This window comes from Malania oleifera, chromosome 10 (assembly GCF_029873635.1).
Source record: "Malania oleifera isolate guangnan ecotype guangnan chromosome 10, ASM2987363v1, whole genome shotgun sequence".
NCBI classification, from domain to species: domain Eukaryota; kingdom Viridiplantae; phylum Streptophyta; class Magnoliopsida; order Santalales; family Ximeniaceae; genus Malania; species Malania oleifera.
The window spans coordinates 91,471,198-91,759,555 of record NC_080426.1 but is presented as its reverse complement, the minus strand read 5'-3'; the positions used below and the strand labels follow the sequence as shown (position 1 = coordinate 91,759,555).

The following is a 288,358-nucleotide window of genomic DNA, read 5'->3' as shown; positions in this document are numbered from 1 at the left end:
GCTTGAACTTTCTTTTGATCACTTTGTTGATGAAGTATGACTTTATGGTACTTGTGATCTTGAACTTTCATTTCTTTGATCCTTTTGAATTTTGTCATACAAGGTTTTCTAAAATGTCATCACTTAAACAACAACTTATTAAAATAAATTTTATTTGTTATCATCAAAATAAGATTTGAAAGTCATGTTAGGGCAACATGCTCAAGCCATACTTGAATAGCAAAGAAAATTTCTCCAAGAAATAATTTTCACAAAGAAGAGTATGAGAGAAATTTAGTCTTTAAAACAAATGTGACAATAATGAAAAAGGGCTTTCAAGCTATAAATATATGGAAGTTGATATAAGCTCAAACCTTTTCAAATAAACCCCAAAAATATTTTTCTCCAAATGAATTTTCAAAAAGAGTAGGAGAATTTGATCCTTGAAATCTCATAAGAATAAGGAAGCTTTCAAGCAATATATATAAATTAAATATATGCTCAAGCCTTCCAAGAACACTTAAAAAGTTTTCTCCCAAAATATTTTCCAAATAAAAAGAGTATGGGAGAAATTTTATATTTGAAAACATGCCATGCATAAAATAAGAAGGTCATCAAGCAATATATAATATGATATATGCTAAAACCTCTTCAAATAAAACCCCCAAGAATATTTTCTCCACAAATGATTTTTAAATAAGAGAAGAGTAGGATAAGATGGAAATTTAAAGCTCAAATGGTATATCAACATGTGAGAGAATCAAAGAAGGATTAAAAACAAGTTTAATATGATTCTCTAACATTTTTCAAGTCTCTAAGGCTTGTATTTATAGGTCAAAAACCCAATATAGCCGTTATATGGTCGTTGAGGGGGTTAAAAAATTATTATATTTCGAAAACTTACCTTTTTCCAATTGTTGCGACGCTTTTACGAGAGGTCCGGTCGACTGGGACCAAGCTCCGGCCGACTGGGGCTTCAAATACGCAACATACGGTCGACTGGAGTGAAAATCCGTTGGCTGGACTCGGGTATTCTACGCGGACACCTTTTAGTGTTTTGGACATACATTTTTTTATAGAACTCCAAATTGGACGTTCTTAGTAACCAAATAAAGTTAAGAAAAAATCTCACAACTTTCGTATTGAACATTTTTTAAGATAAGAACTAATTGATTAATAAAATTGCTCATCATTGAGGCGGCAGAAACATAAATGAAATTTTCTTGCTACGTACACCTTTCAGTAATTCAAGCATTCCATTTTCTAGAAAACTCCAAATGAGACTTTATTAGTATCAAAATAAAGTTAAGAGAAAATCCCAAAACTTTCATGTTGAACATTTTTTAAGATGAGAACGGATTAATTAAGAAAAGTGCTCATCAATTCAATGGAAGAAATATAAGAGGGATTTTGAAAAACTTGTTTTGGAGTTTTTCATTCCAAAAATGATATTTGCCCTTGTTTTGATTTCAAAACCAATTTAAACCTTTTGGTATAAGTTTAACATTTTGAATAAAAGGTTTCACAAAAAAACTTGGGATCCTAAGGTCATTCTAAGGTCATTTGTTTGAGCTTCAAATTAAATCAATGATCATGCACACATTAAACCTAATTTACTATTACAACCCAAAAAATAAACAAAGCCTTCAGTCTTTTGCTCATGATGTTCATGGAATACGCCAGAGATTATTCTCAATTGAGTGCTTCATGGCTTCCATTTTGCATTTATCATTTGCGCCTTCTACATCATAAATCTGTTAAAAAACTAAACGCACAAATGAGATACTGTGATTTGTCATAATCAAAACAGGAATCAAACTCAAAAAATTAATACAAGTATTAACTACAAAATCTAAATGCAGCAAATTGGTTCAACCTCTTGCCCATATATACTGGCCCAGCCTGACCGAAAGCAAGGACACAATTTACAAGAGCATAGAATTTTCATTATTGTTTTACACACTAGTATTTGATCAGCTTGATTGTTTTGCTATTGCTGCAACTCTGTAGTTTTATTGTATATCCTACCTAATAAGTTGAGTCCTTCTACAAAGCTCTCTAGACTCACAATTTCTAAATATTATAACTTATTTAAGTGAGCTAGAAAAATACCTTATAGTCTTACCGTCTTGTTGTTATTTCCTTTGGGTGTTATCCTATATTAGGATATGTGTCTTGGAATGCTTTGAAAGTAGGTATTAAGTGTAATATTGTTTTAAACTCTATTCTCGGAGTGAAAAGGCACTATGTTTGGCAAAGGGCTACCTTAGGGTTGTGTCGATCCTATAGGGCTTTGTTATCCCTCTAGTGCTATGACATGGGTTGTTAGTAAGTGTTAAAAAATGTTGCACAGTTTATCCTAGATTTGTAATACAATAAAGTATTATTGAAAAGCTAAATGTGTTTGTTTAAGGAGTGGACATAAGTTAAGGAGTAAACCACTATAAAATCTGCATCATTTCTATCTCTCTCAACTTTATATTTTGATTAAGCATTTCTTTGTAAATATCCTTAATCAATGACATAAATGGTTGGATTGTGGGTTTATATCACATTTACCATTAATCAATCAACTTATTGATTAGATCAAGGTTGTAGTCTCCATATCGAGAAATTTCATTCATCAATAATTCATTAAGCAATTTATATTATGATTGTGTCTCTCTTACTTGGCTTAACCAACCAACTTGATAATTTTGCAATACTATTTCGTTTAGTTATTGTTTAACTAACACGGTGATTCTGAAAGGTTAAGTCAGTCATTGAATATTGCATGTGATCCACTTATCAATTAAGCTAAACTGAACCTTGAATCTATTGTGAAAAAATAAAAAAAAAGTTTTGTATCATCTAATTCACCCTCCCTCTTGGGTGCCCACTCGGGCAACGGTATTTTTATTATTTTCATTAATTCATAATTAAATATTAGGAATCTATTAGCACTACTGTTTTAAGCATGTCCTAGACAAATTTTATATTTGTTTTGCGAGCCTGTTGTCAAAATTTTAATATCCATAAGTGGTTATTTTGGATTAAATTATTCATTTTATAAATTTAAATTTAAATTAAAATCAAAATTAAATGATCATATAAATTTTAATACAATTAAAAATATAAATATAAATAAAATTTAAAAATAATAATGTCAGTTACATAATAATTTTACTATTTTTCAATTGTCATGTCGAATAAAATTTTTATTGTCAAGTAAAATTTGAAAGTAGAATAATATAGTATAAGTATAATAAATTTTATTTTTATTATAGTGTTTTTTGAATGTGTATTATTTGTAATTTTATTATTTTAACCATTTTATAATATGTTGATTTAAATATAAAAATGAGTATTTTTTAATTATATTTTTAATTTGTATTAGTTTTATAAATCTGAACGAAACAGGTTACTAGTTTATAATTTTTAGTTTTATTTCTGATTTTGATTTTTGTTTCAGGTTTTCGTTTCTATAATTTTTGACAGTGATACCAAACGGCTCCTAAGAAAACATAATTGTCATGTGAACACATAGATAAAGTTCTAAAATTTTTAAACCTAACTTTTATATATATTTATAGATTGTAAATTAGAGCATGAAATGAGATTTAGAGAAAATATTGTACTGCCATCGAAACACAAGACTCATAAATTAAACTTGTGCCTAAACCTTGAAAGCCAAGTTGTATCAACAAATCGAAACATAACTCTCGAAAACCAAATCGTACCCAAATCTCGAAAAACTTATAGGACCAAAAATTTTGTTTGGAAAAAAAAGAAAGAAAAATAAAAAGGGAACTTATTTTTCATCCTTTATTTTTTCTATAAAAAATTTAATTTTATAGTATAATTAGCAATTTTTTAAAAAATTAAACGTTAATAATATGTAAAATTAAAATTTTATTTATTAAAATTTATATATTTTATTTTCTTTTTCACCTTCATTATTTATCAAAGACAAAAAAGTATATTTTTTTTTGTATTTTTATTTTTTTTATTAAGCTTTTCCAAATTCCAAATGAAGCATAAGGTGTCTTCAAATTTTAATTATTTAAAGAAATAAATTTGATTAGATTTCGCCCCCTTTAAAAAATTCTTAAAAAATAAGTACTCCTTTGAAAAAACATGTATTTTTTAAAGAATATTTCAAAAAATAATTATCTACAAAATACTTACAATAAGTAATGTTAAAATATTTTTGGATAAGTATTTTTTAAGTAAATAATTTTTTCCATAAAAAAATTAACCTTTCAGTGTTTTGGACATACATTTTGTATATAGAACTCCAAATTGGACGTTCTTAGTATCAAAATATAAGTTAAAAAAAAAATCTCACAACTTTTATGTTGAACATTTTTTAAGATTAGAACTAATTGATTAATAAAATTACTCATTATTGAGGCGGCAGAAACATAAATGAAATTTTCTTGCTAAGAACACCTTTCAGTAATTCAAGCATTCCATTTTCTAGAAAACTCCAAATGAGACTTTCTTGATATCAAAAGAAAGCTAAGAAAAAATCCCAAAACTTTCATGCTGAACATTTTTTAAGATGAGAATGGATTAATCAAGAAAAGTGCTCATCAATTCAATGGAAGAAACATGAGAATGATTTTGAAAAACTTGTTGTGGAGTTTTTCATTCCAAAAATGATATTTGCCCTTGTTTTGATTTCAAAACCAATTTAAACCTTTTGGTATAAGTTTAACATTTTGAATAAAAGGTTTCTTGAAAAACTTGGGATCCTAAGGTCATTCTAAGATCATTTGTCTGAGCTTCAAATTAAATCAATGATCATGCACACATTAAACCTAATTTACTATTACAACCCAAAAAATAAATAAAGCCTTCAGTCTTCTCCTCCTGATGTTCATGGAATATGCTAGAGATTGTTCTCAATTGAGTGTTTCATGGCTTCCATTTTGCATTTCTCATTTGCGCCTTTTGTATCATAAATCTATTCAAAGACTAAACGCACAAATAAGATATTGTGGTTTGTCATAATCAAAACAGGAATCGAACTCAAAAATTTAATACAAGTATTAACAACAAAATCTAAATGAAGCAAATTGGTTGAACCGCTTGCCATATATACTAGCCAAGCCTAATCGAAAGCAAGGATACAATTTACAAGAGCATAGAATTCTCATTATTGTTTTACACATTAGTATTTGATCAACTTGATTGTTTTGCTATTGCTGCAACTCTGTAGTGTCCTGGTATGCTTCAGTAGAGATTTTCGGGTTGCCTAAGTATCAAGGCAGAGGGGTGCTACTTGTATGGGCGGATAATCACCCCTATCCTTGGGGGCAATCTCGTGAGTTAAATCTTTACATGTGATTGATTAGGTTCATAAAATGATTTCAGTGTCATGTTAATGATTTGCAAATGTATTTAAAAATGATATCTACATACCTCATGTTAGCCACACGCTGTTTTAATATGTATGTTTCTTCCCTTACTGAGATATGTCTCACCCTAATATGATTATTTATTTTTAGGGCATCCTCAAGGTCGGACTTAGGGAGCTCGAGGGTATTTAGTATTTTTAGGATTATAAAGAAACAGGGTATATGTTGATAACATTTTGGATGTAAATATTTATGTTTTATGTTTTATTTCGTTATGTTTTAAGGATGTTGAGGGATGAATGATTGTGAAAATACTGGAATGTTTTGGAGTTGTGTATTTTTTGGAAATGCAGGTGATGGATGATTTATTATGGATTATAGTTAGAATTAGTAAACTCTAGTATTACGATATTATAATATTATATATGGCGACTATGTTTATGTTTTTCCACTGCGTATATTATGGATTATGGATTATCAGGATTTTACCGTCTTGTTGTTATTTCCTTTGGGTGTTATCCTATATTAGGATATGTGTCTTGGAATGGTTTGAAAGTAGGTATTATGTGTAATATTGTTTTAAACTCTATTCTCAAAGTGAAAAGGCACTATGCTTGGCCAAGGGCTGCCTTAGGGTTGTGTCGACCTTATAGGGCTTTGTCATCCCTCTAGTGCTATGACACGGACTATTAATAAGTGTTAAAAAATGTTGCACAGTTTGTCCTAGATTTGTAATACAATAAAGTATTACTGAAAAGCCTAAATGTGTTTATGTAAGGAGTGGACATAGGTTAAGGACTAAACCACTATAAAATATGCATCATTTCTATCTCTTTTAACTCTATATTTTAATTAAGCATTTCATTGTAAATATCCTTAATCAATCATATAAATGGTTGGTGTTAGGATAGAAGGAGCCCATGGCTATGCTTGATATGCATGGGTGAGCACCAACTTGACCCAAAAGCTTAAGCCTATTGGGTCTTGGGTTCAACTATGTATATAAGCATCCACCATCTACTCAAATTTTCCAATGTGGGACAAGCTTACAAGTGTAATTCTCAAAAATCTCTCCCTCACTTGTGAGTTCTAACTACCCAATTCTCCAATAGTTGCTCAAGTGGGCCTTACCACTAGCACCTTATGTGCATCGTATTGCATTCCAAGTGCCTCCGAACCAATCCTACCTCTCACATCTTGACCCTATTCGAACTTGTCCCAGGCCTAGATGATCCTTATTGGCCTCAATCACACACTTGGTCCTCCAACTATTAGCACATCAGGAGAATTAGTTTCATGTCTCGACTTTTACGATTTCGCTGACCCAGAGTTACGAACCGTCGGCTCTGATACCACTTGTTACGACCCTATGAGCAATAAACAAACACCAAAAAATTAAGAGACACCAGAAATTTATGTGGTTCGTTCTAGATCGACCTACATCCACAGAGCACACCACAATTTACTATATAACCGGGAAAGAATACAATCTCTCAGCTCTCTTCCTCACTCCTCTACATTCTCTCCTTCTTCTATGTACATTATCTCTCAACAGCTCTTCTCTATTTATAGATAGCTGGAGTAAATTACAATAAATAAACTGAGGAATTATAGTAAATCATCTTCAATCAATAGCCGCGGATTACAGTTATGCCGTGAATGCGTCTCCAGCTTGCAGAACGCTCACATGCGCCTCCTAACTCCAGCTACACAACAATCTCCCACTTAAAGACGAAGACGTCTCCTCAACTAGTACCAGTATGTGAATAAATGATGTACTCAAATATGTCTTCAGGCATGAAGACCAACTAAAGTTGAACAAAACTTCAGCTTCTCTGTAGTCACCACCTTTGTTAACATATTTGTCGGATTTTTGCTACCTTGGATTTTTTCAAAGTGTCAACACGCTGTCCTTTATCAAAGATCTGACGAAGTGATAACGCAGTCCAATATGTTTAGTTCTGGAATGAAATGCGGAGTTCTTTTGCATATGTTTCACACTCTGACTGTCACTGTACAAAACATTCCTCTCCTTCTTTAATCCAAGTTCTGTTAACAAACCTTGAAGCCAAATCATCTCTTTACTGGCTTCTGTCACATCTACATACTCAACTTATGTAGTCGATAGAACAACAATCTTCTATATCTGTAACATCCAACTAACAATTGTTGTGCCAATAGTGAATATATACCCTGTGGTGCTTCTATGATGATCAATTTCACCCGCAAAATCAACATCTACATACCCTTGAATTTTCAAATCTTTTTTTCCGAAACATAGACACTTATCAATAGTGAAAATCAACTTCACTGCTTCCCAGTGAGTCTTCCCTAGATTTGACATTTATCTGTTGACAACTCCCACTACATGGCCAATATCTGGTCTGGTACCAACCATAGCATACATGAGACTTCCAACGACTAAGGTGTACGGTACCTTAACCATGAAATATTTTTCTTCATCTGTCTGGGGAGACTGATCTTTAGAGAGATGGAAGTGACCTGCCAATGGTGTATTTACAGCTTTGGTGTTGCTCATGTTAAACCTCTGTAAAACACGGTTGATGTACTCTGATTGAGATAACCGCAATGTTCCTTGTTGCTTATCTCTAGAGATCTGCATCCCAAGAATTTGCTTTGTAGGACCCAACTTAAATTTCTCGATCTCTTCTATAGCTGATCCTGCGACTAGCATATCATCAACATATAACAATAGGATAATATAGCTAGTACGATACCTCTTGAAGTAGCAACAGTGGTTGGCATTGTACTTCTGAAAATCGTTCATCTGCATACAACTGTCAAATTTCTTGTACCACTGCCTAGGAGCTTTTTTGAGACCATACAAACCCTTCTTCAATTTGCATACAAGATTCTCTTTACCTTTAACTAAGAAACCTTCTGGCTGTCACATATAAATTTCCTCGTCAAGATTACCGTGAAGAAATGCCGTCTTCACGTCCAACTGCTTAAGATGTAAGCCCTTTGAGGCAACAATTCTCAAGACAGATTTGATGGTTTTCAGCTTCACAACTAGTGCAAAAATATCAGTGTAGTCAATTCCTTCCTTCTGTTCGAAACCTTTGACTACTAACCGGACTTTATACCTCTTTGATCCATCATGCTTTTCTTTGATCTTGTACACCCATTTGTTGTGAAGAGCCTTCTTACCTTTGGGCAACTTAGCTAACTCCAATGTTTTTTTGGAGGTAAGAGACTTCATCTCATCTTTCATTGCAAGCTCCCACTTGCTCAAATCTCCTACCTAATATGCTTCAACATAGCATTCAGGTTCTCCTCCATCTATAAGAAGTAAATGATTCACATACCTCCTATTTGGAACATGCTGCCGAGAATATCTCCTAAGCTCTGGTGCTGGAGTAGGAGGCAATGGTGCAACAATCTGCACCACAGGTTCCTCTGCCTGAGGATTCTCAGTGTTCCGCTATCATGTCCCTACACCTTCTAAGACATCATCCACATATACAAAGGTTGTTTCAAACACTGTAGATTTTGTTGTGTATTTATCTTTGTACATTACATTTTCATCAAAAATCACATCTCTACTTCTTATCACTTTTTTGTTTTCATCATCCCAAATGCGATACCCATATTCATCTCCACCATAATCAACGAAGGTGCATTTCCAGGATTTCGGATCAAGCTTATTCTTGGCATGATCATTGATATGTACATATGCAACACAACCAAATACTCCCAAATGTGAAAGTCTTGCCTCTTTATTGCTCCATATTTCTTCTGGTAGACTATAGTCCAATGATACTGATGAACTCCTATTAATCAAGTAAGTTGTTGTGTTGACTGCTTCTGCCCAAAAAATCTTTGGTAAGCCTGACTGCATACGCATGCTTCTGGCTTTTTCTGTCAACATTCTGTTCATCCGCTCGACTATGTCGTTGCGTTGAGGCATACCTGGCACAGTTCTTTCCATTTTGATACCATGCTCATAGTAGAATTTCTTAAACTCGGTGTCATCATACTCACCACCGTTATCGGTTCACAGCTTCTTAATTTTCAATCCAGTTTCATTTTCTATCATTGCTTTCCAAATTTTAAAAGCATCAAATACATCAGATCTGTTTTTTAGGAAGTAAACCCATAACTTTTGAAAATGATCGTCAATAAATGTTATGAAGTAATGCTTCCCACTTGTGGATGAAATGGTCGTTGTCCCCCACACATCTGAATAGACTAGCTCAAGTCTCTCCTTCTTTGGGGTACTAGTGTTCGTCTGAAAACTGACCCTCTTCTGTTTCCCAAATATGCAATCCTCATATGTGTCAATATTCACTGACTGTAAATCACTCAACTTTCCCTTTGAGTGCATCACCTTGAGTCCTTTCTCACTCAGGTGTTTGAGTCGTTGATGTCAAATGTTGCTATCATCGTTTCCTATAGTAACTGTAATAGACATGCATGCATTAGGAGTTACATAAAGACTACCACTTTTCTTACCTCGAGCAATCGTTAGTGCACCCTTCGAAATCTTTTATTCATCACCAATGAAAGTTGTGTTATATCCTTCATCTGCTAGTTGACCATCTGAAATCAAGTTCTTCCTCAGGTCTAGAATATATCTGACATCTCTCAGCTTCCATACTGATTCGTTCATCTTGATCTTCACTGTCCCCTTGCCGGCAATGTCGCAAGGTTGATCATTGCCAAGGTATACTTTACCGAAGTCACCTGGTGTATACTCCTCTGCGCAATCTTTACTGCAAGTGGCATGGAATGAAGCTCCAAAGCCTAAAATCCAAGACTCCTTTTTGCTCTCCAAAAGGCAGATCAACATATCATCATTTTTTGAAGCAACATTTGCTTCTGTCTTCGCCTTCGTCTCATATTCTTTCTTCGGACCTTTGCACTGGTTCTTGTAATGCCTAGTTTTTCCACAGTTCTAGCACTCAATATTTTTTGTGTCTTTGGAACCTGTGTCCAGATAACCTCTTGGATTTCTGAACTTTGACCGTCTGGGCCTAGATTTGCCGCGGTTGTTTGATCGTCCATGCCTGCTTTCTCTGCCTCGATTTTCCATGTTCAAGGCTGAACTCGAAATGGAACCATGGTTTGACTGCATTCTGATTTCTTCCGTCAAAATCATGCTGATGACCTCATCATATACTAGCTTTGATTTCCCTGCGGAGCTACTGACTGCAGCAACAACACCATTCCAACTTTCAAGCAACTGACTAAGAATCAGTTAGGTATGAATCTCATTATCAAATATAATCCCAACTGAAGCAAGTTGATCCGACAACTCGTTGAAACTATTCAAATGTCTGCTAAAACTTTCACCTGTTGACATGGTCATAGTAAATAACCTTTTCATAAGATGTACCTTATTAGTGGCTAACAACTGCTTGTGCATATTAGAAAGCACATCCATCTGAGACTTGGTGGATGATATATGTTTAATATTAAATGCCACAGACTTTGACAACGTCATTCTGATAGCTTCGAGAGCTTTTCGGTCAAGCAACTCTGACTCATCCTCGTTCATAGATGCTGGCTTACCCTGTAATGGAAAGTGCAACTCCTTCCCAAACAAGTAATCTTCAATCTGCATCTTCGAGAAATTAAAATTGTTGTCGTTAAACATTTCAATCTTTAAGCTCTTTTCATTCAACATCTTGATTCGTAGATCTAGATATTGAATTAGTTCAAATGGACAGCACGGTTGGATCTAGAATGGTTGAAAACCATAGAAATCGTTCAAGTCGTTCGAAAAACGGACCTAAAATGGCTCCAAAAAATCAGGTCAAATATCTAGTCAAACTTGGTCAATTTTGGTCAATTATAACGAAATATTCCTCTATCTGACGGAATATTCTTGACGTTAGTGACACCGTTACTTGACGTCGTTACTAACGCCATCTACTGACGTTGTAGGGTGTGGGGTCCACTACTGACGTGGCACTGTGGGGCCCACTTGCTGGAAAATTATGTGGGTCATAGTGCTGATGTGGCAACTGACGTGGAGGGGTGACGCAGCGGCTTACGCAAACGTGACAAGACACGGGCCCGCTGACATGGACGGTTGCTCGGGTTTGGATCAAACAAGATAAGGATCCGGGTCTAGATTTAGAGCGGGTTACTAGGTCGGGTCGAAGCGGCCAGGTGAGGAAGACGCGTGGAGTGCGTGCGGGCGCGTGGCCAGCAGGTCATCGGCACATGAGGGCGCGTGAAGACACGGACGACTCTGGCGAGGAGTGTGTGGTGTCATCTGGGCTTCTTTCGAGCTTTGGTTTGCACCGTTGGCTTCGTCTCAATGAGATGAATGTGATGGTGGCCTCAAAATTTAATTTCGAGCCACTGGACAAAGCTCTGTTTTCGATAAATTTATTAAATCTCGCGTTTCTGCTCTAGACTAGGCTTTGATACCACTTGTTAAAAATGAAGGAGCCCATGGGTATGCTTGATACATATGGGTGCGCACCAACTTGACCCAAAGGCTTAAGCTTTTGGGTCAAGTTGGTATTCACCTATGTGTATCAAGCCCACCCATGGGCTCCTTCGGTCCTAACAATTGGATTGTAGGTTTATATCACATTTACCATTAATCAATCAACTTATTGATTGGATCAAGGTTGTAGTCTCCATATCAAGAAATTTCATTCATCAATAATCCATTAAGCAATTTACATTATGATTGTATCTCTCTTACTTGGCTTAACCAACCAACTTGATAATTTTGCAATACTGTTTCGTTTAGTTGTTGTTTAATTAACACGGTGATTCTGAAAGGTTAAATCATTCATTGAATATTGCATGTGATCCACTTATCAATTAAGCTAAACTAAACCTTGAATCTATTGTGAAAAAATAAAAAAAGTTTTGTATCATCCAATTCACCCTCCCTCTTGTGTGCCTACTTGGGCCAATAGTATTTTTATTATTTTCATTAATTCATAATTAAATATTAGGAATCTATTAGCACTACTGTTTTAAGCATGTCCTAGAAATATATGGCATCTATTGTTTTAGACCAATTTTTTCTTTTTAGGCTCTAGTAATAATATTTTGGCTAAACACCCCCACACTGTTAGAATATCGAGTCTAGGTGGCTTGCTCTTCTATAATTCAAAGGGAGTCTTAGCATTATCTTTAGTTGTCGCTTTATTCAAGGTAAAACAAAATGCCAATAAAGACTCCTCCCACATGTTTTGTGGTGCACTGGAACTAGGTAGCATAGAATTATATATGCCCATTGAGATTATATTTTGCCTTTCAGCTACACCATTTGATTGAGGTGAATAAGGAGGAGTTACTTCATGAATTATTCCATTATCTTCACAAAGATCTTTAAATTCATTTGAAATATATTCCCTTTCACTATTGGATATAATTACTTCAATTATCTTGTCTAATTGATTTTCAACCTTGTTTTTATAGAATCATGAATTTAGTAAATAATTCATCCTTCATCTTTATAAGAATACGTAGAAATATCTAGACTAATCATTAATGAAAATCACTTAGTATTTATTTCAAGCTCTAATGGATGGCTAATAGAATCACAAACATCACTATATATAAATTCTAATATATTTGAATTTCTATTAACTATTTTATATGGTATTTAGCAATTTTTGCTTGAACACATATTTCACATTTTCTTGTCTAAAACCTCAAGCTTTTATGCTCCAGTCTTCCTACAAAAACAATCCTGAACCAAATGATTTGTCCTTCAACATACAAAGCATGGTCCCATCACCTTTTCTTTACCCTCAGTATTCTTTAGATTAAAGTATTTATTGAACTTATTTTATTTTAATTGTTTCCATTATCATTGGCTTTGAAATTATATTTGTTAACACCAAATTGTTTAAACTTCCTGAAATTTTTATACTCCACTAAATTGACTTTGGTGGTCCCTAATTCATTTATATACTTATTACTCAACCTACGTTGCTCTTGTATTCTAAGGGACTTATAGGCTTGAGTTAAAGTAAATTGACCTTCTCAATGCCCAAGATGCGTGGCAAAACCAAAACAAGTTGAAGATAATTTATCGATTAGCCACGACCCTTTAAAATCTTCACTAAATTTGAAACAATTTTTCTCAATCTCTCTAAGATAGTCAAGAAACTCATGAATTAATTCATTAATGGACTTTCCATCTACCATAGTATACTCATTAAAACCAGATACATTAGAACATTTTATATCAGCATTAGCTATGCCATGTTAAGCCTCTAAAGTTTCCCACAATTCTTTGGTAATTGGGATATATTGGTAAACCTTATGTAGATAATATAAAAGAACAATAAGGATCCTATTCTTACAATGAAACTTTTTTTGTTGGGAATTGTACCAAGTAGATGATGTAATATTAGAATCATTAGTTCATTCTATTGCTAAAATGAAACCTAAAGCAGACAACCAATATTTGACTTGATTTTTCCATCTTTTTTTTTCCAAGTTTTACATAAGAGGTCATTATATCCTAAGGAATACTAAGACAAAGTTTTGGAGAATCTATGAGCCAAATAAAATATATCTCCATAATAAATAAATTGAATCTACGTTCATAAAACAAATCAAATTAAACTAAAGAGGTAAGATGTAACAATCAATAAATTATATATATATAATTTGGAAGATGACTAAATCTGAAAGTCAAATTATCAAACATAAAGGATCAATTGAAAATAATGAAGAATACTTTATCAAAGTTATTAATAAATCAATTTCATTAACAACTAATGAAGCAAGACAACAAAAGAGGCTTATAGGATCTAAAGACCTTGAGTCCCTTAGATCAAAATATGATAGGATCCATATTGGAATGGTCCAAGTAGGGTTATTTCCTCTAACAAGAACAGGTCTTAACAAACCAGTTTGTGTTGTTCTTCGTGATGTCAGGTATCATGAATTCAATGATTCCCTTCTAGGCATGTTAGAATCAAACATCGCAGAAGGACCAATATACTTTGAATGTTATCCAAATATTAGGGCAAATCTTCAAGATGAATTATTATACAAACTTTTAACTCTTGATATTCAAACCAAAGGTTATAATATGGATTCAAGAAGTTCAAACCTTGAAATGATTTATAGAATTTACTACAAAGCAACAACTTCAACTGTTTTACCTAATTCACTTCAAACAAGTGAAAAAGGAGAAACAATCATGTTACAAGCTAACTACACTAGAAAATCTTTTGTCTCTCATCCCAAGAAACTTCTATGGCATGAGATTCAAGCCGGGGGAGATTGGGAATTCTCAAATTTAAACGAAACTGATCATGAAATTAATCCTGAGATTCAAAAAACTGTTGCCACAAAAGTTATTCAAGATTCAAGTGGAAATGTTAAAATCAATTTTCAACCACTCTTAACAAGAAGCCAAAGTGTTGGTCAATCTTCAAGACAATCAATTGATTTAGGAAGAAAAAGTATTTCAAGTCTTTACACATACAATGAACCAAAGCAAAATCTCAAACTTAAAGGAGTTGATTTTGGTCTAGAAATACCTCAAGGCTATTATCAAGAAATCCCTGAATCAAACTCTCCAACTGAATCTCAAATATTAACAGAAGATCAAAGAGAAACTCTTCAAGAAGAAAGCCAAAGAAAAAATATCATGGTACTAAACAAATTTGAACCAAACATGGAAATGATAAGAAGAGACTATTATCATGAACTTAATGAAAAGAATAGAAAATTATTCTTTAAAAAATTTATTCAAGAAGAAAGAGAATAGATTAAAACAGAATGGTTTAAAGAAATGGAAAGACTACAAGAAAATATTCCTTTTTTCAAATTTGTTAAAGAAAGACAATCAATCAATGTTGTTCAAGATCATAGGAAGAATTGGAAGACTTCTGATAATCTTTATTCCAAGACAATTCATCCTCCAGAAAATTCAATCAAATTTAACTATAAAGGAATTGAAATTAATGCCTCACCTTTCAAAGAATCAAAAGGAAAATCTGAAGTTGATCAATTAACTAGTCAAAACAACTATACAAACCAAATGCTAAGATCAATGGCTGCTCAATCAACAAGGATTGAAGAACAACTTGAAAATCTTACAGAAATTAAGACAAATAGTACTTACAAAAAAGGTGAATCAAGTAAATCTAAGGAAAAAATAAAGGAACCAATAAACTTTAATTTCTTAGATCCAAACCTAAAGAATTTCAATTTTGATAAACAAAATGAATTACTTCCCAAAAAAATCGATGAACTTGTCAATCAAACCACAAACCTTAAAATTAACATGTTATCAAAAGAAGAAGCAATAAATGCCCTCGAATCAAGCTTTACAAATAGTGAAGAACTTGAAATTAATAAAATACAGGATTGGAAGGGTTAGTCAAATAACCTATTACAAAAAACCTACACCTCCAAGTCTTCTATTAGAAGAATCAAATGACCTTCTTCCTCAAAGAAATTTTCAAGGAAACGAAATTCATGAATGGACAATCGATGGTCTTACAGAACATCAATTGCATTCTCTACTACATCAAATGGCCATGGCAGCAACTGCCTATAGACTTCACTCAGATAAGGTAAGCGAGGAACAAATTGTTTCTCTACTTACTCATGGTTTTACAGGAACTCTTAGGGAATGGTGGGATCATTATCTTGCTCCCTCTGAGAAAAGACAAATTTTTGAAACAAAGAAAATTAAGCAAGAAGATGGAGTTCAAAGTCAAGAAAGTGATGCAGTAGCAGCACTTCTTTGGTCAATTTTTAGGCAATTCATTGGAGAACAAAGTAGTCAACACGAAAAGAATAATGTTATTCTACTCAATATCAATTGTCCAAAATTATCAGATTTTCAATGGAATAAAGATGTTTTTATTGCAAAGGTTATGAGCAGACCAAATGGAAGATCTGGATTTTGGAAAGAAAAATTCATTAGTGGATTACCAAAACTATTTGCTTAACGTCTAAGAGATCATGTCAAAGAAACTTTAGGAACAAATTATGAATCAATTACTTATGGTCAAATTGTTTGCACGATTAATCATGAAGGATTAAAATTATGTAATGAACTTAAAATCCAAGCACAGATGAAAACTGAATTCAAAAGAAACAAGGAGAACTTGGTGATTTTTGTGCTCAATATGGTTATGAAAAAATTGAAGCACCAAAAAGAAAAAACGAAAACCTGAAGGAACTTCAAAATCTCAAAATAAAGACAAACCTCAAAAATACAAAAATAAAAAAACTAGTTTCAAAGGTGGAAAGAAAGGCCATTATGCAAAAGATTGCAGAGTCAGGAAATAAATTAAAGAACTCAATATAGGAAAAGAGTTAAAAGAAAAAAATGCTCAATTTAATTATCAACAGTGAATCAGAAGAATCATCTGAATCATCTTCTGATAGGGAATTTGCCAATGAAATTATTTCAAGCTCTTCAAGTAAAACTGTTTCTTCTGAAGAATCTTGCCAAGAAGAAATAGGATTTTGTTACTACAATAAATGCTCAAATTCAGTCAATGTTATTTCAAGAGAAAATGAAATTATATTTGAAATGATTGAACACATCCAAGACCCAGAAATCAAACATAAATATTTGCAAATATTAAAGAAAAATATTGAAAGAGAAAAAACTCCAAAAATTAATCAAGGTTACAATATAGGAGAAATTGTTAATAGATTTAAAGAAAAAGAAATATCAATAATAAAAGAATTAAATATTCACGACCTACAAAGAGAAGTTAATCAAACTAAAGAAGAAATTAAAAAACTAAAGGAACAAAATAAAGATTTAAAACAAGATATAATTCAAATAAATTCAAGAATTGACAAAATTGATTATAAAGGAAAATCGAAAATTAATTCAGATAATGAAGAAGAATTTCAAGTTAATCAAGGATTTCTCCATTATTTATCAAAGGTAAATATTCATAAATGGTATTCAAAAGTTAAAATCGTTATCAATAAATATTTTGTTCTCAAAGCCTGTGCTTTACTTGATACAGGTGTCGATTTAAATTGTATTCAAGAAGGCCTCATACCAACCTGTTATTATGAGAAAACTAAGGTACAACTTTTTAGTGCAACAAATTCCACACTCAAAATACAATATAAAATATCAAATGCTCATGTTCGTAAAGATAATGTTTGTCTTAAGACAACATTTGTACTTGTCAAAAATATGCAACAAGAAATCATACTTGGAACACCCTTCTTTACTATGATTTATCACTTCACAGTAAATGAAAATGATATCCATACAACAATTAGTGATCAAGAAATCATATTTGAATTTATTGACAAAATGCATGAAAAAGAAATCAATACTCTTAAAAATTTAGGGATAAGTAAAATAAATCTTATTCAAAATAAACAAGAACAGATCAAGTTTTTATCAAAAGAAATAAATCATAAGAGAATTGAAGATCAAATTCAAAACCCCGAAATACAAACTCAAATTAATCTGCTCAAAAAAAAATTTGAAAAAGAAATTTGCTCAAATCTTCCAAATGCATTTTGGGATAGAAAAAGACATTTTGTCAAACTACCATACATAAAAGATTTCAATGAAGAAAAAATACATACAAAAGTTAGACCAATTCAAATGAATAAAGAATTACTTGAATACTGCAAAAAAGAAATTCAAAAATTACTCAATAAAAAATTTATTCAAAAAAGTAAATCTCCTTGGAGTTGCGCTGCCTTCTATGTTCAAAATCAAGCTAAAATAGAAAGAGGTGCACCCAGGTTAGTCATTAATTACAAACCATTGAATAAAGCCATGCAATGGATTAGGTATCCAATACCTAATAAAAGAGATTTACTCAATAGATTAAATACAGCCTCAATATACTCAAAATTTGACATGAAGTCAGGATTCTGACAAATTCAAATTGCCGAAGAGGACAAATACAAAACAGCATTTACGGTACCATTCAGACGCTACGAATGGAATGTAATGCTTTTTGGTCTCAAAAATGCCCCTTCAGAATTTCAAAATATTATGAATAAAATTTTTAATAATTATACAAAATTTACTATAGTATATATTGATGATGTCCTTGTATACTCTGAATCAATAAGTCAACACTTCAAACACCTTAATATTTTCTATAATATTGTCAAAAGAAATGGTCTGGTTGTGTCTCAATCAAAGATCAAATTATTTCAAACCAATATTAGATTCCTTGGGCATCAAATTTATTAAAACAAAATCACTCTCATTCAAAGATCATTGGAATTTGTTGATAAATTTCCAAATGAAGTCACAAACAAAAATCAACTGCAAAGATTTTTAGGTTGCCTTAATTACGTAGCAGACTTTATTCCAAACATTAGAATCCTTATCAAGCCATTATTCAAAAGACTTAAGAAAAAACCTCTAGCCTGGAATGAGGAATGTACTCAAATTGTCATCAAAGTTAAAACCCTAGTTAAAACCCTTCCTTGCCTTAGTCTCCCAAACCCTAAGGCCCTCATGATTGTTGAAACAGATGCCTCTGATATTGGATTTGGAGGTATTCTCAAACAAAGAGTTGATACAAAAGAAACTCTGGTTAGGTTCCATTCAGAAGCTTGGTCTGGTCCTCAAATCAATTATTCAACCATCAAAAAGGAGATGTTATCAATTGTTTTATGCATTCAAAAATTTCAAGATGATTTAACCAACAATGAATTTTTACTTCGAATCGATTGTGCAAGTGCCAAAAATATTATTGAAAAGGATGTTAAAAATCTTATTTCAAAGCAAATTTTTGCCAGATTACAAGCCATCCTTTTGGTTTTTGATTTCAAAATTGAGTTTATTAAAGGATCTTCAAATTCCCTTCTTGATTTTCTTACAAGAGATTTTCTAACAGGTCAAAATGCCGAGAATTACAGCCAAAGACCCTTACTCAAAACCTCTAGAATCAAAAGCCCAAACCTCAAAAGCCCAAGATAAAATTCCTGTTCACAATAGGTTCAATCCACTCATCAGGCCTCAAACAGTTCAAGCTCCTTCATTTAAAGAAGTTATGGAGAGTCAGGCCTAGTCCTCTGCGGCTCAAATTACTCAAAGGCCTCAAGTTACTAAAGGTTACTATTCAAAAGGCTTCGAGGATCTATTTCCTATTGAGCCCGAATGGGAAGATTCCACTTCTTTCGAAATCATCAAGAACTGTTTCTTCTCTAGGTGCCACTTTGACACTTCTGACCCATTGAAGAACAGAAAATTTTATGAACTTATCCTTGTTGAGTCAAACACGGTCGCAATCGATCATAATTACGACCTTCAAGACTCTTCAAAGATAAATTTTTCAAAATTCAAAATCTTCAAAATTATCTCACCCTCTGAGTGTGGATCTCATCCAAGAATTTCAAAAAGATTCAAAGGAAATTTATTCCTCAAACTTACGATTATAAAGATTACATTGACGCCTGGTCAAATGTTCTCTTTTTACGAAACTATTCTCATTCTTGGTTTATTCATTTCGATCCAAAGATCTACAAAACCTTTTTAAAATGGTTTTTAAAATGGTTTCAAACTGTTGGTCCTAAACCAGTTATTTTCCCAGAAACAATTCAATGTGATCTTGAATTGTTTCAAAAGAATTTCATTTTTCCTCAAAATCAATCTCATTCGTCTTTCAAGCTTCTACAATTTTGTTCAAATTTCGGAATAACATGGATTTTTTGTTGGGACTATCACATGGTTTCTCCTGACGATAGCACCCTGTGTTACTCAAAGACAATGAGAAGAATTTTCAAAATCTGCTGGTGGGAAAATTTCTCTCTTCTAGAAGGACAAGTTCAAGCATGGCTTAAGCAACATATTCTTCCTCCTTCAAGCTCTCATGGAAATTTATTAAAATCAAAAGAAAGATTGAAGATTGTCGATGAAGACGACACAATTTCAATCTCCTTAAGAAAGTTCAAATCTTCAAAATCAGGAAAGATGAAAGACCAATTGATCAAGCTTATCAAACTGTTGGAAGAATCAGATGATTCAGATTCGGCCGATAGTTCAAACTCAATCAAGACCGTTGATCTCGATCTCGGTTTAGACTTTTATCAAATTATTCAAGATGACCCCATGCCTTCTGCAAAAGGCAAGGCGAAGAAAAAGAGATGATGTTTATTCAAACTGACAGGCCACCCTGTCCCTTCTTTACTCAAGACTTACTCAAGAATTTTGCAGTTGGCAACCACTTGGCCCGGCTTGTATCTTGTGAGTGTCTAGTGAGGTGAGTGTTTTACACTTGTCCAAATTTTGGCCTAGGTTGTATTATTTTATTTAAAGGTGGTGGGTCACCCACACAAATGCAGTCGTCCATGTGCTGTCACCATTAGATAAAGTATTTTCTTATTTTGTGTCGGCTCGAGTGTCCTGTAAGGATCCCGTGAAGTTTAGTAGTCGATGGGGCCCATTGAGCACCCGCACTAATTTCCCCGGATTCCAACCATTTTCAAGTTCGAGCCTTTAGTCTATAAATAAAAGTTTTGTTTTCATTTGTTTCTCGCACCAAGTTGAGGGTTAAATTTCCACTAGGGAAAGCCTGAGTCTTCGAGCTCCACTCAACTTCTCTCTACTCCCACCTCTCTCTCTCTCTCTCTCTCTCTCTGTAAGAACTTCTCAGCTTTCAATAAAAGTTTTAAGCTTTGTACATAGTTTTATTCAAATTTATTTCATAAGTATGCTCTGCACTTGTGACTTAGATCGACCTGGTGCATCAGAAAAAGTGTTTGCTTGATATACTCAATTACTTTCTCAAGATTGCTCAAGGGTTGTCAGTCACGCCTGGCTCGGCCAGTTAGTCTGACATAATAGCAAGTCTCCTCGTGCGAGACTCTTAGTCATCCCTTAAATCTGAGAAAAAACTTTCAATTTGCCTAATCAATTTATGATGCTTATGTCCTTTTACTTGTCAATTGTTTAAACTTTCCTTGTTCTAAGAGTGATCTGGGCATACATGGTATCAAAGCCAGTTTTATTCATTGCTCTTTCAAATCAAGTTGAAGATAATTTATCTATTAGACACGACCCTTTAAAATCTTCACTAATTTGGAACAATTTTTCTCAATCTCCCTAAGAAAGTCAAGAAACTCATGAATTAATTCATTAATGGACTTTCCCTCTACCATAGTAGACTCATTAAAACTAGATACATTAGAACATTTTATATCAGCATTAGCTACGCCATGTTAAGCTTCTTAAGTTTCCAACAATTCTTTGGTAATTGGGATATATTGGTAAACCTTATGTAGATGATATAAAAGAACAATAAGGATCCTATTCTTACAATGAAACTTTATTTGTTGGGAATTGTACCAAGTAGATGATGAAATATTAGAATCATTAGTTCATTCTATTGCTAAAATGAAACCTAAAGCAGACAACCAATATTTGACTTGATTTTTCCATCTTTTTTTTTTCCAAGTTTTACATAACAGGTCATTATATCCTAAGGAATACTAAGACAAAGTTTTGGAGAATCTATGAGCCAAATAAAATATATCTCCATAATAACTAAATTGAATCTACGTTCATAAAACAAATCAAATTAAACTAAAGAAGTAAGATGTAACAATCAGTAAATTATATATATATATATATATATATGTGTGTGTGTGTGTGTGCGCGCGCACGCGCGTGCGTGCACGTTTGTGTGTGTATGAATGTGTATATATACATAAATATACATGCATGTATGTACGTATGTATAACATCAAATGAAACATGTAAATAAAATAGTAATGCAACAAACACGTAAAGGTAAAGTAGAACAAATATTTATAACAGTGCAACTCAAATAAATTAATAGCAGTGCAACTTCTTGGTTTGAAATAATTTATTTTTAAATAGTATTAGATATCAATTGAAATAAAATAATAATTTTAATTCAAACAATATTGTTAATGCGAAGAGCATGCAATTGATTGGGAATTTTGTTTTGAAAATCGTATCCCACAAACCAAACTTGGTTCAAGTGAAACATTGAAATTCCCACAATAGAACAAAAACAGAAAAATGTTGAACACTCCAATTCCTATAATAGGGAAAAAAAAACAATAAATCAATTCTAGAAGATGAAAAAAAATAAAAAATTTCATGATGCACGAAAACTACAAATTATGTAACGCCCTGAACCCAAAAATCCGATTCGGTGCGTTATACCTAAATAAACCGTGCTTCGTGGCGCCCCGAACTCGCTTGGTGGGACCTGGGTGTGCTTTCATCCATTCATTTACCTGATACCTGACATTCTATTATCATTTACGTAGTGGAAAACATAAATATAATGCTAGACCAATAAAATACCAGAGTTTCTAACTATAACATCCCAAATAATCCATCCCTCAACCTGCATCTATACATATATATATATATACATATCTCTAACATCCAGTATTCACAACCATCCATAACTTAGAAAACTTAAAACATAAAAACTTAATACAACTCAAAAATATGATCAAGCTTATACCCTCTCTTTCTAACTCAAAAATACTATAACAGCCCTGAGCTAAGCTCGATCACGTGGAGCTCCTGAAAAAGATGAATTTATATTCGGGTGAGACACATCTCAGTAAGGGAAAAAAAATATCTTAAATCAGCGTGTGTCTAACATGAGGTTTGTAAATAACATAAAATCCTTTCCTGAGCCTGATCAAACACATGTAAGTCATTTTACCAACGAGATGTCCTAAGGATTGGGGTGATTACTCGCCTATACAAGTAGCACTCCTCTGCTCTGATACTTTAGGCAACCAATGGTCATAGCTAAAGCATATCAAGGCACTTGCCTTACTTAGTAAACCCCCAGGTGAAGAAGTAATCTCATACTCACACAGTTCATACAAATGTTTACCAGCGAAGGCTTCCGAGAATAAGGAAATTTACCCGCCCATACAAGTAATTTCCCTCTGCCCTAATAAGTTATCCAGCCTACTACTACATCTAAAACCTACTAAGGCACTTGCCTTTCTCACCAAGCCCTCGGACGAAGAGTTTGCCTCACCCATAATACGTACCATATTATACTAGCATACATATTGATACTACTGTAATACAATATTTTGTCTGTCATTATTTTGTATCTCTCATCTGTTCATTTTCTTAACTTTTACCTTTCATAGCATTTTACTTTACATGACTTTTTCCCATTTTACATTGTTCACATTTTACATTTCATTTCCATTTCATTTTATTCTTTCATTTCATTTCATGCATTCGTACTACAGTTCCTTTTAGATGTACATCAGTTAGTCGTACTACAGCTCCTTTTAGCTATACATCAGTTAGTCGTACTACAACTCCTCTTAGTTATACATCAGTTAGTCTACAGCTCTTTTCAGTTGTTCATCATTTACATGGTTACATTAATAATCGCATGCAGCATTTTCATTCACATTGCATTCCTTTTATAACATGTATCTTATATATATAACATAATTTACATAGAATTTCCATTCTACTCATGTCACACAATTTAGTAGTAAAATTCTTACATTTCTTGTAAAATAAGCCAACCTACATTTAACATTCATATACTGAAAATATACCTTTAATTTATTACATAATTATCCTAAAAAATCTTTTACTTTCATCAGTCCATTTTCACATATACATAACTAATAAAACAACCCTAGACTCATAAATCATAATTTAAACGGTTGACATTTTAAACCCATACAAAAACATATATATAATATAATCCATTTATCCGTTCAATTCATAAAACCTGGTCTAATATATATTACCTCTTACCTAGTTTCTTGAACTATGCCAATAAGGACCCCAAAATGATGCCTGCGGCGCTCACCCGAATCCTGAATCACAAATCATAGTCCCATTAAATTAACCCTAAATAAAATATTATTTTAACATTTCTTAGGCCCATAAATTCCCAATAAACATTTAAACTTCCAAATATAACCAATTTACTTAATTCCCCAAATCTCACTCTCGATTTAGAGTGGTGCCTAGGATACCCAAATTAAAAATTTACTTTGGCCAAAATAACGACGATCGAGACTAGGGCCCCGTGGTGGTGCTCAATCAGTGATTTAGCTGAAGATCTAAGGAGAAATTAAGGAAAAAGTGAGGGTTTACCTTGCCTTATGATTGATGCCTATGTTGCTCCCACAACAAATCCACTCCAGTAGAAATGTCAGTGAAAGAGTTAGGAATCTAACGGTATCTTCCAATTTTCGATCAATCGAATATTTGCTGATAAATTTTAAAGAGAGAAAGGTGGCCGTGGAGGAGTGAGAGTTGGAGAAAGAGAAATGAGAGGCAGTATTGGCATGAAGCTTATGTAAACAATTGGAAATGGGGCAGTACTGGCGTGAAGCTTATGTAAACAATTGGAAATTGATTTCCAATTCAATTCTTTCATTTGGATTGCTTCCAAAGGAAGCATCCAACCCACTAACCTATATAACAATATTATATCTACTTTAACCTATATATATAATATCATAAACTTACATATATATAACGCATTTAATGCATTCCACTTATATTTAATTATATTATATTATTACTTTATTATCTTATTTTAACCATTATAACATTATATTAATATTATATATACATACATACATATATATATATATACATATATATATAAATACCCACATTACTTTATCCTATATATATGTGTATACTTATATATTCATCCTATTATTTATTTCATTAATTCAATTTAATAATAATAATTAATTAGTTATTATTATTATTATTATTTTCCGAGTCTTTACAAAAATTTCATCCTCGAAATTTTTATTAACCATTCATTTCCTCATTCCAGGAATTCATAACTCAATACATCTCACACATCCCAATATCTATCAAATGAATTCCTACATTTTCCACAATTAAATAACATCATCATAAAAATTAAGATCATCATATAAACTGCTCAATCATCCCTAATTAAATTGAATCATCATTATATAAATATATAATCTCGTACCTGCATCTCTAGCAGTATTTACATCAGCCTGAAGCAACGAGTACACTCGTGCTGGTCCACCTCTACCTAGAGGTACTTGCTGGTTTTCCTTGATACCATAACCTCTTAAATCAACTAACCAACCTCATACCACACATTTCCATATACTTCAATTTAAATATCAAACACCCAACTTAACCACAAACCATTAAATCACATCACCTAAATTATTCTCCTTCAAAGATTTTTTTTTTCTATACAAATCAACCAACCTAACCTTCGAGTTCAAATCCCAAGTTCTAATTTCTCTACTCGGAAACATCACCATCGATGGATTTACCATGATTTTTTGAAGTTAGCTACTTCTTCAGAAAAACACAGAAGACCATCAAAAGATTTTTGCCCCCAAGCTTACGAAACACAACTCAGAATTCCTAATGGTATCTTAATCTACCCATCCTTATCCTTATCGCAACTCAATCCTAACTATGATATTAATCCATTCTAGAGTCTGCGGAACCCAAAATCTAATGCTCTGATACCAAAATGTAACGCCCCGAACCCAAAAACTCGGTCCGGTGCGTTATACCTAAATAAACCGTGCTTTATGGCGCCCTAAACCCGCCCGGTGGGAATTGAGTGCCACGTCATCAATTCATTTACCTGATACCTGACATTCTATTATCATTTACATGGTGGAAAACACAAATATAATCCTCCAACAATAAAATACCAGAATTTCTAACTATAACATCCCAAAATCCATCCATCAACCTACATCTACATATATATATATATATACATATCTCCAATATCTAATATTTACAACCATTCATAACTTAGAAACTTAAAACATAAAACATAAAAACTTAATATAGCTCAAAAATATCATCAAGCTCATACCCTCTCTTTCTAACTCAAAAATACTATAACAGTCCCAAGCTCTCTAAGCTCGATCATATGGAGGTCCTGAAAAAGATGAATTTATATTCGAGTGAGACACATCTCAGTAAGAGAAGAAACAATATCTTAAATCAGCGTGTGTCTAACATGAGGTTTGTAAATAACATATAAAATCATCATTTGCATTTAATCATAATTTCTAAAATCCTTTCCTGAGCCTGATCAAATACATGCAAGGTATTTTACCAACGAGATTTCCTAAGGATTGAGGTGATTACTAGCCCATACAAGTAGCACCCCTATGCTCTGATACTTTAGGCAACCAATGGTCATAGCTGAAGCATATTAGGGCACTTACCTTACTCAGTAAGCCCCCAGGTGAAGAAGTAATCTCTTACTCACAGAGTTCATACAAAGGTTTACCAGCGAAGGCTCCCGAGAATAAGGAAATTTACCCGCTCATACAAGTAATTTCCCTCTGCCCTAATACGTTATGCAGCCTACTGCTACATATGATACCAGTTAGGGCACTCGCCTTTCTCACCAAACCCTCGGGTGAAGAGTTTGCCCCACCCATGACACCTATCATGTTATACTAGCACACATATTGATACTACTGTAATACATAATTCTATTTGTTATTGTTCTGTATCTCTCACCTGTTCATATTCTTAACTTTGACATTTCATAACATTTCACTTTACGTGACTCTTTCCCATTCTATATTGTTCACATTTCACATTTCATTTTCATTTCATTTCATTTCATATATTCGTACTACAACTCCTTTTAGTTGTACATTAGTTAGTCGTACTACAACTCTTTTTAGTTGTACATTAGTTAGTCGTACTACAGCTCCTTTTAACTGTACATCAATTAGTCTATAGCTTCTTTCAGTTGTTCATCTTACACGGTTACATTAACAATCACATGCAGCATAGTTCATATAACATTTTCATTCTCATTGCATTCCTTGTATATCCTGTATCTCATATATATATATATATAACATAATTTACATAGAATTTCCATTCTACTCATACCAGACAATTTAGTAGTAAAATTCATACATTTCCTATAAAATAAGTCAACCTACATTTAACATTCATATACTGAAAATATACCTTTAATTTATTACCTAATTATCCTAAAAAATCTTTTACTTTCATCAGTCCATTTTCACATATACATAACTAATAAAACAATTCTAGGTTCAGAAATCATAATTTAAACGGTTGACATTTTCAACCCATACGAAAACATATATATATATATATATATATATAAAACATAATTCATTTATCCGTTCAATTCATAAAATCGGGTCTAATATATATTCTCCCTTACTTGCTATCTTGAACTACGCCAACAAGGACCCCAAAACGATGCCTGCGACGCTCACTCGAACCCTGAATTACAAATCTTAGTTCTATTAAATCAACCCTAAATAAAATATTATTTTAACATTTCTTAGACTCATAAATTCCCAATAAACATTTAAACTTCCAAATATAACCAATTTACCTAATTTCCCAAAACTCACTCTCACTTTGGAGTGGTACTTAGAATACCCAAATTGAAAATTTACTCCGACCAAAATGACGACGATCGAGACTAGGACCCCATGGTGGTGCCCGGTCGTCGATTTAGCTGAAGATCTAAGGAGAAAGTAAGGAAAAAGTGAGAGTTTACCTTTTCCTATGAGTGGTGCCTACGTTGCTCCCACGATAAATCCACTCTGGTAGAAATGTCGGCGACAAAACTAGGAATCCAACGGTACCTTCTGTTTTCCGATCGGCGGAATATTCACCGATAAATTTTAGAGAGAGAAAGGTGGCCATGGAGGAGTGAGAGTTGGAGAGAGAAATGAGAGGCAGTACTGGCATGAAGCTTCTGTAAACAATTGGAAATTGATTTCCAATTCAATTCTTTCATTTGGATTGCTTCCAAAGGAAGCATCCAACCCACTAACCTATATAACAATATTATATCTACTTTAACCTATATATATAATACCATAAACTTACATATATATATATATATATTATATTATATTAACCTTAATTTCAAATGCCATGAAACGCATTTAATGCATTCCACTTATATTTAATTATATTATATTATTACTTTATTATCTTACTTTAACCATTATAACATTATATTAATATTATACATACATACATATATATATATATATAAATACCCACATTACTTTATCCCTATATATATACTTATATATTCATCCTATTATTTATTTCATTAATTCAATTTAATAATAATAATTTATTAGTTAATAATATTATTATTATTTTTTCCGAGTCTTCACAAATTAGTCCAAACATGTCTTTGGATTATTGGAAAATAATGTGGGTTAAGATGCACAAAAAAAAAAAAAAAAAAAACATGAAGAGAGGATTTATTTGGTTTATAAGTTAGGATTAAATCATTGTCCTAAGGGTAAATTTGCATCTCTTTGTGTAGGCGATACTAACAAGATCCTCTCCAAGATAAAACATAGGCTTATAACGATTTTCTTACTAATGGCACGATGAGAGTGAGATGTTGTTGAACAAACACTATTAATTTGCCCAACTAATATATAGAAAATAGGAAATTATACTGGGAGAGAGATGGTAAGTTTTAATGTATGTTGTTGTGGTGATAGTTTTCCTATTTATAAAGAGATTGGTGCTTATTTGAGTAGGTGTGAGAGAAAAGAGATGTATCCTTCTCAACATGTTTCTCCATTTAAAATTCTAAAAAATAAAGTAAAAAAAAAAAACGTTGAGAACAGTTTTGAAGCTTTTCCAATGAATGATCGAAGGCGTACTTTAAACTAGTGTCAATGTCAACAATCTCTTCCCTTGGTACTGCAAATGCCTTAACTATTGTCAATTATAGCTCCCAAATAAAGTCCAACAACTTTCCTCTGTGGATGACTCTGATTTGTTAGCTATGGCCCCAAGGTGCCATGAAAACATTGTTTTGTCACTCACACCAATTTCGTATCATATTTTATCATTCAAAGATTATGGTGGAGAGATTAATACCACATTTTATTTATTGGAAAAAGACATGATTAAGATCCAATTACAAAGTCCTGGTGCATTATGCATTACAAGGACATGGACAAAAATGAACTAAATGAACAATTCTGCAAAATATTATTAAAAGAAAGATTGGTATATCGTGTTTCAAGAGAAGTCCATAAAACAAAGTCAATAGAGTTCCACCATAGTCTATTATTCAATTTGAATACTTGAATTCATAACTTAGAGGTGGAGTAAAAAAAAACTATGAAAAAACAATTTAGACGCCAAACTAAGATGATGGTGATGGTTTGTTAACGAAACTAAGTATGTATTGTGGAAATCCCGAGTATCCTTGGGTATATTGAGTAAATTAGAAAAGTAGGTAAATATAGAAGATTGTATATTATTGAGAGTGATTCTGTAGGGAGACTGTTTCCATATTTAGAACCTTTGATTGTAATATATATTGTAAATTGGGATGTACAAAGACTGAATTCAAGAAATACAGAAATTTCATTCTATTTTCATGATGTTTGATTACGGCCCAAAAAATAATGTGGTAATTGTAGCACAACTTTGGGGTGTCGATTCCACAGGGAGATGGAAAAGGGAACACAAATGGGGCAAATAACAATAAAAAGAATAGTAAATGATTTTTAAGGAAAAACAAATGACTTCTTTTTAGAAAAATTTAAAACTTAGATTATTTTTGTGGATAGAAAATCAAGTTTGCAAGAACCAAGACATCGAGAATCCCTCTCACAAATCAGATAATCAATCTATTTTTCATCCATTAGTTTTCTCAACTGGAGATTTCACATCCCAAATCCTCAATCGGAAGATATAGAATAACAAATCTTTGATAAATTCAAAAGTAAATTTTATAAATATTATTTATCTCGTTAAAAACTCAAAAACTATTTACTTTGTTAACAAAATCTAACGACAACAATATATCCGGAGACAATATCGTAGCAGAAGAGTAATGTAACAAAATTAATAGTTTGTCTTGAACATATTTATGGATCCTTACAATTTTATGGAAGAAGCATGACTGAATCCATGAAAAATTCAGATATATGAATATTCAAGCATGAAATCAAAAAAATAACAATTGATGAACGATAAATAGAAAATATAAAAACATTGAAGAACAATAATATGGATTAAAAACAAATTGAAATACCTTTATTTGATCAAGTTCATCCCTATCCAAGGCTAGGGAATTAGTTCCTTATCATAAGATGAAAGAAAAATAAACCCTCAAGACAACCTTTACAAAACCCAGCCCCTAGTCGTACCCTTTCTTCACACAAAGTTTTGCTTATATATCTCCCTCTCAAAACCCTAAAAAATGGAATAACATGAAAAATAAAATAAAAAACACTGAAAAATATCCTCTAGCTTTCGGGCTTGGATTGCGGCTCACTTTTGGCCCAGTAAACGTTCATACTAGTGAAATACTATCTCACCATGAATTGTATCTCTTTTTGTAAGCTTTCCAACGCCATTTCTCTAATCTAGGTGGTTGATCTTCTTCATTTATGCTGAGGGTTGACTTCCAAATCTTTTTAACATCATTCCTATGATAAAAATCATTAAAAATTAATTAGAATTAAAAACTTTATAAAATGAAGATCAAGTCAGAAACTTACCACTAACATATTCAAATTGTCCTTATAAATTAGCAAATAAACAAGAAAAAGTAATGTTCAGAGTGCACTTTTATGCACTCATCACACTCCCCAACCAGCTTATTGCTAGAACCTAGCAATTGAAGCAAAATTAAGCAAGAATATTCAAACACTCAAAATAAGGCTTTCTCAAAAGATCAATAGTGCTATCGAAGTTTGTTTATCAAAACACTCAGAATTTGCGCGTGCGCGCATGTGTGTGTGTGTGTGTGTGTGTGTGCGCGTGCGTGTTAAGCCAATAACCATATTACTATCAAACCCAAATACATACAATGTCGAGAACAACCAGAACAAAAGTTTTGACTTCAAATCTCACAAGGGTATATAATACTCATTGAAGAATCACTCCAAGATTTTAGAAAGGTTGTCCACTCAAATGTATGGAAAGAGTAAATGCATGTGAATAAAGGCATAAGACAAAATTGATCTCACGAAAAAAATATCATCTATTGGGAACTCAACCAATCATTCCACCAAACCCACTTAGGATCAAAAGGTCAATTGAAAGGGTTGTAATGAGGTTAGGGTTAAGCTGAAAAGAACAAAGGATAAAGGAATTCAAAAATAGATTCAAGTAAATACTAGGGGTCTTCTAAAGATTGTATAATATACACCACTTCCCAACAATTTATTCTCTTCTTTCAACTAATTTCTTTTCAACTCAACACATTCTTCTTCCCATTTTTTCTTCTTCTTCTTTATTATTATTTTTTTCATTGATGAAGCTTGCAAGCAACAATACAAACCATCTCAATAAATTTCTTATTCCCTTTTCTCTTTGTTTTTTTTTTTCTTTTTCAAACCTGCAATTTATCCCCCCTAGCAGATACTCAAATATTAAGGGTAGGAAAATATTACTTTCAGGCTTAACTCCAATATGGAGTGGATACGAAAATATTTAGGTTAATAAAGAAAAAGGCTTACATTTTGGCTCAAAGTAGCTTCTAATGGATAAAATCACGGTAGGCTTGAAAGGCTCAAACTTTATCCTACATTGACCTTTATCACTTCCTAAGTATAATCAAGCAAGCATACTAGAAACCATGTAATGACATTCCCAAAAGATAACCACATAAGAAAAATAATGAGACCATGCAACAAAATAATGTCAAAGAAAAAATAATAATAACACCGAATATGATAAACTCTCTCTAAGGAATGAGAATGGCTTAATGTGACGACCCGAAGAATAACGATATTTAAATAACCCAAGGAATTTCCTAATGGCCTCGTCGACGAACATAGGGGATTCGTCAACGAGGGTACAAGAGGGTCTCGTCAACGAGGGCATGTTTCGTCGACAAGAAAATACCGAGAGAATTTTTTGGGCAATTCTGAATTTCGTCGACGAAGGGGATAGTTCGTCGACGAATTTCCTATTAGACTCGTCGACGAGATGACGTGGCTCGTTGATGAAGGTCCCGGTATAAATAGCCCTAACCTTGGTTTAATTGCAAAAATTCGATGAAAGTCTTCCCCCCCTCTCTCTCTCTCTCTCTCTCTCTCTCTCTCTCTCTCTCTCTTCTACGGTCTCTCCTCCATCCCTCTTCGATTTTGGCCCCGTCAGTCGCCGGATCGACGATCTGAGACCACCACGACGCTTTTGGTGAAGTTCTCTCCAAGTTTACCTGGGCGGATCGTCGATGGGATCGAGTTGAATTTCTTCCCAAAATCAGGGTAAGACATTTTATTAAGTTTTTAGCCTTCTGGCAGTTGTAGGAAATGATGGAGATAGAAATAATGATATGATGTTCTGGCGAATGTTGTTTTCAGGGTGTTGAGTAGGAAGCCCTGTGGGTATTGGACCAGTATACCATAGGGGCTTTCCAGTAGTCAAGTAAGGGAAATATGCTATACTTGGAAACGTTTTGTTTTACGATTTCAGCACGAACTATATATTTTTATCAAATTATTATTCGGATTATATATATTTACAATTTTTGGAACTTGATAATATTAATATTTATTTGTGTGACTTGAGTTGATAATAGAACAGTACTATATTTATAGAATTTGTGAATATCATGTTCATAGTTATTAACAGAAATAGCATGATATTTGCATGTTTATAGAATGACGAATTTTTCAGTGTACAGTATACTTAGAAATATGCATTTTCAGTAATTTCAGAATAACATGTTTATTAGTACCATAATGCCCCGATATACAAATATTCAGACAGTAGTTCAGTTATACAGAAATAAGATTTTCAGTCAGTTATTTAGAATTTCAGATAAATTCTACGGGGTTATGGTTATTTTAGAAACTATAGTAAAAACAGTATATTACAGATATCAGTTACCTATATAGTATCAGACCCTGATGGATCAAACAGCAGAGCACGGTACCGTAGCTACAAATATTCAGTTCAGAGTGCAACCACATTACTGAGACAGTAAGTGGTATGAGGTCGATCGTGCCTACATCGGGATAGGCTCTCCATCAGATCTGGATTGAGGGGGCCAATCAGACTATCGGAGTTCAGTTGACTCACCCTGGTCGGCCAGCCAGGATAGGTCCCACCTTCGGGCCGCACAACCCTGTCATGAGGGGTTAAATCATAACATACAACCATCCAGAGAAATTTCTCAGATATTATGAATACTATCATATTTTCAGAAATAGTAGTATTAATATGAAAAGTAATTTCATACAGATTGGCATATTCAGTTATGTAGTTAATGGTTTTATTATACGTTATGTAATATCAGCACTTTTGGATTCAATTATTCATATCATTCTTAAATCGGATTATTTTTACCAAACTATAGCTCAATAGACACACCCTAATAATAACATGTTTCGTCTTACTGAGCGTTGGCTCATCCCAGTGTTGAATTATTTTTCAAGTGAACTAGCTAGGCGAGCGGGGCAAGCTCGCAGGTAGAGGGGTTGTTATATTGCCCTTTTTGAGAGTGAGTATTTTTCGGTAGCATGTTTTTGTAAACCCTTGGTATCAATAAGGGTAGTTTCGGGAAAACAGTGATGATTGTATATTATGGGTTGGTTTGATACTCTAGTATTGTATTATGTGTGGTTTTATTTTATATGATTTGCCTTCCGCTATTTAGGTTAATGATTCAATTTAAAAACTAGGAAAAAAAATCTTATTTTATTATCAGGTCGTTTCACTTAACTGCTCACAGGTGTTTTAAGTCTCAACTTAAGTTTGATTTTTCTCTGATTGTATGCATTTGACATCCATCAAACCATAATAGCTTACATGCACTTAAAAGAATGAAGTGCGTAAATAAATAACTAAGATAGCACAATTTACTCAATTGAATACTCTATTATCATGCTCAAATACCCAAGCCAAATTCATGTAAACAGACATGCTTGAATCTACACCCCCTCCAACCTAAACCCAACATTGTCCTCAATGTTTATGAACAAAAAGAAATGTTACCATAAAATCAAAAGGGGAAAGATATCACCTGAATTATTGAGTATAGATCCAAAAATGTGGTACACTCCTACAAAGTTAACTAAACAAAACAAAAAACAAAAAACAAAAAATGATTAAAAGAAAAGAAGACAAAATAAAACAAATAAAGAAAAGCATACCTGCATGGTGTGGTCAAGGTTGATAGACCGGATCCTTAAGTGGAATTTCTTCCACTTCCCAAACTTGCCTATCAATTAATACTTTAAGGGGTTGACCATTTACTTTAAAGATCCGACCATCCTTAGGATCCTCTATTTCTACCGCCCCACTTACAAAAACATTCTTCACTACAAAAGGGCTAGTCCACCTAGACCGAAGTTTTCCTGGGTGCTTATGGAGTCTAGAATCATATAAGAACACTCGATCATTAGGCTTAAACGTTTTTCTCAAAATATTTTTATCATGAAATGCTTTCATTTTAGCCTTATAGATTCTAGAGTTCTCATAGGCATCATTTCTCAATTCCTCTAACTTGGTTTACTAAAATTTTCTAAGTTTACCTGCTTCTCCCATATCAAAATTGAAATGCTTGATAGCCCAATAAGCTCGATGCTTGAGCTCCACAGGTAAGTGGCAAGGCTTTCCAAAAGCAAGCCTATAAGGTGACATACCTAAGGGAGTTTTGAAAGTTGTACGGTAGGCCCAAAGCGCATCAACTAATCTCAAAGACCAATCTTTGCGATCCGGGTTGACCGTTTTTTTCTAAAATTTACTTAATTTCCCTGTTTGCAAGTTTTACCTATCCACTTGTCTGGGGGTGGTAGGCAATAGACATCTTATGTACCACCCCATATTTTTTCATCAAATCCTCAAAAGAACGATTGCAAAAATGTGTACCCCGATCACTAATGATAGCACGTGGTGTACCAAATCGAGATAACACATCCTCTTTGAGAAATTTAATTACCGTCCTATTATCATTGCTCCTGCAAGTTGCTACCTCTACCTATTTTGACATATAATCTACTGCGACAATAATATATTGATATCCAAAAGAAGGAAGAAATGGTCCTGTAAAATCAATACCCTAACAATCAAAAATCTCAATCACTAAAAGTGGGTTTAAGGGCATCATATTACGATGAGACATAACTCCTAACTTTTGACACTTTTCACATGAATAACAATAAGTATTTGCATCCTTAAACAAGGTGGGCCAATAAAATCCACACTTCCGAATTTTTGCAGTGGTTTTATTCATTGAAAAGTGGCCCCCACAAGCTTGGGAATGACAAAATTCTAAGATGCTAGAAATCTCCTTATCAAGGTTGCAACGCCTTAAAATTTGGTCAAGGAAGTATTTGAAAAGAAAAGGGTCATCCCAATAGAAATTACATACCTCAGTCATGAACTTCCTCTTATCCTGAGCACTCCAATCCACCGGTATCTCACTTGCAGCCAAATAATTCACAATATGAGCAAACCATGGTAGAGAAGTAATAGAAAATAAATGTTCATCGGGAAAATCATCCCTGATTGGCAGGTGGTTAGAATTGTCCTCAAATGTGAGCCTTGAGAGATGGTCAGCCACTACGTTCTCCACTCCCTTTTCGTCTTTGATGGTGATGTCAAATTCCTGCAAAAGTAAAATCCACCGTATTAGTCACGCCTTAGCATCCTTCTTTGTAAGAAGATACTTAAGGGCTACATGATCTGTGAAAATAACAATAGGAGAACCAATCAAATAAGCACGAAACTTATCCAAAGTAAACACTATAGCTAGTAACTCTTTTTCAGTAGTGGAGTAATTCATCTGAGCACTATTTAGAGTTCGACTAGCATAGTAAATAACAAAAGGCCTCCCCTCCCTTCGCTGTCCAAGAATAGCACCTACAGGAAAATCCCTAGCATCACACATGATCTCAAATGGTAAAGTCCAATCAGGTGGCTGAATTATGCGTGCTGAGGTAAGCTTGCCAATTAGCGTTTTGAAGGCCTCGTGACAAGCTTGTGTCCACTCAAATGGGACATCTTTAGTTAGAAGGTCACATAGTGGTCTAGATATGGTGGGAAAATTCAGTACGAACCTCTTATAAAAGCCCGCATAACCAAGAAAGGATCTCACATCCTTACTGTCCTAGGTGTAGGCAACTTAGAAATTAATTCAATCTTAGATTGATCAACCTCTATCCTTAGAAATTAATTCAATCTTAGACTGATCAACCTCTATCCCCCTAAAAGAAATAATATGCCCTAAGACAATACCTGAAGATACCATAAAGTGGCATTTTTCCAAATTCAAAACCAATTCCTTCTCTTCCCAACGAGTCAACACTCTCTCTAAATTCAATAAGCATAAGCATGCATCAAAAGAAGATCCAAAAATAGTCAAATCATCCATAAAAACTTCCACGCAATTTTCAACCATGTCACTAAAAATGCTCATCATGCAATGTTGAAAAGCAGCAGATGCATTACACAATCCAAATGACATTCTACGAAATGCATAAGTGACTAACTCTAAAAATGAGCAGCTTGAAAACTATCCCAAGTATAGGAATTCAGTTGTATAATAATTAGCCCAAAGGCCAGATCGTCTCCTTGGGGAATGCAGTTTAGTTCCAAAATTTGTGTAATTCCAAAAGAAATTAAGAAAAGACAAATTACTAAACACAGTTCAGATTCAGTTCTTGGGATTTTTGGGATTTTTGTAATGAAACTTAAAATAATGTAAATCCTAACTGAAAATTTATCATGCATAAAAATAAGTAAATAAATGCCAAATTTAATGCTAGAATAATGAAAGAAACAAGTCCTGCAATCATTCTATTAAATAAAAATACTAACTTTAACCATAAACCCAAATTAAAATAAACTCTAACTAAATAAAAATACTAACTTTAATAGTAAAAATATCCAAAGAAAATATTTAAATGCTAACAAAGACTCCAAATAAGAAAAACAAACTGAATAATGACCCAAACAAATATTAAAGATTCAACGCAAGACTTAAAAAAAACAATCTAAACTGAATAATTTAACTAAAATAAAATTCCAACGACAACTTTTTATTAAACAAATAAACTAAAGAAAGGGAGTAGAAGAAAGAGAAAGATTCAATTTTAAAACTAATTAACAATATTTAAATAACAAGAAAATAAAACTAATTTTTTTATAATAAAAATAGATCCAACAATTGTTTAAGATTCAAAAAAAATAAGGAGAGAGAGAGAGTAAGTCATATGGAGGGTTGCTGCTGCTTCTGTTCTCTACGCACCCGACCTCCTTCCAAGTTCCCCTCCTAAAAGCTAAAAAAAAAAACCTAGCAAGAAACTACTTTTATTCTCACCCTCCTCCCCATTTTGACTTTTCAATATCAATTCAAATGAAAAAGGAACTCCCAATGCACACAGCCCCTAAGCAAACTTTTTCAGCTTGCTGCATGTGACCCTCACATGGTCACATCAAGCTCTTTTTCTTCTTCTTTTATTTTTTTTCTCATTTTTTTTTTTTGTTTCCCATCGAACATGCCCGAGTTTGACAATCTTAGAGCTTGTAGCTCTCAAAACTCAAAACACAAAAGTTGTAGAGAATTTCCTCAGCCTTCCATAAAATTTTGAATCATCTTGATCGGAGCTCGGGTGAGAAAGTTACGCCCATATTACGAAGTAATGTCTAAATAGTTCATAAAAACAGCATATGGTAACTTCACGTCTGATGTAGACCTTGATGTAGCCAGTATCTCTAAAAATGCAAAACATGAGAGTTGTAGAGGGTTCTTTTAAATTTTTATATCATTTTGAATCATCTTAATCAAAGGTCGTATGAGAGAGTTACGCACAAATTACAAAATAGTGTCGAAAACAGCCTCTCTTGCATGCACGACTCAGCTTCTGAAAATTATCCTTTAAATGTCCATGAAAATCTCGGATGCTCATGGTCTTGATTTGGACTCCGCCTCATGTACACGACACTTCTTCATGCTCACAACCCGTGTACATTCTAATTTCGGATTTAATTTCTAGAATTTTTCCTACAATAATAAAATACAAAAACCCGTAAATTATTGAATACAATTTCAAATATAATAAATTGGGTGCAATGTTAAAATATTGAACATAATTAGGCATTTAATTAAAATTATAATCCTTAATGCATAAAATTAGATGCCTAATTATGCAACTTTGACGCATAATCAATAAGTACCAAAAAGACAAGTGAAAGTCGTTTTATCTTGGTCTTCTAATGCAATTTCAATTTGATAAGAACCAAAATAACCATCCAAGAAGCACTAGAACAGATGACCATCCACACGCTCAAGAATTCGATCAATAAAAGGAAGAGGAAAATGGTCTTTCCGGATGGCAATATTCAATTTTCTATAATCAATGCACATCCGCCACCCAATCACAAGTTTTGTTGGAACTAACTCTCCTAGGTCATTCTTCACCACAGTAGCACCTGACTTTTTTGGAAAAACCTGTGTGGGACTCACCCATTTACTATTAGCAATAAGATATATGATTCTTGTATCTAATAGTTTCAACACTTCATTCTTCACCACTTCTTTCATAGTGGGATTAAGTCTACGCTAGGGGTCTCTACGAGGGTTGGTTCTTTCCTCCAAATTAATTTTATAAGAACAAACCAGGGGACTAACTCCTTTTATACCAGCAATGCTCCAACCTAAGGCTGACTTATACTCACTTAGGGTTCGAATTAATTTTTCACTTTGAGACTCAGATAATTCAGATGAGATAATAACAGGAAATGTAGCACCTGGACCAAGAAAAGCATGTTTTTAAACCATAGGCAGAGGCTTCTATTCAACCTTGGGTGCTTCCACACTTGAAGGAATTTGTTTTTCACCTTTCTCAAGCAACTCCTCAAACTTTGGTTGCCATGCCCGAGTGCCATAATCCTGAGTTCTATAAAAAATAGCACAAATATCAACTACATCAGATGGATTACTAATAGAATCAAACTCAGAATTAACAAGAAAATACTCAAGGGGATCAAAATCACAGGTTGTAGAAACTCTTCTATCCATAAGTGAGTCAATCATGTATGTCCGGTGACCCTCGTCATCATCTTCTGGCTGTTTTGCAATATGGAAGATACTCACCTCGAGAGTCATGTTTCCAAAAGACAGCTTCATGAGCCCAATCCTGTAATTAATAAGAGCATTAGTAGTGGCAAGGAAAGGCCTACCTAAAATCAAATGAATTTTAAAAGTAGTATCAACAACAGAGCTAGTGTCAAGAATTAGGAAATCAAAAGGATAATAAAATTTGTCAATTTGAATTAAAACATCCTCTACCACAACCCAGGGTACTTTGACTGAATGATCAGCCAATTGCAATACCACAGTGGTTGGTTTGATTTCTCCCAACCCCAACTACAAATAAATAGAATATGGCATTAGATTCACGCTAGCTCCTAACTCTAGCAAAGCTTGCCTAAACTCATGATTTCCAATGCTGCATGCAATGGTTGGGCAACCAGGATCTTTGTACTTGGGAGGAATTCATTGCTCAATTAGAGCACTAACTTGTTCTGTCAGGAACGTTGTCTTCTTCACATGGTGCTTCCTCTTAACTATACACAAATCCTTGAGAACTTTTGCTTAAGTAGGAACTTGTTTAATCACATGCAAAGGAGGAAGATTGATTTTTAATTGCCTTAGATTCTCTAGGATTTCATTGTTAGGATCCAAAGTTCATTTGCTTGATTTTAAAGCTTGAGGGAATAGTGCTTCAACAGTACTCTTTGTCACCTCTAGTTCCTTGGGCAACTCGGCATCACTACTATCTTGATTCTTTTCCACATCCTCTGATTTGTTCGCTATAGGGATGTGTAATGACTTACCGTTTCGTGTCACAATGACATTCACATCCTTCAAATTCTTTTGCGCCATGTGTTGACCATGGGGTGCAGACTGAGCTTGAGAAGGAAACTTCCCTCGCTCATTCACACTCAAGGAGCTTTTCAATTTGGACACTTGACTCTTTATCTCCTTGTTTTCTTCAAGTCTTACCCTGTGCCTTAATAAAAGCATACAAAGTGTCTTCTAAAGGACTCCTAGAAGATGAAGGTGCATGATATGGTGCAGGATAAGATCTAGGAAGTTGTGCAGGCAGCTGGTTTTCAGACTTCTAGCTAAAATTGGGGTGATTGCGCCACCCTGGATTATAGGTATCAAAGAAAGGTGTAAAAGGCTTCTTGTACACACCTAAGGCATTACATTGTTCCTCATACATCCCTCTAATCTCAGCAAATATGGGACACTACCCAATTTTTCATGCCAATTTTTTTCCTATAAATAATTGTAAAATTTTACTACTCGGATACCTTCTAATAAAAACCAAACCATCATCACGGAACAGATAGAGACCGTGGAATCTGGAACTCAATAAACTACCTATGCAGCGGAAGGTAGAGTACATATAACCTCATCGATATATACAATACTCAAGTGTCAGAATTTTTCCAAAATATGCATACATAACCATTCCCAAAATGCCCTCACCAAGACCTAGGGACTACTCAAAAATGACTTCCCAAAAACACTCACCTTACAGACATGGCAGTACTATAGTCCCCTCTATCTGCGAGCCTGATCTACTCACCTAACTGGATCACCTGAAAAATGTTAAATCACTAGGATGAGATAACGTTCAGTAAAATGAAATATGCTATTACTAGTGTGTGGCAAATGAGTTTACATAAGTATAAAATCTAATTTAGAAATACTGCAAATAACTGAGTCTGAGAAAACATGTATAATTAATACACAATATAGATCATACCTATGTTACTTAACATAAACTGTTTTTTCTGAATATTCTATTCATAATACTTCTAATATTCATAGGTATATCTACGGTTTCTGTAAATATGGATATATATATAATAACTAAGAAAGTTTTCCCTAGATGGATAGTTGAAAGTCATGATTTAACCCCTCATGGCAGGATTGTGCGGCCTGCTGGCGGGACCTATCACTACCTGGTCGATTAGGATAAGTCAACTGAACTCCAAAAGTTAGATTGACCTCCTTGACCCTAACTAACGGGGAGCCTGTTCACAACATATGTACGATCGACTGCTGAAAATCCACACACTATCTGAGTTATGTGGTTGCACTCTAAACTAAAAATAGTTACGGTACCGTGCTCTGCTGACTGAATCTGGTCCATCAGGGTCTGATACTATATATATATATATGTGTGTGTGTGTGTGTGTAACTGATATTTCTATATTACTGTTTTACCATGATTTTGAAATAACCATAACACTATAAAATTGATCTGAATAATCTAAATAACTAACTGAATATTTAATATTTGCATATTTGAATATCTGTCTGAATATCTAAGTATCTGGGTGTTATGGTTCTGAAATCATGGTATTCTGAAAATGCTGAAAATATATGTTTTTGTACGTATACTGTAAATCATGGTATTTTGGAAATACTATAAATCATGCTTCTGAATATTCTATAAAATTTCTATCTATATGTATACTGGAAATTCATCGTTCTTTAGAACATGTATATTCCATGCTTTTTTATGCTAACATACTATAAAACATGATATTTGTAAATTGCATAAATTCTTTATTAATCTGTTACGAGCTCATGCCACACAATTAAATAATTAGATTCACCTGCTCTAAAATCTATATTTTTTGTTACACTAATATTTTATGATCTGAATAATAATCTGGTAAAACATATAATTTTTATTAATAATTATACTAAAATTTCTTAACATAGCATATTTCCCTTACTTGACTATCTGAGCACTAAATGCTATTTAAAATCTCGCGCGTGCAGCGTTCATAATTTCATTATCCTGAGATAACACACGTATAATATCCCAATCAAACAACTGAATTCACCTTAGATAATTATCACATACATATTCCCCAAATCCACATATGCACAATTTATAGACTATAAACCATGTATCATGTTACCTGGGTTCCTGAAATATCACCCATTGGGGTCCCCAAAACACCCTATTCCTGAAAATATAATACCCTGATTTTACTTCACAAAACTCTAGTATATTCTCATAAAATACAGAATCTAGGCTTAAATGAACTTAGTAATACTAACAATGCCCAAATAATATACTTACCTTGGTTTTGGAATGGTTCCCAAACTTCTCAAATCAACATTTTGCTCTAACTATATTGTAGAGAATCTCCCCAGGATCACAGTGGTAGCTTCTGATCATCGAACCGGGGAGAGACAAAGCAGTAAACCTAGAGAGAAGTGAGAGAATGCGTTTTCTAGAGAGAGAGGGAGAAATTGTGCCTCGAATTTTTGTAGAAAAATAATTTTTAGCCATATATAGAAAGTTTGTCCATGTGGACTCTTCGATGAGACACGTTGCCTCATCAACGAGTCACTGAAGGGAGCTCATCGAGGAACACCTTCTCCTCGTCGACGAGTTTTAGGTTCTGGAACAGGTCTCTTGGTAAGTTCTCGTTGATGACACATGTGTTCCCGTTGATGATCTCAAAAGCCCTACTCGTCGACGAGCACTTCTACACTCGTCGACGAGACCCTGTTGAAATCCCTTTTAAAAAAAAATTCCTTTTTCCCTCCTTTATTTTATTATTTAATCACTATAATTCTTCGGGTCTTTACACTCTTGGGCGAGGTGATCTACCCCGCCACACACAAAACATGGTCTAATAGACTCTGCATGGTTAGCCACATGTGTTGGCTTTAAGTCATTAGTATTTAACACCTCTAGCTCCCTAGTAAGCATCTCAACCTTAGCCTTTAGGTTATATTCTTCCCTCAGATGGTAAATTCCACCACCATTTGGGTTTCCTGCAAGTCGTGACCTATTTGTGCTCTTAGTAGCACTAGGTCCTGTTCATGCGTGGACTTTTTCTACTATGTCATTCAAATATTCAATGGCCTGATTAGGATCTTTCTGTAAGAACTCACCATTACACATCATCTCCACAAATTGGCGCTCTCTAGGTGTAAGTCCCTTATAAAAATAGCTCACTAAGCGCCAATTCTCATACCCATGGTGGAGACACAAATTTAACAATTATTTAAATCTCTCCCAAACTTGGTATAAAGTTTCATTCTCTTTCTAAACCAAGGTTGAGATTTGTCTCTTCAAAGCATTTGTTTTGTGATGTGGAAAATACTTATGAAAAAATGCTTGAGTCATCTCAACCTATGACCCAATCGAATGTGGTCTCAATGAATACAACCAACTATTTGCTCTTTCTTTTAAAGAAAATGGAAAAAATTTAAGTCTGACTACGTTCATTGTACTACGTTGATTATGAAAAGTTGCAACTACCTTTTCAAATTCCCTAATGTGCACATATGGGTTTTCATTTTCAAGTCCATGAAAAGTGGGGAGAAGTGGAATCATCCGCGGATTAAAATCAAAATGCGGCACATTAGGTGGAAGCATGGTACATGAGGGTGTGGCAGTGTGTGTAGGATGGAGACACTCCTGAAGAGTTCTAATGGGTTGGTCCTTATGATAACTCATTGTGAATGAAGATTGTGATGCATTGGATGTTGTATTTGAATCAGGAGGCGTATTAAATAGATTCAAAAAGAGAATGTCCGTATTAGAATCAATGTCGGGTCTCTTTGCGAATCTACCTAATTCATCCCTATACCTATGCATACATTTAAAAAAAATAAAAATAAACTACTTTACCAAAAAAAAAACTAAATAAAATAACAGAGAGAGGAACGAGATTACCGCCCTTGATGAATCAATTCAATAAAATATATTCCTCACAATGCTCCTTGTTGTACCGTCTCCTCGGCAATGGCGCCAAAATTTGATTACGCGCAAAGAATAATGTAGTAGTTATAGCACAGTTTTGGGGTGTTGTTTCCACAGTGAGATGGAAAACGGAACACAAATGGGCAAATAAAAATAAAAAGAATAGTAAATGATTTTTAAGGAAAAACAAATGACTTCTTTTTAGAAAAATTTAAAACTAAGATTATTTTTGTGGATGGAAAATCAAGTTTGCAAGAACCAAGGCATTAGGAATCCCTCTCACAAATCAGATAATCAATCTATTTTTCATCCATTAGTTTTCTCAACTGGAGATTTCACATCCCAAATCCTCAATCGGAAGATATAGAATAACAAATCTTTGATAAATTCAAAAGTAAATTTTATAAATATTATTTATCTCGTTAAAAACTCAAAAACTATTTACTTTGTTAACAAAATCTAACGACAACAATATATCCGGAGACAATATCGTAGCAGAAGAGTAATGTAACAAAATTAATAGTTTGTCTTGAACATATTTATGGATCCTTACAATTTTATGGAAGAAGCATGACTGAATCCATGAAAAATTCAGATATATGAATATTCAAGCATGAAATCAAAAAAATAACAATTGATGAACGATAAATAGAAAATATAAAAACATTGAAAAACAATAATATGGATTAAAAACAAATTGAAATACCTTTATTTGATCAAGTTCATCCCTATCCAAGGCTAGGGAATTAGTTCCTTATCATAAGATGAAAGAAAAATAAACCCTCAAGACAACCTTTACAAAACCCAGCCCCTAGTCGTACCCTTTCTTCACACAAAGATTTTGCTTATATACCTCCCTTTCAAAACCCTAAAAAAAATGGAATAACATAAAACAAACAAATAAATAAATAAATAATGCTAAAAAATATCCTCTAGTTTATGGGCTTGGATTGCGACTCACTTTTGACCTAGTAAACGTCCATATTAGTGAAATACTATCTCACAATGAATTGTAGATCATTTTGTAATATTTCAAACACTACTTGAATCATGCCAATTTGATATCAAATGAGTGAGTTATGATTAAATTACATAAATATGTCCATGCTGTCTCCTAACGAATTTTGGACTTGGACGGACTTGGATTGCGGCCCACTTTTGACCTAGAAAAAGTCCGATTTAGCGAAAGGCTATTTCAAGATAAATTGTAGCCCATTATGTAAGGTTTTTAACGCAACTTGAATCGCCCAAAACTGATATCGGAGGAGATAGTCATAATGAAAATACAAAATGGTGCGCGGAGACTCTTTTAAAAATGGGATTATATCATATCCAATATTCTTTCCTTCAATTTAGGTGGTTGATCTTCTTCATTTATGCTAAGGGTTGACTTCTAAATATTTTAATCTTCATTCTTATGATAAAAATCATTGAAAATTAATTAGAATTAAAAACTTTATAAAATGAAGATCAAGTCAAAAACTTACCACTAACATATTCAAATTGTCCTTATAAATTAGCAAATAAACAAGAAAAAGTAATGTTGAAAGTGCACTTTTATGCACTCATAAGTATTAGAGTTAGGGTTTCTAAACCTTAGTTAGCAATGGCAAACAATGCCGTCGACAGTAGAGGGTCAAGCTCCTGTGAAACTCTTGACGGTGACTCTGAAGCCATCTCCATCGTGGGGTCTTTCAGATCGGGTCCAATGGTGGCATTGCGGCGGCTTCGAGAACTCCAATCGCAGCCGATGAACAAAAGATCTGCATCGATTGCTCACAGAAGAACCCGCGGAGGGTGAAGAAGCATGTCGACGAGATCAAAATCGAGACACTCAACCAAACGGTGAATTTTAATTCCAAATTGAGTCGTCAAAAATCTTTGAAAAATCTACTCAATCGCCGCTTGGGGAAGCAGTGGTTAACCATGGCCATGAAGTATTGCGGCATCCGACAGCACCATGGGGGAAATGGATGGTGGAGATCGAAGATCATATATGAAGATCGCAGGTCTAGCTTGAGACTTTCTGTAACGACTCAGAAAATTTTAACTATTTAAAATAATAATAAAGATAATAAAAGGAAAAAGGGAAAATAGAAGAAAGGGGAAAAAGAAATTTTAAAGGGTAATAAGCAAGCGCTCGTCGACGAGCAATCTTTTGAGCCTCGTCGTCGAGTATGCATGCCTCGTCGATGAGGGTTTACCGAAAGAGGTTCTTCCATTTCTGAATTTCTTTGATGAGCTCCCAGTCTCGTCCACGAGTGGTGTTCTTGGGCTCGTTGACGAGTTCAGATGTCTCGTCGATGAGGCCACATGGCAAGTTGCTTATAAATAGGGAAAAATCATATTTCAATGGAGAATTTTATTTTCTTCTGTTTCTCTCTCTAAACCATGGCTCCTCTGCCTTTTCTCTTCGATTCCAGGCCTAATTTAGCTTGGTTCGACAATCAGAAGTTGCCACGAGACTCCTAGGAAGATTCTCTACAATATAGGCAGAGCGGATTTTCGATTTGAGAAGTTTGGGAAACATCCCAAAACCATGGTAAGTGAGATAATTTAAGGTTTTATTATTATTTTGAGGTATTTGGAGTCTCTGAAGTATTAAATGGGTATATTTTGAGATTTGAGCAAGTTGGGATTTTTGGAATACAGGGTCTTGTTTTGTTCGGCTTTGAGCAGGAATCCCGAGGAGCAAGTAAGGGGAAATACTTTATAACAGCATTTTATTAATTTTAAACCGACTAATTTTTGGTATAATTTCTACATATTCAGGTATAATTTTTTGAACCATGTTGGAATTGAAATTACTATTTTTAAATATATAATATATTGGGAAAAATTGTGTGGCCTGAAAATAGCTTTGAAAATTAAATGGTTGTGAGTACTATGGAGTGATAATTTATGGTGATTGTGAATATTGTTTGGTTGTGATTTCTGCTTGGTTGAATATACTGGTTGGTTGTGGATACTGATGTTGTGTATACTGTGGTAGAACTGTGGATGTGTTGAGTGATTGGTTTTGCTGTTGATTTGTGTTGTGGTTCATGTAAATTGCGATATAGCATTGGCAGTGGTATGAGGAGGTCATTATATCGTACCTGGTATATCCATCATATAACGTTGGTAGTGGTATGAGGAGGTCATTTTATGGGTGTTTATATTGGGAGGTAAACATTGACAGTGGTGTGAGGAGGTTGTTTACCTATTTACCATGAACGGGGTATTTGTTTTGTAACTTGTATGGTTTGATTAGTCCTATGTGGACTAGTCCTATGTGAACATGTAGTATGTGAGACAGTCCCGTGTGGACTAGTCCTGTGTGGACTAGTATGTTTTATGGTTGACAGTCTTGCGTAGACATGTATGTTGTGTGATTGATTAGTCCTGCGTGGACGATTACATTTTGTGTGGATATAGGCCCTGTGTGGGTATGATTGAAGACTGTGTGGATTATCCTGTGTGGATTGATTGTGGTATGCACATGTGTGTGAAACTCTGTGAAATGATTGGCAATGGTTGTGAGTAACTTTAATTGAGTATTTATGGTAAAGTAGATTACTCCACCCAAGGGCTTGCTGAGGTAGGTAAGTACTCTGGTGATTATTGTGGATACTAGAGTACAGGGAAGCCACTTGTATGGGCGGGTAACTTTCCCTATTCTTGGAGACTTTACTTGGATACATAACTTAAGGGCTTACTAAGAAAGGTGAGTGCACTGGTGTTAGTACTAGAGCAGAGGAAATCTACTTGTATGGGTGGGTAGACTTCCCTATTCTCAGAAATTATCAATAAAATATATTTATGTATGTGGACATGTGATTGATGACAGAGAAATTGACCATGATGTGATTATGAACGTGTTACCTTGGCTGCTATCGGATTATGAATGCGTTTGTATGGATATTTTAATTATATATATTGAACACTTCAACCACACACCATTGTAAATTATTTCTTCTTTAGTGAGAGGTGTCTCACACCGTCGATGATTTAATCTTTTCAAGTTATCCAGGTGATCGAGTTTAGATAGCTCCAGAGAAGGGTAGTTTTGTGAGTATATCAGAAAGAATATTTATTTAGTTTATGCTTAATATATTTTTTATTCTAGTTTTGTATTATGAAGAATGAGATTGTAAATATATGGATCTGCATATGTAAATATAGAACTCTGGTATTATGTTTGAGGTTGTTTAAATTATATCCGCTGCAAGAATGGTATCAGAGACGCGTGTTGGCCTCCTAACACTCCAAGCCCCACATGGCGGGTCCGGGGCGTTACACTTTCGACACGCCCGAAGAGGCTACTATGGTATACGATACGATTGCATTGCACCTCAAGGGGACCTGACACTCTGACGAATTTTAGGTCACTTGCGTTGAGAGCTCCGTCAACGTTGATCGATTTTTCGATGACTCCTGTTCGTGATAATTGTATGGAGTCTCAGATTGTGCATTCTCCAACCTCTATTCTTAGATTTCAGAGCACTGACGAGGAACTGATAACAAATTCTAAAGAGGAGGTAGAATGCCGGGCGATTCAGGAGGCTGAAACAAGTTTACCGAATGATTGTTTACTATTGGAGCCTAGTTTCTTGAATGTTTTTTTCATTTTGACGCACTTGTGTCGATACAATTTGATGAAATTGCTACGCTCGATGATTCTTTCAAAAATATTTCTTCGAGTCTTTTAGCCCAAAGATGTAATTTTTTGCTAGCTTTAAATATATCTTCTAGATCGAAAACTCCTTGGATTATTGATTCTGGTGCTTCTGACCACATGACTGATGCCTATCATCTTTTTTCATCATATTCACCCTGTGCTAAAAATTTGAAAGTTAAAATTGAAGATGGGTCACTCTCGTCTGTGGCAGATAAAGGGAATATCCGACTCTCTGACTCCATCACACTAGAGTCCATTCTTCATATTCCTAATTTATCTTGCAACTTATTATCCATTAGCTAGTTGACTAAGAATTCCAATTGTTATGCTAAATTTCTTCCCTCTCATTATGTTTTTTAGGACCTATTATTGCGAAAGACGATTGGTAGTGCTAAGGAGTGTGAAGGACTCTACTACTTTGAGGAGGCAAATGTTAGTAAACAATGTAAAACTGTTATTTGTGATTCTGCATATGTTTCTAAGGATAGTGAAATTTTGTTATGGCATTCTTGGATGGGTCATCCAAATTTTCAATATCTAAGACATTTATTTCCTTCCATTTTTTCAAATAAAACGTCTTCTGAATTTTAGTGTGAGATTTGTGAACTTACAAAACACCAACGTAATTCCTTTCCAAAATCCACATACAAACCGTTCAGACCCTTTGCTATGATTCACAATGATTTATGGGGGCCTTCACGCTCTCTTAATCGCACTCACACGAGATGGTTTGTTACTTTTATTGATGATCATACTCGTATTTGTTGGGTTTACTTGTTGAAAGATAAAGCTAAATTCCGTTCTATTTTCACTAGTTTCCACTCCATGCTTCAAACACAATTCCAAACTCACATTCAAATTTTACGTACTGATAATGGTACGGAATATTTCAATGACATCTTGGGACATTATCTTCAAGAAAATTGAATTATTCATCAAAGTTCCTGTGTGGATACCCCTCAACAAAATGGGGTGGCTGAATGTAAAAATAGACATATTCTTGAAGTAGCTCGGGCATTGGTGTTAACTACAAATATGAAAAAGTATTTTTGGGGTGATACCATTTTAACAACTACATATCTCTTTAATTGAATGCCTAGTCGGGTTCTTTCCTTCGCCTCTCCTCTCCAAAAATTCGAGGAATGTTTTCCCCACTCTCGGATCCACTCCAAGGTATCTCTGAAAATATGTGGATGAACTGCCTTTGTTTATGTTCATGCTCACAATCGGGATAAATTGGATCCTTGTTCCATTATTAAGTGTGTTCTTGTTGGTTACTCTCCTACTCAGAAAGGCTACAACTGTTATGATTCTGTCACACAAAAATTGTATGTTAGCCTTGATGTCACGTTCTTTGAAACCATTGCTTACTTCCCAAAACCCTCTCTTCAGAGGGAGACATGGAGTAAAGAACAGTTATTTGATTTCTCTACTGCTGATTCTGTGCCATCTTCCAAGTCTCACATTGCATCATTTCCTGAGCCTCCCATTGCATCATTTCCTGACCTGTCATATACAAAAGATCACTTAACCTCGGGGGGGGGGGGGGGATGTAGAAAAAAAAAACAACACAAAAAATACTTGTTTACTCAAGAAAGCCAAACACAAAGAACATGGAGAATCTCATACCTGATGCACCAAGAGAGTCGAAACCGATGATAGCTCCGAGCAACCACGAGTCCACGCCCAATCCCAATCAGGTAATAGATGGTCATGAGCTCCCTTCTGATAGGCCTGTACCTGATGACATCAATTTACCCATTGCCGTTAGAAAACAAACCAAGTAATGTACTCAATATCCCTGGTCAAAATACATGTCTTATAAAAGTTTGTCTACAGGATATCGTGTTTTTATCTCTAACCTTGATAGGATGAAAATTCCAAAGAATATTCAAGAACCCTTGGAAGTTCCTAAATGGAGGGAGGCTGTCATGGAAGATGGAGAAAAATGAAACTTGGGATGTTATGAATTTTCTGAGAGAGAAGAAGCCAGTTGGTTATAAATGGGTCTTCACAATGAAATACAAAGCTGATGGGACAGTTGAACGATATAAAGCTAGACTCGTTGCAAAAGGATTTACATAGACTTATGGCATTAACTGCACGGAGACATTTACACTAGTGGCAAAATTGAATACAGTTCGGGTTCTCTTGTCCTTGGCAGCTAACTTAGATTGGTCACTACAACAACTCGACATTAAGAATGCATTTCTAAATGGTGAGTTAGAAGAAAAAGCCTACATGACGACACCACTAGGTTTTAGTAAGAAAGGTGAAGAAAATAGAGTATATAAACTCAAGAAATCTTTGTATGGACTCGAGCAATCTCCCAGAGCATGGTTCGACAGATTTGCAAAAGTGATTAAAAATCAGGGATATCGACAAAGGTAATCAGATCACACTATGTTCTTCCAATAGTCTGAAAGTGGTAAGAAAACAATTCTGACAGTATATGTTGATGATATAATCCTAACAAGAGATGACAAAGTGGAGATGGAAAGATTAAAGAAAGTCCTAGCTGTTGAGTTTGAAGTTAAAAACCCAGGACAAATGTGATACTTCTTGGGAATGGAAATTGTTAGATAAAAAAAAGTATCAGTGTCTCTCAGCAAAAGTATGTCCTTGATCTCCTAACCGAAACTAGCATGCTTGGTTGCAAACCTAGTGAAACTCCAATTGAAGCCGTAAAAAGGGTCAAAGAACGTGGGATACTAGTTGAAAAAGAAAGGTATCAGAGATTGGTTGGTAAACTAATTTACCTATCACATACTAGACCCGACATTACATTTGCAGTAAGTGTGGTAAGCCAACACATGCATTCACCTAAAAAGACTCATCTAGATGTTGTGTATAAGATCCTCAGGTACCTCAAGGGTTCTTCGGGCAAAGGACTTTTCTTTAAGAAATGTGAAAGTAAGGAAGTAGAAATCTTCACAGATGTAGATTGGGCAGGATCAACGGAAGACATAAGGTCTACCACTGGATATTGCACCTTTGTATGGGAAAATTTGGTAACTTTGAGGAGCAAAAAACAGAATGTAGTGGCTCGAAGCAGTGCTGAAGCTGAATTCAGGGCAGTTACACAAGAAATATGTGAAGGAATGTGGTTATAGAAAATCTTGGAAGAATTACAAATTTTGGTGAAATTTCTTATCAAACTCTATTGTGACAACAAAGCAGCCATCAGTATCTCTCTCAATCCAATTCAACATGACAGGACTAAGCATGTGGAAGTGGACCGACATTTTATCAAAGAGAGGGTTGAAAAAGGAACCATCTGTATGACTTAGGTATTTAAGAAACAAACTGCAGACATCTTTATTAAAGGGTTAGCACGACATAATTTTGATGATTTCATTGGCAAGTTATATATGATCAATATCTATGATTCAACTTGAGTGAGAGTGTTGAAATCTTGAGTATCCTTGGGTATATTGAGTAAATTAGGAAAGTAGGTAAATATAGAAGATTGTATATTATTGAGAGTTCTATAAGGAGATTGTTTCCTTATTTAGAACCTTTGATTGTATTACATATTGTAAGTTGGGATGTATAAAAATTGAATTCAAGAAAAATAGAAATTTCATTCTATTTTCATGTATCATCGGATAAAAGGAGTTCGTTTATAAGAATGATACAAATACGATCCTCCATGGGTAGAATACAAGACAAAAGATGGTTGTTGAACTTTTAACTTCTATAAGCAAAGGTGAAAGTTTAATTTAATTTCAGGGCTCAAGTTTAATTCATTTTTATTTGAAAAATTTTAACGAATTATGTTTAGCTTGTTTTCAATATTTAAATATATATATTTTTCTTTATACTTTCTGTTTGTCTGCCTTCCTCGTGCTTCAGAAGGCTATTCTTCGAAGCGCTCCATCTCCCAGTCTGTTTCCAGGCACAACGGTACAGCGATACAGAGCAAGAATTGAATAAGCATGGATGACTTTGCTTCAGAACGTGCAATTTGGAAAGAAATTGAGCAATCTGAGAGGTAAAATCTCTAAAACCCCTTTCCGTCTCCCCCTCCCTCTTTGAATCTGGTTCAGTTCCTCTCCCCCTCTCCGTGTGTTCTGAATGCCAAAAAAGAAAAAAAGTACTTTCAATCAGCTCACCAAGCAAGAAACGTAGTTTCCAAAATGCTGCTCTTGCTTTGGACGCAAAATTTGCATTGATTTATAGCTATTAAAAGCTTGAAAGGACCTTCAATTAGCTCACCTGAGAATTACTGTGTAAAACGCATGAAGCATTATTATGGTTAGTGTTGTTCTAGTTCCATGTTTCGGCAGAGGAATTGCGTTAGTTTCATCGGTTTGACTTTTCTTTTGGAGGGTTGGGTTTGTTTCCCAAACAACTTTTGAAGATTCTACATTGTCTAGTTTAAATTATTTTCAATATTTTTTTTTCTCATCAATTAAGCATAATATTCATTTTCGTTGATTATTTGGAAGATGCTGATGCATCTTGAAAGCACAGACGGTGAAGCTACTCAAAATCCGTTAGACCCACACGTAATGAACGTATGATGATTAGCGTGAGCTTGATTCCACCCTCCCGTCCCCCTCTTTTATCAGCAAGAAGAAAAGCTATTCATTTGGAGGACTAAGGAGCATCCCATGTACTCTAGGGGTACGCAGATGAAAATGCTGAACCTATCATCAAAATTTAAGAAGGAATGATTGATATGAACAGAAATCTCCTAACATCCAGAAATGAAGTGAAGCCATGTCTCCTTAAGTCTCTATTTTGTTTTTTCATTCCTTTTGAAAGCCTCTCTCTGTCTGTGTATGTGTGTGATCGAAAACAGAACTAAATGGGTAGCATCTGTGACTTTTATGTTATTGATTCCACAATGCAGCCCTTGAACAATTTCTTTCTCAACAATCTCTGCCACAGCCCCATGAGTTCCCAAAATGGCATAAATAAATCTCCAGAGGGTCTTCAACTAACAATTGTGTAAAAGCAAATGATTTGCTGATTCTGCCCACTATTTATGCTGGAAAGTCCATTTGCCATGCAAATTCCTTGCTTCAATGTTATCAGTCGTTAACTTTTTCCCCCCTTAGTTGCTTCCTATGCAAAGAAAGCAGTTTTAGAATGGTCCCGTCTTCTAGATGCCCTTGACGGGAAAAAAAATGCTATTCTCAGATTTTCATTTCAGTGCCTGTCAGTTGAAACTCTTGCTATCAATTCATATGATTGATTATCAAATGTCGTATACATTAGTATTTAGTGTTAACAAAATATTTGTATTAGTAACCTCAGTATATATAATAGATTTAAAGAAATTTCAGTTCCTATTAATTTTGTGAATGTACCTTTGACTTAGGTGAAAATAGCTTCTCATGATTGAGTTGATTCTGTAAAACGATAAAGCCACATTAGTTGGTATGGGCTTGTGGCCCAATGGCTCATCTCCTGATTCCATACAATGGAGGTCAGGGTTTGACTTTGCATGACTCGTGTGTGTGCCCGCGCATGTGCTGTTAGAGTTTTTTTGTATTTACCTGTGAAAAAAATTAGTATAGAAAATGCTCATTCTGTCTATACATGATTATTGTTACAATCTGCAGTTACCTTGTTTGCTGTATGTTTGAGGAGGCAGCATTATTGGCTTCTTCTGTTTTAAAGAGAGTATGCAGTGATAAATCTACTGAAACTAAAGAAGACATCCAGCTGCAAGAGATTATAGAATCAGCTGGTATGGTGTTAGTTCAATCTTGGAAGGGACTTGGCAGGTACATTTATGGATTTTCTCCTTCTCCTCCCCCTCCTAACGCTTCTTCTTCTTCTCTCTCTCTCTCTCTCTCTTCACACACACGCACACGCGCGCGCACACACACACACACAGAGTCACACACGCATGTTTGTGCATGCAGGTGCACACTAGCATTACACTTTTTTAAAAATCCAAAATTGAACTTATCATTGTTTGCAATTTTTTAGCTGTGTACCTTAGAAAAGTTGTTATATTTATTAACAGATGAAAATAATCATAGACAAATTGGTTTTATTATAGTGTTTTTTGTGATGTTTTCTGTATTTTTTCTTTTTCGTTTTCATATTTTCAAAGGACGATTTCTCATGCTCCTTGTTGTATTTTTTCAACCCTTCAATAAAATTTCTTCTTTTCCTTTAAAAAATTATCATGTTCAATTGATTAACTTCTAACTTGGTAGTTTGATTTTAGCTTTATCTCTCAGCTCTAATCATGGATTTTTTTAAAATATATTCTGTTAGATTACAATTTTATCTAAAAGCTTAAGCTATTAGGTTGCTAGCCCGATAATGTATATCAAATGTCAACATGCCCTTGCACATGCAGCGTGAAGACATAAACAAATGATAAATTATACCCATCATAGGGATTGGCGATTATTTTTTTAGGAACCATATAATAAATACAGGCAACAAGACTAGAACGCAAAACCTCCTAGTAACCATGGTTCTAAAATCATGTTAGATTATTGCGTTGCCTAAAAACTGAAGCTATTAGGTTGTAGGCTAACAATGTTTATCAAGCTTTAACATATTCAAATGTTTTGTGAGTTACTGCTGGTGCTTCCCACTTCAATTACTTAAGTTTGTTGTGCTAGTAAGTCAACATATGCGTTTCCCATCAATGAATAACTATTTTTAATTTAATTCACGCATATGATGAAAAAAGTATACATATGGTAATTAATTTCTCTACTTGGCAAAGAGATCTTAATTTATTATATGGGTCGTAGCTGCAAGCATTTGTGTCACGAGCCGAACACTTCACATCTTGTGGAGGGCCGTGTAATACTAGTTGTAGCTCCCTTGTTTATCTAGTTAGCCAAAATTATACTATGGTTTCACCACATTGACAATTTTTTATCCATCGAACACAAAGTTAAGCGGAAGTAGTTCGAACACAAAGTTAAGCGCAAGTAGTAAACAAGTATGCAAGTAGATAAATCATGTGGTAAACTGGAAAGCAACATAATTCATTATAAACACCTCTGTAGACTACGTGTGTTTAGCAATGAGGCCAGTAGGCTAAACTTGTTTACGAAAGCTAGTGAGTTTTGCAATGATTGATGAACATTCACCCTCCTCTAAAAAGATTTTTATGCCATTGTAGCTTTGACACTAGGAAACATCAAACTGATTGAGGAGTCTGTTAATTTAGGTGTAATCCCAGAGAGGGGGGGGGGGTGAATTGGGTATTTAAAAGTATTTTAGTATTTCAATCCTTAATTGGTAACCCAACCATACAAGCACATATTTGGGTATACACCGATTTCAGTATTATACAACTTAATTGATTTAATTAGTGGATATCTCAATTAATTCAGTATTACTCAATTATTCTCACGTATTTTAGATATTCATATATACCAATATTGAAAAACATGCACAGCAGATATAATATGAATATAAATGCGAAAATATAAAGAGAGATAGAGAGAGAGAGAGCGTAGACACCAAATTTTTAACGAGGTTCGGCCAAACTCAGCCTACGTTCTCGCATTGGGCAAAACCCTCAAGGATTCTACTATTCCGCTCCTTAAAATAGGACGGAGCTTTCCATCACACTCCGCTGCTTACATAAGGCACAACTTCCTCCTACTCCGCTGCTTACAAGAGGCACAACTTCCTCCTACTCCGCTGCTTACCAGAGGCACAACTTCCTCCTCCTCGGTTCACAACCCGAACCGTCAATACAATAGATTGATAAAATTCCTAAACACTCCGATGCTTCTCAACAAGTTAATGAGTACAATAAAATTCCTAAAACACATTCATAGGATATAACTTGAAGTTCAATGGAATGTATGTGATGTGTTCAATAAAATCTTTTACAATAACAACTATATGATCTTTATAAAAATATGTGAAAGTAAGTTTTCTCAAAGATCTAAACCAAATGCAATACTTCTCCAAAAATTTATTTTTCAAATAATATGTGTGTTGGAGATTTAGGGTTTGCTTTCAATAACTTTTGCAAAGATAATAGGATATGAAATCTTTGAATAAAAAAATATGAACATGAGTGCTTCAAAGATCTAAGCTCTAGATTTATCAAACGACGGATATATGAAAAAGCTAGGGTTCTTGCTCTTAGTAAAATATTAAATAAAAATATGAGAGAAGAAAAAATTTTACAATCAAGATTAAATGCCCAAATATAAAACCTTGTATACCAAACCTCAATATCAAAATGTGCTTGTAAGATGTGTGTGTGAATGCTCTTGAAAAGTTGAGAGAATGCCCAAAAGATGCATGAACGTGATAGAGTGTTGGCAAGGTATGCAAAAGTTGTTCAGCTAGGGTTTAGGGCTTGATATTTATAAGTATTTTTGGCATCTAAAAGATTTCTAGCCGTTAGATCAATCACAGATATTTTTAATTAAAAAATCTGCTCGTTTCAGCGCTGGAGCGTCAGTCCGCCTATTGTACTTGTCGACGGGTGGATACATTCGTCGACGAGAACATGGGTTCGTCGACAGGTGGACTGTCTGAGATTTTTGAGCTCTCGGTATTTTCTCGTTGACGAGAGCAGAGCATTCGTCGCCGAGTGGCCTTTATGAATTCGTTGACTAGGCCAGGAGACTCGTCGAGGAGGCCTCTGTTTTCAATCCTATTTTGCCTCTAAAATGCAAATCCAATCCTAGGATAAAAGTATGTAGATTTTTCATGAAATGCATAAGTCCTAGGGTCAGTCTATTGATCATTTTGGGCTCCTAATTATATCTTATGAAATATGTAATACAAGTGAGACTAACCACGCATTATAATTGAAAATCTGAAGTATTTTCATCCTTTTGCTCTTTTAATTTCATGGAATGTGCCAGGTTGAATGCGCTTCAAGTCTCATGGCTTTCATAGCATTCGTATCATCCGTGCGTGCTAAATAATGATTCTGCTAAAAGGCTCAATGCATAGATGTGATAATTGTGTTTTGTCATTATCAAAACGGGATCGGACTCTAAAAGTCAACAGAGTCATATTCCCATTATACTAAGGCATTATCCTACTCAAAAAGTAAATCCTACACTCTATTTACATAATGGTTACCCATCCCATGTGCACAAGACATGCAGTCATGGGAAAGCATAATGCCTTGAACAAGCTTGGCTCGTGACATTCTCCCCACATGTGTGGTTGCTGTCCTCGTTGACTTTGGTGCTAATTACTCTTCAACTTTCTCCACTAACAATTGCAAGTCTTCTATTGACAACCAACTGATTTATTTGTCTTCAAGGCCTTTCCACTTCACTAAGAACTCGTGTCAATCCTTCATTGATGATGTGGGCTCTTTGTCACAAGTATGACTTCAACTTCTCTTTTGTTAGGTTGCAATGTCTTCAATGATGCTTTGGTTGATTGACTTCTACTTGTATCTTCATTGTCAGTTATTAATGGCTTAAGGTAGTTGACATGAAACATAGGAGGCACCTTCATCTAGGCTGGAGGATCAACCTTATAATAGGGCTTCTCAACTTTAGCTAAGAGGGGAACTAAGCCTTCATATTTGCAAAGTAGTCTTTATCTCAACCTCGTTGTGACTTGATTTGTTTTGGGTGGAGCTTAAAAAGCACCATGTCGTTGAAGTGCAATGATCTTCTCTCGTGATCTGCCCACTTTTTCATCTGCTTGGAAGACTTCTCCTAGTATTCTTAGGCGATCTTTGTATTCTATCTCCATTTTTTGGTGAAGATGTACACACTTAGACTCTTTTCTCTGTATGGCTAATCCCATTGTGTGTGGTAACAACAATTGCTAGCTTGTTACAAGCTCAAAAGGACTCTCATTGACTGTTGAACTCTTTTGGGCGTTGAAACAAAATTGAACTACATTGAGTAACTGCACCCAATTATTTTGGTTGGCGATGAAAAAATGGCGCAAGTACTCCTTTAATAGCTTGTTGAATCTCTCTATCTGTCCATCTGTTTGCAAGTGATAGTTTGAAGAAATATCTAGCTGTGAATCAAGGATTTTGAAAAGTTCTATCTAGAAGTTTCCTATGAATCTTGTGTCTTGGTCATTGACAATGTCGTAGGGAACAACCCAGCAGTTCATGATATGCTTGAAGAACAATTGTGCTATTTCCTTTACCAAACAGTCATTTGGTGTGGGTATAAGTACGTACTTTGAAAACTTGTCTATAACTACAATTATGCATCTCCAACCTTGGATAGGTTGGTGATGAGGTCAAGTGACACTCTCTCACGATCTCGTTGATGCTTGAAGAGGCTCCAACAACCCTGCAATCTTCTTTTGTTTGATCTTATCTTGCTGGCAGGTGAGACAAGTTCGGTATACTCAACCACCTCATCATGTATGTATGACCAGTAATACCTTTGCTTCAACAATCCCCTATGGTGTCATGATACTCTTTTAGCAGTGTTTTCCCCAAATCTCCATCTTGATGCACAAAGAGCTAGTTACCATGTGTCATCATGAAACCATTTTCTAAGTAGAACTAGCGTGTTTTGCCCTCTTCCACCAACTTCATGAGGTTTTGGGCAATTGAATCTTTGACAAGGCTTTCCTTTATGCACTTCTGGATTCTTGTGGTAACCTTACTTATTGTCAAGTGTGTTACTAGTTGCAAGGTCACAAGCTTGGCCTTCTTAAGCCGTTGATCTGCGACGTGGTTCATTTGTCTTGCTTTGTGCTTGAATGAGAAATCAAGCTCCATTAGGAATTCTTGCCATCGGGCCTCCTTGGTGGATAACTTAGGATGTGTAAAGAAATGGTTGATTTTCACCATGAACTTTGACCCAAGTATGCGATACATGGGAAGATAATGCATCACTGCTAGCATCTCCTTCTCTTGAGTTGTGTACTTCTACTCAGCTTCACTAAGCTTATAACTCCCTGTGGTTACATCAAGATGAAATTAGTTGGCTGCATTTGCAATTTTAGACATTCTAGTATACTAAGAGGGTGTATCCATGGTGCAAATTTTCAGGGATTTTAATGTAACTGTGATTTAGTGATTAATGGAAAATGCAAGGCCTTGTTTCTTGAAAATTGAGAAGAAGAATGAGAAAGGCTATCCTCAGTATCTTATTATTCTGGATGGGCTTGACGTGGCAGGTTGGCAGCAATTCTTCAGAAAGCTGAGGGATTTGGGTGGCAGCAAGCCAATAATGGCCACTGATGCTATTGTACTTCCAGTGGAAGGAGTTTTGTGATGTGAAGAGTGCAGGCCCAGGAATATTGGAAGGATGACTGTGTTAGTTATGAGGTGGGGAAGAAGTTGAATGTGTTTCAGCGACTATCAGTCTTCATTTAAAGATTTTGAAATCAAGGATTTTGTTTAAATTAGTAAATCTGGATATTTTAGAAAGTTAATTTGGGGTTATTTTGCCATATTTAAACTACTTTGGGGTTATTTTATAATAATGCGTTTGACTTGGGTTTGTTTTGTAATTGTTTTTTGTTTTTTCTTTAGCTGTTATGTTGGGGTATAAGCACTTTGTTTATAATGCATTAAACAGCACTTGGACTTCCTTTTTGCGTTAATGTACACACACTGCCTGAGAGCACAAGAAGTAATTAGAGGATCGAACCAATTTGATGGCTGTGATTTGTACGTCAACACTATTAGCCAAAGCTCTCTCTGTAGAGGCTATGGGAACTTACCCCAATACAGTACAATCAGCACACATCAATATCAGGAATGAACGAGACAGCAACAATGTGGAGTCAGGCAGCACACACTTGCACAAAGCAACACTTTAGAATTTCAAAGGTCCAGAACTTCAGGAGGCAGCTATGACCACAGAACACTGAAGTTAAAATATCCTAGGAGGAACTGGCTACAAAGAACTTGTCATACCACAACAAAACACCACAGGCACTTAATAAACAACCAGGCAGCAGCTACTGGCATTATGGGTGGCAGCAAGTAAAGGAAATAGTCATTGAACACCAATTGAAACCAACCTGATACAAGATTGCAAGCCATCAATTAAGAGCACACAGAGGATCAAAACAGCATCTTCATGCCACAACCAGCTAGTTGAACATCAGAACAACAACAGAAGTATACTGGAAACAGCATGCAACTGATTTTTCATTAGCAGACCACAAACACACACTGCATCCAACCAAGGATGCTGCACAGTCAAACTTAGAGGAAAAGCGTCCCTAAATGATTCTCAATCTAAACAAATAGTCAGATTTGAGAATCGATTAGGGGAAGATAATTGAAAAGAAAAAGCAGTGTGCCCAAAATCAATCAGATAACTCAGATTTAGAGGAGATCAAGGATCTGATACCATGTTGTAAATTTGAAATAAATTAAAGATTTAATGAAGAAAATACAGCACTCAGGGTTGGAGATGGTGAAGAGAAGAAGCAAGGAAGGGAGAAAAAGCCAGGCAGCAGTTTTCCTGGAGCTCATGTGCAGCTCCAGGTTTGCCCTCTTATATGTTAATAATTAAAAAAAAGCATGAAATACAAAAATACCCCCACTTACACCACATAAATATTAAATAGCCTATTCTCTTCTAACAGTATACACATTGAAACAACATCTAGAAGACCAATCTTTGATGGAATGGAGTTTGATACAATTAGTGAAGACAGTAAGATTTGGCTTAGAAGGTTCTCTGAGGGGGGAATGGGGGTGCTGCACTTAACTGTAGTCAGGGAGATAAAGCTCGCTGGCCGAACAGATATCTGATGGAGCTTTTTAAAAGCAGATGGAGCTTCATCAAAAGGGGATTCTACGTCTTTTCTCAACTTTTTTTTTATTTTATTTTTATGTTTTTTTGTTTTTCCAATTTTTTGGCAAATGCTTAGGTTATTAGGGTTTAGTAGCAATGTAGGAAAAGAAACAAGAGTGGGAGAGTGGAACTCCTTTGCAAATAGTTCATAAATTTCTAGATGCATTTCATAGAGATTTAAATGTCTGCCTCTAAAACAAGAGATTGAATTTACCAGTTGTTTAGCATCAAGATATAGTTGTTTCTTTTTACATGGTGGCTCAGCTAAAAGAACTTCACCCTCCTTGCGCACTCGAAGTGGTTATGGAGGTTCATGAAGGAGAAAGATAATATTGTTTCTAAATATGGGCTTGAGCACCATGATTGGACAACTCACAATAGAAGAGGTCCCTATGGAGTGGGAGTATGGAAATTCATCAGAAAAGGATGGGATTATTTTTTCCAATTTTTGAAATTTCAAATGGGAATGGGGCCAATGTTTTTTTTTTTTTTTGCATGATGTGTGGTGTGAGAACCATAATCTTAGAGCTGTATTTCCTTCCATCTACAGCTTGGTTTGTGACAAAAATGTGCTTATTAGTCATCTTCTCCAAATCACTGATCAGGGAATTTTCTGGGACATTCCTTTCACAAGGAACGTGGCAGATTGGGAACTTAACACTTTTTGACTTTAAAAAATTTCTTTACAAATTTCATCACTAAAACATCCCCAACGAGCCAAAATGGGCTTTGGACAAAAATGGCGTTTTCACTATTAAATCTTTATATAAAAAGCTCTCACCATTGGAAACAAACTGCAATAACTCCCCTTGGATTCACATTTGGAGGACAGCAGCCCCTTAGAAGGTTTCCTTTTTTGTTTGGGAGTCTGTTCAATCTGCAGAAAGGAGGGCTTATATTCACGAATTGGTGTTTTCTTTGTATGGCTAATGCAGAATCAGTCAACCACATTCTCCTCCACTGCCCTTGGACAAGGAACTTGAGGAATTTGACTTTTTCCTTGGTTGGGCAGCAGTGGGTTATGGTAAATTCAGTTGGAGGGGAAATTTGGGCTTGGAAAGGCATCAGAACTACAAAGGAGAAGTGAAAGCTTTCAACCTCATACCTCTCGCCATCTTTTGGTGTGTTTGGAAAGAAAGAAATAAGAGAGCCTTCAAAGATTCATCTACTTCGCTTCAGACCTGCAAAGACCAATGGATTGCTGCTGTCTCCAGCTGGCTTAGTGGGAAAATTGCGAATGATCATTTTGTATTCATTTATGTTCGCGACACTTTTCAGAGTGGTTGATGTTTTGTACCACGTGTTGGCATCCCCTTGATGCCTTGCTATTATATTTTCTTTTTGCTGATAAATACAAAATCAATTGAGGGTTTGATAATTAGACGTTTCAAAGATTGCATTTCCTGTACATTATGGTCATTACCGTTTTTTTGTATTACCTTTTGGAGTTACTAATGCACATCCAGTGTTTATGGATCTTTTGAATTGGGTTTCCAACTTTAATTGGATTGGTTCGTTATAGAATTCGTTGATGATATTTTGATATTCTCAAAAACTCGGGAAGAGCACGAACAACAATTGCAACAAGCTTTACGAACGTTGTAGAGTATCAATTATATGCTAAATGAGAGAAATGTGGTTTTTGGATGATGTGTGAGAGATTTTTGGGTCATGACATCTCGAAAGATGGTTTTTCTCATGATCCTTCTAAAGTTGAGAGGCACTAAATTGGGACTCTTGCAAAAACGTGGTTAAGAATCTTAAGATTCACGGATTTTCTTGGGCTTTGAAGGGTATTATTAATATGTATGAAATTATTTCCAATTACCTATTGACAAAAAATGACAAAACTTTTCTGTGGAGTGGAAAGTGTAAGCATCCTTTCAAGAATTGACATTGGTTGATTGCCGATATTAGTTCTTCCTATTAGTGAGGATACTAATGTGTCATAAGCCGATGCTTCTTGGAATGGGCTGGGATGTTTTTTGAGTTGAATTGCCAAGATGGCTGCATGTGGGTCGCGAAAGTCAAAGCCTTATTGCATAATTGTCCAACCCATTTCTTGGAATTAGCCGCTATTGTGTTTGCTTTCAAATTGTGCCATTCATACTTGTGTGGAACTAAATTTGAGGTGTACTAAGATTCTAGAAGCTTGGAATAAAGGTAGTGGATGGAATACATGCAATATTTTAATTTTAAGTGACATTATCATCTTTAAGCAAATATTGTGTTAGAAACTACAAGAAGCTTTGGCTAGTTTAAAAGTTCAAAGGTGGAAAATGTTGCAAACTTTTTATCCCTTTAACTTGCTGGCAACCTTTCAAGGAGGCAAGGTTTGTATTTATAATTTAAGGAAAAATCTAACCCTTTTTTTAATGATTTATTGAATTGTAAGGGCAAGATCCTTGATTGCGAAAATTCTTGTAAATATAAGAGAAGTTAAAGGATATGAGGGGTGGACGAAATTTCTATTTGGATAGACTTTGTGTTCCATAGAAATTAAAAAAAGTTTTGCAATAAGCATACTGTTCTAAATGCACCATTCATCTAGCTAATACTAAAATGTGTAAACATTTGAAAGGCCAGTAAAGATGTGAGAAAGTTTGTGGCTAATTGGAATGAGGCTACAATAAATTTTATATAAGGTTTGCCGAGAGCTTCTTTATGCCATGATATTATTTGGTTATCTTGGATGAACTAGCAAAATATGTTACCTATAATTTTTTATAGTGATCCAAGGTACAAAGTTCAATTTTGGAAAAAAATTGAGAAAGCTATGAGTACACAATTAAAACTTAGCATTAGTTTTCTTCCTAAAATAGTTGTCCAACTTCAAAGGGTAATCCTAATTCTAGAACAAGGCCTGCATTTTAGATTTCAAAATGAGTTGGAGTGAGCTTCTGCCCTTAGTAGAATTTTCTTAGAGCAATTTTCAATCATAATATGTGAACTATGAAGAGTGAAACCTCTCCCTATTGAAAGTACGAAGCAATGATGTCTTGTAAAACCTTTCTCTCCCTTTTGTCTACCATCATTAGAGTCTTTTTTTATGGCTATTGGAGACCATGAAGGAAGGAGATTTGAGATCGTATCAAAAGGGAAGATTTGAGACTGGACTGCTAAGGCTTGATGTACATTGTTGGCCCACAACGTAATAATGGTTTAAGCTTTTAGGTAAACTAGTAATCTAACATGGTATAGAGTTGGCTGGTTGCTAGGAGTTCTTTGGTTCTAGTCTTGTTGCCCGCTTTTATTGTAAGTTTGTAAGACCATTATCATATCCCCAATATGGGTTCTACTCATTGTTTGTTTATCTCTCCATGTGTTGACGGGCTGCACATGCGGGAGAGTGTGAAGAAAAATCAGAGGTTAGGTTTTCTTTTTGTTAGTTAAATAGTTTCTAAGCGGGGGTTTCAGTTTTTGAAGGACGAGGAAGAGATTTGTTCGAAGCATAAGGGTTGGAACAAACATTAGGTATTGGGTTTTTATTTGTTTGATGAAGATGGGAAGTTTTTTGAGTTAGGGTTGGGTTGGAAAGGAAATAATTTTTCAATTTTTGTTCTTGGTGGAGCTAAAGGGGGAGGGCGGGAAGGATTTATTTAGAAATTTGGAGTGATGGCCAAGGAATTCCAAGCAAAGGCAAATGATTTTGGTAGAGGTGAGGTTGGTGAGCGGGTTTAGAGGGATGCATTATTAGAGCAAGGTCGTGAAGGAAGGAGGTTAGCAATTGTATGACTAGTGTGGGAATGCAATGCAAATCGTGACACTTGTATCTCTATCTTGTGATCCTATCAGTTTAGGTGCAGCACAACTATTGAACCTTTTTTTATGCGTTTATTTATTTATTTATTTATTTTTTTGGGACGGTAGGGTGCTTAAGGCGGCTAGGGTTTCTCAAGTTAAAGATAGGGTGATGACCATTGGATGGAGTGGCCTAGATGTCTAGTGGTTGTCTTGGACTTTGGTCAGATAGTGGGTTTGAGTCCAGGCCAACTTTATAAACAAGCCCAATTCTAGGCTATAATTGGTTCAAACATGGGCCAAGTTTGTAAACAAGTCGAAGACTAGGCTGGAGTTGATTTGGATCTGGGCCAAGTTTTGGAAAGGAAGGAAGAAATAATTGGGCCGTTCAAGTGAACTGGTCAAAATTCCATGCATTAACTTCAGAATTTAGGAGGCTTCAAAGTTAGCCCATGATCAGATGTGTAATAAGAGCCTAGGTAGGGGGGTCTTGAAGCTTAAGCGTATAACCAGAAGGCTTCTATTGGTGGGAAGACGTCTCCTACTCAAGAGAAAGGAGGTAAGGGTGGCAGGCTAGTAGAGGATACTTCTTTTATTGGATTGGTGAAAGAGACTATTGTGGAGGATGAGAAGGGTGAAATAACTCCTGTGGAGCAGAAGATTCATGTTGAAGGGCATGATAAGAATCAACTTAGTAGTGGATTGTGTTCAGAGGAGGTTTGTTCAGTTGGTGTTGCAAGGATGTAAAGGGATGTAACAAGGTTGAGGATATGGAGGTTTATAATTGCTGATCCGAGGGGCAGGAGGGACTAGGTAAGAAGGGATCTTGTTAATAGTTGTTTGAATTCAAACTTTTTGGGATGCAAATTTTTTCAAAAGAGATTCCAAGCGGGATTTTTTTTTTTTTTTTGTTGAAGAATCTCAATATGACGCTGATTTCTTGTAGAGAAGGACAAATGGAAAAGTCATATTAAGAAGCAAAGCAAATGGGGTGACTTTTCGGACAATGACTGTGAGTTTGCTTGTGACAATGATCGATTTGGTCATGATTCTATTTCTTTTGAATTTCTTAAGGACCTTTCTTATGTGCCTCTTCCTTTGCTTGAAGGTTTGAAGGATGTTTCTATATTTGAGGGGGCGGTGGGGGAGGAGGGTGTGTTAGGTAATGATTTACTAGGGAGTAACAGAATTCTCCCTACCCAAGAGGAGTAGATTAATGTTCAGTTTCGAGAAGCTCAAAATTTATTGGATAAGATGAACCTTGCTTGGTTCATATTGGAGGTAATGGAATTTTTTTGGATGGTGCTAAAAGAATAATGAAGAAAGGTAAGAGGGAATTGGCGCATGTGCAAAGTTTTATCAATTATGATGGGAAGGGACTAGGTAAGAAGGGATCTTGTTAATAGTCGTTTGAATTCAAACTGTTTGGGATGCAAATTTTTTCAAAAGAGATTCCAAGCGGGATTTTTTTTTTTTGTTTTTGTTGAAGAATCTTAATATGACGCCGATTTTCTCATAGAGAAGGACAAACGGAAAAATCATATTAAGAAGGAAAGCAAATGGGGTGACTTTTCGGACCATGACAGTGAGTTTGCTTGTGACAATGATCGATTTGGTCATGATTCTATTTCTTTTGATTTTCTTAAGGACCTTTCTTATGTGCCTCCTCCTTTGTTTGAAGATTTGAAGGATGTTTCTATATTTTTTGGGGGGGGGGGGGGTGTTGGGTAATGATTTACTAGGGAGTAATGTGTTCAGTTTTGAGAAGCTCAAAATTTATTGGATAAGATGAACCTTGCTTGGTTGATCTTGGAGGTAATGGAATTTTTTTGGATGGTGCTAAAAGAATAATGAAGAAAGGTAAGAGGGAATTGGCGCATGTACAAAGTTCTATCAATTATGATGGGAAGGGATTAGAGAGGGATTTATTTATTTTTGTTGTTTGGTAGGTTTTTTGTTCTATTTTATTTTATTTTCTCTTTCTTGTTTTTTCTTTTCTAGCTATAAGGATATTTATCCTCTCTGTAAGTTGTATTCTTTCTCTTTTCTTTTGTAATAAATTTATTTTGTTATTATATATACACACACAAACATAGAGAGAGTTATCTATATTTTAAATCTAATATAGTAATGACACCATGTGAAGCTTTCTTTGGCAGGTCTTGTGGGTCTCCAATAAGTTTGGGCAGAGATGGGGGAGAGCCCAATGTGAAGATTAAACATATAAAAGGATCACTTACTTGCAACCTAATGTCAACAATAGAGTTACTTAGACAAAAGAATTTCTTTGGAATTTGAATCAAGGAGTTTGCATTCTTAAAGGTTTCACCATAGATCAAATTTCTAGATTCGAGAATGAGGCTAATCTACATCCTTGTTATGTTGTCATTATAAAATATAGGATGTGTTGGAGAAATAGCATATCAGTTAGGTTCACAATCTCAGTTAGCTCACATATAGGCTCTTTGTTGGCAGGTTGATCTACTTGATTCTCACTAGACCTGACATATCCTTTTCTGTGGGAGTGGTGAGTGAGTTTATGAAAAATCCCAACCACACTAGGATGCTGCTTGGAGGATTCTAAGGTATCTCAAAGGCTCTCTTGGTAGAGAGATATATGAAATGTAATAGAAACTGAAATCATAGGGTATTCTAATGCTGATTGGGCTGGCTTAGTTGATGATCGAAGGCCCACTACTGGATGCTGTACATTTGTGGGAGGTAATCTTGTTACCTGGCATAGTGAGAAGCAAACTACTGTAGCTAGATCTAGTGCTGAAGCAGAATACCAAGCTATGGCTCATACTGTGAGTGAGCTTATGTGGTTGAAGTCTCTTATGTCAGAGATGGGATTTTTGGTCAAGAAGCCCATAGATATGTTTTGTGATAATCAGGTTGCTATTTATATTGCTAGCAACCCAATGTTTCATGAGAGGACTAAGCACACTGATTTTGACTGTCATTTTTCAAGGATGCTGTGTTGAAGAAGGTTGTAAGGACTCCATTTGTGAAATCTATGGATCAGTTGGCCGATGTTTTCATGAATGCTTTATTTAAGCCTACCTTGTCTAATGGTTGTAACAAGCTGGGTTAGGTGATATTTATACACCTCCAGCTTGAGGGGGAGTGTTAGAAGAAATAAGCTATTTTTAGAAATTATGTGGTGTAAGTAGGGGTATTTTTGTCTTTCAATTTTTTAATTATTATTAATTTATAAAAGGGCAGAGCTGGAGCTGAATGTAACTCCAGGAAACTGCTGCCTCTCCTTTCTATTTCTTTCTTCTTTTCTTCTCTTCTTCTCTTCTTTTCTTCACCTCTATTTTCATATATTTGGAAGGCCAAAGCTCCCCCAAAGATTAAGGCTTTCATTTGGCTGACTGTGCTTAATAGAATCAATACTAATTATCTGTTGCAAATTAGGAGACCTTTGAAGGTCTTATCTTCAAATGTTTTTGTGCTTTGTCATTTGAATTCTGAGTCAGCTCCTCATTTGTTCTTACACTGTGATTTTGCTTTGAGCATTTGGAATAATTTATTTGGTGTTGTGGGAGAAGCTTGGGTTTGTCCAGCGATGGTGGATGGAATGTTTGCTATCTATTTTCAGGGTTTCAGAAGACGAAAGGATAGGGCTGCTCTGTGGAATTGCGGAATATTTGCAGTGCTGTGGGGTTTATGGTTGGAGCACAATGCACAGAGTTTTTCAGGGATAAAATTGTACAGGCAACTGGTTTGGGAGAAGATTCATTATTTGGCTTCTTTATGGTGCGTTGGCTCTGGATGCTTTAAGGGAGCAAGTTTTTTGGAAATCCAGTGATAATGGAGAAATTTTTTGCTAGTGTTTTATTTTTTTATTTTTTTTTTATTTTTTCTGGATTTTTCTAGAATTTTGATGGGAGATGCCTTATTCTCCTCTTTGTAAATTCTTCTCTTTCTAATGAAATCTCTTCTTTCTCTATCAAAAAGTGTAACCAATAGATAAGTTATCAAAGAAAGACTTTGGAAACTTCATCCATGTTGAACACAAAAACAAATGTGGTGACTTTGTCAATTTTGTGTGTACACACTCCTTGGTTGCAATATGTACCTGATGCAGTTGATTTTGGTTGGAATTTAATCAAACATATGAAAGATTTAATAATGGCAGGGCAATTTAGGCTGTTTTGGATTATTTTATTCATTGAAATTTATTCAGTCATGCAACTCAACTGCAGAATACATATTTTCTTATGTTAAACTTACAAGTAGCTGTTTTGCATTTTCCACATAAAATATTAGTTTACATATCATGGATAGGATTGGCCTGCATGATATACATGAATTTGTGCACTCGCGCACACACTTGCACAGAGTCATGCATGCACAATGCATTTTTGCTGACTGCTTATATTGTAACTTGTTCTGGTTTTCTGTAGGGCTTCAAAAATACTGGATGAGCTTAAAGAATTGTTCACTTCAGTTACTGATATTCCAGTTTCAGTTCTTCTTGCCAGGTACCCTTATCTTTTGCACACGTTACTCTCCAGTTTATTTTAGATTTTCTAAGTTTAACTGAACTAGACATACTTGTAACTAGCTTAAAATGATATTTTAGCAAATACTTGGAAATGCTTCACTGCACATATCTGTAGAACATCCCCAAACCTTAATTCCCTCTAGCTTGGTTTGTTCAGTTACATGAATCCTTTTCCATCATGCTTCTCTGAAAATTGGAGTGCTGTCATGCCTTCCATCCTACTTCGGTCCAACTTGTCTAGGATCTCTGCACTCCTTACAACAATCTCAAGCATTAACTGAATCCCTCTTTCTCAGCTGAGCATCATCTAGTCTACATTGCAAGTGCTTGAATCATCTTTGCTTTCCTTCTCTTATCTTTTGCAAGTGTTATTGATCATGAAGAATGTATTTAATTCATATATCTATGAATATTTTAAACTAATACTTTTAAGAAGCTGCTTCAAATATTTACATATATTTCAAACTGGTGCATTTTATATCAAACTATTTTCAACCATCCCCACAAAAAGGTAAAAAAGAGTCAAATAATTGCTTTTTTTTTTTTTTTGCATTTTATATTGAACTATTTTCAACAATCCCCACAAAAAGAAAATAATGGAGTAAAATTATTTAATTTATTTTTAAATTTTATATCAAACTATTTTCAACCATCCCCACAAAAATAAAAAAAAAGGGGTAAAATCATGGAATTTATTTTTGCATTTTAGTTGCATCCGTGAAAGCCTTTATGTTGAAGTTTTCTACGAAAGACTTACAAAGGACATGTTTGCATGGTTGTTATTTTTTAATCCATCTAATTCCCAATATTTAGTTCATGCAAAAAGTTGTCAAAGTGTGGATTGTCCTACTTTTATTCTTCTGTACCCTGGGTTAGAGTGGACTATTCAAATATAACATAGGCTTTTCCCCCATGTTGAAAGTAGAAACTATAAAGACCATTCAATCTTGTGCTTAAAGTTTTTGTCATATACCAAAACTATTTTCTAGTTTCAACCATCCCTACCAAAAAAAAAAAGGTAAAATCATTGAATATTTATTTGCAGTTTAATTGCATGTATGAAAGCCCTAATATTGAAATTTGATTCAGAACCTCTCTCTCTCTCTCTCTCTCAATGAATGGTGATCATGGAAAAGAAATCCTTCGACCTTGTGCCTGATGAAGAAAATGTTGATCTTCTCAGGGTCACTGAATATGGAAGGGTTTGAAGGGTTTCCATCTTCCTAGAAGTGGACGAACTTGACTTGTTTCTCATTTTATGGGCTGATTTTAGGGCCCGTAACAAGCCTCCCTCCTAGATCAAAAGGAGGAGAAACAGAGATAACCCTAATTCTCTAGCTCAAAAGGAACCGTTTCAATAGTTTCATCTTATGGACTGAGGTCAACTCTGTTGGAAAGGAGTGGTGCAAGATCTCACTCACTGTGGAGAAACTTTTTTGTAGAGTCATACCTAATTCCAGTTGAAAGCTGTCAGATCTGAACTTCTACATCAACCTCTAAACACGTCACATGCTGCAATGACAAAGGTGACTTCACCCTTTGAAAGGATCAATCTACAGAAGCCCATGAATGCAGTAGGCTTCTGTCCCCTCAGCGGTCACTATATCAGAACCTCCCTCAAGACATGTTCGACCATAGTGGACCCATGTAGAAAATGATTGAGCTCACACAAATTTGCTCACAAGTGGTTGAGTTCAGCGTTGAAGGAGGCAGACAGCTATTCACAAAACATTTCAAATTTGAAAATGGTGGGCTGAATGCTTCTAGGCCCAAGATGTTTAGTTGTTTCAGGGTTTTTGGGATGAGTGTTAATTTGGCCCGACTTATTTTCCTCCTCCTTCCAGCCCTAGACTGAACCCCTTAGATTCATTCTCTAAGGGTAAAGGCCCATAAGGTCCAATTGACCTATCTCCTGACTTAGAGCACAACATGCTTCACATTTCATCTCTAACCCTACCCCAATCTAGCTTTAATTCCATCAGCAACAAGGCTCTCTTGAACTACTACTGAGCAGACATGCACTCTCCAAACCTGGAGGAAATTAAGTGCCATGGTAGGGAAAGCAAACAAGGAACAGGTTTCCAACTGGATCCTCTAGAAAGTTAAAATTGTGAACATAGCTATTGGGGTCACTTTTGATAGCTTTGAGGGAAAAGCAATGAGCCACTTCGAGGAAATAGAGAAAAAACCGAGAGAGGGTAAGCAAAACCACAAAAGGAATTTGAGCTGCAACAAGGAGAAAGAAACTAAAAGGAAACAAAGAGGTTGGGATTCTGAGTGAACTATGACAAGAATGGAGGTTTTCATATTCTGAGGGGGCTGGTTGCAGTTGGCGTTATTTGATTAATTTATGATATGAAGCAGCCAAGATCTTAAATTTCGATTTTGACTCAAATTTCGAAGCTCCAAGAGTACAGAAATTTCGACAGAAATTTCAATTTCAATGTCAATTTCAATTTTAATTTGAAAAAATAATGGAAATCAGTAGTAAAGTGTGGAATTTTTTGTGAAACTTAGGAAATGGTTAACAAACATAATAATGTAAGTTTTAGGACTAATATATTACAAGTTATATACATCTATGTTGTGTATGAGGTGGAAAAGTCGTAATATAATGTGTATTAGACATATTTGTACGATAATGTAAATTAAACATATTCAGCTAATACAAATGAAATTCATAAATCATTTAAATATTATTTATTATACAAATAATGATAATTTAGACATGAATGGGTAAATAAAATGCTGCTTTTAAGTTTTTTTTTTTTCATATAATTCCAAAAGCATTTGTAATAATCTTTTGTTTTTTCAGTAAAAATAAATAAAATAAGTTAAGAGAGAAATTTCACTTCACTCCTAAATCTCTTATTTGAATTCCGAGGAAATTTCATTGTATAGTTAAAATTTTGACACGTTTCGGTAAAATTTTAAGATTTCAATAAATTTCGGGATGATTCGTTGAGATTTCGATAGAAATTATGTAAGACGGAAATTGACTGTCATTTCAATTTCAAGGGTGACAGAAACCAAAAACTTTGATGGAACTTCGACAATTTCAATGGAAGTTTAAGACTATGGATGCAGCTAATATCTTGGAATGTCAGGGTTTAAATGATAGACTTAAAAGATCTTTTTTGAAATGTCTTCTGAAAGAATGGAATGGGGATGTGATTTTCTTATAGAAACTAAATTGGAAACTATGGAAGGGAACCTCATCACCGGCATTTGGGTGACAAAAACAGCAACTGGATTTATCTCAATGCTTCCAGCAGTGCTGGAGGGCTCCTGGTTATCTAGAAGGAAGATGTAGTAGTAGTAGAATTATTACAGCATATAATTGGAGCCTTCTTCATGTCTTGCTTATTTAGGAAGGTGGACGACAACTTTACTGGCCTTTTTATTGAAGTTAAGGGACCAGGTGAAGGACCATCAATACAATTACTTTGGAATGATCTTTTTGAGCTAGAGCAAAATGGGCTGCTCCTTGGGTTATGGTGGGGATTTCGACATGGTGCTCTTTCCTAATGAAAGAGATAATGTGGGGGGAACTCTAGAGAATGCTAGCATGAAATTTTTTTTTTTTTTTGACTTAGTGTCAAAGATCTCATTGACCTCCCTCTCATTAGGTATTCTTTTACATTGTGTAGCTCTAGGGAATCCCCTTCGCTCTTGAGAATCAATAGATTTTTGATTTCAACAAGATGAGAGGAATGCTTTCTCATATTCACTCAAAGGATCATCTCTACTCTCTAGGCCTATCTCCAGTCGTTTCCCTATTTTGCTGATACCGTGGAAGTAAGATGGGGACCAACTCTTTTGTACTTTGAGAATATGTAACTCAAGCCAAAAGATTTGGGAGCTTATCAAGGATTGGTGGTGTGCTCTTTATTACGAGGTGTCATGAGCCAAGCTTGTTTATGTACATGGATGGATATTCATCTCACATAGTAGTGTAGGTTTTATTCTTCGAGTAGGATAATGCCCTAGTGAAAAATGGGATTGTGACTCCTTGGTGTTTCCCATTGTTAGAGTTACAATATTGGGGAAAATTTTTACGAGAGGGTGAGTGGTCATCGGTCATGATAAAATCCACTAGCTATTGTGAATGTGTTAGCCTACTTGCCTCCATCACTAAACACACTTTGCCTATATGGGGGTATGAATAATGAATTGTGTTGCTTTACAATTTACAACTTGACTCTCACTTGCTTTCATGTTTGCTTACTGCTTCTGCTTGATTTGCATTTGATGGTTGTTAATTGTTCACGTGGTGAAACCATGATCTACTTTCTATTGACTCGTTAAGCTAGTGTGCTATAACTAGTACCGCATGGCCCTTCACAAAGTGTCAAGTGTTCGGCCTGTGAAATAGTGCTCATTCCAATTTTAAGGGGCTTAAAAAAAATCTTTAATGATGGTATAAAAACACATTTGGAAATATCCTTACTAAGAAAGATTCTATCGTGATGAAAAAGAAATTTCCCAAGGGCCTCAATTATGAAGACATAATACTAAGGATTCTGCCTTGAGAAGAGCTGTCTGAGATAGTTAATATGGAAGTAATTTCCGTGAGACAATAATCTAGGGCCTTATGGCTTAAAGAGGGGGACCATAACACCAAGTTCTTCCACTAAACAGCCAAAGCTCATATTAAGATTCCCAAATCAATTGGGATTTCTCATTAATATGATTTTGAAATCCATTAGGATTTCTAATTAATATGATTCCCAAATAAATTAGGGTTCTATTTAATGTTAGGATTATTTAATGTTCGTTAATTAGAATTCCAAAATCAAATGGGATTTCTAACTAATATGAATCCTAAATCATTTAGGATTCTATTTAATGTTAGGATTATTTAATTTTTGTAAGGATTTCCAAATCAGTTAGGATTCAAGGGAGTATTTTACAGTCCTAACAGGAGTTAGTTTCTATACTCTATATATATGTGTCCCCAATGGGGGCTTTTGGCATTCAAGCAAGCAATGAAGCAATAACATAATTCATAGCCTTTGGTTAATTTGGAGGTAGATCCCCTTTGATCACTTGGAGGTAGATGCCCTTGAAGTGATCAAACCCTAGTTCCATTCTTTAAATTTACCCAATTTCTCCACGATAAAACCCCAGGGTTTTATCATTTGGTATTAGAGCGAGTGTTCTTGTGGATGCTGTTAACCAGGCAACAAAAGCAAGATCTTGGAATTTTTTATCTTCATTGATGCAATGGCTTCAGAAAATTCAGCAGTCCTAGATGGAAGTTAAGCTAAAGGCTGAACATAGCAATATGTTTAAGTCTCAATTCGAAGAAATCTAGGCATCGCTCCATAAACTACTTAGTATCTTCCCATAAAGAAGGAGAAGATGATGTCTCTACATTCGCTAATCGTAGGGAGCAGCCATACACGCATGAAGGAGGTTACCAAGGAGAGCGTGATCAGGGTCTTTCTTGTATGAAGGTGGAATTTCCTCGATGGACCCTACTGGTTGGGTATCTAGTGCTGAAAAATACTTTTGCTTGCAGCATACTCCAGAAATATCTAAATTTGAGATTTCCTTTATTAGTTTGGATGGCAATGCTATTCATTGGTATGATTGGTTTGAAGCTCGTTATGGAATGTCTTCATGGCCGGAATTGGTTTCTAGATTACTTGTCCAATTTGGGCTGGATATGAGAATATCAATGGAGAGCTTGCTAAAGTACGCCAAACTAGCATTGTCTTGGAGTATTAGACATGATTTAAGTGGCTATCAAACAAGACTAAAGATTGGAATGAAAGCTAACTTGTTGGTACTTTTATTGATACAGGTAGCACTAATAATTTCATGGACACTAAAATTGCTAAACAAATTGCTTATGTTGTGGAGCAATGTGAAAAGTTTGATGTGAGGGTTGTAGATGAATGGACCTTGACATGTCAGAGCAAGTGTCCGAAGGTTAAACTTCCTATGCAAAATCATAGGTTTTATGTTGATTTCTTTTTGTTGGCACTAGAAGACTATGAAGTGGTTTTGGGTATTGAATGGTTATGGACTTTAGGTGATATAGCTTGGAATATCTCTAAACTGGTTATGAAGTTCACTGTGAATGATCAGAGAGTGACTCTTAAAGGTAAACGTCGTGGTAATGTCACTACAATTTCAAGCCATCATATGGAGAAGCTCCTTGAAAAGGAGCGACATGGCTGCTTGGTACAACTTTGAGCATCAAAGGAGTCACAACATCAATCTGGGTAGGATGAAGGGCTAGAATTTCTTATTTTAGAAATTTCCGACCTATTTGAGGAGCCACATGGATTGCTACCTCAGCAAGTGCATGATCACCACATTCCTCTATTGCCAAATCATTTAGGTCATTTGCGAATTGTGCTCACCACTCTATGTGAGAATCATCTTGTTTGTGAAGAAATTTAAATGCAGTTTTGCTTGACCGCATGTGGAATACCTTGGGTATATTCTTTCCCAAGAAGGTGTTTTTGTTGACCCTTCTAAAATACTAGTGATGATAAACCGGCCTATTCCACAAACAATAAAAATGCTGCGAGATTTTTTGGGGTTGACTAGTTACGACTACAAATTTTTCAAGGATTGTGGAATGATTAGTGCTCCACTGACTGCTCTAGTGAAAAAAGGATGCATTCAAATGAGTAAGGAAGCTGAACAAGCCTTTGTCAAGCTTAAGCATGCAATGATCACCACACTAGTTCTTGCCTTGCTACATTCCAATGAGGTGTTCATCATTGAGTCTGATGCATTAGGAGTTGACATTGGCGCAGTTTTAATGCAATACACACGCACCATTGGTTTTACCTATAAAGCTTTTTCTCCATCCCACATTGGCATGACTAACATGTGCATGCAGCTACAAAGTGGAGAGATTCTCGAAGTTTATTGCTGCTCAGCCTTGAGGACAAGGCTGATTTGAAGGAGGCCGGAATGTTAGGATTCCCAAATGAATTGGGATTTCTAATTAATTTGATTCCCAAATCAATTAAAATTCTATTTAATGTTAGGATTATTTAATGTTTGTTAGTTACGATTCCCAAATCCATTGGGATTTTTAATTTATATGAGTCCTAAATCAATTAGGATTCTATTTAATGTTTGTTAGTTTTCCCAAATTAGTTAGGGTTCGAGGGGATTTTTTACAATCCTAATAGGAGTCAGTTTGTCTACCCTATATATATGTGACCCCAACGGAGCTTTTGACATTCAAGCAAGCATTGAAGCAATAACATAATTTATAGCCTTTGGCTAATTTGGAGGCAGATCCCCTCGAAGTGATCAAACCCTATTTTCCATTCTTTAAATTTCCCCAATTTCTCCACGGTAAACCCCTAGGGTCTTATCAGCTTATAGGAGATTCAACACTTTGAGCAGTGTGGAAATTAACAGGAAAATCTTGGATGATACTGGGGACAGCAAACAAGGCATTTGCAATTTCTATAGGAGTTTTCTAAGAGCCATCTTCTTTGAGACAATAGGTTGAGGGCATCCATTTCAGCAGGATCAACATCCCTATGCCTTCTTGGCTTGAAAACCCTTGTGCCATGAAAGATTATAATAGGGGTTAAAGCTCTTAGTCCAGATGTTTATACCAATTTTTTTTTTCATAAGCTAATTCAGACATTCTCAAATATGATATTATTGAGGTTTTTGGTATCCTCAAACTGCTGGCAGGTTTGTGGAAAGCATGAACTCTACCATTTTTGCTTTGAACCCTATGAAGGCTTTGGCTATTAACATCAAAGATATCTATCCATTAGCTTGGAGGAAACAGGAGAGTGTTTATAAATTTTTACCAATGACGTTTGCTTCAAGACTAAAAAAAGCAATCCTAGAAGTCATCAGACAGCACTAGTATGCTTTTGTTGAAGGGAGTTAAATCATGGATGCTGCCCTTAGTGCTTTAGAAATTGTGGATAGTCATTCCAGAGCTAGAAAGAGAGTACTCTGCAAACTTGGCATGGAAAAAGCATTTGATCATGTTTGTTACAACTTTCTTCACAATGTCTTTGAAAAAAAAGGGCTTTGGAATCTCATGATGCGGATGGATTGAACAGTGTATCACCACACTGTCATGCTTTTTTTATTTTTTATTTTTAAACATTCTTCTAGAGGTCTATGGAAAGGAGACCCTATATCTCCCTTGTTTTTCTTCATTGCAATAGAGGTTCTAAGCCTCCTAATGCTAAAATCCACTTGGGCAAGGCTTTTTAAGGGGTTGCCGGTGGGAAGAAAGAAGGAAGCTGGAAGTGGCTCACCTCCTCTTTGCGGATGATACCAAAATCTTTTCTGACACAAGAGCCCATCAAATACTTAACCTGTTGTGCATACTTCTTTGCTTTTGATGCTATTTTCAGGTTGAAAATTAATTTAGGGAAGTGTGAGCTCTTCTCTCTTGGGGATGCAGATGATGGCATCTTCTTGGCTGGTGTTATGGGCTGTAAGTGGGGGACCTAACTACTTAGGGCTCCCTCCTGGAAAGTTCAAGGAAAAAGCGGTTTGGGTGCCTATTGTTGAGAGGTTTGCAAAAAGTTGGTTGGTTGGGAGTAGAATTCTCTTTTCTAACAGTTGAAGACTCACCATCATCTAGAGTATTATCTTTGATCTCTTGTCGCAACATATCTCCCTCTTCCCCTTTTAGATTACCACTTTACCTAAAAGCTTAAGTTGTTAGCTTGTGGACCAACAATGCATATCAAGCCTTAACACTTCCCCGTATGTTTAGCCCGATTGCACTTGTAAAGATAAAAAAAACCATGAATAACATCCATATTGGGAGCACATTACTTTTTTTTTAACAAACTTACAATAAATGCAGGGAACAAGACTAGATCCCAAGACCTTTGGGCAACCATGGCTCTTATACCATGTCAAATTACCGCTTTACCTCAAAGATTAGGCTGTTAGGTCGTAGATCAACGGTGTATATCAAGCCTTAACATCCCTACCCCTTGTTCTGTGCCTAGAAGACTCAAAGATATTCAAAAAAGATTCCGTAGGGGAAACACGAGAAGATTTTTAATATTCTACTTAGTTAAATGGGGATAATTCAACAACCTATTCAAAAAGGTTGCTTGGATCTCAAATCTCCCACACTTTTCAATGAGGCTCATCTTGGCAAATGGTTATGAAGATTCATGAGTGAGCTTTTCTGGAGAAATTTTATTGCTAAGTATTCACTGTTGGTGTACCTCCAAAGAGGTTAGGAAGCCCTATCGGGGTGTTTGGAAGTGGGTTAGCAAAGATTGGTTGGATTTCTTCACTTTAATCCAATTCAATGTTGAAAGTAGTGGCAATATCTTCTTTTGGCATGACACCTAGTGCAGTTCCTCCCCACGTAGTTCTCAATCACTATCATTTTCAGTTTAGCATTTAATAGAAAGATGCTTTGGTGAGCATTCATGTCGATGACTTTGAAAAATTGAACTGCTTGGAGCATCGCCTTTGTGACAAGCCCATGACTCTTTTGTTGATTTCTATGGCTCATTATGCATCAATGCCCTTGTTGGACCAACCTGGATTTGCCTCAGTGGAGGCTTAGTAAAAGTAGCTACCTCATAGTTAGTTCCTTCCATAGTATTGAATTTTGGAAATTGTCCTAGGGTTAGCAAGCACTTCAACATATGCAAAGGGGATAGAAATAGAGAAAATAGAGAAGGCAAAAGAACGCAAAGAACTAGGAAGGTGAAAAATTGAAACATAATGATCAATAGGATAAGTAACTAAGGAATGTTGAGTACATGTTCAAGTACCTTTTTGATGAGCAATGGGCAAATTCAAGTTTCATTGAATGGATCTCCAAAAGTAGAAGTATGGCTAGCATAGGTTTGTTGGATGGAAGTGATGTCTTTGCTTACTTTTTGTCCTTCATAAACCTTTAATTGTTTCTTTGGTTCAGTATTTGATGGATTTGGAAGAGGAGCAAGGGTAGGAATAGAAGGATCAACACATGAGGAGGGACCATAAGTCGTTGATAGACTCATTCATCCAAGGAGGACTTAGCCCTAGAGAAATAAGGTGTCGCCTAATAAAAGGAGACATATACACCAACACATTTCCTGTGAGTGTGAGATCATAACATCTATATCCTTGTTAAATTCTTGATTACTTGGTAGACACATTTAGTAGAGAGAACTTGTCTTGATCACTATGTGGAACATGAAAAAGACAGGTGTGCCCAATAGAGAACATGGGTGTTTTTGTGTACATGACGAAGAAAGGAATTTGTCCCCCTAGAACACTGGAGGGCGTCTTGTTGAGTAGATCATCGATCTAAAAGGTTTTAGGAACACTATTTTAAAAGGGTAGAGACTGTTCTATGTCAATTCAATGTTTAACTTTTTGGTTTAGTAACTACACTCTGCTAAGGGGTATGCATGCAAGATGTTTGATGAATAACTTTTTGGCTAAGGAAAAAGATTGAAACTCATTTTGAACAAATTCAAGTGCATTATCAGATTGAAAATTTTAATACCAATGCCTAAGTTTTATTTCTTGATAGAATTGAATAAATAAGTTAAAAAATTCAGACTTGTCTTTTAACAAATAAATATAGGTCTTACTCAAAAAATCATCTAGACACAAAATATTGATGACCAATCAAATTCTTGAATCCACATGGACCCCAAATATTTGAATGAATAAGAGTAAACAATGATTTATTATGAGACCCAACTCTATTGTGAAAAAAGGTGTACTAATATGCTTTCCCAACTAGCATGTAGAACACTCAAAACAAGAAATAGACTTGAACATGGGATTAGCTTTTGAAGGGATGAATGACCTAAACAAGCATGCCTTCCAAAGAAACACCATAAGTAGAAATTGAGGAAGCTGTATGACAAAAGTTGTATCCACCATGACCACCATCGCAATAGTACACTGTCCTTTTCAAGCCCTCCACCAATCCTCTTCTTCATCTCCAGATCCTAAATAGCACGATAAGAAGGAAGGAAGGTCATTGAACAATTATGAGATTTAGTTAATTGACTAACTGATAACAAGTTTAATGGAAATTTAGGCACATATAACACGGAGAGAAAGACAGAAGGAATTGAAAGAATATTACCACAATAAGAAACCAGTGTAACCTTGGAATGTAAAGTAGTGGGATTCATGGACTGGAACAAATTAGAACTGCCAATCATATTGGAGGAGGCACCACAATAAATAATCCAAGATGACGAGGATGAAGAGGCTAGAAGCCCGGTTGTACTTGAATGGGATGTAGTAGTAGATGTAGAATAATGAGTTTGGAGTTGAACGATGCAAAAGAAAAAAAATTGTTATACTCCTCTCAAGACACAGTAGACAATGTATTCAACTCCCAAGTGGAGCAATGTCAGACCCTTGAGTAGCTTGACATTGCCAAGGCATGTGGTGTGGGGGAACCATGTGCCAAGGCTGTAGCTTGAGATGGCCTGTTATGGGTTATGTTGATAATTGTTGGTTGGTTAAACTATGTTGCTTTAGGTGGAGCACATAGAAGCGAGGTTACCTACTTGGCATGGTCAGGGATGGACGTGGTTGGGGCCATGGTCCTTGACAGAATTGCTTATTGTGGCTGGTTTTAGTTAACATGGTTGGATGTGGGTACCATGGTTGGATGGCTAACTTGGTTACATCAAATGCCTCGGTGATATTTGCTGCTATTGGGACGTAGACAAGTCATGGTTATGGAGAAAACCATGCTAGACACAAGTGTTGACTTGTGGGGAGTATACAATATCATTGTCAATTTCTTTCAGTGTTGACATGCTGACCATATAGGGCAGTTACTTGGCAGTTTACCCTTGCATGGTTGGTAGATAGGCTTGTTTGGTGGGTAAATTCGTGGGTGGACACTTGGGCATGTTTTTAACTATTTACTTGTAAGCATGACTTGTTCTAGCCTTGTTGGCAATTTCTGGTTACATCCAGCACAACCTAGTAGTTGGGGTTGTCAATCAATTTAAGTGGGTTGCAGGGGGCATGGGGATGGACAAGTTTTGTGTTTGCTGCACATGCTAGAGTGTGCTTCCTTGTCTTTGAATAAAAGAAAGGTTGGGAGGTGTTGCTCCTGTAATGCTTGTCGTCTTGTGAATCTTTACTTGAATTGCTTCACACTTGCAGGATTTAACCAATGATTGTGTGTGTGTGACGTTGGCTTAACCAAGTGTGCCACTTGGTGCCACATAGTGTCAAGTTTGTGTGCTGTGAACTTAGACCCTATGACGAGTAGCCAGGTGCATTTTAGTGTCAACAGTAGAACGATCCTTGACAAGAGACTTTGAGACTTTTTGGCCTAAGTTTGTTCCTGACAGTATGATTGTCCTTGCCACGATGTGTGTAAATGTGAGAATTGTTTCAACGAACTTCTTGCCCTAGTACACAACAGCTGCCACGATCTCAATCCAAATCTCCTCATCCTTCAAACTCCCCCTACCATGGTTAGAGACAATAGCATGGTTGAATCATCATGGAAAGATGCTTGAGAAGAAGTCAGGCAGCACATACTAGCACCAAACCAGTTCAAAAGTTCAACGATCCAGAGCTTACAACACTTCATAGTTCAAGAGGCAACTATGACCACAGAATTGGGGTTGCAATAACCTGGGAGGAATTACTTAACCAGGAAGAATGGGGCAGGGCATAAGAAAGCACTGGAGACAATGAACATCCTGGCAGCAGCTACAGGCACTATGGTTGCAGCAACTAGAAGCGAGTGCAGACAAGAATGATCATCGAACACCAATTGAAACCAACCAAAGCTTCCTACATAGGACGCTGCACACCCTAACAAGAGGAAGACTGCGCCTAAATGATTCTCAAGCCACCTAGAAAATCAGATTTGAGAACTGAGGGGAAGATCAGGAAAAAAACAAAAAACAGAGTATCAAATCAATTCAGATTACAGATATGTCAGATTTAGTGGAGATCAATGCTCCGATACAATGTTGTAAAGTTAGAGATAGAGGAGAGAAGAAGAGAAGAGAAGAGGATAAGAGGAGAGGAAGAGCAAATATTAGGCAGCAGTTGCCTAGAGCCTACATACAGCTCCAGGTCTGCCATTATATATATTAATAATAGGAAAGACTTAAGGACAAAAATACCCTCACCCACACAACCTATGACTGAAATAACATTCTCTTCTAACATCTCAAAATCGAATTTCAAGGAAATTTTATTCTATAGTTAAAAATTTGATAAATTTCACTGAAATTTCGATATTTTAATAAATTTGGTTGATTCACGGAAATTTTGATGGGTTTGTGATACATAAATTGACTGCCATTGCAATTTTGAGGGTGGTGGACAGAAGAAATTTTGACAATTTCCTGGAAATTTTAGACCATCTGTGTTACCATCATCAACTTCAGCAGCTGTTGTCAACTTCACTAGCCATCTTCAAATTACCCAAGCCCCTTCCTTTCCAAAAAGCCTTTATTATTATTATTATTATTATTATTATTTTCTTAATTCCTGACAACAAAAAAGACACCTCCTTTCCATAGTCTGGGTTACTCCTGAGAAGAAAGAAAAGGAAAACCAAACAGCACCGACAGCAACCCAGAAAAATTAGTGTGATCCAAGTCAACAAGGGACGCTGATCACACAGAATATCCAAAAAACACACCCCCTTGAAGTTCCCATTACCCACACACCAAAGAGAAGTCAAATAATGAATCTTCTCCCAAACCAACAGAAATGACTTCTTCCCTGAGAAAATGCATGCATTTTGTTCCATCCACGGGCCCAAAAAGCCTTTATCTTATAATACAGTTCTATGTAATTGTTGTCTTCTTTTTCAATGCATTATTTTCCTGCATCTTTCCTTTTATTTGAAGGTTTAGAACCAAATCATTAGAGAATGCTTAAACATTGAAAGTCCAAAATCCCTTCCTGCCCCAAAAATCCTTGCAGCTAAGCTTTGAAGACTATGATTTAACTTAGGCAATGTGTTTTACTCAAGCTTTGGCATGATGTTTGTTTTCCTTTATCTTTTTCATGCGCAATAGTTTTTATGAATCAACATATTGCACCAGTGAGGAAGAGTGAGTTAGTTACTTTGGGGGGCAATAGAAGGTGTAGGGGTTGACCTAAAATAACTTGGAAGGAGATAGTGGGTAAGAATTTAATAGCCCTGAATCTGTCAAAAGAAATGGTCCATGATCGCATAAATTGGCAGAAAATGATTCATATAGCTGACCCCATCTAATGGGACTTAAGGTTTGGTTTTGTTGTTGCAATAGTTTTTATGAATCATATATATATGCTTGAGTTCAAGGGTATTTTTGGAAGAATGGTTTATTTCCATTCTGTTCACATTATTGATCAAGTTAACCAAACATTATAATGGAATAGGAATTGTGATTAGTTGTTATGTATTTGCATCCAAATGTAATAATTGCATTATGACCTTTATTTCATTTTTGTCCTATCTCTTTTCCATTCTCAATTCCACATTAAATGCATTACATGCAATATTGGTTGTTGCGAGGATGTCCTTTTCTTAGATAGGGGGAGGCAGAGTCAAAATTCATTTATATTTATTTTTCAGTGTGTGTTTCCAGTTAGCAGAAGGGTCTTCTTTTGGTGTTCAAGAATTTCTCGAGGCATTCTTGAACAAGTGGAGGTATGTGGATGAACAATACTATGTTCTTGCTGGTGCAGAAGCTGATATTAGAAACATGGTCGGATGTTATGGGCGTTTTGTGTTGGGAGTTGATAAATATTTGGAAGTTGTTGAGGTCTATGTTTTTACGCTTCTGGGGATGGTTTTAAATGATATAGACCTTGCTGTCTCTTGGGTTGAGAATGCTGCATTACCTGAAGACCAACGACAGGTAAAATATATTATTTCCTGCATTTTATTATTTTTATTGAGCATTTTTTGAATTGGTTGAGGCGGTTTACTTGTTACATACTGTTGATACAAAATTACAAAAAATAAATTTCATCTTTTTTGCTTGCCTTTCTTTTTGATTTCTTGGTGTTTTTTTTTTTTTTTTAAAACTGCTTTTGGGGGGGGGGGGGGGGGGGGGGGGGCGGGGCGAGGGTGGTGGAGGTGGGGTTAAGCATGGTGTGGTTTGTGTGAAAACTACATGATAAATGAAATTCTTTGGTTCTACTGCCATATCAGAGTAAAGTGTTTGTTATTTGATTGAGCATAGAGCTTAGAGATTGCAAATATTGAGTGGGGTAGAACTTGGAGGGCGACTTTAATTCAGGTGGTAAAGAGGGATCTGTTTTCCCTTCAACTTTCAGATGTTTACTTTGATTGAGCAAAATGGTTGAATAGGATTCATATTGTTGATCCATCTTGGGGAAATTTAAGGTTTTTTTATTTTTTATTTTTGCAGGAGCATATGAAAGCCTTGTGTTAAACTGTAGGATCCTACTTCTCTCTGCACTCATCTTCCAAAAACTCAAAGTCAAACTTTATGAAACAAAATATCCATTTTAGAGCTACCATTATTGCTCAAGACAGGTGAACTTTGGAGAACTTGATTAATGATGATATATATATATTTTTTATTAAGTAAACTAAGATAAATTTATCAGTGGTGATCATTGTCCTGCTTGACTTTTTGTCCATTTATGTCCTCCTGTGTACTTTCTTCTCTCTCATTGAATAAACCATCTTTTTCTATTAAAAAAGAAAGAAAGTAATTCATGCTGTTCCCATGGGGCAAATTGTTGCAAGTACATTTATCATTTCTAAATACCTGGTTTAATTGAAATTGGCTGCACTATTCAATCAAAACCATGATATGCTCTGGAATATATTATCCATTTTTGGATCTACTATGTTTAATGTGGGTAAATTGAGCAACATGATGACTTTGTGCAGCAAACTAGGATATTTTATTTGAAATGTTCTTTCCTTTTACTTTTGTCCTTTTGGTAATAGAGGCACAAGTCAGCAGCCTTTGAATGACCAGAAAAATTGGGGCAAAGAGTAATTCATATTGTTGCAGTAGTTGAAAGGTGTTGTGATTTGATGTATGCATAGCTGATTAACCACTTTAACCATTTCGACCTTTCGGGTTCACCTCCAAGATTTGACCTGAACTCTAGTAGAGAAATGTGTGGTGGATGATGATATTTGACTAGTTAGGATTCAGGACCTGTTGGCAGCCCCCAGTGAGAAGTATGCATAATGTCAAAAATTTTCCAATTCAGTTGAGGTAAAACTGGTATGTCTATTTCTGTAGGGTTCCTCTTCATTTATAAGAATATTGGATTTTAGGTTTTGTTCTTTACTTTTTCAAGTTTTTGTCCTTGGAAGCCAGATTTGGTCTGTCCCTTCCCAAATTAGAACCTGACATTAGTAACCTGATATCTGTGTATGAAATTTGGTCCATGCCTGCATGTATTGAAAGTTCCCTCTAACTAACCAAGTTGGCTTCCATCTATGAACTTTTTTACATAATTAGATGGATATGTTCTAAGCTTTTTGAGAGTAGTCAAACATTTGGAGGCATTTCTTGAGGTATATTAGCAAGCTTCTTTTTTTGTGACACCCTGATTTTTCCACATCTATTGATGCTTTGACATTTTAAAACTTCTAGCTGGGTTTTTTATAATGGGGTGGGAATGATGCAGCAATCAAGCAAGAATTATTTCATTTTTTTGGGATCATATCATTTAGATTATAGGATATTATTGATTAGTAAAGCACTGTTTTTATTTATTTAGGACATCTTTCAAATGTTAATTATATTACTATTCAAGAAAAGTAGTTTTTAAGTTTATTCAGGTTTCTAAAATCATTTTTCCTGTTCTCCCAAGTATGGCAAGTTTTAGAGTTTCTTTGGAATTAAACTTTGTGTTCGATGTTTCTCCTGCATCCCTAATCCATCTGTGTTTGCAAGAGAATATTGAGACAAAACTGTCTGGAAGACAGTGACAAATGATTTGGAAGAAAGTAATTTTTCTCGAGTTAATTTGTTATTGCTATTAGCTTGGATGTTGTGTTTATGCTGTTCTTTAAGATTTTGCAGCCTAATCATTTATTCATGCCCTAAAGTAGTGACTAACAAGCATGAAAAACACTGGATCATACAATCTCTTAGATGATCTGGCGATTGCTGATGATTGAAAGTACTTGAATTTTTTCTCATCTTCTTAGTCTGTTACTTTTTTTTTTTTCAAGGAAAGGCAACCTGTTGCAAGATTTTGGTAATTTACAATAGCATCTTACTCTTAGATTTTCCTTGGAATGCAGCCAGCTGTAAGATTTTTTTTTTTTTATAATCTTCTTGGTATTGAAAGTCGCAAAGTTCTCCATGACATACCTACTGCCTGTCGTAAACATAATCACCCCCATTTATGTGCATAGTACATGCACTTGTGCAAACTCATCTACTGGTGGATCCAAAATGCTCTGTAGATGTGCAACAAGTTTGGCTTTCTTTTTGGGTAGAACACCGTGATCATTCTGCTAATGTGTTGCATACGTTTGGCAGGAACTCCTTCCATTGCTGATTAAATTATGTGATTCTCATTTGTTAGATGCTTTATTTCTTAATAGACTTGAATAATTTAAATTTTATCTAAGTGTTCTTACATGTCTTTGTCTTAGCAACTTTTAAGGAGATTGCACTCCCTGTACTCTCTTAAAGTCAGCAACCCATCAAAAGGATGCAGCTCACCTCTGCCGGCTGATGAACATAAAGCTTGTTCTTCTTTGAATGAATTAAATGTATCTAAGAGGTCTCCAAAAGTTTTGAATGCCCAATGCCCACCTGATGGAGGGAATAATGCAGAACACAGAGTTTTGAAATTGTCTAGAAGATTTGACCCTTATTTCTGGTGGTTCCGCACTATTACTTTGAAGTTAGGCAGTGCTCGATTGGTCATATCTAACAGAAAGGTTATGCTGGGCTGTTTGATCTTCATCATATCTTTTGTTATCCGAAGGAAACAAATTACTTTAAAGAGGTAAGGTATTCTCTTCTTGTTGGTTTATGTACACACCTTCCACTTAAAGGTGAAAAGTATTTTACTTGGCTAATGAATCTACTGTTACATAGCCACGGTATGTTATTATAAGCTCATGTTTAATTTCATCTAGATAAAGAAGGTTTAAAAGATAATTCATTTTTGGTGACAAATGAATATCTCTGCTTCCCTTGTGATTGCAATGCTTGAATTTATAAGGTGGAAAGGAGTTGGTCATCATGGAAAAGAGAAGGATTTATTTAGATCTAGACTTATTTAAATCAACAGTCTGCAATATATCAAGCTGTATTCTGATAACTGCAGATTGTACTAACCTCCAGGTCATGACCTCCAGGTAGGTCACACAGTGATGATTCTAACGTTGTGCCAAGGCTCCGCTTCATGGTAGTGGCAATATTTTTTTAAAAAAAAGCAGAATTAGTGATGCACCAAATTGCCTACACTTCAAAAATGGGAATGCATTGGCATCCAACATGTGTCGGACTTGTTGAACATTGCCAAGCCACCAACACATCAAATCTGAAGTGTCCAACGCTTACAGGACACAAAAAAGGGGGAAATAAAAATAAGAATTTTTTTTTTTTGGGGGGTGGGGAGGTGGGGGTGGTGTTCATGTTGCAATATTATCAAATTTTTAGAGATTTCATAATTTTTAAAAATTTTTCCTAAATTAAGTGAACTTGTAACTTACATCGATCACATTACCAAAAAAACTTTGTGTCAATCAATGAAGAATCGGCAAATTAAACTGACTGTATTTATAAATATTTGATACAAATTCAATGATGCTTGATTGCTTCTTTTTAAAGTACCATATGTTCATAACATAAGCATGTATTGAGAATTTATTTATTTATTTAAAAAAAATTATTGGATTGCCCTATTTCTGGGTGATAATGGGATTCTATCTTCGGCCTTGCAGAGGAGAGCTGGATCTCTCTGAGATGCATGGAGAAGTTCCTCTTGAGATTTTGGGGTTTTCATTGCAGGGAGTGATTGGAAAGAAATATGAGGATTTTTAGGGATAGTTTTCTCCCCTTTCATGTGATACAGGAGAGTAGAGTTGTTTTTTTTTTTTTTTTTTGTTTTGCTTTTCTTTAGTAGTCTTAAGTGAAGGATGTTTTTGCTGGAGCTTGTGACACATTCAGAGCAGCTGGAACAATCTGATTTATTAATTGTTGTGTTTTGCTCTACTTTTTTTTTTAAATGTGTTTAGAGGGTTTTTCTGTCTTTTACTTGAATTTTTCTTTCTTTCTTGTTTCTTCTACGAAAAAAAAAAATTATTGGCCAGTATTTGTTTCTGGTATTTGGTTTTTTATTTTATTTTATGCTTCAGGATTGCTAGGAAACAAGTTGTGTCTGTGAAGAAGGCTTTGAAAGACCTTTGGCAGCTTGCATTTCAATACCAAGTGAATCCTCTAGCTGCTGTTCAACCTCACCCTGTTATGACACATGGAAGCCGTTGATCGATGCTGCTACGAGCTACACTTTATTAGAAAAATGGTAATTTATTCTGCCTGCCTCTTATTTAGCAGCTTTGTACAGATGAATTCATTAGAATCCCTTCTCTTAAGCAACCTGCATTACCTAAGGAGCAATGATGCAATAGCGTTTTAAACCCATAGTTTTTTATTCTTAATTTCTAAATGCCTTGAAGTTGTGTCAAATGAGCTGCCAATGAATAATGCTTCCGTGCTTTGTGCCATTGTAATAATGCTTGAATGCCTGAGGTTTGGTTCAATGACAATTTTCTTGGAAATATATATATATATATATATATATATATATATATATATATATATATATATATTGGATACTTCTGATATAAAAGCAGTCGTATGAGTTATGACTTCATATTTGGACTTGTGAGAACTTGAATGAAATTTAATATAATTTTATATTATATTTTATTTATATTCACAAAATTTTAAGTTTGTGGTTCAAACTCAATTTCTGGATTGCTGAGCCAATTGGGTAAACTATTGTTGGAGCCACTAGAATTTAGTACACAAGTTTTGATTACTTCTAATTTAATTTGCTTTGATTTAGTCACAATAGAAACTACACAATGTCAAGCCACTTGCCTTTGTTCATCACTTGGCTGTCCTTGGGATAGGTTATCGAAAACCTGAATCAAATAGAAAAATTGAATTGAAGTGGACTGGAAATCAATTTATTGTTTTTTTAGCTCGACTCCGGTTTGGAGTTCTAAAATTTTATATAAATGGTTCAATTTTCGTTTGGTCCATTTAATAATCATTTTAACTAAATTGAATTGATAGATTATAAACAATATTATTTAATAATTTAAATACAAAATTGTTTGCCAACAATTTAGAATATGGATGGGTTATTTTTGTGATACTTTTTTGATTTGTTTAGATAAAAAATTTTAGTTGAGAAAAGGAAAGGAAAAGAAAAGGAGGAACTCATTTTTTATTCCATTTTCTTTATTAAAATGAAAGTTTGTTTTTATATGATTAAAAATTAAGAAAAATTAAAATATTAATGATATGTAAAATTAACAAATTATTCGTGAATTTGAAATATTTTTTATTTTTTTTCTTAATTTTATCGATAACAAAACATGAAAATGTAGATTCTTTCCTAATATTTTTCGAGTTCCAAATGGGGTCTTCAAGAATTGAAACTTGGATTGTGGATATATATATTCAATTCATGGGTGGATGTTTGAGTTTTAATAATTAAAATGTATATGTCAACTATAATATAAGAAAAATATTAATTGGTAGTGACTAAATTTTTTTAATCGGACTCGGTAGTTTGATTTGGTTCAATTAGGTGTTGGATATTGATTTAAAAATTAGTTAAGGACATTAACTATTTGAAAATTAGGTACGCCTACAGAGGTCTCACCGAATTGAGAGAGAGAGAGAGAGAGAGGGAGGTTGCAATTCTTTCTCAAATTATTTTGATACTCCTTTTTCTTTTCTTGGTATGGTACTATCTACTGCAGTAGAAATTTGCCCTTGTGAAAATATGTAGAATTGGTTTGGGAGGGAGGGTGGAAGGTCTCCAAATGTAATACGGGAACTAGTGAATTACATTTTAATCACATCTTAAAATTAGCAAAAAATTAGCAAATTATTATTTTTAAAAAAGTAAGATAATTCGTTTCTGAAAAATAAATGTAGTAAAAATTATGTAAATTTACATTTTAAAATTTTATTTAAGTAGGTTAAGATTTGAACATAGAAAACTCACTTGAATAAAAAAACAAAATAACTGTAATATTATTATAAATGCTAAATAAATATAAAATTATTTTTAAATATATAATAATATTTAAATAAATACTTATATAATTTTTAGGAGATTATTTTTAGATATAAAATTATAAATCTAGAAGTACCCTCCAAAAATTTGGAAAACTCGTTAATTAATCATAAGTTAAATAACAATACGATTATATACATTTTAAATAGCTGTTAACAATTTATAAATTAAATAAACTTATTAATATTAGCATTGGAAGTCAAATACTGAGATTTTTTCACAAAAAAAAAATAAAATATATTTAATAAATATTTATCATTAATGTTATATAAATAATAAAATTTATTATTTTTAATGTTTTTAATTAGAGAAACCTTCTCATATCATTTCCTAATATTAATATATATCTTGTGTTTATGTTTACATAAGTTATATAAATTTTATTAATAACTTTGAATATCATATTTTAGTATTTGTAAACTAAATTATTACAATATATGTTTTAAAAGTATATCTAAATTTTTTTAAGAATTACAAGAATATTTACACAATGTTATTACATGTAAACTCATAACATTTATTAATGTCAAATTTTTTATTTTTTGAAACCTTATCATTTCTAAATATAATAATTCACGAAAAGAACTTTATAATAAAATGAGAATTGGGGAACAAATATAGTAATTTCATCACTCTTGAAATTAATTGTTTAGGGTCTGAATTAGACAAAGATCGGAACACTTTTATTACTTGACCTAAATGATAGAGTAGTCAAAAACCCGATTATTTGATTGATGTAGTTGTCTAGACTTAACAATTTAATCATGAATAATTTTTATATTGAAAAAAAAAAATACGTTACTAATTTAAAATTACTATTTTTTAAAAATAAGTTAATTTTATCAAAAAAATTAATGGTAAAATTTAGAGACACCTCCTAAATTTTCTAAATATGACATTGTATTCCATTAATTTTCTGGCAATTGCCCCTCCAAAGAATTTATAAAAGATGAAAAATTAAGAGAAGGAGAGTTGTTTTTATTAATAAAATTATAATTTCAAATAGTTATTTGATATTTGTTAGAGTTACTTGACAATTTTTCAAAATTTAGGAGATATTATGTCATTTCAAAATATTGCAGTAATAATTAATAAATAACAAATTTAATTTTATTCATTTCAATTTATATTTATATTTTTTTGCAGCAAATATATAACCAACGAGAGTGAATAATTTTATGGATAAATTAAAACTTAAAAACGACTTTTGTACTGAATAAACTCTGGTTTGGGGGGAATAGCTATTCCGTGGAATGATATGAAATATAGTTTAAATTTGGGAGTAAAAGGAATAGTTATATCTTATATATTTAAAATTATTTAATTAAATAAATAATAAATAAATAAATAAACGTTCTATGATAAAATTTAGGAATAATTATTTTTTATCTATTTTTTATTATGTACTCGTAAAGTATTTGACATTATTATATGTTTTATAGTAGTATAATTTCTTGTAAATTAATTATAAATAACGTATTTATAGTTAATTTATAAAAAACTATGTTGTTGCTATAAAGTAAATAACAAAGTCAAATATTTTAATAAGTGATAAAAATGATTATTTCTAAATTTTATTATTGGGATGCTAATATTAAATGAAATAATAAAGAATATATAAGAAATAATGATTCATTTGATTCTCAAAATTTTAATTATATTTTTATTTTATTTTATTTCATTTAATAAATATTTTACGGACCGAAGGGCGGAGGAGCTTCAAGCTTTTAAAATTAATAAATTCATCAATTTTTAGGATTCCCTTCGTTAGGATGGTGGTTCCATTCCGCCTCTGTTGCACACTTGTCCCAACTTTCACGATACGGTACCCTCTCAAAATTCCACTGTTTTGGATTCGTCTCTCCCCACCCTCAAACTGCACGAATCTAAAGAGCTCCTCAACTCCCAAGGTTGTTCCCTCTCAATCCAGAGGGCCACCGTTCGTTGATTCAGGTGAGACTCTCTCTCTCTCTCTCTCTCTCTCCTCCTGCTTTTTCCATCCAACTCTCCTTCGTTTCCAATCGCCACTGTAGTATTGTTTCTTCTTCTTCTTCTTTTTCTTCTTATTTATTTGAGATATATATACTTTGTTTTTGTGAATCCTTCCCTGCTCTAATTTGTGTAGGGAAAAAAATTATGGGTATTTTGCCTGAAGTGCTTTGATTAAGAATTTTTTTTTTTCCGCATCTTACTCCTGTTTCCTGATTGTGACTGGTCCAATGCATTTTTGTGAGTTTGTGCATATGCGCGGAACTTTGTTTTCAACTTCTTTACACATTCACCGGGTAGCCCCCGCAGTAACCTAGTTTCCAATCCGGGTATTGTGACTTGTGGGGTGATAGGGTATTGTGACATTTAGATATTTGCGTGGTTAGTTTGCTTAGTGTCTCTATTCATTCAAATCTGCGAGGATTTTATTTTTCTCACATTTGCTCGGCAAATAAACGGGTGAAAGCTTTGAGACCTAATCTTAGCGAATCTTATGGGTTTTTTTTATTGGATTTTGAAATTACATGTTTTTGTCCTCCCAGAAATATTTATATGGGACTTGCGAGTGTCCGTAATTTAACCAACATGGAAACCTAACAGTGTAGTGGAGATTATTTATTTATTTAGTTTAGTCTAAAAAAGTTTAGAAGTTATTTATTTATTTTTTTGCATTGTATAGAGGTGATCAAGCAGTGACGTAATGGGTTCATCTATGGTAGATGCTGTTCCTGCAATGCAGGTATGAATGCTATTATTTTAAAACTTTTAAGTGAGATAAATTTTTTTTGACAGAATACGTAAATTTGTACGGTGATGCTTTATAAGCTTTTACACGCGGAGTGTTTGATTCATATTATTGAAATTTATGTATTAAAATTACTATCATCATTATATTGGGAAAAAGTGAGAAGCTTGTGTGGAGAGGTATGGCATGTGGTAAATGTAAACCTATATCGTTAACCTGTCATTGAAGTTAGAGGACAAAGGATGATGGCTCAGTGGTAAGGGCTCATCCCACCCTGCTGTTGGTTAGGGTTAAAACCTCAATATACCCTTCCCCAGTTACCTATTAAGAAAAAATGGCGTTGAGGTTGTATTGTGTGACTGTGAATTAGTGAGCATATATGTAGACATATTTCATTAGAAGAAAAATACCACATCTCATACACAAACACACAAAACAATGCTCCTTGCAACAATTCTTGAACAATTTAGAAAGAAGACAGCAAAAAATGAAAAAAAAAAAAAATCAAGCTGCAGGAAAAAAACTGTAAGAAACAATCCCTTAAATATCTGGATGGAAAGCTGTTTCAAAAATTATTTTGTTGCATGTCCTTGACAACTCCAATATTGGTAGAGGGAGGTTATTCTTCATATATATATATATATTGATAACAAAAGAATTTCATTGATAGAATGGGAATGTACAAGCGGGAAAAAAGGCATCTCCTTTCAAAACTCTGGGTTACCCCAGAAAAATTAAAAATGAAAAACCGAATAGAACACCAGAAACAACCCGAAATAATGAGCAAGCCCTATCAATTCAACAAGGAAAGCCAGTTTTGCAGAATATCTGAAAAGTGCATCCCCCTGAAGTTCCCATTACCCACACACCGAAGAGAAGCTAAATTTTGAATCTTCTCTCAAATGAGCAAAAGAGCTGACTTCTTGCCTGAAAAAATGCGCGCGTTTCGTTCCATCCACAAACCTCAATATACAGAAAAAAGGCACAATTCCATTACTCCTTACCCTCCTTTTTCCTGTCAAAATCACAAATGAATTGCCAAAAAACTCCTCCACTGTCTTTGGACAAACCCAACATTTCCCAAAATAATTAAATAGCTTGTTTCAAATCCTCTGGCCAAAATCACAATGTAGGAAACGATGCGGAGTAGTTCCAAAGCAATTAAATCAAAGCACACGTATCTCTGGAGAGAGAGCCGTTAACGGTCTTCTAATCTGTAACAAGTTATTGGTTTTGATCCTATTAAGCACAACCAGCCAGAGAAAAGCTTTGATTTTAGAGGGACTTTGGCCTTCTAGTTAGTTCTATAGAGAGGGAAATTAAAATTAGTGCTAGTTATGAACTCACAAAAAGATTTGCAAGAATAAAACCTCGAAGGACCCAAAGACCAAGAATGGCTATCAACTTCTAATGAGACTCAACAATTATTCAACAAAACTAACAAGTAGGATAGCTCCTCCATCTCCTTTCTCCCTGTCATTCAAGGATCTCCTAAAGTGAAAATCCCAAGAAGGTAAAGGACCACCCGACTCCACAATGAAGAAGGAATAGATCCATCCTGTCCTTAGCTCAAGTGGAATAGGCAAGGAAAAGAGATGGACAAAACAACATTCCCCAACCACAAGTTTTTACAAAAGCGAATATTGCAGCCCCTACCCTATATAAATTTAGTATGGGGAATAAAGAGGGATAAATATGAGAGATGGCTTTCTATGCAATGTCCAAAGAACATATAAGATCCAAATTGGCTTCCCACCTGTTCCCATCTAGTCCAAATTTACTTTTTATAACTTTATGCCACAAGAAAGAGAACTGTAAATGAAACCACCAAAGCTATTTGGCCAAGAGAGTTGTGTTTTGAGACACCAAATTACCAAGACCCGAACTGCCCTACTGTTTAGGCCTACAAACCACCTCCCAACTTACCAAATGATTCCTAAGACCCCCCAGACCAAAGGAAATCTCTCATGATTCTTTTAATCCTAGTAGCTACCTCCATAGGAATTTTGAAAATAGACAGAAAATACAGCGGGATACTATGAAGACAAGCTTGAATGAGAGAAATTTTACCTTCTAAAGAAAAAAAAAAAGTACCCTTCTAACCATATAATTGCTTAGACATTCTTTCGACAACAAGGTCCCCAAAACTAGTGGATCTAGAATTACCCCCCAAAGGCACTCCTAAATAAGATAACAGCCAATCCAAAGCGATGCAACCTACCTCTGAGGCTAATCCCTGCCGTACTCTTCTGAGGCTAACTCCCTACGATACTCCTCCTACAAATTAATAGTGATGATACTACTTGTCCCCAAATTGATCTTGAGACCTAAAACCCTTTTGAAAATATGAAGCCCCAAAATATTCGAGAAAGATGACCTATGCTGCTTTAAGAAGAAGATAGTATTGTCAGCAAACTAAAGATGCAAAACTATTACCTCCTCCACCCCCACCCCCCCAACTTGCGAGCCTTTCACTAAACCTCTAACCACAACTCTTATCAACCATCCTACTCAAGGCATTTGCCACTAAAACAGACAAAAAAGGGGAAAGAGGGTCTCGTTGTCTAATTCCCTTCATAGCTCTGAACCAAGATTTGGCTCCCCATTCACTAATACCGAATAAAACACATTATACAGACAGCCCTTCGTCCACCTTCTCCATCTCTCTCCAAAATCATTCTTCATAAAAATCTTATCCAAGAAATTCCAACTCACCCTATCATAGGCTTTCTGAAAAACAATGTCCAACCTTCTAGTATACTTTAGTTATTTTTTTATAAACATTGGATACTAGACTGATAGGTCTATAATTAGAAATCTTGAGAGACCTGCTTTTCTTAGGCACCAAATTTATGAAAGCAGAGTTAATACTTCTATATAAAATCCCAATCCAACAAAATTCATTAAAAACCTTCATCAAGTCATCCTTAACCATCGCCCAACAATCTTGAAAAAAAGACAAATTGAATCCATCCGGCTCTGGAGCTTTATCCCTATCCATTGCAAAGACAATTGATCTGACTTCCTCTTCCTCAAAAGGTCTCTCTAGACAAACTATCTTATTCCCAAGCAAAGGTTCCCACTCTAACGATTCCGCCAATGGTCTATCATCTTTCTCAAAAGACAGATTACAAATTAAAATCAGTGTTCTACGAATCTATCCTACTATTATCCAAGATAGTGTCTTCCCCCCTCCCAATCCAACTCCAAATCCCTAGTTGAATTTTTCCTTAATTTCCTGCTTGCTAACCTGTGAAAAGTCTAGTATTGCAATCACTTTCTCTTACCCATTTAAGCTTTGTCTTCTGCCTCTCCCTTCTCATTTCCTTAAAAATTATCTCTTCCAAATCATTCTTTAAAGATGTTCTTTTCAACTTCTCCTCCCTTGAGAGTATAGTAACTTCTTCCCTACTATCTAATAGTAATTTCTTCCCTACTATCTAATTTAGCCAGCTTTCCTAGAACGCGGTTCTTTTTAAGCCTAATGTCCCCGAAGTCCTTCCTATTCCACTCTTTTAAATTTTCTCTCAGCGTCTTCAATTTATTTAGGAATCTAAAACCTTCCCAGCCCCTATCCACATCCTTGCTCCAATTCTCCTTCACCAAAGATCGAAAGGATTCGTGTTCCAGCCACATATTTTCAAATCTAAAGATGGCAAGACCCTAAGACACCTTTCTAGATTCCAATAGAATCGGAAATGATTAGAAGTGGCTCTAGGAGGATTTACTTGAGAAAGGTTAGGGAATTCATCCTCCCACTAGCTAGAGAAAAGGAACCTATCTTGTCTACTAGCCACAGCCCTAGCCCCGCCTACCGACCGAGAAACTTTTGTGTTACTCAGAGGAATATCCCTCAAATCACTCTCCCTAATAGATAAATCAAATTTCTGCATTGTTGGGGTAACCTTGCCTCCTCCCTTCTCTTCCCATGGAAATCTCACCCCATTAAAGCTGCCCCCACTGTCCACTTAGGGGAACAAAGCCAGAGGCAGAGTATAGCTCATCTCAAAAGGAGCTTCTTGGAGAAGGCCTAGAAGGACCATAAACTGTAGAAACACACCATTGACCCTGGTCTCTCACCTCTAACAAGACAAAAAGAAAAAAGAAACTCACAGGCTGTCTATTATAGATATGGTACGTGTGTCCCGCAGCACAAGAATGCTCCCTCCTGATCCCTCAGAGGGTACAAACTACAAAGACCCAGTCCTTGTTTCGCCCTTCCTAAATCCCCCTAATGACCTTCCCATCGACTGATTCAAGCTTAGTCTCCTAAATCAAAACAATGTGAGGAGAACTCCTAAGCAAAACCTCACTAACCAAGCTTCTCTTCCTATTATCCCCAACACCTTGATGTTCCATCGTACAGTCTTCATAATCTAACTCGTTTACCCCCTCTCTCTGCTCCCTTTCCACCCCCATTATTTATGGAAGAAATCATATTTTTTGAGTCTTTTGGAATCTCCTTTTTCCTCTTGTATGTTTTAGGATTCAATCCCAATCTAGCCTCAATTTTGGCAAGATTCTTAAGTTTTAAACCCAGGTAATTCAGGAGTTCGTTTGGATCTCTGCAGTCTCTCTCACTACTGCCTAGATCAAGTGTAGAGGCACTGCCCGTAGCAAGACCTTCCTTGTGGCATACAACATCAAAAGAAAGAGGGGATTGGGAGGAAAGGGGAAGGATACCGTTTCGAGAACTGGGTGAGTTCTAATTGCCCAAAGGAATAACAATCTCTTTATCAATACCCCATCAGCATCATGAGGATTTTCAGCAAGGTCCACCTTTACACGGGTATGCTTAGGAACAGGGAACAAAGGCCTCTTTTCAATCAATTCTATGCTCTGGTCTAAGTTGGGCCTTATAGTATCATTATCCTCTTGCTTAGTGTTAGAAGACTAATAAAGTCTCTCATGTCCTAGATGCTGAGTGCCTTGTGAGGGAAATAAGCTCATCTTTGGTATCTCCTCGTCTTTAGAAGCAAGAGTTCTCTTTGAAAATTTGTCCCAATCACCCTCCTTCAATAATTAAATCGGCCTGCAGCTGGTCGGCCAACAAACCATTTTCAAAGTTGCAGAAACTGTCTAGATCATCTTTAGAGTTTGAGAGCTTTTCCTCAATTGCTTTTGGATTCCCAAATCAATTGGGATTTCTAATTAATGTGTTATGATTCCCAATTCAATTGGGATTCTATTTAATGTTAGGATTGTTTAATGTTTGTTAGGATTTCCAAATCAATTGGGATTTCTAATTAATATGATTCCCCGATCAATTGGGATTCTATATAATGTTAGGATTATTTAATGTTTATTAGGATTCCCAAATCAATTAGGATTCAAGGGGATATTTTACATTTCTAATAGGAGTAAGTTTCTCTACCCTATATTTACGTGTAACCTCTACAGGGCTTTTCCATTCAAGCAATGAAGCAATGACATAATTCATAGCCTTTGGCTAATTTGGAAGTAGATCCCCTCGAAGTGATCAAAACCTATTTCTCTTGCTATTTTCCATTTTAAAATTTTCCCAATTTCTCCTCTTCTAATTGTGTAAAGGAAATTGTAGTTGTCATAATCCATGGTCAACGCACCTTGACTTTACGCTGAAAGTCAGGTAGGAGACCTTCAATTAAAGTACCCGTAATTTGGCTTTCATTCCAATCTTTAGTCTTGTTTGATAGCCTCTCAAAGCGTGTATGATAATCCAAGACAGTGCTAGTTTGGCATATTTTAGCTAGCTCTCTATTGATATTCTCATATCCAGTAATCCCAAATCTAACAAGTAATCCAGAAACAAATTCTGCCCATGAAGGCATTTCATAAGCTTCAAACCAGCTATACAATTAAATAGAATTGCCATCCAAACTAATAGAAGAAATCTCAACATTAGATATTTCTTTGGTGCAGTGAAAGCGAAAGTATTTTTCAACCCGAGAAACCCAACCGGTAGGGCCATCCCTATCCCATTGAGGAAATTCTACCTTCATACAAAAGGGACCATGATCACGCTTTCCTTGGTATATCTCCTTCACACATGTATGACTGCTTCGTACAATTAGCTGATGTAGAGACATCATCTTCTCTCTCTGTATAGAAAGATGTAATGAGTAGTTTAGAGAGTGATGCTTGGATCTCTTCAAATTGAGACGTAAACATATTGCTAAATTCAGCCTTTAGCCTAGCTTCCATCTTGGACTTAGCTGAATTTTATGAGGCCATAGCATATGAGTGAAGATCAAGAATTCCAAGATCTTGCTTTTGTTAGGGAATTAATGGCATCCGCAAGAACACCGACTCTGATACCAAACGGTAATGTGATTTTATCGTGGAGAAATTGGGGAAATTTAAAGAATGGAAAATAGCAAGAGAAATAGGGTTTGATCACTTTGAGGAGATCTGCCTCCAAAGTAGCCAAAGGCTATGAATTATGTTATTGCTTCATTGCTTGAATAGAAAGCCCCTATAGGGGTTACATTTATATATATAGGGTAGAGAAACTTACTCCTATTAGGAATGTAAAATACCCCCTTAAATCTCAATTGATTTGGGAATCCTAACAACATAATCCTGACATTAAATAGAATCCCAATTGATTTGGGAATCATATTAATTATAATTCCTAATTGATATGGGAATCCTAGCATACATTAAATAATCCTAACATTAAATAAAATTCCAATTGATTTGGGAATCATAACACATTAATTAGAATTCTCAATTGATTTGGAATCGTAACATTTTGCTACCTTAAAATCGGATGATGTTGGAAGGAGAAGACCTGTAGCAAAACCGCACATTGCTGATTGCAGATATGATTAAGATTGTCTACCAGAAAAAGCTTTGCTGCCTCTTTATCTCGGGATCCCTATTCCTACCTGAATTCGGAATCCAATATTTTGACAAGCTGACCTTGTATTTAGGTGGAGGGACCTTCAGAGAATTGTTCAGTTGGTCGTCCCTTTCCTTGTCTGCACTGACTAGACGAGTTGGAGAATCTATTCTATCTCCTTCTGTCATATTGATTCTTGCTGGGCTTGGGGTTAATGGGCCCCCTACCTTAAATCCAGTGGGAGCCTGATTTTCTTTTTGAATTGGAATGGGCCCAGTTACTATATCTTGTCCATTGTTTTGGGTGGCCCACTTTGCCCTGGCCCAATCTTCCTCTTCTCACTCCGTAAATTAATATAGAAAACAAAATTGAAAGTTGAACTAGGAAGGAAAGCTGTCCTTCTGCCCCAGAAATCATAGGATTCACCTCTCTCTGTCAATCTCCTCCCCCTTGTTAGCGGTTTTCTGACAACATCGGTGAAGTATTTGTTTCTCAGCTCTCCACTCCACTTCTTTGGTGCGACGCATGATTGATGAGGTTTAAAGAGCCACATTTTGTGCACCAGAAAGCAGCTCCACTAGCAGGTTCAGTCGTTAGCTTTAGAATAGCTTTGAAAAATCTTCTTCACCTTTTCGCCGCTTTTAGCTCCAGGAATACATAGGGCTTGGTGTTTTCCTACTTTTATCCTCTTTTCCATGCATAGAAATCTCCCCTTCCCATTGTGTCGTAGCTCGGTAGCGACCCTTGTGCTCCCATTTCTCAAGTTAAGACATCCTCGAATCAACTCTTCGACATCTCATGTACCCTTGCAAATCAACCCCAAGGGCCTTGATGATCCAAGAGAACGCACCTCTCAGAGAACTCTGATATCCTGAGGTTGAGGGATCGAGGTGGTTAGCGCACAGGGTTTTGTCCTCTGCCTTGACAGTTGAATGACCTCCCCATGTGAGCCTATGTCTCAAAGCTACTGACTAGACATGCTCAAGAATCATATCATTTCTGGAAAGGAATCAAACTCCACCCAAATATGCACTTTCACCACCAGCATGGTGTAGAGAATTGTAGGGAGGTTTTCTAGATCCATCTTTTGCGACATAAGTAGTAATTGCCTTGTTCTTTGTGAAAGCTGGAATGACTACTTTCCCCAACTTTCTCGACTAATCTCCAAGGATAGATCAATCCCACATGAAAGTTATGCATTTAACTCTAGAATGTGCACCGTGGAGACCCTCACCCCACCATAAATCTTCATCAATACTCAATAGGCATCTCCCATTCGTCTTACTCCACTGAATGCGCAATAGGGAAAAAATTTTCTCACCTAATGAAACTAACACCATCAATCATCTTGTTATGGGATTGTCATGCACAATGGTTTGCTTGTTTACTTGTTCTTATTTTTTTGTACTCTTCGACCTCTTTGTCTTCTGTTTTATGTGTTTTTTTAATACAATTCTCATCTCATAAACATCCACTGGTAGGAAATTATGCTGGAGTTTCGTGCTGGAAAAATGTGTTGTGAGGGAAAAAGGGTTGTCCCTGATACACGTAAAGGGCTTGTCCGCATAGCAAGGGTATGGTGAGCTTCTGTTGGGTTTTCATATTTTTTTTTTTGTTTTTGGTTTTTTTTTTTTTTTTTGGGGGGGGGGGGGGGAGGTTGGATACTTTTTCTGACCTCAAAGTAGAACTTGATTATTCATTACTGTTGCTTTTATTGTTTCTTTAAATGTTAACATGAAACGCAGAAATCAATCTACTTGTTTGTGTAGGGTGAGGAGGGACTGGTCCATTTTCAGTGGCTTGATCGGATACAAAATGTTGTCGACGATGTATCCTTATTGCGCTGTTTTTCATTGTTCACTACATCACTTTGGTATTGCTTCGACTTACATGATAGTATTTATCCTTGATTTGCTGCATCAAAATTGCATAGCTCCTGTATGTGCAATGTTGCAGGCTTGCTTGAAGGAAGTTAGTAATTCTGATTCATAAATTTGATGAGAAGCTTTATAGGCCTTGCCACTTTTTACTTTCTCGTCTTTATACATTTGGTGTTCCATCATTTCTCACTTTTGAATGCAGTGTTGTATTTTGTGTGCCATTTGCTTCTGTATATATATTTTTTGTCTATTGTTGTTTTGCAACATTGGTTGCAAATTTTCACCAATATTATGGTTTAGAAAGTAAGGGATTTTTTGGCAGCAATGGAAATTCCAATCGGGAGTTTGAATTGGAGACATTAGAAAGGATGGTTTGTCGCATGGGCTTGTGCATTGTAATGTACTTACCTAGCAGTTTTTTGCATTACATACTGAAAGGGAAGATAGAAACTTTAGGAATGTGTTGGAGTTGTTATTAGAATTGGATCGGACAGTAACAGGATGTCAGGGTCGTCAGTTGTCCAAATTCGAGTATAATAGATATTATTTTTAAAATGAATAATAAATTGAACAAAAAGCATAGTGAAAAATATTATAATAAGTTTACAATAAACATTTACTTGAAGTTGATCTTATTTTATCTTTTTTTATTTGTAAAGAAAATTTGTTAAAAAAGTCCTATTGGAGCATGTGTGTGTTGGGTTTTTGGGGGGGCGGGGGGGAGAGATCAGAAGGGGACTGGCCTGGTCTGGTAACTATTTGTTTGCATCTTGCTGTAGATGATTCAGGATTGTGATGTCTCTTTGGATTTATGGTAGTTGGATGGCATGCTGGTATCCTAGCCTGGTTTGATAATGCTGGTTCTTTGTTCTATTTCATTGCATCTTGCGGCTGCTGATGTTGGATTCTGACATATATCTGTGGATTTAGGATGGTTGGATGGATTTTGCACAATAAAATCTTTCGAGATTCTTTCCACTTGGTAATTTTATTTTATTTTTTAGAAAGAAAGATTATATTAATGACTGAAACAAAGTATAAAAAAGAGGACAATGTTGATGTGCCTTCAAGTAACAAAGATTGACAACCAAAATGATTATAATAGAGCTGCCTTCCAGTCCCTTTGAAGGTTGGGCAGCTATCGGCCCCAAAAGAATCCAAACTAATGAGCCCAAAAGAGGAAGCTAGAAACACCACCCTATCCCATAGCTAATAAGGAGTTGTTTGAGCTTTGAATGTTCTCGCATTCCTCTGAGTCCAAAGAGCCCAAAGGATGGGGAAGCTGCGCCACTTCATAACATGGACATTTCCATTGGAGCCAAAATCCTGGTGCCTAATGAGCTAGAGATGTCCCACTTTTTGAGGTGCTACCTAAGCTTCACCAAAGCAAGAGATAGAACATTCCAAATAGGGGTGTGCAGTCGGTCGGTTCGGCCAATTAACCGAATTTTTTCAGTTAACTCTCCATCATAACCGAACCGACCAAATTGCACTCCTTACCTGAATTGAACCGACCGAACTGAATTTTCGCTTAATTTGGTTAACTGAATTTAACTGAATTAAATTATAATTAATCATGGAAAAAAATATGATTGTATAATTTGTATGTTTTCAAAATTCAACTTAAATAATTTTCAAAAATCATTTCTATTACATCCATGTTATCTTTTGATAAGATTTATTTTTACTTATATTATATCAATCAATTATTAATACATGATAAACGCTCAAGCTACTAAAATATAACTCTAAGTCTTTAACATTTAACAAAATCAACCAAAATTCACTCAAATCCAAATTCTCCTGCATATAAATCGTTAAACACGCATATTCACTTTGAACAAATTTTGTTGAGCTCCTAGTTTATCGTCTGCTTGACTTTGAGCATATAAATGTAAATTATATAATAAATCCATATTCCTAGTTCAAGCATTGTCAGCATAAATCCATAAAATTCCCTCGACTCTCAAGGGTCTAGAGTCCATAGTCCATACTTTGCTTAACTCTTTAAGGTCAAGAGTCCATATTATGCTCAACTCTCGAGAGTGCAAAGTTCCTACTATTATATTATAGACCAAACATGGAATTTAAACTGTTTGTGTAAAATTAAAACAAAAAACAACATGAAATACAAATTTTTTTTGAAAAATTAAAACAAAAACTGGAAGAAAAATTGAAATGGTTCATACATCAACTACCACTTCTTGGATTCGTATCTCAAAAACTCCCACTCCTTAGCTCCTATGCTGTAAATATATGAAAATGGCAGACTTTTAAAATTCTAAGTTTTCAACAATGAGCCAAATAATAAATTATCTATTGTCAATAATGATAATTGATAGCATGTAATTTCTATGACAAAACTCTTAAGCATAAACTCAATATGAAACTAACCCTTTGTCTTTCTTTGATTGGCTTATTCACCAATTGTGGATTCCAATGTAACCTTTGACAACTCTAAAAAATTGTATAGAAGCACTTATAAGTTATAATAATTAATCATTCAATGAACAAATGAAAATTTTTGACAATATATAAATATAATATTACCTTTTTCTAGATTTTCAAGGTCATCTAAGTCTTCTTCAACCCTAATTGGACTAGATGAACCTTGGATCCAATCTTGCGTACATATAAGAGCTTGCACAATTTTAGGAGTTAAAGAACTCCTAGAGGAATCAAGAACAAGCCCCTCGGTTCTAAAAGAAGACTCTGAAGCAACTGTAGAGATGGGTACTGCTAAAATGTCACGAGCCATATGTGAAAGGACAGGAAACCTTGGACTATTTAACTTCCACAACTCCAAAATATCAAAGCCCTCTACGTCATTTTCACAATCCTCCTCCAAATACCTATCCAATTCTGATTTGTTATCTCCACCTCCAATTTGAGTCTTGAACTTTTGATACAAAACTTTGAACTTTTGTTGTGCTTCCCCTTGACCAGTGAAGCTTGAAGCTTCACTTCTGCTTGATTCTTCATTTTTAGATTGTGACAACCTCTTATACTCAACAAACAGTTCAAATGTGGTATCCTTAACCTTTTTCCCCATCAATAAATCTTTGTCACCTTCATACATCGTAGAAAGATCATATTGCAGAAATTTTTACTTATGTCTAGGGTCAAGAACAGATGCAACAAAAATAAAAAAATTCATTTTGTCAATGTTTCCCCAGTACTTGTTTTATTTTTCCTTCATTTTCTTACTCATTAAACTCAACTCCAAGTTATCACTACTTTTCCACTCTTTTAGGAGACAATCAATCCCACTAATGTCATCAAAAAGGTATTACTTGTAACATACAAAGAACCTGAAACTTGTATAGTGAGGTCATAGAAGATTTCCAAAAATATCACAAACTTTCTAACTTTTTCCCATTCAAATCTACTTGGTATGCCATCCCTAGCCTCAAGCTCAATTCTAAAAAAAGGATCTTCATCCCTAAATCTATCAAAAGCTATTTCATATCTTTGTGCTATGTCTAGCATCATGTAAGTAGAATTCCATCGATTGCTAACATCTAGGCATAACATCTTTTTGCATTCTACTTTTTCTATTTTTGCACAGCGCTTGAAATTTTTCAACCTAGCTAGTGAATGCCTAACATATCTGATTGCTTCTCTAACTTGAGCAACTGAATCCCCCATTTCTTTCAAACCATCTTGCACAACTAGGTTAATTTTATGTGCAATGCCTCTTTTCTCGTTTTTGTTTGTTTTAGTGGCGGATGTTTTGAGTAGGTTGGTTGACAGGGTGGTGACTAGTGGTTTAGTGAAAGGTTTGGAAGTGGGGAGGGAGGATATTATGGTCTCACATTTTAGTTTGCGGACGATACTATCTTTTTCTTGGAGGATCACAGGCCTTCGTTTTTGAATGTTTTGGGGCTTCTCCATATCTTTTGAAAGGATTTCAGGGCTTAACATTAATATAGGGGAGAGTGGGATTGCGACAATAAACGTGCTTGCAGAGTGTGTTAGAGAGTTATCTTTGGAGATAGGGTGCATCATGTTGGAGTGACTGTTGTCCTATCTAAGGTTTCCTTTGGGGGGGGGGGGGGGTAATCCTAGGTCTGTTAGCTTTTGGGACTGGTTGTTGAGAGAGTGTCCAAGCGCCTAGATGGGTGGAAGGGAGCTCTTTTTTCCTTGGGAGGTAGGATTACTCTAACCGAGGCTTGTATTTCTAGCATCTTGTTGTATTTTCTTTTTCTTTTTAAAATTCTAATGGGTGTTGCTACTTGCCAGTAAGATCGAGACCTATTAGAGATTTTCTTTGGTCAGTGGTAGGGGGTACTAGGGATCATTTGGTGTGTTGGGAGGTAGTTTGTAGGTCTAAACAGGAGGACAGTTTGGGTCTAGGAAGTTTGGCATCTAAAAACACAGCTCTCTTGGCCTAAGGGCTTTGGCAGTTTCCTTTAGAGGATTCTTCTTTGTGGTGTAAAGCTATTAAAAGAAAGTTTAGGTTTGATGGGAATGGGTGGGATACCAATTTGGGTTCTAGATGTTCTTCAAAAATTCTGTGGAAAGCTGTTTCTCATATTCACCCTCTCTTTATTCCCCCTACTAAATTTGTGTTGGGTAAGAGGTGTAATATTTGTCGACCATGAAATTGTTCAACAGCCATGATGGAGAAGAATCTCCAGCAATTGACACAAATTGAAGGTGTTTCCTTCGATTTGAGATTAGAGAGGTTGAGGGTCGGAGATTTTGTGGTTTTGATTGAGATGAACGAGAAAAGAAATCGATGGGTGAGTGCTCCTATGTCAGCTATACAATGGATTTTGCAGAATGTGACTTCAGTGTGGTCGTGGTTGAGTAGATTTGTTGAAAGGAAGAGATTTTGGTGCTTCGATTGTGTGGTTGCGATTAGGCCGACCTAGTTTGGCAGATTTCTTGAGTTAGGAGTCCAGAAATTTTTGATTTTTGTTCCCGAAGGGTTGAAAGGGGGTAGCTGGAGAAGCTTTGTGGGCAGGCTACAGGATTTGGTAGGGAGAATTGTACTGATTGAATCTCAGCTTGAGAGGGCTGATATAGAAGAGGCAAAAAAGAGGAAGACTCGTTAAGGGAAGATCTACTTTGGAGACCTCAGCACATGGATGGAGGCGTGTGAAATGCAGGAACGAAGAAGAAGGTAGTTCTGTAGCGGCGCTTGGTGTGATCGAAAAGAAAAGATGATGATGGTGGTTCAGGGAGATACAGAACTTGGGTTTCCTGTGAGTGAACAATCGACCAAGGAGGTTAAGATTGGGCCAGAGAGTAGTGGGTCTTCTCTTCCTTGTACTGTAGATTTATTGGGTAATGGATCTCATCATGTTATTGGGCCTAAGAATGATGGGCTCCAGAGTAGCGGATTTTTGAGTACAGTTAATGTTTTGTGGGCTTGCTGAGAGTGGGCAGGGCAAATTTTAAAGATTTAATAGACTTGGCCCATTTGGTGAGTTATTGTGGCCTTTCTACTAATGGGGCCCAGGTTAATCAAACTGAGGGGATTAAAGAAGTAGCATTCTCTTTCAACAAAACAAATGAAGGGTCCCAGTTTCGAGTTGTATGGGACTCTGATACAGATAAAGGGGTTTTGCCCTATGATAATATGGATGCTGTGCAAGGGGATAAGAGGAGAAATTATGAATTGGAAACTTCTTATTCGATTGTAGCTAGTCTTTTTTCCAGAAATTTCATTGCAAAATCAGAACTTTGGATTGTCAGGAATAGGGGGGATAACAAATTGTCCCTCATGAGAAGCAGAAGATGCAATCAAATGGAAAACAGAACGAGGAAAGCTTGGGCAATGGGTTTTGCCCAGAGGTGCCAAGTACTTCGGGGATAGAAAGGGTGAAAAAGAATGTACAAAGGCAGTGGAAATGAAGGTGTATAAGCGTCGATCAGTGAGAAACAAATGGAAAGGTATGAAAAATTTGTTTCATAACAGTTGTAAAAACTCAAGTTTGCAGGTAGGAAACTTCTTAAAAATTGATGATACTGGAAAGTTTTATGTTCAGGAATCTCAGTATTGTTGTAACTCTGGCTTAGACGAAGGAGGTAATTATTCTCAGAGGGGGAAAAGGAATTGGGGGAATATATCGAAGGAAGACAGTGAGTATGATAGTGAATTTGCTTGTGATAATGGTCTTTTGTTGGGTGAGATTCATGAAAATATGGATTATAGTTCCGATTCTTCTGACGCTCTTGGGGATATTTCTTGTGTGCCCTCTTTCCACTTGAAGGTTTAGAGGATGTTTCTATTTTGAGGAGGGGGACTTGGGTGCGGACTTTGCTGTGACTAATCATTGTGGGGATGGAATTTTACCTACTCCAGTGGAGGAGATTAGTGCACAGGAAGTTGTTGCTCAGAAAATTCTGAATGATATGGGACTGTGGCTGGCTGACCCGGGAGGTACTGAAGTTCAATTGGATGGTTCAATTGGAATTCTGTTTACTCACTTTAAATTGAGTATCTGTTTCCCTTCTTTTCGTGCTAGGATTAGAAATCCTGTATTTTACATATCCATACGATTGAGTCCTTGGGTTTCCGAAATAGTGTAAAAAGAAGTGCCTCGAATCATTGCTATTTGACTCGGACCTGTTCTAAAAAAGTCGGGAGGTAATGAAGTTCAATTGGATGGTTCTAATAGAAAGAAGTTTAGAAGGCAGCGAAAACTTGCAAGATACGGAGTTCCATCAATAATGAAAGGAAGGGCTTAAAGAGGGAATTTTAAAATTAGGGTTTGGTTGTACTTTTATTTATTTATTTATTTATTTATATATATATATATTTAGTTTATATTTTTTTTCTCTTCCTGCTTTGTGGATCTCTTGTCCTCTTCTAGGATTTAATTCTCTCTCCTCTCTTTCTTAATATATTTCTTTTGTTATAAAAAAAAAAAATCATTTTTGGAAAGACCTTTGGTCAAGGAATACTGTCTGATCCACCTCTTTTCCTTGACTATTTTGATTAAGCTCAAGACAAAATGATCCTATTTCCTCTTTCCTTGTTGACCTAGTTGGTCCTTTACCTTCTCGGAATTTTCATTTTAGGGAGATCCTTGAACGATAGGGAAACAAATGAGTTATCTTCATTGTTGGTCCTGTTGAATAATTGTCGGGTATCCTCGGAAGCTGATAGCTCACCTTGGCTGTTGGATCCCTTGGCAATCTATCCTTGCAAATCATTTTGTGAATTCTTGGTTAGCACCAACTTCTCCTTCCCACTGTACAAAACTATTCGGAAGGCCAAAATCCCCTCAAAATCTAAGCTTTATTTGGTTTGTTGTGCTTAATAAGATAAATACTAATAACTTACTGCAGATTAGGAGGCCTTTAAAGATTCTCTCTCCAGATATATGTGTGCTTTGTTTTAGCTGCTCAGAATCTGCGCCACATCTTTTGATTACAATGTAATTTTGCATGGAAGGTTTGGCACAAGTTATTCAGTTATTTTGGAGAAAGTTGGGTTTGTCCAGGGATGGTGGAGTTTTTGGCAATATTTTTGTTGGGTTTGGTAGGAAGAAGGAAGGAAAGGCGCTATGGATTAGTGCTTTATTTGCAGTATTTTGGGGTTTGTGGAAGGAACGAAACACGCGTATATTTTCAGGGAAGAAATTAGCATATTGGTTGCTGTGGTAGAAGATTCATTTTCTGGTTTCTCTGTGGTGCATTGGTAATGGTAATTTCAAGGGGATATGCTTCTCTGATATTTAGCGGGATTGGCATTCTTTGTTGACTTCTTAGGCTGTGCTGAATTCCTTGGGTTGTCTTTTACACTTTCTGGTTTTCTTATTTTGTTTCCCCCTGGGGTTCCCAGACTTTATTAAGGAGATGCCTCTCTCTTGATTGTACACAAGGTCTTAAATTTCAATTTCGAACCTCCAAAAGTGTGGAAATCTCGATTTTGATGTCAATTTCGATCTCGATTTGGAAAAATATTATGAAGCTTTAGAAATGATTAATAGACATAATAATGTAAGTTTTAGGACTAATATATCACAAGTAAATATATCTATGCTCTGTATGAGGTGGAGAGGTTGTAATATAATATATGCATCAAGCATATTTGCAAGATAATGTACATGAAACATATTTAGTGAATCAGTTAATACAAATGAAAATTGTAAATCATTTGAATAATATCTATTATACAAATAATGATAATTTAGACATGAATGGTTGAATAAAATGTTGTTTTAGGTTTATATTTTCATATAATTTCAAAAGCACTTGTTTCGATAAAAATAAACAAAATAATTTAAGAGAAAAATTTCACTTCACTCCTAAATTTCTCTTTTGAATTCTAAGGAAATTTCATTACATGGTTCAAATTTCGACGAGTTTTGCTAAAATTTCAAGATTTTGATAAATTTCGGATGATTTGTTGAGATTTTGATGGAAATTATGCAAGATGGAAATTGGCTGCCATTTTGATTTCGAGGGTCTCGGAAACTGGAAATTTCAATAATTTTGTGGAAATTTAAGATCATGATTGTACATTCGCATTTTATCTAATGAATTTTTTTTGCTATCCAACCGAAAAAAAAAAAAGTAAGAAGGTAAAGGGTTTTGTGGTTGAGAGGCTGAAAAGGGAAATCCTGAGGTGGTGTTTGGGTATTCTAATCTTCTAATTGGGAAATCAATTTGTTGCCTTTTTCCTGTAGATGTAGCCTTTGACATTATGAACTTGTCGCATTTTGCATATTAGTTGGGGGTCTTATTTCCTTGTCCGCCTTTAATTTCACTGCTGAAATTGTCTTTCTATAAGATCGTGAATGCATGAATTTCCTACCCTGTTACTTTATTGTGATTATTATTGTTGTTATTACTTGTTTTGTTTTTTGTTTTTTGTTTTTTTTTTTGTGCAAAGAACTTCTTGTTTTACTTAATGGAAGATATTGTAGGATCAGATTGTTTTTCCTGATGAGGCAGTCTTTGAGAAGGTATCTCAGTTTGTTTGATTTCTGCTGGCTTTCTGGTTAAATTCTATTTATCATGACTAATCTTTAGCAAGTATCATTCTTGAATTTTCAGGTTGATCAAGCATCTGGAAGGGTTTACATACTAAAGTTCAATACAGATGATAGGAAGTTCTTCTTTTGGATGCAGGTCAGATTCATCGAACTTCTTCCTCCCTTCTATTTCATTGCAAAGTTGATGTAGTTCTGATACATTTTCATCTCAATTGTTTCCAGGAGCCAAAAGCTGACGGTGATGCACAGTTATGTGATTCAGTCAACTATTACATCAATCGACCTTTAGGTAGATGAAATAAAATTTGTAGATGCTTTATTGCTTTATATCATCATAACTGCTTGACTTTCACTTTCATGATGATATGGGTGTTATGGCTTGGCTACATGATCCTTTATTTCTATTCCTCTCTAGCTAGCACATATCTTGTTTGAATCATGGGCCATCTCTTACTTGCCCACTCTCTAAACTACCTTTTTGGTCAATATTTTGTTCTGTATTGTTCATTTGGTGCAACCATGCAATCATTTGTTTGCCTTTGCATAGAATGAACTTTCTGAGGCAACCTCATATTATGTGAATGCATTTAGTTCTAATTTGATCATTATTAATTTTTTTCCATCAAAATGCAGTCTCTTTTTAGCAGTGATAATTTTATGAACACTTTTTTGTCCCTTTTAAAATAATTCTATTTCCTGGAATCCCTATAGTGCATCGAAGCATGACCTATTTTAATATTTTCTTTTGGAATAATTGAAATTTTTCTTGATGTTCAAGTTTGATTTATTGTTTGCTTGCTACAAATTGTCTCAATATATATAAACTTCATGTATGGAGGATTTCTACTTAACATCAAAGACTGGATCCAGTATTTGCTTAGCGGTGAAACATTATTCCATGAAGTGTAAGACTGCGCTTTTGCATTTTGGTTTAGCAGAGTTCATTGCTGAAGATGAGCCTGATGCATCAGTTCCTGTGCAAATTTCTGAAGACATGGTTGAAGATGACATCTCATCAAGGTACCAATTATAAAAAAAAATTGCAGATGAAATTGTAAAACTGATTAATCTCATTCCATGTTGATGGATCCCCAAGTTTCCTACGAAATAGTCATTTTCATTAGGTAATTAGGAATTCTTAGACTCATTATAAGCTTGTCAAAGCCTGGTATTTTGTTCTTCAGGATAGTTAACTGTGTATTATTGCTTTTTATTCTGTTTAGGATGTAAATAAATTTTACCCCCTAGAGGTGAGTGGTTATGTTGGCAAATTTCAACCTTTTAAAGCAAGATTTCACAGGAGCACTGAGAGAGCAGGTTTACTCTGGACAATTGGCATATCATAGTTACACTGAGTGTGAATTGATGTGAGGAAGTAGGGCATTGTAAAAGAGTGAGAAAGTTGGAAGCAACAGGGAACCATCCATGTAAATTATTAAAAAGTAGTTTTATTGCAGAAGAGAGAGTATATAAAAAGGGGCATAAGAAATCCTTTTTATAAGAGGTGAGATCCAAAAGGAAAAAAACTGAAAAAAAACATCAAAATAAAACTGTCTTTTAATCATGCTGAAGATCAGAAAAGACAGCCTTTTAAACCCACAATGGTGCCATATGCTGTATCCTATCTCAAAGCATAAAGCAAGACATTTTTTCCCTGTGCGAAAAAACGAGTAAATGACCACTTCTCTTCAACCAAATTATTCACAAGACAGCATACATTCCACACCTCCACAAAGCTGATCCATCTCTATTCCTTTCAAAACCTCCAAAGGAGATCATTAACAAATTCTCCACTGACTGAGGGGCAAACCCAACTCTCTCCAAATAATCCAAATAGATTTTTCCCAATCCTCCAAGAAAATACACAATGAAGGAACAAGTGAGAAGTGGATTATAAACTTACAAACCATAGTGAACAAACATCTGGAGATAGTGCCTTAAATGGCCTTCTACTTTGTGATAGTTGATGGTGTTAACTCTATTAAGAACAACTACTAAATAAAAGCTTTAGTCATAGAGGGGGACTTGGCCTTACAAATGATACAATGAAGTGGGAAAGACAGATTTTAAAGGATCAAAAACTCAAAACAATATTTGCAGAGTACTCCGCAAGAGTCTAGAACCCACGACCAATAGTCCCTTGTCATGGATGGACGAATTCATTCCCGCAAGCATAAAAAGGAAGATAGCTCCAGCACCTCCCTGCCATTAAGAGACCTATGAAAATGAAAATTCCAAAGAGGGCTCATCACCATTTGAATTAGTAAAGGAAGAGATGATCCGTTATGCAATGAGAAAGCCTATACAAAAGAGGAAAATAAAAGCAAGCAAAAGAATCACCCACCCAAGTGTCTTGCCAAAACTGGATGGAATAACCTTTACCTACATTAAATTTGGTGTTTGGGATGAAAATAGGATAAATATGCAAACTGCGCCTTGTTTTCTTTCAAAAGAAGATCTAAGTCCAATGTTAGCAGTTAGCACCCCGCTCATTACCTTGCATGCCAAATTTACTTTTAATATCTTTGTGCCGAAGGGAATTTTACTCTAGGGGAAACTGCCAAAGCCATTTACCTACTAAAGCAGTGTTTTTAGACACTAACTCCTAAGACCTAAATCCCCCTCCTTTTTGACCCAAAAACAATCTCCCAACTAACCAAATGATCCCTCCTCCCTCATTCTGGACCAAATAAAATCTCTGATCACTATAAGTATTTCTAGTAATCCCCAAATGAATTTTAAAATTAAACAAGAGATAGAGGGGGGTACTAGAAAGACAAGCCCGAGTCTTCCACTCAGAGAGAATTAAGCACCCTTCCAATGATCTAACCTCTTAGACACTTTCTCCACTTTAGAATCTCAAGACCTGACCAACCTAGGATTACCACCCTAAGGCATTCCTAGGTAAGCCAAAGGCCAATCTTGGATACCACACCCAGCTATTGCAGAGAACTCCTGGAGATCTAGACTCACTCAAATTAGTACAAGCTAAACAACTCTTCCTCAGTTTGATTTTTAAGCCTGTCTCCCTCAAAAAATTTTAAAATAGTTAGCACATTTAAAAAAGACTCCTTATTCAAACGAAAAAATAGTATCATCCACAAACTGAAATCAGAAACCTCAACCCAGTCCCTACCTACCCAATCCCTCCCACAAGCCCCCTATTGACAACCATATGAACTCATCTGCTCGAGGTAGCCACCAAAAAAGGAGAAACCATGTAAATTATCAATCAAATATAATATTCTCCAGAAATCATTCTTTTAACTAAGGGGTTCTATAAAAAATCATGATTTTTATGAGGTCTGTTGGGAACAATGTTGATTTTTTTTTTTTTTTGTGGGGGGGGGGGGGATCAAATGGTAAGAAAGAAAATTGAGATATGATCAGGGTTTACACTCGTCGGAGTGCAGAACTATTGGGTGCTGAAATGAGAAAAATGTTTGAAGAAAAGTGAGCTACTTCTTCTGAGATAACAAGAAAAGTTTTGAGGAGAGATGCAGGAGGTAATTTTAGCACACTGGAAGAATCACTTGCCCAGAAGGGTGGGACCAGTGAGGGGTTGAGTAGCTGGAAGGCAAAAGAAAAATTGGTGAGATTTTTCAGATAATGACAGCGTGGACATCAGTGAGTTTGATTGTGATTGTGGTTTGCTTTTAGATGAAATTCGGGACCAGTATGGTTATGTTTCTGATTCAGCTGATAAAGTTGGGGATTTAACATATGTGCCACCTCCTACATTGGAAGGTTTGGATGGAATTAGTATTTTTGAAAATGATGGCATGGAAGAAAAGCAGTTGGGTGAAGATGGAATTTTGCCCTTCCCTGTAGTGGTGGTTTCTGAGGAAAATTTTCAAACTCAGAATTTGTTGGATGAATTGACACACGTCAGATTACAGAGGAAATGAAATTCGGATGGGTGCTAGTAAATCTAAGGGTCAGAAGGGATTAACAAATTTTGAAGTGTTCAGGGAATTATGACGGGAAGGATTTAAAGAGGGTTTTTCTGGGGTAATGTCGGTGTAATTCCTTCCTCCCCCGCTGTGGGCTTTATTGAGGAATCCTTGTCCTCAACGATATAATTTCCCTTCTTCTCTCTTAATACATCTTCTTTTATAAAAAAAAAAAATTCTAAATTTTTTTTATACACGTCATAAAATTTTTGACTGGCATAAACAAAATCATACAAAGATTTTCACATAACAATGCCTAGAAAGTTGCAAAATTACATTGTAAATATTTCTTTATTTAATCTACCACAGTAAACTATTGGGGTTGCTAATTTTTTTAAGGTTTATAATAATGCACTCTGCGCCCCCACTCTCCCTGTCGGGGATGCTTAGTGGTCAAGGGTTGATGGTTAGTTTCCTGGTAATTGGAGGTCTCAGGTTCGATTCTGTACTGTATGTGAGCTGGCATGCCAGCAGGGTGGCAGGCCTCAGTACCTCTTCTTTATCCAATACCCTTGGGGGTGGGGGGTAGTATAGGTATTCCGAATTTACCCCTTCAGAGGTGGGTCCAATGTGGCCTTGTCTACACATGATGCAGCAGAGGTTCATGACAACAAGATTGAGATTCTCTAATAAATCTTGGGGAAGGGGGTTCTTTCAAGGAAAAAATGTGTCACAAAGCATTAGAGGTTCTTATTTTTCTAGATTGAAAGCAAAAAGATGCATTGGAAGAGAAAAAGTAGTAAAAGAAGTAGGACAAGGCATCCTTAGGAGAAATTGAATACAAAAATTGATTTAAACTAGCTCTCCAATCATGCTGCAAATCAAAGGCATACTTCTAAAAACACATTATGCATAAGCCAAAAGTAAATGTAAAAGAACAATTTCATCCCAATGCAAAAAATCAGTGGAGTAATAAGCCACTCTGGAAAAATCCAAACTTCACTTATAATCCACATCATCCAAAAAATTGCAAATCAAGGATGTATCCATGACTACTTTTCCATCTTGTTTTTGTGAAAGCCCAAAAGCCGTAGTGATGCTATTTTTCTAGCTCAAAATGATTCTGTGGGAGGGAGGCTGATTGTGTATGCTATTGATTGCAAATGGGATGGTGAAGGATGTTCTTTATAGAAAAGGATATTGTGTTTAACTTGGACTTTGACAAGGCCTATGGTAGCATTAGTTGGGAGTTCTTGGATGGGTACTTACGACAAAAGGATTTATAGTTAGGTGGAGGGTTTGGATGAGAGGTTGTTTATATAATGCTTACTATCCTTGACTATTAATGGACATCCTAAAGATTGGTCTCTTTTTTTTTATTTGTCCTTCCGGTGGATGTGTCGAGGGGGTTGTAAGGGGTATTAAGGTGGTTAAGGAGGAGGTTGTTGTGTTGCATTTGCAGTTTGCTGATGATGACATTATTTTCTTAGATGGCTATGTCAACTCTTCTGTCAACCTTCTCTCTATATTACAGATCTTTGAGAGAGTTTTTGCTGTTATAATTAGAATTAATTTGGGTGAGAGTGATGTTGGGCTGGTAACCTTAGTTTAGAGAGGGTTTTGGAGTGATCTCCCTTGCTGGGTTCTGTGTTTTATTGGGACCTTTGATCTATTTAGGAGTCTCTTTGGGAGGTAGTCCTTATTCCTTGGCCTTTTGGGATCTGGTGGTGATCAAGGTAGCTAAGTCGTTGGATGGTTGGAAAGGAGCTTTGTTCATTTTAGGTGGTAGAATCACTCTCATACCAGCCAGCCTTTCTACTATTCCTGTGTATTTTCTTTTTATCTCTTTATAGGATTCTGGGAGGGGTAGCTCAAAAGCTTTGAGAGTTATGAGGGATTTTCGGCCTTTCTAGTCATCTGTATATTTTATCTCATTTTAGGATTCTGGGTGAGGTGGCTCAAAAGATTAGAGGGTTATGAGGGATTTTCTTTGGTCAGGTGTAAGGTGAAGTGAGAAGTGGTGTGCAGGTCAAAGGAAGAAAGAGGGTTGGATCTTGGTAATTTGGTGTCTAAAAAGATTGCCCTCTTGGCTAAATGGTTGTGTTTGTTTCTTGGAGGTGAATTCTCTTTGGCATAAAGTAATAAACAGTGAACATGACATACAAGCTAATGCAGGGATGCTACTTTGGGTTTACAAAGTTCTTTAGAGAGCCCTTGGAGGTTCATTTCACAGGTTTATCCTTGTTTTCTTCCTTTGACAAAGTGTTTATTGGGTATAGGTAATTACATTATATTTTGGAAGATTTATGGGTGGGTGGAATTTGGGAAATGCATTATCTAGTTCCTTTGCTCATTTGCATCATCGTTCTTCTCACTGCAATGATGCAATTTCTTCTTTAATTATTCTTGAGAGGGATTTATTTTCTTAGTTATATGGTTTTAGAAGGGATTTAAATGATAGAAAGGTGTGGGTGCTGTCTTCTTTGCTTATTGGTCTGAATGGTTGCAAAATCTTCAGTGAGAGTGATGGTAATGGCAGAGTTTGGTTTTTGGATTCATTGGGGGGCTATTCTGGTAATTCTTTCTTCTCCCTCCTTATTGAGGCTGATGTGGTTTTTCCCCTCTATCAGGGTATATGGGAAGCAAAAGTTCCTTCTAAGTCAAAGGAATTTATATGGCTCGTGGCACTTAATTCAGCTAACACCAACTGTAGAGCAGGAGGCCTTGCTGTCTCCCGATATCTGTCTCATGAGTTGTAATAGTTCTAAGGATGGGTCTTATTTGTTTTGACATTGTTCATTTGCTGGGGGCTGGTGGAATACTCTTTTTGGAGTTCTTGATGAAGTCTGAGTTTGTCCAAAACCGGTGGAATAGCTATTGATTATGTATGATAGAGTAGTGACTAGTGTCAGGACCGTAGGAGGAGAGTCTAGAGAGTTCCCAATCTCTATAGGTGTTCATCAAGGTTTTACTTTGAGTCCTTATCTTTTTATTTTAGTAATTGGTGAAATTACTAGGAATATCCAAGATGAGATCTCTTGGTGTATGTTGTTTATAGATGATATCGTGTTGATTGATGATAGTAGGAGCGGAGTGGAATCTAAGCTAGAACTTTGGAAAGCCACATTAGAGTCTAAAGCATTTAGGATAAGTAGGAATAAGATTGAATATATGAAATGTAATTTCAGTATTGTAAGGAGTAGCAACTGAGAGAAGATTAAACTGGATAATCAAGAGATTAATAGCACTGATATATTTAGATATCTTGGATCTATTATGCAAGGTGAAGGGGAAATTGTGGAAGATGTAGTACATAAAATTAAGATAGGTTGGGTAAAATGGAGGAGTGCGTTAGGTGTTCTGTGTGATCGTAGAATACCCTTAAAATTATAAGAGGAAAGTTTTTGTAAGACGTTTATAAGGCCAGCTATGTTGTATGGTTCAGAATGCTAGGTAACTAAGAAGCAACATATACAAAGAATGAAAGTTTCTGAGATGCTTATGCTAAGGTGGATGAGTATTCTAACATTAAAAGATAGAGTAAGAAATGAACATACACGCAAAATTTAGGCATAGCACCGGTTGAAAACAAGATAAGGGAGGGGTGACTTGGGGCACCTGTGAGCATGGTCTTAAATTTCCATAAAATTGTCGAAAATTCCGTCACCCTCAAAATCAAAATGGCAGTCGATTTTCGTCTAACATAATTTCTGTCGAAATCTAATCGAATCATTCGAAATTTATCGAAATCTCGAAATTTTAGCGAAACTTGTCAAAATTTTATGAAGTTCGTTAGAATTCAAATGAGAAATTTAGGAGTGAAGTGAATTCTATCTTCATTTATTTTATCAAAACAAAAAATTATTACAAGTGCTTTTGAAATTATATGAAAAAAAAAAACTTACAGTAACATTTTATTTAACCATTCATGTCTAAATTATCATTATTTGTATAATAAATAATATTTAAATGATTGAATTTCATTTGTATTAATTGAATATGTTTAATGTACATTATCTTACTTTTTTACAACTTTTTCACCTCATATAAAACATATATGTATTTAATTTGTAATATATTAGTCCTAAAACTTATAGTATTATGTTTGTTAACCATTTCTAAAGTTTCACAAAGAATTCCATGCTTTATTACGAATTTCTGTTATTTTTTCAAGTCGAAATCGAAATTGGCATCGAAATCGAAATTTCCGTACTTTTGGAGCTTCGAAATTTGAGTCGAAATCGAAATTTAAGACCTTGCTTGTGAGGAGTGAGTTAGTTATTGTTTATGGCATGAAAAGGGGTAGGGGTAGGCCTAAAATTACTTGGAATGAGATAGCGAGGAAGGATTTAATAACCCTTAATCTAATAGAGGAAAATTCTCTAGATCGGGTGAATTGTCAGAAAAGGATTTTTGTAGCTGATACCACTGGGACTTGAGGCTTGCTGCTGTAGTTGTTGTTGTTGGTTTTGGGAAAGGTAAAGAGGTTCTGAAAATGTGCTCTTTGTGCTTTGTTTATGGGGAATTTGGCTGGAAATCTATGCGGGGATTTTTCTAAGAAGAAATTATCTGTGGGGCTTTTTTGGATATGTTAGTATTTGAATTTTTTTTGGACTTATAGCACTGGCTGTTTTAAGGGATGCTGTTTTCAAGATGGCAATCTAGGTTACGTTGCTCTATTAAATTGATGATGATTTTTTTGCTATAAAAAAATTGTTTTTGTTTTTTCTTTACTCTGTTTTTGAGTGAGGACTTCTTTTTCTACTTTATTTTGTCTGTTTGTCTTTTCTGTTCTCGATAAAGCTTCTTGTCCTATCCAAAAAAAAATGAAAAAGAAAAAACCCGGACCCAGCGCAAAGCCTACTAGCCCTCTCCTATTCAACAAAATGATACCTCCGCCCTTCACCCATGCTTGGCCATAATAATGATCTGCTCAATCTTCTCCAGATTCTTTAATCTTGAGTAAGGAAATACGGTAAAGAGGAGTACTAGAGGTGCAAAAGTAACTCAAAAGTCGAGCCTTTTGTTTGGTTAGCCATCCTAATGTGTGCATGATGGTTTATTAGTAGCAATGAGTCTCGTTTTCATTTTCTTACATTGTTCAGCAGCTTGGACTCCATGGAATATGTTATATGAATCATTTGGTTACTGTTGCGTGTGTCCAAATTCATTAGAGGCTTTCTCATTGATTTTTTATAGCAGCTTTTGAAGGCATAACCACATAAGGATGATGGCTAGTTGTTGTTATGTTGGCTCTTTGAGATGTTTTAAGGTATTTGATTGGGGAAGGAATTATCATGTTCTCAGTGGTCGATCTGTGCCTCATCATTTGCTTGGGATGGGATTGTTTTTCTGCCAGCCTTTCTTGGCTCTTCCAAAAATTTCACTCTGAACTCATCTGCTTCTTTTTCTTCTTTTGCACATTTCCAGGACTTAACTGGCACTTTGTTCCATTGCATTTTGCTTCATATTTTAGGATGGAATTTTGTGATTAATCTGCAGAGTCAATGATATCATCATTTCCATGTGGAAACAACAGTTTGAGGTTCATTTGTAGTCACCTCTTTAAGGTGATAACATGCGTGGTTCATAACAATGACAATTTCTTCTGTGAAAAGAAAAACAACATTTCTGTTTTATTTTGAGCTTCATCTTTAATGGGATCACTTGTATAGTCCATAACAACAATAACTTCTTTTTCATTGTACATTTCATATTTGATAGGTAGTTATGTTATGAGAGTTGAAATCCACGAGCTTCTTCCAAATGATATTGCTCATATTTCCTAAAAATAAGAAATTTGATCTTGAGATGAGAGAATTTCATCACAATAGTTAGGAGAAGTTCCAATACTCGCAAGGTGTTCATTATAAACAAAAAACAAGTTTGAGTCTTACCTTACTGTCTTCGGCAGTATTGTGTTTCATCCAACGCATTCAGCCACATCACAAACTTATATGATGCTTTTTTTTTTTTTGGTATCTTATTTTATTCAAAATAAAGATCAAGCTGTAAAAACAAATCTATGAATTCTTTCTTTTAAAAATTATCATTGAAGCAGGTAATATCTTCACAGGCAAGGAATAGAAGCCCATGTATCAGTTTCCAAATTCATGTCTCACTAATTGTTGGAAAGGATAGCTTCTTGCTTCTAGTTTCTTCAATTTCTCGCAGTAATTCTGAATATCTCACAAAAATGCACCTGCTTTTCACCTTTTCGCATGAAAATCTTAAAATATCACTAAATTTGAGTCTTGATGCTGGCTAAGCTAATTTCTCCTCCAAAATATTTACCTTACACTTGCTGTCCAATTTCTGTTGGGCAGAGTCAAATCTAAAAAGGGCAGCCCGGTGCACAAAGCTCTCGCGTATGTGGGGTCCGGGGAAGGGGCGGACCACAATGGGTCTATAGTACGCAGCCTTACCTTGCATTTTTGCAAGAGGCTGTTTCCACACCTCAAACCCGTGACCTCGAGGTCACATGATGACAACCTTACCGTTGCGCCTAAGCTCCCCTTTTTGGGCAGAGTCAAATCTCGAGAAGAAAAATCAACATATCATGGCTCTAGGTTAATTATCACGTCTGGCACAAAAGAGAACATCGAAACTAGATAATGGGACTCACCCACTCATGGCTGCAATGACTTGTGTGTGCGCCATTGGTCCAGGGTGATGGTCTTCCTCTGGCTAAGAGATTGAAAAGGGGTTATCATGTTAGTGGTGGTGGTACAAGGAGAAAATGCCAGGAAGGGGGAGGTTTTGAAGGGTTGGTGGCGGATTGATCTTTCTCTTCTGTGTTTGGCTTTCTCAGATGGGGCAGGGAGATGTGTGTGGGCTTGTCTCTGATGATGGTAGTGGTGTTCTGTGACTCCTGACAATCTTCTCATGAAGTGCTGTTCGAAAAGGGCTGATGACCTTGTGCGAAACACTGCTGCAGAATCTTCTGTTTCTGCAATTACTCTGTGTGTTGTCCTTGGGGCTCCAAATCAAAGAGATTGTGGATGAGATGCTGCTGGTTGCAGCAGGAGAAGTTCATGAAAGTGAGCCAGTAGCACGCTGTGTAGAAAAGCTGGAAATTGAGGAGTAAGGAAGAAGGAGAAGAAACTGGATGTAGAGAGAGGAGAGGGAGAAGAACATGAGCGAAGTCTTTCAACTGCAGATAACCCACACAGTACACAAGCAGAGAAATTATAAGCATCATATTAAGGGTAAAACAAACATTTCCTTAGCCTCAAAGTATCTTAAATTATCCGAAATATTTCAAAATAAACTAGAATTCCTAACATATCAGTAGTTATTAAAGTGAAAAAAATCTGTAATTTCTAAATAAGTAGCATATGGTCACCTAGAATTATCCATTGGTGGTCCACCATGAGTCCATGACCAAATTGGTTAAAACAGCTCCAGTCTTAGTCATACTAATCTCAAGTGAGAAATTCTCAGCAGCAAAAGCACTCTCTGAAACTTGGTTGTATGAACCTCTGAGGAACAACTGTATAATGGCAAACTACAACTTAGATATTATCATATAATTTCTCCTTATGTGAGGCCCTGCCCTGCATAACATATCAACCACCAATTTAACCATTAAAAAAGGAAAATGGATTGCCTTGATGAAGACCTCATGATGTATTAAGCCAACCTTTTAGCTTGCCAATGACAGTAATAGGCATAGAGGCCAAACAAATGCAAATACACTTCCTCGACCTCCTATTGAAAGACTCTTTTAGAACCCCATCAAGAATCCAATTCAGCTTATCATAAGCCTCCTCAAAATTTATCTTAAAAATAAAATCCTAATTTCTCGTCTTAACATAATCAATTGCCTCATTTGCAACTAAGAACTTCCTTCAATTAGATCTTAAAAATAAAATCCGAATTACTCTTCTTAACATCATCTGCCTCATTTTGCAAAGAAAAACTTTCCTAAATACCCCAGAGGGTTAGCGAAAATCTTTTAGACTGGAAAATAAGCGCATAGGTCTATAATATTTGATTTTCAAAGAACAATCTTTCTTGGGCCCCACTGCCATAAAAGTGGAGTTCCATTCCTCGTCACCTCTCTGCTGCTGTGAAGCTGGTTTAGAACTCTCATAATATCATTTTAATCAGCTCCCAGCTACTTTGGAGAAAGCCATTGTAAAGCAGTCAGGCGCTTTATCCTTTTCCATTACAAAAATAGTTAATCTCATCATCTTTAAAAGCTCTCTCTAAGCAATGGTTTTCTCCATAATAATGAGGCACTACTCCAACCCTTCAACCATAGGCCTGAGAGGAGTGTCATCAGTATGGAAATTCTTATTAAACTTTATCACCTCCTCCACTATCAACCTCTGACACCAACCACAACTCTTGTATCAAACTCCAGCTCCTTATTCTTCCTCTTCTTATGATTGGCTACTGTATGAAGCAAATCAGTATTGTAATCTCCCTTCTTAACCCATATTACTCTAGATTTTTGCCTCGAACTTAATTTGATGAAGGCCACAAAGGCACAATGGGGGTGCCATCACATTTACAAATGTTCAAGTACTGTTCAAAAATTACAGATAAAAAAATCTGGCCAAGTGTAAAGGTCTGATATAAAATATCTGGAGCTGTAGAAGTGGAGTAGTGAGTATGCACAAAATTATCCTAAGCTGGAATTGAGAGCTCTTTCTCTGAAATGCTTTACTATCTTTCCCTCCAAATACCCTAAAACAAACACATTTGAGCTACATCCCATATTCCTTCCGGCATTTGCTGACAACCCTTCAGCTTCATGCAATTGAGGACTGAAGCACCATGAACTAAATTCCTCATTCCTTCGCAGCATTTCGCTCACAACTCTTCAGCTTCATGCTATTGAGGACTGAAGCACTGTAGGGCATAACCCAAGCTAGAGCCAGATCTGACTCCATAATTCCGTATCCTGGCAGCAGTTGAGCAGCAAGTGATTATGACTACCTCCATGTTTTTAAACGAATAGTACCAATTAACGAATAGTACCTATCCTTTTCACTAGGTCGTCACCCCGAAGCGACGTGCCGTGTTGGCGCCCAGGTACTGTGTCAAATATTTGAGGGTTCCTGCATCATTCTGGATGTGGGCAGGTAAAGACGTTAGTTCAGGAAACTAGGATTAGATTAGCAACTTAGAATATAGGGACACTTACGGGTAAAAGTATGGAAATTGTGGACACAATGATCTGAAGAAGAATTAATATAATTTGCCTTAAAGAAACTAAGTGAATGGGGGAGAAAGCTAGAGAAATTGATAAATTAGGATTTAAACTTTGGTACACTGGAAAAGAAAAACATAAAAATGGAGTAGGAATTATTATAGACAAAAACTTAAAAGATAGTGTTGTTAATGTAAATAGAGTAGAGGATAGAATTATAAAAATAAAGATGGTATTAGGACAAGAGATAATAAATATCATTAGTGCTTATGCTCCTCAAGTTGGCTTAACAGAAAATCTTAAGAGACAATTTTGGGAAGATATGGATAGTATTATACAAGGCATACCAGGGACTGAGAAAATATTTATAGGAGGAGATTTGAATGGACACGTTGGAAGGGATAATAAAAATTATGAGAGAATACATAGAGGATATGGATATGGAGACAAAAATGAGCCTGGGGAGATGATCTTAGACTTCGCTATGTTATATGATTTAGTATAATGAATATTCACTTTAAGAAGAGAGAAGAACACTTAATAACCTTTAAAAGTGGACACAATAGAAGTCAAATATATATATATATATATTTTAACCAAGAGGATGGATCATTTATCATGCAAGGATTGTAAAGTTATTCCAGGTGAAAGCCTAACCACACAACATAGAGTCTTAGTGTTAGTTATATGTATTAAAAAAATGGAAGAAAAAGGATAAAATAAACGAGTGTAAGAGAACAGGGTGGTGGAACCTAATTGGAGAAAATATAATAAAATTTAAAGATAAAATGATCAAAGATTGGGATTGGACTATAGAAGATTGGATAGATACAAATACTCGTTGGAGTAGATTAGCTAGCTCTATTAAAAAGATAGCAAAAGAGATTTTAGGTAAATCAAGGGGAAGATTCTCGAATAGAAAAGAAAGTTGGTGGTGGGATAAAGATGTACAAAAAGTCGTAAAGACAAAGAATTTGGTATAAAACGTGGCAAAAATGTAGAAACAGGGATAACTTTGAAAAGTATAAGGAGGCGAGAAAAGATGTAAAAAATGCCGTTAGTAAAGTTAAATATAGATCATTTAATAGTTTTTATGATAGATTAGATACAAAAGAAGGGGAAAGAGATATATTTAAACTTGCTAAAGTTAGAGAAAAGAAGAGTAAGGATTTAGGAAATGTAAAATGTATAAAAAGTGAGGATGATATTGTCTTGGTTAAGGACGAAGACATTAAAGAAAGATGGCGAAGTTACTTTAGTAAGTTGTTTAATGAAAACCAAACAGAAGACTTAAACTTAGAATTTTCAAATGAGGAAAAGACTAAAAATATGAGATTTATTCGCAAAACTAGAGTTAACGAAGTTAAGTTTGCACTTTAAAAATGAAAAATGGGAAAGCTATAGGACCATATAACATCGTAATTGAAGTTTGGAAATGCTTAGGTGATAACGGAATTATAGGTTAACCAATTTATTTAATACAATTATAAAAACTAAGAAAGTGCCTGATGAATGGAGGAAAAATACTTTAATACCTTTATACAAAAATAAAGGAGATATTCAAACTTGTAATAACTATTGTGGAATTAAACTTATGAGTCATACGATGAAACTATGGGAAAGGGTAGTTGAACAAAGATTAAGGTTAGAAACGAAGGTCTTAGAAAATCAATTTGGTTTTATGCTTGAGAGATCTACCATCGAAGCTATATATCTTTTAAGAAGATTAATGGAAAAGTTTAGGGAAAAGAAGAGGGACTTGCATATGATATTTATTGACTTTGAGAAAGCATATGGCAGGATACCTAGGGAAGTTCTATAGTGGGTTTTAGAAAAAAAGGGTGTATGTAGTAGGTATACTGATGTTATTAAGGATATGTACGATGGAGTAATGACTAGTGTAAGGACTAGATGGAGAAACTAGAGAATTTCCAATCACCATAGGTGTACATTAAGGATCTGCTTTGAGTCCTTATCTTTTTGTTTTTGTGATGGACCAACTGACTAAGAGTATTCAAAAGGAGGTTCCATGGTGTATGCTGTTTGCAGATGATATTGTGTTAATTGATGAAACTAGGGATGAAGTAGTGGATGAGTTAGAATTATGGAGAGACGCTTTAGAATCTAGAGGCTTTAGGATAAGTAGAAATAAGACAGAATATAAGAAATGTAATTTTAGTAATGATAGGAGGAATATTGGAGAGAAAGTTAAACTTGATGATGAAGAAATAAATAACACTTGTAGATTTCGATACTTTGATCTATTATGCAAGCTGAAGGAGAAATTGAAAATGATGTAATACATAGAGTTAAAGCAGGTTGGGTAAAATAGAGAAGTGCTTCAAGTATGCTTTGTGATCGTAGAATGCCCTTAAAATTAAAAAGGAAGTTTTATAGGACAACTATAAGACCAGTTATGCTATATGGATCAGAATGTTGGGCGACGAAGAAACAGAATATTCAAAAAGTAAAAGTTGCCAAGATGAGAATGTTTAGATGGATGAGTGGTATGACATTGAAAGATAAATTAAGGAATAAACATATTTGCGGTAAGTTAGGTGTAACTTCTATAGAAGATGAGATTAGGGAGGGACGACTCAGATGGTATGGACACTTGCAACGTAGGCCACATAGTGTGCCCGTGAGGAAGAGTGAGTTAATCACTGTGGGGGGGCAGTAGAAGGGGTAGGGGTAGACCTAAAATAACTTGGGAGGAGATAGTGAATAAAGATTTAATATCCCTGAATCTGTCAAAAGAAATGGTCCATATGATCGCATAAATTAGCGGAAAATGATTCATATAGCCGACCCCACCTAGTGGGACTTAAGGCTTGGTTTTGTTGTTGTTGTTAGTATCAATTAATAATGGTCACTCCTATTTTTAATATGCCTTCCTCTGTAAGAATGGCTTCCCAGATTATTTCCCATAAAAAAGTCAGACCATTTTGGGAGGTCCAGCTTTCCAAATAGCGTCCCAAGGTAGTCTATCACCTTTTGTTATTGATCTGTCTGCAGAAGGACTTGACCGAGATTTCAAGGTGTTAAGTTTCAAAACCTGATGCTATCCTTCCTATTGGCACATATTCTGGTACTATAAAGCACGTTCAGGTGATTGACAACCTGCTGCACCTCGCAATCTTGCGTGTTCTTTCTGAATGTCAGATTCCAATGAGCACCATTTTGCACAGAGCATCATGCAGCTCCAGTTCATTCTTAGATCTGGTGAGACTGAACAGGGCTGGAAAAGCTTCTTTTAAGAGTACATCTCCATGCCAAGTATCCATCCAAAGTCAGATGTTTTTCCTATTCCAACAAAAAGCCAATGAACTTTGAAGGAACACCCATCTCTTTCATAATAACCTTCTGAATCAACCCCATGACTCCATGAGAATTCCTACCTTTAGTTACCTGGGTTGTCACCTCCCTCTGGTGGGAACTATGATCCTGATCTTGGGTGGTTGCATGATGAGTGGAAAGCCAGATTTGCCAACCATTCTAATAAAAAAGGGGAAAGCCAGATTTGTTAACCATTCTAATAAAAAAAATCGCATGAAAATTTTAAAAAAATTTGAGAAAATCAAACAGTAAAAAAGCTTTAAATTTGGATGTAATCTTGCTTCCAAAGTGACTCCATTGAATAATATAATTAGTAACTCCATTGAAATTGTTGCAGAACGGTGAGATAGTAGGGCGGAAAATAGCTGCCCAGATCTGTAGTGGTATCTTTGAGTGGTGCAGAGATGAGCAATTTGAAGGGCAACTGGTGGACTGTGATTTGGACTTTGGATGGAGGGACGAAGGTAAGTGGGGGTGGACTCTGGTTTGGAGGGAGAGGTGAAGGTAAATTGGTTGACTGTGATTTGGAGGGAGAGCTGGTAACATTGACTTGTTTAATTATTAAAGAGCTAAAGAGTGCAGTATTATTATTAAACAAATTCATGCATTAATTTACATGAAATAAATTAATTGGTATAGTAATTAATGTTCATTTAAATTTTTTACAATTTACTTGAATAAGAATAATAGTGATTTAGTTCTGCTGCCAGTTTTCTTGATCCCCCCACTCCTCTTCCACCCATAACAATAAAAAGAATAAATAAAATTTGTAAATATCTTATTTGCGATTGTAGCATACTGATTGAGCAACCCAAATTAGTGTCTCTAACATACCATGATCCAAAATGGCGTACCAAATTAAGCCTACCATCCTAGAACTGCATACTCAGTTGTGAACTGAGTTTCCATATCTTGGCCTGAAATGCATTCTGTTCCAGCTAACTACCTCCTACCTCCTTAGTATGGGATGAAGATGTTTGAAATTTCTTTCTTGACCTTATTCTCTCTGGAGAAATCTTTTTCCTACTTGATGAAGATGTTTGAAATTTCTTTCTTGACCTTATTCTCTCTGGAGAAATCTTTTTCCTACTTTTCTCATTTCTTCAACACACCTGCTGGAGTTTCCATAAAGACATGGAAGGTGAGAGTGAGTCTATGCCTCCTGGCAACAAAAACTACTTTTATGCCCCCCAGACGAGCATTGCCTCTTCCATCTAGAAAGTCTCTTTTCAAAATTTTCACTTGCATTATTCTAGATATCTGTTGATTTGAATCAAGCACCAAGGATACCCAAGTTATGCTACAGGGTTTTTTCCATCTTCGCAATCAAGATGATATAGGGTGGGAAACTGGCTGGTGGAAGGATTGATTTGACCCTATTTTGAAGCTGATTCCAAGTAATAGGGCAAGGGGAATTTGGGTCCTAAATGCAAACGTGCTAGGTCCAATAAGTAGTAAGGCTTATGTTAACATGGGGCCTGTTTTGTAAACATGTGAATCTTGGTAGTTCGTTTTGTGACATTGTCATCTCTGTTGAGTTCTCCATCCTCTTATCTACAAAACCACCGAATATTGTCATTGGAAACTGTTAATGGTTATTTTAGTCATTTGGCATTATTAGTGTGTTAGTGTTAAGTTAATACGTGAGAGTCAGTGAGGGTATTATGGTCATTGGAATGTACTTGCCATATATTATAGTTCTTCCATTTTACCTAGAATATCAACATGGTATCATAGAAAGATCCATCCTAAACCTTACCACCGTCACCAAGACCAAGCCCTAAATCCGACCACCAAAACAGACCTGAACCTAATCATCCTATTGAAATCCGACCAGTATAGGAAGATCCCGCTCTCCTAGAAACCAGTCTAGGGATTGCCAGACAGCTCAGCTGTAACCGAAAAATACCCTGGCCATTGCTGCCCTCCCTTTTCAGAACCATCAAAATCTTCCAATATTTTGCAAAACAACCACATAGTTAGTCACAGAACTCTCTGATCTGTTACTCCGTAAAATATCATTGCCCAAAACTTCCCCATGTGCTCGCACGTGCCAGCCGATTGCCAGCAGTGTCAACCCACACGCTGGTGCACGAGACACCTTCCCGGCTAGTTTTTGTTGCCTTTTCTTTAGAATGCCTTGATTTCTTCAATAGACCATAATATAAAGCTGTTGGGAATTTTCTTTGTTCAAATCAAAGATCCAACCTTTTTCGATCGTGCATTCATGGCAATACATTAGTAGTTGTTTGGTATTATTAGAGGCCATTGGTGAGTCTCTAGGAGAAGTGGCAGTGTTTATACGTTGATTTTCTTGGGCTGTGGCAGTGTCATATCAGTTTGTTGGTGACTTGTTTGTGGTTGTTCAGGTTAGATCATTTCCCTTGTTTGACATTGGTCTAGTTTGTGAATGTTGATATGGAGTAGTCTATGAATCCCAAAAGTATGTTTTTTCCATCATCACTGGAACCAATAACAACTGAAAAGTTGGATGGAAAGAGTTATATTTGGTCTAAGATTGTTAAGGTTTATTTGATAGGATTATAAAAATTTGAGCACTTTTTCTAATTTGGGCCCTCTAATGAGAAGAGAAAAGTGTGGATTTAGGAAGATTCTTTGATTGTTTCCCTCTTGTGGAACTCGATGGAACCCCAGGTTGCATGGATGTTCTTGCATTTGGATGTATGCAAGGAGATTTGGTATTTTGTCTAGATTTTGTATTCCCATAAAATTACATGTATGTACAATATATCCTTAGAGTACTTAAAGTTGCAACAAGGAGAGAGGAGTGTTACATAGTACTTTGCAGAGATGAGGCGTATTCATGAGGGGCTTAACATTGTGCAACCTATAGCTGGCAAGATGCAGAAGTAGCGGGACTGGCACCAATTTGTTTGTAAAGATGGAATTGTAAACTGCTAGGGTGCAGACAATTGTTGATGCTTTGGAGACCATTTCAAATACTTTAAATAGGCTAATAACTGATGTTGCAGACTTGCAGTCTTGGGCAATAGATCAATTGAATATCACTTCGAAAAGGTAAATTTTGTAACTACCGTAGTTCACATTTGGAGCTGTGTAAGCTTCTTTTTTTCTTTTTCGTTTTGGATAAGAACAAAATTATTAAGGGACACCCAATGTACAATTATAGGATGACAGTATATCCTCAAAATAATGGAAAAAAGCTGAAAACGTTATAACATGGTTGCCTTCCAATCCCTTTGAAGGTCAGACTGTGACAAACCCCAAGAAATTCCAACTGAATCAGCTGGAAAAATTGCCAAAAACAAAACTCTATCCCACAGTAAACTAAGAGGGGTTGAGCACTTGAGCTATACTTGAAGGTTCTCGCATTCCTCTCAATCCCAAGGGTCAACAAGATAGTGGAGGTTGGATTGCACCACAAAAAAAATGCAGACCTCCCCACTTGAGCCAAAGCTTTGATTTCTGACAAGTAAGAAATCTCCCACATTTTGAGGTGCCATCCATGCTTCATTGAACCAAGAGAAGTGAGAATTCTAAAGGTGGTTGCCACTGACCATTGAGGAAAAGGTAGGCGTTGGTTTCATTGGATTTGTGCCAATTCAAGAACATATGAGGACTGAGAGACTTGTAGGATCTTCTTGTCTATAACACATCATCTGTGTTAATTCTACCGAGAGTCAGTCCCATTTGTAAAGAGAATGGGTTGGAGCTCTGCCCCATTTGTAGCTGAATCAAAATCAATGGAGTGCAAGGTTTGGCTGGTTGGCCTTCCTTCACATATTAAGATGTTTCAAATTACTAGTTTGAATTTGTGTGAGGATATGTTCTATTCCCACCTTTTGCAGTGAATAACTTTGATATTTCTCTTTTCTATGCAATGTTAGTGGCTTTTAGTTTTTCTTTTTCTCCAAAGGTGAGAAAAGCTAGATTTCTAGGTTCAGTTTGGAGCTTAAAAAAGATGATGATAAGAAAATATATATATATATATATATATATATATAAAAATATATATATACATAAATATATAACTTTGATATTTCTCTTTTCTATGCAACGTTAGTGGCTTTTAGTTTTTCTTTTTCTCCAAAGGTCAGAAAAGCTAGATTTCTAGGTTCAGTTTGGAGCTTAAAAAAGATGATGAAAAGGAAATATATATATATATATATATATATATATATATTTTCCTCTAGACAATTCAGTATATACTTCATACTAATTTGTAGTGGATTTAACATTTCAAATTGGATTCAAGTATGGTTAACTGTTGCCTAAAAGCTGGTGAAGTGAGTTTCGGTGAACCATTTGAAACGGTTCAGTTTCTCTTTCCATTTTCTTCGAACCAAAACTTATTTCGGTTGCTGCTTCAGGGATCATGGTTTGGTTAATTGAGTCATGCCTTGGATCTGATCGTCCCCTTCTACACTGATTGATGTATTACAAATGTTCAGCGCAACTTTAATTCCAAATAACACTGTTTACAGTGCCTGGGAACATGAAAAAAATAATTATAGAATCCTTGTTCAGCTCAAAGACAACTTTCCTAAATAACAATAAGCTAATAACCCAGCATCTAAAATATATTACCAATTAAAATTCCCTCTAAAAAGGAAAAATAAAATTAATTCCCATACTCACTTTTTGCATAAACTAGTGAGTTGAATAGTAGGTAATTGATCTGATTCTTTGAAATTATTTTTCTTGTGTTATTTGATTCAACTGTTGGGCTGAATAATTGGATGAACAATCAGAGTCCAACAAATGTGATGGTCTCTCTCGCTCTCCTCAGCATGAGAGAAGGTGGTCTATGACACACTGTCTAAATTGAAGAAAAATCTTTGGATCTGTACTTAGAGAAAGTGAGATAGGGTGGTTTTATTTCTTTTCTTGTGAGAAACCTTAGCCTACACAAAGACTTGGTTCATGTAGGTATGGGTGAATTGGTTTTTGTAGGAGTGCACGTAGAATACTAATGGGAGTTATTCATGTTCAAGAAAGTTTCAACAATACCGTTGTGACTATTACAGATGTACGAGGTTGGGTGATTTCTTGGCTTTCAGCGGGCACTTATGGATTCAAGAGTACAAGAAGAGGGACACCATTTGCTGTTCAAACTTAGGTAATTGTTGGGTTAGGATTTCTTTGGTGGCAACAAAATGGTTTGCAGATGGGTTGGCTTCAGTGTTTGGGGTGTTGGGAGTTTTCTTGTAAAACAAGATTTGGGAGGGTCAATTATTGGATGGTGATTAGGTTGATGAAGAAGGCTAAATTCTTGGAATTGTATTTACAATGAAATTTATTTATTTATTTATTTAGTATTTATTATTTTTTGTGTATTCATCCCGAGATCTGCTCATGATGAGTGATGGAGGGGATTTGTGAGAGGAACTTCAGCTGATTGTCTAGGAATCAGGAAAGAAAGTTCCTCTCATGGTGAATGGCACTGATATTACGCTGCAGCAAGGATTTCAGTCATGGGAGGGAGTTGTGACTACAGTGAATGTCTCTCTTTGTGGGGAATGTGAGGAGAAGTTGTAGAGAAAAGAAGTTGACTTAGAGCATAGGCGGCTAGGGTTTCACCAGTGGTAAGCCAGGGTTGACAACAGGTGGTTTGTCCTAGACTATCACTATTGTGCTAGATTTTGCCAACTGTTGGGTAAATTGGCTAATTCTGGTTTAGGCCTGATATTTGATTCTAAACAGGCCCAAGTTCAAGTCCAGTTGGGAGCTCACTAGGCCTAACATTTAGCAATTAAATAGAATAAACAGCTAAGTTAAAAATGGTGATCTCTATTGTGTCCAATATACGTTAGAGCATAGTTGTCAAATCGGGATTTGGATCGTGAATAGAAATCCCAGTTTTGAAAATTAGGAATCGAGAAGAAAATAAAATCATAGGTTTCAGTTTAAATTTCCAAACTGATTCCAATGACATGCATATAATGAGCTTTATGTTGTTTATGGGAAGGAATCAAGAAAAAATACTATAAAACTGAACTTTTGGTTTAGTTCAACAGTTAGAAAAGTCATAGTTCATGCATGTGCTTTCTTTAATTAAAAAGAAATAAAAAATAATTTTTTTTAAAAAAACTAAGAATTAACTGAACGAACTACTAAAAAAACCAACATTTGAAACTTAATGACGCAGAAAAACGTGAGTACCACCTTCACCGACCAATGTTCTACTCTTCTGCCCCTTCTTCTCAATGGCAGAACACTACTCTTCCAAGAGTGAAGAATGGTTTTTGAAGGCAGCAGAAGACCTGAAGTTATGTTCTCCTTTTTGTCAGCACAGAAGCGATTCAAAGCAACTGTGTTAAAAAAAAGAAGCAATTTTTAATTTTTTTTAATTAAAAGAAAGCCTGATAATGGGGTTTTAAGCTAGTTGAGTCTGACTGGATCTCATAAGTTCAGCATCAATTTGGATGGATTCGTTAGATTCAGGGGGTGAATCAATAGGTTTGGCAGCAATGCGGTTGTTTTTTGATTCTTTAGCAAGATTTGAAGATTTGGTGTGGAATGATATGAATCATACTATTTGAATCATGAGATGTAAGATTCTAACAACTATAGTTAAGAGGCAAATGGGCCTCCGAATCAGGACTAGAATTCTCACTCACTCAAATAAAGAAACTGAGCTCAAGAGAAGTTATGGGAAAGGAAATGTTGATACAGCTTGGACATGGATTAACACTAAAAGCAAATGCTTGAGTAGCCCCATTAGGATTGATTGTCAGCCTGACTACATCCTCATCACAGAACTGGGTTGACAGTAGTGAGTAGTGTGGGTCTTGAAGGACAGGTTCCAACAAGGGACATGGGCTGTTAAATTATTTATGGTATTTCAGTTGATGCTTCTGCAGTGGGAGAGAGCTGCTGTCATGATGAGGATTTGACCAAGAAGTGTTTGTTGGCAATGATTGATGTGTGTGTGGTTTTTTTTTTTTTAAATAAAAAAAAATTGAAATTCTGAAGATCTTTGTATTGTGGAATCTCCAAGTACTAAGAAGGGAGATACAGAAAAGAAGACTAGCAAGGGTAAATATGAAGGGAAAATGGGTGATGTGTTGGATAACGATAGCAATGATGTTTGTGAGTTAATGTATATTAATGGTTTGCTTTTGGATGCAATTCAGGAACAATGTGGCTATGTTTCTGAATTGTTTGATTAATTGTAGATATAACATACATGCCACCATTTCTGATTGAATTTTTAGAGAGTTTCTATGTTTGAAGGTAGACTGGGTAAAGAACTGCAGTGTAAGGGATGGGATATTGCCCATTTCTGTAGATGTGGTTAACGTGAAAGACTTACTAGTTCAACAATTGATGGATAGGATGGGCTTGTGGCTATTTAATCTTGGTGGAAATGAAGCTCATTTGGATGGGGGTTAAAAGAAAGTCAAAGAAGGGTCAGTGGGAATTAGCAAATTTAAAGTGCGCAGTGAAGTAGATGGAATTGGTTGAAGGAAGGGTTTCTTATTTAGTTTCTTTATTAGGTTTCTCTTCATATTTCTTTTCTGTTTTTTTTTTTCCCCATGAGGACTTGTTCTCTTTTGCATTGTAATTTTTTTTTCCTCTTAATGCATCTTCTTTATTATCCAAAACAAAATCATGAAACTGATACTTGATGTTTAGTTCACAGAATAAGGGCAGGAATGGAATTGGAATTTTAGGCCTTGATTCCTATTCCCATGTTTGGTTTCAAAAAATAACACAATGCAAATGGCAGAAATGCTATTCCCACCATTCCTCTGCAATTGCTGTCAAATTTTTTTTTTTACTAAAGTGCCATCAAGTGATGTGTTCAATCTCAACCCAAATTCTTCGCTCCAAGATCCACCATATCCTCCTCCTCTTGGTGTCATCAGCGACTGTGGGTGTTGATTCAAGGATAGGGAAATGGTGTCAAGCATGATTTTGCGAATCTGGAAAGCCAAACGTGTCCATGGATATCATAAGAACTGGATGGGGTCTAAAGACTCCAAACACATTACTGGTTCATCTCCCATTGAAGCCACATTTCGAATCTTGAAGTTCCATGAGATATTTGATGATTTGGTTCAGTTTTTGGAATATCCCACTCAGCTGGACCGGATTGAGCCCCTCACAAAGGTTTGGATGGAGTGATTGACATCTATGAATCCATATACTACCACATGAAGATCCATCTCAACATGGACATATTGGCCAGTCAACAAGTTTGTCTTAAAGGCCAAAGCAGACACATCTGTCATCAGTAATCTGAAGATTCTGCAGCCTCTGTGCACTTTCTACATGGAGCGTAAGTGGCCATAGCCAGTGACCATGAACTGCCAGTGAACATGAGTCCTAGACTAATTCAGTGGTTGATCTGGGAGGGCTGAGGGTTCCCCCCAACCTCCAGGTTTTTAAAAAATATTATTATACTTAAATTAATTTTTCATATTATGCTATTACCCTTTTTTTTTGGTTTGTTTAAATGAATGTAGAGATTAGACATCATATGAAAAGAATTGTCTCCTCGTTCTAAAATCTTTGCAGTTCCTTTCTCAAAATCTGAATTTTCATGCCTTTAGTGATTGATATGTGGCATTCCTTAGGTCCTAAGGAAGAAAGTATCTTTTACTAAGTTATAAAAATATAATTTAAGTGTCCTACAAAAGATGTTTAAGATATTTTTCTCTTTTTTGGTGCATTAGATAATAAAAAACCCAAATCCTTCAACAAACCTCAAAAATACAATTTTTCTTTAGCTATTCATTTGTCTAAGGTTTCACACTTCGGTAAAATTCTTTGAGAACTTAATATAGCAACAACGCTGTAGAGCAATAAGGCAAATAAAACCATCAGCATTTTATAAAATAACTTTAAAGAAAATATCTATTTTTTTCTCCCTCTTCAAAGATTGGGTTATAGAAATTGGATCCAAGAACAAGTTGTTGTTGTTGTTGTACTTTTTTGTAATTTTTATCCTTTAATTATTTTAATTTTCATGCATACGTGTATTTTGATGTATATTATATGTATTTTTTTTTTTTGGGGGGGGGGGGGGGGGGGGGGGTTGGTGAGGGAGTAGGGTTGCATACAACTTTTTGATTTTATTAAATTTTGACAGTGAATCAACAATTCCACAAGAATGGATTGTCTCTAAAATAGTGAAATAAATGACATGTAATAAAAATTAGTGTTATAAATATGGTTAAGATGATTATTTATATTTTAATGATTATTATTTAAAATAAATTATTTTTATGGTTTAGTCTAAAACAATTAAGTCAGCATGTTACGATGACATGTGAGAAAAATATTAAACATTCGCTGCCTATAAATTTTTTAAAGATAAAACTAGATCCTATGTGGTGTTCCTCCTTTGGTCCCCTTGGTCTCCAACCGTTAGTGCTTGGGAAGGAATCTCTGGTTTGAACCTCGAGGTGGGTCGGAAAGGGATATAGGATTGGAAGCTAGACTACCTACCATTCTATAATTCAAGCCCAGTGGGCCTCCAACAGACTAAAGAAAAGTATCAGCTTCCTTTCACAAAATCCTGGATTTGCCACTCCTTGACATCCATGGTCACTGGTTGGCCACCCACATAAATGTTTTTTAACAAATAACTTTCTTTATATTAGATAATGACTTCAATTATGTTTCATAATTTAATGTTATCATGTAATTATGGATGCTTATTTTTTTTAATCATTCTATTCCAATTGTTATTGCATGCATATCCAATGTAGCAATCACATTTGGACCTCAACTCGTTTCCTCTTCCAATTTCATTCCACAAACCTAATGTTGTGTTTTCACTTGGTATTGATGTGGTATTGCACTTATAGTGATGAAAGATAATTACAGACAGCTTGATAGTGCCTAAGTCTAGAAAGAGTTGGAAAAGCTGAGGCATGCTGGACTCTTCATTAACTAAAATTTAATGATTGTGTTATCACATATATTTTTTATGTTGAATTTTAAATTATACTCTAATAGATATTCTGTGGGAAAGGGTAGTTGAACAAAGATCAAGGCTAGGAATGAAAGTCTCAGAAAATCAATTTGGTTTTATGTTTGGGAGATCTACTACAGAAGCTATGTATCTTTTAAGAAGATTAATGGAAAAGTTTAAGGAAAAGAAGAGGGACTTGCATATGGTATTTATTGACTTAGAGAAAGTGTATGATAGGGTACCTAAGGAAGTTTTGTGGTGGGTTTTAAAAAAAAAGTGTATGTAATAGGTATACTGATGTCATGAAAGATATCTACGATGGAGTAATGACTTGTATTAGGACTATAGATGGAGATGATAGAGAATTTTCAATCACAATAAGTGTACATCAAGGATCTGCTTTGAGCCCTTATCATTTTGCTTTTGTGATGGATGAATTGACTACGAGTATCCAAAATGAGGTTTCATGGTGTATGTTGTTTGCGGATGTTATTATCTTGATTGAGGAAACTAGAGTTGGAGTGGAATCTAAGTTAGAATTATGGAGAAAAGTTTTAGAATCTAGAGACTTTAAGATAAGTAGAAATAAGACAGAATATATGAAATGTAATTTCAGTAATAGTAGGAGGAATATTGGAGGTAAAGTTAAACTTGATAATGAAGAAATCAATAGCACTAGTAAATTTTGATACCTTGGATCTATTATGCAAGCTGATGGAGAAGTTGAAGAAGATGTAATACATAGATTTAAAGTAGGTTGGTTAAAATGGAGAAGTGTTTTGAGTGTGCTTTGTGATCGTAGAATTCCCTTAAAATTAAAAGGGTGTAAGTCTAGCTGTGCTATATGGATTAGAATCTTGGGTGACTAAGAAACAACATTTTCAAAAAGTAGAAGTTGCCGAGATGAGAATGCTTAGATGGATATGTGGTATATCACTAAAAGATAAATTAAGAAATGATCATATTCGCGGTAAGTTAGGTGTAACTCCTGTAGAAGATAAGATAAGGGAGGGACGAATTAGATAGTTTGGGTACTTACAATGTAGGTTACGTAGTGCACCAGTGAGGAAGAGTGATTTAGTTAATGTGAAGAGTAGTAGAAGTGGTAGGGGTAGACTTAAAATAGCTTAGAATGAGATAGTAAGGATTTAATAACCTTGGATTTGTTGAAGGAAATTATCCATGATCGCATGAGTTCGTGGAAAATGATTCATGTAGCCGACTCCACATAGTGGGACCTAAGGCTTGGTTTGTTGTTGTACTCTAAAAGATATTGTTTGATGATTCCTTGGGATTAATCTAATGTGATTTTTGATTTTTAATTTCCAGAGCTGGGAACTTGGTTGGCCCAAATTTGGGTACTGATGTAACTAGTGATGTAACCTCATCATCTGGACCTGTTAAGTTGGCAGACTTGCAAAGAATTTTGAGTAATATTGGGTCTGCAGGTATCATTTCTAAGATGTGTATTTTTTTTTTTTTTTCCTTTTTCTTTTCCTATTTCCTGAATTGCTTTTAGATTTGATTTGCAATGTGATGCTTTATTGCAGATGGTGCTGAAGATCTTGATGGAGGTGATAAGACATTTTATTCTACTCCAATGGTTTTTGGTTTCAGCTATGCTCTAAGGAAGCTTATTGAGCATCAACAGAGCGGAAGGATGGTTTTCCGTCCACCTTGCATAGTTTTGTGATCATATTGTTGAATTGGCTGCCCATCTGGACAATTTTAGGACCACATCATTCTTTTTCTGTTTCAGCATTTAGACATGTTTCATGCCTAATAGATGAATATACAGTGTGTTGTGTCTGGGGAACCAGAGGGAGAAAGATGCGTGCATTGTACTTTTTAAGTTGGCATGTGATTTTGAGGCTTCTATTATTCAGTTGGCATGTGAATATGTAATTTCTTTCTAGTAAAGGTGTGCATGAGCGTGTGTCAATTGTCAAATTAGCCTTCTAGCTTTTTTGTTTATAATAATAATAATAATAATAATTATTATTATTATTATTATTCGTTTCATTCTTAGACTCGATGTTTGAGCTTAAAAACCAGAATTAGTAGGATGAATACTGGAAAACCATCAGTTTTCTGGATGTGGTTGGGGTCAATGTCTTAAAAATGCATTCAGCCAGTCGAGTAATTTGGGAGTCTCATGACTAGGCATGATCAAGGGTACATAAGAGGTCACATGTATCGATGCAGCAGGGTCTTATTGCTGTCATGGGCATTGGTGTGCTTGTAATTTATCTTTTAAGATTTATCTCCTGTAAGATTATGTAACCCTGTTTCATTTTTTAGGTCTAGGATTAGGGGATATTTTAAAGCCTGATTTGATACTGCCATTGATTGAGACACTACCACTGGAACAGTGTTTAGCATCATATTTACCTGAGGTAAACAACAATTTGATGTTTAGTTCTTCCTAAATCACATAAATTTATGCTGCTTATGACATTGTTGCGTGATTGCAAAGGGTCAATGGACTCCAGAGGATTTAATAGATTTGCTGCAGAGCCCACCTTTCCGTCAGCAAGTTGATTCATTTACTTATGTGAGAAACAATGGCTAAATTCTTCTCTCCTTTTATTTCTTAGTTTTGTTTTGTTTTGTTATATTCTGCCATTAATTGTTTATTTTATTAAGATGGTTAACCTGTTAATGAGACACCTCCTATATTTATAGGTACTTCGAACGGGTCAGATAGATTTGTCACAGTTTGGAATTGACCCAAGTAAATGTAATTCCAACACTCAAGTTCATCTGTAAATTATTAGTTTTTGTTCGCCATACTTTCAATTTGATTCTGTTCTGTATTTGTTTTTTTTTTTCTATATGTTTTTTTTTGCTTCTATTTATTCATTATTTGGTGCTCTCTCTCTCTCTCACCTTGCAATCTATGCGCATCGTGACATCTTTTACATCTTTCTTAGCATGCCAGCAAAGGTTATCTCTACATTTTTACTAGGATGCCAGGTGCAGGCCAGACCACCTTCTACACATCTGCACTCCTTGTTTCTCCGCAAGTTAGCCTGTTGGTCATGGCATCTTCCACGTGCATGAAAATTATCCTTCTTTTTATGTGGGCCTGCCATTCATGGTTAGCGGAAAATAGATCTAGGAAATGCTTGACCTGACCATAAAACAGGAGTAGATAACGTATTGCGAGTGGGAGTAGGGGAAATGCTTATTTCGCAGCAATGCATAAATTCAGTTGGGATGAGCAGTGCTGCCTAGTTTACTATGTAATTCAGTGCCTTAAATTTTTTCTTGTTTCAACTGAGCAGGTTGCCCTAATGCTACAATATCCAAAATGACTTGGTTTTCAAATAAGGGGGTCTTCCCATTTGATCTTGAGCTCTTACGTAGCCCCCTTCTTTCACTGCAGACAAGTGCACGGTTTTGTCTTTTCTTGAGGCACTTGAAGATTCAGTTTCAAGTAACTCAGCGTCTGAGGAATTGAGGCAGGATGACAAGGATTCAAGTTGTCAAACTCGTAACCCTAATGATCCAATGGATGAGGGTCAATAGCAGATGGGCATAGAGATTATGCAGGCGTGTTGTTTATTTATTTGTCATGCTGCTTGTTTATAGCAGAGAAGGGACTTCGATTGGTTTTGTTCTTTTCCATACACAGCCGGTCACAGAGAGAGAGAGAGAGAGAGAGAGAGAGAGAGAGAGAGAGCTTGCTGCAGCGATGTATTGAAAAATGCAAAATAAATTAAATGTTGTGTTAAAGAGTTGTGGCTTCAAATATACGCGCGAGTAATAAGTTTCACATGCTAAACCCTGCCTATCATTTTTCTAGTGAGATAATTTGTTCGATTCATTTCCTTGGGTTTCCCAATGCATGTGCTCTTTCCCACAAAATCTAATTCTTAGGTATATTTTATTCTCCTGAAATGTATTCTCGAGTTATGCAAACCTTTAGCTACTTATGAAAATAATGAAACCATGTCATAAAGAGATGCTATCCATTGTGTGTGTAGTTACAAAGTGGAGGCTTTATTTAATTGATTGGCATTTTCAAATCCGAATTGATTATGAGAGCTTCGAGTACCTTTTGAAGCAATGAATATCTTTTATTGAACAACAAAAGTGTGTTACTAAATGCACTCTTACGACTTTCCGAATAAGTTGAACTTATAGCTATTTGTGTATCTGTATGTACTACTCTTGAACAAATCAGGACAGTATGGTGGCAAAATCTAGAGGCCAAAGGTATTATCCAAAGGCTACAACAGAGCCAACTTCAGTCCCTCCTTTTGGGACTCTTTAAACTTTGTGTATAAAGATGATTTTATTAGTGCCTAATTCAAGCTTATAACAAACCATATTGCAAGAATATATGCATCATCGCTTGTAGGTCACTCTGATTTTCTTTGAACCTAACCTACAATCACATTTCTTAGAAGGGAATGAAGGGTGAAATAAAAAAGTTTGTGTCAAAATGTGATGCTTGTTGACACCCTATTTTTTTCGGGGACTAAGGGTTTGAAGAGCAATTTAGGAGAGCTTGGGAGCAGCTAATTGAAATTTAGTTCTTTTCTCCATCTTTTGGGGGGGGTGGGTGTGGGTGGTGGTGTTAAATTTAGGACCTTAATTTTGCAATTGAGTGCTCATTAAATCAAGAAAAGAGTTATCCGTATTTTAGTTAAAAATTGGATAAGGAGGGGGGGGGGGTGTGGGTGGTGGTGTTAAATTTAGGACCTTAATTTTGCAATTGAGTGCTCATTAAATCAAGAAAAGAGTTATCCGTATTTTAGTTAAAAATTGGATAAGGATAAGGTAAACAAGAGCCCAAACATTCTCTTTGGACGTGAAAGTAAGCTCCTGGGGTATTTTTGGAAGGGAAAAAGGGAGGAAGTCCTTGCTTTGATTGTTATTTTATCCGTTATCATCTTGTACATAGCACTCTCAAGCTCTTATTAGATTCTTGTAAAGATCAGTTTGCAGATATCTTCACCAAGTTATATCATAAGGGACGTCATTATACTTTGGTTGACAACCCTCAAGCTGATCTCCCACCCACCTTGAGTTTGATGGGGGTTGTTAACATGTATTCTTTATTTACTTGTACTGCACTTGTACTACACACTCGAATTGCACTTGTACTATAGCACTTCATGCCTCCTATATAAATAGGCACCCATGTATAGTCTTATGAATAAGAAATATAATTATACTTGTTCAGTATTTCTAATAGATAGAATCAAAAGAGAGATAAAGAACAACGAATGTATGTAGTTTGACAATATGCCTACATGCATGGACGCTTGTACAATTTCCACTATCATCAAATGAAAATTGTTTTAGGTTTCAACCCTCAGCTGCAATATGTATATATAGTCCCATATGAAAATCCCAAAATATCCTCATATCATAATACAATTATATTGTGCCTTGTGCCCTTCTATTGGTAACAAACTTCAAGTAGATCACCTTTATGAATATGAGCCATAACTCAAGAGATGCATTATGCAATCACCTAGAGGATGAGTTAATCCTCTTCTTTGATTTGAAAATCGAAAATTTGAAATCATTCCTTGTCCTCGGATTTCTTCCTATCTGGAAGATAATGTGATGTTTTTGTTGGAGTCAGGGAGGTTTTTGCGTCTCGTTGACAATTTTGCATGTCCTCCAATTATGGACATTTGGGTTTTGAAGGACTGTGATAAAGAGGTTTGGCATCAATGGATGAGTTTGATTATAAGTTGACAGAAGTCACTCCTATCAGTTATCAGGATGGAGAAACAATAGTGGATTCAAAGCAAGAAAGGGTAGTCTACTACAATGTGGAAAACAGAAGCTTCAAAAAAGAAAATAACCTAAATTTACACAATGATACCAAGCTATGTCTCTATACCGAGAGCTTCTTCTCCCTAGGAACTCGATAGGTATTTTTCTTAATTATATTATCAACTATATATTATGACAATTTTTCAATTTTTATGAGTTTCCATATGTTAATACTGTATCCAATGTCATAATAAAAATGCTTGTCATGATGGTAGCTATTGGGTAATTTTCATGATGAACTGAATATATATATATATAGTTGCTCTGTTAAGTACACATAAGCAATAGTAAGTCACACTAAGAGTTTTGTGGGAGGAAAGGACTTGTAGCGAGTGGCTTTACACTGCACCCACTTCCTGGCCTGCACCACTTCATGTCCGTATACACAGAATCATCTAGCCACACACCACATACTTTACCAGATGCGGATAATCTGGCTGATGATAATTTTGTTTTTTCAAGGCTCAAAATGGAAATTACTTTTGCTGTAATACATGGTTGAGATATTCTCCAAGGGCCCAAATGGGAAATATGTTCCTGTAGGCTGAGTAACTGATCATACAGTTCTTGTTGAACACTCCTATAATTTCCTGCCATAAAATCGAAAGAGATACATACAATATGTATTAGATACAGTAATTAATCATGAAATCATATTGATTTGAACTGGATCTTCTCGACCCCTTTTATATCTTTCTGATGTTGATCAATTTACCTGTTGTGGAAAATCTCCATTGTCCATTTGGGAATTAATCAACACCTTTGCCGCACGATGCAATGGGGTTGGATCTCTCTCGGCCTACTCCATTATAGTGCATGTTTTAAAATTTATAAGTTCTGCTCTTGATTAACGGGGAGGCATGTAATGTGATGGATATCAACTATTATTAATTATATATCATAGGTTTAATATACACAAACCCTTGAATTTTGACCGAATTGCACTTGATCAACTGCACTCGAGGGAATACAAATCATGTTCAAGCATACTATCACAATTTAAAATTCAGGTTGGGAAGTGCAATGGAGGCAAACTTCAAAAATCTGTGGAGTAACTTTACCCGATATTATATATCTTAATTCCCACAAGTTGTCAATCGAAGGGTATATACCTGGCCAGATGCAATAAGAGCCAACATGGCCCACGATGTGTTTACAAGATGCGCTTTGTTTCCTTCCAAATTTGTGTACACCTGCAGCTCGCCATAGCACAATACACGTTTTTTCTTTAGTAAGTTCTTTATAGATTAATTTATTGGTGTAGTGTAGTGTAGGTACCTTGTTTTGGGAGGAGAGGTAGCTCTCGCCCCATCCACCACAGGGAAGCTGCTTGGACAGTAGGAAATGGCAGGCTCTTCTGATGCTGCAGCTGCTCTGGTAGGTGCTGCCCCCACCCACCAACCCCTTTATTCCAAACCACGTTCCGTATGTGTAGCACACTCCCCACGAACCATACCTGCTTAATCAATTAATTTCATATCATATACCCAACAGCTGATCTCATTAATACGCACATACAACTCCTATACTGGATATATATTATAAGCAGAATTCAAGTGGAGGGGAGAGAGACAGAGAGAGAGAGATTAAGAAAAAAAAAAAAGAAATTAAGTACGTACCAGGAGCCATCAGGTGATTGTATGGTTTGAATGAAGTTCATTGCTTCTGCAATGCAGGTCTGGACTTCTTTCTCCCGATATCCCTTGTTAAGTTTTTCAAATTCTGCGAGGCCCCGGATTGCTGCCGACGTGCATTCCACGTACCTACGTACATATATCTGATAAATATAAAACGCTAGCTTGCTGTTACTAATAATTGAAAATCATGAATGCAAAGCAACGAAGATTTTGATAATTTTGACGGAGAGAATTAATGAATGTGTGTTGACGTTACTGATAGTCTATCATTGCGTCTCCGAATGATTCAGTTGGATTCAGCATCTGCAATTGAATTATTTCAATGCATGCATCCGTCAAAAATGAATAATATCAGAGAGAGAGAGAGAGAGAGAGAGATTAATTTAATGAATATATCATATTGATCTATACCTCGAGCCAGGCATAAGATCTTGTAAGCTCGTACGAGGCAAAGCCTCCATTGCTGTTCTGAAGTAATTAAGATCCAAGTGTAAATACATGTTAGACATATACGTAGATTAATTAAGATTTCATATTAATAATTGCTTAATCAATTCTTTTTCTGGTTCAAATTCATTAATAACTTCTTTAATTTGAAACTCTAATATGTACAATTATTATCCTTTGAAATTTGGGGAGGTAAAAAAAAAATGATATTCGTTATTCTCAAGTACGAATATTATATTACTGTATTAATCTTAGCAACAACAGAGTAGTAAGCTGGAGTTTTGTTGGCAGTAACAAAACAAAAGCAACAACAAGCAGTTAGCCATTTAGGTTGTTACAGTTATATTTTAGCTATTAAGTTGTTAGTTTAGTTATTAGATTGTTGAGTTTCTGTTGTAATCTTGTTGTATATATATACTTTTGTAAGTTCTCGATTATGCAATAATAAATAAAAAGCAATACACTGCAATGCAATGTAAGAAAATGTTTTCATAAATTTTACATGGTATCAGAGCGTTCTTTCAATTTCTGAATTCTTGATTTCGAGCTTCTTCAAGATTTTCAATGGCTTCTACTATTGGTTCATCGCAGACAACATCTACTTCCAATTCTTTGCAATCTGTGTCTAATTCAAGCACAACAATGGCGGATGAATATGCTAACAATCCTTAGCGAATGAAAATCCAGGATTTGTTCTTACTTCTCAATCTCTTATAGGTCTAGAAAATTATATAAGTTGGGCTAGATTCATGTTCTTGGCCTTGAGTTCCAGGAACAAGTTTGGATTTGTGAATGACTCGATCACAAAACCAAATCCTTCTTCTCCATTATTCAATTCTTGGAGTCGCTACAATACTACAATTCTTTCTTGGCCAACAAATTCTCTGACTATGGAATTGAAAGCTAGTGTGATGTATATCAATAATGCAAAGGATTTGTGGTTTGATCTTAAGGATAGATTTTCACAAGGTAATACACCACGATTGTTTGAACTTGAGAAAGAAATCTCTCATCTTTCACAAGGTTCACTCTCGGTAAGTTCTTATTTTACAAAGTTTAAGACTTTATGGGATGAGTTTGTTAGCTATCAGCCTTTTACTGTCTGTTCTTGTGCTTGTATTTGTGGATCCAAAGCTTCTCAATTGGATGCCTAGCACAAGGAACATGTTTTCAGGTTCTTGATGGGCTTAAATGATAGTTATAGCAATCTTATTGGTCAAATATATATTGTTAATAGAACCATTTCCTTCATTGAGCAAAGTTTGCTCTTTGGTTCTGCAAGAAGAAAAGAGGAGAAACATTGGTCATGGCACCATAGGTTATAATCTTGAAGCAACTGCTGCTGCACGCGATGTTTGTTAACCAAAACAAAGGACAATTTCAGAATTTCAATGGTGGTAAAGGAGGAGGGCATTCTAAGAAAGAAAGGTCAATTTGTACCTGTTGTGGTCTAACATGTCATATAATTGATAAATGCTATAAGCTTCATGCTTATCCTCCAGGGTACAAACTTAAAGGAGGAAACAAAATTATGGCTAACCAAGTGACTGGTTGTTTTATAAATTTTGATTCTTTTACTATTTCTCAAGGCACTAATTCCCAAATAAATTGTTGTTTGCCTGGTTTTTTTGTCTCAAATTGGTCTTCAATCAGAAATCATGCCTCAGGCACAACAACCTTCATCAAATGATTTTGGTGGTTCTTTGCGGTCAAATTTTTCACAACAACAGCCTTCCATGCTGTGAAAATCCATGCTGGGAATGCCCAGCGTAGTTGTATATATTTTCACTCGATCAATATATTTACCCAATTGATAAAAAAATAAAAATAAAAAATCAGGATTTCATGGTTTGAAGTAGCCTTCCTTGGCACAATGTCCAATTACTTAGGCTCAATGTGAGCAGTTGCTTGCCTTTTTGAATTTTCATTAAACATCTAGATCAGGTTTTGGTACTCAAGCTTCTCATTAGGCTGCATCTGTCTCGGCACCTATTGCATCTTCTCAATCCTCTTTCAATGCTTGTAGCAGTTCTACTCCCTCTTATTCATCTAACTTTTTAGGTAACTCTTTTTGGTTTCAACCAAATCTATCTCATTCCATATTTTCTGCTCAATTTGTTCATACGCATGACTCTAAATCCAATGATTGGATCATTGATACTAGAGCCATTGACCATATGGTCCATTCTGTCTCTCAACTAACTTCTATTACTTCCATTGTACAAATTTATGTCTATTTTCCAAATGGGGAAAAGATTTTAGTCACACACATAGGCACGGTACAACTTTCTTTTACTCTCATCCTCACTAATGTTCTTTGTGTTCCTACCTTCAGTTTCAATTTGATTTCAGTTAGTAAACTTACCAAAAATCTTTATTGTTGCCTTATATTTCTTGGTAATTGTTGTTTCATTCAGGACCTTACTTTATGGAGCATGATTGGACTGGGTAAAGAACACAATGGGTTGTATTTGCTACAAGATTTTGCTGTGCATACTGCTCTTGCTGTCAATACTACTCATGCTGGTCATTCTTCTTCAGAGTTGTGGCATAATAGGCTAGATCATCCTTCTTATTCCAAGTTTTCTTTTCTTAAAGATGATCGTGGTGTAAATATTTCCAATAAACCAGAATGTTGTGATGTTTGTCATTTCTCTAAACAGAAAAAATTACCTTTCACTTGTAGTAGTAATGTTTCAAATAAGCCTTTTGAGCTAATACATTGTGATCTATGGGGTCCTTTTGCTACTTGTACTCTTGAAGGTTTTAGATATTTTTTATCAATTGTGGATGATTTCACTAGGTGTACTTGGGTTTATCTTGTTAAGCAAAAATTTGATACTCAGTTTCTTCTTCCTCAATTTGCCGCTTTGGTTAAAAATCAATTTAATGCCACAATTCAGACCATCAGGAGTGACAATGACACTGAATTTATTCTTAAATATTTCTTTCATAATAATTGGATTTTGCATTAGTTGAGTTGTGTTGATACTCCTAAAAAAAATGCAATTGTTGAGAGGAAGCATCAACATATACTCAATATTGCAAGAGCATTATTATTTCAATCCAAAGTGTCATTGAGCTACTAGGGTGATTGCATATTGATTGCCGTTTATTTACTCAACATGATTCCTTCCAAATCTTTAGGTAATAAGAGTCCTTTTGAGCTTCTTTTTAGTAAGCCTCCTTCTTACTCTCATTTAAAATGTTTTGGCTGTTTATGTTTTACTTCTACTCTCTCTCACAATAGGCACAAGTTTACTCCTAGGGCCAGAAAATGTGTGTTTCTGGGCGACCCTCATGGTATTAAAGGATATAAGCTTTTGGATATTAAAACTAATTTTGTTTTCATATCCAGAGATATTCAATTTTATGAACATATCTTTCCTTTTGAGAAATCTGTTAACCCTTCTATTTCTTATTTGGATAATTTTGTTTTTCCTCATTGTACTTTTGGATCTTATAATCTTAATTCTATTTTTTTTTTTTCCTTCCATTTCTCCACAATCTGCTGCTTCTCACTCCACTTTACCTACAGATTTTGAAAATCATAGATCTTCCATTGAACATGATTCTTCTAACCTTGATTCTGAAAATCCTAGTTCTTCAGCAAATATTCCTTTTAACCTTGATTCTACGGATACTCCATCCTCTCCTTTTATTATTTCTATTCCTTCTTTAAAAAGATCCATTATATCTCATCATCCTCCTTCTTACTTATTAGATTATTCGTGTAAGCTTGTAAGTAACAAACTTGCTCCTTGTTTACCATATGATGTTTCTGATGGTCTAAGCTACTCTCACCTTGGCCCCTCTTTTCATTCTTTTGTCATGGCTGTTAATTCTACAACCTCAGAACCTGCTTCCTTTCATCAAGCAATCCAATTTTCTAAGTGGAGAGAAGCCATGGACAAAGAGATTGCTGCTTTGGAACTCAATAACACATGGACTCTTACTACATCACCTCCTGGTAAATCTCCCATTGGTTGCAAATGGGTGTACATAATTAAGTATCATCCTAATGGTTCCATTAAAAGGTATAAGGCTCGTTTGGTTGCCAAGGGTTTCACTTAAAAACTTGGCTTAGATTACTCATAAACCTTTTCTTATGTTGCTAGGTCTGTTTCAGTGAGGATAGTGCTTGCTTTAGCTACTGTGAAAGGGTCGTATTTACATCAACTTGATGTTAATAATGCTTTTCTTCATAGGGAGTTAATTGAGGATGTATACATGTCTCTTCCACTAGGCTTTCACAGCAAGGGGGAGCATCTTGTTTGCAAATTGAATAAAAGTATTTATGGACTTAAGCAGGCTTCTAGGTAGTGGTTTGAGAAATTTTCTACCACAATTTTGCATATGGGAATTGTCTAATCAAAAGTCTGATTATTCATTGTTCACTCACACGTCTGGTTGTTCTTTCACAGTGCTATTGGTCCATGTAGATGATATTTTGATTACTGGTAACAATCCTACTTGTGTTGATAATTTGAAGCATGTTATTGATGCCAAATTTGGTTTGAAAGATCTAGGATCACTACGATATTTTGTAGGCCTTGAAGTAGCGAGAACTGATGAAGGAATTAGCTTAAATAAGAGAAAATATGCATTGGAAATTTTGAATGATACAAGTTTTATTGGCAGCAAACCTTTCAGATTTCCTATAGAACAAAACTTGCTATTGTCCAAGTATGAAGGCAAATCACTTCCTGATCTAGCTCAATATAAAAGGTTAATTGGTAGATTGTTATACTTAACTCTAACCAGACCAGATATTACCTATGTTGTGCATAGGTTAAGCCAATTTGTATCTCAACCTAGGGAACCTCATCAACTTGTAGCTAATAGAGTGCTTCAGTATATTAAAGGTTCACCAGGCAAAGGAATTTTCTTTTCAAGCAATTCAGAGCTACATATTAAGTCTTTTTGTGATGTAGATTGGGTTGGTTGCCCAGATACACGGAATCTTTAACTGGCTATGTTGTTTACTTAGGTGAATCATTGATATCTTGAAAATCAAAGAAGCAAGTAGTGGTTTCAAGGTCCTCAGCCATGTTATTTTATGACAATCAAGTAGGTTTATACATAGCTGCAAATCCTGTATTTCACGAGAGGACAAAACATATTGAAGTGGATTGTCACTTAGAGAGAAACAAGATTATGGAAGGCATAATAAAGACTCTTCATAATGCAACAAATTCTCAGGTAGCTGATATATTCACCAAGGCTTTAGGCTTCTCTTCTTTTTCAAGGCTATCAGAAAGGTTGGGATTGAAGGATATTTTTGCTTCAAGGCAAAATAAGTTAGCTTCTTCAATGCTAGTCACAAAGAATACAAATTGTAACTTGAGGGGGAGTGTTAATCTTAGCAATAGAAAAGCAACAGCAGCAGAGTAGTAAGTTGGAGTTCTGTTGGCAGTAACAAAACAAAAGCAACAACAGGTAATTAGCTGTTTGTTATAGTTACATTTTAGTTATCAATTTGTTAGTTTAGTTATTAGATTGTTGAGTTTTTGTTATAATCTTGTTGTATATATATATACCTTTGTAAGTTCTCGATTATGCAATAATAAAGAAAGAGCAATACATTGCAATGCAGGGTAAGAAAATGCTTTCATGAATTTTACATACTTGTTTTAATTAATTATCATTACTCATAATTAATTAAATAGCAGGAATATTATATATAAATATTGAGGATAAATAAATAATAATTAACCTGGAGAGAGAGAATGAAATCGACAGCGTCCAATATCTGATCAGAAGCTATTGGTTCTCCAACAACATCAGAGGGCATCTGCGATAGTAAGAGAGCTGCCTGCATGCATGCATATTACATCAATGAATTTATTATCTGCATGCATGCATGTATTGGAGGTACGTAGGTCGGTGCATATGCTTATACAAGAGAGAGATATATAATTATAAAGGGAAGGAAATGGAAAAGGGGGAGAGGTGGTGGGGGTGACCTTCAAAGCTTCAGCAGTGCAGTCAGAAACAGGCCAGCCGACATCAGGAGTGGAGAAAGACCATCCCCCCTTTGAAATGTGGCGGTACCAACTGCTCAGCTTCCCACTCGTGTTCTTCCTTAACTAATATATATATATATATAAATTCAAATTTATTATTCCATGCATCATCGATTCATCATATATATCATCCCATAATTAATATCCATGTTAATTATAATTAATTAATGCACATTAATTTTAGACGTAAATATAGGTACCTGTGAGTTCTTTATGAAATCATGTGATTTTTTTAGCATGGGAGCGAAGTACTCATGATGATGATGGAGGAGGTGGCGTTCGGCAGCAAGGACTGCTTGAACTGCAAAGCAAACATCCCATAACTGAGACCCATTGTATCCCTGCATTTTCATCCCATCTTCGGCTACCCACAGGTAATCTTTAATCCTATACAGGTGACGCTTAAATGCCTCCGATTTTGGATTCTCCACCCAGCAGCATACCATGTTTAGAACCTACGTACAAACATTCATTCATATTAACATATATCCACACAATTAATTAAACACATTCACACACATACACATATATACACGCACACCCAAATATGCTAGTGGTATATATGGCAGGAGATGCATGCCAACGCCTGGCCTGTTTTCAATTTTATTTTGTCAAGATGCCTCACTCTGGGAAGACTAAAGGGTTCGTTTAGTCATTAAAAATAGCTTTCATTTTTAATATGCTTTCTCTGAGCGGCATGTATTGATGCCCTACTAGATTTATTCACTCCACCATGAATGGAACTGATTGGAGTTTATATATGTTGGCGTGATTGTAGGTGTTATTATAGGAGTGAATTGTGGATCGACAGTAGGCATAATTGTAGGAGGAAATTATGAATTGGTAAATATCTATCTAATATAAATTCATTCATCTTGCAAGGGAAAAAAGAGTGCAGAAATATACAAAATTATCTTTTCCATTTTCTATCATGTATCAGAGCCATAGATCCGTGGCTCTTGACGACGATTTTTTAGTTTCCTTCTCCGGCGACGACGACTTCAGGTTCCCGTTCCGACTCATCATCCGAATCAATCGCGAGAAGTGGTGTTCTTCCTGATAACCCGTCTTATTCACTTGGATCCTTCGTTTTTTACTTCAGCAATTTCACCGTCGGCTTTTGTTTTCTGGCTTGCCTGGTAAAGCCTTCGTCTTTGGCCTCTTTTTCTGTTTCCCTACTGTAACAGGAAATCCTCCCTGCCGGCCGGCTCACGAACATCGCGCAATACCCCGACTTTGGACCTCAACTGTAGATCCTGGACGCTTATCACCACGTCTTTAGGCATAGATTCAGAAACTGGAATTACCAACCTAGCTCTAGCAGATCCTCGCCGCTGCCGCTGCACACTCTCGGCTGACTCAAGATGGACGCCATCATCTCCGTCTCCCACTCTGTAGTCATCAACAGCTGCGTCTCCTCTCCTCTACGGGTAGGTGAGGACAATCGTCATCTGCACCTCAGCTGTGTGACAATTGCCCATTACAAAAAAGAAAAAAAAATTGAACGCTTGGGATTTAAATAATATTCTTTTTTTATCTTCAAGTAACAAAACGCCATTTGAAGATTTGATTTTTTCTTGGTGGCTGTAAAATAAGAAACACAGCTGCTGTAGTAGTTTGAAACCCCCCTGTTGTTGCTGCTATTGTTGTTGAAACACAGGTGCTGTAGTAGTTTGAAACCCCACCCTGTTGCTGCAGCGATTGTTGTTGAAACACAGGTGCTGCAGTAGTTTGAAACCCCCCTATTGCTGCTACTATTATTGTTGAATGGAGGACACCAGTGACCTCGACAATTTTGGTGTTGTTTTGTTTAGTTCGCAGGGAGATGGTGGTAGTGATATTTGGATACTTGACTTTGGGACTACTAACTGCATGACGTTCGACCCTAATGATTTCTCACACACTTCTCCACCGCGACGCACAAATATTGCAAATGCCAATGGAGTTGTTTTTTCAGTCATCGGGGCTAGCACGGTGATTGTCACCTTCTCTCACATTATCTAATACTTTATTGCTTCCCTTTTTATCTCATAAGCTACTCTCTGTTAGCCAAGTAATAATAGACTTAAATTGTGTTGTGCTCATTTATCCTACTTTTTGTTTACTACAGGATATTCTCATAAAGGAGATCATTGGACGTGGTAGGGGGGGGGGGATTATACTACATGGATGATTTCAATGTGGGCTGAGCACATCATATGTGTCATTCAAATGGTATCAAGGAGAAACAGATTTGGCTTTTACATCGTCGATTAGGACATCCGTCATTTGGGTATATGCAATTTTTATTCCCTGATTTATTTTCACATATATCAACTGCTGATTTTAAGTGTGATACTTGCATTCTTGTTAAAAGTCATCGAGTTACTTATCCATTGAGCATGCATAAAAGTACCGTTCCATATGCTTTAATCCATTTTGATGTGTGTGGGGACCCTCTCCTATTTCTACTACATCTGGAATTCGCTAGTTTGTAATATTTGTTGATGATTGTACTCGCATGACTAGGCTATATTTGCTAAAACATTAAGATGACGTATTAAGTGTGTTCAAATCATTTCATGTCATGGTTCAGACTCAATTTTCAGCCAAGATATAGATTCTTCGATCTGATAATGGTCGTGAATAAGTTAACCGAGGATTCCTTGATTATTTCCAACACCATGGAATTATTCATGAAACTTCTTGCCCACAAACTCCTCAGCAAAATGGTGTTGCTGAACAAAAAAATCGACATATACTTGAAATTTCTCGTGCCCTCTTACTTGGTGCCCACGTACCCAACTGGCACTGGGGTGATGCAGTTGCTGTAGTCGTGCATCTCCTCAACTGTAAGCCATCTAAAGTTTTGGATTTTAAGACACCCCTACATGCTCTTTCAACTTATGTGTCCTTGCCTATAGTATTAATGATGCCTTCCCGGGTCTTTGGATGTGTAGTTTTTGTACATCTCCATAAGAACCAATGTAATAAACTTGATCCATGTGCTATTCGATGCCTTTTTTTAGGATATGTCGTACATAAAAAAGGATATCGGTGCTATGAACCAATCACCAAACGAACCTATGTAACTATGGATGTAACGTTCTAGGAATCCGACATGTTCTACTCTCCCTCGGTATCCCATTCTTCTCTTCAAAGGGAGATCCAAGTTGAAGAGTAGAATTGGTCAAGATTTGACTGGCTAGGGTTTGATGACATAAATACGGTAGTTAGTGGGTAACCTGATAAAACTCCAGATGAATCTCTGGAGGATGAAATAACTTTAAGAGCAACATCTACATCAACCCCACCTGTAGCTGAACAAGACTCCCCCCCCCCCCCCCCACTACTTTGTACCTGAAGAGCCATCTCCTGAGAATGTTCCTGAGGTAAACTCTCCCATTACACTTCCAACTAATAATGATATGGATATCTCTGCTGGTTATACCTTACCTTTCAAGTATAATCGTGGAAAGCCACCAAGTAGGTACTCTCCAAAAATTGAGGAACAGAGGTCAAGGTATCCAATTGCCAACTATGTATCTACAAAGAAACTATCTAAACCCCTTAAAAAATTTGCACATGAACTTTCCTCATGCCATATTCCCATTGATGTTCAGGAAGCTCTAATAGATCCTAAGTGGACCCAGGCTATAAAGGAAGAGATGGAGGCATTACTAAAGAACAAAACATGGGCTCTTGTGTCATTGCCTAAAGGGAAAAGGATGGTGAGGTGCAAATGGGTGTTCTCCATCAAACACAAGGTAGATGGATCTATTGAATGATGTAAAGAAAAACTGGTGGCAAAGGGCTATACACAAACATATGGCGTGGGTAATTAGGAAACGTTCTCACCAGTAGCGAAGTTGAATACAGTTAGAGTCTTGTTATCTCTAGCAACAAACCTCAAATGACCACTACACTAGTTTGATGTAAAGAATGCCTTTCTTCACGGTGATCTTGAGGAAGAAGTGTATATGATATTCCACCAGGCTATATGACAACCTCAACAACTAAGGTTGTGTGTAAATTACAACCTGTATGGACTAAAGCAATCACCACAAGCATGATTTGGGTGATTTAGCTTAGCAATGAAGAAATATGGTTTTCAATGAAGCAACTCAGACCATACACTCTTCCCGAAGCATCAACTAGGCAAGGTAACATCATTAATAATCTATGTAGATGATATGATCATTATAGGAGATGATCCAGAAGAAATAACAAGACTTCAAGAGCAATTGGTGACATAATTTGAGATGAAAAGTCTAGGAGGACTCAAATATTTTATGGGAATTGAAGTTGCTAGGTCTAAGCAAGACATATTTCTTTCCCAACAAAAATACATCCAAGATTTATTATCAGAAGTTGGGTTACTAGATTGTAAGCTCGCAGATACACCAATAATCCAGAATCACAAGCTTGGAGAATGCCCAGACCAAGTGCGAATAGATAAAGGAAGGTACCAGAGATTGGTAGGGAAACTTATTTATCTATCTCATACACGACCTGACATTGCTTATGCAGTAGGTGTAGTAAGCCAATTCATACATTGTCCAAGTGAGGATCATATGAATGCGTTGGTTCGAATTCTTCGATACCTAAAGTCCTCCCTTGGAAAAGGACTTATGCTTTCAAAAAACAACCACTTGAGGGTTGACGGTTATACATATTCTGATTGTGCAAGAAATATTTGAGATAGAAAATCCACCTTAGGCATTTTTTTTTTTACGTTTATTGGAGGGAACCTGGTTACGTGGAGAAGCAAGAAGCAAAAGGTGGTAGCATTATCAAGTGCCGAAGCTGAGTTTCATGGGATGACTAAGGGTTTGTGTGAACTTCTCTGGCTTCAAAGACTATTAACCGAAATTGGATTTACCCTAAACTACGAGATGGACTTATTCTGTGATAATAAGGTTCCTATTGACATTTCTCATAATCTAGTTCAGTATGATCGAACCAAACATGTAGAAGTAGATCGACACTTCATCAAACAAAATGTTGAGGCCAATGCAATTCAATTTCCATTCGTTAAGTCCGAAGACCAGTTGGCATATATACTTACAATAGTTGGGTGCAACAAGAGCTTCTACAACTCATTTGGAAAATTGGGCATTAGAGATATATATGCACCAACTTGAGGGGGAGTGTTGGCATGATTATAGGAGTGAATTGTGGATAGACAGTAGGCATAATTGTAGGAGGAAATTATGAATTGGTAAATATTTCTGTAATATAAATTGATTCATCTTGTAAGGAAAAAAAAAGTGCAAAAATATACGGAATTATTTTTTCCATTTTCTATCAATATATCACATATTTATGCATTTGATCCTAACTAATTCTTTGTCTTATTTGAAATATTTTTTGATGACTTTGAAATATTTAGTGTTGAATAGTTGATCTAATATTATTGTAGCGTGTTAATATGTTATTGATTGGGATGTTGATGAAGAGGATATAATGTACACTTTCACACACACAGACACACACACCAAGTTTGTAGGAAAGCAAGAAATAAATAATATGAAATATATGTACATTTGAAAAATCAGTAAAAATAGACATAAAAATAAAAAGGAAAAGGCTTGGGTTAGGCCAACCTGATTGCCTCGAGCAGGTCAAACTAGGTCGATCCTTTAGATTAAGCAAATTGTAGTAGGTTTAAGGAAGGCCAATACCCCATTTTCTCTTTCTCCTTCTCACAATGCCCCCAAAATTCAACCACCACGCTGCTTGCTACCAGCGTGACCTAGGTCACAGGACACCACCTGCTACCATTACCTATAATGCTGTCTCATGTCTAGTTTTTATAAAACCTATTGAAGTTGCCATGGTGATTGCTAAGGCTAGATGTAACTGTAACGTGGTGTAGGTGGATGATCAAAATATGTGGTGGTGTTCCACAAATGAACATGCATTAGGTTTGGGAATTAGAAAAAAAAAAATGGTGAATGATGGTGATGGCAAAGATGAAGATAGATGGTGATGACAAAGGATGTGATCCAAATGATGTGTGTATGGATGGTGGTATAATAAATATGGTTTTTCTCCTTTGACCTTTTATCACTCCACCTTTCTTGAGTGATTCTACTTATAAAAACAAATTTCCTAAGTTAGTCCTTTAGCTATATATTGTCGTGATGTTTGTTGCCTTATTCAAGCAACGACATATCAAGTACAATACGATTTATGCTCACTGGAATGTGTGAAAACCTAAAAATAGAGTGTGGAAAGAACTTATTGTGAAAATTTTAAACTATTTTATGGAACTGAAATTGCTCATATTCTTGTGCTTTGTTATGAATTAAAATTATTTCCCTAATTTCTTGAAAAATCAAAACAATTAGGCGATTGATGCACCTTGAATGGTCTAGTCAAAATAGGTATTCACAAGGGTGGGATATCTAAAAAGAGCTCTCAGGTAGTGTCACTTAGCGCCAAAACTTTAGTCATGCTCCAACTCCTTGATCCTCTTTCATTCCTAATATAACATAAAAAATAACAATACACTCCACATTGAACCCGACAATAACAAGATGAATAGGGTAAACTAACTAGAAGCAAAGATCAGGGCACCGTAATTATTTTCTTCAATAAATACCATTAATGAAAATATAACTCTCCATTATCTAAATAGTTAACCATTAATACTGAATTCAATAAGGGTATGCCTATAACGATTATAAAAGGAGTGCTCTAGGAAGAAGACATCTCATTCAATTCTTCTAGGTTCCCTCACTTAAGCATTGGAGTGATCCTTGTAGTACACCTTAGCTCTTCCAAGCCTCTCTTTCTTGATTCTTAGTAGGTGGTCGAGGTCGTGGTCGATCTAGTTAACCCAGGCAATTTTTTGCTACAATAATTGGCATCATTTGTGGGAATATTAGAAGGGTTGAACTAATAACAATTATGACCACCTCTCATAATTTTGATTTTTATCATCCTTTTGGAAATCACTCACGTTTATCAATTCAATTAATGCAAGCTAATGTCACTTTATCGGACAAACAATACTAATGGAGCAATTTCTAGTCTTCTAGAAAAGGATAGAAGAAATATTTGGAGTGCTTCTACAACAAAGAAAGATTATTCAAAACAACACCTAGGAATGCTTCCTTGATACCTCACCAAAAGGTAAATCATCAATGTGTCAAAAATTAACTTTGAAGATTTTAGATCCGTAAGGAAGAAACATGGGCTTGAGGATGCCAATAGTGTTGCCATTAATGAACTATGCTCGTATGCATTTGAGGATAAATTATTTTAAAAAAAATGATCGATCATCTTGAAAAAATTATTGAGGTCTGAAAAATCATTTTCTATTAGACGAGCTCAATATACTTTTTTTTTTTTTTAATAATATTACAAGTTATTCTCTTTTTGTTAATATTTGAATGCAGACAAGTAACAACTTGCAAAGATTGTAAGACTAATTCAATAGCCTAAAGAGGCTCACATTTTAGAAAAAACCCAAATGATGAGTGATTGCGCGTCAAAGATGCGTAATTAGGCGTTTAAATTCATGCATTGATGATTATAATTTAAATTAAATGCCTAATTATGTTCAATATTTTAACATTGCGCTTAATTTATAATATTTAGAGTTTATGCAATGATTTACTGATTTTTATATTTTATTATTGTAGGATAATTCTTGGAAATTAAAATTGAGCCGTGTGCGCTAAGTCTCATTAAAGCTCCATGTAGGAACCCAACCAAGTGAAGAAGCATGGAGTGAAGGCCGTGAGCTGGAGTCCGAATCAAGGTCATGTGCATGAAGCCGAATATCGAAGATCGGACCATGAGTCACATGCATGCAACTGACAAGCCATGCATGCCACATGATCCGAAGCCGTGCATTGAAGAGCCATAGTCGAGCCGAGAATCAAGTAAAGACATGTGAGAATTAAATGAAACACACCATGCAATATGTGAACATTAATTGAAATTACACGTCAAAGGTTTATGGGACATTTAAATGAGAATAAAAAGAATATATATATATATATATATATATTGTGGACTTCAAATTAAAGGGTTGGCCGTGTACATGCTGGACATGAAGAAAGCCATGTGGCTAGATGCGTTGGGCTGGGCTGCATGCTGGCTAGAAGAAGAGGCGTTGGGGAGAATTCTTTGGGCTGGCAGTGCGGTAGGGAAGAAAAGGAAAAGAAGCCAAAAGAAAGGGAAAAAAAGGGGGGAGCTAGGGTTTTATGTAGGGTGTCGCGTGTGGGGGGCTTGGGAGCTGCGCGCTGCTATTGTTGAGATCCGAGTCTCTCCTCCTCTCCAGCTCAACTCACGGCCTCCATTGCTCTCTCTCTTCATTACTCTCTTTTTTCCATTGCCTTTATTTACTTGTTTTATTCAATTTAATGTTATTTAAAACTCTTGTTGAACCTTTATTTTGATTATTTTACTTTAATGTCAATTTAAATATTTTGTTGAAACTTTGCTTTGATTTAAAATCTAGTTAATTTTATTGAAGTCATTGTTGGGAGTTACTTTTAATTAAGCCATTATTAAGTTTAGTTTATTTTAATTTGTTTAAGATCTTGTTTCGCTTTCTTTATTTAATGGTCTTGCTTGCTCGAGTATTATTTCTTCAACATTTTGTTTAAGTTTATTTTTGGATTAAATCATTTTCATTAAGATCTTATTTGCTTAATTTTTTATTTGAATTATTATTAGGTTGAGTTTATCTCATTATTGAATGGTTCTTTGTACATTTAATGAACTTGGATTGAGTTATTTGTGATTTAAGATCTTGTTTGGTTTATTTTTTGTTTAGATTATTGTTGTGTTGAGTTTAGTTTGCTATTGAATGTTTTTGTGTTCTTGTTGGATTAATGAAATTCTCATCTTGGGTCACTATTCAAATGTTTAGATATCGAGTTGTTTAGTTGGTTAATTTCCTTATACTCATTTTATTAGTTGAATGAACCACTGGATGAAAATATTAGTTGTGTTAATTTTCCCGTGATTTGTTACTATTATTCGTTTCTCGTCATTTACTTTATGTGCGTTAGGTTCATAGTTTAGATCTTACATCTTTTCAATTTCATCACAATTTTCAAAACTCCCAAGATTTTGAATTTGAACCATGTTCAGTAAAATTGTTTTCTTATTTTCTTTTTCCCGTTTTGCACTAGTTTAAAACTAATCTCTATTCCCTGAGGAGACGATTTGACTTGTTTCTTAGTAGGTGGTCGAGGTCGTGGTCGATCTAGTTAACCCAGGCAATTTTTTGCAACAATAATTGACATCATCTGTGGAAAAATTAGAAGGGTTGAGCTAATAACAATTATGACCACCTCTCATAATTTTTATTTTTATCAATCTTTTGGAAATCACTCACCTTTATCAATTCAATCAATGCAAGCTAATGTCACTTTGTCGGACAAACAGTACTAAGAGAGCAATTTCTAGTCTTCTAGAAAAGGATAGAAGAAATATTTGGTGTGCTTCTACAACAAAGAAAGATTATTAAAAGCAAAACCTAGGAATGCTTCCTTGATACCTCACCAAAAGATAAATCATCAATGCATTAGAAATCAACTTTGAAGATTTTAGATTCATAAGGAAGGACCATGGGCTTGAGGATGCCAATAGTGTTGCCATTAATGAACAATGCTCGTATGCATTTGAGGATAAATTCTTTTTTAAAAAATGATCGATCATCTTGAAAAAAATTATTGAGGTTTGAAAAATCAATCTCTATTAGATAAGCTCAATATACCTTTTTTTTTTTTTTTTTTAATAATATTACAAGTTATTCTCTTTTTGTTAATATTTGAATGTAGGCAAGTAACAACTTACAAAGATTGTAAGACTAATTCAATAGCTTAAAGAGGCTCACATTTTAGAAAAAACCCAAATGATGAGCATTGCTCATGAGTTCCAAAAATGTACAGCTCATGAGGCAATGAGAAATGAGCACAACACACCAAAATATAGCATATTTGATGAGCATTGCTCATGAGGCCCAAAAATGCCTATTTTATGATTACAACTCATGAGGCAATAAGAGGTGAGTACATGGTGCCTAAATATAGCCCATATATATGATAAGAACTGTTTATAAGACTCAAAAACATCCATTTAATGAGTACAACTCATGAGACAACAAGAGATGAACACAAGTCACCAAAATATGATCATATGATGAGCACCACTCATGAGGCCCAAAAACACTCATCTAATAAGCCCAACTCATAAGCAAGCTCACAAAAAATGCCCATATGATGAACTATACTCATAAGGCACATAAAAGCCCAAAGACTCTACTCATGAGGTACAAATAAATCATAAGCCTGCTCAGCCAAGAACAAAAGATAGAACCCTACATGACTTGGAGGAACTCTACTCATCTTATGTTAGGCCTACTCAGCTCAAATAATGACATATTCAACTCAATCATATCCTCCACAGTCAGATGCCTGCTTTATCAATATATATATATATATATAAAGCCATTCCTAAGCCAAGAAGAGTAATTTCTTGGCTTAGGAGTGGGGGGTAACTGATATAGCTTAAAAAATAATAATAAACTCCACATTGCCCCCAAAAATAACAAATCAATGGGTACACAAAACTAAAGGAAAAGATCACAACACCATAATTATCTTCTCCAATAAATATCATTAATCAAAATATAACTCCCCACTATCTAAATAATGGACCATTAATACTAAATTCAATAAAGGCATGCCTATAAAGACTATAAAAGGAGTGTTATAGGAAGAAATAAGACGTATCATTCTTGCCTATTCTTTTACTATCACAATAATTCAATCCTTCTAGATTCCCTAACTTAGGCATTAAAGTGATCTCCTAGAGTACACTTCGGGTCCTCTAAGCCTCCATTTCTTGATTTTTAGCAAATGATCGAGGTTGTGATCGATCTATTGGCTGCAAAAGTTCTTTAAAGCTTTTCTCTTCTTAAGAATTGCTTCATAAGAGCACCCTCCCCAAAAGGAGCCTCATAAAAGGGTGTGCTTTAGGGAAAACTACACCCATGTGAGCCTAGTTAGGACTAGTGACTTATAGGGTTGGCCTTCTACCAGCTAAATCAAACTTGATAAGACCTATTTACCAATTTTGTTATAACACGTAAAATAGTTTTTGGTAGCATCATAACAATAGTCATAATGTTTAACATTATAAAACAATATATATATATATATATATATATATATATATATAAGGTCTACATTAGATTTGCATTGACATTTTGCAATAGGCATAACCATATATAAGAGGGCATTAAAAAGGATTATGAAATTTTAAGTAGTAATGAAATGAAGTATCAAACCTTATTCACTGGTCCAAGGCAAATGTAGTTTGTGTTTTCATCCTCATAGTGGATGTGTTCCATCACAGTATTTAAAGCCTTGTGTCTTAGCTTAGAGAAAGGCCAACGCATGAGAAGAGGTTCCCCAAATTTTTGTAGACAACCCCATAGGATGCCTTGAATCTTGTTGTTCGGGTTATATAGGTCTTCCTACAGACATTAACAACAAAAATAATGATGACGACAACAACATTATTGGAGTTATTGCTAGTTATTCTTAGTTTTCATCATTATTAAATCTCCTTTCTAGTAGGTTTCTAATGAAAAAGCTAGCTTACCTTTGCACAAAGAGATCTAGCACAATCCCAATCAATTAGATGGTATGGTTGGGTGTACAACTCCCTTCTCAGTGACAAAATAAGGGCACTAATGCTTCCTACGAATCTTCTCCCATATAGATATGACAACGGCAAGTAAACCATCCGGCAATGGCACCACATTCGTCCTACATGCATGTGTACACAAGTAACCTACCAATTTAATAAGTACATAAGAAGAACCTGTCTACCAATTTATAATTATAAGAAGAATAAGAAGAAGAAAAACCCGGATGTATAGGAAGAGAATAAGGAAGAAGCCATGTCTCGGGACAAACTGGGTTGTTGCCCCTCCACTCATAAGCTCCAAGTACCTACGTACCACCATTAATATTTTTAATGGATTATAAACTATGTAAGCATAGCTCATTTTTTGGAATGGAGGAGCAAGTGATTTTCTTACTGAGAGCCACATCTTGCCCCATGATGGAATGTGAGTGACCCCACCTCGATCATGAATCCATTTCCTTGCTTTCTCCATTGCCCCATCCCCGTCGTCCATTCCTTCTCCTATCAATCTTAGGGCCACATATGAGAGAGCAGTACACAACATGATGCTGTGCCCTTCTATGTGTAATCCCCATCCACCATCTACATTCTGCACGAATCAACTCAGTTAGTGTTTCGTATGCTAGAATGGATGAGTTGAGTGAAAATAATGAAATATAGATTGCGACATGTAAAAATATAAACACCAATTTCAATCGGTTATTTTCTATTCTTGCGTCCCAAACAAATGATTAAGGCAATGGGTTGGGCTCAACTAACTTAAATGTTTAATTCAAGTTAATTGTTACACCCATTTATCTAATTAAAAAATGATATTAATCACATACTCACCATACCCTATACTTCTCTATGCACAATTTTTGGGTTAGTTATACTATAATTCCCTAGCCAAAACTTAATTTGAAATTTTAATTAATAACAACAGTTTGATCCTTAACGTTTCAATTTTTACTTTAATTGGTCCCTAAACAAGAAATTGAACTAATTAACCTAAATATGAAACTTCAAGAATCAAATTATTACAACTTAATGTTTAGCGAATGAAGTGCAATTCAATGAAACTTCAAGGGCTTACAGAGTAATTTACAGAATATTTTTTTCACACACCCTAATAACACATTTTACCTTTATGTATAAATATAATCCTAAAAGCACAATAAGCTTGAATATAATACATAAAAGAAGTCATATAGATAATCATGTTGTTTGTTTTTTAAGAAGAAGACATGAAGAAAGATGACAAACAAGAGTAGTCCAAACAGATTTTATCTTGATAGAATTCTTTCCATTTCCAAGCATTAACAGCCACTACTTCTCCCCATCCATCCTAGAAAGTGTTTTTCATATTGAAACTTTATAAAGGCTTCAAAATAATTTGATAATATTTTTAAATATATTAGTACAAATTATTTCTCATCATGTCCTTATTGGTAGGATTTTGTTTTTTTAAGATGCCAACTAGGTCATATTATGCTATGAGTGTATTATATAAAATGTGTTAAATACCCATTATTCTCCAAATGATGAGGAAGATCTAAGGTCCCTACATGTAGGGCTTGCTTTTGTGCACCATACCCATCATTCTTAGAATGATGAGAATGCATGGTAGCCATACGTGAAGGTAGGCCCTAGATTACAGAAGTGATCATGAGTCATGCAGGGATTTTAGATTGACCAACATTTCAAGAGAAAATAGGTAAAGGGTGAGAATAAATCCAGAAATGGAAAGCCTAGATCAATTATAGAAACAAAACAAAGGCACTAACTGCCCTTGGCAAAGACATTTAGTAGGCATAATGATACTTAAGACCTTTTCAATGGCATAAAGAACTTGTGGATGATCATGATGCTCAATACAATTTAAAACCATAGGTTAGACTTTAGTAGCATGCTTAAGAGTCTTGCTATCACCTATTGCTTGGTCTTTCTACCCAACTTTATTAGCAGTTTTGACTAACTATTCCAACTATTTGAAACACACTCAATTAGTAGCAAAAAGGTGAGAAATATGGTATTGGAGTTGATTAAAGTCAAAAGGGGGCTTAAGAGTCTTCATTAGATTATTTTTTTCAATAGTGTAAGGGGTACACAAAACTCGGGATTAGGTTAGGATATTAAGACCTTTGTCATTATGTTTGAAGAAAAAGGTACAAAATTTAACCTTGCCCTTTCGAAATTTCCACCGAAATAATTTTTCTATCTACTTTTGCAATTTGACAAAAATGACTAGGTTATGGAGAGGCAAATGGCACAAAACAGAGGCTTTATAGAAATTAGGAAAATTAATAACATGTTGAACGATCATCACACCCACCCCTCCTAAGCTAATGACCAAGTAATGAATGGGGAAAAGAATGAGCCTAGAAAACCCTTCAATAATTAAGCTCCCTCAAACATAATTTAGTTATAAATTTTGATGCAAATGAAAAATAATGAATAGGTTAAATGGTGGGGAAAAGGAAGAAGGATATACTGGTAAAAAAATATAAACAATAATTAGGATTGCATACATGATAGTGATGAGTTGCAAGAATCTTAAAGATGAGATTATCTGATTAAATAGGGATTATCACGAAGGTTCATGCACAACTATAAACCATTTGATGACTGTGTTAGAGACAAAGTAGAGATATGATTGATAACTAATATATCCTTGGAGTATCCATGTCATTTCTAGAGGGCTAGATAAGGGGAAAGACTCTACTCCATAGGAGTACGTTAGAGGAATATAGGCAAAAGAAACATAGGTTGTTGAACAATTTAAAGAGATCTCTTTTTGCAAACACAAATTTGAGAAGCATTACACCCTTACAATATTGCTCTCATTATCTCTAAAATAATTCTCCACAATAATAAAATGTGAAGAAAATGTTAGTGGACAATGACAATTTAGCTAAGATATTACTTTACCATATGTGTTCCAGTATATGAAGCTCGGTGAATATTGGCTAAAACTTGTTAAAAGTCTACTAATAAGGTTCAAGAGAGAAGTTGTCTAGTCTTATGGTTGAATCATGATGCCTTCCAAGCAGGTATGGAGTGCCTACACAATTCCAAATGATAAGTAGATTTCCACGCTATTAAGGGCAGTTCAACATATAATATCATGTTGTGAAGACTAAGTTTGAACCATATAAGAGCTATCATTTCCACTTATCACGTCACCATCATTAAGTTCTTGATAGGAATGGGATGGAAGAAATGGATGGAGATAAACTAATAACATATCAATTTTAGATGGTAATGCTAAAGGGCAATCTTGTAGCTTTAACTATAGATAACCAAAATGGTAAAAAGAGCAACCAAATTAAAGGGCTACATTGCCAGGGAAAATGTAATGATTGTTTAACTATAAACTATTGAGAATTTCACTTGTTATTGTCCCATGTTAGACAATGGAGAAATACAATTAATATACATTGTTGAATCTAAGGCCCAATGGCTTAAGCTGTTAGTTGAAATTAGTGACCATTCATGTACATATAACACATGCACAATACCTTGGCAAACAAAAGTAACACAAAAATAGACGGTTCATGACTAGAAAAATGGAGGTGTGAAATCTAATTATGTAGACATGTGAATAGATAGAGGATCAAGTGTTTGACCAAGGCTAATAAAGATAATCTAACCTAGTTAGATAAATCTAAATAGGATCAAACATGTGAGGTATAATTGGGTCAAAAGGCATATGCAATGTAATTTGAGGCACATAAGACACAAAGCATGGTAAGGCCAACTTGAGAAAGCAATTATTAGATAATTGGGCTTGCTCCAAAGGGGAAGATGGTTTTTTTTTTCTTAAGATGATGTGCTTAAAAGCCAAAGAATGAGGGTGGAGATTATTAGAAATCCTATTTGTAAGTTATCACGTGTCGAATAAGGTGAGATAAAAGAGTGACCAATATACATGATGGCCTCAAGCCTTAATGATTTATGCTTTTGGGTCAATTTCTTAGCTTATTCATTTATAGTCCTTCCACAATAGACTTAAGGTATATATAATAATAGTATATGTGATCATACATTAGTAGAAAACTTTTATTTTGTCTCTTATTTCATATTATAGTTTTAAAGTTTAGAACTTCATTATACCATTGCTAATTTTTTAGTTCCATTATAGCAAAGGCTCAAATAGGTTTACTGCATGGGTTGACAAGGGGCTTTCTTGTGTTAGTGAGAAAGGAAGATCCATGACAATCACTAGTTGATTTAACTTCAGCTCATGTTCACAAAATGCATATTCTTTGAAATGGTGTGGTCATGGTTTAGAAAAGAAGAGATGTTGTCAATGTAAAGTAAATAATACAATAATTTTTTTTTGTGAACTACTAAGATAGAATAGGCAAGGGACTGCTACTCTCAAATTTCACAAATGAAATTTCTATTCATATGCTATGTTGTGATGGAGCAATAGACTCTTTTACATGGGTGACTATTTATTTGCCATTAAATTATTATATCCCTCCGTGATTTTTATTATGTTATTTATTCCAATGTATTCTTGAAAATAGATCTTTCAAGAACCTCACCTAGCCTAATGGTTGGTCTATTTTGACCTTTTTCTCTTTAATTCAACCATAACCATGTAATATTCATTTTATATGAAAAACTAATTGACTTGGCTTACCTACTCGGGTTAATACTAGTGGATCTTAGAGGGCATAGGTTTTAGAAACATGAGACTACCATTCTTCTTGTTCCTTTACATTTAAACTATTTAATTAGAATGCAATTTTTTTTTGGGTGGGGGTGGGGACATAGACTACTTTTAAATAGGTTCAACTTTTGGTTTACCCTTTTAGGAGTTTCTCCTTATTATAATGCTTGATCAAACTACCAACTTTTATTTTTGGACATCTTTTTGCCTACTATGTCTAATGGTTTCTTTTTTAGCTACTTGTGATCGTTTTGCAACTTGGTGATTGCTATTTCCTTTCATATAAAATAATCTAGAAGTGTACTCATTAAACAATGATAAAACTATAGTAGTTGATATTTTAATTCATGGGCATTGAGTTAGACTCATATTCCCTTGATTATTTTGGAGTTTTCACATGGGGGCTAGATATATATATATATATATATATATATATATATATATATATATATATATATATATATATATATATAAGTGCATGTGGCATAGGGTTGAAACCTAAAGGGCAGTTTCATTGATGAGATGGTGGAACCTATGCTGAGGTTTCGTTGATATAGGGACATTGTTGAACCACGTAAACTATTATATTCTTCTTTTCTTTTATTTTCTTTATTCAATTTTATATATGCATGCTTAACCTTAGGGCGTTTTCTACAATAAATGCTATTAAAACACTTACTCTGTGATGTAGGGTTTTCATTTTGATCATAGCAAGGATAAGTGAGGCGAAGATCATATTTGACAAGTTCGGGTAAATGAAACTTTAACCTTTGGCATATGCGGGTAACCGATCTATTTGGTTTATTAGAAGTTTACATGAAATTAACAAAAGAGAAACAAGAGAAAAATGATGAAGATAATTGGATGGAATTAGAACAAGTCGCTTTTAGTACCATCTAATCATGTTTGATAGATTTTTCCATATTCGACATAATGTCGAAGAAAACTTCCAACGGTCTATGGACATAATAGGAGAGTTTGAGTATTCAATACTAAAAAATTGATCTTCAAAAAGTCATTATTACTTCTCTGTATACTTGAAGGTAGGGATCTGAATCAATATATGAATTAATTCAATCAAATTCTCCACAATTTTCTCAAATTGGATGTGAGGATTGAAGATAAAGATAAAACATTCATGTTGTTATCTTCTTTTCCTTCTTCGTTTGAACACTTGGTTACAACACTACTTTATGGGAAATACACTCTAAGCTATGAAGAATAATTTGGGGTTCTCATGTCAAACAAGTCTAAAAGGAGACTTAGCAATGAGTACCATAAAGTAAAGGGCTTGGTTGCCGGGCTGAGCAATTGAAAAGGAGGTCCAAGGAGAAGGGTAAGTACATGGACATATCAAAGCCTAGATCAAGGGTCAACAGCCTTACGTTCTTCAAGTGCAAACAAAATGGGCACAATAAGTAGGATTGTTCTCTTTGGAAGAAAAAGGAAGAAAATAAAGACCAACCATCAAGATCTAAATTGTTGTGATAGATAGTTTAGATAAGAAGAGCTTTTGTTGGCAACTTTAGGTAACAATAATTTTTTGGATACTTGGACTTAGGATTTTTCTTGCTCATTTCATTTTTTTTTTTTTATCAGTAAAGGGTAAATTATATTGATCAAAGGAATATGTACAGATAAATTTGAAACATATACCGAGAAGGGAGGCCAAAGCTCCCAATCAAGAACAAGCAGCAACAACCTAGGAGGAACCTAGAAACAAGTACAATCAAAACCTAGGCATACCCAGGGCACAACGCTTATAGACAAGTAGCAACAAAACTAGGAATACCCTAGAAACAAGTACAATCAAATCTGGGCATACCTAGAAAACAAAGGGAACACAAGAACAAAAGAGCTAAAGGAGGCCTAGAACCCATGTTCCTTTTCTTCCTTTTCACAAGCTGAAACCCCTTGTCTTGCGCCATTACATTCCCATTGGAATTTCCACTGACCGAAGGCACAAGAGGGCCTTTTCCTTTTTCATTGATCTTTTCAGCTTCATCCATAGCAGCAAGGGAAACATTGCCTTTTTCCCTAAATAATTCATATTCTCTCCCCCTTTGCAAGGAAGAAGAAGCATTAATCTTTACTGCTTCAAAGGACCCTGAAGTGTTAACCTTCTCAGTAATAATCCTGTCATTGGACCTGCAAGAGTCCAAGCAGACATCCAAAAGCTCTTTAATTGTATCAGGAACTTTCTTTTTTTATTTTTCCTTTTCTCTGTTCAAGTTCTTTCTTGTTTTTACAATTCACTTCTGCATCACCAAGCATATTACAAAAGTTACAGAATTTTGGCACATTCTCATAAGAAACCTTTTGATTAAAGATCTGCCCATTAGGCATACGAACTCTCACACTGTACTTTAGTTCTTTGGCAACATCAATCTCAACCAATGCCCTTGCAAAGGAGATACTTTCCCTATTGGTGGTCAGTTTATCAGCATGTACAAGTCTACCTAACATAGAACAAATCTTACCAAGAGCATTCAGAGTCCAAAGCTCGAGGGGAAGATTCTTCAATTGAATCCAAGCAGGCAAAATGCTCAGTTCCTCATTATTAAATTGAAATATGTCTGGCAATCTTTTGAGAAATAGAGGCCTTCCATATGCAAGAAATGGACCACCTTGCAGCACCTGAAACATGTCCTCCTCAATGTAGAACTTGAAAATGATCCAGCCACTCTTATGGTGGAAAATGTCAACTTTAGCATGCCAAGATGAGACAATATCATTAAGGGCAGACTTTCCTGGGAATTTGCCAGCAAAGTACCTTGCTAAGCAAAATTTCCACTTCTCTTCAGGGTCAACCATATCTTTTTCTTCAATACGAACTTCATCACCACCAGAATCAAATGAGGGAAGAGCACCACAGTTTTCTTGATGTCTATTTTTAGCAAACATTTTAGCCCAAGACCCCTTCTTAATCCCATTCATGAAGCCTTCCTCCTTCCCTCTTGCTGTGGCATTTTGACAAACACCTGGAGCATTTGTACCCTCAGTGCCCTTAGCCTTCTTAGAATCCACAATAGAAGTCCCCTTTACAGCATTAAGGCAAGAACCTACCCTGTTAGAATTGTTTCCTTCAGCTAATCCCAAAGAGGAAATTTGTCGAGCACTTGGAGTGCACACTGCGTTCACAGCTTCAACAACCGCTCTATGCTGCCCTTCATTCCCTTTCACAACAATTAGGTCCTTTGAATTGTTAATGAGAGGGCGAGTAGCAGAAGCCCAACCTGGGGTCGGGACAAAATCACCCTTAGGGGCAAATGTTCGAGCAGCAGAAGCACCACCAGCATCATCTTTCCTTAAACCTGGCAGAGTAGAGGCGTTTTCCAGCCCTACTGTGACATTTCTTAGAACACCTGGTGTGCGAGCGCCAGCAGTGCAAGCTTCTGTCCCTTTCGAAGCATCAACAACTCCATCTTCTGGCAGACCACCAATAGATCCAATCCCAGCATCACAATCCGAGTCGCACCCACCACCAGAAGCTTTTCCATTAACATTTCCTTTTCAATTCCATCCTTCAGCCCCTGAATCGTGATTGCAGACAACCTGCGAAACTCATCCATAATCCCAAGATAATTTCTTTTAATCCATTCATCACGGCTGTGTTAAGGCGTCTTCAATCTGCTCTGGCAAAGCATCCAACGCCACATTCAGATTTGGACCCTTTAAACGCAGAACAGATTCACCATCCAAAACAAATCTGTCTTCTTTACCAGCACCTGATTTATCAGAGCAAGAGGAAAAACCTTTTTCATTCTCAATGAATTTGTCATCACCCTCTGAATCTGAATCATCAGACGAAGAGGATTTTTCCTTTAGTGGGGGAAAAACGATTTGCAGCTGAAGCAAGCCTTACAACCTCCGAACGCAACTGCTGAAGGTTCCTCCAGCTCACAAAGATCAATTTCCACCATTCTTTTCAATGAAATCAAGAGCAGATTTACGATCATTAGTCAGATGAACAACATTAACAGGCCTGGAGGTTGATTTACGCCCCATAGCCAAACAGATCAAGCAATCCAAGAGCCCAGCCACAATCACTCACGCCATGCACCTTCTAGAGAGAACGCAACTTCATTATTTATTTTTTTTAGGCAGTGGTTTGGTACTTACAAGAATGTGATGGTGGTTCCATAGTTCTTGAAGATGATCATCCTTATCCTATGTTTTACATTGGTCGCATGACAGTTGGAATGTTTTGATAACACTATTAAAACAAAATGTTACATGTTCTCCAATTGAATAAGAACTTACTTTCTCTAGGTTACTTAGAATATACTTTGGATGGACTTTTAGCAACTTTCAACTTTTGAAAGTGGATTGTAAAGGTGTCAAAAGGGTAAATGCTTGATATGAAGGGTAAACAAGTCAATAACAATTTATATTGGCTATTAGGCAATACAATTGTTAGCAGTGCAACCGCCACTTCATTGGATATTGACACAGTTGATACTATTGGCATATGCACCTAGGACAAATAAGTAAGTAGAGTATGATGGAACTCTATAAAAGGAAATTGCTAAAAGGGTTGGAGGAGTGCAAAGTTGATTTTTGTAGGTATTGTGTTTTAGGTAAATAATCTAGAGTGAATTGTAAGCTATATTCCCATAAAAGCAGAGACATTCTAGATAATGTTTGGAGAGATGTTTGTGGGCCTACAAGGGTACTTGCTAGGAATGGAGCTTAGTATTTGTTAGCTTCATTGGAAATTACTATAGGAAGTTTTATGTTTAGTTCATGAAGAAAAAGTAGAATTCTCTAAGTTCAAGCATTGGAAGATAGAGGTCGAGAAACAAATAGGAAAGTCAATAAAAGGTCTTAGGCTAGATAATGGGTTGGAGTACAAGTCTAATGAGCCTCTGAACTTTAGTAGGTCTGAGGGATTTGTCAGGCATTTTACAGTTTGTCAAACTTCGCTACAAATGGGGTGGCTAAGAGGGTAAAAGGGACCCTACTTGAGAAATCTAAGAGCATGAGACTACATGAAGAATTGCCTAAGATTTTTTTTATTAGATGCAGTTAGCACAGGCTTTAATATTATTAACAAGTCACCTTCTATGAAATTATATGGTAAAGTGGTTGAGTTTTAGAAAGGTCAAGTGGTTGACTACTCAACATTAACTATATTTGGTTGTCTAGCATACACTCACATTTCTAATAAGCTTCAAACCAAGATAGATCCTAAATCCAAGGACTCATTTTCATGGGTTTTGACACCCTATTTTTTCTAGGATCAATTTATCTATACATTTGGTTCAACTCTTGTTTAATTGGGCAACTATTGAATAAGTAAAGGGTCAAAATTGTAATGGGAGCCTTTCTACCCCTTTTAGACATCTTGTATCACAAACTGTCAATTCAGTGTTCTTCGAAGTTTCAATTTCAAAGGTAAAGGTCTTTATTTATCATATTATGTATCCTTAATTTAATTAAGGATGTATCCCAGTTTGAGGAGAAACTTGTACTAAAACACCCTTATGGGACAAGGAAGGAGTTTTCTTGTCTTAGAAAGGAAATTTCAGAAACTTAAAACTAAGGCAACATGTTAGCTTCCTTTTTCTCTATAAAAAGGAAGCTATGCTCTAACCCTATGGGACATATTAAGGAGGGAAAGAATGTATGTTCACTTAAAGATGAAGAAAGATAGAGATAAAGAGAGAGTTAGAGAGAGGGAAAAAGGAAATTTAAAACCCTAACCATCAAACCTTCTTCCACCAATGAGTGTAATACAAGGATCAATGGAAAATTTTTAATAGAAGATTCAAGATCCTCCAAGCCTTGGTTAGCGACGATCCGAAAGGAAGAACAAGGTGTGATTTTTATTAATTTGAACCCTAGAAATCTAGGAAAATGCAATTGTCAATATTATCCTCAATGGTAGCGAGCTTCAATGAAGAAAGGTTGTTTCAGTGGCTTTTAGGGCGTCCCGATGCTTCTAAAGGGGTTAGAGGACAATGGAGGGCCAAATGGCGGCATGGACCTTCAATTTTTAATGTTAAAATGGTAAAAAGTTGTGAGGGTTCATTGGCCGCTACGGTGAAGATTCTGGCAAGTCATAACCTCACTAAAGAAAATAAATGGAGCATGGGTTTCGTCCCGTTCAATGCCATGTGCCAGGCATGTATTGTTTAAGTAGATCGATCCGTCAGTCCACACAAACTGCAACTAGTTTTTATTTTTATTTTTACTTATTTTCTTTTTATTTTTATAAATTTGTTTTAAAATAGTTTCTTTATGAGAAAAATATCCCAGAAATTGAAAAAAATAGAAAAAAAATTATTTCAAATTAATTTTCATATTTTTTTTGTAATTTATCTTATATTTATTTTATTTTCTATTTGTTTAGATATTTTAATTCTAAAATAGGTTTTTTAATTCAAAAATGGTTTCTTTTGAAAATAAAGTGTCCTGATTATTTTATCATTTTTATTTGAACCTAAGTCTATATTTTTCTCTCTTATTTCATTTTATTTCTTTTATTTTATTTTTTTATTCTTTGTTTTAATCATTACAAATTGTTTAAAATCCAAAAAAAAAAAAAATGTACAAGATTCATATAAAATACCAAAAGATTTCAAGCTAATTCCTAAAGAGTTTTTAGAGGTTTTTGAATGTTTTGAATCTTGTTGTGCCTTAGATTGGATTCAAAGAATAAAAATATGAAAATAAAATGGGTTTTGAAAGAAAGTTTAGTCTTGTGATTTGCACCTCTTTTTGTTTGTTCTCATTTTGTGAGTGTAGTATGATGAGGTTGATTGTAACGACCCCAAAAATAGTTATACTTAATTAGGATTATGATCCTAAAATAAATAAATTAATTAATTAAATAATTAATTGAATTAATAAATAAAAATTATGAATTAAATAATATAATATAATAATATATTAATATAATATAATATTATATTATAATATATATAATATAATATGGCTTTAGGAAGATGAAATTAAATTTCAACACCCCTGAGACACAACTCTCTCTCTCTCTCTCTCTCTCTCTCTCTCTCTCTCTCTCTCTCTCTCTCTCTCTCTCTCTCTCTCTCTCCCTCAACCCCTCTCCCTCTCTCCTCAATTTCATAGGCCAAACGTGCACCGATCGAAGAACGAAAATACCCTTGGGTTCCAAATTCGACCACCAACATTTTAATCGGAGTGGATTTGTCGTAGGAACGTCGTAGGTACCATTCCTGGGATAAGGTAAGGGGAATAAATTATGTTAGAAATTTTTATAAATTAACCGATTAAATTGAAATATATGAGTATATGAATATTATCATGGTTTTTAATCTAAGTATATTATGAGATATATGACTATATGAATGTTTATCAAATTATGGTTTAATATTCAAATGTGTCGTATGAGATTATTTCAGTTATTGTATAAATTAAACATGTTGAGAACACGTAGATGATTGAAAGTAATGTAAAAAGAGTGTTATGAATATGGTACCAATGTATTGTGCAATTACATATCTGAGGGATATGTTTGGTGATATTAAGGCAGAAGGGGACGCGATCTTGATTATGGGACCTTGATTCTCAGGACTTAGCCCGAGGGCTTGCTGATAGGGGACGGCAAGACGTAACGCCTCACAGCAAGTGCATGGCTATGTACCATATGTGGTCTCTGAAGGATAGATAGATTGCTTGATACGTGAACATGATTCAGGGAGTAAGGAGATAGATATATTGATTTATGTGATTGTTTTATGGTTTATTATATAGTATAGAATGTTATTTATATGAAGCACGTATTGAATGTTATATATATATATATGATACACTAAAACTCATTGGCCACACACCGATGATAATTTATTCCTTCTTACTGAGAGGTTTCTCACCCCATCATGATTAATTATTTTTCAAATGACCTGTGGAGTATGACAGTAATCAGAGTAGCGCAAGAGAAGCGTGGGTGGGACTTGATAGTGAGATTTAGAATAAATGTTAATTTTGTTATTCTAGTTTATCTTGAAATTTTTAGGATGTATTAAATTGATTTTAGAGATATTGTTGATATTTTATTTATGTTTTGATGAATTCAGAACCTTATTGTGATATTGGGATATTTATTGTAATAAAGGATGGTTTTTTGTACTCTAGTAATTGTAATGGAGATCTTCTGCTGTGTATTTAGGTGGTATTAGAGATTTATCTAGAATAACACCCCAAGCCCTACTTGGCGGGTTTGGGGTGTTACATTGATGTTGAATTCTGCTTAATTCATGCAAGGGTAGTCCTTAGTTTGCTTTGATTGAGTGATGTGCATGTTTGAGTAATTTATCTCATATTGTTTCTATAGTATGTATTATTGGATATACATAGGACATGCTTGGTTTTGTGGCAAGACAACAATAGAACTTCATTTGATGTGAATAAACTAAAAATAAAAAGAACTATAATTAATGAATCCAACGATGGATGCCATAGGGGAACACAATAGTACTCCCTATTGATTTTCTTGAGGTGAGGGAAGCTTTAGTTCCAAATCACAATATCATGGGAACGTAAGGTGGAATAATATTAAAACAAAATGTAAATTAAATCAAAACAAGGATAGTTTGTGTGTTGGTGATTATATTTGGCTCGATTTCTATTGTTCGAAAGAACGAGTGTATAGCTTTGGCATGTACCTTCCTCTCACATAACTAAACTTTTGAATTTAGCTTTGGTATGTAGACTATAGACTATCGGTTCCTTGGACTCTAGGAATAGTTCGAGATCAATTAATTGATAGTAATTAGGTTAATTAAACAACATCTAGGTAAATAAAAGGTTAGTGGTGACTATGTATAATGTACAAAGTGCAAGATAAGGTTAACAAAAACATGTTTGGATGGTCATCCCCATTAATGCATCGGATCCCAATCTGCATATATGCGTTAAGAAATTAGCAACTTTGTTAAAGACTTTAGAGAGTTGAGCCAAATGATAAATTTGGGATCATTCCAACATCAAATCAAGCATAGTCCTTGAATCTTCTATGTCTTCATGTGTGATTGCTTTTTCATGGTTTGGATGCATATGGCATGACTTATAGGGTAATATGAAATCCACACACTCACAATATCTATACCCGAGCTCATCCTCTTAGTATTTCATAGGGATGGAATAGTGTTCACTCTTGAGAAAATTGTTTTCGTATGGGCCCATGAAGGATCCCACTCAAATTTTATCATTCCGGAGCCTCTAAGGTGAAGGTTGAGGACTTTACTAGCCTACTTGTGGGTGAAAATTAAGGACCATCTTATCTTAAATGTATAAAGTCGAACCACATTAAAAACCCTAGGTCATCTATCCTAAGTTAAAGCCATAGAAGCATACCCTAGAAATCCCTTCCTTATGGGACAGTGGTCTCTTCCTTCTTCATATGGATATCAATTATAATTCTTGATGATTTGTCTTTTGCGTATGCTTATATATGTCATTGTGCATTGTTGGTTATTTCTAAGTGCAGCATGTGTCACCCTTTTGAATAGAATTAAGGTTTAAGTAGGTCATTCATAGAAAGATGGGGCATAGGGCCTTATATCTCATCTAACTCTAGACTAAACCTTGAATACCTCATCACCCTATGCTTAATTTAAGAGCATTCGTCTATCCATGCTCATGCTATGAGCATCTAGGGTCACCTATGCTTAACATGATCAAACTTATCTTCCTTGGTGAAGCTTTCATAAGCATCCATTTTCAAGCACACATGCTCAACCCAACAACACAAATTTTTCTATACTTAATATATTGTGCATCTATGATCATCCTCCTCCACACTCAAGCTTGATCACTCACCACCCATGCTCAATAAATGAGCACTCATCTATTCTTACACTCTTCATCTTGAGCATCCATCTATCAATTTGTGTGCATCTAACACCTATTCTGTTGATGCGAATGCGTAGTGGAAACCATATAATTGAATTACGAACAAGTAATGCAAGCACTCAATGATGAACAATACGGAACAAGCAATCACTCACAAAGAGAATCAATGAAAGAAATAATCAAAGACACAAAATTTACTTGGTTCAGTAATGTGCCTACGTCCATAGGAGCAACGATTGAATTTTCACAATCACAATGTCAAGCTTACATCAAGGGTTACAAAATATAGTTTATAAACGAACCCTTATGCATACGAAAGTCTTAGAACCTATCTAAATCACTCCTTTAGCAATCCCCAGAGGAAAATCCTCCAAAAATCCTAATCTATTGATCTCCCGATTTAAATTCCGTGACCCGCATTGAACAAAATCATCGACGATTTTAGTCACATTGTCGACGGTTTAATGCTGAGAGCTGAATCCTGAAGAATGAAACCGTCGATGGTTTGATACCAAGTGCAAGCCATCTCTGATTTCGTCAACCAATCCATCGATGGTTTGATCCTACAACTAGCCTCCTTGTTCTTTGCAACATTAAGCTTTCCTCGGTGCATGTGTTCCACTCAAATTTGAGCCACATCTCCAACAATCTCCACCTTGGCGAATATTAACCACTTAGGAGAAATCCAAAAGCAAATGCGCTGCTCCACTCGGGATAGTAGATTGGGATTTTCTCCCATCTAGCACTTGGAGATGTTGATCAAGCCCAAGCAATGCTTAAACTTGTCCATTGTGATAGGCTTCGTCAACATATCAGTTGCATTGTGAGACATGTGAACCTTCTCAAGTAGAAGTTCACCTAAAGCAATCAGTTCCCTAATCCTATGAAACTACACATCAATGTGGCTTGTCCTCTCATGATACACCTGATTCTTCGCCATGTAGATGGCACTTTAACTATTACACTGTAACCGAACTCCACCTTGCTCGACACCTAGCTCCCTAACCAATCCTGTGAGCCATAACACTTCCTTGGTAGCCTCAGCCACTACTATATACTCTAACTCAGTAGTAGATAAGGCAACAAGCGATTGCACCATAGACCTCCAACAAATAGGTCCTCCCACAAAGGTGAATACGTACCTTGTGGTAGACCTCCTGTCATCCAAGTCTCCTACTTAATTAGAATCCACATACCCTACCACTGATGGATCACTCTATTGTCTACTTAACATAATGTCATATTTGGTTATACCCCTCAAGTACCTAAGAATCCACTTGACTGCATCTCAATGCTATTAACTCGGATTCAAAAAGAACCTTCTCACCACACTGATGTCATGTGTCACATTTGGCCTTGTACACACCATGACATATATCAGACACCCCACTGTACTAGCATAGGGGACCTTCATCATATCATGAACCTCATCGTCTGTCTTTGGGCACTGGGCAGTAGACAACTTGAAATGACTCATCAACGGTATGCTAACCAGTTTAGCATTAGTCATGCTAAAGCTCTCCAACACCTTCTTCTCATAGCCGCCCTTAGACAACCATAATCTCCCTATAACTCTGTCCCTGCGAATCTCCATGCCAAGAATCCTCTTGGTTGCACCCAAGTCTTTCATGTCAAACTCTTTTCCCAATAGAGTCTTCAACTGATTTACCTTAGTTATGTATTTAGCAACAATCGGCTTGTTGTCAATATAGAGAAACATAAATATAAAAGAACCATCATTAAGAGTTCTCACACAAATGCAACAACTATACTCACATCTTCTGTACCCAATACGGATCATATAGGTGTCAAACCTTTTGTACCACTACCTCAGAGACTGCTTCATCCCATAAAGTGACTTCTTCAGTTTACAAACTAAGTTCCTATGTCCAGATTGGAAAAACCCTTATGGTTGTGTCATGTAAATCAGCTCCTCCAATTCACCATGAAGGAACAATGTCTTTGTGTCCATCTACACCAGATGCATGTCATATTGCGCTATTAGTCCCAACACTACCTTGATGGAACAGTGTCTAACCATAGGGGAGAAAATTTCATCATAATCAACTCCATTCTTATGCGAGCATCCCTTTGCTACCAAGCTAAAATTTTGCTTCTCTATTTCATTTTCTAAAACTGTTTCTTTTTTCCTGTACACACCCACTTGCATCCAATCACCTGCTTCCCAACTAGAAGCTCCACCAAGTCCAATATTTGGTTCTTATGCAATGATTTCATCTCCTCCACCATAGCGTATATCCAACTACCTTTCTCTTGACCGTGCACTGCCTCTTAAAAGGTAGTAGGATCCCCACTACTAGTGATAAGCGCATAAGACTCTAGATCGTCAAATCTGTACCTAGGGGTGGCCTAACGATGTGTCTGGGTTTGACAACAACTATACTACGATGCGACTACTGGTTATCCAAGCTAGAACTCCCTATGTTATAAACATCATCATCTCCACCCTAAGTTTCTGATTCCACCTGCACTGCCGACTAATCTCTCAAGCTAGAACTCCTTGCATTTCTACCCTGATTCACCAACTCCACCTGAACCATATGCTTGTTGCTGCTACGATTCTCTAGCACCTGTTTCTCTTCTTCTTCCAAAGTATGCCACAACATGGCTTTCTCATCGAAAACCATGTCTCTACTAATCACCACTTTGTTTGCCACTAATTCCCATAGCTTAAACCCTTTAGCGTCATTATGATATCCCAGAAAGATGCACCATCTAGACTTTGCCTCAAGCTTTGATATCTCCTCAATAAGAACGTGTGCAAAGGCTAAAAACCCAAATACTCTCAATCTGGAGTAGTCTACCTCATTACTTTTCCACACCTCTTCAACAACTTTCCCATCTTTTGATGCCTTTGGTGATCTATTTACCAAGAAACAAGTCATACTCACCGCCTCAGCCCAAAGGCTCAAAGTGAGCCCAGCATTCAACCTGAAACACCGAGCCCTTTTAGCTAGGGTTCGATCCATTCTTTCCACCACACCATTTTGTTGTGATGTCCAGCGTACTGTAAAATGTCTCCTTATGCTATGCTGCTCGCTAAACTCTCAAAAAATTGAGTTCGTGTACTCACTTCCATTGTATGTCTTGAGGAACTTAATCTTTCTCCTGGTTTGGTTTTCCACCTCAGCTTTCTACAGTTTAATCTTGGCAAACATCTCCGATATATACTGCATGAAGTATACCTAGACCTTCTGTGAGTAATCATCAATGAAACTCATGAAATACACATGTCCCCCTTGTGATGCCACTTTCACCAACCTTTAAACGTTCGAATGAATGTAGTCCAGTATTCCCTCCGTCTTGTGCATGGCTATCATGACCTGAACCTTATTCTGCTTCCCAAGCACACAGTACTTGCAGAAATTCAGATTATATGATTTGACCCCCTTCAAAATATTTCTATTGTGAAGTTCCTTCATTCCACATTCACCCATATGCCCTAAACACATATGCCACAAAATGGTACTATCACACTCAAACTCTATGGTTGCAGCTCCACCTACAACTGTATTACCCAGAAGTGTGTATATATTTGTTGGTACTCTCTTCCCCTTCATCATGGTCAGAATACCCTTAGTCAACTTCATTACCCCACTTTTAGATTTGTAACTAAACCCGTTACAATCCAAGGGGCCTAACAAAACCAGATTCTTCCTCAAATCTAGTGTGTGCCTAACATCACATAATGTCCCACTACACCATCATACATCTTGATTATGATATTCCCCATCCCTACAACTTTGCATGCAACATTGTTTCCCATCAAAATGGAACCAGAAGTCCCCAATATGTACGTAGCGAACCATTTTTTTTTTTTTTTTGGGCGTCATATGATAACAACACACTAAGTCCAAGATCCAAGAATCTGTAAACTCAACCGACCTAGGTGAAACCGAGAGCCTATCATCGTCACTGCTCCCAAAGTCTCCCTTTTTTACTACATTCGCAGTGTTTGATGACCCTTTTTTATTTACAACATTCCCCTTCTTCCTCTCCAGACAATAGGGTTTTATGTGCCCTTTTTTCTTATACTTAAAACACCGCACGTCCTTCCTCTTCTTGGATTTGGATCGAGCCCTATCGTTGCTTGATCCACCCCAAAAATTGTCCTCCCACGATCTTGATTACCTTTCTCCATGAGCCCTTCACCTTGTGAACTCTCATCGCTAGCCTTCTTCCTTTAATGGAACCCCAATAATGCACTTGTGATATCCTCCAACTCCAAGGTTTCTTTCCCCCATGTCAAAGTCGTAACTAGATTCTCGTATGTAGGAGATGTAGGTAGGGAATTAAGTAGCATCAGTACTTTGTCTTCTTCCTTGAACTTCACATCAATTCGTTTCATATCACTACTGATATGATTGAATGTGTTGATGTGCTGAGTTAGGTATGAATCCTCTACCATCTTAAGCCAACATAGTTTTTGCTTAAGATATAACTTGTTCGTCAATGACTTGGACATGTATTGGCTCTCCAATTTCAGCCAAACTATTGCCAGTGATTCCTTATCCATGACATTATACATCATGTCATCAACCAAATAATTCGGGATAGTGGACACAGCTTTCTCTTCCAACTCCTTCCAATTCATGTCGCCCATACCTTCCGGCTTCTTTCTGTATAGTGCCTTCACCATACCTTGCTGCACCAGCAAGTCCTTAACCCTCCTCGGCCAAAGTCTAAAATTTATCGTTCCATCAAACTTATTAACATCGAACTTCACCAAAGAGATCCCAACCATTACAACCAATAGCTATGATACCAATTGTTGATACGAATGCACAGTGAGAACCATAAAATTGAATCCCAAACAAGTAATACAAGCACTCAATAATGAACAATACGGAACAAGCAATCACCCACAAAGAGAATCAATGAAAGCAATAAACAATGACACAAGATTTACGTGGTTCAGCAATGTGCCTACGTCCACGAGAGCAGCGACTAAATTTTCACTATCACAATGTCAAATTTACATCAAAGGTTACAAATATAGTATATAAATGATCCCTTATTCATACAAAAGTCTTAGAACCTATATGAATCACTCATGTAACAATCTCTGTAGGAAAATCCTCCAAAAACCTTAATTTACTTATCTCCTGATTCAAATTCTATGACCTGCGCCGAATGAAATCGTTGACGTTTATATCCAAACCGTCGTCGGTTTAATGTCAATAGTTAAATCCTACAGACTAAAACTGTTGACGATTTCACTAAAATTGTTGATGGTTTGATACCGAGAGCAACCAGTCTCTGATACCATTGACCAATCCATCAACGGTTTGATCTTGTAACTAGTCTCCTTGTTCTTTACATTACTAAGCTTTCCCCGGCGCATGTGTTCCACTCAAATATGAGCCACATCTCCAACATATTCATAATTTGTGACATATCTCATTCATGCTTAGTCTTTCATCCTTAGTCTAAGGGCATACTTCTATTTAATCTCAATTTGGGCATTTACTAATCACCTTTAGTCTAGGGCACCCCTATTTCGTCAATGCTTCCTTAAGGTAGGGACATTCCTTCATCTATGCTCAATCCAAGAGTAACTCTCTAACTATACTCAATTGAGAGAATTCACTTCCATGATCAACTTCTAAGAATTTTCCACACCATGCTCAATCTAAATAATCTTTATTCATGCTTAGTCTTTCATCCTTAGTATAAGGGCATCCTTCCATTTAATCTCAATCAAGGCATTTACTAATCACCCTTAGTCTAGGGCACCCCTATTTCTTCTATGCTTCCTTAAGGTAGGGGCGTTCCTTCATCTATGCTCAATCCAAGAGTAACTCTCTAACTATACTCAATTGAGAGCATTCACTTCCATGATCAATTTCTAAGCATTTACCAAACCATGCTCAATCTAAATAATCTTTATTCATGCTCTATCTGAGAGCACCACATCCTCACTCAATCTATGAGCATCTTTCCATCCATTATTAACCTAAGGGGAGCCCTTTCATTAGGGCTCAACCTAAGAGCACCCATTTATCCTCCCTTTAGTTTATCCACCATTTAGGGCATCAATTTGCTATGCTCAATCTATGAGTAGCCATTCACTCATAACACCCATCGGTGCTTAATCTATATCTACCTAAGTTCCATTTTAAAGCATCAAGTCACCATTTAAACTTCGAGCCTCCACTTATACTCTATTAAAAGTATCCTTGTACGAGCTTATAACTTTATTTAAACCACGGCATCCACTTATGTACAATTGTGAGCATTGACTCTTCCATACTCAATCTATGAACACGACATCTACTATTTACTTCAACTTAAAAAATCATTTTATGTGTTCACCATACCACAGTAGTTTATGCTCAATAAATGGGTAATTATCTTTAAGAATATAGCTCTCTATGCTTAATTTGTTAGTAGATCACACATATGGTCAATGAGTGGAATTCCATCCACCTAGCCTCCTATCTTTATACTCAACTTGAGCTTGCAAGCATCTATGCCTAAGTTCGTGAGCATTTATGTACCTATTCTTAGCCTTAATCATCACAAGTATTGATTCATTTGTGCATGCTTAACTTGTGAACATTGTTTCTCCAGTCATTAGCCTAAGACAAGAGCATCCATAGGCCATGTTTCCAACTTCTTGATATATGTAGATCCATTCTATCATAAGGTATATGGTTACTCTAGTCATAGGTTGTAGTTAGGATGCACATTCAATTATTTATTCATTCATACATTCTTGCATTCCTAAACTTATACCTTCATATGGTCATTTATGCATCTATGCATATATTCATAAGCATCCAAACTATCTCTAGGTATACTGAAAAGCTTGGTTAGTACAATTGGCTTCTACATGATCACTACAAAGGAAAGTCATTATTGCACCAAGAATGCAATGTTGAGCACAAATAATATCATGATAACTAGAAGAAAGGTTCATTAATTAGGTTAAAATATAATCAATACAAGTTTAGTCAAAGTTCTAAGAGAGCACATAAATCAACTTATGGTAATGATCTCCAAAAATATCAAAGGGAAATGGGTCATAATGATTCCTAAAGAACCTAACCAAGAAAAATCCCCCAAGGTAGAATGCGGATCAGACCCCCTGACATAGAGTCCAAGCATGATGAAGCCATGGCAAGCCGAAAACTCACTAAAAATGATGGCGAAATCAGTAACAGAAGTGGGTCAAGGCTTAACATTCCAGGACTATAGTGACTCCTCTAAAACCAAGCAGAGGTACTCTATAATTAAGGAAAGACTCAAATCTATAGAGGGTAATAGCTATATAGAGCTAATACAAACCTTTGAACTGTGTCTGGTTCTAGATGTTATGACTTGGCCCAAGTTCATAGAAACTGAATTTGAAAAATATAATGGTTCAAAGTGTCCTTAGACCCATTTGCTAATGTACTATAGCAAGATTGAGACACATGTTAACAATGATAAGCTCTTGATGCACTACTTTCATGATAACTTAGTAAGGTCTACAATGAGATGGTAACTCTAGCTAGATTGGGCAACAATTCACACATGAAAAAATCTAGGCAACACTTTCATGACCTAATATAAGCATGTGATCTAATTGGAACATGATCATTGACCCTATAGAGCTTTTAAAAGAAACCCTATGAGACTTTTTTTAGAGTATGCCTATAGATGGTGAGATGTGGCAGCATAGGTGAAACTACCCATATTAGGGGAAGAAGCCATTACTCTATTTCTAAACACTCTGAAGTATATTTACTATAGCAGTGAGTAGCAGTACCAAGGATATTAGAGACTTTACTAAATCTAGAGAAAAGGATTAAATGGGCATAAATGGTAGGAAATAAAGGATCAAGATTTCGAACAAAGCATGAAGAAGGCAATGAGGTCAAAGAAGAAAAAGGGAGAAGTGCAAGTAGTGGAAGAACATAGAAGAAGAAGAGAAAGCATAGAGAACGTTAGTAAATCCCCTATAGTAATTTCTCTTTATCCTGTAGCCAATAGTGCAACTCAATAGTCACAAGTGTATTCAAAATTAACATCAAGTAGACAATTTAAGTCACATGGATGAAAGGATAAAAGAGAGAGAAAGGTGATCGAGCCTATACCAATGATGTACACAAAACTCTTCCCCCAATTAATGCAGAATCATATGATTGCACCCAGTCCAATAGCCTTGATGGAGCCACTATACCCTAGATGGTATGATGCAAACGCCAAATGTGAATACTAGATAAGAGTAGTGGGGCACACTTTGGAAAATTGCACTGCTTTCGAATACAAGTTACAAACATTAAGAGATGCTAAGTAGTTAAATATTCCTAAATAGGTAGATGTCCAATAGAATTTGTTGCCAACTAACCATGGGGAAAGCGGTGAATAATATAGAAGAGGTTAAGCACAAAAAAATGAAATAAGAACTGGTACAAACTCTAACTTTAGTACTAAAAGAGTTGTGTAAAGAAAAATTTGGTCCTGAAGAAATTCTCTACTGAATAGGTCAAAAGTGCAGTTGTCAATACAATAAAAATAGATTTTCAATACAGAATTGTCCTATGTTCTAGAGGTGGTGCAAAATTTGATGGATGCTCATATTCTAGCACCCAATGTACATAAATAGGTATTTTACCTCATTGGCTTTGGGTATACAAAACAACAAAAATGCAATGATGAAAACATTTGTATTTTGGGCCCCCTTTACCTTGAATATGTGTGTTATTGAAATCTCATCATAAAAATTGAGCATTATGGCACCAAGTACCTTTCCTATGACAATGACAAGGTAGTGCCATAGAAACATGGATGCCCAAGAAGATGTTAAGGAAATTAAGGAATAAGGAAATAATAGCATAACTATAGTGGATTGCATGACTCAAAGTGGTCAATGTTATACTATGTAAATGTTAGAAAGAATTAGGAAGGGAAAAATTAGAGAAGGGGAACCTATCTTGACAAAAAAGAATCACCTAAGAAAGTTGAAGAAAATATTACTTACAAAATCAAGGAACCACTCACCCTAAAAGGAAGCCTATAAATTTCTAAAGATCATAAAAGAGAGTGAATACAATGTGGTAAAGCAATTGAATCATCTCTTAGCGAGAATATTTTTCTTATCCCTTCTATTAAATTCGGAGCCTCATCGAGAATCTTTATTGAAAGTGTTGAATCAAGCTTATCTCCCCCACAATATAATTATTGAGAATTTTGATCTCTTAGTGGCAAATATTACATCTACTAACTATGTAGCTTTGCATTTGTTTGTCTACTAGCAGATAAAGAGGACTATGATTTATATTTTAAGGTAGTTTTTTTCATAAATTGGTATAGTTTATGTGTCCACTTAGGAGATATGGGGTTGAACTCTAAAATTCAAAGAGATAATCACAAAATAGGTTGGTTTCTCTATTAGTGTTTTTATTTATTTATTTTTATTTTTATTTTTATTTTTATTTATTTTTATTTTTAGGGTTTGGGGTTGTGATCCCAAATCTGAGATAGTTTTTCCTTAAACCCATGTTGGTTCGTCTACTAGCAGATATATAGGATAATAATTCCTATATCCAAAGTAATTTTATTGTAAATTAGTATGGTTTATGCCTCCACTTAGGAGGTAGAAGGTAATGGGACTGTGATCCCAAATTCGAAGTAGTTTCTCACAAATCGAGTTGGTTTGACTATTTTTGGAGGTATGGGGCTATGATTCCAAATCCTAAGCAGTGTTTCTCAATAACTACATTGGTGTGTCTACTGGTGGATTTATGGGCTTGTGATTCCCATGTCCAAGGTAGTTGTGTCACAAATTAGTATAGTTTACGTCCCCAACTTAGGAGGAATGAGCTATGAACCCAAATTCAAAGTGGCCTCTCGCAAACCAAGTAGGTTTATTGTAGAGACCCAAAAAATAAAATAATAAGAAAAATAAAAAAATAAAAAAAAAGGACGAAAATTCGGTTTGGGAAGCCCAAACCGTCAACGTTTTCGTAAGGGCCGCAAAAAACTGTCGATGGTTTACTTTTTTACCATGGCTCGGTAACATGTAAAATGGTGAAAATGGGCGGGTTAAAGCCCAAACCATCGACAGTTTTGTGAATAGTGTAGAAAACCATCGACAGTTTTCTCTACAGTGAGCTTAATAAAGGGATCCCACGAGTCATATTTTTATAACAAAACAAATCTTCTCCCTCTCTTTTTCCCAAACCCACGACTCTCTCTCTCTCTCTCTCTCTTCCTCTCTCTCCCTCTTCGATTTCGGCTTCGTTAAAGCCCAAATTAATGATCAGGAACCACCATAAGGTTCCTCAAAAGATTCTCTGTAACTTAGGTGGAGCAAATTTTCAATTTGGGGTTCTGGGGCACCATCCCAAAACTAGGGTAAGTGGGTTATTTTAGAGTTTTAAAGTTAATTTGGAGTATATAAAGCTTAGGGAATATTAAATGTTAATATTTTGGAGGTTGTGTTGAATAATTTGGGGAAAAATGAATTTCAGGCTTTTGAGTTGCGAACGCCGAGGAGCATATAATTTAAGGTGTTAGTGGACCTTTTAGTAAGCCAGGTAAAGTAAATAAATTATAGCAGTCTTTTCTGAAAATTATTGGTTGAGAAATATGAGAAAAAGGAAATATGATATTTTACCTGAAATGTATTATGACGTGATTATCAGATGAAAATTGTGTGGCATATGAAAGTATTTGAAGTTATTTAACTGATTTACATTGAGAATATGAGATTATGAAATGTGAATTGAGATATGAGATTTGAAATGTAGAAAATGATGAAAAAGTGATTTGTACTGAAACGTATCTTTTGAGAAATGAAGAAATATGAAATATGGAAATGCTTTATTGAGAAAGGTGAATAATGTGAAATGAGATATGAATATGTTATTATGAGATGAAATGAGTATTGAATTGATGAAATATCATTGAAATAATGAAATGAGTTTTGAATAGAGGAAATGAAAATATTGCAATGTGAAATCTACAATGTAAATCTTGAGATGTGATTACTGAAAATATGAACATTGCAATGTTAACGCTGCAATGAAAAATGATGAAATGTTATTATTGATATGTCAATATAAGAATGTGAATATTGCAACGTGAATACTGCAATATGTATGTGAAATGAGAATACTGGAAATGTGAAAAGAATTGCATTGTGAAATATTGCAATTGTGAAATATTGAAATGTGGAAATTAAACTTTGATGGATGGATGTGTTATTGAATTGAGCACGGTATCATTGCTAGTGGTGATTAAGTGTAACCATATGGACTCGTGGAGCATGTGGCATGACAGTGTGAATGAGCCATTGTTAAGGGTTGTTTTTGCCCCCTGAGTCTGGATCAGGGTATATAGCAAGCCATTCGTACTATAGACGAGTATATAGTATGACTATTTTGATCTAATTGGGTAGGCTAACCGCGGTTAGGTCTAGCCTTTGGGTCGCACAACCCTGACCATGGGGGGAAGCATGGCATGGAATATGGAGAGTGACCTCGACCATGGGGTGAAGCATGGTGTGAAAAATATCCTCAAGGCAGCGATGAGTTACATAAGTGGATGTATTGGTTACCGAGGACACTTATGAGCTAGATGTGAAATGGAAATGAAATTGAAATGGAAATGAGAAATGTTATAGCGTGATTTAATAATATAAATAATTAAAGCGAAGTAAAACAATTCGCCTGAGGGCTTACTTAGTAAGGTGAGTGTCTTGATAAGTATCAGTTGTAGACGAACCCAAGTTAATTGGGCAAGGATACAAACAATATCAGAGTAGAGGGGAGCTACACGTTTGGGCGTGTAATCTTCCATATTCTTGGGAACTTCACTAGTAAATATGGGTTGTGTGTGAATGGATTTGGAAAATGAAATTAAAAGCTTATGAAAGCTTGTTTTTTATACCTATATGATTATGAATGTGGAATGGTATATGTTCTCAGAAGATATTATCATTGAAATGATTATATTTTATGATATAATGAAACTCATACTGCCACACGCTATAGATAATTTATTCCATCTTACTGAGATGTGTCTCACCCAATCATTTAAATATTTCAAGAAACCGAGATAGACCAGGTGATAGAGCTCCGAGATAGAGGGGAGCTGATACCTTGCGGAGACAGGGTGAGTGTTCTGAGCTAGGGATAGAGGATTCCCTTAGAGCATTTTGTGTTTCTTTTTGGGAATGTATTAGACATGTATTTATGGATGAATTAGTACTTTGGTATATGTATTCATTGTGGTATGTATATATATAAAATGACTTCCACTGTTAGGTTTATGCATTTGGGAATTACTGTGTACCCGGTACCCACTTCGGGTCGGGTTATGTATAGATGGTATCAGAGGTGTTGACATGGCCAATATAAGTTTGAATATTTATATGAAAAAAAATGGTGTGAAAAATCGGAGCATCACAGTTTTCTATCAGAGCTTAGGTTGCTAGGTTCTGCAAACTTTAGTAAATAGCATAATACAATACCAGAGTATAGGAACGAATATTGACGAGATATGAGTCAGTTGTTGTTAGAGAATAAGATTGGAATTTAGGGTTCTATCTTGCGACCTGGAGGCAAGAGTTTCGTGGTGTCTGTGTTTTTTTCTAGGGTGACGACTTCTGGAAGACTATGGATACTATCGCCGGTTCTTGTTTCTAAGTGGTAGGATTGAGTAGGATTGAATCTTAAATGGGGATTAAGAAATGTTTGTCGTAGAATATCTTGTGGATTTTAGTATGCTGGGTGTGTTAATGAGTTATGATGAAAGAGTTCTAAAATCGTTTTATACCATTTGCAGGATGGATCCAGGGAGTAGTAGTGCACATGCTGGGGGTGATGTAGGGCCTTCCAGTATGGGTGGCAAAGATCCTAATGTTATACTACATAGCGTCACTCAGCAGGTGATGGTAGAGATGGATAAAGGTCCAGTGGAGCGGAGTTGCACAATTGAGCAGTTTATGCGTATGAGACCCCCATCATTCTTTGGAGGAGCTGACCCATTTGTGGCTGAGAACTGAGTCTAGGATATAGAGGATATGTTGGCAGTTTTCTCGTGTACATATGAGCAGAAAGTTCTATTTGCAACATTTAAGCAGACAGGGGAGGCAAAGTGCTGGTGGAGATCAGCGAGATTGATGGAGGAGCAGAGACTTGACCCTGTATCAATGACATAGAGCCACTTCAAGGAGATCTTTTTTAAGAGATACTTCCCCGCTATTGTTAGAAGTGCGAAGGCAGTGAAGTTTCTACACTTGACGCAGGGACCGATTCAGTACGACAGTATGCAGCGAGATTTATTGAGCTATCTCGGTTTGCTTTGTATTTGGTATCAGATGAGGAAAGGAAAGTGAGGAAGTTTGAGGAGGACCTAAGACAAAGTATGTTTGAGAATGTTATAGGCTTCTAGGCCTAGACATTTGCAGAAGTGGTGGATAAAGCTGCAGTGATTGAGAGTGGCCTTTAGAGGGGCGCTGCAGCACAAAGTCAGGGGAAGAGGTTCGTGCCTTCAGAATTTTAGACAGGGTCCAACCAAGGGCCTTGGAGGAGGTAGGATAGTAGAATAGGATGGAGATAGGTAGGGGGAGATCGAGCAGTACCAGACATGCAGATGCCCCCTCCTTGTCCCATATGCTATAGGAGACACTCGAGAGAGTGCCGGGTTAGGGAGGTGATATGTTATCAGTACCATTAGCCTGGACATATGGCGAGAGACTGCCGAGCATTTCCAGTTATTGCACCTATTCCTAGACCATTCAAAGGTGGTTGTTAGGCACCCCTAAGGTGGACAGCAGAGGAATATCACTCCAGCACGAGTTTATGCATTGACACCAGGGGATGCGAAGGCGGCAAGAGATGTTGTGACAGGTATAGTTTCAATTTTATCATTTACAGCTACTGCTTTTTTTTTCTTTTTTTTTAGGGGCGACTCATTCTTTTATCGCCTGAGAGTTTGTTAAATTTTGTGAGTTAGAAACACAGTGGTTGGGTGTCAATTTTTCAGTGGCTACGCCGATAGGGGCTGTGGGGATATATGAGAAGGTACTCGAGAACTGTCCAGTATGCATTCAGGGGAGATTTTTATTAAGTAATTTGGTAGTCTTAGATATGCATGCATTTGAGGTGATACTGGGGATGGACTGGCTAGCTAACCACTACACCAGTATTGACTATTATCTGAGAGAGGTAGTGTTCAGACCTCCAGGGGGACAGTAGTACAAATTCATGGGGTCCTGTGTGCGTACCCCACCACATTTGTTTTTCGCCATTTAGGTGACACGGTTGTTGCTAGAGGGTTGTCAAGGATATGTGGCCTATGTGAGGGAGATATCAGAAAGAGAGTTGAGGTTAGAGGATATCCTGATAGTGAGAGATTTTCCTGATATTTTTCGCGAGGATTTGCCTGGACTACCTCTTGATCATGAGGTAGAGTTTGTTATTGATCTGATTTTGGAGACGACACCGATTTCAAAAGTGTCGTACAAAATGGCACTGGCGGAATTAAAAGAATTGAATGATCAGTTGCATGGACTATTAGACAAGGGATTTATTCAGCCCAGCATGTTTCCTTGAGGAGCTCCAGTATTGTTTGTGAAAAAGAAAGATGGGTCGATGAGAATGTGCATCGACTACCAAGAAATTAATAAAGTGACTATCAAGAATAAATACTCGCTTCCCTTCATCGATGATTTATTTGATCAGCTATAGGGGACACAGGTTTTCTCGAATCAGAGCAGAGGATGTTTCAAAGACGACATTGAGGACTCGGTATGGCCACTACGAATTCTTGGTTATACTGTTTGGACTGAAAAATGCTCCTACAGTGTTTATGGATTTGATGAACAGAGTCTTTCACTAGTATTTGGACCAGTTTGTAACAGTATTCATTGATGGTATAATGGTGTATTCAAAAAGCCCAAAGGAGCACGAGGAACATATGAGAATAGTGCTTCAGGTGCTAAGGGAAAGGGAATTGTATGTGAAACTCAAGAAGTGCGAGTTCTGGCTGAAGCAGGTTACCTTTTTTGGACATGTGGTATCCAAGGGTGGTATTTCAGGAGATCTGAGTAAGATTGAGGCAGTAGTAGACTGGGTACGACCGAAGAATATGCAAGAAATCAGAAGTTTCCTGAGATTGGCTAGATACTACCATAGATTTGTTGATGGTTTTTCTAAATTATCGGGCCCTTAGACAAAATTGACTAGGAAATGAGTGAAATTTGAGTGGACCGATGAATATGAGCAGAGCTTCCAAGATTTGAAGCAGTGACTTATCACTGCACTAATGTTGACGATTTCTTCACGAGAAGAGGGTTTCGTAATTTACAGTGATGCGTTACATTAAGGATTCGACTGTGTTTTGATGTAGCAGGGGAGCGTGATAGCGTATGCCTTTCGAAAATTGAAAGAATATGAGAAGAATTGTCCTACCCATGATTTGGAATTAGCAACGGTGGTTTATGCGCTAAAAATTTGGAGACGTTATCTCTATGGGGGTAGGTGTGAGATTTTCATCGATCACAAGAGCCGAAGTATTTCTTCACGTAGAAAGAATTAAATATGAGGTATAGGAGATGGTTGGAACTGATTAAAGATTAAGACTGCACCATCAGTTACCACCCAGGAAAGGCTAATTTGATGGTCGATGCTTTGAGCTGGAAATTAGTGGGAGCATCAGTATCTGCAATGGGATTCAACTGTGTTTTGATGCAGCAGGGGAGGGTGATAGCGTATGCCATTCGAAAATTGAAAGAATATGAGAAGAATTGCCCTACCCATGATTTGGAATTAGCAACGGTGGTTTATGCGCTAAAAATTTGGAGACATTATCTCTATAGGGGTAGGTGTGAGATTTTCATCGATCACAAGAGCCGAAGTATTTCTTCACGTAGAAAGAATTAAATATGAGGTATAGGAGATGGTTGGAACTGATTAAAGATTAAGACTGCACCATCAGTTACCACCCAGGAAAGGCTAATGTGATGGCCGATGCTTTGAGCTGGAAATTAGTGGGAGCATCAGTATCTGCAATGGAAATTCAGAATTCGATCCATATGGATTTGGAGAGACTTGGGATAGAACTCATTGAAGGTGAGCATCAGGCATTTATTGCCAATCTAGTGTTGCAACCGACTCTACAGGAAAGAATTAAAGCTGCTCAGAGGAGTGTTGCAAAGTTAGTAGAGCTTATAGAGAAAGTACAAGATGGTCAGGAGGCAGATTTTAATATTTCAGATGATAGAGCCTTGAGGTTCCGTACCAAGCTGTGTGTACCTGCTGACCCTGAGCTTAAGAAAGTTATACTGGAAGAAGCGCACCGATCCCTTTATACTGTACATCCTAGTAGTAATAAAATGTATAGGGATCTTCAGGACTCTTTTTGGAGGAGCAGTATGAAAAGAGAGATCACCGAGTTTGTAGCGCAGTGTTTGACATGCTAGCAGGTGAAAGCTGAGCATTAGATACTGGCGAGAACATTGCAACCGCTATAAATACCTAAGTGGAAGTGGGAACATATAGCGATGGATTTTGTCACGAGACTATCGCTGGCACTACATAGACAGAACGCCATTTGGGTAGTTGTAGATTGACTTACGAAGACTGCCCATTTCCTACCTATCAGAGTTAACTACTCCTTAAATAGATTGGCAAAGTTGTATATATAGGAGATAGTTAGAATGCATGGTGTGCCGGTGTCTATAGTTTTAGAACGAGACCCATGGTTTACATCCCGTTTCTGGAGGAGTTTGCAACGAGCCATGGGTTCTCAGTTATTGTTCAATACAACATTTCATCCACAGAAAGATGGGCAGATGGAGAGGACGATACATATATTGGAGAATATACTACATGCATGTGTGCTAGACTTTGGAGGCAGTTGGATACGGTATATGCCACTAGTCGAGTTTGCGTATAATAATAGTTATCAGGCTAGCATTGGGATGACACCGTTTAAGGCATTATATGGTAGGAGGTTTCGATCCCCATTATATTGGGATCATATTGGGGAAAGACAGATATTAGGGTTAGAGCTGATATAGAAGACTCAAGATAAAGTCAGACTTATTAGAGATAGGATCAGAGCAGTATGGAGTCGGCAGAAGAGTTATGCAGATACTCACCGATGAGAGTTAGAGTTTGAAACAAGGGATCACGTGTTTCTAAGGGTGGCACCATTGAAAGGAGTTATGAGATTTGGGAGGTAGGGTAAACTGAGCCCTAAGTATATTGGACCATTTTAGATTCTTGAAAGAGTGGGTCTAATTGCCTACAGGTTGGCGTTACCACCGGATTTGACTAGAATTCATGACGTAATATATGTCTCCATGTTGAGGAAATATGTCCCAAATCCCTCTAATGTGAATAGATATGACACACTAGATTTTAGTGATACCGTGTCTTATGAGGAAGTGCCAATGCAGATTTTGGATCAGAAAGAGCAGGAGCTACATACGAAGCTTCCTCTCTCTCTCTCTCTCTCTCTTTTCTCTCTCTCTCTCTCTCTCTCTCTCTCTCACTGGTAAAAGTTCCGTTAAAGCTCAAATTGACGATTAGGAACCACCACGAGGTTCCTGGAAAGATTCTCTACAACTTAGGTAGAGCAAATTTTCAGTTTGGGGTTTTGGGGCACCATCCCAAAACTAGGGTAAGTGGGGTATTTTAGAGTTTTAAAGTTGATTTGGAGTATATAGAGCTTAGGGAATTTTAAATGTTAATATTGTGGAGGTTGTGTTGAATAATTTGGGGAAAAATGAATTTCAGGCTTTTGAGTTGCGAACGCCGAGGAACGTATGATTTAGGGTGTTAGTGGACCTCTCAGTAAGTTATGTATTTTGACATTATTATCAAATGAAAATTGTGTGGCATATGATTTATACTAAAATGTATTTGAAATTGAGTTAACTGATTTACATTAAGAATATGAGATTATGAAATGTGAATTGAGATATGGGATTTGAAATGTGGAAAATGATGAAAAAGTGATTGTACTAAAACGTATCTTTTGAGAAATGAAGAAATATGAAATATGGAAATGTTTTATTGAGAAAGGTGAATAATGTGAAATGAGATATGTATATGTTATTATGAGATGAAAAGAGTATTGAATTGATGAAATATCATTGAAATAATAAAATGAGTTGTAAATGCTGGAAATGAAAATATTGCAATGTTAACGCTGCAGTGAAAAATGATGAAATGTTATTACTAATATGAGAATATGAGCATGTGAATACTACAATATGTATGTAAAATGGAGATACTGGAAATGTGAAAAGAATTGCATTGTGAAATACTGGAATTGTGAAATAATGAAATGTGGAAATGAAACCCTGATGGATGGATGGATGTGTTATTGAATTGAGCATGGTACCGTTGCTAGTGATGATTAAGTGCAACCACACGAACTCATGGAGCATGTGGCGTGACAGTACGAATGAGCCAGTATGAAGGGTTGTTTTGCTCCCCGAGTCCAGATCAGGGTATATGGCAGGCCATTCATACTATAGATGAGTATATGGTATGATTATTTTGATCTAACCGAGTAGGCCAACCGCGGTTAGGTCTAGCCTTAGGGTCGCACAACCCTAACCATGGGGGGAAGCATGACGTGGAATATGGAGAGTGACGTCGACCATGGGGTGAAGTATAGTGTGAAAAATATCTTTAGGGCAGCCATGAGTTACAGATGCGGATGTATTGGTTACCGAGGACACTTATGAGCTAGATGTGAAATGGAAATAAAATGGAAATTGAAATGAAATGGAAATGGAAATGAAAATGGAAATGAGAAATTTTATAGCGTGAGTCAATAATATAAATAATTAAAGTAAAGTAAAACACTCCGCCTGAGGGCTTACTAAGTAAGGTGAGTGCCTTAATAAGTATAAGTTGTAGCGGAACCCGAGTTAATCGGGTAAGGATACACACAATATCAGAGCAGAGGGGAGCTACATGTATGGGCGTATAATCTCCCCTATTCTCAGGAACTTCACTAGTAAATATGAGTTGTGTGTGAATGGATTTGGAAAATGAAATTAAAAGCTTATGAAAGCTTGTGTTTTATGCCTATATGATTATGAATGTGGAGTGGTATATTTTCTTAGAAGATATTATCACTGATATTATTATATGTTATTATATAATAAAACTCATTCTGCCACACACTATAGATAATTTATTCCTTCTTACTGAGATGTGTCTCACCCAATCATTTAAATATTTCAAGAAACAGAGATAGACTAGGTAGAGCTCCGAGATAGAGGGGAGCTGATACCCTGCAGAGACAGGGTGAGTGTTTTGAGCTAGGGATCGAGGATTCCCCTAGAGCATTTTATGTTTCTTTTTGGGAATGTATTAGACATGTATTTATGGATGAATTAGTACTCTGGTATGTGTATTCGCTATGGTATGTATATATAAAATGACTTTTGCTGTTAGGTTTGTGTATTTGGGAATGATTGTGTAGCCAGTACCCACTTTGGGTCGAGTTATGTATAGATGGTATCAGAGGTGTTGACATGGCCAATATAAGTTTGAATATTTATATGGAAAAAAAATTGTGTGAAAAATCGGAGCGTCACATTTATCACCAATTTTATAGGGGAAAATTTCCTATGACTAAAGCATCTCTTGTTAACCGAGTTAGCCTATGCTTATCAATGACATGGCATCATGTTCATGTCAAAGTTAATATCCTTCTTGCAAACTGAGTTGGTTTACTACCAATGTCAAAGTGGCAGAGTTCCTATAGCAAAGGCATCCCTAAAGACTAAGTTGGTCTACAACCTATCTAGGATGCCTATCTAGGATGTTGTGGTGGTCTTCTGTGGTATAGGTTGTTTTTCCCACTTTCACATTGGCCATTGTGATTCATTCCTCTAGTAAAGGTCAATATGTTATGCATGCATGTGTTGGCATGATGTTGGCCTCCAGTCCTTACCTAAAAGATCTTGGGTTGTGCTATTTGGGGTCTTAATCCAAAAAATATGTCTTCTTCCTTATGTGTTCTTTACCATAGAATGATATAAAAGGGACCTCTAACATATTGACACCCAATTTTGTCCAGGGATGGAAATTTCTCAATTAATTGGAAGATAATGGACAATAATTGGCTATGAAATTATTAACTGGGATTTCTTCATCCTTCTTAGATCCTTTGATAGTGTAATTCAATTTTGGACTAAATAATAGCCTTCAATTTCGGTTAAGGATTATCCTTAAATTAAGGTGAGCTTATATCCAATCACCTTTATAGGACAAGGAAAATATTTCCTTATTTCTGAAGGTGGTTTTTTTTTTTTTTTGGAAGGTGACAACACTGTATCTTATTTTTCTCAAAAAAAAAAAAAAGGATGATAGGGCTCTTTTTTGGAGGGTGGACACATAATTTTGAGTCATAGGTTCAAGCTTGGGACACATACATTGATTTAACGAAAAGTTACATGTTCAAGAAAGAGGGAAAGCCAAAGAAGATAAGTGGACATTGGAAAGAAGGACTACATATTAAAGGTTGAGAGGCTGAAGAGAGGAGGAGGATTGCACACTAGAAAGATAACTCTTGGCTTATTTGGAGTTCTCTCGATATTATTAGGAGTCTTTGGAGAATCAACATCGAGGAGTAGTATTATTTTTTTTCCTTGTTATTTGAGCTTTACGAATGAATAATCCAACCATGAATGTTCTTGAATTTTTAATATCTTCATATGAATATGCAATTAAAATATCGATACTCATCTTATGAATAATTTTCATTTGATTTAGTACTCCTTTTTCTTCTTCCTATTCTTCATATTTTCTACTTTTATACTTCTTCTAGGTCTATGATTTTCCATGTTGTTATGAATTGTTAGCAAAGGATTTTGCACTGAATACTCATACACAAGTCATTAAGTGCAACAAAGGATTGATATTTAGCGCTCAATAAAACTAGTGTGTATGCGTAGTGGCTTGGTTTGCCCTATTTATTTATTCATTTATCTATTTATTTATTTATTTATTTATTTATTTGATCTTATGTTCCTTCATGTTCATGGATATCCAAGAAAAGTATTATATGGTTATTGTGCAAAACCAACAACAACCGTGACCTTGAGGGTTGAGCGACTAGGTTCAGAATAGATTGAAAGAGAAAATGAAGGGTCATGGTTTATGGTTTTTTGTGGTCCTTTTTTCTTTTTATTTTTCTATTCAATTTACTGTGTGTGCATAACCTTAGGCTACATTTTCACAACAATGCTTTTGTAAAAAGTTAATATGGTATTTTTTGCCTTTAATTTATTAACATGCACACTATTTTAATAGAGCTATCTAAATGCATGTTAGTTATTCAAATTGAAATTTAGTTTGGTGCATAGGTAGGAGATGTACACCATTCACTAGTTAAAAAAGGAGAAATAGAGAAAGAAAGAAAAAGGATCATACTTGATGGTTATACAAGTAGCGTCGTATCTCTAGTCGATGCTCATATGGTAGAATCATATTTAATGCCCCTGTTACAAATAAGCTAATCACCTGTGACATTATAAATACAAAAATGTTATAAAATAACTTAAAACCTAGATATACACATAGACAAAAAAAAAATAGCAAAATAGAAAGAGGAGAAAAGGATATGCACAAGCACACATGGCAATAGAAAAAACAAAAGAGAAATAGAAAGTGATTCAACAATATATGTGATAGTAGTGTGCCTATGTATGGAGTTTCTCCAAAAACTTCATACTTGATATACCCTAGAAGAATATCCTCACTAATAGGGAGACCCCGAGTTGACTCACCCATTATAACGGTTCCCAAAAATATACAAGAAGACCAAGAAGTCCATTGATGGGGTAGTTATCAAGTCACCCAGGTCAATGCCCTTAAATAACAAAGCGATTTACGCTTGCACTATAATGCCCATATAGTTAGAGAAATTCACGCCTGCACCATAATTCGCTCATAAATGGCACATTATCCTTGGGTCAAACTTCACCACTATAAAAGGGGATTCGGATAAGAGGTAAGAGGATCTCATTCCAACCTTTTTTACTATTGCATAAACCTCTCTAGCAAATCCCTTACTTAGGCATCAGAGTGATTCCCTGAAGTACACCCTGGGTCCTCCAAGCTATTCCTACTTTCCTTCTTTTTTCAGGTGATTGTGATCGAAAAGCATCTTGAAGGTCATTCCAATTTTTCATTCAACAATAGTTGGCACCATTTGTGGATACGTTTTTGAGAGGGTTTTTTTTTTTTTACCAATTTTTAATCTTTGAATCATGACCACGTCCAACAATTCAAAGTTAGAGAGCCTGCTGCGGGTTATTAATCACCCCAGTTCATTCACTCCACACCCGGAGACCATTCCAGTGTAACGAGGGGAGAAATCCTTTCCTTCCAAAGGAGAATGGAAGACATAGCGACCTCTTAGAAGAAGATGGAGGACATGTTCAATATGATCCTACAGAAAAAAGGTCATAGAGAACTTGTCCCCCACCACCAGCAAGTAGATCCCAAATCACACAAAAAAGTTGCAAACCCGAAGGAGCGCGATGAAAAAAATCAACCCCGCAAAGAAGGTGGAAGACGCAAATAGTGTGGGGATCAATGAACAATGATCAAATGAACTGGAGGAGAGGATCAAAAAGATTGATCAACTAGAAAAGATGATGAAGGAGGCTCGCACCAACCCCTTCTACGAGGATACCTCGCTGAGGTCTACAGATCCTACCTTCACTAGGGAAGTGATGGATGTTCCATTACATAGTAAGTTCAAAATTCCTAGCTTTGAAAGGTATGAAGGCTCATCCGATCTAGTCAACCACCTGAATACCTTTAAGGTGCTAATGCAATTACAAGGTGCATCAGATGTCATCATGTGTCGTGCATTTGCTGCCACTCTTAAAGGGAATGCTAAGGCATGGTATCAAACCCTGAAGCCTAGATCCATGAGCTCCTTTTTTGAAATGGAGCAAAACTTTACCGGGAACTTCATCAGCAGTCGCGGGATAGCTAAGACCTCAGCTCATTTGATGAGCCTAGTCCAAGGAGAAGGAGAGACATTGAAAAAGTTCATACACCATTTCATCACTACAACCCTGAAGATTTGCAACTTAGATCATGGGGTGGCACTTGCGGCCCTAACAATGGCTATACAGCTTAGGGACTTCTTGTACTCATTGGTTAAGAAGCTCTCAGCTGATATGGGAGAACTAATGCCATGGGCATAAAAATATGTCAACCTAGAGGAGGTGATGGACACAAAGAGGGAGCGAGCTGACTTGAATAGAAAGAGCTCGAGAGATATAGGGGAAGCCTCCAAAATAGGAAAAAGGCAAGAGAGTAGCAAGATGTATAACAGCTTTAGGGGGTTAGGACATAAACCTAAATTCGAGTCCTACACTCCCCTAAATGTCTCACAAACTGACGTCTTAATGCATAAAAAAAAAAAAGAGGGTATGTTTTATGGTTCGAGCCCATGCGTGCACCATCGCATAAGCGAAACATGAAAAAATTATGTCAGTTCCACAGAGACCATGGGCATGACACAAAGGAGTGCATTCGCCTCAAGAACGAAATTTAGGCCCTGACAAAGAGGGGGTATTTATAAGGGTTTGTGAAAAGAGGAGACCGCCAAATGGAAGCTCGTGATCATAAAAAGCCCAAAGTAGAATAGAAGGGAGAACAAATTATTGGGGATGTTGCTGTGATCTTCGACGGACCAACTAGTGGAGGTGCTCAAAAAAGGTACGCAAAATAGGTGCTCCTGATAGAAGAAAAGGAGTTGAAGGTGTGCAATAGCTTCATGATGATGCCTTGGTGGTGTCGCTACTATGGCCAATTACAAAATAAGGAGGACGTGGATAGACAATGGGAGTTTGGCCAATATAATCTTCTAGTCAGTGCTACAAGAGATGAGAATTGGGAGAGAATGGCTGAAACCAATCTCCACACCTCTGGTTGGGTTCAGACGAGATGTAGTCCATCCCATGGGCACAATAATGCTCCTTTTGGCAATGGGTACATCCCCACAGCAAATCACCTTGATAATAGACTTCATGGTGGTCGATCGCTGCTTGGTCTACAACATCATATTGGGTCGCCCAATGCTTAATGTGGCCCGAGCCGTAAATTCCACCTACCACTTGAAGGTGAAATTTCCTACCCCACACGGAGTCAGAGTGATCAAAGGGGATGAAACAGTAGCTCACAACTACTACATAATGGGGCTGAAAGGTAAGACAGAGGCATAGGAGACCCTAGCCATTGAGGATGTAGAGGTGAGGAGAGAATACCCGCAGATCAGTACAGTAGGTGAAGATCTAATGAACATCCCAATAAAGGGCGACCAGGAGAAGTGCGTCCAGATTAGAAGTCGTTTACTAGAACTCTTAAAAGAAGAGTTGAGCCGACTACTAACTGAGTATGTAGAAATATTTTCCTAGTCAGCTGATGATATGCCGGGGATCGACCCCATAATCATTGAGCATAGATTACAGGTGGACCTGAATCATCGGCTCATGAAATATAAAAGAGGAGCTTCGCTTTAGAGCAAGTCAAGGTAATCGACGAAGAGGTGACAAAACTTTTGAAAGCTAACTTTATCAGGGAAGTCAATAATTTGGAGTGGCTCAGCAACGTGGTTTTGGTGAAAAAGCCAAAAAGAAAATAGCGGACCTGCATCAACTTCACAGACTTGAACAAAGCATGCCCCAAGGATAGTTTCCCCCTTCCACGGATCAACCAGCTGGTGGACTCCACATCTGGACATGAGCTCCTAAGTTTCATAGATGCATACTTAGGGTACAAAAAATCTGTATACACCCTTGAGACGAGGAGAAGACATCATTTATCATTGAAAGGGGGCTCCACCGCTATAAAGTGATGCCCTTTGGATTAAAGAATGCATAAGCAACATACCAAAGGCTGGTGAAGATAATATTTAAAGATTCTTTGGGAAAAACCATGGAGGCCTATGTTGATATGCTAGTAAAAAACTTAAAGGCGGAGGAGCATTACAGAGACTTGAAAAGGGCGTTCGAGCTATTGCACACGTACAAAATGTGATTAAATCCTGTTAAATGTGTATTTGGTGTCTCAACAAGAAAGTTTCCAGGACTCATGGTGACTCATAAGGGGATAAAGGCCAACCTTGACAAAATACAAGTACTAATGGAAATGAAAACTCCTCAAATGAAAAAGGAGGTTCAGATCCTAGCTGAGAGGATTGCTTCACTCTGCAAGTTCGTCTCCTATTCGGAAGGTAAAAGCTTGCCATTCTTTAAAGCATTGCAGAAGGCAGGAGGATTCAAATAGGAAGAGGAACAAGGTAAAGCTTTCGAACAACTTAAACAGTACCTTAGTTCCCCACCCCCATTGACCAAGGCAAAACTAGAGAGGACCTTTACTTGTACTTGGCCTTTACTCCATACACGGTTAGTGCAGTCCTGATCAGAGAAGAAGGAAGGCAACACAAGCCCATCTATTACATAAGCAAAGTGTGAAATAGAGTAGAGATCAACTATACAACAGTGGAGAAGACAACCTTTGCCGTCATTGGTGTAGCCCGGAAGTTAAGACCTTACTTTTAAATAAACAAGGTAATTGTGCTGACCAACTTGCCTTTGAGACAGATCCTACAGTGGCTAGAGACTTTTGGGAGAATGGTGAGGTGGTCAGTTGAATTGGGGGAATTTGACATCCATTACAAGTCAAGACCTGCAATCAAAGCTCAGGTGTTAGCTGATTTCATGGTAGAACAGTCCTATGAAAAATTAGAGGGGCCAGATGTTTGGGTGTTGCATATGGATGGGTCATCCAACGGATCCAGAGGAGGAGCATGATTAATCCTTATGGTGCTGGATGACTTAGAAATCTTGTATGCACTATGGTTGGAGTTCGCAACAACCAACAACGATGCTGAGTATGAAGACTTGCTGGCAGGGCTGCGATTATAAGATTTGCTCAAGGTGGCCTGACTTCGAGTCTCGAACAATTCTCAACTTGTGGTTGAGCAGGTAAAGGGAGAATTTGAAGCTAGGGACCAGAAGATAAAAAAAAATATCTAGCGAGGGCACATGAATATATCCGAACATTCCTCTAGTTCGACATTGAACACATACAGTGAGCGGAAAATACCAAGGCTGATGCACTAACAAGATTGGCCTCAACTTCAAAACCATGTTGGGAGAACGTTATTTACTTGCAAAGAATTGGGAAGCCATCATATGAGGATGTCAGCATCAAGGTGGCAGTGATAGGAGAAATGAAGAAGATTGGAGGACCGTCTTGATACAATACCTTCGGGATGGGTCCCTACTAGATAGCAATAAGCAATCCGTAAAAGTAAAAAGGAAGGCAACTATGAAAAGGAAGGTGTATTACCAAGAGGGGGGTGAATTGGGATTTTAAAAGTTTCTTTTTACCTTCGTTAATTAATTCTTTTTCAACTTATTTTAAGTTCAGCAACCACACATACAAATTTGATTTATAATTACAATTTTAGCGGAAAATTTATTTGGTTATAAACCTTTAGGAATGAGGATTCCAAACTTAATACTTCTTTCAACAATCTAAATCAACACAACCAAGATAACTACAACACAATCCATAGTAAAGAATGAAATCAACAATACTTCAAAGTTTTAGCACTTGAGTAACTCAAATTAGAGTTTAGGTATGTAGCTGATAAGAGCCCTGTATTAATGAACTTGATTTCACAATATGAAGCACAATATAAATTTCCAACACTCTTCCAAAACTCAGATTTTAAATAAGCTTCCAATTAATAAGTTTTGGGTGTTAACCAATCAATGTACTCCCTTGTGATTTCCGCAATTTGTATTGATCAACCAACGTACTCCCTTTTTGGTTTCCACAATCCCAAAGTCAAATTAATTTTCAGTTTATTTATAATCCAATCCGCTTAGTGTATATGAACTGAAAATTAAAATCCAACCATGCAATTAATATGAATAGAAATTTAAATGAGAGAAGGGAAGAGAGTGAGACTCGAGTTTTTCGAGGGTCGGCTATACCCGCCTACATCCTCGACTTAGGCAAACACACCCAAGGATTCCACTATAATAACTCCTTTACAAGCAGGAGCAACCTTACAATCTCTCCTTCAATAGGTTAGAGTTCACCTCTCCAAATGATACCCCACGCTTGGTCCAACAACGATTCAAGAACTGGAGCCTTCTACAAAACAAGAAACAAATTTTGGTGTACAAAGACATTCTCAACAAGAGCTGATTAGTACAACAATTTAGCACTAAAATGTACTTCAATTCAAAATAAAAATTGAAAGAATTTGAATTCTTAGAAGTGTATCACCGTGAGCTTTCTTTCTAAATTGAAAGAATTCGTAGTAGGCTTAGAATTTTCATGAGAAATTCATAGCAAACCTCCCTAGAAAAATTCAAAGATTGATTGCACAAAAGAGCTTTGAGAGTTTTGAGAGCAAGAGAGCTTGAATGTTGTATTTGCTTGGTGTAATTGAATCCTTAGCCTTGGGGGGTGTTTATAGATGTTTAATCAAGAGTATTTTGTGTTCCCCAAGTGACTTGGGAGTATTTTCCAAGTTTTCATAACGTTTAGAATTTGAAAAATCAAATTTGGAAAGTTCCCGTTATGTTTAAAATTTGAAATCTCAAAGAGTCAGTCGACTGAAAAATACGAGTCAGACACCTAGATCCATTAAAACACAGATTTTCAAAGACAAAAGGAGTCAGTCAGCTGGGAAAACATGAGTTAGTCGACTAGGTCCTCTCTAGCTATTTCAAAATCAGTTCAATTATTTGTTAGTCATCTAGGTTGTCCTTTGCCCAGACAAACCAAAAACTGATTTTTCAGTTTGTGTCCTTTGCCCAGACAGACCAAAAACTGATTTTTCAGTTTATTTCCAAATTCTTTTTGCTCTTTTACTTTCCTCAAAATAATTTATTATTTTTGAAAAATATTTTCTAAGGTTTTTCAAAACATGGTCTCTAAGTCAATGGGATTCCTAATGAGCTTCTAATCCAATCAAATCATCATTTGAATGAAGTACTTATATAGAGACTCTCTTAGGACTTTAAACATATTCTAAGCTTGGAGTTTCATGCTTGTCATTTTTCTTAGTCAATTTTGTCTCTAAGCTTCAATTCTCTGAGCTTTCATCAAGTTCTCATTGGTATTCATGCTCTCATGTTCTTTAAGCTTATATATTCCTTTTAATGTAGACTTGCAATGAGCTTTGTATATACTTGAACTTGAGCTTGAAAACCTGATTCCTGAAGTATCATTACTTACAAAAAACCATGTTAAACTAGGTATGCGCTCATTAACAAAGAGTTATATAGGCGATCCTTGACGCTTTACTATTTGTGATGCCTAGACACCAAGGAAGGAGAATATGCGCTGAGAGAGATTCACAAAGGGGTATGCAGGAACCATTTGGCCAATAGACCCTTGGCTTACAAGGCTCTATGGTAAGGGTTTTATTGGCCCACTATAAGGAAGGACACAATTGAACTATTAAAGCGGTGCAACAGATGCCAAAGGTGTGCTAGCATACCACACCTGCCAACTAGTATGCTATCTACCCTAACAAGTCCTTGTCCCTTCACCCAAGGGGGACTCGACATTCTAGGACCGTTGCCTCAAGCAGCTGGGCAACAGAAGTTCTTATTGGTAGCCATTAATTACTTCACTAAATGGGTAGAAGTGGAAGCTCTATCCTATATAACAGAACGCAACGTCTTTAAGTTCATATGGACTTCATTGGTCTACAGGTTTGGCATACCTTGGGCTATAGTGATAGATCATGGGAAGTAGTTTGACAATGACCGCTTCAAAAAAGTTTGTGCTGACCTAGGTATAAAGCTGCTATTTGCATTTGTTGCGCACCCGCAAAGTAATGGATAAGTAGAAAATATAAACAAAACAATCTTGCACAGTTTAAAAACACGCTTGGAGTCTTCACGTGGAAAATGGGTAGAAGAGCTCTCGTCAATTATATATGCTTACCATACAACTCAGCGAACAGCTACGGGGGAAACCCCTTTTATGCTCACCTTTAGAGTAGAAGCGGTTATCCTCATAGAAATAGGAATCTCTTCTTAGCGCAGACAACATTTTAACAAAGAGAACAACAACAAAGAGTTAAAAGTAGAGTTAGATCTTCTAGAGGAAAGACAAGATTAAGCACAAATTAGAATCACAGCATACCAACAGAAGGTGGCTAGGTATTATAACGCTCAGGTAAAGGCACGAAGGTTCAACTTAGGAGATTTTGTCCTAAGAAAAGTGTGAAACAACCTAATAGAACCCTGGCCAAGCAAGCTGAAGCCCAACTGGGAAGGACCATACCAGATAGCATCAGAAATCAAGCTAGGAACATACACATTTAAAGACTTAGAAAGGAAGGAAATCAAAAACACATGGAACTTTGAAATGTTAAATAAATACTATTCATAAATTGTATGCTTTAAAAGCGAGTTACAAAAGCTTTAAAAGCAAAGTTATAGAAAGTTAGAAAGCAATAAAACTTCAGACTGAATTCTCTAGTCACCAGCTTCGCCGCCTTCTCCACCCTCCTCTTCAATCTCTTCCCCCGACTATGGACTCTTATTATTATAACCAAGTGAGCAGATTTGGGTAGGGGAAGATCAGGATTTAGTGTCTAGACCTACTTATGACACCTCCGAAAGCCTTCTCAGTATGACTGAGAGGTATCAAAGATAAACTGGTCGGAGTTAAGGTAGTCTAATATCGCGACACTCGCAGCAGCAGGGACCTTTTCATTCTGAATCCTAGCAATTTCCTCTTGAAAAGCGCCCTCTCGAAGAATAGCTTCGGTCCGAGCTTTATGTAGCTCATTCTGCCCAGCAACGTATCGTACCTTTGCCTCCGTAGAGACCCGATACATCTTGGCCACTTTATCCTCCATTTTCAGAGACATAGCTACCAGTTGAGAACAATATCAACGTAAGCATATAGCGGGTGAACAGAAAAAGTAAACTTCTACGCAAAATCAAGAAAGCAACCTATTAAGTAGTATGCCAAAGACTGGCGGATAGATTCTCAGGAAGGGTCATCTGCAGCTCTAGGGCATCTTCAAAATGTACCGCGCACAAGAGAGCAGGACCAGAAAGTATAGGGTCATGCAAAGTGGGTCCCCCGGAGGCAATAGTGACAAGTGGAGGAATTTGAGGGGGAAGATGCTCATTATCTGTGGCGGGAACATCTTCCACCTGAGAAGACTCACCTTGTAAGCTCCTTTTCTTCTTCATTCATGCCCTTTGTATTTTCCTTTGAGCAAGCACATTCTTGTAACGATTAATGTCCATACCTACAAAAAAAAAAAGGGTGGGTAAAGACCAAAAAGAACAAATGTACATATGTATACCACAAAGCTCATGAGAAGTAAAGACCGCGTGAGATGGGGTTGAGTCGACACTGCACAAGGACTCGCCCTTTGAGCAGTTCACTATGGGGAACAATCCCCTATTGGGCTCTAGTTCTAAGCACTTGAAGGATGTCTTGCTCTAAAGGGAATAGTGTGGGGGCCAAGTGGCGCTGTTGGGCTGAAATGGAAGGTGGAGTTAGATAAAAAAAAATGCCTTTGTGTATATACGAAAAGGGAAAGGATAGGGTGAAGAACATCACCATCGAGAGGGGTTGACTAGATGTGGGGCCTATGATAGTTAAGATTCCTAGATGCAAAATAGAACCAGAACTTCCAATCATGGATGGAAGATATTGGCCTAACTGGGTTTTTCAATCTTGTTTTGATGATAGCAAATGAAGGATGTTTTAACTTGTGTTGTTGAGTGGCTTTATTTCAGGTCTAAGTAAAAGGACACTCATGATTAATCATGGAAAGTAAGCTGGAAATCAAAGAAAATCAAGTTAAAGCTTATCAGTATATTGAAATAATGAACGACAAATGAAGAGCTTAAAGACTAAGCAGATCTTGAAGTAAAGGCTGGACTTCAAGAGGCTACAAGACTTATGATTAAGGAGATCATTCTTAGAAGGATATTTGTAAGTGCTTCAAGTTATTACTATTTAGATATGTGAAGCTCCTTAAAATACATGGACTTAGCGACCTATTTTAAAACCTCGAAAAATGTTTTATGAAAGACCAAAACAAGAGAGCAAAATTAAATTTGAAAACCAAAAATGCAAAATTAGAAAAAGGACTGGTCAGCCGACTGGACTAGAAAACACTCTGGGTTTGGTCAGCTGACAGACAGAAAACCTAAAGTAAAGTTAACTGTCCAGCCAACTAACTCAATGAACTGAAAACACCCAGCCGGTTGAGAGTGCCTAGTCGATTGACCATTTTGAACCCGGTTTAGTCAACCGACTGACAATTATTTTTTGAAGAGACAAAATGGTGTCAACTGCCTGTCCAACCGACTGACTAGTACAAAAATGACCTAGTCGAGTGAGTCAGCCGATTGACTTTGTGGAGATTTTTGAATTTTGAACTATACGGGAAGTTTTTCAAAATTGATTCTATGATTTAATATCTTTTTAAAAGTTACATAAATACTCCATGTTAAAGGAGGAGACTTTTCTTTAAGAAGTCTATAAATACCTCATTTGCTCAATGAAAAAATAGCTCAAGCAAAACACGCTTTCTACGCTAAAGCTCTCCTAAAGCTCATACTTGCTCACACTCTTGCTGGGGGGAAACTCTACGAAATTGCTGGTTGACTAAAAATCTTTGGTTCTGATTTGCAACTAAAATCTTTATATATAAGAAAGAACCATTGGTAACTTCTAAACCTTAAGCTTCACATTTTCTATCTAGTTTGGGTTTTGGAGTACGATTAGTGATTTAACTTGTAACTCTTGCTCTGTGTTTGAGAGACTCAGATATCCGTTCAATTCTATTAGATATTTGATGGTTTAAGGTATAGTTGGATCATTGCACCAAGCATAGGTTGTTATTTGGAGAGGTTTCTCTTCCTGAAAAAGAGGTTTGTTGTTGTAAAGGTTTTTGTTCCACTCGGAAGGAACAAGATATGGTGAAATCCTTAGGTGGTTGACCTAAGGCGAGGATTTAGGCTGGGGTAAGCCGAACCTTGTAAAAATAGCGGTGTCACTCTCTTTCCCTTACTTTCTTTAAATTCTAGAAAAAATATAAACTGTGGATGTTGTAATTCTTTCAATCATAAAAACAACGTATATTGGAAATTAAATAAACCAAAGCTTAATTTGCTCTTGGGCTTGCGAAAACTGAAAGTATGTTGGTCAATTAATATTTTGCGGAAACCATAAGGGAGTACGTTGATTGGTTAACAAGCCAAAACCTATTAGCTGAAGGTTTATTTGAATTCTAATTTTGGAAAGAGTGATTGGATGTTATTTTAATCTTTAGTTCAAAGGCCAACTACAAGACTTGCACATTCATATACCGGGCTGCTGAATATTGCAAAGCAAATATTGATTACTTGTATTATGTTTTCTTGGTTTGAACAGTTAATCAATTGGTAGTGTATGTTGTGGTTGTGGATTGAATAAAAGAAGTAAATGTTTCTGTGGATTGCCTAATCAACAAGAATATAAGAAGTCTTTAAAAGATTATAAAAAGTCAAGAACTCATAAAAAGACTTTAAGGAATTTTAAATAACCCAATTCACCCCCTCTTGGGACTACACCTTAGGTTTCAATTGGTATCAGAGCGCAATTATAGAAAATCCTAACAAGTAGCTATATAAAGATATAGATAGCACAAATAGGAGTAGCTCCCATTGGTGAGGGTCAATCCTCAACTAGACCACCCATTTTTGTGGACTCAATTACACCTTTTGGAAACAACGAATGAGAATCTACTTTCAAACAATGGACTGGAAGGCATGGAATGTTGGCACAAATGGAAATCCGATCCCTACTAAACTTGTAGATGGAAAAGAAGTACCTAAATAAGAAAAAGAACTAATCGAATTAGATTACAAAATGCTGCAAATTAACTCAAGTACAATAAATGCCCTATATTGTGCACTTAATGCAAATGAATTCAATAGAGTAATAACGTGTAAAACAGTTAAGGAAATTTGGGATAAATTAGAAGTAACCTATGAAGGCATAGTAGATGTTAGAGACCGTAGAATTGATATGTTAACTGGTGAATACGAAGCTTTTAGGATGAATTCCGATGAAACTACAACAAGCATGTACACTAGGTTCACACATATCATAAACTCACTAAGTGCCTAAGGAAAAACATATTCCACCCATGATATGATTCACAAAATTCTAAGAGCACTTCCACCTATTTAGGAACCGAAAGCCACAACCATAACGGAAGGTAGAAACCTCAAAACAATTTCATTAGATGAACTCATAGGATCACTTCTAACCTATGAAATGGTTTTGAAAGAAAGAAGCACTGAAAATAAAAATAAGAAATCTATAGCTTTAAAAGCCTTGAAAGAACATTTAAGTGAAGAAGATAATGAATCTAGTGAATTAGAAGATGAAGAATTAGCTTTTATAACTAAAAGACTTGGAAAATTCTTCAAAAGAAACAAGAAATTCACTAGAAAATTCAACGGATCAAAAATTGAAAAAGGTGAAAGTAATAAAAAGGAATACAAGAGCAAAAATGAACCTCTCACTTGCTATCACTATAAAAAGGTCGGACACATCAAGCCAGACTGCCCACGGCTCAAGAAGGAAAAGAGGAAAAAGAAGAATGCAATGAAGGCAACTTGGGATGACACAAGTTCGAGTGAATCGGAGAGCGAATCAAGCGATTAAGAAGTAGCAAATATGTGCTTCATGGCACACAACGAAGAGGTAAACTCTTACTACTCTTTCTCAGAAGATTCGTGTGATGAATCACGTAATAATTCATGTGAAAGCATGCCTTCTTATAAAGAACTTCAAGCTGAATTATTCTGTCTTTATAATAAGTTCATTAAGGTCTCAAAAAGGAACATAAGCTTGAAACAACAAAACGAAACACTTAGAAATTAGCTTGAATCTTCAAAAAATTTTGAAAAAGAAAAGGACCTAAAGATTGAAGAGCTTGAGAAGAAGGTAGATAACATGTCTCAGAAATTAGCTAAGTCTCAAGTGAATGAAGATAGCAAGACAGTGCTAGACAACTTTACTAGAGGTAAAGATAACTTCAAAAAAATGGTAGGAACAAAGGATGGTTAACAATAAAGAAGGAATTGGTTACAATGGAACACTAAACAAAAGAAAGAAAAACTTGTTTATAGGATATTTTGTAAATCAATCTAAACACTATGCAAGTACTTCATCGACAGTCATTTATGAGCATACTACTTGCTACATGTGTAAAAATAAAGGACATATAATGTTTAATTGTCCACTCAATAAAAAGTACATCAAAGTAAAAAAAATGAATGGAAGATAAACACTAAAACTAGGCAAGACTTAAAGAAAGTTAAGAAAGTTTAGGTTCCAAAAGTAACTACATAAATCCTTTCTTGTAGGTTTGCTTTAGATCCCCTTCGTGTAAAGAAAAATGGTACTTGGACAACGAATGTTCAAGACATATGACAGGAGATAAATCTAAGTTCATTTCTCTCACTCAAAAGGATGGAGGATATGTAACCTTCGGTGACAATGCAAAAGGCAAGATCATTGGAATTGGTAAAATAGGTAAAGACACTTCACTCACTATAGATGATGTCTTGTTAGTTGATGGTTTAAAGCATAATCTATTAAGCATTAGTCAACTTACGAACAAAGGATTTGAAATAATGTTTAAGAAAGACAAATGCATAATTCAGAATTCTAAGGATCATAAGACGCTATTCATTGCACATAGAATAAATAATGTGTATTGCATAAACCATGATAGCTTGATCTCTCAAGATATAACTTGCTTAGCTGCCATGAGTGAAAATAGTTGGCTTTGACATAGAAGATTAGGACATGCTAGCAAGGATCTTATATCCAAGCTTTCTAAAAAGAATTTAGTTAAAGGCTTGCCTAATGCCAAGTTTATCAAAGATAAAATTTGTGATGCCTGTCAACTAGGAAAACAAATCAAGACAAGCTTCAAAAGGAAGAAACATATATCAACTAGTAGACCCCTAAAACTCATACACTTAGACTTGTTTGGTCCTAATAGAACTCAAAGTTTAGGAGGAAAACAATACACCTTCGTAATTGTTGATGATTACTCTAGATACACATGGGTATTGTTTTTATCTAACAAAGAGGAAGCTTGTAATTTGTTAATCACTCTATGCAAGAAGCTTCAAAATGATAAAGGGTTCAATGTCTCAAATCTAAGAAGTGACCAAGGAAAAGAATTTAAGAATCAAGACGTTGAAAAATTTTGCAATGAAGATATTATTGAAACAAATATAATTATTAAAGTTGTTTTTAAATTAATGAAATTATTTTTATAGACTTTATTCTATTTAGAAATGTGAATATTGTATCTCACCTACAAATCAAATGTAATACCTTTTTAAAAATTAAGGTTTAACTCAAAATAATTTTTCACACTTGCATTGTTATACGGCCCAAGCTGAGCTTGGTCTACGGCCCAAGAGGCATAAGCCACAACTTTTCAGCACCTAGAACCCCACAACAAAATGGAGTTGTGGAAAGGAAAAATAGAACTCTTCAAGAAATGGCAAGAACTATGCTTAATGAAAATAACTTACCTAAGTATTTTTGGGCCAAAGCTGTAAATATAGCTTGCTATGTAATTAACAGGGTTTCTATTAGATCAAGCCGAAACAAGATACCTTATGAATTATGGAAAGGAAGAAGACCTAACATAACTTACTTTCATGTCTTTGGGTGTAAGTGTTTTGTACTCATTAACAAAGGTAACTTAGGAGAATTTGATGCTAAATCGGATGAAGGAATTTTCGTAGAATACTCTACAAATAGTAAAGCCTATAGGATCTATAACAAAAGAACACTCACCATAATTGAATCAATTCATGTAAACTTTGATGAATCAAATCCTTCTTCAAGAGAAGTCAAAAATGAAGAAAAAGATGATATTTTCAAAAAGGAGGATGAGATAGAAATCAAGGAAGAAAATGAGTAAATGAAGAAAACTCAAAAGATGAACCTATAGAAAATTCGAAATTACCAAGAGAATGGAAGTACAAAAAAGATTACCCTTAAGATCAAATTATAGGTGAATCATCTAGAGGTGTAACTACTAGATCTTCTTTAAAGAATCTATGCAATCACTATGCATTCCTATCTCAAGATGAATGTAAAGATGTTGAAGAGGCTCTCAAAGATGACTCTTGGATAATTGCTATGCAAGAAGAATTAAACCAATTTGAAAGAAGCAAAGTATGGCAATTAGTACCCAAACCTGAAAATCATTTGATCATAGAAACTAAATGGGTATTTAGAAATAAAAAGGATGAGAATGGTATAGTCATTAGAAACAAAGCTAGACTTGTAGCTAAAGGGTATAACCAAGAAGAAGGGATTGACTATGATGAAACCTTTGCCCTTGTAGTTAGAATGGAAGCTATAAGAATGTTGTTAGCTTATGCTTCCTACAAAGAATTTAAATTATACCAAATGAATGTCAAAAGTGCATTCTTAAATGGGTATATTAATAAAGAGATATATGTTGAACAATCCCCTGGTTTTGAAAATATAGAAAATCTTAATCATGTATTTAGACTAACTAAGGCTTTGTATGGATTAAAATAGGCCCTTAGGGCTTGGTATGAAAGACTTAGTGGATTTCTAATTAAGAAAGGGTTTTCAAGAGGAAAAATTGATAGTACCTTGTTCATTAAAACTAAGAAAGATGACATACTTTTAATTCAAATCTACGTAGATGATATAATATTTGGTGCCACTAATGAACATCTATATAAAGAATTTGCAAAATGTACGCAAGAAGAATTTGAAATGAGCATGATGGGAGAATTAAACTATTTTCTTGGACTTTAAATCAAACAAGCAAAGAATGAGACTTTTATAAGTCAATCCAAATACATAAAAGAAATGATACAAAAATTCGGTATAGGAAATAGTAAACCCATAGGAACACCTATGAGTACCTCCATCAGCCTAGACAAAGATGAAAAGGGAAAACCCATAGACACAAAGTATTATAGAGGTATGATTGGAAGTCTACTATATCTAACAGCCAGTAGACCCGACATAATGTTTAGTGTGTGTATGTGTGCATGTTTTCAATCAATACCTAAGGAATCACACCTAATAGATGTTAAGAGAATCTTAAGATATTTAATAGGCACTATGGACTTAGGACTATGGTACCCTAAGGACACCGATTTTGAAATGATTAGTTATTCAGATGCGGACTATGCAGGGTGTAAAATAGATAGAAAAAGTACAAGTGGCACATGCCACTTTTTAGGAAGATCTTTAGTTTCTTGGTTCTCTAAGAAACAAAACTATGTGGCTTTGTCAAACTACTGAGGCTGAATATGTGCCAACTGGGAGTTGTTGTGCACAAACATTATATATGAAACAACAGTTAAGAGATTTTAACTTAGAATACACAACTATACCAATTAAATGTGACAATAAGAGTGTGATAAATATATCTAAAAATCTCATTTCACACTCAAAAACCAAGCACGTTGACATAAGACATCACTTCCTAAGAGATCATGTTCAAAAAGAAGACATCATTCTAGAATTTATCAATACAAATGATCAATGGACTGATATCCTCACTAAACCTCTCTCAGAAGATAGATTCATAACTATTAAAAGAGAGTTTGGTCTACTACATAGTAGAAAAACTAAGTGAAAGAATAAAGCTTAAAGAAAAATCTACAGTCAGCCAACTGACTCTGAAGTCAGCTGAGTGACTGAAGTATTCTTCCTAGACCAGAGAGCAGTCAGCCAATTGACCCTGAGGTTAGCCGACTGACTGACAGAAAAACCCAAGGCTCATTTATAAAATTTGAGCCATTTGAGTGGTCAGTCAACTGACGAGGGTTTGTCTCTTCTTGTGATCTCAATTTTTTTCTTGTACTTTGATATGTTGTATGACAAAACACTTAGCTTGGTTGCTTTGTTTGTATCTTTCCCCTTGTTTTTTTTTGAATGATGACCAACGGGGGAGAGGTTGTGAAAAGCAAAGATGGAATATGATGTTTATGATGTATAGAGATGTTATATTTATGATATGTATGGAATATTAATGATGTATATGGAATATGGAATATTTATATGATAATGTGTATGGAATATGAAATATTTATGATGAACATGTTAAATAATGATGAGCCTTACTTGACTTTGAGCATATTGTTATCTTTGACTTTGAACATATTGAATATTCTCACATGCTATACATATTTGATGTCACATGTTAAAGAATGCATATAATAAAGCGGAGGCTTTTCATTGGAACCCTCATCTTTGCTCCTTGTTTTTCATCATCAAAAAGGGGAGAGATTGTTAGCCTAACTGGGTTTTTCAATCTTGTTTTGATGATAAAAAATGAAAGATGTTTTAACCTGTGTTGTTGAGTGGCTTTATTTCAAGTCTAAGTAAAAGGACACTCATGGTTAATCATGAAAAAAAAGCTGGAAATCAAAGTCAATCAAGTGAAAGCTTCTCAGTATATTGAAGTAATGAATGAAATATGAAGAGCTTAAAGGCTAAGCAGGTCTTGAAGTAAAAATTGAACCTCAAGAGGTTACAAGACTTAGAGATTAAGGAGGTCATGCTTAGAAGGATATTTGTAAGTACTTCAAGTCATTACAATTTAGATATGTGAAGCTCCTTAAAATACAAGGACTTAAAGACCTATTTTAAAACTCTAGGAAATGTTTTATGAAAGACCAAAATAAGAGAGTAAAATTAAATTTGAAAACCAAAAATGCAAAATCAGAAAAATGACTGGTCAGCCGACTAATCAGAAAAAACTTTGGGTTTAGTCAGCCAACTAACAGAAAACCTACAGCAAAGTTAACTGTCTAGCCGACTGACTCAATGAACTGAAAACACCCAGCCGACTAACAGTACCCAGCCGATTGACCATTTTGAACATGATTCAGTCAGTTGACTGACAATTATTTTTTGAAGAGATAGAATGGTGTCAGCCGCCTATCTAGCCGACTGACTAGTACAAAAATGACCTAGTAAAGTGAGTCAGCCGATTGACTCTGCGGAGATTTTTGAATTTTGAACTATATGGGAAGTTTTTCAAATTGATTCTATGATTTAATATTTTTTGAAAAGTTATCTAAATACTCTATGTTAAATGAGGAGACTTTTCTTTAAGAAGTCTATAAATACCTCTCTTGCTCAATGAAAAAATATGCTCAAGAAATACACGCTTTCTATGCTAAAGCTCTCCTAAAGCTCATACTTGCTCACACTCTTGCTGAGGGAAACTCTACAAAAATTTCTGGTTGATTAGAAAGCTTTGGTTCTAATTTGTAACTAAAATCTTTATATCAATAAGAAAGAACCATTGGTAACTTCTAAACCTTAAACTTCACATTTTCTATTTAGTTTTGGTTTTGGAGTATGATTAGTAATTTAACTTGTACAACTTGCTCTGTGTTTGAGAGTGTTTTTGTACGCAGATATCCATTCCTTTCTATTAGATCTTTGATGATTCAAGGTATAGTTGGATCATTGCACCAAGCATAGGTTGTTGCTTGAAGAGGTTTCTCTTCCTAAAAAAGAGGTTGGTTGTTATAAAGGTTTTTGTTCCACCCAGAAGGAACAAGGTATAGTGAAATCCTTAGGTGGTTGACCTAAGGTGAGGACATAGGCTGGGGTAAGCCGAACCTCGTAAAAACAGCGATGTCACTCTCTTTCCCTTACTCTCTTTAAATTCCATCAAAAATATAAATTGTATGGATGTTGTAATTCTTTCAATCATAAAAACAACGTATATTGGAAATTAAATAAACCAAAGCTTAATTTGCTCTTGGGCTTGCGAAAACCGAAAGGGAGTACGTTGGTTAATCAATATTTTATGGAAACCGTAAGGGAGTATGTTGATTGGTTAACAGCCTAAAACCTATTAGCTGAAGTGTTGGCCTAATAAGGCTTACAATTCTTATTTTGATGATAACAAATCAAATGATATATTTAATATGTTTTAAGTAAAAGTTTTCAGGAAAATAACAGAGTTCAAATGCATAAGAAAGTTCATGGATTACAAAGAGCATGAAGAACGAAGTCATATTGAGAAAAACTCAAAGGAAAGAATGCAACTACAAAGATGATGGAAAAACAAGTTTGAAGACTAAATTATACTTTTAAGGATATTCTCAAATGTAAGTACTTCAAAGTAAATCGCAAGTATAAAGAAAGTTGAAGCTCAAAGAAAGTTAAAAATTATGTTTTAAACATATACTCTAAAGAATAATTTTTTCAAATCAATAAAAAGGTTTTAAGAAAAGAAATTTTTTTTAAAATACTGAAAGGCCAGGCGACTACCTTGTTGAGGCAGGCGACTGCCAAATTAAAATAGAAGTTTTTTTGAAAGTCAGTAGCTAGACAGGCAACTGCCTTGGTTCTGGCAGGCGACTGCCTGCATTCTGTTTTGAAAATTATTTTGTGACAGGCAACTGCCAAGTTGTGGCAGGCGACTGCCACTCGAACGTTTGCAATAAATTTTTCAACGAAAAGATTTTTTGAACCACGTTTTTAAATACATTTATTTCAAAATATTTGAAAATGAATTTTAGAAATCTTTGGGAGTAATTGATGATTTCTAAAGCCTTTATAAATAGTCTTAATCTCAAAGAGAAATTAGACAAGAGAAAGAGCTTTGATGAAATATTCAAAAGAATTTTGAAATTGAGAAATCCTCTAAAGTTTCCAGATCTAGTGCTTTTCAACAACCTTTCTGATCCAGAGATATTCAAAGGCTTTTTTATCAAAGTAAGTTTTTTTTACAAAAAGGTTTTAGATCAAACTAATCTTCAAGTATTCAAAATTTTGTTTTCAAAGCATCTAAAATTCTTTTGAGATAAAACCTCTGATCTGAAATTGATTTAAAATCTGAAGCAAAGTTTTCCAACAATCAAAATATTTTATCTTCTTTGGAAAATTATTTGATAATCCATACCAAGTAATTGAGCTTGAAACTTCTTATATTTGAATTACTTTGAGGTATAAAGTGAGCTGATTGGTGTATTAATTTACTCTACTGTGAGAGTTCTCTTTTGTACACATATTCCTTCCTTATCTTTCTTAAACGATTCTGTGTTGTTGAATCGTTGAACCAAATAAGGGGTTGTTATTTGGAGAGGCGGGCTCTAGCCTAATCGAAGGGGTGTATTGTAAGTTGGTATTGTTCCATGAGGTAACGGAACTGATATAGTGGAATCCTTTGGTGTTTTTTCCAAAGGCGAGGACGTAGGCTATGTTGAAGCCGAACCTCGTAAAAACTCTTGTCTCTTTCTCTCTAATTTACTTTACATTTCTTATTTGCTATTGTTATATAATTTATATATGCAGGTTGCAGTTTCTAAATTGAGAAAGAAACAAAAAGTACTTGATATTTAGAAAGTACGTTTTGATTAATCGTTTAGTAAACTTGAGAAGGAAGTACGTGAAATCTTGATCAAGTAAAGTGTTTGCTAAGAGTTTACAGGAAAATCAACAAAAGTTTTTACATCTTAATTGAGTGATTGAATTATCATGATTTCATTGATTTGTAAATTTAAATTTCTATATTCTTGAGTGTGGTTATTATTTATATACATACATATATATATATATATATATATATATATTGTTTTCTAGGTTGTTAAAATTAAAAGTCGATAAATCATTAAAATATTAAAAAGAATCCAATTCACCTCCCCCCCTCTTGGGAAGCTATTCCTTATTTTATGAAGGTTTATTTGAATTCTGATTTTGAAAAGAGTGATTGAATGTTATTTTAATCTTCAGTTCAAAGGCCAACTACAGGACTTGCACATTCATATACGGGGCTGCTGAATTGCAAAGCAAATATTGATTACTTGTATCATATTTGTTTGGTTTGAACAATTAATCAATTGGTTGTGTATGTTGTGGTTGTGGATTGAATTGAAGAAGTAAGTGTTTGTGTGGATTGCCTAATCAACAAGAATATAAGAAGTCTTTAAAAGATTGTAAAAAGTCAAGAACTCATAAAAAGACTCTAAGATATTTTAAATAATCCAATTCACACCCCCCCCCTCTTGGGACTACACCTTAGGTTTCAGATGAGTTGCCGGGGATAAAAAGCTTGAAATTAGAGATACAATTGAAGTAGTACGCCTCCTTCTCTATGGTGTGCTTTCTCATATAAAACCAGCTTCGAAAATAAAGTTACCATAGGCTGGGGGCCTCTTTGAATAAGGAGAACGACAAAACATGCTAATGTTAAATAGGAGTTAGGGGCTAGCTGGGAAGGAGTTATGTTGTAAAATCAAAATATATCACAAAAGAAAGGATAGCCTAAGACCAAGGTCAAGATAATATGTATATAGGAAAATTTTTTTGGGACTTGGCTGTTGGGCAGATTCACAGCTGGTGGATAGCCTAAGTTGGATACTATCCAGAATAGCAAATAAGCGATGTAGGTCATGCAAGTCTTCATTAGAAAGGTATGACCTGGCATTGCATATGCTATTCGGAGGCACGAATTGAGACTTAGAAGACCTCATGGGGTGTTATACTTTAAAAGTACAAATATAAAAATAACTTGTGCTTTTCAAAAGTTCAAATCAACAACACCTACTTTCAACAAGTCTACTAAGAACATTCAAAGAAAACTCGAAGAACACAAAGAACATTCAAGAACACTTAAAGAACATTTGAGAAACATATGATAAACATGAAGAATATATGAAGAACAAAGCCAAAATAATACCACACAATGCCAAGTAAAAACAAAGAAAAATAATGAAAGCAAACACAAGAGAGGAGGATGGAAGGGCGTACCTAGCAGACACAAAGGAATATTTCAGTGGATAAGGGGAAGGAGTGAACAAGTTAATGCCTTTTATAGAGCAAAGCTGGCTCGAATCTCCAAAAAGCACACATCATGAGAAGGCAAGAATAACTAGGAGGCTTGGATCTCAAAGAAAAATACACAATTCCCGTACAATCATGCATTCCAAGGAGTGGAAACCTATGTTGAGAACAAAAGGATGGAAAAAGGTATGCCTCCATGCTCCCATATTAAAAATTTATGATTATAGCTAGTTAGAATGTTAAGGATTTGTTGATGCGCAGCGATTTTAATCTTCTGATCAACAAAATAAATCACACAAAGAACATTCACAAAAAATGGAGATGAGAGATTTTACGTGGCTCGGAAAGGTTGTCTACGTCCATAGAGCGTGTACCTAGAGAAAAATCCACTATGAAACTATAGAGGTACAAGATCTAATCAGTCTCTCCCCAATCCCAGATCCCCTATACACCCCTTCACCACATCAACCCATTGAAGAAAAGTTCTTCCTAGAAAGAACCCCTCTCTAGCTCTCTTTGCACAAAATGACAAGCAATCCAATATATTTTCCCATGGCTTACAAACATATATAAAACACCACACAACCGTTGGATTTAGAGACGATCCATCGGCTGCGATAAAAGCCATAATAAATAAATAAAAATTAACATATTTTTTAACAATCTCCACCTTGGCTTTTAATCACAGCCAAGCACAACATTCCATCCTATTGGCCTAATAAGGCTTACAATTCTTATTTTGATGATAACAAATCAAATGATATGTTTAATATGTTTCAAGCAAAAGTTTTCAAGAAAACAATAACGCTCAAGTGCAAAAGGAAGTTTATGAATTACAAAGAATCCTTGAAGAATACAAAGTAAAACTTATGGGTTATAAAGAGCATGAAGAACAAAGGTATACTATGAAAAGCTCAAAGGAAAGATTGTAACCACAAGGCTGATGGAAGAACAAGTTTGAAGATTATTTATATTCTTAAGGGTATTCTAAATGTAAGTACTTCAAAGTTAATCTCAAGTATAAAGTGATTTGAAGCTCATGGAAATTCAAAAATATGTTTTTATGTATATACTCTAAAGAACATTTTTTAAAAATGAAAAGAAAGGGTTTAAGAAAAGAAAACTTTTTGAAATGATGAAGGGTCAGGCGACTGCCATGTAGAGGTAGGCGACTACCACATTAAGAAAATGTTTTTTCAAAAAGTCAGTAGCTAGATAGGCGACTGCCTAACCAACCAGGCGCCTGCGTGAACAAACCAAGCGACTGCCTTGGTTTTGAAAGGCGACTACCAACATACTATGTTGATAGTTGCTCTGTGACAGGCGACTACCAAGTCGTGGCAGGCGACTGCCACTCGAACGTTGGCAATAAATCTCTCAACGAGAAGATTTTTTAAACCACGTTTTTTAACATATTTATTTCAAAATATTTGGAAATGATTTTTAGGAATCTTTGGGAGTAAATGGATGGCTTCTAAAACATCTATAAATATTCAAAATCTTCAAAGGTTTGAAACAAGAAAATTGATTATTATTATTGAAGCAATATTCAAAGGTTTTTGAAATCAAGCAACCTTCAAAGTTTTCAGATCCAGCAACCTTCAAAGTTTTCAGATCCAAGCAACCTTCAAAGTTTTTAGAGCAAGCAATCTTCAAAGGTTTTTAGATCAAGCAAAGTTTTCAAAGGTTTCTAGATCAATCGATCTTCAAGTTTTCAAAATTCTCAAAGGATTTAAAACTTTCTTGAGTTTAAATTTCTGGTCTAATATTGATTCATACTTTGAAGCAAAGCTTTCAAAAATCAGAATCTTTCATTTTCTTTGAAAAATAATTTGGTAATTCATACTAAGCATTGAGCTTCAAATTTATTATATTTGAATTACCTTGAAGTATAAGTGTGCTGATCATTGTACTAATTTACTCTATTGTGAGAGTTCTCTTTTGTACACAAATTTCTTTATCATCATTCTTAAACGATTCAGAGTTGTTGAATCGTTGGACCAAACAAGGGGTTATTGTTTGGAGAGGCGGACTCTAGCTTAACAGAAGGAGTGGTTGTAAATAGGTATTATTCCACCAGGTAAAGGAACTGATATAGTGCAATCCTTTGGTGTTTTGCCAAAAGCGAGGACGTAGGCTGTGTTGAAGCCGAACCTCATAAAAATTCTTGTTTCTTTCTCTCTGCTTTACTTTATATTCTTTACTTGCTATAGTTGTATGATTTAAAAGTGTAGGTTGCAGGTTCTTAAGTGAGAAAGAAACAAAGGTACTGGATATTTAGAAAGTACATTTTGATTAATCATTTGCGGAAACCCAAAAAGGGAGTACGTCGGTTAATTTGCGAAAATCTTAATCAAGTAGAGTGAATACTAAGAGGTTATAGGGAAATCAATAAAAGCTTTAATATTTTTGATTGAATGATTTAATTATCTTGGTTTCATTGATTGACTTGTGAATTTAAATTTGAGTATTTCTTAAGTGTGGTTATCGTTCATATATATCTTGTTTTCTGGGTAATTAAAATTAAAAGCTTAAAAAGTATTAAAATATAAAAGAGTCCAATTCACCCCCCCCTCTTGGGAAGCTATTCCTCATTTCACATCCCCATGCTCGGGGATGCTCTCTCAACAATCAATAAGAAACTACATTAATTAAGTCCAAACATCGCTTGAACTTAGCCAATGTAACAGGCTTCGTGAGCATATCTGCAACATTTTCATCTGTGTGGATCTTCAATAACTAGAACTTACCACTTTCAACCCAACCTCTAACTACATGGTACCGCAAGTCAATATGCTTCATACGAGAGTGGTAGACTTGATTCCTTGTCAAGTGGGTCGCACTCTGACTATCACAGAATATGTGTAACCTATCTTGCATAACACCAAGTTCCTGAATTAGTCCGGTTAACCGCAAAGCCTCCTTACCTGCCTCTGCCAAAGCTATGAATTCAGCTTTTGTAGTAAACAAAGTTGTAGTAGGTTGCAACATAGCCTTCCAACTAATGGAACCACTAGCCATGGTAAAAATGAAGCTAGAAGTATACCTCCTCTTATCCAAATCACCTGCATAATCGGAGTCCATATAACCCTGAACATTACAATCATCATTACTTTCAAACATGATATCATAATCAGAAGTGTCACACAAATATCTTAAAATCCATTTCATCGCATTCCAATGCATTCTACTTGGATTAGCCATATATTTGCTTACCAAACTAACTGCATATGACAAGCCTAATCTACTACATACCATAACATACATCAGACTCCCTACTGCACTGGCATAAGGCACACTAGCCATATCCAACTTATCCTCACCAGTAAAAGGACACAGTTTGGCAGACAACTAAAAATGAGCAACTAGAGGTGTACTTACCGGTTTAGCCTTATCCATGTTAAATCTTTCCAACACCTTCTCAATATACTTACCCGGTGACAACCACAGCTTGTTCTGTTGTATGTCCCTCCTGATTTCTATGCCAAGGATCTTTTTAGCTGCACCAAGATCCTTCATCTCAAACTCATCATGTAACCTAACTTTCAACACATTCAACACATCAGTACTGTAAAAGGCAATCAACATGTCATCCACATATAGCATAAGGATCACATAAACACCACTGTTAAGCAACTTGAAGTAAACACAACTATCATAACTGCTTCTAACATACCCAATCCTTAACATATAAGAATCAAACCTCTTATACCATTGCCTAGGGGATTGCTTTAAACCATAAAGATACCTATTCAACTTACATACCAGGTGCTATTTACCATGTTCCAATAACCCCTCCAGTTGCTCCATAAAGATATCTTCCTCCAACTCACCATGAAGGAAAGCTGTCTTTACAACCATCTGTTCCAGATCTAAATCATGTATGGCAACCAATGCTAATAAGGATCTAATAGAAGCATGCTTAAGAACAGGAGAAATATTTCATTATAATCTATACCTTCTTCCTATTTGTATCCTTTTGCTACTAATCTGGCCTTCTATTTTATCCCTTCTGATTCTGAAGTACGTTCTTTCTTTCTAAAAGCCCGCTTACAACCAATCAGCTTCATGTCCTTGGGCTTCTGAACCAACACCCAAGTGTCATTCTTATGAAGAGACTCCATCTCCGTAACCATGGTTCCAAGCCAACTATCTCATTCAGAACTCTAAACTGCTTTTGAAAATCAGAAGGATCTCCACTACTAGTAATCAAAGCAAATGCAACTAAGTCCTCAAACCCATACCTAACTAGAGGCTTAACATTCCTCCTTTCTCTACCGGTGGCTAGCCCTATTGAGGAATTTCCTGAGGAACTGTAGCTTGTCTAACTATATCATGTGCAACAGAATCAACAACAATAGTCTGAGTATTACCCATACCTAAATTGTGAATACTGTCCAGCTCCACCTGAATAGGTGCTCCCGTTGAATCAGACTCCACCTTCTTATCAGCATTCTCCTTCAACATGGCTTCCTTATCAAAGACCACATCCCTACTAATGACCACCTTCCGTGCTATAGGGTCCCATAACCGGTATCCCTTCACTCCTTCTTGGAAACTAAGAAATACGCACGATTTGGACTTAGAGTCCAACTTTGATCTATTATTTTCCCGCACATGCACATACAATGGACAACCAAATATTCTCAGCATAGAGTAATCTACTGGCTTACTTGTCCATACCTCCTTAGGAACCTTTACGTTAATAGCTACAGAAGAAGACCTATTTACCAGGTAGCATGTCATACTCACTGCTTCTGCCAAAATGACTTAAGCATATTAGCCTAAATCCTCATACACCTTGCCCTCTCTAGTAATGTTCTGTTCATCCTTTCAGCCACCCCATTCTGTTGTGGCCCATGTGGAACTATATAGTGCCTAGTGATCCCCTCTTCCTTACAGAAGTCAATGAACTGGCAGTTTTTGTACTCTAGTCCATTATCAGATCTCAGAAACTTCATATGTTTTCCTATTTGCTTCTCTACCTGAGCTTTCCATTCCCTGAACTTACTGAATACCTCACTCCCGTGCTTCAGAAAATACACCCAGACTTTCCTGGAAAAGTCATCAATAAATGAGATAAAATAAATAGCACCACCATAAGACTGTACCAGTACTGGACCCTATAAATTTGAATGAATGTACTCCAACACCTCCTTACTCGCATGCTTTCCTGTTCTGAAACTCACCCTGTGCTGTTTACCAAACAGATAGTATTTACAGAACTTAAGCTTACAACAAGAATTACCTCCCAATAAGTTTCACCTATGCAGCTCTTGCAAACCACACTCACTTATGTGACCCAGCCTCATATGCCATAGAATAGTATCATATGTATCTGTATCTAAAGAGGTACTAGTTGTAGATACCCGAAGAATTATAGTAATTAAATAAGAAAAGAAATAAGAGAAAAAGATTTTAAAAAGGGATTTCAGTAGGGTCTCGTCGATGAGTGAAGAAGTGCCCGTTGACGAGCAGGGCTCTTCGGCTCGTCAACAGGAACTCGTGCCTCATCGATGAGAAATTATAGAGAGAGCTTCTTCCAAAGCCTAAAACTCATCGTCCAAAAGAAGGTGTTCGTTCATGAGACTATCGCTTGGACTTGTCGACAAGGAGATGTGACTCGTTGACGAGGCCACATGGACAATAATTCTATAAAAGGAACAAAATTTATTTTTCCTGTGAGAAAATTTTCATAAACCCTCTCTCTCTCTCTCTATCTCTCTCTCTCTCTCTCTCTCTCTCTCTCTCTCTCTCTCTCCTACGACTTTCTCACCTTCTCTCTTCTATTCCGACTCCTTCCTTCGCCGATTTAATGATCCAAAGCCGCCACGTTACTCTTGGAAAGATTCTCTACAAATCTTCTGTAGTGATTTGTTTGTTAGGCTAACTTGGGCACCATCCCAAAATTTCGGTAAGTTAGTTATTTTAATATTTATTAAGGTATTTGGTAGTTTTGGGCTAAGGAAAGGTATTAGATGGATTTATACTAAAGTTTTGTTAGGGGAAATGTAAATTTCAGGGTGTTGAGCTGGGAACACCACATGTGTAATTTTGGAATAATTTGTGGGCTTTTCCATAAGTCAGGTAAGGGGATAAACTAAGTCAGTATTTTACATGAAATTATTTACCATATTACAACATTTATTTTCAGAAATTATGTATGTATTAGCACAGTGTTTGGAAATACCGCAGTTGAATAGGAAAATGGATTTAATGTTATTTATTAGGAAATATGATTTCAGATCAGGTTTTATACTTGAACATTATTCATATTTGTGTGGCATGAGTATAATTTTCATGAAATTATGTTATATAAGAATATTATGATTTCCCTAGAATAAGCATGTTTTTCTCAGTTTTTAGGAAAATTATTAAATAGTACAGAAACCATGTTTTACAGATATTATGAGCATGGTACCATAGCTACAACTTCAAGTTCAAGTTCAAGAACAAGTTCATGATAGTGCTACCACACATCTTATGTGGAGTGTGGGAGATGGTAGTCAATGTGATTTCATTGTAGTGCAGGAGCTCCCCTGGCAATTCGTACCAGGTGGAGCAGGCCCATCATACTTATAGACTTATGTTTGATCTAGCGTGGTCGGCCAGCCATTGCTAGGTCTCGCCTTCAGGGGGCACAACCCAGTCATGTAGGGATAATACATGACATTAGCTAACTATGCATCCTGGATATTATTCACGTATTGTACAGTTATATAAAATGATTTTTATGTAAAGTAATTTAGCACGTTATTTCATATTATGAGGTATCATGTTTTATTCAGATACGATGTCAACGGGTTTTACCAGATATGATTTATGTACTGATACTATGTATAACATGAAAGTACTCTTGTTGCCACACACTGGTGTTAGTTTATTTCCCTTACTGAGAGGTGTCTCACCCCAACTTACAAAACATTTCAGGGAATCCAACTAGACAGGCGGATCAAGCTCCGCGTCAATAGAAGCAGTTTATACTACCCTGGTGGGAGGGTGAGTTACTGAGCTAGGGTTAGATGGTTTTTGGATTATGATCCTAGATTTATCTTTTTGGTCTTTTGGGATGTATATATATATATATATATATATATATGAAAGATTAGTAGTACTCTGGTATTGTAACTAATGGAAGGTATGTATGTAATTTATGTTTTCTACTACTTAGGTATCAGAGACGTATGACAGGTATCCCTGGTACCCATGGGACCAGGTTGATAATAATTATGTCAGTTTAGCATATTATGGGGATCATTACGTATGTTATTAAAAAAAAAATTTATGGAAAAGTAGGCAGGTCATTAGAGTTTGGTATCAGAGCCTAGGTTGCTAGGTTTTGTAGACTTTAGAATGCAGCGGAAACAATACTAGAGTATAAGACAAAGGAATTCAAGGTTTTGTTTTGTAGTCTAGATATATGACTTTTGTGATGGTTTATGTTTCTTTCTTGGAGTGATGATTTCAGGAAAGCTATAACAAATTATTGTCGAGTTAGGTGTCTAGGTTGCAAGATTGAACCTTGAATTAAGATCAGGGAGGATAAATTAATTTAGGATATGATATACTAGTTAGATGAAATGTTTTGGATATGTTATGGTTATAGGATCCTAAAGCTGAGTTTATTGTTTTACCAAGATGGACCCTGGAGGTGGCAGTGCCCATGCAAGTGGTAGTGAGGGTGTTGGACCCTCGAGTGTAGCTGGTGGTGACTTAGACATAGTATTATACAGCGTGGCTCAGCAAGTCATGGTTGAAATTGCCAGAAGCTCCAAGGAGCAGGGAAGTCCATCTGTAGGCCACGGTTGTACAATTAAGAAGTTTACAAAGATGAATCCTCCTACTTTCCCAATAGGAACTGATCCTACAGTCACTGAGAACTAGATGCAGGAGATTAAAAAGGTGTTGGAAGTGCTACAATGTATAAAGGAGCAGAGGGCTCTATTTGCCACATATAAACTGATAGGAGAGGCCGAAAGATGGTGGATTGCTGTGAAACTCCTGGACCAACAGAGGTTAGTGCCTATAGAGATGACATGAGACCAATTTAAAGAAATATTATTCAACAAATATTTTTCCGCCACTATTAGAGAGGCCAAAGTGGAGTAGTTTCTAAATCTAAAGCAGGGACACCAGTTGGTCCAGTAGTACGCGGCGAGGTTCATAGAGTTGTCTCGCTTCACTCCATATATTGTTCCTGATGAAATAAAGAAAGCAAGGCAGTTTGAAAGAGGTCCAAGGCGAGAAATTCTTAAGCAGGTAGTAGTTTTGAAAATGTAAGATTTTGCTGAATTTGTAGACAGAGCAGCTGTGGCTGAGGCTAGTAAGCGGATGGACGTAGAGGAGCAGGGATAGAAGAAGAGATCCACGCCTTCCAGTTTCCAGAAGGGGTCTAGTCGAGACCAGTGGAGGAGAGGAAACTATGGTAGGGGACAGAGGAAGGAAGTTGTGAGTCGTGAGGTCTAGGCAATACAAACCTACCCTATCTTTCAGACATGTGGGAAGAGACATTAGAGAGAGTGTCGAGTGGGGAGGGGCATTTTTCATCGCTATAGACGACCAGGACATCTAATACAAGATTGTCCTACACTAGTTGGTACCGCTCCTACTCCCAGATCTTACAGGGGAGGTTATCAAGTGCCCCGTAAAGGCCCACAGAGGAATGTAGTCCGGACGAGGATTTATGCTTTGACGACATGAGACACTGAGACTACCATAAATGTAGCGATATGTACCTTTACTATTTTATCATATCAAGTTATTGTTTTATTTGATTCAGGTCCTACTCATTCCTTTGTGCCTACTGTATATGTTAAATTTTCAGGAAATGAGACCCAGTTATTAGATGTAGAATTGTCAGCAGCTACACTATCAGGGTTAGTGATGAAGTGTTGTAGAGTGCTCAGGGGTTATCCAATAGAAATTCAGGGGAGGGTTTTACCGGCTAATTTGATTGTACTAGATATGTATGGATTTGATAAAATTCTGGTTATGGATTGGTTGGTAGCTAATTATACTAATATTGACTGCCATCTGAAAGATGTGATATTCAGACCACCAAGCAAGGAAGAATTTAAATTTGTGGGATCGTAGGTGTGTTCCCCACCTTAGTTAGTGTCAGCCATGTAGGCAAAAAGACTACTCCTAGTGGGATGTTAGGGGTTTATGGCCTTTGTAAAGGAAATGCCTAGAAATGAATTAAAGCTTACTAATACGCCAGTGGTGAAGGATTTTTCAGATGTATTCCCAAATGAGCTACTTGGTTTGCCTATTGATTATGAGGTAGATTTCTCTATTGATCTACTTTCGGGGACGACACCGATTTCTAAAGCTCCTTACAGAATGGCTCCAGTACAGTTGGGAGAGCTAAAGGATCAATTGCAAGACTTACTAGATAAGGGTTTTATTCGACCCAGTGTATCACCGTGGGGAGCTCCAGTGTTATTTGTAAAGAAGAAGAACGGGTTTATGAGGATGTGTATAGATTACAGGAAAATTAATAAGGTGACAATCAAGAATAAGTATCTGTTACCCCGTATAGACAATTTTTTTGATCATCTTCAAGGTACGCAGGTGTATTCGAAGATTGATCTGTGCTCTGGGTATGATCAGGTGAAAGTCAAAGCAAAAAATGTCTCGAAGAAAACCTTCAGGACAAAGTATGGGCATTATGAATTTCTAGTTATGCCACTTGGTCTGATGAATTCTCCTGTTGTGTTCATGGACTTGATGAATAGAGTTTTTCACCAATATTTAGATCAGTTCGTTGTAATTTTCATTGATGACATACTGGTTTACTCAAGGAGTTTTGAGGAGCATGAGACGCATCTATGGCGGGTACTTCAGATGCTCAGGGAAAAGAAGTTGTATGCTAAGTTTAGCAAATGTGAATTCTGGCAAGAGAAAGTGGCGTTTCTGAGTTATTTCAAGGGATGGTATTTTAGTGGATCCCAAAAAAATTGAGGCAGTGGTAATTTGGGAAAGGCCGAGGAATGTTCGGGAGATCAAGACTTTCTTGGGATTGGCGGGTTATTACCGTCAGTTTGTAGAGGGATTCTCAGGATTATCAGATCCTTTGACATGATTGACCAGGAAGAATGCTAGATTTGTATGGGATGATGAATGAGAGCAGGGCTTCCAGGAATTAAAGCAACGGCTTGTCACTGCACCAGTATTGGCGATTCCATTGGGGAGTGATGGTTATGTAATTTACAATGACGTGTTTTGAAAGGGCTTGACAATGTATTGATGCAACATGGCATGGTTGTAACTTATGCCTCCCGAAAGTTGAAAGAGTATGAAAAGAACTACCTTACCCACAATCTAGAATTAGCTTCAGTGGTACACGCGTTAAAAATTTTGAGGCATTATTTGTATGGTGAGAGATGCGAGATATTTTCCGATCACAAAAGTTTGAAGTACTTTTTCACTCAAAAGGAGCTAAACATGAGATAGAGGAGGTGTTTGGAACTTATTAAAGATTATGACTGCACTATTAGTTACCACCCAGGGAAAGCAAATGTGGTAGCCGATGCTCTGAGCAGGAAATCAGCGAGCCAGCACTGGCAGCTATGGAGGTTCAACATCCGATCCAAATGGATCTGGAGAGACTCGGTGTAGAGTTGGTAGAGAGTGATCCTCAGGCATTTATTGCCAGCCTGGTAGTGCAGCTTACTCTACAGGAAAGGATTAAGACAACTCAGAGAGATGACATAGAATTGGTAGAGCTGATAGATAAGGTGCAGGACGAATAGGGAGAGGAATTTAGTATTTCTGATGATGGGGCCCTGAGGTTCCGTTCTAGGTTGTGTGTGCCTGCAGATATGGACATTATGAGGATGATCTTAGAGGAGGCTCATAGGTCCTTGTACACGGTTCATCTAGGCAGTACTAAAATATATAGGGATCTGCGAGAGTCTTACTGGTGGAGCAGCATGAAGAAAGAAATTGCAGAGTTTGTGCAGTAGTATTTGATATGCCAGCAGGTAAAGGCTGAGCACTAGAGACCGACAGGCCAGTTGCAGTTGCTTTATATTCCAGAGTGAAAATGAGATCATGTATCTATGGACTTCATGATGGGTTTACCATTGGCACTGCATAGTCAGAATGCTATTTGGGTGGTCGTTGATAGATTGACGAAGATCACTCACTTCATTCCTATTAAAGTCAATTACTCTATGGACAAACTGGCGGAATTATATATTCAGGAGATAGTACGATCACATGGTGTGCCAGTGTCTATAGTATCAGACCAAGACCCACGTTTCACGTCACGATTTTGGAGGAGCTTACAAGAGGCTCTGGGGTCTTAGTTATCTTTCAGCATGATGTTTCATCCTCGGATGGACAGTCATAATGATAGGGTGATTTAGATATTAGAAGATATGCTACGGGCGTGCGTGCTGAATTTTGGGAGTAGTTAGACCCAGTATATGCCGCTGGTAAAGTTTGCATACAATAACAGCTCTCAGGCCAGTATCGACATGACACCTTATAAGGCGCTCTATGGTAGGAGGTGTCTTTCTCCTTTATACTAGGATGAGATAGGTTAGAGGCGAGTGTTGGCACTAGAAATAGTACAACAAGCTTATAACAAAGTTTGACTTATTAAAGAAAGAATATGTGTAGCTCAGAGTCGGCAGAAGAGTTATGTCGATACTTATCACAGGAAACTAGAATTTGATATGAGAGATCACATTTTTTTGAAAATAGCTCTGTCACTACGTCCCGAACCCGACCATGTGGCTTCGACTAGCGAACAAAGGGAAAATGATGGAATGTGTGATTTTTTTGAAAAATATATTTTCATGAAAAAACAATGTGTAATGGAGTCCCCACTAACCTTTTGAAGTGCGGTTAGAACACTTGATTGCTACCCCGTTAGGGGTAGAATCGACCTGCGTTACCAGAGTTAGGTTCGGGAGTACGGTTACTTGAGGGGAAGGTATTAGCACCCCCTACGCGCTCGTTCTTACGAACGGTACCAGATTAATAAAAAATTATCCTGAAATAAATCGAATAAGCCTTGTAAAATTACTCCCTTTCAAAAATAAAAAAAATGAAAGTACTATATAGGTATTCCCTTAGAACCGGGGCAAGCCAATACTCCAAAGAGTCCATGCCCTTGGTTGCAATCATCGGGAGAGAAAATCAAGAAAATAAAGTACGAAATACGCTCCCGAGGTTTTTTGAAATCTGTAGGTTTTTCTAAGTAGGAAAATACTATTCCGGGAGGTTTTTGGAATTTGTTCGACATGAAAATGGTTTTCTGTGCCTAAAAACATTTTTGTGATTTTTTCTAAGTGTGAAAATATTTTTTTGTGATTTTTCAATATTTTTCCCGAACTTCAAAATAATGCAGATAAAATCAATGGAAATCAAAGTATGAAAATATTTTTGTGATTTTTGAGAATTTTATGATTTTTGTGAATTTTCTAGATATAATAATATATAAAGAAAATTGGCGTGAACCGGTTCAAGGGGGTGACGAACCGGTCAAACTTTGACCGATTTAAGAGAAAACCAGTTTAAGGTCTTGGTCGAGACCAATATGGTTTAGAGTGTGTCTTGTGAGCACAAGCATGACTGTTGAGCACGTGGATGTGTATATATATGCATGTGAGTTGTGCACGAACGGGTGTGTGCATGAATGTGTATGTGCGTGTGGGTGCATGTACGTGCATGAAGGTATGAATGTAGTACACGTAGGTGTGAGTGTGTGGATGCATATGCTGCACGCATGTTCATGCATGAATGTGTGCATATGACTATGGTGTACACACATGAGCGCATGGATTGTGTGAGTATGTATATGTGAGTGAGAATTTGTATAAATGAGTGTTTGTGAATAAACATGTATTGTGCAAGTGTGTGGGTTTGTGGGAAAGAGTGTATTCATGATATACATGAGTGTATGAATTTGTATGGATGAGTGTGGACATGCATGTGCACGTGTGTGTACGTGTTAGAATGCATGGGTGTGGATATGCATGAGTGAAGGTGCTCATGTGTGAGCGTGTTCAGGCATGTGCATGCATATGAGCGTGCCTAAGAGTATGAGAGTGCTTGAATATGCATGTGTGATAGAATTATTGACTTAAAATATTTTTAGATTTTTCCCTTATTTTTCCATATTTTTTGGAATTTTTATTAATTTTTTTGTGATTTTTATGGATTTTTGGGGAATTTATGTAAATAAATATACATATATAAACCGGTCTCTTACCGGTTCATGGACCCGACCGGTTCAAAGGGAGAACCGGTCCGCAGGGTCAACCTGATTTAAGGCCTGGGGCAAGACCAAAATGCCACGTGTCGCGTAGCAAATGGGTGATGAGGATTGGACACGGATTGATGGCGAGAATGGATCGTGACCATTCATGGGCAGGGGTGATCGGACGAACATCAGTGAGCCACGCCTCACTGACCATGTATGGACGAGGTGACACCACGTGTCACAAAATCGTGGTCCCAAAACCCGGAATATTTAAACCCCATTTTTTTCTTCCGCTCATTTTGCACCCTCTTCTCACACGCAAGATCGCCCTCTTTCTCCTAAGATTTCTTTGCTGCCACGGAAAACCCAACCTCCATCTCTCTTTGCCTTAACACCATGAACTCTCGGCCGAAGCAGGTTTAAATCCAAGCTCCTGTCCAGCAATCGACACCGAGCGGCTCGCATTCTTCGCACATCGCACGTCGTTCTCGCACCCTATCGCCCAAACTCTGCACACTCCAGACCTTCGTCTCCGGCATGGACGCTTAGAGGTGACGCGCCATGCCTTGTGGGTAGTTAGTATCACTGTCGGCGACACTGGCCACGACTCCATGGATCGGAAGCATTCTGGCAGTACGGTGCAGCAATGACGGTTGTTGAACTGGGAGCGGTGCGGTGGCTGCTCTGGTTTGGTTTGAGAGGTTGTAAAGGGTTACGGCCATGGACAGGGCAGTGCGACGGTGGAAGGAAGAGGCGATTGGTGGTCGGCTGAGTCTAACGTGCGGTGGGAGATGGACACGAAGTCGCGAACACCGAACAACCGAACTGAAGCTTTCTTCGGTGGATACTGGCTAAGCGTCAGGCCTCAAAACCCTGAAGGCGAAGGCGAAGGCGAAGGCGAAGTGGAGTGTGGAGTCCGGTGAAGCACTGAAAGGTGAAGTCCCACTCCTCCCTCAAGCTGCGCCACCTGCGCAGATGTGAAGCTCTCTGTGTGAAGCCTCCGAAGCTCTTCATGGTTCATTCTGATACAACTAAATACAAACTCTCTCCTTTATTTCTAATTTTATTGCTTTTCTTTGTGAAATCTGATGTGTGAAAGTGAGTGTTACATCTCTGACTGGGTGATGATCCGATTATGTGGATGATGATGTGGTTCGGTTGTGAGCTTTTGGGTTTCAGGGATTAGGGTTTTCAGATCAAAAAAGAAGATGAGTCAGATTGTCCTCGACCTAGTGGGTTACACCTGGGTTGACTCGCACGAGTCAACTTGAGGGCCGTGTGGACTCAATTAAACTTGAGTTAGACTTGGGTTTTGCGTGCTAGTGCACGTGATGGGCTTAAGTGGACATGTCTCCAATGGGCTTCAGGGGTTTTAAAATGTATGGGTTTTAGGTGAAAATTTCAAAATAGGTCTAAAACAAGGCCCGACGGTATTTTGTTCAAAAATGGGTTTGGGGCATTTTGAAAGCGGGCCGAGGTGTTTTTTTGGGTAAATGGGCCTGGGGGCTAGTTTGAAACGGGTTGGGGTGTTTTGTTTGGCAAAATGGGCCTGGGGGTTAGAAAAATGGTTTTGGAAGGGGGTTTAGGCTTGAGGGTCAGGGTCATAAAAAAAATTCGTATCAGTTTTGGGTTTGGCATGGAGATCTGGGTAGGACACCTGTTGGTTCCCATGCTTAAGTTCACATGAGAACTCGAGGCTTAACCATGATTTCCTGCATCCCTGTTGGCATGTAGAACGGTAGTTGAGTTTGCAGGAAACAGGGAAGGGAATGAGTGATTATACCTTTTAACTTCTTTCTCCCTCGGTCTTCTTTTCCAGCTTCTTAGTTTGTCTGGTGTTTGGTACTTTGCTTCTTTGCTCCTTGCTTCTTCTTCTTTTCGTAATTCTCTGCTCTCCTCTTGTATTTTGTTAGGACCCGGTGAGCATCTAGATCAAAATGACACCAAGAAATTTACGTGGTTCGGTCAATAATGATCTACGTCCACGGAACACACCAAAATTTACTAACGCGCTGGAAAGTGTTACAATTCTCTCTCTCTCTTCCTTCCTTCTTCCTCTCAGCTCTCTCTGAGCTTCTCTACACTATTTTGTGCTACTTTGAGTTACATAAAACATCTTCCACAGCCCTCTTTTTATAAGTTTGGATGTTTAAATGATAATCAATACAAATCAATATAAATTGGAAGTTTAAAACTAAGAGTTTAATGGAGAATAAAAGCACGCATTTTCTGACTCAGCTAAACGCATCTCCAGCTGTGTTTCTGGCTCCATCTCTAACAATCTCCCACTTGGAGACAGAGACACTTCCTCAATCGGTATCATGAATAAATGATGTGCTCAAAATGTGTCTTCAGGCATGAAGATCAATTGAAGTTGAACACAACTTTAGCTCCTCTGTAATCGCCTTCTTCCTGTTTGCTCGATTCCTACGGACTAATCTAATGACTGTCATCTTCACAACTGGTGTAAAAATGCCAATGTAGTCAATTCCTTTCTTTTGCTCGAAGTCTTTGACTACCAACTAAGGCTTGTACCTTTTGGAACTATCATGCTCCTCTTTTATTCTGTATACCTATTTGTTGTGAAGGCCTTTGGATAGTTTCCACGTTCTGTTGGAGGTGAGGGACTTAATCTCATCTTTCATCGCAAGCTCCCACTTGCTCGTATCTGTCACTTGACATGTTTTATCATTGCATTTGAGCTCTCTTCTATTTTGGTTGGAAGTAAGTAATCAATATACCTTCTGTCTGGTATATGGGATCGAGTAGATCTCCTAAGCTCTGGTGCTGGAGTAGAAGATGGTGGTGCGACAATCTGCTCTACTGGTTCCTTCATCTGAGGATTCTCGGTATTCTGTTGATGTGTCCCAACACATTCATGGGTGTTTATCTAAAAACTAACTCTCTTCTGTTTCCTGATTATACAATCCTTACACATGTCAACCTGTACTAATTGTAGACCACTCAAATTTTCTTTTAAGTGTATCACCCTGAGTCCCTTCTCGCTTATGTGACCAAGTTGTTGGTGTCAAATGTTACTGTCATCATTTCCTGTAGCAACTAAAATAGACATGGAGGCATTGGAGGTTAGAAAAAGTGCTCTGCTTTTCTTACCTTGCGCAATCGTTAGTATACCCTTTAAAACTTTTCATTTATTGCTAATGAATTTCGTCGTGTATCCCTCATCTGCCAGCTGACCCACTGAGATCAAATTCTTTCTCAGGTTTGGAATATACCTGACATCCTTCAGCTTCCATATTGACTCGTTTATATTGATCTTCACAACTCTCTTGTCGATTACCTCGCAAGGTTAATTGTTGCCAAGGTACACCTTACCAAAATTACTTGGTGTGTACTCCTTTAAGCAATCTGTGCAGCATGTGGCATGAAATGAGGCTTCGGAGTCTAAGATCCGAGACTCCTGTTTGTACTCCAAAGAGCAGATTAACATCTCATCATTCTCAGAAGCAATATTTGCTTTTGACTTTGCCCTCGTCTTGAATTCTTTCTTCCGACTCTTGCAATGGTTCCTGTAATGACTAGCTTTTCTACAATTTCAGCACTCAATAATTTTTGTGCTATGGGAAACTATGTCCTAAGTACCTCTGGGATTTTCGAATTTTGACCGTCTGGGCTTAGATCTGCTGTGGTTGTTTGATCATCCATGTTTGTTTCTTCTGCCTCGACTCTCTATGTTCAAGGTTGAACTCGAATTGGAGTTATGGTTCGACTGTATTCTTATTTTCTCCGTCAAAATCATGCTGACGACCTCATCGTATACAAATTTCGATTTTCATGCGGACCTACTGATGGCAGTGATGATACAATTCCAACTTTCAGGCAACTGACTGAAAATCAGTAGGGTTCGAATCTCATTATCAAACGTTAGGGCTCGAATCTCATTATCAAACGTTATCTCGACTGAGGCAAGTTGATCAGACAATTCATTGAAGTTATTTATATGTCTGTTGAAACTCTCACCTGCAGACATGTTCATCGTAAATAGTCTTTTCATGAGATGTACCTTGTTTGCGGCTGTATGCTGCTCGTACATATTTGAGAGCGCATCCATTAGAGACTTTGTGGATGTTATATGTTTGATATTGAACGCCATAGATTTTGACGTCATTTTGATGGCTTCGAGGGCTTTTTGATCAAGCAACCCCTACTCGTCTTCGTTCATGGATGTTGGTTTACCCTTTAACGATAATTGCAATTTATTCCCAAACAAATAATTTTTTATCTGTATCTTCTAGAAATCAAAATTGTTCCCATTGAACATTTTGATTTTTGAGCTCTTTTCATTCGACATCTCGATTTGCTAATCTGGTCAAACTTGTTAATGTGGTGCTGACGTGGCAATTGATGACGTGATGCTAATGTCACCCTTGCTGACGTGGCAGAGGTGGGACCCACTGGTGATGTGGCGCAGACGTGGCAATGGGGGCCCACCAGCTGACGTGGTAATGTTGACGTGGCCCTGCTGGCGTGGCAGCTAATGTAGCGGCTTTGAGCAGTGGGTTGGATTTGGTTCGTGGATCGGAGCTCGGGTTGACCCGGGTCTGAGAGTTTTTCGGGTCGGGCCGGGTAGCAAATTGGGTCGGGTCAAGGCGGTTCAGGCGAGGAAGACGCTTGCGGCGCGTCATCGGTGCGTGGTGAGACGTCTTTCTTCGGCAAAGTGCGTGACGGCGCGTGTAGAGTTATCTGAACTCCGATCGAACTTTGACGGACACGCTTCTCTTCGTCTCGACGAGCTGAATGTGATGGTGGCCTTGAAACACAGTTTCGATTTACTGGATAGAGTTCTGAATTTTGAGATCACTTCTAATATGGCTTTTCTGCTCCAATCAGGCTCTAATATCACTTGTTAGGACCCTGTGAGCATCTAGATCAAAGTGACACCAAGAAATTTATGTGGTTCGGTCAATAACGACCTACGTCCATGGAGCACACACCAAAATTCACTAACTCGTCAGAAAATGTTACAATTCTCTCTCTCTCTCTACCTCCCTTCTTCCTCTCAGCTCTCTTTGCACTGTTTAGTGCTACTCTAAGCTATATAAAACATCTTCCACAACCCTCTTTTTATAGGCTTGGAAGTTTAAATGATAATCAATACAAATTGGAAGTTTAAAACTAAGAGATTAATGGAGAATAAAAGCATGCGTTTTCTGACTCAGCTTAACGCGTCTCTAGCTGTGTTTCTGGCTTCATTTGTAACATATTTGTCTGATGATCTGCTTCGATTCTGTCTTCCCATCCTCTGATTTTAGCTCTCAGTAGTGCAGGGTTTGCTCAAATAGTTTTTGATTCGTAGAGCTTGCTCTCTCTCCGAGACACTCAATTTGGCAGAACCTCCCCTTCTTGATTCCTAACCTCTTCTCTCTCTCTCTCTCTCTCTCAATTTCTGCAGGGCTTCTTTCCTATCTAATTCTTTCTTCTCTTAATTTGGGCAGGATATGGCTATGCTCTCTTTTCTCTCTATTAATCTGCGCCGAGTAATTCTATGCTCGGAGGCGTGTCTTCTACAGTGCCAGGACTCCTTATTTATAGGGAATCTGAGGGTGCATTTTGGCGCCAAATTTCCCAATCCTAATGGAATTTCCCTGAGCTGGCGAGGGAATATTTCCTTAACCAATTTCCCGATTAACGAACTGTCAGGGAATAATTCCTTCTCAATGATTTCACTTTCTATTTTCTTTTATTATTATTATTATTATTATTTATTTATTTTAATAAATGAATGGAGGTGCGCCCTTTAAAAAAAAAAAAGCCTTTGTATGCAGACACCTTGGCAACCCAGGAGTGGAGGGCAAGGCATCTTCTTCTTGCATTTTGATTTTGATTTTGTATCTTATTTATTTTATTTTTATTTCTTTTTGGCTGATGCATTCTATATGTACCTCGAAATTCTTGATGCATTCTATATGTACCTCGAAATTCTCTCCTGCAACCATTATTTGTAACCGCTTTTGTAACATTTCCTGCACTTGGCATTTTATAGTTTTTGTAACTTCCTTCATGTATTATGTGTTTGCACCTTACGCACACAATTGGGACACGTCTTTCCCTTTTTCCATAAAATGTAACATCATTTATTTTAACACTCAGTGAAATCCAAATTGTCAAAGTTAATCAATTCTGCCTAAGAATATTTGGTTAATAAAGTATGACCTTAAGACCAACCTAATTTTAAAAACTCATATTTAAAGGATTTAACTTAAAACTAGGACTCGCATTAAAACTTAATTCCCAATGGTGAAAGTAAATCTAATTAAAAGTTTGAAGGATTCAAATCTAAAAATTAAAAATTAAAAATTAAAATGGAAAACAAAACTTTTATTTTTGAAATAACAAGATCTCAATTTTGTGATGACTTAGGATTCTTTCTTGACATGCTGTAGACTTGAGTGGAGATCCCAACAAAGGGACTTATTTTTTGAAAAATGAAAGTGAGTTTAAGCTTTTTGAAAATATACGGTTTACTTCACAATCCCTAGACTAAGAGTAAAAATTTTGCAACCAAGGCATCTATAGGTGGATTCACAATTTTTTCGAAAATGTTGAGACTCCACCTGAAATAACAAGACCATTTTGAAAGGATTAGGATTCTAGACGGGATTCAAATTTTGAAAAGGATTCAATTGGAAATAAGGGGGATTTCAATTTAACTTAAATTAAATTCGGTCTTTTCAGGAAGGGTCGGTAAAAATTGGAGTGTCGACAAGCTTCATTAAAGGGAATTATGAGATTTGGGAGGAAGTGTAAGTTGAATCTTAGGTTCATTTGTGATATTCCATGGATGAAAGACTTAAAATGATTAGATGTTACTACCCATATCAATAAGGTGCACTTTTTTTTTCGGGAGCCTTTCCATAAGAATTCCATAGTTAAGCGTGCTTGACTTAGAGCAATCTTGGGATGGGTGATCACCTGGGAAGTTTTCTCAGAAAGTGTGCGAGTGAGGACAAAACATATTGAAAAAGACACGTGTTAGTTTGTGGGGTCAATCATTAGTCCGATAAGGCCCGCCCCCTATTGTCTGGTCCAGGTGGAGGAGGAGAGACGCAGTGCTTCCTAGCAGACCTAGGTTGAGGCGTTACATCATTGGTCCTTTCAAGATACTTAAAAGAGTGGGGCCAGTTGCCTACGAGTTAACTTTATCATCAGCTTTGTTCAGAATGCATGTTGTATTTCATGTTTCCATGTTGAGGAAATACATCCCGGATCCCTCTCACGTGGTTAGTTATGCAGAGCTAGAGTTTAGAGATTCATTAGCTTATTAGGAGATACCAATACAGGTTTTGGACAGAAGAAAACATGAATTGTGCAATAAGAAGATTTTTCTAATAAAAGTCTTGTGGATAAATCATGCGATAGAGTTAACTTTATCATCAGCTTTGTTCAGAATGTATGTTGTATTTCATGTTTCCATGTTGAGGAAATACATCCCGGATCCCTCTCACGTGGTTAGTTATGCAGAGTTAGAGTTTAGAGATTCATTAGCTTATTAGGAGATATCAATACAGGTTTTGGACAGAAGAAAACATGAATTGTGCAATAAGAAGATTCTTCTAATAAAAGTCTTGTGGATAAATCATGCGATAGAGTTAACTTTATCATCAGCTTTGTTCAGAATGCATGTTGTATTTCATGTTTCCATGTTGAGAAAATACATCCCGGATCCCTCTCACGTGGTTAGTTATGCAGAGTTAGAGTTTAGAGATTCATTAGCTTATTAGGAGATACCAATACAGGTTTTGGGCAGAAGAAAACATGAATTGTGCAATAAGAAGATTCTTCTAATAAAAGTCTTGTGGATAAATCATGCGATAGAGGAGGCTTCATGGGAGCTCAAGGAGCAGATACGACAGAGATACAACACTTATTCAGTGGAGATCGGCACTAGATATATAAGTAAAGTAAATGTAGTATGATTTAAGGTTATAAAAGTAAGATGATATATGTGTGAGTAGTATTGTAGATTATAGAATAGATAGTATTTTGGTTTTGGGAGAATTTTATTTATGTATCTGTTGTCTCTCAGGACCCTGAATGTAACCACGGTCACAAGTGAGGGTAAGTAATAAAATAAATAGTTCGTTTTTTTTAAAGGATGGTGTCAATATAGATAGTAAATTTCGAGGACAAAATTTTTATAAGGAGGGGAGAAGGTAGAGACTCAAAGAATTATAATAATTAAATAATAAGAGAAAGGAGAGAATGATTTTAAAAAAAAGATTTCCGTAGGGTCTCGTCGATGAGTGAAGAAGTGCCTGTTGATGGGCAGGGCTCTTCGGCTCATCGACGAGAACTCGTGCTTCGTCAATGAGAAATTACAGAGAGAGCTTCTTCTAGAGCCTGAAACTTGTCGACGAGAAGAAGGTGTTCGTCGACAAGATTATCGCTTGGACTTGTCGACCAGGAGATGTGACTCATCAACGAGGCCACGTGGACAACAATTTTATAAAAGGCCAAGAATTCATTTTTCGTGTGAGAAAATTTTCATAAACCCTCTCTCTCCTACGACTCTCTCCCTTTCTCTCTTCGATTTCGGCTCTGTCCTTCTCCAGTTTAACGATCTGAAGCCGCCACGTTATCTTGGGAAGATTCTCTACAAATTTGCTGGAGTGATTTGTTGGTTAGACTAACTTGGGCACGATCCCAAAATTTGGGTAAATTAGTTATTTTAATATTATTAAGGTATTTGATATTTTTGGGCTGACGAAAGGTATTAGATCGATTTATATTGAAGTTTTGTTAGGGGAAATGTAAATTTGAGGGTGTTGAGTTGGAAACACCACGGGTGTAATTTTGGAGTAATTTATGAGTTTTTTCATAAGTCAGGTAAGGGGATAAAATAAGTCAATATTTTACATGAAATTATTTATCATATTACATCATTTATTTTCAGAAATTATGTATGTATTAGCATAGTGTTTGGAAATACCGCAGTTGAACAGGAAAATGAATTTAATGTTATTTATTAGGAAATATGATTTCACATTAGGTTTTATGCTTGAACATTGTTCATATTTGTGTGACATGAGTATAATTTTTATGAAATTATGTTATATGAGAATATTATGATTTCCCTAGAATAATTATGTTTTTCTCAGTTTTTAGGAAAATTATTAAATAGTACAGAAACCATGTTTTACATATATTATGAAAATCAGTACAAGAATTTCATGTTTAGTATGATATGATGTGCCGGCAGAGATGCTGTGATTTTCATGTTATGATATGTCGGCGCAGATGTTGTGAGTCATGTTGGCTAAGATGTCATTATTATGTATGATATGCAAGATTTCACAAAATATTAACATGTCAGATATTATTATGATTATGAAACAGTCATGTACAAGTATATGAAACGTACTATATGTTATCAGAATTCGAATGGTTTAGTTTAGATTTCACGAGCACGGTACCGTAGCTACAAATTCAAGTTCAAGTACAAGTTCATGATGGTGCTGCCACACATCTTATGTAGAGTGTGGGAGATAACAGTCGATGTGACTTCATGGTAGTGCAGGCGCTGTCCTAGTGGTCCGGACCAGGTGGAGTAAGCCTATCGTACTTACAAATTTATGTTTGATCTAGTGTGGTCGGCCAGTCATTACTAGGTCCCGCCTTCGGGCTGCACAACCTAGTCATGTGGGGGTAATACATGACATCAGCTAATTATCCATCTTGGATATTATTCACGTATTAGATAGCTATATAAAATGATTTTCATGTACAGTAATTTAGTACGTTATATCATGTTATGAGGTATCATATTTTATTCAAATACGATATCAACAATTTTTGTCAGATATGATTTATGTACTGATATTATGTATAACACGAAAATACTCATGTTGCCACACACTGGTGTTAGTTTATTTTCCTTTCTAAGAGGTGTCTCACCCGACTTTACAAAACATTTTAGGGAATCCATCTAAACAGGTAGACCAAGCTCCGTGTCAGTAGAGGCAGTTTATACAACCCCAGTGGGAGGGTGAGTTACTGAGTTAGGGTTAGATGATTTTTGGATTATGATTCTAGATTTATCTTTTTGGTCTTTTGGGATGTATGTATGTGTGTATATATATAAATATATATATATTTTATTTATTTATTTATTTATTTATGACACATTAGTAGTACTAGGTATTGTAACTGATGGAAGGTATGCATGTAATTTATGTTTTTCGTGACTTAGGTATCAGAGATGTATGACAGGTATGTCCCTGGTACCCATGGGACCAGGTTGATCATAATTTTGTCAGTTTAGCATATTATGGGGATCATTATGTATGTTATTAAAAAAATTATGGAAAAATAGGCAGGTCGTTAGTGTAGCTCCACTTGTCACCGTGCTACTCGTTAGAGTGTACAAATTGTTCCTCAGATGACCCTTCATTATATCCAGTGAATCTCTAGCCATTTTTAGCACACCATCTCTAACTAAAAAAGAGAAACCATTACTGTCCAAAGAGCCCAAAGAAATCAGATTCTTTTTCAGATCTGGAACATGTTTCACATCCCTGATGGTTCTAACCACACCATCAAACATCCTCATTTTGACCATTCCAATATCAAGAATACCACAGGAAGCATCATTATCCATCAACACCGTCCCTCCAAAGATTGGTTCATAGGCGTCAAACTAGTCCCTATATGGACACATATGATATGAGCACGCCGAATCCAAAGTCCAGGTATCGGTTAAGTAACTGGGTAGTAACAGCTAAAAGATCCCCATAAAAAATTGATAAACTACTCTGCACTAAAGTAGTCTGCTTAGTCTTTTTCCTGTTCTTTTCCTCTAAACCTCTTTTCCTCCTTAGATAGTCCTTCTTTAATGCCCTTCTTTCCCAGAATAAAAACAACCACTCCTCTAGTTTCCACTTTTACCCCTGGACTTGGATTGAGTTTTTCCTCGATTCCAATTACCCCTACTAGAACTTTTGCCCCACTATTGGCTAGACTCACCCTTAGCCACCAACCATTCCCCATGTCCTCGGTGATTTGGTTTGTGAAAATTCTCACTCTCCAGAATGGCAGTAGTCACCTCATCAACTGTAAGAGTGTCTTTATCTAGCAGTAATGTGGTTTTCAAAGTATCAAGTGAACTAGGTAGCAAATACAATAGAATCAGTGTTTTATCTTCCTTCTCAATTTTTACCTCAATACTCAGCAACTGTGTGATTATCTTATTGAAATAATTGAGGTGGTCTCTGACTTCTGTGTCCTCAGTCATCTTCAACTGATACAACTGTTTCTTCAAATACAATTTATTAACTAGAGACTTGGACATATAAATATGCTCCAATTTTTTCCAAAGCTCAACTGGTGATTTTTTATTCAACACACTGTATTTAATTTCTAGAGCTAAACTTAAGCGAATGGTACTTACTGCTTTCATTTCCAGCTCCTCCCACTAATCATCTGACATGGTCTCTAACTTCTTGTCTTTCCCATACAGTGCCTTAATCAATCCTTGTTGGACCAACACATCCTTCACAGTGCTCTACCATAGACTGAAATTATTTTTCCCATTAAAGGGCTCCACCTCAAACTTGACCGTCGAAGTACTCGCCATTAAAAAAAATTTTCTTTTTTTCCCCTTCTCTCCTATGACATCAACATTGACGTCAGCACCTGTTAGGATGACGTCAGCAACAACGCTTGTGTCAGCTTTTGCATCAACATCAGCTTCTACGTCAGCGTGACGTCAGCCCTCCACGAGAAGGATCGGCGTCTCGACCTGTGCTCCGACCCAATTTTGAATCTGGGTCTGTCATCCAATTCTGGCACTGTCATCATGTTCTTCATCCTCGAAAATTTTTTTTTCTTCTGAAATTTTTTTTTCACACCTCCAATTGAAAAATGATCCTCTTTCAATTGAAAATTTTCAGAATAATTTTTAGGCACCTGATCTGAATCTTCACGTACCTCAATCTGATCTAAATGAACCACTATGATCTTGAGCATTCCCGCAGAAAAACTTCAAATCCAAAAAAGTTTCCTTTAATCTGATATGATTTATCAAATCTCCACCCAAACGAAACCGTGGTCTAATATCACTTATTGATGCACAATGATTTTAATCTTTCAATTAAAAAAATAAATCACACAAAGAACATTCACAGAAAAATGGAGACGAGAGATTTTATATGGTTCGACAAGGTTGCCTGCGTTCATGTAAAATCTCTCTTCTCCATTTTTCTGTGAATGTTCTTTGTGTGATTTATTTTTGTTGATCAGAAGATTAAAATCGTTGCACGTCAATAAGTGGTATCAGATAGTAGTACAAGATCTTATTAGTCTCTCCTCGATCCCAAATCCCTTGTACAACCCTTCACCACATCACGTTGAAGAAAAGTTCTTCCTAGAGAGAACCCTCTTTAGTTCTCCTTGTACAAAATATCAAACAATCCCTATATTTTCTCATGGCTTACAAACATATATATGACACCACACAACCGTTGGATTTAGAGACGATCCAATGGTTGTGATAAAAGCCACTATAAATCAATAAAAATTAACATATTTTTTAACAGGATTCAAATGATACTTTGAAGCAAAAAGAAGTGAATAAACTTATCAAAGATCATAAATTTTCCTTAATTAGCTTATATAAGACAAAAATTATTTGAGCAAAGAATTTCAACGAGTTTTTTAAAGTCATATAGCAAGACTGGTGTTTCTTTTATTGCTATGAAAATCATCGATAGTTATTTTTTACCTCTCAAAACAAATATCCTTTTGATTATATGAAAGATTGAAGCAAATCAGAAAGGAAGAAAGTAAGCTTGAGGTAGCTGACCGACCTTCCCTCCAACTTGCCATTGGCGCCGTCCTGTAGGCAGTCGATTAATTTACTCCATATTTGAAATTTTGAGTTGTAAAAATCTAATCGATTGGAGATTTTGGGTATGCCATGTGCCCTTTTGATGCCACATGTCACCTACTGACATTGGGGAGTTGACGGTTGGTAGTTATTGGTGGTTTAACTTTTAAATTTCAAATTTCAAAAGAGATTTCTCTTCACTCCACAAGGGGTATATAAAAGGAAACTCTTGGGGAGAGATTAGGGCACATAAGGGCAAGGTTACGATTTTCATGAAGAAATGAGTTTAAAAAGGGTGTTTTGTTTTAAAGAAGATAGAAGGAGAACTTCATTCCTTCAAGTTTCCCAAGGGGTATTTAGGGAGTGATTTACAAAAAAGAGGTCCTTACTTGATTTGCAAAGTGAGAGCACGTTCTAAATTTAGTGTCTAATCCTTCATTTTGTTTGTTTTCATTTATTTTCATAAAGTATGGCATGCCTAAAAGTATGTTTTAGGATTTTTCATGTGATCTACTTTGCTTTCTCCATGTTTCTATAATGTCATTCATGTCATGTTGTATTATGATCATTCAACTCTAAGCTATGTGTGATCAAGCAAAAGAAAAGTGCCAAAATTGGCACAAAAATACTAAATTCAGTGTAGGCGGTTTGTACTTTTGAAATTGTAGTCGTTAGGCTTTAGACTGTTGATTGGCCCTCTAAACTTTTCAATAGGCGGTCAATCGTCAAATCATGATGAGTGCAAATTTTGCACCTTTTCTGTACTTTTATTCGAGACTCAACCTTGTCTTGAGTTTCTACACTCTCTTGAGTATAGTTGGTTGATTCTTATACTAGATTTGCAAGGGTTTTCATGATTTTTCCATAAAAAATAAAACTTTCATGAAAGTCAAAGATGTTCATCCATGTTTTCTAAAATGTTTAAAGGTTTTCTTAAGTTTTTTTCTCAAAACCTTGGGGTCATACACCCATGATGCGATTTTGGGTGTTCTCCAAGTTTTCAACGAAGATTTTAAGTTAGGTTTGTGATCTCCTTCCAAAAATCCAAAACACTTTCAAGTTTTTACAAAGTAAAAATCATTTTCAAGACAATCACTCATGAAGTAGCTTGAGGGTGGAAGAAATAGTTTTTTCAAGATGTACAAACTTGTTTACCATCTCTATTTTATAGAGAAACGATTGAAAAATCTATTTCTTAATTAGGAAATAATATGTTTTTTAATGAAGGTGTCAAGATATACCAAGGTTTTCAAGTGTTTTCAAATGATGATTTTGCAAAAGATCACTCAAATGGGTTCTTTTCAAAGTTGTTTTTGAAAAAAGTATTCAAACTATAGATATCTTGACTCCTCTTTTGAGGATATGTAGGCAATCTATTTTGTAGATTCAACCATTCTAAAAAAAAAAACTCGAATTTATTGCTCATTATCTCTTTTTTTTGGCATGCTTTTATGTATTTTTGTGTAGTTTATATGTTGATTTTTATTTGGCATTAAAATAGTAGGGATTTTATTAGGTTAAGCCCTCTATATAAGCCCTAGAAAAACCTTCTCAAAAGGGGTAAAAGTGAGATATTCTTAAATGAACAAAACCGAAAGGATGAGAAATTGTAGAGAGCGGTTGACACCTGGTTTTCAAAAATTTACTTCATGCTATTTTCCAAATTTCAATTCATTTTTAGAAAATTCTTTCAAAAATGGGATGTACACAAACACAGACATATAAGGTAAGCACAACAACCACTCAATGGAATAGATGTTTTAGGGTGCAAACACTTTGAATTTTTTTCAAAAAAAGAATTTAAAGTGTTTCCTCTTCTATTCACAATTATACTCTCGAACATAATTTCTTTAAAATGTTTTTTCTTTATTTTACCTTTTCAAAAATTAAAATAAAGTGCGACTCCGCTTTTCTAAAGTAAAAAAGGCAAGTAAGAGGACCAATGGTTTGATACTCTACAAGCTTGTTTGATTTAAAAGTGGTCACCAAACATTGGCAATCCAAATAGGCCTTCGAAACCTAATGTTGACAAAAATGAAAAAACTTGTAAGGATTGGATCAGCCTAAATCCATCCTATTAGGCCATCTCTACTATGTTCGAGATAAGAAATAAAAATATTTGGTGCACTTCTTTACATTTTGATAATGAAATTCAAGGAAGAAGATCTCTTTGGAAAAAAACATTCTTGATCTTTCTTGAGAAGTTAATTAGATTCCTTGGTTTGGTATTGGAGATTTTAATAATGTTAAATGCCTTTTTGAAAGCAATAGCATTATTACTAACAATGTGTTAGGGATTTATATTGAAATACATGCTTGATTTTAATATTTATTAATAACTTCAGTTATTCCATTTTAATGAGAATCTTTGTGAGCAATGTTTGCCTGACATTATTTATTTAATGATTATGCATGTGTCTTTTATTCTATATAGCTAGTGATCTAGTGTGTAGAGTACGACTTATATATAGAAAATTAGATCATCAGTTCTTATAGAATATAAGCTTATTGTTCACACTCTTAAATGAAATTGGACACACCATTGGTAGGACTGTAACACAAATTTTTAATAGGTATGTCTTGACTATTAGGAATGGTACGGTTTCAACTTCATGTGCTAGTACACTTTGTGTGTATTGAACTCGATCGTCTTGGGGTAATTATTTTTATACTGACTATATAAAACAATTAATACCTCATGGTTATTATGAGTGTTTGTGCTCTTAATCATGATATGATTATTAAACACGTGCATATAATGTTTATTACTTTGATTCATAGATGAGTGAGATTCTTTATCGGTCAAAAAATTTAGTGAGTTGGGTGATGGCATTAGGTGTATAATGAACATTAATTATTGATGGAATCCACATCTCAATATCGAGATTGATGATACCCCCTTGAGGAAGCTTATAAGTTTTGATTGTGTCAAACCCTGCAAGTGGATTTTGAATTCGACACATTAAATAAGTTAAGTGGAAGACCTCAGAGAATTAATATGTCAATTAAATTGTCAGTAATTTAATTTAATAGACGAGTATCTGTAATCTTTACACAAGGAGATAAATAAGCATGCATTTAATAATAGGAGTTCGAAATTTAATTTGGAATATGACAGTGAGTGCAATTCTAATTCTTTAGTGGTATGAATTATAATTAATGTAATTAATGATGAATTTGAGTCGGATTAGGAATTCTTAATTACATGGGAAGCCCTAGTCATATTTGCCCAGAGGTCCTTGCTGTAGCCTATATACACGCACTCCATTCAACAGCTAGGGCAAGACGAGTGAACTTTCACAGAGGCAGACATTTTCTTGAGAGAAGAAAATCCTAGTAGCAGCTTATGAGCCCACTCTCTCAGGAGTAAGACATATTCAAGGAATACAGGAGAAGATTCCTGGTCGTCTTCAAGAGCTCGTTTTTATACTTGTAGATTTGAGATCAAGCCAAATAGATCATGCAGGTATAATCCTAATCACAGAATTAGGGTTTACATGATCAGATTGTTTTTTTTTTTTTTTTTGATTATTCATATGCACTACCGTTGGATCTTAGGGCTATTCCGCAAGTCCCTTCACAATGGACTATCTAGTATGCTTGAATTTAAAGATCTCTTATGCCATGACTTCCCTTTAATGGTTCCTTCATCACTAGGACCAATAATAGGAAGGACAATTTTTCATTACTAGGGAATTAGACAGTTCTTATATCTCCCCATTGCCTAAATGTGTTTCCTAGCATGAAAGTTAATTTTTTAGACCTTGGCTTTTCTAATCATTGCCCTACCTAGATTTCCTTTCCAATTTTGGTGGACCTTAGGATCGTAGGTAGCCCTTTTGGGTTCCTTGGTGTCCAGACCAAGCATGATCACTTTTTAAAAATTGTTAAGGATTCTTGGGAAGTCATTGTTAATGGTTCTCCTATGTTCATTCTTCATAAGAAGTTGAAATACTTGAAGAGGAAGCTTAGGAACTTCCATTGTAGCCACTTCAGCAACATTTTTTAGAGGATTTCCAATTCAAGAACTGAGCTCCATCAAGAACATATGAATCTTCACTTCCCTAAAGATTGCCCCAATTTTGTTTCAGCTAAACAAGTGGACTTTCGAAGCTACTATCTATAAAGGAAGCCATTTTGAAGAAAGAAATTAGAATTAGTTGGCTAAATCAATTCTTTCCTTCTTTAGAGACTCAAATCTCCTTAAGTAAATTCTACCATGCTTACATTGGCTGCTAAGGTTAAAAACCCTTCGTACCGCAAGGACTTTAAACCAATCACTGGTTTTAACTTAATTTAAAAATGTATCTCCAAAATCATAGCAAGCAAATTACATGATTTCTTAAACTCCTTCATAGGAGCAAACCAAACGAACTTCATCGAAGGATGAAAGACCCTTGATAACCTCCTTTCACCCTAGGCAGCTACCATCTTGATAGTAAGCCTACTGAGTTCATCATTAAGGTCAATCATTTTTTTTTTTTTTTGGTTGATGACCACTTCATTCTAGCTTATAACGATCTTAAGTCTGCAAGATCTATCAACTATGTCTTTCATCTCTTCTATAAACTCACAAGTTTAAAATTCAACCTTGATAAATCATAACTCCTTTATTCTAGTACTTCTAAGGAATACAACGAAGGAATCTCTCAACTGTTGAAAATCCCCTCAAAGTCTTCTCCCAATGAGATATTTGGGCATATTTCATTAGCTACCTAATGAATCTCTAAAGCCAAATGCCATCAACTTGTCTAAAGGGTCTCAACTTGGATTCAACTCAAAGATTCCTCTCCTTCTTGGCCAGAGCCCAACTGAATATATCCATTCTTCAAAACATATTTGAGTACTGGGCTTCCACTTTACATTATTATGGATCTTGAATGTAAATTTAGGAACTTTCTTTGAGAAGGAAATTATTAGAACTCCACAATTCTAAGGTCAATTGGGATCATATTTGCAAACCCTATGATCAAGGAGGCATTAGCCTAAGGAGGCTAATTAAGTGGAGCTATGCTATTGCATTAAAATTAATCTAGAACTTATTCTCTTCAAAGCAATTCATGTAGGTTATTTGCATCCATGCTTATAGGTTAAAGCATCAAATTTTTGGGGAGATGAAAGTTGATGTAGGGTCTCCCTAAACTTAAAAGAAGATTTTGAATTCACCTAGCCTATCTCCACTTTAAACATATTATTGGTGATGGCAGGTCTACCTCCCTTCTTTTTGACGATTGGCACAACAATAGCTCAACTGTTGCCCATTTCGATTATCATGTGTCCGTGGAGCTGGGTATCCCTTGTCATCCTTCGATTAGTTCAATAATCAAGAATACTAATTGGTCTTGGTCGAGAAGACCTTCATCAAGAGTGGAGCATTTCTATAATTCAATTAAATTCTACTTTTTAGTAGATTTTGAAGATCATATTTGATGGAATTTATCTCTAAATGATATGCTTTCTTAGAAAGCTCTCATATGTAAAAGGCATCCTGTTTTGGGGGCTAAATACTTATGGTCGAAATTTTACATTCTTAATCATTCTTTTATTGCTTGGCTTGCTATCCTAAAGAGATTAGCTATTTTTGATAAAGTTGCAAAATTTAAGGATTGTAAAGTTATTCTATGTGAAAGTTTAACTATGGGACATAGAATTCAAGTATTATATATATATGCATTAAAAAATGGAAGTGGGAGGGTAAATAAGTCAATACAAGATAATTAGGTAGGGGATGGAGCGTAAAGAAAGAAAATATAATAAAATTTAAAGATAAAATTATCAAAAAGGGTGATTGGAATATATGAGATGGTGTGGACATAAACACTCTTTGGAGTAATAAATTAAGTTAGCTTTATTTAAAAGATAACAAATAAGACTTAGGTGAATTTAGAGAAAAATCCTCAACTACTAAAGCAAGTTGGTAGTGGGATCAAGACTTACAAAAGGTAGTCAAGGCAAATTTAGTATTAAACATGGATAAAGTATGGAACATAAAAAACTTTGAAAGTTATAGAAAAGATGCAATAAAAGGTTGTTAGTGAAGTTAAACATAGAGTATACAATAAATTGTATACTAGATTAGTTATGAAAGCAAAGAAAGAGACATATTTAAACTTGCTAAAATAGAAAAAAAAAAAAAAAAAAAGACTTTGGTTATATAAAATATATAAAAAATGAGTATGATAGTGTCATGGTTAAAGAAGAAGATATAAGGGAAAGATGATGAAGTTAGTTTAATACGCTGCTTAATGAAAACTAAGTGAAAGACTTAGACTTAGAATTGACATATTTGGAAGAAACTAAAGTTTTGAGATTTATTCATAATTATATTTAATAAAATTAAGTTGGCATTAAAAAAGATGAAATTTTTTTTAAAAAAAAAATTATAGGGCTAGATGACATCTCAACTTAAGTTTGGAAATGTCTTGATGATAATGAATTAACTAATTTATTTATCACGATTCTAAGAACTAAGAAAACATCATATGAGTGTAGGAAAAACACTTAATACCTATACATAAAAATAAAGGAAATTTTTGAAAATATAACTATGCTAGAGCTAAACTTATGTTACTATAGAATCTATATATTTTTTAAGAAAGTTGGCTCCTATGTGATTTTTATTGATTTATAGAAAACTTATGATAGGTACCTAAGGAAGATCTATGGTGGGTTTTTACAATAATAATAATAATAAGTTTATATAGTAGGTATACTAATGTTATTAATGATATGTAAAATAAAGTAATGACTAGAGTAAGAATAACATGTGGAGGATTTAGAAAATTTCCAATCTTATTAAGTGTATATCAGTGGTTTACTTTGAGCTCATATATTTTTGTATTAGTGGTGGATGAACTTACTAAAAAATATCCAAAATGAGGTTCAATGGTGTATATTGTTTGTAGACAATAATGTCTCAATCAATGAAACAAGGGATGAAAAAGATGATAAGTTAGAATTATGGAGAGAAGCTCTAAAATATAGTGGCTATAGGATAAATAGAATTAAGATAAAATACATAAAATGTAATTTTAATCATGATAGGAGAAATATTTGAGAAAAGATTCAGAGTGATGGTCAAAAAAAAAAAAATAATAGCATTATTGATTGTGATACCTAAGGTATATCATGCAAGCTAAAGAATAAATCAAAGAACATGTTATACATAGATTTAAAGTAGGATGGATGAAATGAAAAAGTGCTTTGAACAAGTTGTATGATCATAGAATATCCTTAAAATTAAAGGAAAAGTTTTGTAGAACAGCTATAAGACCAATAATGCTGTGTAGATTAGAATATTAGCCAACAAAGAAACAACATCCAAAAAGTAGAAGTTACTAAAATGAGAATGCTAAGGTGGATGAGTGGTATACTATTAAAAGATAAACTAAAGAATGAAAATATTTACGATAAATTGGATATAAAACCTCTAGAAGGTAAGATACATGATAGGTGCCTTAAATGGCTTGGGCATTTGTAACATAAATCAAATAGCGCATTGGTGAGGAGGAGTGAGCTAGTTAGTACTCGAGACAATTGAGGGGTTAGGGGTATAGCTAAAATAATTTGGAACGAGATAATTATTAAGGAATTAATGGACCTTAAATTGTTGAAGGAAATTATGCATGATCATTTAAGTTGGTGGAAAAGGATTCATGGAGCCACTGCACCTTGTGGGAGTTAAGACTTGGTTTGTTATTCTTGTCATCATTTTGGATTGTGAATTTTTATTGAGAAAAATAAAATAAGAAAGAAATCAAATTTCTGTTGTATTTTCTCTGTAACTAAATATCTTTAAAAATGAAAATTTGATCTAATATGATTAGTTTTTTTAAAAAAATAAAATTAAATGTTGAGGATGTGTAAAATTAATTTTCTTCATTGATTTATTTTATATTTTATTTTCTTTCCCACTTTTCTCAATGGCCAACATGAAAATGTGAGTTTTTTTTTTTTTTTTTTATATATATTTTTTCTTTTTTCTGATATTTTTTAAGTTCCAAACTAATGTAACTTATATGAGAATGTCTAAGTTTGAATATTGAAAAAAAAAACATTAAATAAAGTGTTATATATATATATATATATACATATGTACATACATACATGTGTACACAGAAAGCAATATTAATGATTTTCGTTTTTTTATTTTTAGAGGTTTTACTAAGAGGAAGTCAAGTGGCAATGATGAAGTTAATGTTTGTTTTTGTGTAAATATATCTAAATTTCAAATAAAAAATAAGGTATAAAATTGAATTGAGATTATGCTACTTATTTTTTATTTTTATTTTTTGATTGTGACATTAGACGTCTCCTTGAATTAACACTATTTGAAACCTCTCTTTCTAAATAAATACAAAATTATGATTTATTTAAATTTAGAAAATATGGAGGCTATTATTTTTTTTTTCATTGAATGAAAAGTTATATATATATATATATATATTGTATTTAGAAATATAAAAAATTAAATTTAAAATTTATTAATTTAGTTTGAAATAATGAAAATACAAATTAATGCATATATAATAAAAATAATAATAGTAATCATCCAATTGCCAATTAAAACGATGGAATTAAATAATGAAGTTGGCGTCCAATGACGATCAAAAAGGTTTTTAAAAGTTATTTTTGAGAGGGATGAGTCGTTTTTATTTATTATATATTAATTCTGATCACTCGTGAAGGGATGCGTGTGGGGCACGTTTGATAGTGCAAATTTCTAAAGAGACCAATTTTATAACACCAAACCATCAGCTAAGCCGTCGCATCCATTTTATTATAACATGCGATCTGCTGCCATCAACCCCAAAATAATTCTCACCGCATCCGTCCTCCTGGGGCATTTCTTATTTATAATAGTTAAGTCAACTCAAAAGAGAAATTAATATTTTATTGTTAGAAATATAGGGAAGGCTGGGATTTATTGGAGAAATAAAAAATAATGTCATCTATAAAAAAAATATTATTTTACCACTTCTTTGAAAGGTATCATTTGAATTGATAGTTGGGTCTCATTTTCTTTCGTTATTAGTTCAATCTTTCGATTTTTGTTTGGTAGGTTTAAATTTTTTAATTTTTTGATTTGATTTGATTTTATTATTTTTATTTTTGATAGGTCTGTATAGATTTGTTTCTTATTTAATTTTATTTGAATTTGTTGTCCTATTTTGGTTAGTTGTTTTTGGGAGGGTTTTCTTTATCTGTATTCTCTTAATGTTTGTCTTGTAACTATGGTATTTTTTCGCCAAAAGTAAGGGCTTATTAATAAAGTTTGTATTTTTTTTATTAAAAAAAAATGTAAAAGGCAATAATCTCTTCTGAGATTTGGCAAAAAGACACTAACTTCTCTTGATATTTTTAAAAATCTAAGGACCTCTCCTAATATTTCAAAAATTGTAAGAACTTATCTAATATTTTGTCAAAAAAAAAAAATACAAACGTTTCAATATATTTTGTTAAAAGACAAGTCTTTTGTGGAGAGATTTTTATCATTCTCAGAAATTTTAGGAATGATTTGTGATATTTTTGAAACCTCAAATAAGGTTCATAACTTTTTGACAAATCTCAAATGAGGTTAATATCTTTTGTCATAATAATAATAATAATAATAATTATAATTATTATTATTATTATTTAATGTCACTAATATTAATTAGTAATGTATGTCCTATGAATATATTTCTCAATAATTTGACTCTGCCCAATTCAATATGATATATGATGGGAATTAACACGAAATTCTCAAATCCTGTGAAAAACAAAAAATGGAGAAACAATTAATGCCAAAGAAAATAATTACATGCATAAGTCAATATTTACATGGTTCAGCAATTTTGCTTACGCTTACGGAATTGTAGGGTTTTCATTATAATCAGGAAAAAAAAAATACAGAGAGTGTGTCGTCCAATAATTTTCTCTCTCGTTCTCAAAATGACGGTCTAACCTAATCATCTAAAAAACAATTGTTTCATATGCTGCACATAAGGTTCCGAATGGGCTACAAAACGAGCCCAAAATTTTTTTCCAGGAGTGTTGCCCCTAGACTCCCCATGAGTACGGCCCAAGCCTTCACTCCATAAACTAAGCCTTACGATAGAAACCTCTCATTAAAAATCGCGTAGCATTAATTCAGGACCGATAGTCATCATCCAGATCAAATGAAACTAGACTCCACAAAACCCAACAATATAAATATAGGGTCGGATGGTAAAGACTAGCTAGCAATACATGCATTTATTTTATAGTTTGAGATTTTGTAAGATTAGAATAGACTTAATAATGTGATGGGTAGCATTGTGTTGCACATAGATAGGCTAGCCAAGTATGCTTATCCAAATCTAGCCGGCTAGCCCATAGAGCACGCACACCTTATTCTTCTGCTCAACTTAACTCATAATCTATATCGTTCAATCTCCAACCTTATAAGGATATACTCTGTATAGCTAGACCAACATGCATCCCTAATGGTTAGGTAAGAGACAATTCATATATGTTCATATGTATACATATATGTATTTATTTACTCTAAATTTTAAAATTAGACTAGTTTTAAAATAGACTTTAAATTTGACTACTTTCATATTATTGTATTCGATCTATCATCAAATGGGTCGTTAAAATTCGATAATTCAATCATGAAATCATCTTTTTAGGATTCTATCTTAAGATTTTAGTTTCATTCTTTACTTGCGATTAGTTACTTTTGATAAATTATTAAGGATGCATTAATAGACTGTAACAATATTTCCATCCCCGAGTTTGATGTTATTTGGATGGATTTGAAGGGTTTGCCTTGTTAAAAGTTCCAAAGCATCAAAGAAAAAAAAAAAAAACCTACAGTCTGAAAAAATGAAAAAATTATCTTAATACAAAAAAGAAGAAGAAAAAAGAGAGAAAATGCACAGGTTAATTAATGCATGATCATGATCACTACTAGAGTTAATTAACTTAATACTGAATACTGGGAGGTTGAATAGATGGATCAAGAGAGAGAGAGAGAGAGAGAGAGAGTAGTAGTAAATTAAGATGGGAGAGAGGTAGCGGGTAGGACGGACGTACCAAACCGGGGAGGAGAAACAAAGGGCCACCATAGTCAGAGGGCCAGTGCCCATCTTCAGCTTGCAGGGTGGCGTAGTATCTCAACCCTCTTCTCAATCCTATTAATGCTTTTATGCCTGCTCCTCCTCCTCCTTCTGCTGATCCACACTCTTCCTCCTCCCGCTTCTTCTTCGCCTCATCATCATCATCATCACTATTCCTATTTGAATTCTCCTTTCCAAACTGCACCCACCCATATCCCCCCATATACATAGAGAAATAAGTCATTTGTACATATTGGATCATGCATATGCATGAATATATATACATATATACACACAGTCACACAGACGCACATGTATATTTAAAAAAAAAAAACAAAAAAAAATTAAATAGATGGACCTGGAGCCTCATTAGGAGATCAGAGCTGTGTTTAGCTTGAAGCCGATTGTTTTGAAATTCATGGCGGAGTTTGTCGATGTGAGCTCGCTCCTGAGGGGTTCCCAGATTGGAGTGGAACTCCCAGAATTGCCTTCCCCTGTGATTACTCACGCTTCTAAGCCACATCGCCTCATCCTCCCCATCCCCTCCTTCTCCACTGCACACCACTAGCTTCCACATTTCAAATTTAATTCCTCACTAGCTTATTCATTCCTTAATGTTGGAGGATGAATCAATCAGTAGTGTAGGGCAGTAACACTGAGCAACATTGACTTAACCCCCTCCATATTTATTTATGCACCTTCTTCTTCATGGAAACCCCCTGCAGCAGTGTAAGTGTAGTGTGTGTGGTCCATGTTTTGAAGTTTCTGTTTATTTGTTTATTTAGTTATTTATGGTTAATCAATTATTATGACATATGCATGCATACATACATTTATACTACAAATCATTCATTAATGGAGGATTACTTGAGTATATAGCAGCTCTGAGCAATATTGACTTGTTGTTGTTATTATTATTATTATTATTATATGTTGTCATCAACCCCAAAACGATTCTCAAAAAAAAAAACAAAACAAAACAAAACAAAACAAAAACAAAAAGGAAAGAAGGAACCAAAAAAAAGAAAAAAAAATACTTGATAGTATAGAATTATTTTAATCCATCACATCCGTCCCCACCGACCCCTTAATACTTCGTGCACTTCACGTGCCCAACTATATATTAATTGTAATGCTTAGTGTAGACGCCGTAATTTTAATCAGACACTTCTAAAAATACCCGGTATTAATAAAATTTTATTTTGAATCCTGTATGATCCTAAATTTTAAAATTAAAATCCGAAATTCCTGTAATGTCCAAATTTGAGTCCCTTTGATGACAACGAGTTTTGCAGTTTTTGTGAGTCCATCATGAGTTGTCAAATTTTTAATTGCGTCTTTTATCCTAGTGAGAGTCTTTCTAACCGTAAAATTAATGGTCAAGATCCCGTAATTTTAGAACCCATTTCCCTTGGGTTGGGCGTTATGATCTAGATTTGAGTCAAATAATTGATCTCTGTTAGACTAGGGTTCCTTACTAATTACTTAATTTCAAAATTTGTTTACAGATTCCTAACTCATGCCTACGGTGTTCATGATTCCAAAACCCTAAGATAATACATATACATATTCCCAATCAATCGAAAAAATGCTCAAAATAACTATCATATTCACTTTTGTCCCGAATTTGCATATTCATAATTTCCTAAATTATATACCATTATCATCTTTACCTGAGTCCCTGAGGAAACACCCACTAGGATTCTTAGCCTGCTTGCGGTATATACTCATATTCTTCATTGCAAAATTATTTTTGAGCAAGAATCCTAGTTCTCCTAAACTTTATTTGAAAAACTAATTTTTGGGAAAACTCTTGGCATATTGAAAAGAGTACCTTGAGCATATTCTTATTTTAATATCTTTACTTGGAATAACTCTTACTCTTTGTTAGTAAGAAAGTCATTTTTCACACTCAGTCTTTATTGAAAAATATTTTTGAGTGAAAAATACACATTCTCACATTGAGCTTTAATTTATATCATACGTGAGTGTATTGAGCATATTGTTGTACATCATCAGCTTAGTGTTAGAAGCACATTTGTTTGTATACAAAATTATTGATTATCTGTTGTATTCCCGACGGGTTGTCAGAAGAGGGAGACTAGCCCTGTGAATAGTCCCGGACTTGCTCAGACTCGGTTAGGAGAGCACTAGATTGGTTCAAACCTGATTAGAACAATTAGGTGCACGTCATCCTGGAAAGGTGTTGTAAACGATGTCACTCCACCCGCAAGTGAGCAACTTAGTGGAATTCTCTTGCTTGTGAGCTTGAGGCGGGGACGTAGGCAGTATTTGTTTAACCTCGATAACATATTGTATATCTGCTTTTAATTTCTTACACTTTATATTGCTACACATGTATGTTATATTTGATATATTGTGAATGTTGCGCATGATTTAACTTTCACATATTATTTTTATCTGCGCAATTGATATATGCTTAGAAAGACCCTAGGTTGCGAAATACTGCTAATATCTAGTTTAAGCTAAGAAGAAGTTTTAAAATTTCAATTCGCTTCCCCTCTTGGGAATATACCAATTCAAACATATATATATATATATATATTGGAAAATACATACTTTTCAACATAAGCATACTTTATCGTGATAAGTTTCTTTATATATGTAAATCATATGTTATATCTATACATAAAAGAATTTTTCCCTGAATGGACAATCATATAACATCATGTAATAGCCCCATATGATCAAGTTGTGCAGCCTGAAGGTGAGACTTAGTAATGACTGACCTACCATGCTAAGCCAAACATAACGCGTTTGTAAGTATGATTGGCTTACCCAGCCTAGTCTGGACTACCATAGGGGTACTCTACTCTTCTCTGGCTCAATCGACTATCCATACACCAACACTTCCTGAATAGTGTGGTGACACTGACTATATCATATTAGCTATAATACCGTGCTCTAAACATAATTGGTCCATCAGGGTTCTATTAGAGATGGAGCCAGAAGACAACCAGAAGACAACGCATTGCTGAGGCAGAAAACGCGTGGTGCTTTTATTCTCTATTTATCTCTTTGTTGCAACTTCCAATTTGATTGGTTTTATCTTAATTGCAATTTACATTCCAAGCCTATAAAAGGAGGGTTGTGGAAGATGTATTGTAGAGCACAGTATAGCATAGAACAGTGCAGAGAGAGCACAGAGTCGCTCAGAGAGAGAGAGAGAGAGAGAGAGTGCTCCGTGTACGTAGGTCGTTCTTGACCGAACCACGTAAAATCTTGGTGTCACTTTGATCTGGATGCTCACAGGTTCCTAACAAGTGGTATCAGAGCCCGATTGGAGCAGAAAAGATTGATTGGAAGTGATCCCGAAATTTAGAGCTCTGTCCAGTTAAACAAAACTGTGTTTTGAAGCAACCATCACATTCAACTCGCCGAGACGAAGAGAATGGTGCCAACCAAAGCTTCAAAGGAGTTCTGTAGAAGCTTCATGCGCCCCCACGCGCCTTGCCGGAGCAAGACGCCTCTCCACATGCTGTGCAAACGCCGGTGAACAATTCCTCACGCGCTGCACGCGTCTTCTTCGCTCATTCTGCCTCGACCCGACCCGGTTCAATCCCAGACCCAACCCTGCAGGAGACTTAAACCTTTGGTTAACCCGAGATCCGACTTCACGGCATGGATTTGACCTCACTTTTCAGAACCGGCCATGCCAGCTTCGCCACGTCAGTTGGAGGCGCCACGTCAACAGGCCCTGCCATGCCAGCGCCACGTCATCAGTGGGCCCTACCTTGCCACGTCATCAAGTGAGCCTCCACCTGCCACGTCATTGGTTGGTCCCACCTCTACCACGTCAGTAGAGGTGCCACGTTAGCAGTGCCACGTCGGCAAGCTTGACTAGGTTTGACCAAACTTTGACTGAACTTTTCGGAGTCATTTTGGGTCCGTTTTTCGAGCGACTTGAACCATTTCTAGGATTTTTGATCGTTCTGGATCCAACCGTACTATCCATTTGAGCTAATTTCATCTTTAGATTAGCAAATTGAGATGTCGAATGAAAAGAGCTCAAAAATTGAAATATTCAACGAGAACAATTTCGGTTTCTAAAAGATGCAGATAGAAGATTATTTGTTTGGGAAGGAATTGCACTTACCGTTGAAGGGTAAGCCAACATCTATGAACGAGAACGAGTGAGAGTTGCTTGATTGAAAAGCCCTCGGAGCCATCAGAATGATGTTGTCGAAATCTGTGGCGTTCAATATCAAGCGTATAACATCCACCAAGTCTCTAATGGATGCGCTCTCAAATATTTACGAGCAGCCTTTGGCCGCAAATAAGGTACATCTCATGAAAAAACTATTTACGATGAACATGTCTGCAGGTGAGAGTTTCAACAGGCATTTGAATAACTTCAATGAGTTGTTTGATCAACTCGCCTCAGTCGAGATAACGTTTTATTAAGAGGAAGTCAAGTGGCAATGATGAAGTTAATATTTGCTTTTGTGTAAACGTATCTAAATTTCAAATAAAAAAAAAAGATTGTAAGCATACTTAGGTATAAAATTGAATTGACAGATTGTACTACTTAATTTTTTTTTTTTTTGCTTGGGACATTAGACGTCTCCTTGAATTAACACTATTTAAAACCTCTCTTTCTAAATAAATAAAAAATTATGATTTACTTAAATTTAGAAAATATGGAGGCTATTATTTTTTTCATTGAATGAAAAGTTATATATATATATATATATATTGTATTTAGAAATATAAAAAATTAAATTTAAAATTTATTAATTTAGTCTGAATAATGAAATTACAAATTAATACATATATAATAAAAATAATAATAGTAATCATCCAATTGCTAATTAAAACGATGGAATTAAATAATGAGGAGGAGTCACATCCATTTTATTAAAACGATTGATAATGCAAATTTCTAAAGAGACCAATAGTGACCAAACCATCAGCTAAGCCGTCACATTCATTTTATTACAACATGCGATATGCTGTCATCAACCCCAAAATAATTCTCACCAAAAAATAAAAAAAAAATTGATAGAATATAATTATTTCAATCCATCACATCCGTCCCCCACCCAAATGCATGCTTGCTTGTGCATTAAGAAGATGATTCCAACAAAAATATATTTTTTACCTCGTTGACAGGTATCATTCGGATTCGAGTCTCACTTTCTTTTTCAATCTCTCGATTTTTGTTTGGTAGGTTTAAATTTTTTAATTTTTTGATTTTATTTTATTTTATTTATTTTATTTTTGATAAGTCTGTTTAGATTTGTTTCTTGTTTAACTTTATTTGGATTTGTAATCTTATTTTGGTTGGTTGTTAATATTGTTTTTAGGAGGGCTTTAATTTCTTTATCTATAATCTCTTAATGCTTATCTTGTAACCACGATATTCTTTTGTTAAAAGTAAGGGCCTATTAATAAAGTTTGCGTTTTTTTTTTTCTTTTTTTAAGTGTAGAAGGCAATAATCTCTTCCGAGATTTGGCAAAAAGACACTAACTTATGAGATTTTTAAAAATCTAAGGATCTCTCCTGACACTCCAAAAGTTGCAAGAACTTCTCTAATATTTTGTCAAAAAAAAAATACAAACATTTCATTATATTTTGTAAAAAGATAGATCTTTTGAGGAGAGATTTTTATCATTCTCACAAATTTTAGGAATGATTTGTGATATTTTTGAAACCTCAAATAAAGTTCATAACTTTTTGACAAACCTCAAATGAGGTTAATATCTTTTGTCATAATAATAATAATAATAATTATTATTATTTAATGTTACTAATATTAATTAGTGATGTATGTCCTATGAATATATTTCTCAATAATTTGACTCTGCCCAATTCAGCATGATATATGATGGGAATTAACACGAAATTCTCAGATCCTGTGAGAAACAACAAATGGAGAAATAATTAACGCCAAAGAAAATAATTACACGCATAAGTCAATATTTACGTGGTTCAGTAATTTTGCCTACGTTTACGAAATTGTAGGGATTTCATTATAATCAGGAAGAAAAAAAAATACAGAGAGTGTGTCGTACAATAATTTTCTCTCTCGTTCTCAAAATGACGGTCTGACCTAATCACCCAAAAAACAGTTGTTTTATATGCTGCACACAAGGTTCTAAATGGGCTACAAAATGAGCCCAAAATTTTTTTCTAGAAGTGTTGCCCCCAGACCCCCCATGAGTACGGCCCAAGCCTTCACTCCATAGACTAAGCTTTAGGATTGAAATCTCTCATTAAAAATCATGCAACATTAATTCGAGGCCGATAGTCATCATCCAGATCAAAAGAAACTACACTCCACAAAGCCCAACAATATAAATATAGGGTTGGATGGTAAAGACTAGCTAGCAATACATGCATTTATTTTATAGCTTGAGATTTTGTAAGATTAGGATAGACTTAATTAATGTGATGGGTAGCATTGTGTTGCACATAGATAGGCTAGCTAAGTATGCTTACCCAAATCTAGTCGGCTAGCCCATAGAGCACGCATACCTTATTATTCTGCTCAACTTAACTCATAATCTATATCTTTCAATCTCCAAACCTTATAGGGATATAATCTTTATAGCTAGACCAACATGCATCCTTAATGGTTAGGTAAGAGACAATTCATATATATACATATATGTATATATATACTCTAAATTTTAAAATTAGACTAGTTTTAAAATACTCTAAATTTGACTACGTTCATATTATTGTATTCGATCTATCATCAAATGGGTGGTTGAAATTCAATAATTCAATCATGAAATCTTCTTTTTAGGATTCTATCTTAAGATTTTAGTTTTATTCTTTACTTGCGATTTGTTACTTTCGATAAATTATTAAGAATGCGTTAATAGACGGGCAACAATATTTCCATCCCCGAGTTTGATGCTACTTGGATGGATTTGAAGGGTTTGTCCCGTTAAAAGTTCCAAAGCATCAAAGAAAAAAAAAAAAACCTACGCTCTGAAAAAAATGAAAAAATTATCTTAATACAAAAAAAAAAAAAAAGAAGAAAAAAGAGAGAAAATGCACAGGTTAATTAATGCATGATCATGATCAGTACTAAAGTTAATTAACTTAATACTAAATACTAGGAGGTTGAATAGAGAGAGAGAGAGAGAGAGAGAGAGAGAGATAGTAGTAGTAGTAGTAAATTAAGATGGGAGAGAGGTAGCGGGTAGGACAGACGTACCAAACCAGGGAGAAGAAACAAAGGGCCACCATAGTCGGAGCGCCAGTGCCCATCTTCAGCTTGCAGGGTGGCGTAGTATCTCAACCCTCTTCTCAATCCTATTAATGTTTTATAGTAATTACAGAATACCATGATTATACAGTTTCAGTATCATGACTTACAGATTACAGTTTAGTTCAAAAATACAGTTGACATAGTTACAGTTTATTTCAGTGTCATGGTTAATACAGTTATTTCAGAATCATAGTAAATTAGATAGTTGTATACAGAGATGTATTATATAGTATCAGACCCTGTTGGACCACACAGTTACAGAGCACGGTACCGTAGCTACATACAGTTTATAGAGTGCAACCACCTATTTAGATAATACGTGGTAGTAGGTCGATCGTATAGTGCCCTGACATGGACAGGCTCCCCATCAGATATGGGTTGAGGAGGGCAGATTAGACCGAGGGAGTATAATGGTTTACCCTGACCGGCCAGCCAAGGTAGATCTTGCCTACAGACCGCACAACCTTGTCATGAGGGGTTAATCATGACACGCTGTTATCAACAGGGAAGTTTTCAGTTATTATTATGTATATACATATTTACAGAGATAGAGAATATACTTATGTACATTAGAAGTATTTTAAATAGTACCATAAAATATTAATATGTTAAGCAACATGGAAATGGTGGTGGTTTCTATTACTTGTATTGTATTTACAGATCCAGTTATACATGATTTTATAGAAACAGATTTTTATGATATTGTAACTCATCTGCTACACACTAGCAATATCATATTTCGTCTTACTAAGCGTTGGCTCATTCCAATTGTTTTAATATTTTTCAGGTGATCCAGGTAGGCGAGCAGATCAGGCTCGCAGATAGAGGGGCCTCAGTACTGCCCTGATATTAGAGTGAGTATTTTTGGGAGTATTTTTGTATAGCCCTAGCCAATTGAGGACATTTTTGGGGAACCGTTATATATGTATATTTTGGGAAACAATTTAGCACTCTAGTATTGTATGTAATTATATATGGTTAAGTTTATTTGATTTCCGCTTCTCGCTGCTTAGGTGAATGGTTGGATTTAATCCAGTATGGTATCAGAGCATGTTAAATGTCATGGTACATAAAAAAAAATAAAAATAAAAATAATAAAAAAACCAGTTAAATAGTAAGTTGTTACACTAGCCCTGTGAATAGTCCCAGACTTACTCAGACCCAGTTAGGAGAGCACCAGACTGGTTCAAACCTGATTAGGACAACTAGGTGCACATCATCCTGGAAAGGTGTTGTAAACGATGTCACTCCACCCACAAGTGAGCAACTTAGTGGAATTCTTTTGCTTGTGAGCTTGAGACGGGGACATAGGCAGTATTAGCCAAACCCCAATAACATATTGTATATCTGCTTTTAATTTCTTGCACTTTATATTTCTGCACATGTATGTTATATTTGATATATTGTGAATGTTGCGTATGATTTAACTTTCACATATTATTTTTATCTGCGCAATTGGTATATGCTTAGAAAGACCCTAGGTTGTGAAATACTGCTAATATCTAGTTTAAACTAGGAAGAAGTTTTAAAATTCCAATTCCTTCCCCCTCTTGGGAATACACCAATTCCAACGCACGCGCACATGCACACACACACACACACACACACACACATATATATATATATATATATATATATATATATATATATTAGAAAATACATACTTTTCAACATAAACATACTTTATCGTAATAAGTTTCTCTGTATATGTAAATCATCTGTTATATCTATACATAAAAGAATTTTTCCCTAAATGGACAATCATATAACATCATGTAATAGTCTCATATGATCAGGTTATGCGGCCCAAAGGCGAGAATTAGCAATGGCTGGCCTACCACGCTAAGCCAAACATAACGCGTTTGTAAGTATGATTGGCTTACCCAGCCTAGTCCGGACTGCCATAGGGGTACTCTACTTTTCTCTGGTTCAATCGACTGTCCATACACCAACACTTCTGAATAGTGTGGTGACACTGACTATATCATATTAGCTATAGTACCATGCTCTAAACATAATTGGTCCATCAGGGTTCTTCTACCATATAATACTGTTCATATATAATAAAACTATAACTTGATCTCATTTTCATAAAGCTTGTCATATCATAATTTGTATAATTCTTGTCATATCATAAATCTGTCTGAATACTGTTATATCATAAATTTGGCTGAATACTGTCATATCATAAATCTGGCTAAGTACTATCATATCATAAATCTGGCTAAATATTGTCATATCATGATTCCATAATATTTATAAAATTTTCAAAAATCATTATAAAATCATACTTGTTGTGTATCATCATAAACTAATCTAACAGGTTTATTTATGCAGTAACATATTCATTACTCATGTCACACAATCTAAGTGATAATTCATAATTTAATAATCTGCCTGGGATAAAATATATTTTGCTGAGAAATAAACATATAGTCATCTCTAGGATTTACTTAAAGCCAAAATACCTGATTTTCCAAAAACATACATATAATAATAATTCAAAATTTCCTTTTTCATAAGCCTAAATATTTAGAAAAACATATATTCATGTAATCACGTATTACAAATTAATCGGTTAAATTTTCTAAAACTAACTGATATAATCTATTCCCCTTACCTTATCCCTAGAGTGGTACCTAGGATCCCCAAACGACAAATCTTTTGTGGTTAAACCGCTAAGGATTGAAACTAGGATCTCGAAATGACGTCTAATCATCAATTTGACTAAAATTTGGAGAGAGAGAGAGAGAGAGAGAGAGTGTGTGTGTGTGTGTGTGTGTGTGTGTGAGAGAGTTATAATTTTTTTTTCCCAAAAAAAAATGAACTATGATCTATTTATAGGTTGTTGTCCCCAGAAAAACCATCGATGGTTTTCCTGAACCGTCGACGGTTTGGTTTTTAACCAAACTAATTTTTAGCGTTTTACCTTTACTGAGCCTCTGTAATTAAAAATTATTGACAGTTTTCCTAAGCTCACCAAACCATTGACGATTTGGTCTGTACCAAACCAATTTTTCTCCTTTTCTTTACTATTTTTATTATTATTATTTTTCTGGGTTTCTACATCCTCCCCTCCTTATAAAAATTTCATCCTCAAAATTTACTAACTAGCACTTACACCAACATCTAGAAATCATTGAATTGCTTACCCTACTCTAGAAAGAGTCGGCGGCCACCCAAATGGCGGTCCCATCCAAAATTTATTAATAACCCTCACTTATGGTGGAGGAATATTGTGGTTACAACCAAGGTTTCTAGGAGATTACAAATAGCAAAACAAAACTCTCTCAAATCTACTTAAGAATTAAACCAAAAATAGAATGATTATAACTATAAAACCTACAATAACCAAATATTTACCTTAACCATCACATTTATCTAGCTAATGTTGGGCCCTGCTAAATAATTATGGGCATCTTTGATGTATTTCCTCCTCTAGTTCCTATGAAACTTCCTTAACTGCGTGATTACGCTAGAGTACTTTCACCAATGGGATCTTCTTAGTATGTACTAACACTTCATCAGAGGATAAAGTATTTCTAAGCTCCAGTGACTCATATCTTATTACATGTGATGGACGTGGGACGTACTTTTTCAACATAGATACATGAAACACATCATGGATCCTAGACAATGCAGAGGGGGTAACGCTAACCTGTAGGCAACTAGACCAATTCTTTCCAGTATCTCAAATGACCCAATATACTTAGAGCTTAGCTTACCCTTCCTCCCAAATCTCATGACTCCCTTCATTGCAGCAATTCTCAAGAATACATTATCTCCTACACCAAACTCCAATTTCCATCGGCGGGTATCTGCATAACTTTTCTAGTGGACTCTGAGTTGTTTTAATTCTTTCTTAAATAAGTCATATTTTGTTGACTTTTTGAGTCTGATATCTGTTTTGATGCTGACAAAGCATATGTACTTTCTTATGTGTGTTTTTAGCATGTAAACAGGTCCATTAATTTAACACACACATAAGGCAACGGCAATGGAAGCTTGCAGGACTTAAAGACTATACGATCAAGCGCATTCCATGAAGTCAGAAGAGTAAAAAGACGAAGACATTTGTTTTAAATTTGTATATGCATTTATTTTTTATCTTTGGTTTGTAATATTGCATGCATCTGCATGATGTGTTTGAATGCTCAGAATAACCGTAGATAGACCTAGGAACCAACACATCTCACCAAAAGCTTTTTTCTAAATAGATCAAAATCATAAAAAGTTTTTGGAATAGCTTTAGGGTCAAAATCGGGGCTAAAACGAAGTTTACAAAAACTTACCAACACTGGATTTTTTCGGTGTCTTCAAAATGACCTAAAATGACCCTAGGACACTCACTATTGCACTTATATGTGTTAGTTATTTGAATAGGGTGATTGATTGGATGAAACAGAACCGAATGCACAAAATGAGCACTTTCGGTCGACTGACCCTTATAGTTCATTTGTAGCCCGGTCGACCGAACCTAAGTCCAGGTCAACGGTTGACCATGTTCTCGTCGACCGAATTAAATAGTTCAAATAGCCCCCGGTTGATCGAAACCTCCTGGGGTCAACATTTTGACCACCTGGTCGACCGAACTAAAATTGCATACCAACTACCTGGTCGACCGAGGGTCCTCGTTAGATGCCCCAACAACCTGGTCGATCGAACTTCTTAGTTCAAAATGTCCCGATCGATCGAACCTCGCTATTTTAAAAAATCCCCTCTTTCGGTCGACCGAACCTTTAGTTCATTTTCACCCTGGTCGACCGAACCACGCTAATTTGGAAAAATCGTCCTTCCTGGTCGACCGGCATTGAAGTTCAAAATTCGCCCAGTCGACCGAGCCATATGAACTTCGGTCGATCGAAAGTCTTCTAGTCGACCAGTGCTCTCAAGTTGGAATATTTTTTAAGTGTTTAAAATGTCATTAAACTTAATTAAACTTTTCAAAAATACCAAGCGTGTCCCCAACGGTCATATTTTCCACAAACTCTATAAATACCCCCTCATTACTCCAGATTAGAAACTTTGATTAACTCTAAATTTCTCTCTAATCCTCTGTTAATCAAAGTTCCCCCAACTTGTTTTTATTGCAAAAATTTCTTTTTTGGGGCAAAATATTTTATTCAAATCTCTCCAACTCTCTTTCACTCGTTTTATCTCAAAATCACTTTCAAAGAGAGTATTTTATTTTGGGCTTTATATTTGTATTTACATGCATATACTCTTATTTGTTACTTACTTTTTGAAAATCAATCTTTGAGAGTATTGTTTGCATTTCTCCTAGATTATTTCCTTGATAAATATATTTTGGGAGAAGTTATCTATTGCACAAATATTCTATTGAGCTTACTCCTAGATTCTCCAAGTATTTCTAACTTGCATAAATCTTTGATTGGAGAACATAATACCCATTTTTCATATACATTCTATTTGTGCAAAAATCATTGAAAGAGAAAAACCCTAAGTTCTCCTATAGTGTTATTGAAATATCTTTTTGGAGAAAACATTTATTAGGATTTAAATATAGTTAAGCACCCTTACTCACCTTAGCATTATTTCATATCATTGGAGTGTATACTTTTACTGAGCTAATTGTGTACATCTCTGCTTGTATTTCAGAAGCATATTTTATGTACAAAAATGGTTTTCATGTAACGGTTCGATTCAGCCCGTTAATTGAACTGGGGAGTCTTCCAGCCCCGTAAATGAGACCGATTCGGTTCAACCCAGAATTGAACTGGGGAGTCTCAACCCCGCAAATGAGACTAGTTTGGCTCAGCCTAGTAATTGAGTTGGGGTTTTCCTCGCTCCGTAAGGAGAAGATGTAAAAGACTTTTTTTTCGCCTGGTTAAGTGAGCAAATATAGTGGAATCCTTGGGGGTAAGCCCAAGGCGGGGATGTAGGCTGGTTTGGCCGAACCTCGATAACAAATCTGGTGTCACTTTTTTATCTTATTTAAATTCCTGCACTTTAATTTCATCATGTGTATGAATGTTTATTTAATGTCGAAATTACTCTCATGCACACATTTGATTTAAATAAGATACTGCACACGTGTATGTTTGCTTTTATTGTTAAACTCACTTTACATACACGTATACATGTTGAATGGGATATGATACTGTGGTAAATCGGCGAATTGTTTAAATTAGCCAAAAAAAATTTAAAACCCAATTCACCCCCCCCTCTTGGGATCACCCCAATTCCAACAATTGGTATCAAAGCCTCATTGCAAAAGGCTTAGCCGCTTATGCATAAAGATCACAACGGCTCAACTTTTCGGTGTATCCCAATTTTGAGGGTCAGCGCTTTGCAAATCCTCCACTATTTTATTGCATAGATTTTACTGTATTAAATCTGAAAATATGTTTGTAAAATCAAATGATTGGTGTATTTGGAAAGTATTCGTGTTTGTTATGCTTATCATATCCCATTGAAAATGTTTTCAAATTTCAAATTTCCCAAATTTTGAAAATGAATTAAATTTGCATAACATATGTTTTAATGCATATCATATGTGTGCCATGCATATTTTTTTGTTTGCCTTAGTCACTAATGCCTTTGTAAGTTCATTCTTTTGAGTGCTAAGGTCCTTTGGGAATCATAAGAGGTATAAGGAACCGAAATAGAGATGACACCACTCTGAGCTTAAACAATTAAGGAGTAAAACTTAAAGGTATATATATTCTCCTTCTAATATATTGAATAACTCATAGTATGATTCACATGATATGTCTTGTGTTTGATTTATTTGTTGCTGTGAATCATATGACATTTGTGTTAATTTCATGTCATGATTTGTATAATATATCTTGTATTAAATCTTTGTATAAATCATGATAAATCCTTTATGATGATAGCATTGTGTCTTATGAGGTACATTGCAAAGGAAATTTCATATACTCATAAGATTTTAGAAATTGTTAGAATACCTTAAATGCCTAAATAGTGTAATGCTTAAAATTCAAAACCTTAATATACACTATTATCATTCTGAGAACCCTAAGGAAATCTAGCCAATACTGAGTTTTAGTGATCACATCCAATCTTAGCTTAATATGTATACATATAACTATGATTGGTTAATATATGATAATTTTGGTTAGTGCGTGCTTATATAGAACTATCAATTCTTAATTCAAATGTCATAAGCATGTTTAAATAAAATCCCATTCAAATGGACAAATTGATTTTAAAATGTCATTATATTCATAATGCTATATATATGTGTGTGTTGTAATTTGAAAAATCTTAAATATAGCATGTTTTGTCCATCACACAGATTAAAGTTTAGGAAATCTATCATGATATTATACATCATGCTACCCCAAACTTATTATGGAGCTTAAATGATAAATCATTTTCAAATGATAAGATTAAACTCAAGAAATTCATAAGCTCATCCTCATATTCAAAAATTTTGTTATGCCAAATACTGTGAATGTAAAATTCTTTGGCTACATAATTGAAGGGGAGCATCATGTTTTGAAAATTCATCCAATATGCGCTTTGTTGTATTGTGCTTATTATTTCATATATAATGGATGCTTTGTATAAGCTCAACGCAAATATCCATGTGTGCTAAATGAATATATTCTATGATGAATGGATATTGTTTAAATTTGATCTGATGTGAGCTAAATGCCTATGTCCATTCTTATTTAAATTACTATAGTTTCTTATGAATGAATAATTTGTTTTAAATAAATGCATATATCCATCTTGTGATTTAAGTTCAATTATATTCGATGGATAACCTATTTGTATTGAATGCCACTATCCATCGATTACCTAATGATTATATCTTTATATGGATAGTCTATACTTTATTTGATATATTGATTGAACGACCTGATTGCATGCTTAGTCTAGAATGCCTCTTGCATGGTGGATGCAGTTGATGAGAATTGCATGCTAGTAGTGGAAATAGGTTCTCGCATGCTTAAACTGGATTATTACTTGTTGATTGCATGAATCTATCTGGTTTTAGGTACATGGTAAATTTGGAAAATGTCCGATTTACAGACGGCATACTGCCGAAATTTCGATAGGATTTTTCCCAAATTAAAACCTTGTGCTAAAGATGATTATGATAAAATTAATGTTAAAACATTTTTTAAATGATGAGTGAAACCAAATAGAAAATTAAAATTCATCCTTGCATAATCATCAAATAACTAGGAGAGCCTAGCTCCATCCCTATAGGAAGCACAAAAATGATCCATATGCATCATCTTCATTTATTGAATATCGAGGCTCTTGAGAATACCCTAAACATTATATCTAGTGCTTAAAGTCTGATGATTTGATTTGAAATGTTCTTGGGTCATGACCATTATTGCATGTCTCTATATATATTTTCTGATGCATCTATGGCTTATAGGGAAGACTATACTTAGCATATGACAAAATCTTTTAATAGATAACCAGTATAGCTGCATGAAAAGGACCGCTTATACTATTTGGTATACCTAGTGAAATCAATTTTTGATTAGTATAAGCATCACATTTCCCTTCCTAAGATGCACAGTAATTACATAGGATAGTACATGTGAAATCCAAACCACTATGTATTTTGAAGACATGTACACATTTAGGTTGTGTCTTAGGATGAACTTAGTTCATGGACACCATTTGGTCAAATTCTTTGGATTATGTACTTTCACTCCGGAACCAAATGGTAGAGCATCATCCCGTTTAAATTGAACGCCCCATATTTTGATGATGGTCCATTGACTAAGGAATTTGCATGACTTAGGGGGAGTTTTTCATTTCACACACACTTATTGTGAATTTTGAGTTGTGTCATCCTTATTGAACCCCTATTGCATTACCCTTGAGTATAGCCTTGGTTAGCTATTGTGTATTTAAATTGAAATGCAATATGTCATGCTAGTATGTGCAAAATGTCTAAATTTGTTGCATGCTGAAAATCTTTTGAAAAGGATGAATTTTTTAGGAATGTTCTTAAATTACTATCATCCTGAACTTAATGCAAGTATGTATGCATGCAAATATACAGGGAGAGTTTAAGCCCTGCTTTTAAGGAAAATGAACTTAATGCCTATAATCTCCTGCATGCTGAGTAATATTTAGAAGGATGCACATGTGTTGAGTGTGCTTAAATGAAATTCATCCTTGAACGTTAATGCACTTTTATATGCTTAAGACTATATCGGGGAGGTTAAGCCCCATCCTTGAAAAAGGAAAAGAATCACCTGACCCATGGACTCACATTATTTTTATTGTTTATACTTTTTGAGTCTGAAGGTTTTCTAGGCACCCTGAACATCATATCCTGTCTCTACTGAATATCTTTGATATGGATTGTTCCAAGTACACAAGAACACCATACATGAATTAGTGTTTGATTTTTAGTGCATGTGTGTTTAGGGATATTTTACTGGTGAAATTTATTCGTCTAACACTTATCTAGTAAAATCTGAAATTAATAATTATACTGTTTGGAGTTTTAATGATTTTTCACGAATTATATCAGTATAAATAGTTACAAGAATCTAAGCATGTATTCAAATTGATAGGGGGAGCACCTAGAAATTATTTTTTCTATCCCGTTGTGCTCACAACTTTTCTAGCTTAGATTTGGGTTTTTTTTTTTGAATTCATTGCGGCTTGTGCTTAATTGTAATGTCTTCATTGAATATAATAAATGAAAATATTTTGTTTGTCATAATGTTTTAGGTTTTGCCATATGATCCCCTTTCTTAAATTTATTTAATATCCTTGAATCTATATGGTTGCATTTTTCTGGTACTTTGTGATTTGTGTTTAAATAATAAACCAGGAAAATAATGCTTGCTTGAGTTTTAAATTAAAGTTTCTTTTTCAGCAAGCATAAATCCCCTAGTATTCATTGAAAATTTTAAGGAGATATATATTTTTATACACACACACACACACACACACATATATATATATATATATTTATATATATACATTTATGAAAGCAAGAATTAAACTCATATAGAATATATTTTATGTCTTGCTTGTGATTTCATGACTTGTGCTTAAACTTTTGTGTCATGAAACTTTATTTTTAAAAGGGTGCTACATAACTGGTTCATGGATCATATTTGAAATGCATATGAACTTATTAGACTGCATTTATGCTCAAACCTACATTTGTTATCATATGTTGTGTGCATTGAACTCAAATCTTTCACGGGTCTTATGATATGTTTAATTTGTCATGGTTTGTGGGTAATCTTCGTCTGATCTTGTTTGTCATATTATTTTTTTATTTCTTAATGACCAATTATGAAAATTGTTCTGTGCTTAATTGTCATATATCTTTAAAACAGTTTAAATTTTTATGCCCATTATCTATACTAAAAAAAAAAGGCGGAGAGTTTTCTTTAAAAGTTTTTCAAAATGGGGGAGTTCTCTTTGCTGAGTCTGTCCTTAAAAGATAAAATTATTTTTTACTCAACTTAACCCTTTTACTGATGACAAAAGGGGGAGAATAGTTTTGAGCAAAATGTTTATAACCATAGGGACAAATATCTTCAGGGTGAAAACATAGGGGTAAATTTCTGAGCTTGTGCTTTAACGCAAAAATTGAATGCATAATCTTTTGAAGTGTCTTCTTTCGTGAATATGTTTGAGTTTTATTGTCTGTATTTCATATTATGCATATTCTTAGGGGGAGCTTTTTAGGCTATACCCATTTTACTCTAGTGCGTTTGTCATCATAAAAAAGGGGGAGATTATTGACTTTTTGAATCTGATCCCTGTTTTGATACTAACAAAACACATGTTTCTTATGTGTGTATTTAGCATGTAAACAGGTCCATTAATTTAACACACACATAAGGTAACGACAATGGAAGCTTGCAGGACTTAAAGACTATACGATCAAGCGCATTCTATGAAGTCGGAAGAGCAAAAAGACGAAGACATTTGTTTTAAATTTGTATATGCATTTATTTTTTATCTTTGGTCTGTAATATTGCATGCATCTGTATGATGTATTTGAATGCTCAGAATGATCATAGATAGACCAAGGAACCAGCACATCTCACCAAAAGCTTTTTTCTAAATAGACCAAAATCATAAAAAGTTTTTGGAATAGCTTTAGGGTCAAAATCGGGGCTAAAACAAAGTTTACAAAAACTTACCGACACTGGATTTTTTCAGTGTCTTCAAAATGACCTAAAATGACCCTAGGACACTCACTATTGCACTTATATGTGTTAGTTATTTGAATAGGGTGATTGATTGGCTAAAACAGGACCGAATGCACAAAATGAGCACTTTCGGTCGACCGACCCTTATAGTTGATTTGTAGCCCGGTCGATCGAACCTAAGTCCAGGTCAACGATTGACCATGTTCTCGTCGACCGAACTGAATAATTCAAATAGCCCTGATTGATTGAAACCTCCTGAGGTCAACATTTTGACCACCTGGTCGACCGAACTAAAATTGCATACCAACTACCTGGTCGACCGAGGGTCCTCAGGAGATGCCCCAACAACCTAGTGAACAGAACATTTAATTCAAAATGTCTCGGTCGACCGAACGTCGCTGTTTTGAAAAATTCCCTTTTTCGGTCGATCGAACCTTTAGTTCATTTTCACCCTGGTCGACCGAACCGCGCTAATTTGGAAAAATCGCCATTCCTAATCAACCGACCCTGAAGTTCAAAATTAGCTCGGTCGACCGAGCCATATGAACTTCGGTCGATCGAAAGTCTTCTGGTCGACCGGTGCTCTTAGGTTGGAATATTTTTTAAGTGTTTAAAATGTCATTAAACTTAATTAAACTTTTCAAAAATACCAAGCGTGTCCCTAATGGTCATATTTTTCACAAACTTTATAAATACCCCCTCATTACTCTAGATTAGAAACTTTGATTAACTCTAAATTTCTCTCTAATCCTCTGTTAATCAAAGTTTCCCCAACTTGTTTTTATTGCAAAAATTTCTTCTTTGGGGCAAAATATTTTATTCAAATCTCTCCAACTCTCTTTCACTCGTTTTATCTCAAAATCACTTTCAAAGAGAGTATTTTATTTTGGGCTTTATATTTGTATTTACATGCATATACTCTCATTTGTTACTTACTTTTTGAAAATCAATCTTTGAGAGTATTGCTTGCATTTCTCCTAGATTATTTCCTTGATAAATATATTTTGGTAGAAGTTATCTATTGCACAAATATTCTATTGAGCTTAACTCCTAGATTCTCCAAGTGTTTCTAACTTGCATAATTCTTTGATTGGAGAACATAATACCCATTTTTCATATACATTCTATTTGTGCAAAAATCATTGAAAGAGAAAAATCCTAGGTTCTCCTATAACTTTATTGAAATATCTTTTTGGAGAAAACATTTATTAGGATTTAAATATAGTTAAGCACCCTTACTCACCTGAGCATTATTTCATATCATTGGAGTGCATACTTTTACTGAGCTTATTGTGTACATCTCTGTTTGTATTTTAGAAGCATATTTTATGTACAAAAATGGTTTTCATGTAACGATTTGGTTTAGCCCGTTAATTGAACTAGGGAGTCTCAGCCCCGTAAATGAGACTGGTTCGATTCAGCCCGGAATTGAACTAGGGAGTCTCAGCCCCGCAAGTGAGACTAGTTTGGCTCAGCCTAGTAATTGAGTTGGGGTTTTCCTCGCCCCGTAAGGAGAGGATGTGAAAGGCTTTTGCTTCTCCCAGTTAAGTGAGCAGGTATAGTGGAATCCTTGGGGTTAAGCCCAAGGCGAGGATGTAAGATGGTTTGGCTGAACCTCGATAAAAAATCTGGTGTTGCTTTTTCTATCTTATTTAAATTTCTGCACTTTAATTTCAGCATGTGTATGAATGTTTATGTAACGTCAAAATTACTCGCATGCACACATTTGATTTAAATAAGATACTGCACACGTGTATGTTTGCTTTTATTGTTAAACTCACTTTACATACACGTATACATGTTGAATGGGATATGATACTGTGGTGAATCGGCGAATTGTTTAAATTAGCCAAAAAGTTTTTAAAACCCAATTCACCCCCCCTCTTGGGATCACACCAATTCCAATAGATTTTTTCGTAAGTTTGTTGTACAATCTCTGACCCCAAAATTTTCCTTTCACCAACTTCATCCCAATATAGTGGAGTTCGGCACCTCTGACCATATAACGCTCCATACGGTTCCATCTTGATACTGACATGGTAGTTATTATTGTAAGCAAACTCCACCATTGGTAGATACTGAATCCACCTCCCTCCAAAATCTAGCATACAAGCTCGCAACATATCTTCTAGTATATGAATTGTTCTCTCTAGCTATCCTTCGGTTTAGGGGTGAAATGTTGTGCTAAATGTCAACTGAGATCCCAAGGCTCTCTGTAAACTCGTTTAGAACTAGGACGTGAATCGTGGGTCCCGGTCTGATATGATAGACACTAGCATGCCATGAAGTCTAACTATCTCCTGAATATACAACTTTACTAACCTATCCGTAGAGTAGCTAACTCTGATTGGAAGAAAATGGGTAGTCTTCATCAGACAGTCAACCACTACCCAAATGGCATTTTTCCCATATAGTGCTGATGGCAATCATATAACGAAATCCATGGAGATATGCTCCCACTTCCATTCGGGAATGTGAAGTGGTTGCAACAGTCATGCTGATCTCTGATGCTCAGCCTTCACCTACTGGCATGTCAAGCACTGCTCTATGTATCAAGCAATTTCTCTCTTCATATTATTCTACTAGAAATATTCTTGCATATCCCTATACATCTTAGTGGTTCCCGAATGCACTGTATAAAGGGAACAATGAGCCTCTTCTAAAATAGTTCTTTTAATCTCAATATCATCAGGTACACATAGTCTGGTACGGAATCTCAAAACTCCATCATCTGAAATATTAAAATCTGTCACAAGTCTACTCCGCACTTTATCCATAATCTTTGCTAACTCTGTATCTTCCAGTTAAGCAATCTTAATCTTCTCTAGTAAAGTTGGTTGAATTGCCAAACTAGCAATGAGTGCTTGATGAATTCCCTCTACCAATTCCATACCAAATCTTTCTAGATCCATCATGATCTGATGTTGAGTTACCATTGCTGATATTGATGCACTCCCTGACTCCCGACTCAACGCATTGGCTACCACATTAGCTTTTCCTAGGTGGTAACTGATGGTATAGTCATAATCCTTTATCAATTCCAATCATCTTATTTATCTCATATTTAGTTCTTTATGCGTCAAGAAGTATTTAAGACTTTTGTGGTCCATAAAGATCTCACACCTACCACCATACAAGTAGTGCTTCCAAATTTTCAACGCATATACCACTGCCATCATGTCCAAATCATGTGTCGGATAATTCCTTTCGTACTCCTTGAGTTTTCGATAAGCATAAGCCACAACTTTTACCTGCTACATCAGAACACACCCAACCCCTTTCTGAGACGCATCACTATAAATCACAAAACCATCATTTTCCGATGGAATAGTCAAAACCGAAGAAGTGACGAGTCTTTGTTTCAATTCTTGAAAACCCTGCTCACAATCATCGATCCATTCAAACTTTACATTCTTCCTCGTCAACCGTGTCAGAGGACCCCAATAGTTTAGAAAATCCCTCCACAAATCGCTGATAGTGCCCTGTCAGACCTAAGAAACTCATGACCTCCTAAACATTCTTTGGTCTCACCCAATCTATTACCGCTTCTATCTTACTCAGGTCCATAGAAACTCCATCCTCGAATATCATATGTCTAAGTAATGTAATTTTCTCCGGCCAAAATTCACATGGATGAAAGACTTAAAAGGATTAGATGTTACTACTCATATCAACAAGGTGCACCTTTTTTTTCGAGAGCTTTCCCATAAAAACTCAATAGTTAAGCGTGTTTGGCTTGGAGCAATCTTGGGATGGGTGACCACCTAGGAAGTTTTCTTAGGAAGTGTGTGAGTGAGGACAAAACACACTAAAAAGGACATATGTTGGTTTGTGGGGCTAGTCATTAGTCTGATAAGGCCTGCCCCCCTGTTGTCTGATCCAGGTGGAGGAGGAGAGATACAGTGCTCCCTAGCAGACCTAGGTTGGGGCGTTACAATTGGTATTAGAGCCAACATCCAGCCAAAAATGTGATGAGATTCACATCGCTTGAGTTTGGAAATGTGGGTTCGCAATGAGGACGTTGCGTTCTATAAGTGGGGGAGAATGTGATACCCTATGGATAAAAGACTTAAAAGGATTAGATGTTACTACCCATATCAATAAGGTGCACATTTTTTTTTGGGAGCTTTCTCATAAAAACTCCATAGTTAAGCGTGCTTGGCTTGGAGCAATCTTGGGATGGGTGACCACCTGGGAAGTTTTCTCAGGAAGTGTGTAAGTGAGGACAAAAGACACTGAAAAGGGCATGTATTGGTTCGTGGGGCCAGTCATTAGTCTAATAAGGCCCGCCCCCTATTGTCTAGTCTAGGTGGAGGAGGAGAGACGCAGTGCTCCCTGGCAGACCCAGGTTAGGGCGTTACAGTCTAGGAGTAGGCGCATTACTCAATAGCACACAACAATCTTGTGCCATGTGACCAAGTCTACCACACTAATAACAAATATTCATTCCAATTCGACATTCCCCCTCGAGCCTTTTGTTACATTTAAGACAAGTTGAATAGTACTAATTACTCTAATACGCTTGCCTCTCTATCTCCTATCTCTGACCCCCACTATTATTATTCCTCCTCCATGGACCCTGAGTTGTACCTGCTTGAAATCCAAGAGGCGTAGGCCTTTTCCTCTAACTTTGTACCCATGCACTTCTCTATAGACTTGTTTCTATCACTGTAGTTTTATCCACTAATTTTGAAAATTTATGAACTTGGAAAGCCACTACCTGCTTATAAATTCCTTGCCTCAAGTCTCTCTCAGGCCTCTTCGCCTTCTTCGCCTCATCTAGCACCATATACGGGGAAAAATGGGACAGCTCAACAAATTTAGCTACATACTGCTGGACTATCAGATGCCCCTGGGTCAAGTTTAGAAATTCCTTTGCTTTAGCATCCCTAGTGGAAGTGGGGAAGTACTGATCAAAGAAAATTTCTTTAAAATGATTCCAGGTCTAAGCTACGGATTCTGGCCTTTGTTCTTCTAATAGCCTCACTGATCTCCACCAACGCTTAGCCTCCCCAGTCATCTTAAAGGTGGCGTACAAAACCTTCTATTCCTTGGTGTAGGGAAGGACTGCTAATATTTCCTCAATTTCCTAAACCCTGTTTTCTACAACAAATGGGTTGGCTCCTCCTGAGAAAGATGGGGGATTCATACAAGTAAATTGTTCTATCATACAGCCCTGGTCAGCTAGTGGGAAACCCTGTCCCCTGGAGTTCCGTGCAATCTCCGCCATGACCTCTTGGGCTAAACTGCATAGTACTTGATCATAATCACTGCCACCCATAATGGAAACCCCTACGTTGCTACTACCTCCATCATTTGCGTTGTTACCCCCAGGGTCCATCCTGAAAATAGGACATAGAACAATCTTAGAATCCTTTATTATAATACGACCGGTACATTCATCTAACTAAGAAACCATAAAATGCACTCTATCCTCATACAACCAACCAACTTAACGTCCATGTTCCCAATTTAAGGTTCAATCTTACCACTCAGAAACAAAAAACCGAAGATAGTTTGCCATGACTTTCCTGAAATTGTTGTTTTAGGAAAATCACAGAAACCGTTATGGAATTCCTACTTCCAGGCTGCAAGACAAAACCCAAAATTCCAATATTAACCTCTAGTAATGACTTACTAAAGTCCTGATCTACCCATTTCCTACCCTCATCAAGATTCATTCCTATACTCTTGTATTGTTATTCGCTGAAGTCTACAAAACCTAACAACCTAAGCTCTGATACTACAACTACAGCACCCCGAACCCGGTAGGGCCCAGAGTGCTATTTTTCATACATACTCTCTAATACCATAACTATACCGACCTATACCCAAAGTGGGGTACCAAGACACCTGTCCATAACTCATATTAAACTACATGGCAGAAGCATGCATATATATTAAACTCCAAACACAATACCAGAGTTCTAATGTTACTTTAATTACATACATATATCTCCAAAATCCATAATACATCCCATGATACACAAAATATATCCATGTCTAGCCAATACTTACTCTGAACTACAATATCTAAGCCCTGCCCTGGAGCTCTCTAGGCTTGGTTCCTTCGATTTCTTGAAATGTTAGAAATTATAGGAGTGATACACTTCTCAGTAAGACGGAATAGATTATCATCAGTGTTTGACAATATGAGTTTTATTGTATCATAAACTTATCCTGTAAATAATTATTTTAACTGATAAATCATGTAAATTTGTACTCATATATAAATTGAAAAATACATACTTTTCAACATAAGCACACTTTATCGTAATAAGTTTCTCTGTATATGTAAATCATCTGTTATATCTATACATAAAATAATTTTTCCTTGAATAGACAATCATTTAACATCATGTAATAACCCCACATGATCGGATTGAGCAACCCGAAGGCGAGATTTAGCAATGGCTGGCCTACCACACTAAGTCAAACATAACCCATTTGTAAGTACGATTGGCTTACCCAGCCTGGTCCGGACTACCAAAGGGGTACTCTACTCTTCTATGGCTCAATCGACTATCCATACACCAACACTTCCTAAATAGTGTGGTGGCACTGACTATATCACATTAGCTATGGTACCGTGCTCTGAACATAATTGGTCCATCAAAGTTATAATATTGTTCATATATAATAAAATTGTACCTTGATCTCATTTTCATAAAACCTGTCATATTCATAATCCATATAATTCTTGTCATATCATAAATATGGCTGAATACTATCATATCATGATTCCATAATATTTATAACATTTTCAGAAATCATTATAAAATCATACTTGTTCTATATCATCATAAAATAATCTAACAAGTTTATTTATACAGTAACATATTCATTACTCATGCCACACAATCTAAGTGATAATTCATAATATAATAATCTGTCTGGGAAAAATATATTTTGCTGAGAAATAAACATATAGTCATCTCTAGGATTTACTTAAACCCAAAATACCTAATTTTCCAAAAAGATACATATAATAATAATTCAAAATTTCCATTTTCATATGCCTGAATATTCAGAAAACACACACACACACACACACACATAGATATATATATATATATATATTATTCCTGTAATCACGTACTACAAATTAATCGGTTAAATTTTCCAAAACTAACTGACAAAATATATTTCTCTTACCTTATCCCTGAAGTGGTGTCTAAGATCCCCGAACAATAAATATGCTTCGGTTAAACCACTAAGGATCGAAACTAGGATCCTGAAATGACATCTGATCGTTAGTTTGACTAAAATTTGGAGAGAAATTGAAGAGAGAGAGAGAGAGAGAGAGAGAGAGTGTGTGTGTGTGTGTGTGTTCGCGGCCTAGAGAGAGAGAGAGAGAGAGAGAGTGAGAGAGTTATAATTTTTTTCCCAAAAAAAATGAACTAGGATCTATTTATAGGCTGTTGTCCCCAACAAAACCGATTTTTACCGTTTTACCTTTACAGAGTTTCGATAATTCAAAATCGTTGACAGTTTTCTTGAGCTCACCAAACCGTTGACAGTTTGGTTTACACCAAACCAATTTTTCCCTTTTCTTTATTATTATTATTATTATTATTATTACGGGTCTCTACAAAAGGACTTAGGCCCAACTCAACAAATTTTGGGCATGTAGATTGCTCACGATAGGAAATCTAGAAAACTATGGTTGTCACAGGAGAAGTATGTTGAATGTATTATCAAAAAGTTCAACATAGAAAGTTCTAAGCCAGTTAGTACTCCATTGGCTAATCATTTCAAGCTAAGTAAGAAGTTGCCTCACTCGTCAAGGAAAGAAATGTCAACAGTCTCATACTCGTCAGCAGTTGGAAGTTTGATGTACGCAATGGTGTATATGAGCCCAGACATTGCTCACGTTGCAAGCGTTGTGAGCAAGTTTCTTTCAAATCCTGGGAAAGACCATTGGGAAGCAGTGAAATGGATTCTCAGGTACTTGAATGGTACATTAGGACTACGTTTATTTTTTGGGGAAGCTTAACCAATTTTAGAGGGTTTCACTGATACAGACATGGCTAGTGAACTTGATGGGAGAAAATTGACATCAAGTTTTTTGTTCACCTTTGTAGGGTGAGCTATATCATGTCAGTCAAAATTGCAGAAGTTTGTTGCTCTATCCATAATAGAAGTAGAGTATATTGTTGGCCTTACAAGGCTTAACATCCTGTTTTGATGCTAACAAACAAGTGGAACTTAATATATTTGGTTGAGTAATATCATTTTAGGATTTAATGATGAAAGCAAGGTCAAGTGTTCACAAGGATTCATTGAAAGTTATACTTCAAAGAAGGATGATCATACGAAACTTAAGACATGAATTCAAAGATGATTTATGATTTAATAGAGCTTGAAGATTATGAGAGCATGCATATTAAAGTGAACTTGCTAAAAGCCTAAAGTACATTGAAAGCTTGAAGAAAAGATGGACTCAAAGCAAGGACATACATGAAGACTTCAAGAGTTGAAGGGTTTAAGAGTCTTAAGGAAGTCTCTATATAAGTACTTCATGTAATACTCAATATAAATTGAATTGAAGCTCTTTAAGAAAAAGAAACTAAGAAACCATTTATAAAGACCTTAAAATATGTTTTCTTAAAATTAAAATCATAAAGGTCTCAGATGAGAAGATGCTTTCAAAGTGAAAGCCAGGTGACTGCCTTCAAGTAGGCGACTGCTCATTTTAAATATTTAAAATCTAGTAGACGGTAGGGTCCCAGGCGACTGCCTATAACTTGTAAGGCCCCTGCGTGGTCAAGCCAGACACCTGCCTATGCTTTGGCAAGCGACTGGCTACCTTTTGAGTTTTAAGATTGAACTATGGCAGGCGGCTGCTAGATCATGGCAGGCTACTGCCACTCGAACAGTGCTTCAAAAATTCCAACAGGCATATTTTAAATTTTTGTTTATTGAGCACTACTCTTTTCAAAAACTTGGTCATACTCCAAGCAAACTTGGGGGACAAGGAATTAACTTTTAAACATCTATAAATAGCCCCCAATACAAGGATTTTATCAACCAAGAAAATCTTTTAGCAATCAAGAATTCTCAAAGTGCTCTAAAACTCTCTTGTTCACATCTTGCTTTTACTACTGAGTTGTTGTTGATCCTAGCTCTGAATTTATGTCTTCAAAGTCTGAATCTTTCAATCCAAGGAAGATAAATTTAGTGATTTAATTCAATCGAACTTCAATTTCTTTATATTTTGAATTACATAGAAGTATATAGTTTTGAAATTGTACTAATCTACTCTTTGTGATAGTATACTTGTATGCAGCTTGTATTTTGTGGTTCTTGTAGTTCTTTGATGTTCCAAGGTGTTTGGATTGTTGGCTAAGCGTGGGGTATCGCTTAGAGAGGCGGGCTCTAGCCTATTGAAGGAGTGACCGAGTGAGAGGATGTCACTTGGAGAGGGGGGCTCTAAACTACTGAAGGAGTGTGTAACGGTGTTGTTATGCTTGGTAAAGGAACTAGTTTTAGTGAATCCTTTGGTGGTTTGCCAAAGGCAAGGACATAAGATTGGGATAAGCCAAACCTCGTAAAAACTCGGTCTCATTCTCTCTTTCCCTTACTCTCTTTACATTCAACATATATAAACTACATGGATGATTTAATTTTCTTAATTATACACACTACGTAATTTGGAAGTTAAATAAACTTAAAGTTTAATTTTGATTTGGGAATGCAGAAATCGAAAGGGAATACGTTGGTTGATCAAAACCTTGCGGAAACCTCAAAAGGAAGTACGTTGTTTGGTTAACACCCAAAGACAAATTAACTAAAGAGTTTATTTAAATTTTGAGTTGTTTGGAAATTGAATTGTGGTTTGCATTGAAGGAACGATTTCATATATACAGAGCTTGGTTCAATTTCACATTCACTACAGTGCTTGAATATAAATCATATACACATAGACTACATACAAAAAAGCTGAACCTATCAAAGTGCTGCATCTTGATTGATTGAATATATTTTGTTTGATTGAGTTTTGTGTGGTTGTGGATTAAATAAAGAAATAAGTTTTTGCTGAAAGTTTAAAGAATCAACAACATGTTAAGAATTCCTAAAAAAATTTAAAAGAAAATTTTTAAATCCCAATTCAACCCCCCCCCCCCCCAATCCCCCTCTTGGGACTGCACTTTTGTTTTCAAATACTAAAAAGATTCCTGCAAACATGTTGACAAAGGTGGTGACTTATGAGAAGCTCTAGCTATGTAAAAATATAGATGGGATGGACATCAATTGAAAATTGGCATATTATTCTCCTTCTATAGGTATGGAGGGGGAGAATTGATGGATTCATACCCATTTACACATACATGTGGTAGGTAAGGTAAGGAAGAATAAGTCAAGAGCAGTCGGCTACTACTCCTTCAACATTTTCGGTGCAGGCTGCTACTCCTTCAACATTTTCGACACCGGCTACTATTCCGTCAATCTTTGTGGCACCGGTGGCTGCTCCTTTTAACCTTGTCAGTGTCGACTATCCAAAATATCAAAATTAGGTAGTCTACCAACTTTGATTTTTTTATCCTTCCCTTCCATATATATATATGTGTGTGAGTGTGTGAGATGATATACACGACACAAGACAAGAACACAAGGCAGAGAAGAGGGAACACTAGGAAAAAATCTTATGTAAAAAATTTTTTTATCCTTCTCTCAACATATTTTTAAAGTCAAATAAACCATGTTTTTACTAGTTTAGTTGGGTATTGATTGGTCTAAAAAGAACATTGCACTTTGCTGTTGCATGATCTCTAACAACCTAGCACAAATGTATCAAAAAAGAATGCATCAAATGTACCATGGAATTTAGTTTCATATGAAATATTAGCAGTAGAATTTGCACCTTGAATGACCACCACGACAAAATTAAGGAGAGGAAAGACTTATAACTACATATCTCTTGAACAAATTCCCTTTATATTTATAGAAAGATAGATTATAGAAGAAAGAAAAGATAGAGATAACACTTTGCCAACCCCTAAACACCTACTATACCTGTTTAAGAACAAAATGTACGACCAATTCATTATCTTTCGACATGTCCCCAACACAAAATAGCCTTAATTCCTTGAATTTTTTTTCCCCAGATCAATACGCTTGTTTGTGGAAATGTTGTACTTTTCTCTACTCCCCTTCTCTGTATCTAAGTTTACAATGACATCCATTGCATGATTAAAATCTAAAGTATAGTGGTAGTTACACAAGTGGATTGAAAATTGAATAGTAATAAAATACAAGTTAAGATACTTGGCAAGTTTAAGATCAGAGACATTCGAAAGAAATATGTAGGGACCTAACCTATAATTGACAGGCTTGACGAATTGATAGTGAAAATCAACCACTTACTCCCGTAGACGCAGGCAAATTGCTGAACGATGTTATTAAGTGTCCCACCCGGGAGTATATAGAGTCCAAAGGGGGGGAGAATGGACTCTTTTCACGTATTCGGGCTTTCTCTACAAAATAAAACTCTTGGCAATATTGCAAGAAATTATATCACAATACATAATGAAAATCAAGTACAAGACAAAGATTAAAGAGTGAAGGGAGAGAAAGCTTAACACTGGTATTTTAACGTGGTTCAGCACCAAGCCTACGTCCACGCCTTATCAAGTCAAGGATTCAAAATCCACTAAGATACTCCTTCATCGATGGAGCAATCCTTACAACTCGGGTACCAAACCTTACACTCGGGAATAAATCTCTACCCGCTCACCAAGAGCCTTCGGTTCACTAAGAACTTTCAACAAACGGTTTACAAAGAACCTTTACAATAAGAAGATCATTTACAAAGAAAATGCTCCTCAAATGAGCTAATATCAATCACAATCAAATTCTCACACTACTCTCTCAAAGAATGATTCAAACAAGATTAGAAAACAAGAAAGTTTGAGCACTTATGAATGAATGACTACAATGCAAAATGTTAGGTTTTGTATAAAAGATTTTTTTCACTAAGTATTTCTATACATAATCAGTACCATACCAGAGTCTATACAAAAGGACTAGGGTCCATAATACAAAATACAACTTGGGTGTCAACCCAAAATCACAAAATAATAAAGTACAATCCTAGTACTTACCCAAGTACCTCTCGCAGTACACCGAGCACTACGCTCCCAATACTAGGACGCTAGTTTTGGTTACTCGAAAGACCTGAAAAATATGTACGTACAACAGGGGTGAGACACCTCTCAGTAAGGCAGATACATGTTATATCGATGTGTGACAATTGAGTGTTATCATGATACACAAAACATACACAGT

The 288,358-nt window shown here is 35.8% G+C and overlaps 3 protein-coding genes and 1 pseudogene across 12 annotated transcripts; 2 read left to right on the top strand and 2 right to left on the bottom strand.

Moving 5' to 3' along the window:
- Nucleotides 1–35,029: 35,029 nt before the first annotated feature.
- LOC131166776 (uncharacterized) lies at nt 35,030–40,147 on the bottom strand (annotated as a pseudogene).
- A 12,352-nt stretch (nt 40,148–52,499) lies between these two features.
- LOC131166885 (protein APEM9) lies at nt 52,500–89,349 on the top strand. The gene is made up of 6 exons (XM_058125503.1): nt 52,500–52,666; nt 54,246–54,410; nt 69,536–69,613; nt 84,182–84,467; nt 87,209–87,567; nt 88,925–89,349. Exons 1-6 carry the CDS (start codon nt 52,611–52,613, stop codon nt 89,052–89,054), a joined length of 1,074 nt encoding a protein of 357 aa, XP_057981486.1. The 5' UTR covers nt 52,500–52,610; the 3' UTR covers nt 89,055–89,349.
- Nucleotides 89,350–92,640: 3,291 nt separating this feature from the next.
- Nucleotides 92,641–141,359, top strand: LOC131166121 (26S proteasome regulatory subunit RPN13). Of its 9 annotated transcripts, none has more exons than XM_058124425.1 (14): nt 92,641–92,838; nt 93,554–93,613; nt 101,924–102,016; nt 102,212–102,271; nt 111,208–111,246; nt 111,338–111,412; nt 111,499–111,565; nt 112,215–112,296; nt 138,902–139,020; nt 139,123–139,146; nt 139,874–139,968; nt 140,049–140,126; nt 140,258–140,306; nt 140,961–141,359. In XM_058124425.1, the coding sequence occupies exons 2-14, from the start codon at nt 93,575–93,577 to the stop codon at nt 141,101–141,103; spliced, it is 963 nt and encodes a 320-aa protein (XP_057980408.1). In that variant the 5' UTR covers nt 92,641–92,838; nt 93,554–93,574; the 3' UTR covers nt 141,104–141,359. The 9 variants fall into 9 exon arrangements, with proteins under 9 accessions (XP_057980408.1, XP_057980406.1, XP_057980402.1 ...); XM_058124423.1 differs by having other exon boundaries at nt 140,258–140,312; XM_058124419.1 differs by having other exon boundaries at nt 140,258–140,312; nt 140,860–141,359.
- A 2,488-nt stretch (nt 141,360–143,847) lies between these two features.
- LOC131166245 (lanosterol synthase-like) lies at nt 143,848–258,256 on the bottom strand. 2 transcript variants are annotated; one of them, XM_058124596.1, is made up of 17 exons: nt 258,038–258,256; nt 257,657–257,878; nt 199,056–199,145; nt 163,537–163,731; nt 163,363–163,447; nt 163,095–163,261; nt 162,778–162,966; nt 151,682–151,936; nt 151,422–151,544; nt 151,172–151,270; nt 145,420–145,476; nt 145,265–145,311; nt 144,991–145,134; nt 144,650–144,827; nt 144,484–144,564; nt 144,087–144,170; nt 143,848–143,961 (listed from the first exon to the last, which is right to left on the bottom strand). In XM_058124596.1, exons 1-17 carry the CDS (start codon nt 258,254–258,256, stop codon nt 143,848–143,850), a joined length of 2,349 nt encoding a protein of 782 aa, XP_057980579.1. The 2 variants fall into 2 exon arrangements, with proteins under 2 accessions (XP_057980579.1, XP_057980580.1); XM_058124597.1 differs by having other exon boundaries at nt 257,657–257,818.
- Between the last annotated feature and the right edge of the window lie 30,102 nt (nt 258,257–288,358).

What these genes read in the sequence shown, in the direction of transcription:
- LOC131166121 (XM_058124418.1), top strand. Translation starts at nt 93,575, where the DNA reads ATGGGTTCATCTATGGTAGATGCTGTTCCTGCAATGCAG. An exon ending in GGCTTGTCCGCATAGCAAGG is followed by an intron (nt 102,017 to 102,211) that starts GTATGGTGAGCT and finishes TTGTTTGTGTAG; the next exon opens with GGTGAGGAGGGACTGGTCCA. An exon ending in GAGTAATATTGGGTCTGCAG is followed by an intron (nt 139,021 to 139,122) that starts GTATCATTTCTA and finishes GCTTTATTGCAG; the next exon opens with ATGGTGCTGAAGATCTTGAT.
- LOC131166885 (XM_058125503.1), top strand. Translation starts at nt 52,611, where the DNA reads ATGGATGACTTTGCTTCAGAACGTGCAATTTGGAAAGAAATTGAGCAA. An exon ending in TACCTGAAGACCAACGACAG is followed by an intron (nt 84,468 to 87,208) that starts GTAAAATATATT and finishes TCTTTGTCTTAG; the next exon opens with CAACTTTTAAGGAGATTGCA. An exon ending in AAACAAATTACTTTAAAGAG is followed by an intron (nt 87,568 to 88,924) that starts GTAAGGTATTCT and finishes TTTATGCTTCAG; the next exon opens with GATTGCTAGGAAACAAGTTG.
- LOC131166245 (XM_058124596.1), bottom strand. Translation starts at nt 258,256, where the DNA reads ATGTGGAAGCTAGTGGTGTGCAGTGGAGAAGGAGGGGATGGGGAGGAT. An exon ending in ATCTCCTAATGAGGCTCCAG is followed by an intron (nt 257,879 to 258,037) that starts GTCCATCTATTT and finishes GGGTGGGTGCAG; the next exon opens with TTTGGAAAGGAGAATTCAAA. An exon ending in GCCTTGGACCAGTGAATAAG is followed by an intron (nt 151,937 to 162,777) that starts GTTTGATACTTC and finishes GTTTGTACGTAG; the next exon opens with GTTCTAAACATGGTATGCTG.